Raw genomic sequence first — 288,358 nt, 5'->3', positions numbered from 1 at the left:
AAAGCAGCATTGGCACCAAGAAAAGACAGTTTTAATAAGCTTTAGGATTTATGAATGAATGGGAATGAATGAGAGAAATGCATGGTTTTCTATATCTTATTTTCACTCAACCCTTTTAATGAAATGTGCCTTTGCTCAGATCACATTTCATTCCCCTGGGTGTGGAGGTGTCATGCAGGCCCCCACCTGCCAAGAATGAGGCATATTAATTTCACCAAGTGGACATTAAATTTCAAATTGTTGCTGGGAAGAAGAGAAGGCCTGTTACAAGGAATTGCCAGGCCCCTGGCTGGAAAGAAATTTTTGCAGATTAGCAAACAGTGTTGAAACAAGGAGCAATCCCCTGCTCCCATACAATACACAGAACAGACCTGGTCAAACCAGTCAGTCATGTGACCACCCTGCTGGCCAACTTGAGTTTTAAGTTGTAGAGACAGTGTTTGAACTGGGAGAAAGCTCTTGGTTCCGGGACTGAAAAAGACCTCTCCTCCTGTCTGCTCCCATCTTTTCCTCACGGAACTGAAACCCACTGAAGGCATTTGAACCCCAAGAGAAAAAAATCTCCTACAGCGAACAAGATTTAAGAAGAATACTGGGCCCAAACAAAAAGCAAGATCAACCTACAAAAGTGAGCCCGAAGAACCATAACAAACTCTTCAGATATTGGCTCAAAATTTTCCACTCTATTTTTCTTTTGCTCTTTTCTGTCTCTATTTGCATGTGCGCTTGGTGTATGTATGCTAGCGTGAGGCGCGGTGTGTATCCGTATGCGTCAACCCGATTAGAATTTAAGTTTAATAAAATTTAACCTTTCTTCTTTAAACCTAAGAAAGCCCGTTTGTGCTCATTTCTTTACCTTATAATTGGAAAGCAGTGAAGAAGGATTCACCAAGGGGGAGCTAAAAACACAGTGTGTTTAAAAATAAAACGCTGTTACAGTAAGACCAGGTGAAGGCTGAAAGGGAACCCTAGACCTTGTTCGCACCTGGTCATAAAAATGTGTAAACACACAAAGTGTGATGAATAAAGTTGGTGAGCTACAAGCACAAATAGCAATATGGGAATATAATGTCGTGGCAATAATAGAAAAGTGGCTTAAAATGACAAGGACTGGATGCTTAATATACAAGGATACGAAGTGTTTAGAAAAGATAGGGAAGGAAAAAAGGGAGGTGGGGTGACAGTCCTGATTAGGGAAGACATTGCAGTGGTGGAAAAGGAGGATGGCCTTGAAGGGGCAAGGACAGAATCCATTCGGTTAGAGCTGAGGAGCAAATAGGCTATGACCATGTTACTAGGGGTATTCTATAGGCCTCCAAATAGCGAAAGGGAGATAGAGGAGCAAATCTGCAGGGAAATCACAGAGATGTGCAAGAACTATAGAGTGGTGATATTGGGGGATTTTAATTACCCAAATATCGATTGGGATAATTTTAGAGTAAAAGGTAAGGAGGGGGAGGAACTTCTAAAATGGGTTCAGGAGAACCTCCTTGATCACTGTGTCCTCAGCCCAACTAGAAAAGAAGCATTGCTGGATCTGGTGCTGGGACGAGGAGTTCATAGAATGCTTTCAAGATAGTTTCTTAGAGCAGCACGTTCTGGAACCAACCAGAGAGCAGGTTATATTAAACTTGGTATTGTGTAATGTGACATGATTAATTAATGACCTCGGAGTTAAGGCATCTCCAGGTAGCAGCGACCACAATATGATTGAATTTTACATCCAGTTTGAAAGAGAGAAGAGTGAGTCTAAGACTAGTATTTTAAACATAAATAAGGGCAACTATGTGGACATGAAAGCAGAGATAGCTGATGTGAACTGGGTAACTAGACTAGGAGATAGATCAATAGAGAAGCAGTGGCAGACATTAAAGGGGATATTTCAGAATACTCAGGATAAGTATATTCCTATGATAAAGAAAAGTTCTAAGGGGAGGACTAAAGGTTGGGTGGGGATTGCTTTGACTGCCGTGCTAATGAAGCCATTCTATGTAATTTAATCACTTAGAGCAACCATTGTCCTCGCCAGGCTTGCTGTTAGACTTTTTGTCTCCAGGCCAATCTTCTGGTATTTCAGATGTAAATGGCAGTGGCCACCTTGGCTGCTAGTTCTTTTAAATGTTAATTGTAGGGTTTTTTCCCATCAAAAATCTAATGTAAGTTTACAACCGATGCAAATAATATGTCCCATTGGCATATAGAGTTTTCCTGACAGGGTGCATGTGCATGATCTTTGAAGGTGGCAGGACAATATTGAGAGATGGATCAGTAAAGCATATGGGATCTTGGACTTCATAAGTCGAGGTATTGAATACAAAAGCAGGGATGTTATGCTGAAACTCTATAAAGCTCTGGTTAGGCCCCAACTGGAGTATTGCATCAAGTTCTGGTTACCGCACGTCAGGAAGGATGTGAGGGTCCTCAAGAGGGTGCAGAGAAGATTTACCAGAATGGTTCCAGGGATAGAGGATTTCAGTTACAAGGTTAGGTTGGAAAAGCTGGATTTATTTTCCTTAGGACAAGGGAGATTGAGGGGAGATTTAATAGAAGTGTACAAGATTATGGCAGGTTTAGGTAAGTTAGACAAGGAAAAGCCATTCCCATTAACTGATGGTGCAAGAACTAGGGGACACAGATTGAAAGTTTTGGGAAAAAACTGCAGGGGGAATATGAGGAAGCACTTTTATACACAGCAGGTGGTAATGACCTGGAACTTACTGCCCACAATGATGGTGGAAGCAGAGACAATCAATGACTTCAAGAGGAAGTTGGATGGCCGCCTGAGAAAAATAGACTTGCAGGGCTACGGGGATAAAGCCAGGGAGTGTGTAAGATGAGTTTGCAGAATGCTATCATGACAGTTTCCTAGAACAGCATATTGTGGAACCAACTAGGGATAAAGCTATTTAAGATCTACAATTATGTAATGAGGCAGGGTTAATTTAAAATCTCATTGTAAAAAATCCTCTGGGAAAAAGAGACCATAATACAATTGAATTCCATGTTAAATTTGAGAGCGACATACTCCAGTCCCAAACAAGAATCTGAAACTTAAACAAGACCAATTCCACAGGTATGAGGGGAGAGCTGATTAAGGTTAATTGGATAAATAGATGAAAAGGTATGACAGTAAATAACCAGCAGAAAACATTTAAAGAAATGATTCAAAATTTTCACCAAAAATGCATTCCATTAAAAACAAAAACTCAGTGAAAAAGATCCATCCATGGCTTGTATGGGAAGTTAAGGTGAGTATTAGATTAAAAGAAGAGGCTTACAATGTGGCGAAGAATAATAGTAAGCCTGGGGATTGGGGGAGTTGGGAGAGCTTTAGAAACCAGCAAAGAGTGAGCAAAACATTGATAAAAAGGAAAAAATAAGAATGAAATTAAACTAGCCAGGAATATAAAAATGGATTGTTTTACAAGTATATAAAAAGGAGAGTAGCTAAAGTAAATGTTGGTCCCTTAGAGGCAGAGACAGGAGGAATTATCATGGGAATGAGGAAATGGCAGAGACGTTGAACTAATTATTTGTGTTTGTCTTCACAGAAGGAGACAAAATTACTGACCAGAAATAGACGGTAACCAAGGGGCTAATAAGAGTGAGGAAATTAAAGTAATGAATATTTGCAGAGAAAAAGTATTAGAGAAACTTAAGAGAATAAAAATCTGTCTATCCCAGCCTTAAATATATTCAACAATGCAGCATCCACTCCCCTCTGGGGTAGACAATTCCAAACATTCACATCCCTTTGAGTGAAGAAATTTCTTTTCATCTCAGTCCTAAATGATTGCCCTTTATCCTGAGACTGTGCCACTGTGTTTTAGATTCCCCAGGCAGTGGAAACAACCTCTCATACCCTCAGAGTCTTGTAAGATTCAATGAGATCACCTCTCATTCTTCTAAACTCCAGAGAGTATAGGCCCAATTTACTTAGCCTCTCATCATAGGACAACCCTCTCATCCCAGGGACCAATCTAGTGAACCTTCGCTGTACTGCTTCCAGTGCAAGTATATCTTTCCTTAAATATGCAGACCAAAACTGCACACAGTGGGCTAAATTTTATGGGCCTCCCCCCAGATGGGATTGGAGGTGGGGATCCATAGAATTGCGATGGGAGGTGGATGATAGGGGGCTCGTTGCCACACAATTTTGTCAGGGGTGGGATAGGCCATAGACGGTATTGCCATACCTTTTAGTCTACTTACCCAATGAACTTCAGCCAGTTATCTCCTCATAACTATGTAATTGGCTTTTTTTAAGTTTAAGGTTTTTGTTTGTGATTGGAGTATGTCGATTTCAAACTTAACATGGAATTCAATTGTATTATGATCACTATTTCCAAGCGGATCTTTTACTATGAGATTACTAATGAACCCTGCCTCATTATTAGGACCCTACCAAATTCATGGTCAAATTTAACAAATTCAGGGGTCACAGCATTTTAAGAATCGTGAATTTCATGATTCCACGCATTTAAATGGTAAATTTCACAGTGTTGCAACAAACTATCTATTTAAAACAAAAAAAAGACAAGGAACATTTATATGTGCATAACATGTAATAAGGGTAGTATTAGGCATTTCACCTTGGAGCACAGATTTGAAAGATTTTGTCAAGTAAGTTGCATTGTCACTAATGAAAGCAGACACTTGGTTGTAATCTGCACCATATTTTGAAACTGTTTTGAGTATCACTTGGGAATCTGTGGCATAATTAACAGCTTCTAAGTGGACGCAGTTTGAAAGCACTGTTGTTAGCTTTCCTGACTGTACCGCTTCAGCCTTACCAGACATAAAATCAAACAAAACATGGAGCACATAGTTGTCTTGGTCAATGGTGGACTCATCACAAATAATTGCAAAAAACTCACATGCGTTAATCTGAGAATTCATTTCCTCACAATGTGTATCAAAAACTTTTGGTTGGTAGTCCTGTCATAGTTTATTTGCATGTGGCAAGCAACCACCGTTTTGCACATTATGTTGAATGATTATCCGTAGCTTTGGGTGATCAAGTTTTTCCAATGGTATATTGGCGCTTGCAAAAGCATCCAGAAGTTCCATTGTAACCAACTGACAATTTTATGAACTCTCTGTCGACTTCTTAAAAAGAGGTGAAATCGTTTTTTGTTGCGTGTTCGTTTTCCAGCAATGTGGCTTTGGATGCTCTCTTTCTACTGTGATGACTTTCGGACTCTAAGTGGCGCTGAACCGTTGCCCGTCATGTGTGATCCAACAAAACATTGCAGCTTGTACAAAACAATATTCCACCATCAGCATGCAGAATTTGGCTTCCAAATTCTTTCACTTAATGTGCTGCAATAAAAATTGTGGCTGTTGTTGATTTGCTCATTTTGGCATCTCTGCTAATACTTGAGACTGCTACTCTCAAAACTGCACCGGAAGCCCTCCCTCATCTACCAATCAGTGAGTTGAACCTTGTGGCAATGAATAAAATGTGTGAAGTTCCAACATGCCCAGGAGTCAGCAAGGTGAGCCCGATGTCAATGAATAAAATGTGCAAAGTTTGCAAAATGGCCGATTTCATGGAGGACTCAAGATTTCACAGTCCATGACACATTTTTCAAGGCCGTGAATTTTGTAGGGTCTGACTCATGACACAATACTAAATCTAAATTAGTTTTATTCTTAGTTGGTTCCACAACATATTGCTCCATGAAACTGTCAGAAAAACATTCCATAAATTCATCTTCTAGACCACCCTTGCCAATTTGATTGGTCCAGTCTATATGAAGATTGAAGTTCCCCAGATCTATTACATTGCATTTGTTGCAGACTCCAATAATTTCTCATTTAATGCTCTGTCCAGTGGCATATCTTCTGTTAGGGGACCTATAAACTACTCCCACCAGCGTTTTCTGACTCTTGCTATTCCTAATCTCCACCCACACTGATTCTACTTCCTGATCATCTGAGCCAAGGTCCTTTATCACTAATGTTCTTATGTCATCCTTTACCATTAGGGCTACCCCTTCTCCTTTGCCATTCTGTGTGTCTTTTCAAAATATTGTGTACCCTGGAATATTTATTTCCAAATTTTGGTCACCTTGTAACCATGTCTCTGTAATGCCAATTAGATCTAAACCATTTATTTCAAATTGTGCCACTAGTTCATCTACCTTATTGTGGATGCTTATGCATTCAGATAAAGAACCTTTAATTTCATTTTTTTACTGCTATTCCCTGCATGGACCTTACTCACTGATGCACAATTATTGTTAAATTTTCTGTCCCTTCCAGTCTCACTCTGCTTGTCTTTGCCCATATCACTAGACTGTTCTATTGTCTCGACTTTTCTCTTTGGATTTCTAAATTTCTCTTCACCCGAACCCTCCCCCCACTCTGTTAGTTTAAAGCCCTATCCACAGCCCTAGTTATATGATTTGCCAGGACACTGGTCCCCGCCCAGTTTAAGTGGAGCCCATCTAAACAGAACAGCTCTCTCTTTCCTGAATACTACTGCCAGTGCACCATGAATCAAAACCCCTTCTTCCTACACCACTCTTCAAGCCACGTTTATAATTCTTTAACATACAAACAAGAAATGCTGGAAATACTCAGCAGGTCTGGCAGCATCTGTGGAGAGAGAAGCAGAGTTAACGTTTCAGGTCAGTGACACTTCATCTCTAACCTGCTTGACCCTATGCCGATTAGTACGTGGCTCATGTGACAATCCAGGGATGATTACCTTTGATGAGTCACACAAAAATTAATACCAAAGATAAGGGCTCATGAAGTTGGGGGTAATATAGCAGCATGGGATGGAGGATTGGTTAACAGACAGGAAGCAGAGAGTAGAGATAAACAAGGCATTTTCAAGTTGGCGGGCTGTAACTAGTGCAGTGTCGCATTGATCAGTGCTGGAGCCTCAGCTATTTACAATATATATTAATAAGTTAGATGAAGAGGCCAGAAGTAATGTATCCAAGTTTGTACAAAGTTAGGTGGGAATGTTAAGCTGCCGGGAAGGATACAAAGAGGCTGCAAAGAGATATAGACAGGTTAAGTGAGTGGCAGATGGGAGTATATTGTGAGGAAGCGTGAGGTTATTCACTTTGGTAGTAAGAATAGAAAAGCACAATAGTTTTTAAAAGGCATGAAACATGTAAATGTTGATGTTCAGAGAGACTTGGGTATACTCTATGACTTGTACAAGAAACACAGAAAGTTTGCCTGCAGGCACAACACGTAATTAGGAAGACAAATGGCATGTTGTCCTTTATTGCATGGGGACTGGAGTACAAAAACAAGAAAGTCTTGCTGCAATTGTGTTGGGTTTACTGAAGCCACACATAGTGAGTAATATGCGCAGTTTTGGTCTCCATATGTAAGGAAGGATATACTTGCATTGGCGGCAATACAGCGAAGGTTCACTCGATTGGTTCCGAGGATGAGAGGGTTGTTTTACGATGAGAGGTTGAGTAAATTGAGCCTATACTCTCTGCAGTTTAGAAGAATGAGTGGTGATCTCTTTGAAGCATTAATGATTCTGAAGGGAATTAAGAGGGTCGACACTGAAAGGTTGTTGCCCCTGGCTGGTGAATCTAGAACATGGGCACAGCCAGGACTGAAATGAGGAGAGATTTCTTCACTCAGAGGGTTGTAAATCTTTGGAATTCTTTACCTCAGAGGGTGCTCCATTGTTGTAGTATATTCAAGGCTGGAATAGATTTTTGATCTTTCAGGAAATCATGGGATATGGGGAGTTGGTGGGAAAGTGGAATTGAGGCAGATCAGCCATGATCGTATTGAGTGACAGAGTGGGCATGAGGGGCCGTATGGTCTATCCTGCTCCTATTTCTTATGTTCTCATGCTCTTACCAAGTGGCTAAACCCACTGGAGTACAGCATTATTAGTGATAGTGCTTTTCTTCACCTGTCATTATGCACACACAAAAAGAAAATTCCTCTAGAGACTTCCAACTCTATATCTATCTCTCACACTTATAACCTCCTGCAAAGAAATACATTTCAATTGGGTGAAGTATAAATTAAAATCTTGGATTAATAGTCATTCTGTAGCATTGCAATGTTTTGGGGATGCTCCACTCATGGTGGTCAATATTGTATGCCTTTTCTATGAGTAATTGACAGGTAATGTCAGTGTTGATTACACAGCAGTTTATGGTTGGTATTTTACTAATAATGATGTTGATTGTTTTTATATGTTTTTTCTCTAAACAGCTTATATACCTTTGTTCGGCAAAGCTATTAAAGTAATCAGCTGTAACATAGGGCAATAGCACCAACAACAATGGCTCAGCCTGCTTGATTAACAGTATTTTGACAATCAGCAAACCACATTCTAAGATGCAGCCAAAGTTCGCATGTAGTACATTATCAGTGCAATAATTATGCATTAGCAAAAAGCCATTGATTGCAACTTGGTAATTGTCTCAGTCTAATCCGTCACTGAAAGAATGCTTTACTTTTAAACTAAGCACAGTTTTACTTTCATGCAGCAGTTGCTAAAGCTAGTTTAATTCATAAAATTGTCTATTTTAAATTAGTATGAGAGAAATCTATATAATGAAAGAATAAATTCATTTTTGCAGAACAGATAGACATTTTAATTTGCTCAAATTTTTCTATCAAGTAGCTCTTTGAACAAATCATAAAGTGTTTTGTTGGCAGTGGTACTAAATTGAATGGTCCAGAGGTTAGTACTGGGACAAATGACAGAATTCAGAAACCCAATGCAAATTGATCATATCTGTGGACGACACCAAACTAGTCTGCACAGCGTAATCATAGCAGGAAGCTCGAACTACAAAATGAGTTGGATAAAACATGTACATGGAAACAATGGCAGATGAAATTTAATGCAGACCGGTGTGAATACTGCACACAGGAAGGAAAAGCAGGTGACACATGTACTCTGTGCATGGTATCAAAATAATGAGGAATGAAACTGAATTATGCTCAATGCCGTCCAACTAATACAGACCAGCAGCAGAACAATTAAAAGAATGTTGAACTATAATGTTAATACAAATCAGAGAAAGTGATGGTATAGTGGTATTGTGCTCTGGTTAGGCAACACCATAAATGCTGTGTTCAGTTCTAGTCACCAAAACAAAAAGAGATGCTAAAAAGCTGAAGTTTACACAGAGAGGAACCACAAGGCTAATCTCCAGTGTCAAAGAGTTGAACTATGAGAGAAGACTGGAGAAACTTGGGCTTTGATCCGAGAGATGATCATAAAGAGCTATATAGTAAACAGTATTGTAAAGGTAAATATACAAGGGAAAAATTTAAACTGCAAGTCAAAAGGTGAGAGAAAAAAAAACAACAGAACAGGGTGGGGACGGTTATCCAGTTAAGAGTTCTGTGTACAAATGCACATAGCATAAGAAATAAAACAAGTGAGTCAAAAAAACAAATCCAGCTTAAAGGTTATGATGTTGTAGCCATTACAGAGACCTGGCTACAACCCATGAATGATTGGGAGCTAACTATTACAGGCTGTAAGGTTTTTAGAAAGGGCAGGGAAATTCAGAAAGGAATGGGAATAGTAATCACAGAATCACAAAAAGTTTACAGCACAGAAAGTGGCCACTTGGCACATCGTGTCTGTGCCAGCCGAAAAACGATCCACCCTGTCTAATCCCAGTTTCCAGCATTTGGTCCGTAATCCTGCAGATTATAGCCAGACTCCTTTTGAATGAGTTGAGGATCTCTGCCTCAATTACCCTTTCAGGCAGTGAGTTCCAGAACATCACCACCCTCTGGGGGAAAAAGTTTTTCCTCATCTCCCCTCTAATTTTTCTATCAATCACTTTAAATCTATGCCCCCTAGTCACTGATCTCTCTGTTAAGGTGAATAGACCTTTCACCTCCACTGTATCCAGGCTCCTCAAAGTTTTGTACATTTCAATCAGATTTCCCCTCAGCCTTCTCTGTCCCAAGGAGAACAACCCCAGCCTATCCAATCTTTCCTCAAAGCTGCATTTTTTCAGCCCTGGCAACATCCTCGTAAATCTCCTCTGTATCCTCTCGAATGCAACACAGAACTGCACACAGTACTCAAGCTGTGGCAGAGGGTTTTCTCCCTGATTCCCAGTGACCTCAGTTTTGCTGGGGCTCCTTAATGCCGTACACTGTCAAATCCTGCCTTGATGTCAAGGGCAGTCACTCTCACCTCACCTCTTGAGTTCAGCTCTTTTGTCCATGTTTGAACCAAGGCTGTAATCAGGTCAGGAGCTGAGTGGCCCTGGCGGAACACAAACTGAGCGTCACTGAGCAGGTTATTGCTAATCAAGTGCTGCTTGATGGCACTGTTGATGACACCTTCCATCACTTTACTGATGATTGAGAGTAGACTGATGGGGCGGTAATTGGCCGGGTTGGACTTGTCCTGCTTTCTGTGTACAGGACATACCTGGGCAATTTTCCACATTGCAGGGTAGATGTCAGTGTTGTAGCTGTGCTGGAACAGCTTGGCTAGGGACGCGGCAAGTTCTGGAGCACAGGTCTTCAGTACTATTGCGGGAATATTGTCAGGGCCCATAGCCTTTGCGGTATCCAGTGCCTTCAGTCGTTTCTTGATATCACGCGGAGTGATTTCGAATTGGCTGAAGACTGGCATCTGTGATGCTGGGGACTTCAGGAGAAGGCCGAGATGGATCATCAACTCGGCACTTCTGGCAGAAGATTGTTGCAAATGCTTCAGCCATATCTTTCGCACTGATGTGCTGGGCTCCCCCATCATTGAGGATGAAGATATTTGTGGAGCCACCTCCTCCAATTAGTTGTTTAATTGTTCACCATCATTCACGGCTGGACATGGCAGGACTGTAGAGCGAAGATCTGATCCGTTGGTTATGGGATCGCTTAGCTCTGTCTATCGCATGCTGCTTATGCAGTTTGGCACGCAAGTAGTCCTGGGTTGTAGCTTCACCAGGTTGACACCTCATTTTGAGGTATGCCTGGTGCTGCTCCTGGCATGCCATCCTGCACTCTTGATTGAACCAGGGTTGGTCTCCTGGCTTGATGGTAATGGTAGAATGGGGGATATGCCAGGCCATGAGGTTACAGATTGTGGTGGCCCACAGCACCTCATGGATGCCCAGTTTTGCATTGCCAGATCTGTTCGAAATCTATCCCATTTAGCACAGTGATAGTGCCACACAACACGAAGGAGGGTATCCTCAATGTGAAGGCGAAACTTCATTTCCACAACGACTGTGCGGTGGTCACTCCTACCAATACTGTCATGGACAGATGCATCTGCGGCAGGCAGATTGGTGAGGACGAGGTCAAGTATGTTTTTGCCTCTTGTTGCTTCCCTCAGCCCCTGCCGTATACCCAGTCTAGCAGCTATGTCCTTCAGCACTCGGCCAGCTCGGTCAATAGTGGTGCTACCGAGCCACTCTTGGTGATGGACATTGAAGTCCCCCACCCAGAGTACATTCTGTGCCCTTGCCACCCTCAGTGCTTCCTCCAAGTGCTGTTCAACATGGAGGAGTACTGATTCATCAGCTGGAGGAGGGCAGTAGGTGGTAATCAGCAGGTTTCCTTGTCCATGTTTGACCTGATGCCATGAGACTTCATGGGGTCCAGAGTCGATGTTGAGGACTCCCAGGGCATCTCCCTCCCTACTGTAGACCACTGTGCCGCCACCTCTGCTGGGTCTGTCCTGCCGGTGGGACAGGAAATACCCAGGGATGGTGATGGCAGAGTCTGGGACATTGTCTGTTAGGGATGATTCCATGAGTATAAGTATGTCAGGCTGTTGCTCAACCAGTCTGTGGGACAGCTCTCCCAACTTTGGCACAAGCCCCCAGATGTTAGTAAGGAGGACTTTGCAGGGTCGACAGGGCTGGGTTTGCCATTGTTGTTTCCGGTGCCTAGGTCGATGCCAGGTGGTCCGTCTGATTTCATTCCTTTTTATTGACTTCATTGCGGTTAGATACAACTGAGTGGCTTGCGAGGCCATTTCAGAGGGCATGTAAGAGTCAACCACATTGCTGTGGGTCTGGAGTCACATGTAGGCCAGACCAGGTAAGGACAGCAGATTTCCTTCCCTAAGGGACATTATTGAACCAGATGGGGTTTTACAACAATTGACCATGGTTTCATGGCCATCATTAGACTAGCTTTTTAATTCCAGATTTATTAATTGAATTCAAATTCTACCTTCTGTTGTGGTGGGATTTGAATACATGTCCCCAGAGCAACACCCTGGGTCCCTGGGTTACTAGTCCAGTGACAATACCACTACGCCACCACCTCCACTATATCTAATTCCTTTTTGAAAACATACAATATTTTGGCCTCAACTGCCTTCTGTGGTAGCGAATTCCACAGGCTCACCACTCTCTGGGTGAAGAAATTTCTCCTCATCTTAGTCCTGAAAGGTTTACCCCGTATCCTTCGCTATGACCCCTGGTTCTGGACTACCCACCATTGGGAACATCCTTCCCACATCTATCCTGTCAAGTCCTGTTAGAATTTTATAGGTTTCTATGAGATCCCCCCTCACTCTTCTGAACTCCAACGAATATAATCCTAACTGACTCAATCTCTCCTCATACGTCAGTCCCGCCATCGCAGGAATCAGTCTGGTGAATCAATCTTCTCTGCACTACCTCTGTAGCAAGAACAGCCTTCCTCAGATAAGGAGACCAAAACTGCACACAATATTTCAGGTGTGGCCTCACCAAGGCCCTGTATAATTGCAGCAAGACATCCCTGCTTCTGTACTCAAATTCTCTCACTATGAAGGCCAACATACCATTTGCCTTTTTTATCGCCTGTTACACCTGCATGCTTACCTTCAGCGACTGGTGTACGAGAACACCCAGGTCTCGCTGCACATTCCCCTCTCTCAGTTTATAGCAGTTCAGATAATAATCTGCCTTCCTGTTTTTGCGACCAAAGCGGATAACCTCACATTTATCCACATTATACTGCATCTGCCATGCGTTATCCCAACTTGTCCAAATCACCCTGAAGCCTCTCTGCATCCTCCTCACAACTCACCCTCCCACCCAGTTTTGTGTCATCTGCAAATTTGGAGATATTACATTTAGTTCCCTCATCTAAATCATTAATGTATATTGTGAATAGCTGGGGTCCTAGCACCGATCCCTGCAGTACCCCACTAGTCACTGCCTGCCATTCGGAAAAAGACCCATTTATCCCTACTCTCTGTTTCCTGTCCGCCAACCATTGCAATACACTACCCCCAATCCCATGCGCTTTAATTTTACATGCTAATCTCTTATGTGGGACTTTGTCGAAAGCCTTCTGAACGTCCAAATAAACCACATCCACTGGCTCCCCCTCATCAACTCGACTAGTTAAATCCTCGAAGAATTTTAGTAGATTTGTCAAGCATGATTTCCCTTTCGTAAATCCATGCTGACTCTGCCCGATTCTACCATTGTTCTCTAAGTGCTCTGCTATAAAATCTTTGATAATGGACTCTGGATTTTTCCCCACTACTGATGTCAGGCTGACTGGTCTATAATTCCCTGCTTACTCTCTACCTCCCTTTTTAAATAGTGGGGTTATATTAGCTACCCTCCAATCTGTAGGAACTGTTCCAGAGTCTATAGAATCTTGAAAGATGACCACCAAGGCATCCACTATTTCTAGGGCCACTTCCTTGAGTACTCTGGGATGCAGACCATCAGGCCCTGGGGATTTATCGGCCTTCAATCCCATCAATTTCCCCAACACCATTGCTCTACTAATACTGATTTCTTTCAGTTCCTCTCTCTCACTAAGCACTGTTCCCCAACATTTCTGGTATGATATTTGTGTCCTCCTTTGTGAAGACAGAACCAAAGTATGCATTTAGTTGGTCAGCCATTTCTTTATTCCCCATAATAAATTCCCCTGTTTCTGACTGTAAGGGACCTACATTTGTCTTCATCAATCTTTTTCTCTTCACATACAGATAGAAACTTTTACAGTCAGTTTTTATGTTCCCCACAAGCTTGCTCTTGTACTCTAGTTTCCCCTTCTTAATCAATCCCTTGGTCCTCCTTTGCTGAATTCTAAACTGCTCCCAATCCTCAGGTCTGTTGTCTTTTCTGGCAAATTTATATGCCTCTTCCTTGGATCTAATGTTATCTCTAATTTCCCTTGTAAGCCATGTTTTGGCTACCTTTCTCGTTTTACTTTTGCACCAGACAGGAATAAACAATTGTTGCAGTTCATCCATGCACTCTTTAAATGTTTGACATTGCCTATCCACCGTCATCCCTTTAAGTAACGTTTCCAAATCCATCATAGCCAACTCGTACCTTCGTAGTTTCTTTTACTAAAATTCAGGACCCTTGTCTCAGAATCAACTATGTTACTCTCCATCTTGATGAAGAATTCTATCATATTATGGTCACTCGTCCCCAAGGGTCTCGCACCACTAGATTGTCAATTAGTCCTCTCTCATTACACAATACCCAGTCTAGGATGGCCTGTTCTCTAGTTGGTTCCTCAACGTATTGGTCAAAACCATCCCATATACACTCCAAGAATTCCTCCTCTACGGTATTGTGACGAATTTGATTTACCCAATCTATATGCAGATTAAATTCACCCATAATTACAGATGTTCCTTTATTGCATGCGTCTCTAATTTCCTGTTTAAAGCCATTCCCAACATCACCACTACAGTTTGGGGGTCTATATACAATCCCCACTAACGTTTTTTGCCCCTTCGTGTTTCTCAGCTCTACCCATACAGATTCCACATCGTCAGAGCTAATATCTTTCCTCATTATTGCGTTAATTTCCTCTTTAACCAGCAATGCAACTCCACCGCCTTTTGCTTTTTGTCTGTCCTTCCTAAATACTGAATATCCCTGGATGTTCATTTCCCATCCCTGGTCACCTTGCAGCCATGTCTCTGTCATCCCGACTATATCATACCCGTTTACATCTATTTGCGCGGTTAATTCATCCATTTTACTGCGAATGCTCCACGCGTTAAGGCACAAAGCCTTAAGGCTTGTCTTTTTAACATTACGTCCCCTTCCCACTATTTTTCACTGTGGCCTTGTTTGATTCTGGCCCTCGATTTCTGCGCCTATCACTTTTCTTATTCCCCTTATTGTCTTTTGTTCTTGTCTTTGATCCCCCCTCCTCTGACTCCTTGCAAAGGTTCCCACCCCCCTGCCATTTTAGTTTAAACCCTCCCCAACCACTCGAGCCCAGGTGTAACCTGTCCAGTTTGTACTGATTCCACCTCCCCCAGAACCGGTCCCAATGCCCCAGGAATCTAAAACCCTCCCCCTCACACCATCTCTTCAGCCACGTAGTCATCCGATATATTCTGCTATTTCTACTCTGAATAGCACGTGGCACTAGTAGTAATCCTGAGGTCTTTGAAGTGCTACTTTTCAACTTACTTCCTAGCTCCCTATATTCTGGTTTTAGGATCTCATCCTTTATTTTACCTATGTCGTTTGTACCAATGTGTACCACGACCACTGGCTGTTCACCCTCCCCCTTCAGAATGTCCTGTAACCGCTCTGAGACATCCTTGACCCGAGCACCAGGGAGGCAACATACCATCCTGGAGTCTCTTTTGCAGCCACAGAAACGCCTATCTATTCCCCTTACAATTGAATCCCCTATAACTATTGCATTCCCACACTTTTTGCTCCTCCCCTGTGCAGCAGAGCCAACGATGGTGCAACGAATTGGGCTGTTGCTGCTTTCCCCTGAGAGGCCATTCCCCCCAACAGTATCCAAAGCAGTATACCTGATTTGCAGGGGAATAGCCACAGGAGATTCCTGAACTGCCTGCCTAGTCCTCTTGCCTGCCTGGTGGTCACCCATTCCCCTCCTGCCTGTGGGGTCTGAGCCTGCAGTGTGACCACCTCTCTATACGTGCTATCCACGATACTCTCAGCCTCGTCGATGCTCCACATTGTCCCCAGCTGCCGCTCCAGCTCCGAAACCCGGGCTTCCAGGAGCTGCAGCTGGATACATTTCCTGCACACATGCTGGTCCCGGGCACTGGAAATGTTCCCGGCTTCCGACATGGAGCACGAGGAGCACACCACGGCTTTGAGCTCTCCTGCCATGACTTAACACTTTAAATTAAATTAAACCTTTTGGAAGATCTTAGTGTCCAATATTGTTTATTTTTTTATTTATTTTAGAGATACAGCACTGAAACAGGCCCTTCGGCCCACCGAGTCTGTGCCGACCAACAAACACCCATTTATACTAACCCTACAGTAATCCCATATTCCCTACCTACACTAGGGGCAATTTACAATGCCCAATTTACATATCACCTGCAAGTCTTTGGCTGTGGGAGGAAACCGGAGCACCCGGTGAAAACCCACGCAGTCACAGGGAGAACTTGCAAACTCCGCACAGGCAGTACCCAGAATCGAACCCAGGTCCCTGGAGCTGTGAGGCTGCAGTGCTAACCACTGCGCCACTGTGCCGCCCTGTTGCTCTCGGGCCCTTCTTCGCTGGTCCTCATTACTACAGAACTCCCTAAAAAAAAAGCACTACTTACTATATTAGAAATAAACTTTAAACTTTTCTGACCTGAGATACTTACCCAGCTATTTAGAGCTATTCCCTAACAGCAGTTACTCACCAACCAATCACCTTGCAGCTCTCCTGTGATGCCACTGTTGGCTTTTTTTTCCCAAAACTCCGGCGCGCTGGAAGAGCTTCGACTGCTCTCACACAGGTCTGACTGCTCTCCGCTCCTGAAGGTAAGTGAAGGCCCCAAGCCTCACACTGGATTTATCCGTTCCTGGTTCTAGTTATTTCCACACAGGTCCGACTGCTTTCCGCTCCTGAAGGTAAGCCTGACCAATGAGTTATACAGTTGCAGCATAACCTCCCTGCTCTTATACTCTATACCTCGACAACTAAAGGAAAGGGTTCCATATGCCTTCTTAACCACCTTATCAACCTGTCCTGCTACCTTCAGGGATCTGTGGACATTCACTCCAAGGTCCCTCACTTCCTCTACACTTCTCAGTATTTTTCCATTAATCGTGTATTCCTTTGCTTTGTTTGACCTCCCCAAATGCATTACCACACACTTTTCTGGGTTAAATACCATTTGCCACTTTTCTGTCCATCTGACCAGACCATCAATATCTTCCTGCAGCCTACAGCTATCCTCCTCGCTATCTACCACATGGCCAATCTTTGTGTCATCTGCAAACTTCTTGATCATGCCCCCTTCATTTACATCCAAATCGTTAATGTATACCACAAAAAGCAGGGGACTCCATACTGAGCCCTGCGGAACACCGCTGGAAATAGCCCTCCAGTCGCAAAAACACTTGTCAACAATTACCCTTTGTTTCCTGCCACTGAGCCAATTTTGTATCCACCTTGCTGCATTTCCCTGGATCCCATGGGCTTTTATGTTTTTTAACCAGTCTGCTATGTTCGACCTGGTCAAAAGCCTGACAAAAATCCATGTTGACCACATCAACTGCACTACCCTCATCTATCTTCCTTGTTACTTCTTCAAAAAATTCGATCAAGTTGTTCAGCCAAGATCTTCCCTTAACAAATCCATGCTGACTATCCTTGATTAATCTGTGCCTTTCTAAGTGACAGTTTATGCTATTTCTCAGAATCGATTCCAATAATTTGCCCACTACTGAAGTTAGACTGACTGGCCTATAATTATTCGGAAAATTGATAAAAGATACAGTTACAATAGTAGAAAGAAGGGATTTCAGTAAGGATGATCAGGCAGTGGAAATACTACGGGTAGAGTTCTTCTTTGGCCCCCTTATCTCGAGAGACAATGGGTAAGCGCCTGGAGGTGGTCAGTGGTGTGTGGAGCAGCTATAAAGGCCAATTCTAGAGTGACAGGCTCTTCCACAGGTGCTGCAGAAAAATTTGTTTGTCGGGGCTGTTACACAGTTGGCTCTCCCCTTGCGCTTCTGTCTTTTTTCCTGCCAACTGCTAAGCCTCTTCGACTCACCACACTTTAGCCCCACCTTTATGGCTGCCCGCCAGCTCTGGCGAACGCTGGCAACTGACTCCCACGACTTGTGATCAATGTCACAGGACTTCATGTCGCATTTGCAGACGTCTTTAAAGCGGAGACATGGACGGCCGGTGGGTCTGATACCAGTGGCGAGCTCGCTGTACATGTGTCTTTGGGGATCCTGCCATCTTCCATGCGGCTCACATGGCCAAGCCATCTCAAGCGCCGCTGACTCAGTAGTGTGTATAAGCTGGGGATGTTGGCCGCCTTGAGGACTTCTGTGTTGGAGATACGGTCCTGCCACCTGATGCCAAGTATTCTCTGGAGGCAGCGAAGATGGAATGAATTGAGACGTCGCTCTTGGCTGACATACGTTGTCCAGGCCTCGCTGCCATAGAGCAAGGTACTGAGGACACAGGCTTGATACACTCGGACTTTTGTGTTCCGTGTCAGTGCGCCATTTTCCCACACTCTCTTGGCCAGTCCGGACATGGCAGTGGAAGCCTTTCCCATGCGCTTGTTGATTTCTGCATCTGGAGACAGGTTACTGGTGATAGTTGAGCCTAGGTAGGTGAACTCTTGAACCACTTCCAGAGCGTGGTCGCCAATATTGATGGATGGAGCATTTCTGACGTCCTGCCCCATGATGTTCGTTTTCATGAGGCTGATGGTTAGGCCAAATTCATTGCAGGCAGCCGCAAACCTGTCGATGAGACTCTGCAGGCACTCTTCAGTGTGAGATGTTAAAGCGGCATTGTCAGCAAAAAGGAGTTCCCTGATGAGGACTTTCCGTACTTTGGACTTCGCTCTTAGACGGGCAAGGTTGAACAACCCGCCCCCTGATCTTGTGTGGAGGAAAATTCCTTCTTCAGAAGACTTGAACGCATGTGAAAGCAGCAGGGAGAAGAAAATCCCAAAAAGTGTGGGTGCGAGAACACAGCCCTGTTTCACGCCACTCAGGATAGGAAAGGGGTCTAATGAGGAGCCACCATGTTGAATTGTGCCTTTCATATTGTCATGGAGTGAGGTGATGATACTTAGTAGCTTTGGCGGACATCCAATCTTTTCCAGTAGTCTGAAGAGACCACGTCTGCTGACGAGGTAAAAGGCTTTGGTGAGATCAATGAAAGCAATGTAGAGGGGCATCTGTTGTTCGCGGCATTTCTCCTGTATCTGACGGAGGGAGAACAGCATGTCAACGGTCGATCTCTCTGCACGAAAGCCACACTGTGCCTCAGGGTAGACGCGCTCGGCCAGCTTCTGGAGCCTGTTCAGAGCGACTCGAGCAAAGACTTTCCCCACTATGCTGAGCAGGGGGATTCCACGGTAGTTGTTGCAGTCACCGTGGTCACCTTTGTTTTTATAGAGGGTGATGATATTGGCATCGCGCATGTCCTGTGGTACTGCTCCCTCGTCCCAGCACAGGCATAGCAGTTCATGTAGTGCTGAGAGTATAGCAGGCTTGGCACTCTTGATTATTTCAGGGGTAATGCTGTCCTTCCCAGGGGCTTTTCCGCTGGCTAGAGAATCAATGGTATCACTGAGTTTCGGTTTTGTTGGCTGTATGTCCAGCTCATCCATGACTGGTAGAGGCTGGGCTGCATTGAGGGCAGTCTCAGTGACAACATTCTCCCTGGAGTACAGTTCTAGGTAGTGCTCAACCCAGTGGTCCATTTGTTTGCGTTTGTCACTGATTTAGATTTGAAGGGGGGCGATCTTCTTGATGGTTAGCCCAAGAGCTCTCTTAATGCCATCATACATTCCTCTGATGTTTCCGGTGTCTGAGGCCAGCTGAATATGACTGCATAGGTGTTGCCAGTAGTCATTTGCGCAGCGCCTGGCTGTTCTTTGTGCAGTGCTTCTGGCTGCTTTAAGTGCTATGGATGTTAACTCGCTGAGGGCTTTCTTGTAGTTCAACAGAGTTAAGGTACAGTTAAAGGATTCAGTTATGTTATGTACAGACATCCTGACAATGGTGACCTGCTGGTTTTGGAGGGGGTGAGTGTATAAATTTGGAACACAGGGAAACGTGTAGCAAAAGCCACAAGGTTGTAATGGGAGATTTTAGTTTTCACAGACTTGGAAAAGTCAAACAGCTCAAATAGTAAAGGCAATAAATTTTTTGAATGCATTTGGGACAGTTTGCTGGAACAATATGTTTTAGAAATTGCATGTAATCGTGCCAATCTGGATTTAGTGATCAGTAACATATCAGAATTAGTTAACAATCTGATGGTAAGGAAGCATCTTGCAAATAGTGACCAATAATATCATTAAATCAGATATTAGGTTTGAGAGAGAGAAGAAGCAAGGTTTCAAATTTAAGTAAGACAAACTTCAGAATGATGAAAATAATTGACCACAGCAAATTGGCTGAATTGTTAACAACTTGGCATTTATGTAACAACTTTAATGTAGTAAAATGTCCCAAAGCATTTGGGTAAACTTATAAACAGTTGAAAATACTCAAAGAAGTATTCTTTAAAATTTTCATTCTTGGGATGTGGGTGTCATTGGCAAAGCCAGAATTTATTGCATCCTGTAAATGACACACACTGCAGGCACTGTACAGTGGTGAAGGGGAGGGTATTTGGTTTGATACAAATTAAAGAGACCCGATAGTTTTCCATTTTTCAGACATAGCTAGAACATTTAAAGCTCTGCATGAGAGAGATGTGAAGATACTTTTTATACAGGGAGTTATGAAGATCTGGAATACACTGCCTGAAAGTGAAGTGGAAGCAGATTGAACAATAACTTCCAAAAAGGGATTGGATAAATATTTGAAAAGGAACAATGTGCAGGGCTATGGTAAAGAGCTGGGGAGTAATTAGGTAGCTCTTTTAAAGAGCTCGCCCAGGCATGAAGGGCTGAATGGCCTCTATGATTCTATTCTATACATTCTACATTGAGACACAGTGGGGGAAATTTTATACGCTCCACCTCGGCAGGTTTGGTGGTGTGAGGGGTGATATAATTAGGCTGGAGGTGTTTATTCAGATTCCTGACAGCGAGAAATATTAGAGAAATTAAGGTGATGGAAGGTTTGCGGCATTCCAGGGTTCCCCCAATGTGGTGGCAGATTGCAGCTTTGTATTCATTTAAATAACATGATTACTCATTACCCTATGCATAGTTACAATTTAGTCCTACCTGTGAGATTAAGCGAATTGTGAGCGATAATCCCATGCCACCCAGTTCACGATTGTTTCACCATGGAGTGCAGCAGTCGGATTTGTGCAGTTGAGTGTCAGGTTTGTGCTGTTCTCTGTTTCACTCATCTGCTAAAGTAACGCCAGCATTGCAATGGATGTTTCCCTCCAGCCCCATCTTCTCAGGGGATGGTGGCGAAGGCATGGGCGGGTGCTACATGGAGGAGCAGGGGAGTGTACTCAGGGAGGGAAGGGTGGGGCGATCAAGTGCATGAAGGAGCAGGGTAGGGTAGTCGGGGAGGGCAGGGTGGGGCTGACCGGGTGCATCAAGAAGCAGGGGAGGGTGGAGTGGAGCATCAAGGGTGTTGAATGGTTCCTATTGATGGTGAAGCTGCATGTTGTCGGCTGCGGGGGGGTGGTGGGTGGATGAGATTAGTACTGTGTGAAGATATTTGGCAAGGGCCTAAAGGGAGTGGTGAGTGCTGTCAATGTCGGGGAGCTGTAGGGCAAATTGAGGGTACTGGCTAGCAGAGGGAACGTTCACAGTCAATGTGGGCAAATGAATTCTGTAGGGGGGCATTAAGACTAATGGATGGGAAATCAACTACTTCATACGGAGGGGAACGGGACTCAGCAAAAATGGTCAGCTCGATGTGAGGGGGTTCAAGGATTTGAGTCGACATGTTGATAGTAATAGGAGTAGGAAGAGGGGGGAGGGATGGCATGAATACATTGATGATTACACTGTGCATGGTAATGGGGGGAGGCTCATTGTTTAAGGAGGGAAGGGTAACGGTAACATTGGGTGGGTCAAGGATGATGGGCTTAGGCTGAAAGGTAGCAGGAGGAGGTTAGAAGTTGGGGAGACTTGCCCCGAATCATGATAATGGAACCATGTAGAGACTCAAGGAGAGCAGGGAGGGAGGGAGGAGGCAAACGACAGTGGGTGTGTCTTCTACCTGGCTACAATTTGAAGGCAGATATAAGGGAGCTGATCAATGCCTCAGTGTTTCAGCTCACTGCCAACAGAGGGCTGAATTGCCACGCTCTGCTTATTTAATGTTCAGAAAAACCGTAGTGACATGGATCTCATACACCAATTTGTCTCGTAGCATGGGAAGAAGAACAAAGGGAAAGACAAAGGAGGGCTCTTTTCCCTCAACTCATGATGCCTGAGTGCCAGCAACAGGCAGAACAGGAAGGTGAGGATGCTCCAAATGATAAAATTTGGGCAGCACAGTGGCGCAGTGGTTAGCACCGCAGCCTCACAGCTCCAGCGACCCGGGTTCAATTCTGGGTACTGCCTGTGCAGAGTTTGCAAGTTCTCCTTGTGACTGCGTGGGTTTTTGCCGGGTGCTCCGGTTTCCTCCTACAGCCAAAGACTTGCAGGTTGATAGGTAAATTGGCCATTATAAATTGACCCTAGTATAGGTAGGGGAATTGTGGGAATGTGGTAGGAATATGGGATTAATGTAGGATTAGTATAAATAGGTGGTTGATGGTCAGCACAGACACTGTGGGCCGAAGGGCCTGTTTCAGTGCTGTATCTCTAAATAAAAAAATAAAATAAAATCCAGGAACATCCTTATCGAAGATGGGCATTGTCACATCATCGCATCCTCAGGACAAGAATAAATTACCTACAAATGTCAGAGAGGCAATGCCAAAGATGCCTCAGGATGTCACGTGAAATGGTCACAGAAATTTGTAGGATCCTGCAACATGACCTGCAGCCGCTCAGCTTCGGTGGGAATCCTATGTCAGTTGCCCTCAAGGTGACTGCTGCACTCAGTTGTTCTGCTAGCGGTTCCTTCCACAGATCCACAGGCAACATATGTGGCATCTTGGAGTCTGCAACCCACAGGTGCATCAAAGGGGTGACTAATGCCCTATTTAGATGTGCCAATGATTTCACCTACTTATCTGTAGACGAGGACAGCCAGGCAGCAAGGTCTACGGCTTTCGGTGCCATCGCTGGGTTCCCTGGAGTGTAAGGGGTGATTGCCTGTACTCATTTGACCATTAGAGTTCCCTGGGACCAGCTTGCTGTATTTATCAATTGCAAAGTGCAACTGGTTGGCAACCACAGGAGAAGAATTGTGCATGTTTGCGCATGTTTCCCAGGGAGCTGACATGACTCATACATTTTGAGGAACTCACAGCTGCCAGCAGTTTTTGAGGAACCAGCCGAAGTGGACGGCTGGATCCTGGGTGACAACGATTACCCCTTTGTACATGGTTGGTGACACCAGTATGTCATCCCCAAAGCGCTGCTGAAGAGAGGTACAACGCTGCACACACATGCACCAGAGCCATCCTTAAGCACACCATTGACATGCTGAAAATGCAATTCCGTTTCCTTAACGGGTCAGGAGGAGCTCTTCAGTATGTGCCACAGAGGGCATCATGAATAATCGTTATTTGCTGTGCCTTGCGCAACCTTGCAATTAGACTGGCAACATTCTGCAGGTGGAGGAACACCAGCCCTCCTCAGATGAGGATGACAATTGTCATGCAGGCCCCCACCTGCCAAGCATGAGGCATATTAATTTCGCCACATGGACATTAAATTTCAAACTGTTGTTGAAGTGAAGAAAGGACTTGCTTTTAAAAAATTGCCAGATCTTGGCTGGAAAGACATTTGCATATTAACAGACAGTGCTTGGAAAGGACAGAGGACCATTCCCTGACACATTCAACCCACAATGGACTTTTGATCACCAGATTTTGAAAGTGCGGGAGCTCACATTCCAGGTTGCATACACAAACAGACATGGTCAAACCAGCTCGTCACATGACTAACCTGCTGGGAAACCTGAGTTTTTTGAGTTTGTACAAATAGTTTGGGCAGAAAGCATAATGCCCCTGGACTGAGAATATCTCTCCTGGCTGACTCGCCACAGCCTCTCCTGTCTGCCTGCTCCCATCTCTTTCTCACAAGCCTCTGAATCCACTGAAGACACATGAACCCCAAGAGAGATAAGTCTCCTACAGCGAACAAGGTTTAAGAAGAATACTGGGCCCCAACAAAAAGCAAGACCTACCTACAATCAAGGACTCTACAGTGAGCTCGAAGAACCATAGCAAAAACTCTTTAGATATTGCCTCAAACTTTTCCACTTTATTTGTCTTCCCTTCTTTTCTGTCTCTATTTGCATCTGTGTATCACGTATGCGTGCTAGTGTGGGTGCGTATTGTACCCATAGGCGTTAACCAAATTAGAGTTTAAGTTTAATAAATATCGACTGTTTGTGCTAGTTTCTTTGCCTTATAATTGGAAAGCGGTGAACAAGGATTCACCAAGGGGGAGCTAAAAACACGATGTGTTTAAAATTAAACCCTGCTACAGTAAGACCTGGTGAATGCTGAGAGGGCCCCCTAGACACCTTTCTCACCTGGTCGTAACACAATGAAGAGGAGGACAACAATGCCAACGATGCCATCATCAGCATGAGGGCCATGGAGAAACACACAAGAGACATCAGGGAGAACCTAATTTATGCACATTTTGGCCAACAATAAGCCACATCATTGAGGAATGTTGGGAGGAGAAACATAACAATTCCCCACAGAAATTCAAATTTGCATGCAGTTCACCACTGCAATCTTAACGAAGTGATGCTGCACTTTCATGTGATTGGCATTTGAAATCATCTATGGGTTACGGGTTATGGTGAATGTGACTAAGCTGTGTTAAGTTATGACCGTAGAAAACAAAAGAAAGACATGACTATATTGGAAAAAGTTAATCATCGTCCCTAGGAAACAGCCATCATTGAAGAGGGAAGGCTCAAATTCCAATGAGAAGCGGACACTCGGCATTTTCTGAGATGTTTTGCAAATATCATTGCGTTCCTGCCATAAGCCTGCAAAAAAAATCTCTGTATCCATCTGAAACCAAGCAAGTCATTAACGAGAGTGGATCAAATTTTAAATGAAATAAAAATGTATGAATAAATCTTTTCTATTCTCACCCATGCCACCTTTATGCTCAAAACTGTTTCAATTTTCTTTTTCTCCCACTACGTCTAGGTACTACCCTGACATTAACAGCTGAGGTGGAGGCAGTCTGCTCAGTGCGCTGCCCTGTTGCTGTAGATGACCGTATGGGCGTCCTCTGGAGAAATGGGGCCTTGACGGCTCCATTCTGCTGGGGGTCTGCAGCAATGGTGCTTGAGTATCCCCTGTGTGCTCGCCTGCTGGAGATAAGGAGGTCAATGTTGGGGGTGGGTGGTGGGGGGGGGGGGGGGGGGTGGGAGGACAAGACGCCGCTTACCCTAGGGTTATCCTGGGACGCAGGCCCCGGGGCAGTTGGCACACACTCCTCCTCCATCTGTGTGCACAATGACACCTGCCTGTCTCCCTGAGGGAAGGGGCACCCAGAGGGAGGTCCAGGTTCCATGTCCTCCTCTCGCTTAGACTCTGCTGCATGGAGCCAACAGCAACAGCAATGGAGTGCAGGTCAGATCACATATGGTTCGAGTGCTCAAACAGATTTGCCAGACACTTGACTAAGGAAGCCATATGCTCAAATGCCTGGGACATGGCAGACGTCATGGCTTGCATGGACTCCTCCATGGCATGTGCAAAGCCAGGCATGACTTAAGCATCTGACATTTTCCACATTGCTTTGCAGAAAATCCAGCAGACTTCACGTAGTTACAAACAGAGGATCATCATGAGCATGGGGCTAAGTAGGGACCTGGTCCCCAGTAGTCCTCCGATTGTCAGGGGACCCAGTTGGCACATGCTCCCTCACCTGCTGGGATGTGTCTGAGCCATGCACACCAGCAGGATTTTTCACTCCCCAGGCCCTTAATTGTTGTTGGGTGGGACTTCTGCCTCCTCGAGGCAGGAAGTTCCGCCTAATGGAGCTGCCAGCCAATCAGCGGGTGAGCAGCTCTTAGTCTCAGCAGTGTCAACAGGAGTAGGGAGCGGTGGCCACTGCTAGGACTATACCCAGCCTTCGCAAGCAAGATGAAGGATGGCCCCAGAAGACAGGTAAGCTTTTTGGGCCTTGCCGGGGACAATTGGCCAGGCCCCAGCAAGGCAAGCGGGGGTAGGTTAGGGGGGCGGGGGGGTGTTATGTGTTGGGGGCAGCTGGGGCTTCGGGGGAGCCCTCCGTGGGGCACTGGTTGCCTGATCAGGAGGGGCCCCTCCCAGCCCGCAAGAAGGCCACCTGGTTTTACCAAGTGGGGCTCTTAAGGCTTTTGTTGTCCGGCTGCTGAGGCGATGGGAGGAGGACCTTAAGTGCCAGCTAATTGTCCACTTAAGGGCCTCGATTGGCCTGAGGCGGACTGGCCATTTCTGGCCGCCGACATCCCACGTAAAATTGAAATGGGGCAGGAGAGCGTCGGGAATGGCCCCCCACACCCCTCACCTCCCACTCAATTTTACGCCCCACCCCACCACCATGCTTGTTTGGAGGCCGTAAAATTGCGGCCAAAGTTTAAACTGGCAATACAATCTCCTTTTGTAATACTGCAATGTATTTTTCATATTGTTGTCCTTTAGATACATTTTATCAAGTAGCATACAAGCAAACTGCCATTCCCATTTGCATTGATAGATAACATGGTTTTGCCTAGATGAATCCTTCTATAGTTTTAACATAGTTTTAAACATTCAGTTTCACGTTTGCACTGGAAGGGCTGATGAAAGAGCTCATGGTGCTTGAAAGAAATACAATTATGCATAATCTTTTCACTAAATTAATTTAGAGAGGTTCAGTGAAAATGAAATGGGGGAGAAGTGATTGTTGCAAAACTTCTGAGATTCAGTTATTAATTGTTAACATTAAGTTGATGACCTTATGTTTGAAAGAAAAAGTACAAAATCTTTTAGTATTCAGCTAGGGACCTCCTTTCTGTTATTTTTTTCCACTGCAGACAGTATCAGGCCTACTCATCATGCAAGGAAAGAATGAAGCAGACAAAGGCTATAAAGGAGTGACGTCAACAATGGTAGTTCCTCTCTTTTGCCACCACTCTCTTCTTTAATTGTTCCTTTGTGTCTTTTTGCTGTAAATGCTTTTTGCTCTTAAAAAACGTTGATACAAAATGCCCTTCCCTCTTTAATATGATGACCCCTGCTATGATTCCTGTGACAATCATCAACAAACAAAAATAATCAAATTCACCAAGTACCCTTATTTAGGAAACAAATCCCAAATGAAAAATATTCCACTTTTATAAATTTAACTCTAACACTTAAACCAAAACTAATATAAATTAAACACAAACTAACAGTTAAATACCAGTCAAAATATGTATCGCAAAGGTTACACATTCATTAGCAGATGCATTAAAGATAGTCCTTATTGTCTGCTGAAAATGGAGTTGCACAATCTCACAATACAACAAAATCAGGATTTTCCTCCAGTCATTTTTCAAGTTTGTCCTCCAGGATGCATATAACGAGGTAATGAGGTCCTGTTGATAGTGAGTGATGCAATCGTCCCTTTAATGGTTTGGTTTTGTTGCCTCTTGAACAACCTTGGTCTTGCTCATACTGTCCTGATGGCACGGTATTACTGGTAACTCTTTTAGTCACCAAAGACAGCGGCTGTAAGTCATTCACCGATGGTCAGCCCTCAGTCCAGGCTCCTTTACCTGTAGCCAAACTGTTACCTTGTAGTCTGCTTCAGCTCCAAGCAGAAACTCACCACTCTGAAAACCTTCTTTTAAAAAACACACACTGCTTTTAGCTGGCTCCAAAACACTGTAGAGTTTAATTAAAGCAAAATACTGTGGATGCTAGAAATCTGAAATAAAAACAGAAAGTGCTGGAAATACTCAGCAGGTCTAGCAGCATCTGTGGAGAGAGAAACAGAGTTAACGTTTCAGGGCTGTGACCTTTCATCAAAACCCTTTCTGTAGAGACTATAGAGTTTTCTTGAAACTGAAACTAAAAACTTCTGGTCATAGGTCCTTGGTTAAAAAAAATAAGCTGTTTGTTTTCAATCACAGGATTGTTTGTTTGTCGAACCTGGGTTTGACTTCCAACCTGGAAACCCCCAGCCCCAAATCAGGGACTGTCTCAGAAACACAAGCTGTACAGCACCACACCCTCACTTTGGGTTTGTCAACTGCTATCTGTCTGCATTATGTACTTTGTAGCAGTTTATTAAAATAAAAATGCATTTAGATCATTGTCATAAAAGGAATGATTTTTAGTAGTAGGTCACTCTTATTCAAACTTCTATTTAACTATTATGCATAATTCAACATCATTTTACTGATCAAAACACTGCATATTCAGCTTTTAGCTTTACCACTTTACCGTGCCATCTATTCTCAATTGTGAATTGAAGGTAAGTGGTACGACTTGGGTATTGCATGAGAATTAAAAGTTCTCTATTATATTGTCCAATAATTTTTAACAGGAAAATTACATAGTGGCAATAAATTGATCTAAATAAGTGAGCATAAAACATTCCAACAGGAAAACAAAAAAATGCTGTGAAACATTCAAAGTCACAAAACAGAAAATCATTACCCCTAACATAGTTCAACCACCTAAGATTTGCTTTTCATCTTGTATAACTTTGAATTAGCCAACTTATTTAATTCGCAGCAATCATGTTAGTACATTCAATTCCACACTAAAAGTACTGAAGAAAAGCTTCAAATTATACTTAGAATGATTAAGAAAGAAAGATTTGCATTGTTTTTTATTCATTTATGGTATGTGGGCATCACTGGTGAGGCCAGCCTTTATTGTCCATCCGTAGTTGCCCTTGAGAAGGTGATGGTGAGGCATCTTCTTGAACTTCTGCGGTCTGTTTGGTGTACGTACTTCCACAGTGCTGATAGAGAGGGAGTTCCAAGATTTTGTGCCAGCAGGCTGCTTGGTTCTGGGTGGAACAGCACCCATCCCAGGCAAGTGGAGAGTATCCACCACATTCTTGACTTGTCCCTTGTAGATGGTGGAAAGGCTTTGGGGAGTCAGGTGGTGAGTTACTTGCCACAGAATATCCAGCCTCTGACCTGTTCTCGCAGCCACAGTATTTATGCGGCCGGTCCAGTTAGGTTTCTGGGCAATGGTGACCCCCAGGATGTTGATGGGGGTCAAGGTGGGGTTGATTTTTGAAAAGGAATGATTTTTAGTAGTAGGTCACTCATTATGCAAACTTCTTTCTATTTAATTGTGTAGAATTCAAAATCATTTTACTGATCAAAACACTGCATATTCAGCTTTTAGCTTTACCACTTCACCATGACATCTATTCTCAATTATGAATTGAGTATTGCACGAGAATTAAAAGTTCTCTATTATATTGTCCAATAATTTTTAACAGGAAAATTACATAGTGGCAATAAATTGATCAAAATAAGTGAGCATAAAACATTCCAACAAGAAAAAAAAATGCTGTGAAACATTCAAAGTCAAGAAACAGAAAACCATTACCACTAACATAGTTCAACCACCTAAGATGGGGGAGGGTGGTGGGGTGGGGGGGGGGGGGGGGGTGGTGAAATTCAGCAATGGTAATCCCATTGACTGTCAAAGGAAGGTAGTTAGATATAGCACATAGCACCTTTCACAGGCTCAGGATGTTCCCAAGCGCTTTAAAGCTAATGAAATACTTCAGAAGTGTAGCCATTGTTTTTTTTTAGAGATACAGCACTGAAACAGGCTCTTCGGCCCACCGAGTCTGTGCCGACCATCAACCACCCATTTATACTAATCCTATACTAATTCCATATTCCTACCACATCCCCACCAGTCCCTATATTTCCCTACCCTAGGGATTATTCTAGGGGTAATTTATAATGACCAATTTACCTATCAACCTGCAAGTCTTTGGCATGTGGGAGGAAACCGGAGCACCCGCAGGAAACCCACGCAGACACAGGGAGAACTTGCAAACTCCACACAGGCAGTACCCGGAATTGAACCCGGGTCGCTGGAGCTGTGAGGCTGCGGTGCTAACCACTGCGCCACTGTAGGAAACATGGTGGCCAATTTGTGGACAGCAGTCAGCAAAATGATAATGACCAAATAAATCTGTTTTGGTGATATTGGTTGAGGGATAAATATAGGCTAGGACACTTCTTCAAAATAATGCTCAGGGATCTTTTATGTCCCTATGAGGGCAAACGGGACCTTGGTTTAATGTCTCATTCACAAGATGGTGTCTCTGACAGTGCAGCACTGGAGTGTCAGCCTAGATTTTGTATCTCAAGCCCCTGAAATGGGACTTGAACTTATAATTTTCTGACTGAAAGGCGTGAGTGCTATAGGATATGTAATCCTACAGGCCATTGACCCAATCATGCCGGTGCTTATGCTCCTATCTTTTATCATCTAAATCTATCATTGTGACCCTCTATTCTCTTCCCCCTCATATGGTTGTGTTACAGCTAATGAGGAAGGGTCCCAGGTTCCCCTCTTGTCCTTCCTCTTATTTGACCGCAACAGGGTTTATTTCTTTTTAAAAACAGTGGTTGTGCTTACCACCTCAGTGAGTGTTTTATCTTTTATCTTTAACGTGATCGTGAAAGAATCAATTGGAAAGGTTTTCTTGAGTTTAAACAAGAAAGAGGTGAGTTTATTGTACTCAACAAGCTAAACCCAATCTAAAATAATAAAAATACACTCCACATTCATGCACACATTCACTCGAGGATCACACACAAACAAATAGATTACAAAGTGGAAAGTAGGTTTTTGGGTTGGATTAAAGTTCAAAATAAATAAAAGTTAAATACACAGTCAGAAGTTGGATGATTCACTAGTCTTCTGGCTGGAATTGTATTCTTGAAGTCTTTGCCTGGTCAAAATGCACTTTGTGGTTGGCCCCCTTGGCTCAGGCTTTTCTTGGAGGCAGTCTTGTAGGTGGCTCTCTTCCTCTGGCCTCTGTGGCAATCTGTAGGCTTGGAGGGTTCACAGTCACAGTTTTCAAACTTGATGTTTTCTGGAGAGAAAGGGAGGGACACCGCCTTCTCTGCTGCTGCAGTCTCAGTTACTGTCTGTCTCTTTTGTGTGTAACAAAACTCCCAGTTTTACACAGTCTGGGGAGACAGTCACATGGTTCTCTCAATTCCTTTTGATTTTAATGAGGTCTAAAGTCTCAAACCCAAAACCCCTCTCACGTGGTATTCACCCCTGGAGGAACGGCTCCACTCATGAGTGCCTCAAGATAGCTTTGAATGCCTCGCTAATGAGGGTGATCTGGATAATCTACTCCGTTAGCCAAAGCATTGTCCTGGCTGGGCTTCTTGTTAGGCTTGTGTCTCCAATTCGATCTCCTGGTATTTCAGATGCAAATTGCAGTGGCCATCTTGGTTGTCAGTTTTCTTTTAAAGTTAACTGTAGGATTTTTTCCATTAAAAGTTTAATGTAAGTTTTTCAACCGAATAATTAATATTTCTCCTAAGGCATATCGTGTTTTCTTGACACTTGTGTCTAGCTTCTCCTTCAATGCATCTATACCATTCACTTCAACCACTCCCTGTGACAGTGAGTTCCACATTCTCACCACTATTTGGATAAATAAGTTTCTTCTGAATTCCCTATTGGATATCTTGGTGACTATCTTACTTTAATGGCCTATAGTTATGCTCTCCCTCACAGGTGGAAACATTCTCCCTGTATCCACTCTAGCAAAACCTTTCATAATTTTAAAGAACTCTTTTAGGTCATCCCCTCAGCCTTTTTTGTTTCAAGAGAAAAGAGAGCCAGCCTGTTCATCCTTTCCTGATATGTATACCTATGCATTTCTGGTATCACCCTTGTAAATCTTCTCTCCAATGGCTCTATATCATTTCTATAATATGGTGATCAGAACTGCATGCGGTACTCTTAAGTGTGGTCTCACCAAGGTTCAATATCACACTTCGAAACCAAGGTTTAGCATAACTTCCCTATTTTTCAATTCTATCCCTTGAGAAATAAAGCCTAGTGCTTGGTTTGCGTTTTTTTTAATGGCCTTGCTGACCTGTGGATTGCTGTATTTGTACTCAGAGATCCCTTTGTTCCTCTACCCCACCTAGATTTACACCTTTCAAGTAATAAGTGATCTCCCCATTCTTCCTAACAAATCTGTGTTGGACTTCATTTGACAATTATTGGCCCATTCTGCATGCTTACTACTGTCCTCCTATAATTGGTTAAAGCCCTCCTCAGTATTAACTAGCCCCTTGTAATTTGGGGTCATCTGCAAATTTAGAAATTGGGATTTGAAATTCAAAATCCAAATCATTAATGTAAATTGTGAACAGCAGTGGCCTCAGCACTGATCCTTGTGGAACACCACTTCCCATCTACTGCCACTCTGAATAACTACCTTTTACTCCCATTCTCTCTTTTCTGTCTTCAAACCATCTAACAATTGATTGTGCCACTAGTCCCTCAACTCCGCATGCTCATTAGTCTGTTATGAGGAACCTTATCAAAGGCCTTTTGAAAATCCAGATAAATTACATCTACTGTATTATCATTGTCTACTCTTTTCCCAAAGAAATTCACTAAGGTTGGTCAAGCAACATTTTCCCTTTTGAAATGGATGCTGACTATTCATTATTATATTTTTCTTTTCTACATGCTCTTCTATTCTCTCCTTTAGTAGGGATTCCATTATTTTTCCTACCACTGATTTTAAACTGACCGGTCTGTAATTTCCTGACCATGTTCTATCCTTCTTCTTAAATATAGGAATTATATCAGCTATCTGCCAGTCCTCTGGCATTACACCTTTTCCTAACAAATTATTAAATTGGTGTAGTAATACCTCTGCTATCTCTTCCCTAGATTCTTTTAAATTGCATGTATGCAATTCATCTGGACCAGGGGCTTTATCCTCTTTGAGTTTGATTAGTTTATTCAATAATCCCCTTTTATAAATTTTAAATACATTTATGTCATTATTATCTCATTACTCATCTCATCAATTAATGCCATGTCTACCTGTTCTATCTCCTTGGTAAGTACTGAAGGAAAATAATTTAATATTTCTGCCATCTCTCTATCATTACCTGTAATATTATTCTGTCTACCAATTAATGGCCTTATTCTCATTCCGGCCTTCTTTTTTATTGATGTGCCTGTAAAAGATTTTACAATGTTGTTTTATGTTCCCCAATAATTTAATTTCATAGTTCCTCTTTGCCTTCCTTATTGTTTTTTTCTGACTTCTCTCCTAATCTTATTCTCTTATCGTGCACTCCTCTGCTGTCTATGTACTTAACGTATGCCTCTTTCCTAACCCTCAACTATCCCCTTATGTCTTTATTCATCCATGGAGTCTCACTAGTGTTTAGTTTGTTCTTTCCTTTTAATAGAATATATTTTTCCTGCACTCTGTTGACCACCATTTTTAATGTTTCTCATTGTTCTATATCATTATTTGCCCATTTTATTTTCCCAAATTCTACTCTAAGCCCCTCAAAATCAGCTTTTCTCCAATCTATTAATTTGGTTTGTGTCATACTTCTGTCTTTGTTATCATATTAAAGCATATTATATTGTGCTCACTATGCCTAGATGTTCCCCTACTTTTACTTCTCTTATCTGCTCTCGTTCATTCTCCATTACTGGATCCAATAGCAAATCTTCCCTGGTTGGGCTTTTTACATATTGGGTTATAAAGGAGTCCTGGAAACATTGTAGGAACTCAATTTCCTTATCCTTATCCCCTTTACCTAGCGTTTCTGTCCAATTAATATTAGGGTAGTTGAAAGCCCGCATGATGACTTTTTTTTAAACTCAATTTCCTAATTTGTCTGCATATATCTTCTTCCACCTCCCTTTTACTATTAGGTGGTCTATAGACTACACCTATTAGTGTGATTGATCCTTTATTATCATTTACCTTATCCATATGGATTCTATTTTTGTCTTGCTGATAGCTTTGTCCTTTTTTTCTGTTGTCATTATGTTATCCCTAATAAGTACAGCTACTCCACTTCCACTTTTCCCCTCTCTATTTTTTCTAAATATGTTACACCCTGCAATGTTTAATTCGCAGTCTTGATTCGTCTGTAGCCATGTCTCAGTAATAAAAACAGACTTGCATTTATATAGCGTCTTTCATGATCACTGGATGTCTCAAAGCGCTTTGCAGCCAATGAAGTATTTGTTGAAGTCACTGTTGTAATGCAGGAAATGCAGCAGCCAGTATGCGCACAGCAAAATCCCACAAATAGCAATATGATAATGATCAGATCATCTGTTTTTGTGCTGTTGATTGAGGGATAAATATTGGCCAGGACATCGAGGATAATTCACCAGCTTTTCCTTGAAATAGTGCCATGGGATCTTTTACATCCAGTGCAGCAAGCAGATGGAGCCTCAGTTTAACATCTCATCTGAAAGTCAACACCTCCAACAGTGCAGCGCTCCCTCAGTACTGCACTGGAGTGTCAGCCTTGATTTTTGTGCTCACCCCCTGGAGTGAGACTTGAACCTGGAACCATGTGACTCAGAGGTGAGTGTGCCACAGCTGACACTGTAATCCATCTGGTTCTTCCCAACACACGATTACCTCCACCTCCCCTGTTTTATTCCAGGCACTGTGTGAATTGCTGTACAGACATTTTAACTCATTTTTAATAGGATTTCCTCTCACTTTATGTTTAACCATCCTTTTAGACGCCTGTTCTATAACTCTATTTATTCCCTTGCCATCAATGTCCTCCCGTACTTTATTCTTTCCTATAATCCCCTTTTCTTTTATTTACATTTAGGCTGCTTACATTTCTTGTAGATCCCCCACCTCCCCCCACAATCTTACTAGTTTAAAGCCTTTGCCACCCCGCTATTTACCCTTTTCGCTAGGACACTGGTCCCATCCCAGTTCAGATGCAGCATGTCCCACTGGTACAGCTCCTTCCTGTTTCATAACTGGTGCCAGTGTCCCATGAAAAGGAACCCCTCTTTCCCACACCAACCATCGATGACAACTAAAATCACAAAAGCATTTCTCTGAGTCAGTAACCAAAGCATCTAAACTTAATTACAATGGCAGAGAATGGTTATCTGGTCTATTTGCTTTCCCACCTCATTATTCTCCATAGACAAATAAGACTACAATAAACTTTCCCCGAGTCCCAATATTCAAGTGGAATAATATAATTTAGATAGGAGGATGTAAATCGGACAACAGCAGAATATAAGCTATTCGACTTTTATAAATGGACATATTTTGCCTTATTTCTTAATATGGTTTCACCTGTGGTCAATTTGTTTACTCCTTCCAATTGAACTGAGCATGCCCTCCCAAGCTACAGCTCATTTCTTGAAAAGGGATCACGATCGAAGTATTATTCTTATACATTTCTTTTAAAATTGATCTGAATATTCTATATCCTTCTATTCAATTACAGGAAACTTGACATATATTAATAAAAATTGCACAGTGCAATCACTTAATGCCTGGTGGACATTTGGAAACTTCAATAAGAAATTAATTAAGGTTTTCACAAAAACACTTCTGCATAATATTATCTGGCTGGTGTTGTGTATGAGGACACAATTATTCATAGATTCATTCAAGAAGACTGGAAAATACATTTGTATTAGTTAATATTGAAGATTTTTATCACAGTACTTTTTTGAATTTCAAACATTTAAAAAGCTGCAAGTACATGGATAATTTTACTCACAATACTAGGATACCACAAAACCTAGTGGCCCAGATGTTGCTGTAACAATGAGGCTAAAAGTGATCATTATTTATGCGCAAATCTGGCAGAGCTGAAATGCAGAGTTTAACACGAAAATCCAGAAAGGTTGTCTGAGATGTGCCGTTCCTCCAAGCTTTGCAGAAATGGCATCTCGCCTTCTGGTTCCCCGTTCAAATATGAACATACGAATTAGGAGCAGGAGTAGGTGACTCAGCCCTTTGAGTCTGCTCCACCATTCAATAAGTTCATGACTAAACTGATTACTCCACATTTCCACCTACCCCCGAGAACCTTCCACCCCCTTGCTTATCAAGAATATATCTTCGTCTGCCTTAAAAATATTCAAAGACTCTGCTTCCACCGCCTTTTGAGGAAGAGAATTCCAAAGACTCACTACCCTCAGAGAAAAAATTTCTCCTCATCTCTGCCTTAAATGGGCGACCCCTTATTTTTAACCAATGACCCATAGTTCTAGATTTGGACCAGTAGGGCAACATTAGAAGATTATTTAGCATTCGGATACGTTAACAGTCTTCGAAGAAAGATGGAAGCACTGTAGTTGTGGGGAACCAGCGCATGATGGGATGTGTGGCAATGGTCATGGGAAGTATACAACCCAGAAGTCTAATTGCCTTTGCATCTGTGTAAACATGTTGTGCTTGAGATAAGAATACGACTGCAGGAGGCACAGGGTTCCATAAAATCTTGAAAGGATGGGGAGGAGACAACAGGGGGTATGATTAGTGAGACATGACAATCCAGTTTATTGATCAAGCTGCAGCTTTGGAAATTGTTGGGGGCTGGTGGTGGGGGGTGGGTGCTAGTGTGGACAAATGAGTAATAGTTGTTGTATTCTATAAATTTGTACTACAGACTCTGAATATTGAGAAGCCTCTGTATGTTTCCCCAGATATTTCTCCCTTGCGCTGGTGCTTGAATAAACCTTTATTTACTTTAATCCCATGGACTCAAAAAAGTGGTTATTTTCTCCACAACAATTTGGTGTAGTCGACAGGATCCTCAAGGCTCAGTCGCGTTGCCCGGTCAAATGCTGGCTTCAGAGAGCGTGTAAGTACATTTACTTTACCACCCATTTGATAGGGAGGTCAGCAATCGGGATGGGAAGCAGGCAGGCCGATTTGAGGATCTGAACCAAAGGATGGGCCCACGGGTGGAATAACTAAAGACAGCACAGTGCCAGGATTGCGGTTCCTTGGGTAAAGGAGGAGGTAATATCGTTTCCGGGGTTAACCAGGCGAAGTAAGAATGATCGGAGAAGAAACGAGAGGTCCATTTCCCACATAGGAACGATCGTAGGGTAGTGGGAGGTCCGTACCCACACAAATAGTAACAGTCAGACTACAAAACATCAGCCATGGCAAACAAGGATCCAGAGTTGGGACCTGAAGGGTCACTCACCGAAGTTTTGGCAGCCAAAAACAAGAGGAACTTTAGATAAAATGATCAGGAAGGTTGGGATCACTTGAGGACCCTGGATAAGGATAAAGAATGGTGGAAAGAACGGACAAAAGGGAATAACTATATTATGCAAGTACTATCTTACCATGTGTCAGTTTGGAAAGTCTGAATTAGCTAGGCTAACTCAGGAAAAGAGACAGGTTACAAGTGTTAGAAGGGCAAGAGCCAGGGTGGGAAAGTAAGAGGTATCGGGTTGAGGTAAGAGGGACAATTTAAACAAGATGCTTTAGTGAAATTTAAAAGGGAGCAAAAACAAGTGATTGTGTCTTTGTTTGAGTCTGCATGACTGTTGGAAGCTTCCACTTGTCTTTGTAGCTGTGTGCTGCTGAGCTGACTGTCGTTAACTCTTTGTTTTCTGGCTTTAATGTTGAAAGCATGAGTCTGTTACTTGATCTGTTGTTCTATTCTTGCACGTGTATATTTCTGTGGCAACCTTGAGCCATGTTTTGGGTGTGAACTAGTTGAATCCGTGTGTTCCTTGGGCTGGGGACCGGGAATTTAATGCAGATTTTTGGCATTTTGAATTCATAATCCATTACAGGAATCAACATTTCTAAGTTGTATGGAATTAAGGAAGTGTGAATGTGATTGCTGAGTGTGTTTATTTCAATTTAAGATTGCGAACCCAGAAATGGGATATAAAATTGAATATTTTAAATTAAAGTTTTTATTTTTATTTTAAAAGTTGGTTTTGAAACGAACAATTTTGTAAGAGATAAGCTTCAGCTTTGAACGTCTGAAGATGTCTGGCAGAAATCCAATTTGAAGTTTAAAACACTATTTTAATTGAACCAAAGTTTAAAATCTGATTGTTTTTTTTTTGCTGTTTAAAGTAAAGACATGCCTTACTGACTGTTTTTAAGTAGCAAATGTCAGGAATTGGATATTGGTTTAAGGGAAAGAAGAATAAACAAAGGAGATATGGGAAAGATTCTGTTAGTTTAAAGTTTAAGAAGCTGGTGTTAAATCTTTTGTTTTAAGAATGTTAAATTTTAAAAGAGCACATATTGTTCTGTTTTATGTGTAGTTAATAAGCATTGGTTTGAATTAAATTTAAATTATTAAGGTTAACTGACCTGTTAAGTTGAGAAGACTGAAATTTCATTAGTAACCTTCCAGATATAAGGCTCGCTCGTATATAACATTGGCAGTTTTGACTTTTAAATGTTTGGTGCTGTGAATTGGAGTTTGGAATCATCTTTGTTGTATTAAAAAATCCTTGAGTTAGGAACCTCTTACAAAGTGTTAAAAGTTTGGAAACAATTGCAGTTTAATCTAAGATGTTGTCTTCCCTGATAGAGATGTTTTGAAGTTTAAGGGGAAAATCAAACTTAGACAACCAAAACAAAAACAAGCATTCTAGGTGATTTCTATGAATATGGGGAAAAGTTTCTTTTGGGAAGAAATCAATGGAACATTAACAAAACCTGTAATCCAGTAACACTGTTATTTGAATTTGGGATAACTTCAAGATGCAAAAAGTCCAGTGTAATTCAGCAAGTTACTTTTAAGAAACAAAAATGACATCTTAGATAAAGAACAAACAAATAGATGAAGGATACAAAGGAAAAGGGAATTGTAGCTCTGTGTCATGAGCACATAAGGTCAAGAGAGTGGGTGCGTGGTGTGAAGCAGTTATGAAGATAAATGATCAAAGAAAGTTGGCAGTAAATAATTTGGGGTTGTTTTATCATTTTAGGGAACTGTCTTGAACATAGATAGGAGTCAGTGAAGGGTTAGGAGGAATTAAGTTGGAAGCACCACAGTAAATTAAAATGCTGTCGGAAAAGATAAAAAAGGAAGAAAACTTGTATGCGCATATGCTTCTGTTTGTGTATTATATTAGTGTAATGTGATTTCCTCATCTGTCTGTGTTAGCTCTGTCTGTGTCACCAAACTAATGGCTTATTAACCCTCTGGTTAGTGGCTGGTCCTGCATGATGTTCTTAAGTTTTGATAGCTGTATAAAATGGATGAGAAGCAGTTAAAGTACACACTTTGTTTTGGCAAAGGGAGAGAGAGAAGGATTCCTTTAAGGAGGAGCGATAGATAATGATACTCGGCACTGTCAATGCGATTGTTCCTGTGGGTGAAAAACTCGAACACCACCCTTTCCTTCCCCCATGCCTGAGAGGCCGCTGTTTGAAGTTTGGCAGACTTAAATTAAGCACTAAGACCACTGATGCACTTTATTTCCTTTGTTTTCTTTCTTTCATCTTAAGTTGTTAAGTTGAATGATTGTTGCAGAAATTGCGTGGATAAAGTATGTGTGTAAGTTTTAATATGCCTTTTTTCCCTAAAGGGCAGTTGCACAAAAGGGGTGTCAGCACATTTGAAAAAAATAATTTCACAATGAGGAATATGAGTTGGATCAAAAGGAAGGTGTAAACAAACAATGTTTAAGTTATAAGATTTGAATTGAGATTTCTGGCCAAGAATCACAACCTGACTGTATTTTGATAAATGTGGAAATTTTAATCCAGATATAAATTCACACAAGTGAGAACAGGATATTTTTTAATGTTGGACACTGCTAATTGGGAAATTTCTTATTTGTCTGAAAAGTATGTGCTTAGACTATTCCATAGTTCATGGTTCGTTCTGTCTTCGTAGGTAAAGGCGTGGTGACATCATCACTGGTCCATCTGAGAATGTTCACCCCACCCCCTTTCAGACTAGCTGAAAGTTAACCCTTTCTGCTAGCAGTTTAAGATAACCATACAACTTTCATAATTTATTGTAACAAGATTGCTGATAGCTTCAGGAATTTGATCAGATATCTACAATGAATTGAAGATGAAGAATTAAATTAAATTACAAGATTATGAGGGGCATGGACAGGGTGGACAGGGAGCAGCTGTTCCCCTTAGTTGAAGGGTCAGTTACGAGGGGACACAAGTTTAAGGTGAGGGGCAGGTGGTTTAAGGGGGATTTGAGGAAGAACTTTTTTACCCAGAGGGTGGTGACGGTCTGGAATGCACTGCCTGGGAGGGTGGTAGAGGCGGGTTGCCTCACATCCTTTAAAAAGTACCTGGATGAGCACTTGGTACATCATAACATTCAAGGCTATGGGCCAAGTGCTGGCAAATGGGATTAGGTAGATAGATCAGATGTCTTAAATGCATCGGTGCAGACTCGATGGTCCGAAGGGCCTCTTCTGCACTGTATTATTCAGTGAATTTGAGTTGGTATTCTAACCTGAAATTTAAGGAGATTCTAGGAAAATAATAAAACCACACATAGTGTCTCGGGGGTTTCTGCTTGGACAACAGTAAATATTGGACTAAATATGAAAACAACATCACTGTGTGTCAGCTCAGAGGTTTGGTACAGATATATCCTGAACACACAGATTGTAAAGGAAAACTCTTAAAGTGATGGGATTGGTATTTTATTTTCCAGGAATGCCGCATGGGATGACGCCACTCCCAATGGTCTCAAGTCAAACTACATGACCCACATTCTGTTTCAGCCAACAGGAGGACCAGCAGCAGATCTCCGAATTATTTTGTTTCAGGTAAACCACTAGAGCACCCTCCTGGTAACCATGGCAACATGGGAGGCGCCCACTGTAAATATCCACAGAAGGCCTTGCCTGCATCCAGGACAGTACACACAACTACCGAAAAGAGGGAGCACCTCGAAGGCGTCCAACACCAGACTGAACACCACGATGGGATGACCTAATCTGCCTCCATCTGTTCGAGAACTCAAAGGGAAGGGCCTGTGACATGTTGGTTCGAGATTTGGTAGATAATGTTGTTTCAGATATTGAAGATATAAGATTTGGTATGGCTCCTGGCACATACATCAAGCTGTAAAAGATTAGATCTTATCAATATGCATGAGGAAAGACGGGTGCTGGTAGTCACCTGGCCTATAACGGGGGGAGTGGGGAGTGGGAAATTCCTGATGATTATACCTCAAGAACATGCCAACGGAACTTATTCCGAGGAATACAAATTCATATCCCTGGGAGTGGTGAGGGATGAATTGGTGTATTGAGTAGGATCCTGGGGGTATATAGCTCCAGGTTTAAATGGCACCCTTTTGATGACAACTTGAGAATGTCGTACTGAGTTGCAACATTACATCAACTGCTCTTGAAATACTGAGACCCATCAGTAATGATTCTGCCATAGTGGTATCGGTCAGTCCTCTGGAAAAAGCCTTGAAGGCAGTGCAAACTCCCCCTACGCAGTGGTGCTTTTGGATGGACGGACAGGACAAAGTTCTTATACGGAGGATTGGAGTGTGATAATAACCACACCTTCTACCTATAGATCACTGACTCCTTTACAGTGGGGGATTTTCACCTTGCAGGTAGGACCCTGACGGGGTATGTATTCAGCCTCTTGTGGGATGGATCGTTAGACATTGATGACGTCCCAGGATGAATATCCCGGGAGGCGGTGCAAAGGGCCCTAGCCACCACAAGGAGGTTTATGGAGCAAAGCCATCAAGCAATTATGAGGGGGAGAGTACAGGTGAACCTAGCCAAAGGAGTGGCTAGGAGATTGGAAGACTCAGCCAACAATAGAGCCAAAGTGGCAAGAATGCAGTATAACTGGTGGGAAGTGGGAAACATTGCTGCAGCCGTTGCGGTCCTATTATTTGGCCTCTATTTGTTGTTACCAAAGGCTGATGATATCCCAAGCAGGGCAGATGGTAATGCTGGCCAACAAAGGGTACACTGTGGTATCCCCTGCAGTCAGAGCCCCTCTCCCAGGGAATATGAAACATGTAAATATTGATGAAGATTACACTATATAACGGGATAGAGATTCCAAGCCCAGCCAGGTCAATAGGACTTCGGTGAAGCCTTAAGAGAATGGTACACTAGGAGATCCGAAGCCCACTGAACTCCAGTAGGATCCCTGGAGCAATTGGTGAGTGGAGGATGTCGGCAATGTCCTGCCTGGGTCAGGTGGTGCACCTGACCATGGGTCCAAAAGGAGGGACTGAAGTGGGACCAGTAGGGCAACACGAGTAGATTATTTAGCATTCGGATACATTAACAGTCATAGAAGAAAGATCCTTTGAAGACAGTCTCTTCATGTTCTTACGACCGAGGCAGGAGGAGTGCACTGTTAATGCAATTCCACTTCTCCACAGGTCATAACATATCAATAAATTTTCCCACTTACCGAAACAGCCAATTAGATACTCTATTTGTCCCCAGAATAAACAACAAACCAATTTTATATTATAAACTTGACAGTCCAATGTCTTCCACCACCTATCCTGCTAACTTACCTCAGCAGGACTGTCTTGGCTGTTTCCACACTTACCATATGAAGCAATGATTTCTCTTCCAATCCCCAAACAGTCATTTCTGTATCATCTCAAGGTTCCATTCTTGGCCCATTCCTTTCTTCTTTTACATTATCTGTTGGCACAAGATAAGTTATCACATGTATGCTGATAATGCTCAAGTTTATCTTTGAAACAATTCCATATTGCAAGACAGCATGTCCAACATTCAGAGTATGAGCCTGTCCTCCTTCCAACTCCACTTACATCAAAAAAAACTGTACCCCATCACCTTCAAATCCCAAATCTTAACCATCATCAAAGCTGCCCACTTCCATCTCTGCATCATCATGTTAACTTTTAATTCGCGCACCACCCTTACCTCCAGACCCAATTTCTCCTCTACCTCATTGGCCTCAATTTTCACTCCAATGATTTTCAAACTCTCCCACTGGCATCCAGTCCTATTCAGCCATCACCTGTGACCTGGATAACCTCAATTTGCGATCTTTCTCAGAGAGGCAAAGAGAGAGTGTGAGAAGACACCGGCAGCTAGCCTAAAAGGGAATCCAATAGTGTTCTATAAGCATATAAATAGTAAAAGGGAAGTAGGAGGATAAGTGGGGCCAATTAGAGACCTAAAAAGGGATCTATGCATGAAGGCAGAGAGCATGGCCGAGGTACTAAATGAGTACTTTGCATCTGTATTTACCAGTGAAGTGCTGCACAAGTCAGTTTTGCAGGTGATCGTTGAGATACTGGACGGGCTAAAAATTGATAAAGAGAAGGTATTGGAAAGGCTGGGTGTACTTAAAGTTGATAGTCACCAAAACCAGATGAGATGCATCAGAGGATACTAAGGGAAGTAAGGGTGGAAATAGTGGAGGTACTGGCCATGATCGTCCAATCTCCCCACCAAGGGATAAGCAGGGGGGGGGGGAGTTGTCAGAGGACTGCAAGGATAAACCCAGCAACTACAGGCCAGTCAGTTTAACCTCAGTGGTGGGAAAACTTTGAGATGATAATTTGGGAAATTAACAGTCACTTGGACAAGTGCAATTAAATAAGGAAAACCAGACGGATTTGTTAAAGAAAAATCATGTTCAACTAACTGATAAGGGTAATGCATTGATGTGTATAAGGACTTCCAAAAGGCATTCGATAAAGTGACACATAATGGACTTGTCAGTAAAAATGAAGCCCGTGGAATGAAAGGGACAGTGGCAGCACAGCTACAAAGTTGGCTGGGTGACAGGAAACAAAGTAGTGGTGAAAGGTTGTTTTCGGACTGGGGGAAGGCTTGTAGCAGGATTCCCTGGGGGTCAGCACTAAAAGAAAGACTTGCATTTATATAGTGCCTTGCATGACCACAGGACTTCTCAAAGCGCTTTCCAGCCAATTAAGTACTTTTTAAAGGTGTAGCCACTATACAGATGCACAGCAAACTCTCACGAAGAACAATGTGATAATGACCAAATAATTTGTATTTTTTATGATGTTAATTCAGGGATAAGTATTGGCCAGGACACAGAGGATAACTCCCCCTGTTTTTCTTTGAAATTGTGCCATGGGAACTTTCACATCCACCTGAGCAGGCAAATGGTGTCTTGGCTTAACGTCTCATCCAAAAGACGACACCTCCAACAGTGCAGCATTCCCTCAACATTGCACTGGAATGTCAGTCTTAATTTCTGTGTTCAAGCCCTGAAGCAGAACTTGAACCCAGAGCCTTGTGACTAAAAGGCAAGAGCGCCACCAACTGACCCACTACTTTTCTATATATTAATGATCTAGTCTTGGGTGTGCAGGACACAACTTCAAAATTTTGGATGACACAAAACTTGGAAGTATTGTGAACTGTGAGCAGGATAGTGATAGTCTTCAAGAGGACGTATAAGGCTGGTGGACTGAGTGGACACATGGCAATGAAATTTAATGCAGAGAAGCGATACATTTTGGTTGGAAGAACGAGAGGCAATATAAAACAAAGGGCACAATTCTAAAGGGGGCAGGGCAGGCTGAGAAATACAGAATACTGGGCTTTTTAAATAGAGGCATAAAGTACAAAGCAAGGAGGCTAATGATAAACCTTTATAAAACAAAACTCTGGTTCGGCCTCAACTGGAGGATTGTGTCCAATTCTAGGCACCGTACTTTAGGAAGAATGCGAAGGCTTTAGAAAGGGTGCAGAAGGATGTATGAGAATGGTTCCAGGGATGTGGGACTGCAGTTAGGAGGACAAATTGGAGAAGACGGGCTTGTTCCCTTTAGCGAAGTTTAAGAGGAGATTTAATAGTTGTGTTCAAAATCATGAGGGATCTGGACAGGATAGATAGAGAGAAACTGTTCCCAAAGGTGGAAGGGTCAAGGACAAGAGGACATCAATTTAAAGTGTTTGGCAAAAGAAGCAAGGGCAACATCAGGAAGAACTTTTTTTTAACCCAAGTAGTTAGGATATGGAAAGCACTACCCGAGTGGAGGAAGCTGATACAAATCGGGGCTTTGAGCAGGGAGTTGGATAAGCACCTGAATAGAAAAAAAATTGCAGGACTATGGGAACAGGGTAGGGGAGTGAACTAGCCGAGTTGCTCTCCAGAGAGCCAGCAAAGGCTGATTGGCCTCCTTCTGTGCTGTAGCCATTCTATGATTCTACACACCAAATTCAAAATTATCAGTTATAAATCCCTCCATGGCTTTGTCCCCTCTTACACATTATCCCTAAATCCCAGTATACATTCACTGGCCCTGCAGCTGTGTCCTTCTTTACAACCTACATTTTGTTTGCTCCATTAGGTGCCAGAATCTTGGTCCAACTCTCTGTAATCACTTCCTAAATCCCTCTACCTTGCTTCTTCTCCGATCTCCTTTAAAAGCCTCCTAAAAATCTATCTTTGGCCTATGCTTTCAGTCATCTCGAACTTTTCTATTACTCATGGCTTTCTTCAGTGAAGTGCTTTGGGATTTTTATTACATTTAGGGTACTATAAAAGTATTTGTTGAAAGCATTTTAGTTTTTACTGTTGTCTCCACCCTCAGCAAATGTTTCCTTTTTCCAGCTATTTACATGATATATTTTAAGTCATCCGCCTCATTTGCAAGGCAAATTTATAGTTTTTGGCATAGCAGTGCATCAGGAAGGATCATCCCCACTGTTGAATCTTAATAAGCAATTCACCATTTTCCAAGTCTGATTATGGCCACAATATTCACACAAAGCACGTTCCAAATCCCCCTTTTAGCGCAGCTTTGTTACTTAATGGCAAAAACCGTATTACACACTGAAGAGGATTTTTAAAAATCTCCTCCCAGTACTCGCATCTCATTTATTTATAAATCTTCTGCCTGGATATCTTATCACATGGATTGTTGTGGTTCACGTTGGCTTTTGTAGTTCCATGTTCGTGCCTCTTTCTTACACATAAAATGTAAACAGGAAATCGACTCGAGATCTGAGGGGGTGTGGAGACTTCTAGGCATTTCTCCAATAAAAAAGCAAATTTTAAGTTTATGCATAGATTTCAGTTTTTTAGTACATTGTTACACGTGTTATTCTGAGCTGTATTAACTGACCTGAGTAAGGAGAGGAAAATAGAGTCCAAAAGAAGTTTGAAAAAAATTGTTTTAACAATTCTGTTCCAGATTGCTGCATTTGAAAACAAAAGTGGATGGCTCTGTGGTGCTTCATCATTGTTGACAACAAAAATTATGGAAGTGCTTTGCATTTAGTCATTGGGGGATTTCAGCAAATCAGTATAACTAATTTAATAGACAATGATTATTTCGGCCAATCGTGATTTAGTTTTTCTATATGGCACTTTTGAGGTGAGAACCCCCTGGGCGTTGTGACTACAGATTCACAACACAGTAGATGGCCATCCACTAAACTTTATCATATAGGTTCTTCTGTCGTTGCCACTGCACTATGCCAATTGGAAAGAAATGCTGTTTGAGGTAAGATGAAGCAAAGGCTGTGACATCAGACAAATAAATGACAGCTCGTGAAATACAAGATAGTTTTTTGAAGCTGTGCTGCATACATTTCTAGTCCAAACTGCAACTCCTCTCCCCAGTTTGGCTGCATTGTTGAACAAATTAATTGCTCACAATTACATTATTAGAAAATTAAGAATAAATTCTGTACGACTGGCTTAATTGAATTTATTGTTTGTCATTAGCCTCCTCCTGTCTATGCATATCCAGCCCTAAATGAGCTACAATGTATATTAGATGCTATTCTATTCCCCCTAGTCTCAGACCTGGCAGGTATATTGGGAAAAGTTGGTAACAGCACCCGTTTCTTCATTTTATTAAAAGTCTAATAGCGCATTATAGAAATAGATTGGCATTTGATCCCTGAATGAAACTGTGCATCAGATTCTGCTTTGCAGCGAAGAGAAAGTGCAAGTCTAAGTGCACGCTTACACTAGTCTACTGCCATTTATCTGTTGTCAACCTTCTACACCATGACATTTTGTTACTTAACATTAAAACCCAATATTTTTTTCACACACCCTAACAGATGGTCATTTTCGACACAACTATTTCTATTCATCTCTATTTGTTATTCAATGATTTAATAGAAATCTGCAACAAGTGCAATCATAACATCCAACCATACGACTCAAACTATACAGCTCTCCCTGCTAAATAATACACTGAAAATAAAATAAATAAATAACCTCGGAAACAGTTTATTGTCTTTTGAGATGATACATCAGGTGCTCGTTATTTAGAGCTACAAAGGTTTAAATGAAATCTCTTCATTACAAATTGACAAAAAGATAAAACGGATTCACAACAGCATGTACCACATGATCAGAAATGGAACTGGGTTTAATACAAATGCCAAAATTCTAATAATCTACAGCTATCATAGATTTCATACAGATAATGGATTAGGCTAAAATGCACCATAATATTTGGTTGACTTGAGGAACATTTTCCTTATTACATCACAAAATACATTTTGATATCCCAAAGAAGCAGACTTGCAAGTAGGCATTTAAACATAACTAATCTACTGCTACAAAGATCTACTTCAATAGCTTTTACCTTTTACAGAGGCTTGTCCCAATCTTCAAAAGATAAAAGCAGAGATTAGAATCAGTATAACATATACACAGAAGTCCGTATTGTAAAGGCTATAAAGAATTGTTGCACATTGTAAATAATGCCTCCTGCTCCTTTTCACAACACAGGAAGTGATGCCATTTATGTAGCATATCTCTTGGTCCACTGTCTGGCTATCCTGTCATGTTCTGCTCTGTTGGTCAAATATTGGGTTGCTATGCTCCCAACTAGAGGATCCGCTGTGAAACAGAAAAAAAATGAATAAGCCAAAACTGAAACATTTAAGGATGCTTTAATTACCCACTTCCCCACCAGTTCTCTCGCCCCTTTTTGTTACATTCCTTCATTTACCACATCTTTTACTCACCAAATGCACCTGTGAAATGAATTCAGTTCCATCAGTTTAGCCGTACTGTTACAATGGAAATTAAAAATGAGGTTTTTCAATTTTCAAAAGGAATAATGGCAAAAAAGCATTTTGTCAAAACTTAAATCATGGCATTATTTGCAAATGACCATGGAAAATATTTTTTGCTTTGTCTTTAATGTTTTATGGTCTAACCCTCAAAACTATAATTTTTAAATAGGTCAGATTTTGCGGGCAGTGGCAAAGGGATGGTGCTCGCCCCTGACCTTGAAAAAGCTGCCCACCATGATTTTGTGGCTGTAGAGCATAGATTTCCTCTATTCCAATGTCACTTTTAATTTGGTACATTAATAGGGGATCTGTGGCAGCCAGGAACAGGCAGGCTGATCAACCAAGAAGATTGAAGAATTCTCAGACAGCAAAGCAGGAAGTAAAAAGCATGAAATATAATGCACATTTTCATCATTGCACAGCAAGCAAAATAAAGATTGGGCATACACAGGGGATCAATGGAGAAGCTGAAATAACTGTCTTTGAATAAAATGAAAATTAATTTTTAGTTTTATCATGCAATTTTTAAGTGTTCTTCTGAGGGAATGAGTAACATTTGTAAAATTAGTTTTTCAGGGCCAGAAAGATTCTTCAGCAGTAATTATGACTCAGTATGCTACTAAAAACTCAGTTATTCTTGATTGAATAACTGGCCTACTTTGGCTCCTAATTTGTATGTTCGAATAAGACTTACATTTTCATTGATTTTTACAGTTAAAATAGTGCGTAAAGAGTTGAAGTTCATGTCAAATCAGTGGATCGTGTGCAGATTGCATGTGTGACAATTGTAATAATATAGCCTATGGAGTAGGGTGTCACTGCTAGCAACTTCTGGATTTCCTACTGAACTGCGCATGTGTGTATACCAGAAGTTGCTGTCAGTTTTACGGAGAAATGACGGCAAATGCCAAGTTTCGCTGTCATTACAACCCCAAATTCTGGGCCAATAATTTTTTCTTCTATATGTAGGATTACAAACAAAGCACATTTTTGGTGTACTTGACTTTTCAAGAATTCATTAGATAACTGATCATAAAACTTAACTACCTGTGCCATGGTTTCTTTTTGCTCCATTATGCTTTTGTGCTGCTGACTAAGAAAGACGACTAAGGCTACTTATTACATCAATTCAGTTCCTAAAATTTGTACTTGCCTTTTTTCCTTCGTTAATGTTTAACTTACAACAGAGCAGTGGACTCTATTTCAACGACTGCAGAAAAGCTCCAGAAAAAGTGTAATTACAAGATTCCAGCAATCAATGGCCTACCTGCCTGCTGGACAACTCATTCTTATAATATGCCATTAAAGAATGTCACAACAATCCTCATGGCGTCTTGTGTATAAACAAATTGAGAGCTGCAGTCTGTTCCTCCAGAGTCCTGCCAAGGTCTGACCTCAGATTCTAGCAAAGGGGAAGAGAGACAGGTCGTGTTTGTTCTCCTCTCACCTGACCCCTAGCAACTCTATCTGATTAGTTATGTATATTTATAAAAGGAAGTTCAATTAATGACAACAGCATAGTGGTTAGCACCGCAGCCTCACAGCTCCAGCGACCTGGGTTCGATTCTGGGTACTGCCTGTGCAGAGTTTGCAAGTTCTCCCTGTGTCTGCGTGGGTTTCCGCCGGGTGCTCCGGTTTCCTCCCACCTCCAAAAGACTTGCAGGTTGATATTGGCCATTGTAAATTGCCCCTAGTATAGGTAGGTGGTAGGAGAATGGTGGGGATGTGGTAGAGAATTTGGGGTTAGTGATGGGTGGTTGTTGGTCGGCACAGACTCGGTGGGCCGAAGGGCCTGTTTCAGTGCTGTATCTCTAAATAAAATAAATAAATACCGGTTTGAGAACCACTGCTCTAGTTTGGGGGAATTCATGATGAGGGATTGTCAGTGTAAAATCCCCACTGAGTGAGGAGAGTGATTAAGGAACAGTTTAGGGCGGCACAGTGGCGCAGTGGTTAGCACCGCAGCCTCACAGCTCCAGCGACCCGGGTTCAATTCTGCGTACTGCCTGTGTGGAGTTTGCAAGTTCTCCCTGTGTCTGCGTGGGTTTCCTCCGGGTGCTCCGGTTTCCTCCCACAGCCAAAAGACTTGCAGGTTGATAGGTAAATTGGCCATTATAAATTGCCCCTAGTATAGGTAGGTGGTAGGGGAATATAGGGACAGGTGAGGATGTGGTAGGAATATGGGATTAGTGTAGGATCAGTATAAATGGGTGGTTTATGGTCGACACAGACTCGGTGGGCCTAGGGCCTATTTCAGTGCTGTATCTCTAAATCAAAAAATCAAATCATAGTGCAAATCCCAGTTAAATGCATGGAAATCAGACATCGTACTGCGTAAACGCAAGCTGTCACGTCATGACTTTGAACACAAGTGCAGACCATTAATATACCTTACTAGCAGGCTATTTCTACCTCCCAAGCATATGCTTTGATTCGACTGCTAGTTTCTGCAAATCTAGGAGTGTTTGAGTGTGCGCAGGATAGAAATTGTGCACTTTTATGCCCTGTTCCAAGTGTACAATAAAGTATAGATTTGATGGCATGAACACACAGGGCAAGAATGTCAAAAACAAATGGAAAACCTAACAAATATTACTCGTGAGCATCATGGTGGTGCAAATGCTGTCCTTCAAGTTAAAAGGTCATTTTGTAAAAGTTGCAGTCACAAATGGCTAACACTGAATTTATAGCCACATGGAATCAAATAATCTTTTAAATTGAGCAAAAGTGTAAAGAATTATAAACCATGACTAATTAGCTAACTGGATCAAGATATAGCTCTATAAACACACAAGCTGTGACACTGGGCAGTCACAAGTGGCGATCTATAGGAAGCTGTTTGGCTTCCTTACTCACAATGTAGTTGAATGGATATGGATACTTTTAAATGCAAGAATTACTGATTTACTAAGATAGGGAACTAGTTGTAATATGCCAAAATGATGGCATTCAAAAGGATTTGGGTCAAAAAAGGGCACAACCTTGTTGGACATCTATATTTTTGATTCATATCTTGACTACATATTCATAATTTAAGTCTGTTGGCATGTCAAGTGGACTTGTTTGCAGTCCAGGGGCCTTAAAATCAGGTACTCTGAAAATGGATCCCTCAAAACAAGGGAATCCAACTTGCCCACTGAAATAATGTTCACAGTTTATTGATAAATCTGAGAACTGAGATCAACCAACCTTCAGAAAGCACCGAGTAGTCAGCACTAAGATAAACATCCAGAGAGCGCTGCCTGGTGACCCCTGTGTGATGCAAGGTCTCCCCAGGATTGTCAAAACAATTTTCCTGTGTTTGTCAGGACCACAGAAGCATCTACTACCATAGTTCAAAAAATAACTTGCCTGCATTCATCTCATGAACAGTCAAACATTGAACATAAGAACTAGGAGAAGGAGTAAACTATTCAGCCCCTCAAGCTAGCTCCACCATTCAATACAATTGCGGCTAATCTTCTGTCTCACCTCCACTTTCCCGCCTATTCCCTTGATTCCGAGGGATCAAAAATCTCTTGATCTCAGTCTTGAATAAGCTCAATGATGGAGCACCCACAACCCTCTGGGGTAGACAATTCCAAAGATTCACAACCTCGTGAGTGAAGAAATTTCTCCCGATCTCAGTCCTACATGAGCAACCCCTTATCCTGAGTCTGTACCCCCAGGCCAAGGGAAATAACCTCTCAGTGTCAACCCCATCAAGATCCTTCAGAATCTTGCATGTTTCAATGAGATCACCTCTCATTCTTCTAAAATGCAGAGAGTATAGGCCCAATTTCCTCAGTCTCTTTTCATAGGACAATCCTCTCAACCCAGGAACCAGTGAACCCTTGCTGCACCGCCTCCAAGACGAGTATATCCTTCCTTAGATATGGAGTCCAAAACTATACAATGTAGCAAGCCTTCCTTATTCTTATACTCCAAACCCCTTGCAATAAGGACCAACATGCCATTTGCCTTCTTAATTGCTTGCAGTATTTGCTTGCTAACTTTGTGTTTCTTGTACGAGTATGTCCAAGTCTATCAGCATTTAAAAATTTCATGCCTTTTAAAAAATATTCTGCTTTTGTATTCTTATGAACAAAGTGAATAACCTCACACTTCCCCACATTATACTCCATCTGCCACATTGTTGCCCACTCACTTAACCTGAATATATCTCTTTGAAGTCTCTATGTCCTCCTCACAGCTGAACATTCCCACCTAACTTTGTATCATCAGCAAGTTTAGATACATTACTCTTAGTTTCCTCATCTAAGTCATTAATTAAATTGTAAATAGTTGAGGCTCCAGCACTGATCCTTGCAGAACTTCACTAGTTCACAGCCTACCAACTCGAAAATGCCCCATTTATCCCTATTCTTTGCTTCCTGTCCATTAACTAATACTCATCCATGCGACTATTAGCCCCAACTCCATGAGCCCTTATCTTGGGTATTAATTTTTCATGCGGCATGTTATTGAATGCCTTTTGCAAATCCAAGTATGCGATATCTACTGGCTCCCCTTTATCTACCCTACCAGTTACATCCTCAAAGTGGCTCAAAAAACGAATAAATTTGTCAAAGATGATTTTCCTCTTGTGAAAGCATGTTGACTTTGTCTGATCATACTATGATTTTTTAAGTGCATTGCTAAGACTTCCTTAATAATAGGGGCATTTTCCCAATAACTGTTCTCAGGCTAACTTTCTCTCCCTCCTTTCCAGAAAAGCAGAGCTTCATTTGCTAACTTCCAATCTGCTGAGACTGTCCAAAATCTAGGGAATTTTGGAAAATCATGACCAGTGCATCCACTATGTCTGCAGCTACCTCTTTTAGAACCCGAGGATGTAGATCATCAGGTCCTGGGATTTGTTGCGATTTAATCCTTTAAATTTCTTGAATACTCTTTCTCTGTTGATATTAATTACTTTTTTAAAAATTCATTCATGGGATGTGGGCGTCGCTGGCCAGGCCATCATTTATTGCCCATCCCTAATTGTCCTAACTGAGTGGCTTGCTAGGCCATTTCAGAGGGCATGTAAGAGTCAACCACATTGCTGTGGATCTGGAGTCACATGTAGGCCAGACCAGGTAAGGACAGCAGATTTCCTTCCCTAAAGGACATTAGTGAACCAGATGGGTTTTTACAACAATCGACAATGGTTTCATGGCCGTCATTAGACTAGCTTTTTAATTCCAGATTTATTAATTGAATTCAAATTCCACCTTCTGCTGTGGTGGGATTTGAATACATGTTTTCAGAGCAATACCCTGGGTCTCTGGGTTACTAGTCCAGTGACAATACCACTATGCCACCGCCTCCCCTATTAATTACTTTAAGTTCCTCACTCTTTGTAACCCTCTATCTCTGATAAGTAATTTGTGTCTTCTACTGTGAAGGTAAACACAAAATATTTGTTCAATGTCTCTGCCATCTTCTCATTCCCCATGATAAGTTTTCCTGTCTCTGCCTCTAAGGGATCAACGTTTACTTCAGCTACTCTCCTTTTTATATACTTGTAAAAGCTCTTATAATCTGTTTTTATATTCCTGGTTAGTTTAATCTCATTTTATTTTTTCCCTTAAGAACTTTTTGGTGGCCCTTTGCAGGTATTTAAAACACTCTCAACCCTCAGGCTTACTACTATTTTTTTGTAACATTATAAGCCTCTTTTAATCTAATACGATCCTTAACTTCCCTAGTAAGCCATGGATGGATCTTTCTTGATGAGTATTTATTTTTTAAAATGGCATGTATTTTTGTTGAACATTCTGAATTTTTTTAAAAAATGTTTCCCGCTGTTTATTTACTGCCATAGTCTACTTACCCAAACAACCTTAGCCAGTTCTCCCCTCATTTCTAGATAATTGGCCTTGTTTAAGATTATTTTTCAGGACGGCAGTAGGTCACTCTCATACTTAATACGGAATTCAATTGTATTAGGATCACTTTTTCCCCCAGAGAATCTTTTAGTATGATATTCTTTTAGTATGATATTACGAATTGAACCTGCCTCATTACACAATACTAAATGCAAGATAGCTTTAGCCAAAGTTGGTTCCGCCACATATTGCTTCAGGAAAATGTCTCAAAAGCATTCTATAAACTCATCTTCCAGACTACCATTGCCAGTTGAAGTCCCCCACAATTATTACATTGCCTTTATTACAAGCTCCAATTATTACTTGCTGTGTCCAACCATATATTGTCTGTCAGGGGGCTTACAAACTACTCCCACCAGTGTTGTCTGACCCTTGTTATGCATAATCTCCACCCATGCTGATTCTACATCCTGATCTTCTCAGCCAAGATCCTTTTCTCACTAAAGTCCTTATATCATCCTTTACAATCAGGGCTACTCCTCTTCCTTTTCCATTTTGTCTGTCTCTGAAATGTTATGTAGCCTGGAATATTTATTTCCCAACTGTGGTCACCTTGTAACCATGTCTCTGTAACTCTGATTATATTGAAACCATTTTATCGCTACCTGTATCGCCCGTTCATCTATATTATTGCAAATGCTTCGTGCATTTACAGAAAGAGCCTGTAATTTGATTCTATTTTTTAAACTAATATTCTTTGTATGGACCTTATTCGCCTATGTACTATTACCATTAAACTCTCTGTCCCTTCCTGTCCCACTCAGCTCATCTTTTCCCAAATCACTGCACTCCTCAATTGCCTTGACATTTCTCTTTAGATTACTAAATCTCTCTTCACCTGACCGCACCGCCCCCCATTTTAGTTTAAAGCCCTATCCACAGCCCTTGTTATACGATTCGCCAGGCCACCGATCCTAGTCCAGTTTAAGTGGAGCCCATCCCAATGGAACAGCTCCCTCTTTCCCCAGTACTGGTCCAATGTCCCATGAATTGAAACCTCTTCTGCCCATACCACTCCTTGAGCCATGCGTTTATTTCTCTAATCTGCATGACTTTATGCCAATTGGCACGTGGCTTGGGTAACAATCCTGAGATTACTACCTTTGATGTCGAAGAGAACAAAGGTGACAAACTCCATGTTTTTGGTCTGATAATGACAGTATTCTACTGAAATTATTCACCACTTTTGAAAAGAACACACCAGTCTGAAAGACTGCAAATTAATTAGATTAGATTAGAGATACAGCACTGAAACAGGCCCTTCGGCCCACCGAGTCTGTGCCGACCATCAACCACCCATTTATACTAATCCTACACTAATCCCATATTCCTACCAAACATCCCCACCTGTCCCTATATTTCCCTACCACCTACCTATACTAGTGACAATTTATAATGGCCAATTTACCTACCAACCTGCAAGTCTTTGGCTTGTGGGAGGAAACCGGAGCACCCGGAGAAAACCCACGCAGACACAGGGAGAACTTGCAAACTCCACACAGGCAGTACCCAGACTCGAACCCGGGTCCCTGCAGCTGTGAGGCTGCAGTGCTAACCACTGCGCCGCCCTTAATCTGAGGCAGCATGACTTTTCTTCAAGAGTGGTCCAAAGCAAGGCACCTACAAACATTACAATAAAGGTGAAATACAATGGATGCTGAAATCTGAAATAAAAACAGAAAATGCTGCAAGTGCTCAGCAGGTCAGGCAGCATCAGTGGAGAAAGAAACAGAGTTAATGCTTCAGGTCGATAACCTTTCCAGTGTTGTCTGTTTCTATTGCAAACATTGCATCCTGCTTTAGTTCAAGATAAAACTTCTATCAGTTGACGATGAAGCCAAGCTCCTGGAATAGGGTATCTGCTCGATAGTTCCTTGAACAATCTCTTGACAGATACAAGTGCAGCAATAATATGCTTTAACAGGCATTTTCTGAAGGCTAAAGAGGCAAAGATAAAAAGCCAGTGGAGATTGAGGCCAGAAAAGTGTAAATTTTGACTTTATTGGGAGTTCAGTTTGCGATGCCATTGGACATGCATATTTCTATAATTAATACTAGTGTGGGCTGAGAAGAATCCTATTCCTGAGAGTTTGGTGTTAGTGGCGGTTCAGGCTAACACTAAATATATTCTTTGTTAGTTTATGGCAGAGTAAGGAACTGGTGATGTATATAGTGCACAAGATGTGAGCCATCATGGATGACACCGTACAACATATTTGCATTAAGTGCCTGTACAGTTGAGTTTTTTTTTGAGTGGAAAATCTTGGTAATCCAGCAGTGATTGACAACTACCTGCAAAAGAGAGGACAAGAGAGTTTTGGATCATAATTGTCAGAAACCGATCACCCAAGAAGCAATGATGTAGAAGTTCGACCATGGTTTTAATGAATGGTGGAGGAGGGTCGAGGGGCCATATGGCCTATTCCAGCTCCTATTTCCAATGTTATGTTAATATTAGACAGTTCAAGATACAGGGATAATGTAGAAAGGGGAAGTAGATGACCATCCACAGACACAGCAATGGGAAATAGAATTCACAGGCAGAGAGAACCTCCGAGTTACTGAAAATGTACAATAGATATTTAGTATTGGATAAGTATGAGATGGACACGTGACAGGGTCTCAGAAGAGGGTGCTACGAAGCAGCACACAGCATTATGGAGCAAGGGACTACCCAGCGAGGGAAGAGGTAGTTAGATAACAAGAACTGGACAGTGGAAATAGTGGGGGAATTCTATAATGTGGGGTATAGATCACCCCATTTAAAAAAAAAAGTTGTAGCTGGGAGTTCCAAATAGTATACTGCCTCCCTGTTGTCACGGTGGGGGAACGACACGGAAAGGGTGAAAAGTTTCTGGAAACAGAGAGAGAGTGCAGTGAAAAGTTGTGGTCCATTTTGGAACCAACAACAGAAATACATCTGAGGCCTTGCAGTAGAGGTTTAAGGTGTTAAACACTTGTTTGAAATTCAAGATTTCAAGGGTAGTAACCAACAGATTCCTTCCTGCACAGTGTGCTGACCAAATTTAAGAGAAGCAGGCTGTCAATACATGACCGCAGGGCTAGTGCAGGGGACAAAAGTTGCATATTCTTGGGGTAGTGGATCAAAATTTGGTACAAAGGATGGCCTTCACATAATGCCAATGTCCTTGCTAACAGGGTAAATGGAGCAGTGCAGGAGCATTAAAATTAATATGGTGGGGGAGGGAGTGGTGCAGTAAGTCAGGTTTGAAATTGGATAAGGAAAGCAGTATTCATAAAGTAATAGAAGAATAGAAGAAGCATTGCTGCTGAAATAAATTATGAGAAAGTACCAGAGGATAAAGGGAACAAAACAAATATAACATAGGCAGAATGGCTTTATGTGCTGTGAACTCCTATGGTAACGACCCTGAAAATTTACAAATAGATTCCACAGTAACAGAAGTAGTAAACAGTAGAGTCTCAATGATACCAGATGGCACTTATTTGAAAATCTTCCTTTGTTTTTATCATCCTTCTGGGGGAGGGTGGACAGCCAGAGGTCGCGGTCCACATTGGTACCAGCGAGATAGATAAGAGGGATGAGGTCCTGAAAGCAGAGTTTAGGGTGTTAGGAAAGAAATTAAAAAGCAGGACCTCAAAAGCAGTAATCGCAGGATTACTCCCAGTGCCACGTGCTAGTGAGCTTAGGAATAGGAGGATTAAGCGATTGAACACATGGCTGGAGAATTGGTACAGGAGGGAGGGCATCAGATTTCTGAGGCATTGGGATCTGTTCTGGGGCAGGTGGGACCTGTACAAAATGGAAAGGTTGCACCTTAGCATGAACTGGGACCAACATCCTCGCAGGGAGATTTGCTAGTGCTGTTGGGGAGGGTTTAAACTAAATTGGCAGGGGGTTGGGAACCTAAGAGGGAGCTCAGATTGGAGGGAAGCAAAACTGCTAACAGGAAGTAGAAAGGTAAAGTAGTAAGCGAAATTGGAAGGCAGACGAGATGTAGGCAAATATCAAATAGGATTGGAATGAGGAATAATGTGAAGAAAGTTAAGGGCACATTCTATATGAATGCATGCAGCAGCATTCGCAACAAGGTAGATGATTCAAAGGCACAAATAGAAGTAAATGGGTATGATTTAATTGCCATTACGGAGATGTGGTTACAGGGCAACCAGGACTGGGAACTGAATATTCAGAGCTACTCATCGTTCAGATTGGATGGGCACTTAAGGGAAATAAACTTGCAGGGCTACAGGGATGGAGCAGGAGAATGGGACTGATTGGTTTGCTCTAAAGAGGGCCAGCTTGGACTCAATGGGCCGAATGGCCACCTTCTGTGCCATTATGACTATTTAGGAAGGCTAAGAGGAGAGGAAAAGGAGGTGGGGTACTGCTGTTAATAAGGGACGAGATCAGGACATCAGTGAAAGAGAATCTTAGATTGAAGGAGCAAGATGTAAAATCAGTTTGGGTGGAGCTAAGAAACAGCAAACATTGGTGGGAGTTGTTTATAGGCCACCAAACTGTAGTGGTGATATTGTGCATAGTATAAAATCAGGAAATTAGAGCTGTATGTAGCATGGGTAATACAGTAAAAATGGGCAAATTCAATTTACATATAGATTGGGTAAACCTAATTAGCACTAATGATACGGAGGATGAATTCCTGGAGAGCATATGAGATGGGTTTCTGGAGCAGTATGTTGAAGTACCAATGAGGGATCGGCCCATTTTAGATATAGTATTATGTAATGAGAAAGGACTAATTAATAACCTTTCCCTAAAAGAAGCCATTTGGAAATAGCGACCACAATATGACAGAATTTTACATTAAGCTTGAAAGAAATATAGTTCATTCTGAAACCAGGGTCTTAAATCTGAACAAAGGAAATTATGAAAGTCTGAGAGGCAAGTTGGCAATGGTGGATTGGGAAAATACATTAAAAAATTTGACGGTAGACAGGCAATGGTTAGTATTTAAAGAAGTATTACATGGTTTACAACAAATATACATTCCTCTAAGACATAAAAGCCCAACAGGAAAGTTGAATTAACTGTGGCTAACAAAAGAAGTCAAAGATAGCATTAGGTCAAAATAAGTGGCCTATAAAGGTCGCCAGAAAAAGTGGTAAGCCCAAGGTTTGGGAGCAATTTAGAATCCAGCAAAGCAGGACCAAGAAACTGATAAAGAAAGGGAAAAGAGATTATGAATGCAAGCTAGCTAAAAACATAAAGGCAGACTATAAAAGCTTCTTTAAGTATATGAAAAGGAAAAGATTAGTAAGGATGAGCGTGGGTACATTGCAGACGGAGACAGGAGAGTTTGTGGTGGAGAATGAGGAAATGGCGGAGAGACTAAACAATTACTTTGTGTCTGTCTTCACGGAGGAACATGGCAGATGGAACATAATGGTGATTAACTGTGAAGTGATCCACTTTGGTAGAAAAAACAGAAAGACAGAGTATTTCCTAAATGGAGAGTGATTGGGAAGTGTTGATGTCCAAAGGGACCTGGGTGTCCTCGTTCATGAGTCACTAAAAGCTAGTATGCAGGTGCAGCAAGCAATTAGGAAGGCAAATGGTATGTTGGTCTTTATTGCAAGGGAATTTGTAACAGGAGTAAAGAAGTCTTACTACAATTGTATAAAGCCTTGGCGAGACCACACCTGGAGTATTATGTACAGTTTTGGTCTCCTAATCTAAGGAAGGATATACTTGCCAAAGAGGGAGTGCAATGTTCAAGACAGAAATCAATAGATTTCTGGATGCTGATGACATCAAGGGATAGTGGGGAAAAGTGGCGTAGAGGTAGATGATCAGCCATGATCTGTTTGAATGGTGGAGTAGGCTTCACAGGCCGAATGGCCTACTCCTGCTCCTATTTCCTATGATCCTGTACAACCCTCAGTTTATCATAAACCACCAAGCATTCTGGTAAATGGCCAACCTTTCTACAAACCACACCATCGGAGTATTCAGTGGGTTGGAAATGGAAGAAAAACAACCAACAACCAGCAATAAATTGAGTCAACAGACAGAATATGAGCGTGAGAGCGTGCATGCAGACGAGCGAGAACGAAGACCAAGAGCAAGCGTGCGCGAACGAGAGCGCGAGAGCAAGCGTGTGCGAACGAGGGGGAGGGAGAGAGCAAAAATCGAGAGAGGAGTAAAAACAATAACTGCCTTTTAATGTCCTCAGGATTTCCCCAAGCACTTTACAACCAATTAATTACTTTTGAAGTTGTGTAGAAAAATGCAGCATCCAATTTCATCTCCAATTAAGGATTTAATTGTCTAGTAGCAGGACTGCGAAAAGTTAATATGCAAGAGAAGACCCTCAAAAGACAGTGCAGTGAGTTATCCTTCTATACCAGGGTTGTCCAACATATGGCCCGCGGGCCAGCAACTGGCCTGCCAAAGGGTTCCAACCGGCCCGCAGATCTATACTGTACCCAGGCTGTTCCTCATCCTCGCTGGGTTCTGTGACTGGAGATGGTCAGACTGGTTTTTACAAAAGATCGCAAGTCAGTTTCACAGCTGACAGATCCTGACATCGGGAACAGCAGTTTCTGACCTTAGGACACATTTGGGGATTTTTTTTTTAAAAGCCAGCCGGAAAATGCAGAATCTGTCTGAAAGTTCCGAAACTGTTGTTCCCGATGTCTGGATCCGTTAGCTGTGAAACTGGCTTGCCATTTTCAAAAAAAAAGCTCATCTGCTGGGTGGGGTGGGGGGGCGGGGCAGAGACACAGAGAGAGAGAGAGAGACAGGGTAAGACAGAGACAGAGAGGGGGACAGAGAGAGAGAAAAAGAGAGGGGCAGCAAGAGAGGGGGTGGCAGTGGGACAGAGAGGGAGGGGGGCAGAGAGGGGGGGAGGGGGTGCAGAGAGGGGGGGAGGGGGTGCAGAGAGGGGGGGAGGGGGGGAAGGTGCGGGGCCGAGGGAGACAAGAGACAGATAAACGCTGGAACCTTGTTCAGCGGCGAAGGAAGCAGCACCCTGCCTGCATGTCGGTGAGCCACCGCAATCTTCAGTGCAGCGGCTGATTTGAATGGACGGGGCAGCCTGCCGCTCCCCCCTCCATGTGGAGGGTGTGGCCCATCCATCACTGGCAAAGGCGTCAGCTGCCTGTGCGCAGACGCTGACGCCATTTTTAAAAGGCTTTGTGCCATTCCGGCATTTTTATGTTAAGACATCACTACACATTTTTGAAAACAATTGAAACCTGTCTGCTTGGAGCTCTCTCCCCCCGCCCCCCAATACCCACAATATTAAATACTTTCCCTCTCCACCCCAAAACACTTCTGTTTTCCATTTGACCTTTCCCCCTTCAAAGACCACAAACTATCAACTTTATCCCTTCCCACCATCCCCCAACACCTGCTCCCTCCTCCCAACCAGTGTGGTGCCTCGATTCCCCGGACGCAGATCGGAAGGTGTGGGAGTGCCGGCCAGCGGCATGAAGATCGCAATGGTCTTGCAATTAAAGCAGGTATTTACATTTCTTCTAATTTATAAATGCTGGGCCAGTCGCCAAGTGGCGGGGTGGCTGCCACGAGGCCTCACCACCTCCTTGAAGATCGGGCTGGACTCTCACAGCATCGGGCCTCCTCCACTGTGATCTTCAGGCCTCTCCAGCCACGGATCCCGACGCCCTTGGTTGGGGGGGTGGGGGGGGTGCGTGGGGGAACTAAATTCACCCCGCAGAGTGCGGGAAGAGAAATCAAGGTCACTCCTGACAGATGGACATCTATCCAGAATACTCTGAATTGCTACATCAAGTGTGCGGGCAGGGATTGACTACTTATACAAGCAGAAACAATGCAGGCATGTCACTAAATCAGTTTTCAATATAGCGACGAGAAAGTAAGTCAATAAATTAGTCTTCGCATTTAAAGCTTCTTCACAAAAATGCACATTTGTTGTTATTTTTATTAGCAGGATAAATTTTTAATGCCTTTATCTTTCGAAATTTGCTCACCGGCCCCTTGGGCTGAGCAAAAATCGTCATGTGGCCCTCTGCCCAAAAAGGTTCGACAACCCTGTTCTATACCTTCTTTTATAAGATCCACAAGCAGCTCGTTTATGTACAAGATTTTCCAACACAGCAACAATGGAAGTCACGTACCAGAAAATGCTCACAGTGGAGTCAACATTAAATTTTAACTTGCATTAATGGAGCAAAAGTGAGAACAAAAATGTCAAACTGGAGGAGATACCATTTTATACAAGGAAAAACAAAATTACCTTAAGATAGTTATGTTACCATATTAGGTCACCAATTTCTAACTTTTAACAGCATCAGTAATGTTACTAACTAGTAATCCAGAGGCCTTGACTAATGTTCGAGATGAGCTTAAATGCCACTATGGCAGCTGGGGAGTTTAAATTCAATTAATTAATAAATTTGGAACAAAATGTTTATCTCATTAATAATAATGAAATTACTGGATTGTCGTAAGAAACCTATCTGGTTCCTTTGGGGAGGGAATCTGTCGATCTTACCCAGTCTGGCCTACAGACCCACAGTAATGTGGTTGACTCTTAACAGCCTTCTGAACTGGCTTGGCAAGACACTCAGTTCAAGGGCAATTCGGGATGGGCAATAAATGCTGGCCTTGCCAGCGATGCTCACATCCCAAGAATGAATTAAAAAGTAATCACTATTGCTGTTTAGAAACCCTGTGAGCTGTTATTGTGATGTGGTTTTCTCACATGAAAAGACAGTTTTAACAAAATATTTACTTTCTATGTATATTACATATACACACATCACATTGTTAGTTTCAAAATATTGATGCCTACTTTGGTCGAGGCCAGTGCTTTGGAGAACAATCCAAAAACTATAGCCTCACTTTTGCCCTTCAGCCTCTTCTCTACCTCTGCTTCAAAGGTTTACCTGATTTAACCATAAAAGTGTAATAGCCTTTGCCTTAACTGCTCCCTATGGCCAAGTATCCCATGCTCCAACACTAACAACTGACACTTGCATAGCACATGTAACATAGTAAAACATCCCAAGGCGCTTAACAGGAGCATTAACAAAATTTGGCACAGGAAATATTCAGTCAGATGATCAAAAGTTTGGTCAAAGAGGTAGGTTTTAAGGAGCGCCTTGAAGGAGGAAAGAGAGGTGGAGATAAAGAGATGTTCAGGGAGGGATTTCCAGAGCTTAGGGCCTCAGCAGCCAACGGTACAGTCAACAACGCTGGAGTGATTAAAATCGGGGCTGTTCAAGAGGCCAGAATTAGAGCAGCCCAGAGAACCGAGGGCTGTAGAGCTGGAGAAGGTTACAGAGATAGGGAGGGGTGAGGCCATGGAGGGATTTGAGAATAAGATGAGAATTTTAAAATCAAAGCACTGCTTAACTGGGAGCCAATGTAGGCCAGTTAGCGCAGGGTAATGAAGGAACAAGTAAGGAGACAGGCAGTAGAGATTTGAATGAACAAACTTATGGAGGGTGGAAGATGGGAGGCTAGTCAGAAATGCATTGGAATCGTTACGTCTAGAAGTAACATAGGAACACACGAACAGGAGTAGGCCATTCAGCCCATCAAGCCTGCTCCACCATTCAATATGATGATGGTTCATCATCCACTTCAATGCCTTTTTCCCCACACTATCCCCATATCCCTTTATGTCACTGATATTTATTTTATTTTATTTATTTAGAGATACAGCACTGAAACAGGCCCTTCGGCCCACCTAGTCTGTGCCAACCAACAGCCACCCATTTATAGTAATCCTACATTAATCCCATATTCCCTACCACGTCCCCACCATTCTCCTACCACCTACCTACACTAGGGGCAATTTACAATGGCCAATTTACCTATCAACCTGCAAGTCTTTGGCTGTGGGAAGAAACTGGAACACCCGGCGGTAACCCACGCGGTCACAGGGAGAACGTGCAAACTCCGCACAGGCAGTACCCAGAACTGAACCCGGGTCGCTGGAGCTGTGAGGCTGCGGTGCTAACCACTGCGCCCCTGTGCCTCAATCTCTAATTTAAACACACTCAATGACTGAGCTTCCACAGCCCTCTGGGGTAAAGAATTACAAGGATTCATAACCCTCTGAATAAAGAAATTTCTACTCATCTCTGTCCTAAGTGGCTTCCCCCTTATTTTGAAATTATGCCCCCTGGTTCTACACTCCCCAACCAGGGGAAACATCTTACCTGCATCTATCCTGTCTATCCCTTTAAGTATTTTGTAGGTTTCAATGAGATCACCTCTCATTCTTCGAAACTCTAGAGAACACAAGCCCAGTATCCCCAATCTCTCTTCACAGGACAGTCCTGCCATCCCGGGAACAAGTCTGGTGAACCTTCGTTGCACTCCCTCTATGGCAATAATATCCTTCCTGAAGTAAGGGGACCAAAACTTCACACAGTTCTCCAGGTGCAGTCTAACCAATGTTTCATACAATTGAAGCAAGACTTCACTCCTCCTGTACTCAAATCCTCTTGCGATAAAGGCCAACATCCCATTGGCCTTCCTAACTGCTTGCTGCACCTGCATGTTAGCTTTCAGTGACTTATTGACGAGGACACCTAGGTCCCTTTGTACATCTATACTTTCTAATCTCTTACCATTTAAGAAATACTCTGCACATCTGTTCCTCCTACCAAAATGGATAACCTCCCATTTTTCCACATTATATTCCATCAGCCACTTCCTTGCCCACTCACTAAGTCTGTTCAAACCCCCATGAAGCCACTTTGCATCTTCCTCACAACACACATTCCCACCTAGTTCTGTGTCATCCACGAACTTCGAAGTACTACATTAGGTTTCCACATCCAAATCATTGAAATATATTGTGAACAACTGGGGCCTAAGTACTGATCCTCGCAGTACCTCACTAGTCAGCCTGCCCATGCAAGAATGACCTGTTTATTCCTACTCTGTTTTCTGCCCGTTAAGCAATCCTTAACCCATGCCAGTATATTACCTCCTGTCCCATGTGCTTTAATTTTGCTTACCAACCTCCTGTGGGAGACTTCATTAAAAGCCTTTTGAAAATCCAATGATACTACGTCCACCAACTCCCCTTTATCAATTCTGTCAGTAACATCCTCAAAAAACTCCAACAGGTTCGTCAAACATGATTTCCCATTCATAAATCCATGTTGACTATGCCCAATCAAATCATTTTTATCCCAATATCCATTTATCACATCCTTTAGAATAGATAGATCAACCCCTTCTCCTTTGTTATCTCTTGCCCCACCCCCCACTTTACTTGCTTAAAATCTTTTACATTTCTAATATTTGTCAGTTCTGAAAAAGAGTCACTCCTGAAATGTTAACACTGCTTCTCTCTCCACAGATGCTGCCAGATCTGCTGAGTATTTCCAGCATTTCTTGTGTTTATTCCTAACAATGTTTGCTGCCCCTTGCTGTTTCTTAGCTCCACCCAAACAGATTCCACATTTTGTTCTTCTGATGAGATCCTCCCTTACTAATGTACTGATCCCATCCCTTATTATCAGTGCAACACCAGCTTCTGTTCATTTTTGCCTGACCTTCCTAAGTGACAAATATCCTTGAATATTCATTCAGTTCTGGTCTTGGTCACCCTGTAGCCACTTTTCCCTAATGGCAATTAGATCATACTCATTTACCTTTATTTGCGCCTTTAAACCGTCTACCTAGTCACGAATGCTGCATGCATTCAGATACAGTGCCCTTAACCATGTCTTCTTAACATTATTGTCCATTCTAAACTTAGTTGACGCTTGCCTTTGTTTCGCCTGCCTTCTAATGTCACTTGCTACTTTTCTACCTCCTGTTACCAGCTTTATTTCCTTCCAATCTAAGCTACCCCTCACGTTCCCTCCCCCTAACATGCAAATTTAAACTCTCCCCAACAGCACTAGCAGATCTCATTATTTCCCATCCCGTTAAGGTGTAGCCCGTCCATCTTGTACAGGTTCCACCTGCCCCAGAACCGGTCCCGATGCCTCAGAAATCTGATGCCCTCCCTCCTACACCAATTCTCCAGCCACGTGTTCAAGTGATCAATCCTCCTATTTCTATACTCACGAACACGTGGCACTGGGAGTAATCCTGAGAGTACTGCTCGATGTCTTGCTTTTTAATCTCCTTCCTAACTCCCTAAAATCTGCTTTCAGGACCTCATCCTTCTTCCTACCAATGTCACTGGTACCAATGTGGACCATGACCTCTAGCTGCTCACCCTCCCCCAGAAGGATGTCCTGCAGCTGCTCTGTGACATCCTTGGCCCTGGCACCAGGGAGGCAACATAACATCCTGGAGTCACATTTTTTTTTAAGATTAGAGATACAGCACTGAAACAGGCCCTTCGGCCCACCGAGTCTGTGCCGACCATCAACCACCCATTTATACTAATCCTATACTAATCCCATATTCCTACCAAACATCCCCACCTGTCCCGACATTTCCCTACCACCTACCTATACTAGTGACAATTTATAATGGCCAATTTACCTACCAACCTGCAAGTCTTTTGGCTTGTGGGAGGAAACCGGAGCACCCGGAGAAAACCCACGCAGACACAGGGAGAACTTGCAAACTCCACACAGGCAGTACCCAGAATCGAACCCGGTTCCCTGCAGCTGTGAGGCTGCAGTGCTAACCACTGCACCACTGTGCCGCCCTTTTTTACTGCCGCAGAAATTCCTGTCGGTTCCCCTGATTATGGAATCCCCTATCAATACTGTTTTTTCACTCTTCTTCCTCCGCTCCTGTGCAGCTGAGTCACCAATGGTGTCAAGAACTTTGCTCTGGCTGCAGTCCTCTGAGGAAGCATCACCCTCACCAGTATCCAAAATGGAAAATCGACTAGCAAGTAAGATAGACTCAGGGGACTCCTGCACCGCCTGTCTGGTTCTCCTAGGCTGCCTGGCGGTCACCCATTCCCACTCTGCCTGCATGCTCCTAACCTGCAGTGTGACCACCTCTATCCACTTATTCCTCTGCCTTGCGATGCACAGTGATTCCAGCCGCCGCTCGAGTTCCAAAACCCAGAGCTCAAGCTTCTGCAGCCGGTGACACTTCCTGCAGATGTGTTCGTCCATGACTTCCCACATACCGCAGGATGTACATTCCCCTTGGCCGAGCTGACCTGCTATACCATAACTCTAAAAACTATTTATTACTATTCGAAGTAGAATAATTTACCAGTTACTCACCAATCAGCTTCTTCCCCTATACCGGAGAGGCAGCTAATGGAGGCTAAAAAAAGGTAGAAGAAAAAAAAAGCCCCTCCCTCACTGAATTCCCTCATGCACCGACTCATACTTTACACTCTGTGCACTCAAAGTAGCTCTCAGTGCAGACAAATTTATTTTCTCTCAATTTATATTTCCCCTCCTTACCGAACTCCCTCACTTACCAAACTCCCTCCTTCACACTCTGCGCCTCCAGCAACGCTCAATGCAGAAGCATGGACGATGGTTTCAGCAGATGACATCAGGCAAGGGCAGAGTTGAGTGATGTTATGGAGGGGAAAATAAGCGGTCTTACTGATGGCGCAGATATGTGGTCGGAAGTTAATCTTGGGGTTAAATACAATACCAAGGTTACCACCAATCTGGTTCAACCTCAGACGGTTATCAGGCAAGAAGGATGGATGGCTAGGGAACGGATTCTGCGGGGGGGACCAACAACAGTGGCTTTGGTCTTCTTAATATTTAGTGAAGAGAAATCTTTGCTTATCCAGTGCTGGATATACGACAAGCAGTCATGACAATTTAGAGACAGTGGAGGGCTTGATAGAGATGGTGAGGTAGAGCTGGGTGTCAATATACTGTGGAACGCTATGTATTTTTGAATGACGTTGCCGAAGGCAGCAGGTAGATGAGAAATAAGAGGGGGCCAAGGATAGATCGTTGGGGAACACAGGAAATAATGGTGAGGGAGCAGGAAGAGAAACCAGTGCAGGTGATTCTCTGGTTACAACTGGATAGATAAGAATGGATAAGTGCAGTCCCTCACAGCTGGATAATAGAAGAGGATGGCATGGTCAACCATGCAAAAGTTGCTAACAGCTCGAGAAAGACCAGGAGAGATGGCTTACCATGGTCACCGTCACATAGGATGACGTATGGCAAGAGGCATTTCAGTCCTGTGGCAGGGACGGATTCAAATGTGGAGTTCTGGGAAAGATGGGCAGAGATTTGCAAGGCAATATGTTCAAGGATAACAAGAAATGCTGGAATCACTCAGCAGGTCTGGCAGCATCTGTGGAAAGAGAAGCAGAGTTAACGTTTCGGGTCAGTGACCCTTCTTCGGAACTGGCAAACATTAGAAAAGTCACAGATTATAAGCAAGTGAGGTGGGGGTGGTCGCAAGATATAACAAAGGAGAAGGTGCAGATTGGACCAGGCCACATAGCTGACCAAAAGGTCATGGAGCAAAGGCAAACAATATGTTAATGGTGTGTTGAAAGACAAAGCATTAGTACAGATTAGGTGTAAATACACTGAATATTGAACAGCAAGTGCAAACCTGAAAAAAAACCTGAAAAAAACAGTGGGTAAGCAAACTGAACAAACTATGAAATAAAATAAATGCAAAAAAAGATTGTAAAAAATGTAAAAAAGAATGTAAAAACAAGGAAGAAAAAATAACTAAAAATGAAAGTAAAATGGGGGGCTGTCATGCTCTGAAAGTATTGAACTCAATGTTCAGTTCGGCAGGCTGCAGTGTGCCTAATCGGTAGATGAGATGCTGTTCCTCGAGCTTGCGTTGATGTTCACTGGAACACTGCAGCAATCCCAGGCCAGAGATGTGAGCATGAGAGCAGGGGGGAGTGTTGAAATGGCAAGCAACCGGAAGCTCAGGGTCCTGCTTGCGGACTGAGCGGAGATGTTCCGCAAAGCGGTCACCCAGTCTGCGCTTGGTCTCCCCAATGTAGAGGAGACCACACTGTGAGCAGCGAATACAGTATACTACATTGAAAGAAGTACAAGTAAATCGCTGCTTCACCTTTCTTTTTTTGCATTTATTTCATTTCATCTTAGTTTGTTCAGTTTGCTTACCCACTGTTTTTTTCAGGTTTTTTTTCAGGTTTGCACTTGCTGCTGTTCAATATTCAGTGTATTTACACCTAATCTGTACTAATGCTTTGTCTTTCAACACACCATTAACATATTGTTTGCCTTTGCTCCATGACCTTTTGGTCAGCTATGTGGCCTGGTCCAATCTGCACCTTCTCCTTTGTTATCTCTTGCCCCACCCCCACCTCACTTGCTTATAATCTGTGACTTTTCTAATATTTGTCAGTTCCGAAGAAGGGTCACTGACCCGAAACGTTAACTCTGCCTCTCTTTCCACAGATGCTGCCAGACCTGCTGAGTGATTCCAGCATTTCTTGTTTTTATTTCAGATTTCCAGCATCCGCAGTATTTTGCTTTTATAATATGTTCAAGGACTTTGGTGAAAAAAGGGAGGTTGGAGATAGAACATTTTTTAAGAACATTACAGCGCAGTACAGGCCCTTCGGCCCTTGATGTTGCGCCGACCATCTGACCTACACTATTCCATTTTCATCCATATGTCTATCCAATGACCACTTAAATGCCCTTAAAGTTGGAGAGTCTACTACTGTTGCAGGCAGGGCGTTCCACGCCCCTACTACTCTCTGCGTAAAGAAACTACCTCTGACATCTGTCCTATATCTTTCACCCCTCAACTTAAAGCTATGTCCCCTCGTGTTTGCCATCATCATCCGAGGAAAAAGACTCTCACTATCCACCCTATCTAACCCTCTGATTATCTTGTATGTCTCTATTAAGTCACCTCTCCTCCTCCTTCTCTCTAACGAAAACAACCCCAAGTCCCTCAGCCTTTCCTCGTAAGACCTTCCTTCCATACCAGGCAACATCCTAGTAAATCTCCTCTGCACCCTTTCCAAAGCTTCCACATCCTTCCTATAATGCGGTGACCAGAACTGCACGCAATACTCAAGGTGCGGCCTCACCAGAGTTTTGTACAGCTGCATCATGACCTCGTGGCTCCGAAACTCGATCCCCCTACTAATAAAAGCTAACACACCATATGCCTTCTTAACAGCCCTATTAACCTGGGTAGCAACTTTCAGGGATTTATGTACCTGGACACCAAGATCTCTCTGCTCATCTACACTACCAAGAATCTTCCCATTAGCCCAGTACTCTGCATTGCTGTTACTCCTTCCAAAGTGAATCACCTCACACTTCTCCGCATTAAACTCCATTTGCCATCTCTCAGCCCAGCTCTGCAGCCTATCTATGTCCCTCTGTACCCTACAACACCCTTCGACACTATCCACAACTCCACCGACCTTCGTGTCATCCGCAAATTTACTAACCCACCCTTCTACACCCTCATCCAGGTCATTTATAAAAATGACAAACAGCAGTGGCCCCAAAACAGAACCTTGCGGTACACCACTAGTAACTAAACTCCAGGATGAACATTTGCCATCAACCACCACCCTAGGACAGTAGTTTGCCAAGATGGAGGGATCAAGGGTTGTTTTTTTTCGAGAAGGTTGATGGCAGCAGATTTGAAGAGGAGAGAATAGTACCTGAGGAGAGAGAACTGTTAACACTATTAACATGGGTCCAGCAAGGAATGTTGGGTGGTTAGCAGTTTAGGGGAATAAGGTTGAGAGAACAGGAAATAAACTAAAGATGAGAGTTCAGGGCTAATGCAGGAGGGAAAACAGAGGAAGTTTGGCCCAGTGGGCTGGTGGAATGGCAGGATGCACAAAGTTCAAGGGGGTAGCCATGAATATTAGTAGAGGAGTTTATATAGAGGGAGAAATTATGGGAGGATAGGAGGGCAGTGAACTAAGAGGAGCTGATGAGTTGAGATGGAGGTTGAAAGCACTGAGAAGTTGCTCAGGGCAGAGGCGAAAGGAGGAAAAGAGTGAAAATATCTTGGTGAGAAAACTGACATGATACTTGAGATGGGTGGTACAGAACAAGGATTTTAAATGAGGCACAAGAGGGTGGAACACGTTGAGATACTCAAAAGAGGAGAAGGTGCCAAAAGAGTATGGGCATAGAGCAAGATATGATTTAATGATAAGAGTCACACTGCCACCATGGCAGTTTGGGCAGGGCAAGTACTGGAATGCATAGCCAAGTGGGAAGGCTTCATTAGGGAGAAGGCGTCAGTACCCCTCAGCAGGTTTCGGTTAAGGCCATGATAAAGATGTAATCATTCACAATAAGCTCATGGATGGCAAGGGTCACAAATGAACAGACATTCGAGAGGGAGAAAGGGAGTGGGGAGCAATGATATCTGATCCAGTGGTAGAGTCCAGCATTGGGAGGTGCTAGCAGGACAGGAAGTACATAGGAAAGGTTAGTCCCCAGTGGGCACCCTGCACAGCAAGGTCTGCAGGGTAGATAGGATTGCAGCTTTTAAGGAAGCAGCAGCGAGTCTCGATGGGCTCTTCAGAAGATATCAAGAGAAGCTCAAAGGGAAGGAGCATGAATAGCTGCAGTTGAGTAGGAAGGTTGAACAGTGCTGAAGCTTAAGGATTTGGGAGGGCAAAGCACTCTGTCAAATTTCTCCTCACCTCTCTCTACTCTTATATACAATTTTAAAATCGTCACTTACGAAACTCTGAAATCTTAAAAATCTGCATTAAACTTAAGTTTAGCCTTCTGCGTTCCAGTAGAAATAGTCCCAGTATCGCAACTCCTCTCATGAGATTGTCAAGCCCAGCAACATCTTGGGGAACCAATTGCTTGCTATGGCTTGAATATCCTTTCTATTTTGGGGTACTCAAAGTTACATACAGTCTTTGAAATAAAATTTTATATAAATTCATAATTATTTCCTTGCTCCTGCACTCTGTGCCCCATTATAAAACCCAAAATTCTAATAATTAAAGGCGTAAAAAAACTACCCGCATTCACATTATTGTGGAAATACATATTTAAATCTGTAAGTTGCACTGTTCATTCACACCCTTCACAGCTTTTCCTTCAAACCTACACTCCCATTTCTATCTCCCGCCCACAAAATATATTACCTGACACATTCATATTAAATTGTATTTGCCACATGTCTGCCCATTTGATGACCTCTGTTCCTGAAATCATATACTGCCCTCGATGTCGTGTTGCTAGCAAATGATTGAGACTTGGTTATAGGGTACACAATCTTTTATAAACAGAGAACATGGACCGAATTTTACCAAGCCTTCGATGTCATGATCCGTGGCGGGGTGGGGATGGGGACCTGAAGATGGGTCCGGATGAGGCCCGCCACAGACTTCACGCCAGGAGGACCAGGCCCAATCCTCCCGGTGGCAGCAAGACTCCATGGTGGCTCCCTCCCATCCCGCCGCTGAGTGACGGGACCTCAATTTAAATATTCAAATGAATAAAATTAGTTAATTTACATCGACTTACCTCCAATTTCGAGTGTCTGCTGCGAAAATCGGCGCGGCGGCCGACACTGCCCCACCTTCAATTCCCCATCTGGGGAAAGGTGATGTGATACTGGTGGGGAGGGAGGGAGGAGATAAGATTTTTAGTGTGGGAGGTGGGAAAGGGGTCAAACAAACGTAATGGGTGTAGGGGATAGCTGAAAGGGTTGAACTTCAAACTTTGTGCAGTTTGGATATGTTGGGGGGTGGTGGGGGAGGTCAGATGTAAAAAGGTGTTTTGTGGGGCGGGGGAAGGGCAAATAGTTAATGTAATCATTACTAGGGGGTGGTATGTGTTTAAAAGTTTAAATTAGGTGGCAAAGCTGGCTGCCCTTTAGAAATGGTGCCAGTGCCTGCACACAGGCAGCTGACACCATTGCCAGGGACGAACAGCCCGCCCCCTCCACGTGATTGGGGGCAGCAGGCCACCCCGGCTATTTAAATGCGCAGCCGCGCAGGAGATTACAACGGCTCTTTGGCGTGCAGCCCTTGCGGGTGGGCCGACACTTTTTTGAGCTAGCCGCCAAGATCGGCAGTGGACTCTTAAAATTCAACCCCATACGTAGGCCCAGCAACCAATTCTGGGGTATACGATGTAGGGCCCTTCACCAGTCTAAACAGCACCAATTTACCCAAGCTCCGTTTCCTACAAGTCAATCATCCATCTATCATGTTATTACATTTTCACTTATGCCATATTCCTACGAGCCCCGTGATACCGGATCAAATGCTTACTAAAAAGCCATGTGGATTATATCTACTGCATTCCCTTTATTGATCAAATTGTTCACTTCAAAAAAAATCTTAAATTTGTCAAACACAACATTTTTCACAGTCTGTGACTAACTCAATTCACTTCTAAGTGCATTGCTCACAACTGACATTAAACTAGCAGTTTATCTTTCTGTCCCTTCTCGAGTAAGGGTGTTACATTGGCTACTTTCCAGTGTACCAGCACTATTTGCATGTTTGAGGACTGAAAAAATTGACTTCAACAATTTTTGCACATGGCATCAGGGTACCTCCTTTAGTTCTACTTACTGTTTTAATAGCACCAATTCCATTTTTACACTTATTTCTATCAATTGCTCCATACCCTCTTGTGGTAGACTTAGGTTTGCACTTCCATTATTTGTAAAAATTGACATCAAACAGATAAAAATATTTCAGCATTACCTTAACCTCCCCACAGCTTAACATGTTCCACACAAGAGTGGTCCTATAGTCTCTAACCTTCTAGATGCTTATTAAACCCCTTAAAATTTCCTTTTAATTATTTGCTAGTCTGTTTTCATATTCCATTTCAGCCCCTCAAATCTCACCACCTCTTGATACTTTTTATGTCTTTAGTACCTTATTGCGCATGATAATGTTAGGACTAAAGGTAAAGGAACACAGTAGGCCATTCAGATCCTCGAACCGGTTCCAACACTCAATGAGATCATGGCTGTTTTGTATTCCAACTCCATCTAACTGCCTTGGCTACACACTCCTCAATACATTTTGCTTGCAAAAATTCTAACAATTGATCTCAGTTTAAAAAAAAATGAGCTTGCAACTTTTTTGAGGGAGAGAATTCCACATTCCCACCACCCTTTGCATGAAGAAGTATTTCCTAACTTCTCTCCTGAATGACCTGGTTCTGATTTTAAGCTTGTGCCCCCTTGTTTCTCTCTATCTAACCTATTCCTTTCAAAATCATTAAAGCATCAAATCACCCCTTAACCATCTATACTCCAGGGAATACAAGCAAAGTTTATGTAATCTCACTACATAATTTAACCTTCAGGATCCTTGATAACATTCTGGTGAATCTGTACTGCACTTCTGACAAGGCCAATATATCTGAAGGTGCAATGCCCAGAACTGTACACAGTGCTCCAGATGTGGTCCAAGTGGAGCTTTAAATACCTGTAACCAAAACTTGCACCCATTTATATTTTAGCCCTCATGTTATAGAGGCTAACATTCAATTAGAAATATATACTTTAATTTTTTTACTCTTTGCCCATCCGCTGACCCATTTGTTAACGTATTTTCCTGGCCAGTAAATCTGATCCCCTTTTCTGTCACTGAAATTTTCCTTCTTCAAGTTCAAGAGCCTTATATTTGATTCTTCACTGTCCTTTTCTAATTTTTCCTACATGGTTTTTCATACAAGAAATCAGGATTCTGGTATACGCGTGTTAGATCACATTTGATTAGGCAGCCGTCTCGCAAAAGCACCAACCATAATGAAGGTGTGTTTCATTTACTGGTATGGAACACCGTAGCAGGCAGTAATGTCAGCATGGGTAATTTTGGAATAGAAAGGGGCAGAGTTGGGAGTAAAGTAAAATTGTCCACTAGATACTTGTAATTAGCTAAAAAATTCAATGGACAATGCTGCAGATGCCATAATAGACAAAATATATGTGAATACTTCTATAATGAGAATTGACGCAACAGTTAGTTTACATAGAATAAAATGCACACCTACACACCAAGTTTAATAAATTACAAATTAATCTCCTGTGGTGTTACACACATGGAGTCAAGACCAAATACATCTTCAGATGAAGGGTTAGATTTACACTTTGTAAATAAATGCAATTTGATTAGTTCACCATAAATCAGGGAGAGCTGATCAGTTGATATTATGTTAAGTTATATTGGACATTACAACATATCCTTTGACTCACCATGAACAATGCCACAACAGCCACAAATACTATAAGACTGCTAAGTTCACACAAGATATCAATTAACTGTGCAGACATGCTGACTCTGGTATTCTATACTCCCACAAGTTCCTTTATCACGTGTATATTATATATACACGTGTGTGTGTAAAGACGACATTCCAGGATGCAGGTAGGGAATTGCAAGTAGTGCATGTAGAGAAATGGGAAACACCATGTGGTCACATAAACTCAAGAGGATGGTGTTGAGGATCAAGAAACACTTAAGGGGAGAGTGGGGCTTGACAGGAGCAGAGAAATGTTGGGGCTCTACAACTACTGGGACGGGAATTAGTGTGTGTGTGGGAATATTGGGAGGTGGTCGGGTGGAAAGAAAGATCCAAGGTTTAGGAACGGTCTATTAGGGTGCAGCAATGTTAAATAGGTATTTGGGATGTCCTAAGAGATTACAGTGCTGGGGTGTAATTTGGAACCACAACATTATACTCCAGATGTATGCTGACAACATCTAGCTCTGTCCTACCATCACCTTCCCCAACTCCTCCACTGCCTATGTTGTCACACTGCTTATCAGACATACAGTCCTGGAGTAGCCAACATTTCCTTCAATTGGGAAAGCCAAAGCCATTGTCTTCAGCTTCCGCCACAAACTCCTTCCCCTAGTAAATGATTTTATCCTCTCCCCGGCCACTGTCTGTAGTTGAACCAGACTGTTTACGACCTCAACGTCCTATCTGACACTAAGCTGAGCCTGTGACCACATATCCTTTCCAAGAATGGATCACTTACTTTCACCTCTAACATCACCAGTCTCTTCCCCAGCCTCCTCCCATCTCCTGCTGAAACCCTCATCCATGCTTTTGCTATTCCCAGACTCAACTATTCAAATGCTCTTCTGGCCAGCCTGCCACATTTCACCCTCCATAAACATGAGCTAATCCAAAATTCTTCGGGTCATACCTTACCTCGCACTGTCCCATTCACCTATTACCCCTGTGCTTTCTGACCTATACTGTATCCCAGTTCCCAAAAGCCTCAACTTTTAAAATTATCATGTTTACATCTCTCTATGGCCTCGACCCTCCCCATCAAGTAACCTTCTCCAGCCGTACAACCCTGTGAGAACTCTGTGTTCTTCCAACTTTGGCCTCTTGCCCATCCCCCACTTTCTTCATTCTACCACTGATGGCCCCAGGCTCTGGATATCCTAGTCATTTACTTCATAGAAGGAGGCCAGGTGGCCCATCGAGTCCATGTAGTCTCTCCGCGGAGCAATCCAGTCAGTCCCACTCCACCGCTCGATCCCTGTAGCCTTGCAAGTTTATTTCCTTCAAGTGCTCATCCAATTTCCTGGTTAAATCATTGATTGTGTCTCTGCTTCCACCATCTTCGTGGGCAGCAAGTTCCAGGCCATTACCACTCGCTGCATAAAAAGGTTCTTCCTCACATTCCCCCTGCATCTCTTACCAAAAGCCTTAAATCGGTGTCCCTTAGTCCTTGTACTATCAGTTAATGGGAACAGTTTTTCCTTGTCTAACTTATCTAAGCCTGTCAAAATCTTGTACACCTCTATAAAATCTCCCCTCAATCTCCTTTGCTCCATGGAGAACACCACCAGCTTTTCCAATCTAACATTGTAACTAAAATTCCCCCATCCCTGGAACCTTTCTGGTAAATTTCCACTGAACCCTCTCAGGGACCACACATCCCTCCTCCAGCGCGGTGACCAGAACTGGATGCAACACTCCAACTGTGGCCCAACCAGAGCCCTATAAAGGTTCAGCACAAATTCCCTGCTTTTCTACTCAATGCCTCTATTTACAATAGGATTAATTATGACCTCACAATTAAAGCACCCCTAGGTAGCAGCGATCATAATATGACTGAATTTTAATCAGTTTAAGGGAGTGAAGGGTGGATCCAAGACTAGTATTTTACACTTAAACAAGGGCAATTATGAGCGCATGAAAGCAGAGCTAGCTAAAGTGAACTGGCAAATCAAGTTAAGGGATAGTCAATAGAGATGCAGGGCAGACATTTAAGGGGATATTTCAGAATACACAGAATAGATACATTTCAACGAGAAAGAAAAATTCCAAGGGCGAGACCTGCCATCGGTGGTTAACTAAAACGGTGAAAGATAGTATCAAACTTAAAGAAAAAGCCTATAATTGCGCAAAGATGGGAGGCAGGTCAGAAGATTGGACAGAATATAAAAAACAGCAAAGAATGACTAAAAGATTGATAAGGAAGGTAAAATTAGAGTACGAGAGAAAGCTAGCTAGAAATATAAAGACAGATAGTAATGAGTTTCGATAGATATTTAAAAAAAGCTAAAGTGAGCGCTGGTCCTATAGAAAGTGAGTCTGGGGAATTAATAATGGATAATAAGGAGATGGCAGATGAATTGAACAGGTATTTTACATCAGTCTTCACTATTGAAGATACAAGTAACATCCCAGTATTAGCTATAAGTCAGGAAATGAAAAGGAAGGAGGAACTCAAGAAAATTATCACCACGGAAGTGGTACTGACACATTGTTGGAGCTGTGGGCTGACAAGTCCCCTTCATCCTAGGGTGTTAAAAGAAGGGGCGAGTGAGATAGTTGATGCGTTAGTTCTAATTTTCCAAAATTCCCTAGATTCGGGCAAGGTTCTGTTAGATTGGAAAATAGTGAATGTAAGTCCTTTATTCAAAAAGGGAGAGAGACAGAAAGCAGGAAATGACAGGCCAGTTAGCTTAACATCTGTCTTAGGGAAAATGTTAGAAGCTATTAAAGACACTATAGCAGGGCATTAGAAAAATTCAAGATAATCAGGCAGAGTCAACATGGATTTGTGAAAAGGAAATTTTGTAAACCAATTTATTGGAGTTCTTTGAGGGAGTTACATGTGCTGTGGATAAAGGGGAACCGGTGGATGTATTGTACTTAGATTTCCAGAAGGCATTTGAGAAGGTACCACATCAAAGGTTATTGCAGAAAATTAAAGCTCATGGTGTAGGGGGTAACATATTGGCATGGATAGAAGATTGGCTAGCTAACAGGAAACAGAGTAGGCATAAATGGGTCATTTTCTGGTTGGCAAGATGTAACAAGTGGTGTGCCATAGGGATCTGTGCTGGGGCCTCAACTTTTTACAATTTATATAAATGACTTAGATGAAGGGACCGAAGGCATGATTGCTAAATTTGCTGATGACACAAAGATAGGCAGGAAAGTAACTTCTGAAGAAGATATAAGGGGGCTACAAAGGGATATAGATAGGTTAAGTGAGCGGCAAAGACCTAGCAAATGGAGTACAATGTGGGAAAGTGGGAAATTGTCCACTTTGGCAGGAAGAATAAAAAAGCATATTATCTAAATGGTGAGAGATTGCAGAGCTTGGAGATACAGAGGGAGCTGGGTGTCCTAGTGCATGAATTGCAAAAGGTTAGTATGCAGGTACAGCACGTAATTAGGAAAGCTCATTGAATGTTATCATTTATTGTGAGGGGAATTGAATACAGAAGTAGGGAGGCTATGCTTCAGCTCTACAGGGCATTGGTGAGACCATATCCGGAGCACCACATACAGCACCGGTCTCCCCACCCAAGGAAGGATGTAAATTCGTTGGAGGTAGTACAGAGAAGGTTTACCAGACTAATACCGAGAATGGACAGGCTGTATTATGAGGAAAGATTGGACAGGCTAGGCTTGTATTAGCTGAAACTTAGAAGACTAAGAGACGACTTGATTGAAACATATAAGATCCTGAGGGGTATTGGCAGGGTGGATATGGAAAGGATGTTTCCCCTTGCGGGAGAATTTAGAACCATGGGCCACTGTTTAAAAATAAGGGGTCACCCATTTAAGACAGAGATGAGGAGACATTTTTTCTCAGAGGGTCGTGAGTCTTTGGAATTATCTTCCTCAAAAGGCAGTGGAGGCAGAGTCTTTGAATATTTTTAAGGCAGAGGTAGATAGATTCTTGATAAGCAAGGAGTTGGAAGGTTATCGGGGGTGGATGGAAATGTGGTGTAATCAGTTCAGCCATGAACTTATTGAATGGCGGTGCAGGCTCGAAGGGCCAAGTGGCCTACTCCTGCTCCTTATTCATATGAAGCCCAAAATTACACATGCTTGGCTAACCACTCTCTCGATATGTCCTGCCACCTTCAAAGTCCTATGCACCTGCACCTCCCGGTCTCACTTTTCATGCACACTCTTTAGAACTGCGCTATTAAGTCTATATTGCCTTGCCCTATCCCTTCTGCCAAAATGCATCACCTTACACTTGTCTGTCTTGAATTCCATCTGCCACTTGTCCATTCTGCTAGCCCATCTATGTCCTTTGCAGGCAGTTTACATCATCCTCACTATTTGCCACTCCTCCAAGTTCCGCACCATCAATAAATTAAAATATATATCAAAAAAGCAGTGGGCCTAGCACTGACCCTTGGGAATACCACTGTCTAACGTTTACCATAACTCGCTTCTTTAAAAAAATTCATTCGGGGGATATGGGCATCGCTGGCCAGGCCAGTGCCCACTGCCCATCCCCAATTGCCCCCGAGAAGGTGGCGGTGAGCTGCCCCCCACAAACTGCTGCAGTCCCTGGGGTGTAGGCACAGCAACAGTGCTGTTAGAGGGAGTTCCAGGATTCCGGCCCTGCGACAGTGAAGGACCGTCGACACAGCTGCAAGCCAGGGATGGTGTGTGACCCGCAGGTGGCGGTGCCCCCATGCATCTGCTGCTCCTGTCCCCCCAGGCAGCAGAGGTTGGAGGCCTGGAAGGTGCTGTTGAAGGACACCCGGTGAGCCAGTGCAGTGCATCCCGTACAGGGTACACACCGCTGCCATTGCATGCTGGTGGTGGAGGAAGCGAACGTTGAAAGTGATGGATGGGGTGACAACCAAGTTGGCCGCCCTGTCCTGGATGGTGCTGAACCACCCCCCCCACCCCACCATAAGTGCCGTTGGAGCCGCACCCAACTCAGGCAAGCGGAGAGCACTCCACCACACCCCCGATCCGTGCCCCGCAAATGGTGACCAGGCACCGGGAAGACAGGAGGTGAGCCACCCGCCACAGAATTCCCAGCCCCCGACCCATTCCTGTAGCCACAGCATCCATGTGGCTGGTCCAGTTCAGTTTCTGGTCAAACGCTGAATTCTCCAGGATGTTGATAGTGGGGGGATTCAGCGATGGTAATGCCATTGAACATCGAGGAGATGATTAGATTCTCTCTTATTTGAGATGGTCATTGCTTGGCACTTGTATGGCACAAATGTCATTTGTCACTTATCTGCCCAAGCCTGGATGTTGTCCATAATAATAAAAGCAAAATACTGCAGATGCTGGAAATCTGAAATAAAAACAAGAAATGCTGGAAATATTCAGCAGGTCTGGCAGCATCTGTGGAGACAGAAGCAGAGTTAAATTTTCAGGTCAGTGACCCTTGTTGTCCATATGAACTTGGGCTGCTTCAGTATCTGAGGAGTCACGAATGGTGCTGAACACTGCAGTTATCAGCGAACTTCCCCACTTCTGACCTTATGATGGAGGGAAGGTCATTGATGAAGCAGCTGAAGATGGTTGGGCCTATGACACCACCCTGAGGAACTCCTGCAGTGATGTCCTGGGACCGAGATGATTGACCAATAACCACAACCATCCTCCCCCGTGCTAGGCATGACTCTAACCAACAGAGAGCTTTCCCCCCGATTCCCATTTACTTCAGTTTTGTCAGGGCACCTTGATGTCAACGGCAGCCACTATTACCTCACCTCCAGAACCCAGCTCCCTCATCCACACCTGGACCAAGGCTGCAATGAGGCCAGGAACCGAGCGGCCCCGGTGGAACCTAAACCGAGCGCAAGTGAGCAGGCCGCTGTTGAGCAAGTGCTGCCCAACAGCACTGCCAACGACCCCTTCCATCACTTTGCCAATGATCAGCAGCAGACTGATAGGGCGGCAACCGGCCAGGTTGGACGTGTCCTGCCCGTTGTGCACAGGCCACACCTGGGCAATTTTCCACATTGCTGGGCAGACGCCAGTGACGGAGCCGCACCGTAACAGCCCGGCTAGCTCTGGAGGACAGGTCCCCAGCACCACCACCGGGATGCTGTCAGGGCCCACAGCCCCCGCAGCATCCAGTGCTCTCAGCCATCCCACGACATTACGCGGAGCAAACCGGACTGGCTGAAGACTACCATCTGTGACGCCGGGGACCCCAAGAGGAGGCCAAGTGGGACCATCAACTTGGCACCCCCGGCCAAAGATGGATGCAAATGCCTCAGCCTTGTCCCTTGCACTGATGTGCTGGGCTCCCCCATTGTTGAGGATGGGGATATTTGTGGATCCCCCTCCTCCTGTCAGTCATCCAACTGTCCACCAGCATTCACGACTGGATGTGGCAGGACCGCAGAGCCCAGATCGATCCGCCAGCCGTGGGATTGCACAGCCGCATCCATTGAATGCTGCCTCCACTGTCCCGCACGCATGCAGTCCCATGCTGTAGCCCCACCAGGATCACACCCCACCCCTAGGCATGCCTGGTGCCGCTCCAGGCATGCCCCCACCGAACCAGGGTTGGTCCCCTGGCTTGATGGCAATGGTAGAGTGCAGGACATGCCGGGCCATGAGACTACAGACTATGGCCGAATATAACCCTGCTGCTGCTGATGGCCCACAGTGCCTCATGGATACCCAGACCAGAGCTGCTAGATCCGTTCAAAATCCATCCCACCCAGGACTGCGGTAGTGCCACACAACATGACGGTGAGTACCCTCAGTGTGAAGACGGAACTCTGACTCCACAAGGATTGTGCGGTGGTCACTCCCACCACAAACAGATGCATCTGCGACAGGCAGACTGGTGAGGACGAGACCAAGCAGGTCACTCCCTCCTGTTGGCTTCCTCACCATCCACCACAGAGCCAGTCCAGCAGCTATGCCCCCCAGAACTCAGCCAGCAGTGGTGCCACCAAGCCACTCCTGGTGATGGACACCGAAGTCCCCCACCCAGAGCATACCCCGTGCCCCCGCCACCCCCAGTGTCCCCTCCAATCGGTGCTCAACACAGAGAAGCACTGGCCCATCAGCCGAGAGAGGACGGCAGGTGGTAATCAGCAGGTTTTCTTGCTCATGCTTGACCCGATGCAATGAGACCCCATGGATTCCAGAGTCAATGCAGAGGACTCCCAGGGCAACTCCCTCCTGTCTGCACAGCACTGTGCTGCCACTTCTAGTGGGTCTGTCCTGCCGGCAGGACAGGACACACCCAAGGATGGTGACGACAGCATCTGGGACACTGTCTACAAGGCAAGATTCCGCGAGAATGTCAGGCTGTTGCTTGTCCAGTCTGTGGGACAGCTCCCACAAAGCGGCACAAACCCCCAGCTAGCAAGGAGGACTCTACAGGGTCGATAGGACTGGATCTGCCATTGTCACTTCCGGTGCCCAGGTCATTCTGCTTTCAGTCCTCTTCTTAAGAATTTGTAGCAGTTTGATACAACTGAGTGGCCTGCCAGGCCACAGCTGGCACTCAAGAGTCAACCACACCACCCCGGACTTGGAGTCACATACAGGCCAGACCAGGCAAGGACGGCAGACTTTCCTCCCCAAAGGGGCGCTATCGAACCGGATGGGCCCTTACAACAATCACCAATGGTCACCACTACACTAGCCTTTTAATACCAGATTAATAGAATTCAAATTCCACCATCTGCCATGTCTGCATTAGTCTGGGGCGTTGGGGTTACTAGTCTAGTGACATTACCACCACGCCACCTCCTCCCCTCTGTCCTTAAGCCAATTTTTTATCCAATTGGACACTGATCATCCTATTCCATGAACCTCAATTTTGTTAAACAGACTCCGTAGTGGTGGGGAAGGGAGGAAATTAAGATTTTTATTGCAGGGGAAGGGGGGGGGGGGGGGGCGGGGAGGAAACGGGGTGAAATTTACATTATTAGTGTAGGGGATGGTGGGAAAGGGTGACCTGTGCACTTTGGGGGTGAAAAAGGTCAAGTGTGGAAGTTAAGTGCTTTGTGGGGGAGGGGGAAATTAATGAATTTTGTTATTGGGGAGTGCAAAAGGGGCAGCAGATTTTTAATCAGTGCAGTAGGGGAGGGGGTATAACTTGAAAAATTTAAATTAGCAGGCAGGGCTTTAAAAATGGCACCAGCACCTGTGCCCAGGCAGCGAACAGCAATGCCAGCGTCAGAGAGCCTGTTCCCTCGAGGCAATTTTGGGGGGTGGGGCGGGCACGGCCTGACCAGCATATTATTGTGGGCAATCATGAGGAAGATTGCAGCAGTATTTGGGCCGTCACTTTTTTCGACCACCGCCGCTCCCGGTGGCAGGTGCATAAAACCCATATCGAAGCACCTGACAGATAATCTTGCGTATGGAAGATGGTTAAAATAATGGAAAAGGAACATTCAAACAATTACTCCAAATTGCAAGGGTAGAACAAAGGGCCACAGATTTAAACTGATAAATTTTGGATTGATTCCAGGAAGTCACACAAAGACCAACACTTAGACTGGACTCCATGACAACAAAGTGAGATTTGAGCCCTGGAATTGTTCAAGAATAAACTGGACACTTTGATGGGAGAACATCAGAGTCATTCTGAATGAATAAACTAAACTGAACTGAGCTGAGCTGTATGGCCTTCCCCATCCTTAATTTTTTCACCCAGAGGGTAGTTGGAATCTGGAACGCACTGCCTGAAGAGGTGGTAGAGGCAGGAACCCTCAACATTTAAGAAGTATTTAGATGAGCACTTGAAACGCCATAGCATACAAGGCTACGGGCCAAGTGCTTGAAAATGGAATTAGAATAGTTAGGAGCTTGATGGCCAGCACAGACATGGTGGGCCGAAGGGCCTGTTTCTGTGTTGTATAACTCTATGACTCTAAAATCTTCTTGTAGTCTTGAGTTGAAGATAAGTACATGTTAATTATAGTTCAGATGCAACAGGTAGACAGGAACAAATAGTTAGGGATGATTAAAACAAGCTGTACACATATGGTGAACAAACTTGCATTCAAAAAGCAACTTTCAGACTTCATAATTTACCAAACAGCATTACTACTATTAAAGTACTTTGAAATGTAGTTACTGTTACAATGCAATGAAACATGTCAGCCAATTTGAACCCCATATCCACAAAAAACAATGAGAAAAATGAGCAGATAACCTCTAAACCTCTTGTTTTTTTGGTGGTGCTTGTCAAGGGATAAATGTTAGCCAGGGCAGTCGGAGCATTCCCCAGCTCTTTCTCAAAAGGTGCCAAGGGATCTTTTAAATCCATCCATGAGGGAAAACAAAACCATGGTTTAACATCTTGTTTTAGTATCTCATCCAAAAGGCAGCACTTGTCAGTGCAGCATTCATTCCCGTTACTTCAGCATTATGTGTTCCAGACTCTGGAGTGAGATCTTCTAACCAAGAGGTGAAAGCACTACAACTGAATGAAAGTTTACACAGATACCCAAAACTTAATATCTTATAAGCCAGTAGAAAGTATTCTGCAGCACTGCTCAGCGAATCAGCAGATGCATTGTTTTGTTGTCTCCATGATCACATAAATTGCTCCTGTGCCAGATTTCATCTCACCACCACCATGAAGACAAGTTTAAAAAAAAGCCTGTTTAAAGATTACTGAAGTTAAACAGAGTCTTAGCTTGCTAGTACAAAGAACAAAGAAAATTACAGCACAGGAACAGGCCCTTCGGCCCTCCATGCCTACGCCGATCCAAATCCTCTATCTAAACATGTCGCCTATTTTCTAAGGGTCTGTATCTCTTTACTTCCTGCCCATTCATGTATCTGTCTAGATACATCTTAAAAGACGCTATCGTGCCCGCATCTACCACCTCCGCTGGTAATGCGTTCCATGCACCCACCACCCTCTGCGTAAAGAACTTTCCACGCATATCCCCCCTAAACTTTTCCCCTTTCACTTTGAACTCGTGTCCCCTTGTAATTGAATCCCCCACTCTGGGAAAAAGCCTCTTGCTATCCACCCTGTCTATACTTCTCATGATTTTGTACACCTCAATCAGGTCCCCCCCTCAACCTCCGTCTTTCTAATGAAAATAATCCTAATCTACTCAACCTCTCTTCATAGCTAGCGCCCTCCATACCAGGCAACATCCTGGTGAACCTCCTCTGCACCCTCTCCAAAGCATCCACATCCTTTTGGTAATGTGGCGACCAGAACTGCACGCAGTATTCCAAATGTGGCCGAACCAAAGTCCTAAACAACTGTAACATGACCTGCCAACCCTTGTACTCAATACCCTGTCCGATGAAGAAAAGCATGCCGTATGCCTTCTTGACCACTCTATTGACCTGCGTTGCCACCTTCAGGGAACAATGGACCTGAACACCCAAATCTCTCTGTACATCAATTTTCCCCAGGACTTTTCCATTTACTGTATAGTTCACTCTTGAATTGGATCTTCCAAAATGCATCACCTCGCATTTGCCCTGATTGAACTCCATCTGCCATTTCTCTGCCCAACTCTCCAGTCTATCTATATTCTGCTGTATTCTCTGACAGTCCCCTTCAGTATCTGCTACTCCACCAATCTTAGTGTCGTCTGCAAACTTGCTAATCAGACCAACTATACTTTCTTCCAAATCATTTATGTATATCATTTATGTATATTTAGTGTATATTTTGGGGAGATAGTGGCATAGTGGTAATATCACTGAACTAATCCAGAGGCCCAGGCAAATGCCCTTAGGACACTAGTTCAAATCTCACCATGGGAATTTAATTTCAATTAATTAATAAAAATCTGGAATTGAACGTGAGGGGGGAATTTTATGCTCCCCCCCCCTCCGGCAGGTTTTGAGGCAGTGACGGCATTTAAATTGAGTGGGATGGTGGCAGGGGCAATGACGGGGGATTCCTGCCACCTTCCTGCCTCTGCCAAAATTTAGTCTGGGACGGGAAAGCCGTTCACAGGCTGACAACTGAGGCCCTTAACTGGGCAATTAACCCGATTAATGGCTTCTTCCCACTGCAGCCGCAATTAGCCACAAGGGAAGCACGGCATGAAAATCTGCGTGGGCTGTTTCTAAGCTCCAGAGGTGGGATGTTCCTTCGTTAAAAGGCACAGTGCCTGAACATGGGAGCTGGCACCAGGAAGGGAGGGGGCCCGCTGGGAGCCACCCCTTGCTGCCAAACCACATTTCCCCCCCCACACCGACCTGCCCGAGGCCTGGGTCCAGCGATGCTCCTCAGCCTCTGGTCGGTGCTTCTCCAGCAGCAGCCACCACCTCAGCAGTGGTGCTGCAGCTGCCAGCCTTCGACCAGCCAGCAGTTCTCCAAGGGTGGGACTTCCTTGATCCTGTGGAAGGCCCACCGCTGTCCACTCAAGTGCCTAAATGGCACTGGATTCGGCAGGCCTTCGGGAGAAGAGGCGACACGGGGAAACTCGGCATTGCCTTTTCTGGACATGGAGACCCCCACCATCAGAATAAAAATCCCCCCTAGTCTCAGAAATGATGCCATGAAACTATCGATTGTCGTAAAAACCCATGTGGTTCACCAATGCCCTTTAGGGAACAAAATCTGCTGTCTTTACCTGGTCTGGTGGACATGTAACTCCAGATTCACAGCAATGTGGCTGGCTCTTAAATGCCCTCTGAAATAGCCAAGCAAGCCACTCAGTTGTCAAGGACAAATTAGTGATGGGCAACAAATGCTGGCCTTCCCAGCAACGCCCACATCCCATGAAGGAATAGAAAAAAATTTGGACAGCATAATTATCATTTACGAAACATACAGTGCTCCATTTAGCCAGCATCAGGATCTGGTGCTCAGAGAAGAACTCCAAAGGGGGAAGGAGTGTATAGGTGAACATGAGTTGTAATCTGTGTTGGAAGCACAGCCTGAGGTTCAAGGCCCAACCAATGTGAATGAAAATATAAATATGATGGGTGGGGGAGGGAGCAAAAGAGAGAGTGGGGAAGGAAGAAAGCTGGCCCCAAGTGCCAATCCAGCAGCCAGAATCAGGTCAGGCAAATACACCTGTTCACAGCTTGAGGTTGGCTATTACTAATGAGGAAAGCAGACGGGGCATGGGTTTCCCACTTTCGATCTGCCGAGTCCTAAATCTGAATTGAGGTAGAACCATAGAACAATTACAGCAAAGAAGGAGGCCATTCAGCCCATCGTATCTGTGATGAGAAAGATAGCCCCCCAATCTAATCCCAGCACCTGTTACATAGCCTTGCAGGTTACAGCACTTTGGGTGCATGCCCAGGTACCTTTTAAAAGAACTGAGGGTTTCTGCCTCCTCCGCCGTTCCTGGCAGTGAATTCCAGACACCCACTACCCTCTGGGTAAAAAGGTTTTTCCTCATGTCCCTCTAATACTTCTACCAATCACCTTAAATCTGTCCCCCTGGTAACTGACTTCTCCGCTAGGGGAAACTCTATCTCTATCTAGACCCCTCATAATTTTGGACACCTCAATTAAGTCACCCCTCAGCTTCCTCTGTTCCAAGGAAAACAACCCTAGCCCATCCAATCCTTCCTCATAGTTGCCATTTTCAAGCCCTGGCAACATTCTTGTAAATCTCCTCTGTACTCTCTCCAGAGCAATTATGTCCTTCCTATAATGTGGTGACCTTTACAGAATTGGCCTTTATAGCCACTCCAGGAGCTGCTTCACAATCCACTGACCACCTCCAGGCGCATACCCATTGTCTCTCGAGACAAGGAGGCCAAGAAGAATGTGGTGACCAGAACTGTACGCGATACTCCAGCTATGGCCCAGCCAGCATTTTATACAGTTCCAGCATTACGCCACTGCTTTTGTATTCTATACCTCAGCCAATAAAGGAAAGCATTCCATATGCCTTTTCACCACTCCATCTACCTGTCCTGCCACTTTCAGGGATCTTCAGAGACTCCAAGGTCTCTCACTTCATCTACCCCTCTCAATATCCTCCTGTTTATTGTGTATTCCCTCGCTTTGTTTGCCCTCCCCAAATGCATTACCTCACACTTCTCGGGATTGAATTCTATTTGCCACTTTTCTGCCCACTCAACCAAACCATTGATATCATTCTGGAGTCTACAGCTATCCTCTTCACAATCAACTAGACGGCCAATTTTTGTGTCATCAGAAAATTTTCCAATCATGCCTCCCACATTTAAGTCCAAATCATTAATATATACCACAAATGGTAAGGGTCCCACTGAGCCCTGTAGACCACCAGTGGAAACCGCTTCCCATTCGCGAAAACATCCGTCGACTACTACCCTTTGTTTCCTGTCACTGAGCCAATTTTGGATCCAACTTGCCACAGTCCCCTGTATCCCATGGGCTTTCATTTTTCTGACCAGTCTGCCATGCAGGACCTTGTCAAATGCCTTACTAAAATCCATGTAGACCACATCCACTGCACTACCCTCATCAATCCTCCTTGTTACATCCTCAAAAAATTCAATCAAGTTAGTAAGACATGGCCTTCCCTTAACAAAGCCATGCTGACTACCCCTGATTAATCTGTGCCTTTCTAAGCGGCAGTTTATCCTGTCCCTCAGAATTGATTCCAATAATTTATCCACCACTGAGGTCAGACTGACTGACCTATAATTATTCGGCCTATTCCTCACACCCTTTTAAACAATGGTACAATGTGTGCAGACTTCCAATCGTCTGGTTCCTCCCCTGTATCTCGTGAGGATTTGAAGATGATCCTCAGCGCATCTGCTATTTCCTCCCTGGCTTCCTTTAACAACTTAGGATGCAATCCATCCACTTTCAAGGATGTCAGATCTTCTAGTACTTCCTCTCTCATTATGCTTTTCGTATCCAATATTTCACACTCCTCCTCTTCAACTACAATGTCTGCATCAACCCTCCCCTTTGTGAAGACAGAGACAAAGTACACATTAAGAACCCTGCCCACATCTTCTGCTTCCACACCTAAATTCCCTTGTACATCTGATGGGCTCTACCCTTTGCTTAGTTATCCTCTTGCTCTTAATGTACTGATAAAACATCTTTGGGTTTTCCTTGATTTTACCTGCCAATAATTTTTCATGTCCTCTCTTTGCTTTTCTAACTTCCTTTTTTACTTCACCCCTGCACTTTCTATACTTCTCTAGGCTTTCAAAAGTATTAAGTTTTTTGTGATCAAGCTTTCTTTTTCTGCTTTAATTTACCCTGTAAGCTTCTAGATAACCAGGGGGCTCTAGATTTGGCAGTACTACCCTTTATATTTGTGGGGACGTACCTACACTGTGCCTGTAGTATCTCGCTTTTGAATGCCTCCCACTGGTTTGCCACTTGTTTTCCTTCAAGTAGCTTTATCCAGTCCACTTTCGCCAGGTCACCTCACAGTTTCGTAAAATTTGCCTTCCCCCAGTTTAGAACTTTTACTTCTGTTTTATCTTTGTCCTTTTCCATGATTATGCTAAATCTAACTGTATTATGGTCACTATCTCCAAAATGGTCACCCACTGTTACTTCACCCACTTGCCCAGCTTCATTACCGAAGACTAAATCTGGAATTTCACCCCCTCTCATTGGGCTTGTTACTTGCTGGCTAAAAAAGTTGTCTTGAATGCAGTTCAACAATTTTGTGCCCTTCACACTGTATCAAATGGATCAGGGTTACTCATATGTTGAAAAGAGGGAGTTAATAAAGTCACTTGAAAATGGATAAAACATCAAAAAGTCTGGAGTTGGGGGAGGGGGGCAGACACGAATGGGCAGAACAACAAAATGGCAAGCAAACCTAAGTGGCAATACAATCTAGTGGAAGGCAGCCTACAATTGCAGAGTAACAAGTAAATGCTAACAGCACTTTCCCATTATGAAATATTGACATGGTTTTCCCATTATAAATGTTAACTAAAAAAAAATCATGACTCAAAAATCATGACAGAAGTACTAACGTGGATGCGGGTGCGCATGATATACAAGGTCTTAAACATACATGGTGCAAAACTTCGAGGATATTATACATTGGCACTGGGAGGCAGACTACACACACATTGGAGAACACTGCAAGGCTGTAACTGTCCCAGGTGAATCATTCTATGTGATATAAAGATCAACATCATTTGTTAATATTTATTATAAACAAAAAACAGAATCAGAGAATTTAGGCTCAAGAATGCTGGGAAAAAAGAATCTTGGAATCTCAAGTAATAAAACAGAATGACCATCAGGCAACATACATCAATGGTCCCAACTGCAAGATTTGTTAGATTTACCTAATGGTAGAGATCCCAGAAATCCTATTTTTTGTTACCATAAAATATTGCCCATGTGCCAATAAACCATATGAAACAAACAGTGATTTTGATGAGATATAATTATAGCTCAGAATAAAAAGGGGTCATGACATGAAAAAAAAGTTCATCAAATATTTTATTGCAACACAATTTCAAGATATCTTTCTTGCATCAGCTGACAACACTATAAAATACTGATTTGCTGTAACATTACCTTTCATTGCAAGAGCTCCAAAATACCTCAAATAACCACTATTTTGATAAGCTTTTCATATTTAAATTGTCCCTCATGATAAATTGACAAATTTGCTTCCTGGAGACTTTTTATGTCAGAATTTTGCTGCAATGACAACCTTAAAGACTACAAAACTGACCAACTGCTAGATAGTGGCTCATCTAGTTTCAGGTGATCCAAGATTTATTGCACATCATCTAGCTTGCAATAGGATTTTTAAAAAATCATAAATGCTGGACCTCTGGCTAAAACTTCAGGAAAATCTAAAGTCCTCCATTAATACACTGACCCAAACTTGTAGATCAAAGACTAAGACCTTACAAGCCTCGGGCACAGTCCTTGTTGGAATCCTGCTCCACTCACCATCTCTCCTAAGGCGGCTCTGTCCACCTCAAATTGTGCCAATAACCCTAGCTTTGCAGTATACTTTGCTGTTTCTTACTGCCTAGCATGAGAATGTTTCAGAAACAGGGCTTTCCACGCTTCTGTTTAAAACTCATTAAAAATATAGAGCTTGCAATTCTAACTGGAAACTTTCACGACCGCTATTGACCTGAGCTAAACGTCACATCCTCAGTGTGCTTTCTTTCTCTTATTTTTAAGTGGAGGAAAGCAAAAGAAAACTGACAGTGGAACTTGTACCTGCAGATAAATGGACTGTGAAGATCGAAAACTAGATAAAAAACAGGGAACAGAAAAATTAGATGATGATGATACAGGAAATATGAGTAAAAGCCAAGACCATGAGAGGTGGACAGAGGAAAGAAAAAGAGAGAAAACCAAGATACCTAAAAGTTGCAGTGCAGTGAAATGTGTACTATTTTGCATTACTGCAAGAGTAAGTCATGTTTTGACTATCTGCTCACGATTGTGAAGTTGCAGGAATACACTGATACCTGCAACCAAATGTAAGCTTAGAAATAGCTGATGAGACTTTTCCCATGCTTAAATATGAACAGTGATACAACAGGTGGCTGTTACTTTCATGCCAGAGCTAATGCCCACCTTTCCCAATATGAGACTACCTTGACCAAGTAATAGGCTGAAAGCACATGTAATAATTACCAGATGTAACTCATGGTAACTGAAGAAGGTCGGTGATTCAAAGGACTTGAGATTTAACTTAAATATGCAAATTTTTGAAAATGACTGCCAATCCATCAATAAGCAGTGTTGCATAACATTTGGTATTGCTTCATCAAAATATTGGCAACAATCAGCAGGCCTGTAGTAAGTCACTACTTGGGATTACAGCCTTTGTCCAAAACATACTGATTATCCTGGTCTGGATTGTTATGAGATAGTCAACATATCTTTGCTATTAAGCCCAAGAAAGAACTTTTTTCTATTTTACCCAGGTCTCAGTTCCTTAGTAAAAATTGACCCTGCAGTGCAATACCAAGCCACACAGACCAGGCAGGTATGAATTTCAGCCCCAGTGTTGAAATAAATATGTTCATACAGGGCAGCAGCAAGTTCTGCTGCAGCATCCCTGGGCTAAACAAGGAGTGGGGAGAGGGAAGAGAAAATAAAACAGCCTCATACATTAGCTGAGAAGAAGACAGGGTTCATCTCACCCAATGACAAGTTCTTTGATTAAATAGCTTCCCAACAAAGTCTAGGCTTAGACTGCACTGCGCTGCCTGAAAGTATCATGGAGGCAGATTCAATCATAGCTTTCAACAGGGAATTCGATAAGCACCTGAGGGCAAAATGTGCAGGGCTACGGGGAAAGGGCAGAGAAGTTGGGTGGCGCAGTGGTTAGCACCGCAGCCTCACAGCTCCAGCGACCCGGGTTCGATTCTGGGTACAGCCTGTGCGGAGTTTGCAAGTTCTCCCTGTGACCGCGTGGGTTTTCACCAGGTGCTCCAGTTTCCTCCCACAGCCAAAGACTTGCAGGTTGATAGGTAAATTGGCCATAATAAATTGCCCCTAGTATAGGTATAGTATAGGAGTTGAGGGAAGTTGGGGATGTGGTAGGAATATGGGATTAATGCAGGATTAGTACAAATGGGTGGTTGATGGTCGGCAGAGACTTGGTGGGCCGCAGGGCCTGTTTCAGTGCTGTATCTCTAAATAATAAATAAAAAATAAATAAGTGGGACTAGCTCAACTGCTTAGACAGTTGGCACAGACTCAAGGTGCCAAATGATCTCCTTCTGTGCTCTAACCATTCTACAATATGAATAATAGCAAAAGGATATTATTGGTATTTATTTGATAGAGGCAAGAAATAATGATTACTTTGCATATTGAAAGATCAACTTTTCTTTGGAAGAGATTTTGGAGGTGACCAAATTAAAACATGAGTGGTTTGGTTACTCAGGCAATCAAGTTAAAAATTAGGAATTTAGGAGCAAGAATGTTGGACTGAACTTCTCATCCAAACAGTAAGAAGTGTGAAAAAAATTCATACTGAAGGCCATTGAAGCACAGTAAAAGGGAGCTAAACGGCAATTGAATTAGTTTCTGGAAACACAAACAATAGAGGGATTAAGAACCAATTAAACAGTTTTAAAGGAAATAGATGAGGTTGTTTGAGTCTAACTGCCTGTTTTTAAAAACTGCTCAACAATGTACATAAGTTTTAAATTTAATAAGAGAGCTACAACATGCCTGATCTACAAATACATACCTTGAAATCTTCTCAAATAAACTAGGTATAAAGTGTCATTCCTCAGGTCATAATTTGCTTACCTGGGTTACAGTCTGTCAGGAGTGAGCAAATAGAAAGTAGAACCTTTGAAATGGTCAGAGCTGGGCTCCAGTTGTCTTTCAGAATGTCCAGACAGATTACTCCCTGACTGTTGATATTGCAGTGATAGATCCTGGTCCGGAAAGTTACCTGAAGATAACATGCAAATACAAAGAGTTGTTCTTCACAGTGAACAGAACGTGTAATAATGCTGTCAATAATGACACAAGTTATGTGTAAATTGTGTCACTAACTACTGCTCATCTCTAGGGCTGAAAAGGAACCAAGAGGATAAACAACCGTCAGGGGAAGGAAGGTGGGTTGAATTGAAAGGACGAAAGGGATGAGAAATTTACTCAATAAAGGGGGGTGGTGGTAGCACTTCAAGAATATTTAATCTCACAAACCATCTGAAGTCAAGTAGTTGCAGAATGAATTGCACATTTGCCATGTTTGGAATGCAACACCAACATACATAACTTTGTTGCATAACCACCACCCTTGAGGAATAAAAACAAAAACTAATGGAAATACAGAGCATACCTATCAGCATCGGTGAAGAGAATAGATAGGCTATGATGTTTTGAGTATGTATCCTTCATCAGATTGACAGGATGGATGTGCCAACATTTCCATGGAATAGATTGTTCCTTGGGATGGACATGGGATATGCCACCTCAACAATAGTCAGAGTGCTGCCCTGTCTACTGAAGCCTTTTTAAAAGCTGTTCATCTGTAATATCTCAGTTCTGAGGAAGGGTCTATACCTGAAATATCAAATCATCTGTGTTCGAGGAACTGATCTGTTTTTCTACCTTTGCATCTTAACTGGTGGAAATGGATAACGACTGGACAAGGGTGGAAAAGGATAGAATCTAGCTAAGAGGGTGCCTAGATAAGACAGAATTATCTTTTACAAGTACATTAACTTCAACTACATAGCCTTTTATCTCAAAACTTCTTTCCTTACATATTCAGTGCAACATTCAATAAGTGCAACCTTCTCTACTTTTACAAAATTCGGTATCTGCCTGCAACAAAAATATTTGAGGGCAAGGTCAATGAATTAAAGAATTGCTGCTCAGGAGATTTAAAAACTAAGCAGCTAGGAATAAATGTTTGCTGGCTATTAAAAATAGTAATTTGAAAAGAGTATCATGCTCAATTAGTACACAGAGATGGACTGTGAATATTATTTTACTGTTGAGGAACGTATCTGTTCTTCAACAGTAATATCAGTTCAAGCATATTTAGCATGACTCTTGGTCTTAATTCCTTTCATCACCCATTTATCCTTTGGACACCTAAGTTTTTTTTAAACTGACTGTTTAATATGTAGAACTGTTTTAACTTGTATTTAGTCACAGTTTCAGTGACTAAATGGATCACATTATACAGTCTTCAGAAACAAAACAAAATCTAGATAGGCACTGATTTTAACAGGAATTTCCTAGCATTACAATTTAATTCTTTTTTGAATTTGTATCCGAACTGTAGAGACTGGATAAACGATGTAAAATGTCATATAACTTTGGAAAGTGTGATTCCATTCAGGAAATGTCAAGTAAAAGTTATTCCGAATTTATTTTACAGAATGGGACTAATTGAATATCTCTTTCAGAGAATCAGCAGTCACGGTGAACCAAATGGCCTCCTTCATTGCTCTAAGACTCTATGATTCTATTTTAGAATGCTCATTGTAACCTTCCTAAGCAAGTGAACCAAAATACCACAAATTATAAAATATCAATAAAGCCAAACATGCAAAGCTGCAAAAAGGTAAATGTTGCAGGAAATTATTCAATAAATTTTGTAATAGCAAAGAACTGTGATATTGTAAGATGGGAGATGAAACCACAATACAAGGAATATATACATTTATACAGAACTTAGTTTATTAAATTAAAGCTTGGAGGAAAAGTTTAAAAAAAAAAGTCCCTTACCTAATAAAAATGATTGCAAGCGCAAAGTCGTGTTGCGTATGATACAGAAGCTGTCGGCAACAGGTCACCCACTCACCTTTACAATATCATTAAAAAATTTAGACTAACCATTCACAATATTGTGCAGCAAACTATACAACTATATGAAAATGTACTTAGATAAATATAAAGGATCAAGCATTACCTTTGGTGGTTTGAATGGATAGTCAGATGAGAAAGTGATGTCCAGAAAAAAAACACCTCCCTCATAAACTGAACCAGGAGGACCTAGTATGGTAGATCTCCATTCATATATATTGTCGCCTTTTGGACCAGCACTGAAATAAATCCATTAAAAGTACGTTAAACATATTACTTGCAACATTTTAGAAGAGTTTAACCCCATGAACGTAGTCTTCTTGTTCCTAGCGAGCTTATCAAAATCAATACGAGAAGTATCAAGGTATTAATGGGGTTTTCTTACATATGCTATCTTACACATCTAGATATGACTGCAGTATCTTGCACCATAAGCAGAAATTGTAATCAGCTTCAAAGGAGTTTAAACAATAGGTGGACAATAAGACATATAAACAACAAACCGCACAAGCTCAGATAAGTAATCTATCCCTATGATGCATAGGCATGTTGCATGACTTGAGTTTAAACACCATAACCTCCCTATCAAAGACCATTACTTATATCTGCACAACATTGCTTATTCTCCTCCATTACCTCAATTCCTTCTCCAGTAAAATCCTATACATTCTTAGTCATCTACACTAATGTTCTCCCCCCTGGCCTTCCACAAGCTCCAAATTGTCCAAAACCTTTTTGCATAGATCCCTCCTGCAGCAAACCTCATTGCCTTCATTCCTGTCGTCATTGATCTAATTTGTTCCGCATTCCCCAATGCAGCGAATCTATGGCCTTGCTCCACTGTAATGCTGCAATCCTCTCCAACCCGATATCCCCACCCCAAGATATTCCATTCCGGTTTTCAGCATTTATGCATCTCCTTTCCTCCCTTCTTCAAGAAACCTCCTCAAAACCCATCTCTTTGACCAAGCTTTAGGTCAGATCTCCTAATTCTCCCTCTTTCACTCGTTCTGAAATATGTTAAAATTACACAGTAATGGCACAGAATTTTGTCGCAATACGTATGTTGGATAATGCAATTGATCCTTATTATGTTTCAATACCGAAAAAACAAATACACCTTCAAGTTTATTCACTGCACATTATTATTAGAGCAACACTGAAAATAATAAATTTAAAAACTACACTTAGCGATACCCAAAGTGAAAATACTCTATATAAGTATGTGTGTGTTATGTGTGCTTGCAATCTATAGCCAAAGAATAATAAGCCACATAAATACAATTAGGTGTGTGGATTCGTGTCCATTTCCATCCATTCACAGGCACAAAAACCTGAACTGTGACATTTCCTATAGATTATTCCACCAACCAGTAAAAGTTGGCAGTTCTTTTTCAAACGTTAAATTTTCCCAAAGAATGGCATAAGAGGGAGTCTGTCAAAAACTATTTATTTTTTCCCTCAATGTCCTTTACGGGCATTACGGGGAAGCCTTCGAGCTGATGCGTTTGCAATTGAGTACGGCAGACTGGAGGGATGCCAGGTTGTTCAGTATGTCGAACAGATGCTCTCGGCCCTCTTACTAGCACCTGAAGTGAAATTCACTTAGAGAGACTTCTCTGCGATTTTTGAATGACTGTTACATAGGATAGTTCTGTAAAGCACAAAACATTACATGGTGCACTATGAAAGGCAGCAGGTCAGGTGTTCAAGAATCAGTGTTGCATGACTGAAACCACCGATCATTTTTGCAGAGCCTGGTAATGACTGTAGGGTTTTTCTTCATGTGATTTGGGTTAATAGAGAGCCAGCAGAGCTGTACCACGTGCCATAATGACACCGGTAGCAAATATGCAATAGAGGGCTGACACACACCAGGACAGAAACTGTTAGCTGTGGGCTGATACTTGACAGCACCTCATTCCAATGCTGACCTATGGGATTGGTGCCATGGAGTGCCACAAAAGGTAACCCTCAAAGCAAAAACTTAATGCAACATAAGCTCAAGAAGCCAAACAGATGGTTGGTGATTAGCCTGTTTCACCATTTGGGTGCATTGGGGGTTCATCACCTTCCCCTAAATAACACAGTAATGATTGGGATTTCAATCTACAATTAAATCAAGGGGGCATAACTGTCTCAGCAGGCAGCACCATGACCAGTTTCCTTCACATATAATTAGCAAACTTTAAAACAAAACTGAGAAGTCTGGTGGAGAATTAATAACACTCCTGAAATGAAGCAGCATCCGCTTTTTATTACTTTGATAAATCAACACTGTATGTGTAAACAGGCTAAGGAAAGGCCATTAGACATCTCTAAATCCAAACCATCCAGTAAGCCATGCAGCAGTTAACATTGTTCAACCACACCCAAGCAATACTATCTTCTGGGAGAAATAAAGGAAAAGGATAAACCAGTGACCAATTATGAAGATACAAAACCCTGGGCAGGAAATGACCCACTGGCCCAACAAGCCTGCCCCATACCATGATGGCCAAAGCATGATGACTGAAACACTTTATCCCCCCTCCCAAACTAGAACCTCAAACAACCAAAGTATCACTTTTTTTTTTACTCTCTAATCTGAGTGAGACGACCTACAGACCTACTTGCTTTCCAGACTGTCACCTCACAGTGCTTGGCGGCTTTTAAACGATATAGCAACAGGACCCTGAGAAGACCACAACCACAAAGTCCTCGTCACAGGCACATCTCTACAGTTGCCCGCAATTCCAAGAGCACAAAAAAGATCCACTGCATTCTTTTCTTTCCATTTTACTGTCTCAAAGTCATCCATTAAGCAATAAAGGGGGGTAGTTAAATCAAGAATGGGACCAATTAGATTGCTCTACAGAACTGGCATGGACTCTATGGGCAAATGGCTTCTCTCTGTGCCGTAATGACTCTGACTCTAAGTGACAAAATGTCTAATTCCTAAGTCCCAGTACTATATTTTTTGCTATTCCACAAAAGTAGAAAATCACTTCAGAACAGTGGCAATCTAGTGTGCTGTATTTCATTACATTAGCTTCCAACTATTATTGCTGTGCTGCACTTGGGTTGAGGGAACCGAATCTATTCTTGTTGCAACTTTCACTGTCAGTCAATAGGTGGTGCTTTTATTCCTTGTCCGGGGCTGAAAATGGGGTTTATACAGCACTGCACTTGATTTTATATAACTGGACAGCCCAACAAGGTGCAACTAGAGTAGATACTCCAAAATCACCACCCTGGTAATTTTTTTAAAAGAAATTGTTCTATGTACCAGCAAAACTGCTGGTTGCCCATAATCTAATACAAACCCAACAACTTGGACTGAACAAGTGGTAGTTAGCTGCTTATTTCAACAATGGGACACAGAAAACAGATTCACTGTTCTGTGCAGACTATCTAGATCAGGGTTGTCCAACATACGGCCCGTAGGCCAGAATCCGGCCCGTTCCTTACCCTCGCTGTGACTGGAGATTAGAAATTTCCCATTGTCGTCTTCTTATAGAGCAGCCTTTTTAAAAACATCGCACTGTCAGTTTCAAGCCCACAGCTGCTGACATCGGGAACAGCCGTTTTCCAACAGACAAAGTATTTCGGCGGGCTCTTTTAAAAACAAAACGGAGAACCCGCCGGAAATCAGAGTCTGTCGGAAAACTGTTGTTCCCGATGTCAGCTCAGCTGTCGGCTTAAAACGGACAGCGCGATATTTTAAAAAATAACTGACCAACCACCTGCTGAGCGTCCGCCCTCTGCAACTGTTTGAGAGAGGGGGTGGGTGGAGGAGGGGGAGACAGAGCGAGGGGGTGGGTGGAGGAGGGGACAGAGAGGGAGGAGAAGGAGACATAGACAGGGGGGGGGGGGGGGGGGGGAAAGAGAGAGAGACAGAGGGGGAAAAGTCAGAGTATCATTTACATCCGGCACAGGAGGCCATTCTGTCCATCGAGCCCTTGCCGGCTCTCCACTGAACTATGCAGTCAGTCCCAACCCCTGGCTCAATCCCCGTTGCCCTGTAAGTCTATTTCTCTCAGGTGGTCATCCAACTTCCTCTTGATGTCACTGATCGTCTCAGCTTCCACCACCCTTGTGGACAGAGAATTTCAGGTCATTACCACCCGCTGCGTAAAATAAGTGCTTCCTCATAGCCCCCCTGCATCTTTTGCACAAAACTTTCAATCTGTGTCCCCTAGTCCTAAAGGGGAGGGGCCAGGGAACGAGACACACACACACACACAGCGCGCGGGGAGAGGGGGAAAAAGAGATCGAGGTCTCTCCTGAAAGATGGAGATCCATCCAGAATACTCTGCGTCATTACATCAAGTGTGCAGGTAGAGATTATGTCACTGAATCAGTTTTCAATATTGTGACTAAAAAGTAAGGTGATAAATAGTTGTTCTCATTTAAAGCTTTTTCACAAAAATGCACATTTGTTGTTGTTTTTATTAAGATAAGTTTTTAATGTCTTTATCTTCTGAAATTTGCTCACCGGCCCCTTGGGCCGAGCAAAAATCGTAATGCGGCCTTCCACCCGAAAAGGTTGGACAACCCTGATCTAGACTGATGCAGCCTAGTTCAATGTTGCTGAAATAGCTGATAATATAAAAATGGAGACTTGTGAAGCCCCTCTATTCAAATGTTATAGAAAACTAAGAACTATATCCTTAGCAAATCTAGTTGTGTTCATTGCTTTGGATTGTAGTGAATCCTGGAGACAGAGATAAGGTTTCTTCCACAACCCATCAAACCCAGGCATCACATAGTCAAACGGAATTCACAGGTGATTCAAGTGGCCAGCAGGAACAGAAAACTGCACCTTCTTGAAGATTTCCACTTTCTACCACTTTTCGTATCCTCCACCTCCCAATGTAGATAAAATATGATCTCAAGGAGCGGAATTTATAACCTGAAGGACAGAAAGCATTTAAGATTGCATGCTTATGATATTCAAAAAGGAGAGTAAAGAAAATTCAAGAGCGCTTGTGCAAGTAAAAAAAGTGTTGGCAAGACAATAGAAAGAAATAGAAAACAAAAGTAAAAGAAAACATGCTCATGCCAAAATAAAAAGCCAGTATTTTAGGGACATACTGCTTACAAAATAAAATTCCCAAGTAATTCACTGGCTGTTATGCACTTGGGTAAATTGCTGAGAACATAACAGACACTATACAAATGCAAATCTGTTTGTTCTTTCTCACTGTCACCTAGTATACAGTTCTGCACACTGCAGTGGAAACATCAAGAAACGCACAACCTTTAACATTCATTCAGACCCTTTGAAGGAAATTCCATCATTATACTGCAAGTACCGCCAATTTGCTTCATTTTTTACAACCTTATGTTGATAGAGATACCAGAACACTCAGACAAATACAATATCAAGAGTATTGAGGAAGGTAGAAAAATGTGGCTTTAAAGTAATTCATAGAATTGTTTTCACAATTTAAAGCAGCTGAATTTGATGCACTTTGGTGAGCATAAAATTCTCCAATGATCTGGTGAAACATTTACCCAGTACACACTTCTGATAATCCTTTCCTAAGCATGTAGGAAGCAACAAGAGTGGTTGGGGAATGGGGTGGTGGTGGGGGTGGTGGTGGCGAATAAAGGCTTATTACTACAATGTGGTACAAAGTTGCTTGATATGGATTCCTACCCACAGGGAAAGAACTCAGCAAGGGAAAATGGTGACTGAAGCTTAGGTGATCTTTTTCTAAAAACTAATGGACTTCCACAATAGAACTCAAATAGTCAGCCCTCTGCATACCAACATGGATACATCCCAATTCTAAGATTGTACAAATGCGTACATCACCACTACCAAAAAAAAAAAATCACAAAATTAAAACTTAACCAAACAATTAATTGTTGCAGCTCTGGATGAAAAAAAGTCAATTGATCCTGACTTTGTCACATTGAAACAGCAAGATTATGTCAACACTGGGTTCTGAACATTAACATCAATACTAAGCCTTTAACGAATGCAACATGGGAACATTTTTCAACAAATTGATAAAGGTTTTACAGTTAAACTTATGGGGAATGGATTGGATAAATTTCTTTGAAAGGTATTTGGTAGCAGTGGCTTCCCAGTTCTGAGAAACAGTACAATAGGTATTTCAATGCCTCATTCAACTATTGGTATCCTATTAAGAATACTGATTTTCTGCACACACTTCAAAACAGAGCATACAATTAGAAATAGGATGAAGAAATAACTCCTTCTGCTCTTTTAACCTCAACAATAACTTGCAATTATCTAGTGTCTTTAGCATGTCCCAAGGTGTTGCACATGAGTGTTATCAAACACTGAGCCACGTAAGGCAATTAGGACAGATGACCAAAAGCTTGGTCAACAAGGTAGGTTTAAAGGAGCAGCTAAAGGAGGAAAGAAAAGTAGAGAGGCAGAGGGGTTTGGGGAGGGAATTCCAGAGCTTAGCTGCTAGCCACCAACAATGAAGTAATTAAAATTGGAGATGCCAGAAGTGGAGGAGTGCACATATCCTGAAGGATTGTACGGCTGGAGGAGGTTACAGAGATAGAGAGTGGCAAGGCCATCGAGGGATATGAAAACAAGGATGTGAAATTTAAAAGTGAGGTATAGCTGGACCAGGAGCCAATGTACATTAGCAAGCACAGGGGTGATGGGTGAGCGGGACTTGGCTTAAGTTAGAATACAGGCAGCAGCGTTTGAGATGAGCTTAAGTTTAAATTGTAGGGTGGAAGATAGGACGCAGGCTAAGAGAATATTGAAATTGTCAAGTCTAGAGGCAACAAAGGCACAGGTGAGGGTTTCACCAGAAAATCTCAATTATCTGCTGTAATGGAGGGGCCACATACCCGCCAATCCTTTCCAACAGTACTCAACTCCATTGGTCTTGCTGGCAAGATCATATGGTGCTGCAAAGCTGATCCACCAGAGAAAAACTCCTTAATGCGCCTGCCAAACCTACAAGAGCCAAACAGCAAGTCAAAAAACAATCCCGACCCAAAATGCACCCTTCCCAAATAACAGAACTGAGTGCAAAAGTCTTTATGTGCTCACCTCAGTGATTCCATTGACATTTTCTGATGATCTCAGTGGAGGTGAAAACTTCAAAAATTGATACAGTGCTGATAAGGAATGTAGCTGAACAGTCTTTTTTAAGTTTGGCAGCTCCACTGAGACTAGCATGGAATTTGGCTGGCAATAGGATTGCTGAAAATGACTTCTAATTCATTTAGTGTTCACTTATGTAGATGGGTTGCTGGGGTTGGTATGAAGCGAACACTTCTTGCAAGATGTCTATGGCAAGGAAGGTGGCTGGAATTGCAGGTGTGTGCCTGGAGGAATCGGTGAAGATTGGTTTATGGCTGGGTAACACAAAGTAATTTTGAAAGCGGGAAAAATATTGATTCAAGTCTGCTGACTGAACAGATAGCTTGAGCCAATTTGTAACTGAAGTGTGGCTTAACTGGTGCACTTTATGGGAATGATCTTAGCAATGTTCTCTACCACACCTGTATGCCAAACTAGATCCCGAGTTGGTTTTTCACTGGGAAGCAACCATCTTTGATATGCTCACACCCAAGACTGCCTTGCAATAAATTGGCCAATTACATTGAGTCCTCATGCTAAGCCTGGACTGGGCTGCGCAGTTATAAAAGTAAGACAATAATGGAAGGCAACAGATGCATCCACGAGTCGGATTACTAGCTGGGGAGGGTTTGTGGCAGTCTCTACTAAATCCAAGAGATTGTGGCACGTCAATGGAGGGGGCTCCACACATGATGTCACTGCAGAGAACATGACAAGAATTTTACAGACTAAAATTACATAAATCCTGTAAAGGTTTAATAAAACTTCCGAACAAGTTCCTCTTAAAGCAATTGCAGAAAATCATTTTACTTTTCTGTTTGCTGAACAGTTAAACAGTATTAAAAATTTCTGTTCTGAGAAACATTATAGATTTGTTACCAACAATATCAGAAAAAGCAGCAGGGAGTTCTTACCAGATAAACCTTTTAAAATGCAGAGCGGTGGAAGATCAAGTTTGACTGCTCAGGATATGAATTTATTGCAAGGGATTGGATTCCAGGTAATGTTTTTGGTTCAATTACGGCAATATATGCTACTAAATGGTGATGGTTTTAAATTTCTAACTTTCATTGTTTGTGTGCGTCACAATATAATTCAAAATAGATGAATTTAATAAATTGGTCTTCATATTTTACATGGGCCAAACCAATCACAAAGTACACCTTTAACAAAACATAACAATGTCTGCAATTAATGAACAGTAAACTTGATTTCTTCAATCAAATCAAGCTACATGACTTTCATAGTTTCCTAATCATGGTAAGCATATTTCCTGAAAAATACAAAGCACATGTCAGACAACCAGATGCCTTCTGAATCTCAGAATTGTTATAAAGATTCTAAACATTAAAAACAGAAACTGAGAAAACAAAGGGTCCACCTTAAATCCCAAACTGCACTTTAAAAGAATTTGAATGCATACTTCTGTATTTTTCAACAGTGGAGTGAATATATGCATAGATTATTTTTTTCCAATAATTTAAAGGGTTGAAATCTTGATGTCCTGACATTTTTTTCACTATCCCTTCAGCCACAGTTATAAAAGACTTGAAATACATTTTCAATTATATTTTCAACATGCACTCGTGAGAAACACACACACGAAGAAAAAGGAAAACAGAGGTGAAGAATTAAAGAGAGCACATGACGCTCGCACACAGAATCATACATTGTTATGTATGCACAGAAGGAGGCCATGCCGACTCTCTGCAAGAGGAATTTAGCTCGGGCCACTTTCTTGCCCTGTCCCCATAGCCCTGTAAACTTTTTCCCTTCAGGTGCTTATCCAATTCCCTTTTGAAAGCCTTGACTGAATCTTCCTCCACCACCCTTTCAGGCAGTACATTTCAGATCCTAACCAACTGCTGCGTAAAAGAAGTTTTTCCTCATGTCACCTTTGGTTTTTTTGCCAATCATTTAGAATCGGTGTCCTCTAGTTCTCGACTCTTCCAACAACGGAAACAGTCAATACCTCTCATGATTTTGAGCACCTCTATCAAATCTCCTCTCAACTTTCTCTTCTCCAAGGGGAACAGCCACCTAGCTTGCCCAACCTATCCTCGTAACTGAAGTCCCTCATTCCTGAAATAATTCTCAAATCTTTTCAGCATCCGCTCTGAAGAGTTCAGATCCTTATGAAAATGCGGTGCCCAGAATGGGACAGAATTACTCCAGTTGAGGCCAAATCAGTATTTTATAAAAGATCATGATAACTTCCTTTGTATGCTTTGCCACTATATATCAAGCCCAGGACCCCAGATGCCTTTTCAACCACTTTCTTAACCTGGCCTGCCACCTTCAATGATTTGTGTACATATACTACAGGTCTCTCTGTTCCTACATCACCTTTAGAATTGTACCCTTTGTATTGTATTGCATCTCTTCATTCTTCCGACCAAAATGTATCACTTCACACTTCTCTGCATTAAATTTCATCTGCCACATGCCCTCCCGTTCCATGAGCTTATCGATGTCCTCTTGAAGTCTATCGCTATCTTCCTCATAATTCACAATACTTCCAGGGTAAGAGAAAGAGACAAAGACCAAGCATGAGCACAGTGTGCATTAACATTTTCTTGGTTCAACACCCACTGCCCCCACCCAGCCCCTTCCCAAGCCAAGCATAGACTTAATCCTTAAAGCATCGGCCACAATATTTCCTACACTGATTACATGGGGCTCTGGTCACTTCAGGTTGAGGGTTAACTATGGATAAAAGGATAAAAGTACTACTGGATATTAAAAAAATCAAATAGCAAGCAAAATGTAGCAAGACACAATAAGGATAACTCATACTCATCAAAATATATTCAATGGCAGCAGTGACATGATACATTAATGTGCCTAATCTCTATCATTCTAACTCTACCATTCATTTCAGGACGCAAATTAGACAGTCTATGTATCCCTTCCACAGATTACATTACAATCAACAGTATAAAAGGAGTTCATCAATCACTCAATCCTGCAGTAAACCAAGAAATCTTCAACTCCTCTCTGCATTTCCCTCCATAATGTTTGTTCACTCATGAACAACCCTTGCTGTCATTATTTGTGGATGATTGCATTGACATCCTAGCTTTAAGGATTTTTGTTCACAGGTGGCAATACCTTGCCCCTTGCCAAAGCCTCCCCATTTAGCTATGCTTTTCAACATCTGCTTTGCCCAAAACAGTAGTGTGGGCATTATCACACCTTGATCGCTTCCTCTATTCCTAAGGTACCCTTATCCTTTTGCGTCTCTCTCCTTGTTCCACCCCTCTCCTTTAAAAATGCTCATTATCTACTTAAACGCCAAACCCCATCCAGTCTTTCCCCAAGGTATCCTCATTCCTCTCCTCGTTTAGCACTCTGCACTGAGTCCTTATCCTCAACGATTTCAATCTCCATCTCTGCTCCCCTTGCCTTTTCTCTGAATTTACAGCCACCCAAACCTCAATAAACATCTTCCTCCATAAAAACTTTTAAACCAACATTGACCACCACATCCCATGGCTTTGACTCCCATGGTCTTGATCACTGACCAGATTCTCTACGACCATCTCTTTGTATCCCTCACCTTTGGGTACAGCCCTGGGGGAAAAAAACTCTCCCAACCCACTCATAGCTGCATTTTCAAACTCCAAACTGCTTAGCCTTTGGTTTGCAATTCACTATGATACTTCTGGAGCGGTCAGTGTGCTCAATGACTTGTTCATTTCCATGATGGATGCTCTTTTCCTGAAGAAAAACTTCACCGTCACCCAGGTCAGACTGGTACGTCTCCACAAGTCCAAGGAGCACAGCACAAAACATGTATGATGTGCAGCTGGTTTCGCCATCCATCAGCAGGTCTGACTGGACTGCATCAAAAGTCATCTGGCCTCAATGTCATCTGCCAAATGACCCTCTATTTCAAGATAATGCCAGAAAGCAAAACTAACCCTGTGCTTCTAATCTCCACTATTAACCATCTCCTTATATTCCATCTCAAAGAGGTGTTTGGAGTTTAAGAACTTCTGTCAGGAATATACCATCCGTTTAGCTACTTCAGCTGCTTCCCCAAACCAAACCTCCCATATGTTCATCCTTGAACCCATGTCTTTCATATTTCTCTTGTTACCTCCCTTCTTGAACTCTGACTTAATCTTGAGACTCACCTGCTACTTCTTTAATCCCATTTCCTGTAAACAGTTGGCCATGCAACTTCCCTTCCATGGTCCATGCCAAAAGATCTTATAAATGATTCACTCTCTCCTCCGGTTGTGTCTCATTTCCCTTTCAAAACCGCTGTTATCATCTCACTATCACCTCCTTCAACACTCCCTTTACCAACTTTTTGTGTTGTCAGACTGCTTATCCAACATCTGGTCTTGATATAGCCACAACTTCCTATAGTTAAACATGGCAAAGTGTCAAGTTCAGGGGGTTAAATTCGATAGCCCCCAAAAATAATGGGGATTGCGAGATGCAATCAACCCACGCCCTTGCACTGTGAGCAGGTAGTATATTCATGTTGTTTGCTGTCTTAAATTATTGCTGCATGCAGCCAGCACTACACGTGCGATCAACTGTCTGCACAGATCAACAGCGGGCTTAATATCGTGAGCAACTAATGCTACTTAAAAGGTGGCCTGCACCTCTTAAAAGGGAGGAGCATTGTATTGTGGTTGCAAGAAATGATGGAGTTTATCAATCTGAAATGAGATGTCAAGGTGAATAAGTTCAATTTTCAAATGGCATATCTACAACTGCATTACTGGCTTCATTTACTGTTTAATTCTCTACATCCGCTTTACCCATCCGCCAATAAACTCTCTCAACACAAGTACACAATCCTTCACAATTCATATGCTTTACCTCACTCAGACACTTGGCAATGGTGCAAGCCTAGCACCTATAATTCACAGCTCAAACACACTGCCAGCTATTCAAATACGACAGACACATCACCGCAGCATATTGCAGAACACTCACTGACACACTTCTCTATTTCTTGCAGAAGGTAGCACATAAAAGGGAGGCAGCAGGAAAGAACTGAAGGACAACAAGCATGCTGCATGTTTTAACTACCGTGGAGGAGATATTGCTGGCCACCTTGGGAAAGAGCACCGCTGAGACATTGGCCATTGGAGGGGCTGGAGGGTCCAATGATGACAGTAATTGCATACCTAATCATCCTGCTCTCTTCCAACTTCTCCCTTATCGCACAAGCTCTTCTGACTCTCAAACTGCAGATGTTGTAAGCACACACTTCTTACTTTCTCCTCTCCCCTCGCCTTTCATATATCTAAGAATTGGAAATCTCTGAGTCAGATGAAGACGACAGTGAAGAAGAGGAGACACTGTCACTCGGACCTACAACTACAGCCACCAACTTAGAGACCGACAGTGTGTGTTTGTTAGAGGCTCAAAGGACAGATTTGCACCAGGTGAGACACCAGGCATAAGTGTACAGGAGCCAGGGCAGGGGAAAGGACAGTGCAGGTGCCAACTTGCCAAGGGCATGTTAGTTTTGTTGCAATGCAGTCAGATGAGGACTTTGATGGGCCAGTTTACAGAAAGAGATTGATGGAAGCACACAACCAAATGCTTGGTACGCTAGAAAGCCTGCACACAACATCACAGAGCATGGAGGAGTCCAACATCAACTTGGCACAGTAGGTTTGCAGAGAGCTTGAAATCCATCCTAATCAACATGGAATGGGTAGTTACCTCCCTCAGCACACCTGTGAAACCCAACATTATGCAGAGTCTGATGGTTGATGTCGCAGCTGCACAAATGCTCAGACTGCTGCCATTGTGGCTCCGGAAAGCACTGTTCAAAGCAGCATCACAGCAGTCCATCAATCTGCTCTCCAACAGATCAGCAGGATTTGAGATATGCCACCCTGGGACATGAACCTGCAGCCCTCTCTCATGGTGACAGCATTCCTGCTCCCAACCTTCCACCAGATTTCTTGCTGCTGCCGGTCATCCAGACAACCCAGGCTGAGATGATGCAGTCTTATGCAGGGATCTCTCGACCCACAGCTGTTTGAGGTCATCCTCCAAGGCATTGCCATCTCCTCAACTGCCGGACAGCAGCTTTCGACCACACATGTTGCAGCCACTGGGTAATATGTAATGAGTGCAATTGTGGAATGGGAATAGGTTTTTTTCCATTTTTGTATTGTTGGAAAGAGGTGTAGTCAGTGATAGAGGAAAGGTAAGGAGTGTGGGCCGTTGACAACTGGGGAGGTGTGGATGATGTTCGTGGCATCGCTCATGACTTATTTGATCAGAGAGTTTGGAGCCCACATCTACATTGCTTCCTCCGCTTCTTGTAGTACTTCTTTTTCCTACTCCATTTTCTCCCTCTCATACTAGGCGGAAGCAATGGCTGTTCCCTTATTATAGCCAGATTGTGCATTCTACGACCACGATTTAGGCACCTATTTAGCTAATTGCTAAAGGGCTCCCCCAGAGCAGTCCAGGCAGTGGAGACAGTGTCAGTGGACGCTGATGGTGTGTTCTGTAATGTTCCTCGTGGCAGAAGGGCTTTCACTGGAGGCCTGCTGTGCACGTGTGCATGGGTTCCAGACTAGAGCCATAAGCTGCAAGCCACGTCATAAAGCGATAATCCTTGGCGGCCAGTAGCCAGCCTGAATTGTCATGGTGCATCAAATATTAGGTGAAACAGAGGACTCTAGTAGAATGAAGGAATTATGACTGCTGCAGGTTAACGGCTGTGCACTTGCAGGACGCACAGCTTGCGATCACACACCAGCTGCAGATTGAGGGAGTGAGATCTCTTTCAGTTCACGAAAATAGCCAAGTTCACACAAGATAATGTAGAACAAAGAGAAGAACAGTACAGCACAGGAACAGGCCATTCGGCCCTCCAAGCCTGCGCCAATCTTGATAAATAAAAGCAAAATACTGCGGATGCTGGAAATCTGAAACAAAAACAAGAAATGCTGGAATCACTCAGCAGGTCTGGCAGCATCTGTGGAAAGAGAAGCAGAGTTAACGTTTCGGGTCAGTGACCCTTCTTCGGAACTGGATGCCAATCTTGATGCCTGTCTAAACTAAAACCTTCTGCACTTCCGGGGACCGTATCCCTCTATTCCCATCCTATTCGTGTATTTGTACTTCCAGTCAATGGCACCCTGCACTATGGGGAAGCTTGCAATCCATGTACTTCCCTGTGCTCCCTCCATCTGCTGGTCTCTGGCAAGAGGGAATAAAACAAAAGCGTTTGTGTGTGCATGCAGAGACTCAATGGCCTCCCTTATGCATCAGTGTATTGCAAACTGCAAGATATTGCATACATCTCCACTAGCAGCCTAGAAGGAGCTAGATGCATAAACCTAAGAGCCAGGTCACCTTGACAGCTGCAGGCAATGCTGTCCTTGCCCTGCTTTGAGGCTGAAAATGTGACAGCAACAGTTGGCAGATTTCAGTCACAACCTCTTGTGAAATGAAGACGTCTCGTGCTGGTTCTCACTGAAGTGGGGGAAAGAAAATTCGTCCTTGAAGACCCTCGGTATCGCTCCCCTATTCTTCGTCTTCCCTCTTCTGACAGCTTGTCCTGCTCTGTGTGACCTCTCTTCATTCTTCCAGTCAAGTTCAACTTCCTGAGGAAGCCCAGCAAGAAACAACCTGTTTCAGCACACGCCTTTAAATGACCAAATATTACGTCAATTCAACCAGATCCCTCCCTGCAGAGTATTCAAACTTTAGCCCAGTATAGGAGAGCTCTAAAAACACAGAACTGCACCAGCAAGACATAATCCAGCAACTATCCGTAAGTAGTTTATGATTCATTTAACTAGAGCTGGTCCTAATTCCAATCAATGTCATGTTCAACTGTGCTGGGTTAAAATAGGGCATTAGCTGAAACATGGGAGTTGGAAAATGGCGACACTGGCATCAAATCAGTTTTACACACTGATTTACAACATAATTTTGCTACTCTACATGTTGCCAGCAGTCATTAGACGCACACAAACTCCTTTACCTAGATGGAGGCCTGTGCACTTCCCATCTGAAATGTGCTCGCACATCTCAGACCTCATTTCTGATCCTTCTGTGACTGCGTAGCACCTACAAAAATGCCGATTGAAACCTCTCTCCAGCCACTGTCTCAGGTTGAATTAATCTGTTCACAACCTCAACCTTGAGTCAAGCTTCCAAACCCACACCCTCTTCATCAGAGTGCCTACATCCACTCATGTAACATCACCTGTCTCTGCTCCTCCCTCAATCCATCCGTTTCTGGAACACATATCCATGCCTTTCTCACCTCCAAATTCAACTATTCCAAGGTTCTCCTGGCTGGCCTCTCCTCTTCCACCCTTCATAAATTTCAACTCATCAAAAAGTAGGAAGACACGTTTCCTATCCTACATCAAATCACACTCAACTACCATTCCTGTCCTTGTTGACTTACATTTTTCTCAACTCCAAAAGCTTCAAATTTAAAACTTCTATCTTCATTTAAATCCTTTCATAGCCTCATTCCTCTCACCCTACAATCATCCTCCCAACCCACCCAAGCTCTCAATTTCTCTCACCCACGATGCCTCTGCATCCCTCCCCTCTTTGCTCCACTGTTGGCAGCCATACCTTCTGTAGCCTTGACACCACACCCTGGAATTGCATCCCTAAACCCTGCCGACCCTCCAGCTCCTTTTTCTCCTTTAAGAGCCTTATTAAAACACAACTTGTTGGACAAGCTTAGCACTCCAAATATTTCCTCATTTGGCTTGGTGCCCATTTGTTTTATTACACCTTTGTGAAAAACCTTGAAATTATAGCCTTACATTATGCTGTGCGATATACTGAAATTCCTCTCCTCCCTATTGTTAGCAGACTTATTGCTTCTGCTAAGCAGAAGAATTTCAGACAAAGACATTAACCATTAAACATTCCTTTGTGACATTGGAACAATAGAAGCCCATTTAGCCCCTCAAGCCTGCTCCACCATTCAATGCGACCATGGCTGATCTGTAACCTAACCTTTGCTCCATATCCCTTGATACCTTTGGTTAACCAAAATCGATCAATCTCAGATTTAAAATTGAAAACTGATCAGGCATCAAGTACCATTTATGGAAGAGATTTCCAAACTTCTACCACCCTTTGTGTGAAGGGTTTCCTAATTTCACTCCTGAAAGGTCTGGCTCTAATTTTTGGACAATGACCCCTAATCCTAGAATCCTCAACCAGAGGAAATAGTTTCTCTCTTCCATCATATCATCCCTTAACCTTCTTAATTCCAGGGAATACAGCCCTAATTTGTGTAATTACCCCTTGTAATTTAACTCTGAGTTCAGGCATCATACTCCCTCTAAAACCAATATATGCTTTATTAAGATGTGGTTACCCTGAATTTCTGAGTACTGGTCTAACCAAGGTTTTGTATAGCTGTAACATAACCTCTACCCCCTTGTTTTCTTGTCTGCTACATATAAAAGGCCAGCATTCCATTAGCCTTTTCATTATTTTCTGTACCTGTTCATGACATTTTAATGGTCTATACATCTAAACCCCCAAGTCGCTTTGGACTTCAATTGCTTCTGACTTTTCACCATTTAGAAAGTATGCTGTTTGATCCTTTTTACATCCCAAGTGGATGACTTCACATTTGCCTACACTGAAATCCATTTGTCACAATTTTGCCTATTCACTTAATCTATCACTATCTCTAATTTTATGCATTCATCTAAACTGCTTACAATGCCATTTAGCTTTGTGTCAACAGCAAATTTGGCTTTCTATCCAATCCAAAGTTGTTAATGAAGTGAATAGTTGAGACCCCAACACAGATTTCTGTAGTACGCCACAAGTCACATCTTGTCAATTAGAGTCCTGCCCATTATCCTTACACTCAGTCTCCTGCCACTCAGCCAATTTCCTAACCTGATCCATAATTTACCTTCAATTCCACACACTTCAACTTTAGCTAACTATCTCTTATGAGGGAAATATATCAAATTCCTTCTGGAAGTCTCTATAAATTACACTACTTTAGTCACCTCTCCAAAAAATTCCAGCAGGTTCATCAGCCATAACCTACCCTTTACAAATCCGTGCTGGCTCTCTCTGATCAGCTGGAAATTTTCAAGGCATTCAGTCACCCTACCCTTAATTATAGACTCTAGAAATTTCCTGACAACAGATGTTAGGCTAACTGGTCTATAATTCCCGAGTTTTGCCCTCTCACCTTTCTTGAATAGCGAAGTGGCATGCACAATCTAAAGGAATGATTCATAAACTTCCAAAGTTCTCTTGATTTTAGTTGGGGTATCTGCAATGTTCTCACCAACTTCCTTTAAAACCCTAGGATGGAAATCATCTGGTCTTGGGGATTTGCTTCTCCTTAGTGTCATTATTTTCTTCAGTGTTATTTTGCTTATGTCAATTTTGGTGAGTCTGCCCTTGATTCAATATTAGCTTCCTTGGTATGGCTGGTATGCTCTCCCTCTCCTGTAAATACTGACTCAAAGTAATTATTCAACATGACCGCCATTTCCCTCTTTTTCCTATAATTGTAAAAATTCTGCTGATTTTGAAATCCCTTGCAAGTTTATTTTCATATTCCTTGTTGTAGTTCTTACTATTTATTTTGTTACCCTTTGCCGTTCTTTGTATCTCTCCCATTCACCAGCTTGAGTTTTTTGCATTTTGTATGCTTTTTTTTCAAGTTTTTACATTGTCTCTTATCTCTTCAGTTCTCCATGGATGTTTTTTTGGCAAGTAGAGCTCTTGTTCCTCAGGGGTATAAACTGGTACGGTATCAAGTTAATCTTCTATTGTTTTGCTCACAAACACATTTTCTCACTTCACTATGGTCAGTCTCTGTATCATCCCATTAAAGGTAGCCTTAACTAAATCTAGAATCATAGTAGCTGTTTCTACCTTTCAAATGCTAGTTTGAATTTGATCATATGATCACATTTGATAAAAGCTCATGCACTGTTAGGCTTTTAACTAGGACTGAGATGAGGAGAAATTACTTCACTCAAAGGGTTGTGAACCTTTGGAATTCTCTACCCAGAGGGTTGTGGATGCTTCATCGCTGAATATATTTAAGACTGGGATAGACAGATTTTTGCTATCTCAGGGAATCAAGGGACATGGAAAGCAGGTGGGAAACTGGAAATGAAGCCTACGATCTGCCATGACCGTATGAAATGGCAGAGCAGGCTCGACGGGCCATATGGTCCATCACTGCTCCTATTTCTTGTGAGTTCCTGTGTTCTAAACCTGGTTCGTTACTCATTATTAGGACATATTGCTGCAAAAAATTATCCTGGACACATTCAAGAAATTCACTTTGACGTGCTAGTCTGCTTATCCCACTCTATATCAAAGTTAAAATCCCCCATTTAAAACATACTACCTTTACTACATGCTTGTCTAATATTCACATTTATACAACCTGCCACTTCACAGCTGCCACCAGGAGGTCCACATACAACTCCCACTAGACGTAAATCCTTATCTATTTCTTAACGCTACCTATAAAGGTTCCACTGCCTGACTTCCTCATTATTATTATCCTATTATTGAAGTAATTTCATCCTTAATCACTAAGGCTACTTCTCCCCCTCTACCATTTCCCACATCTATGCTGTTGACCTTATAACCTGGTATATTAAGTTCCCAGTTTGACTGTCTTGCAATCATGCCTCAGGAAAGGCTACAACACCATACCCTCTAAATTGAATCTTACCTGTAATTTATTCAATTTGTTTCTTAAACACTGTGCGTGTATAAAAAATGTTTATTTGGGCTTCACACCCTCACCTGTCCTGCTCTGTAGTGCATTAAAAAAACAATTTCTGACCTTAACTCTACTCTCTTCCCTTTCATTTGCTTTGGAACCATTTACAGTAGTGTTTCTACCAGAGAACACTCCACCCCCTCCCCTGACACCCATTTACTAGTTAGTCCTTGTGAGTGCCCTATTTAAAACTGTTTGGACCCTGTAGTCAGCTGGTTCAGGTGGGGCCCTCTCAATGATACAGTTCCTTCCTGTCCCTGTACTGTTTGGCTGTTAACTAGGACTGAAATGGGACATCTCTTTCCCACACCACTCCTTTAACCATATGTTCATGTTCACCTCCCTAATTAGCTTATCCCTACATCAATTTGTATGTGGCTTGGGTAATACTCCATAGAATATAAGCCTCGAGGTCCTGTTCTATAATTTATCTTCTTGTTCCTGTTACTCTGCAAACAGGTCCTTTTGCTTATTCTTCCCTATGTTATTGGTCCCAGCAACGGACTATAACAACTGGATCCTACTCCTCCCTCTCCAATATTCTTTAAAGCCAGTTCAAGATCTCATTCACCTGGCACCAGGTAAACACCATACCATGTAGAACTCCTGATCCTGCTTACAAAGGGTGCTATGTCTCCCTAATCATTGAATCCCCTACAACTACCACATTATGCTTCCTCCCCAACTTCTGCCCCACCCTCACAACTCACCCTCCACGGTGCACCAGGGTCAATATTCCATCAATCCTTCCGACAGTCTTTGTACCTGTTGGATAGGATCAGTTTTAGATCCTCGTTCTCTATCTGCCCTGGGGTTCCCCTTACTCTCTATACTAATCGGTCACACCAACTCCATTCCGATCCTGCACCTCTCAATGAGATGTGCCCAAGATCTGGAGCAAACTGTGCAGATACCTCACTGCCTCCCTTATGCATCAGTGACTTTTCAACTCGCAGTCCAGCTCAATGAATCTGGACCAAAAAGATTAGAGATGGAGATGTCCGTTGTAGAGGTGTTCACTGACAGTTTCGCCACCCACAAATTCCTATATACTGCAGACCAGACACGATACCTGCTCTGCCATATTTTAGTCTACATTATTTATACTTATAACTACTTTTTAAAGTTTGTTGCAATTTTCTTTCTCTTTTCCCACACACCAGCATTTAACACAAACTCTGGACAAAAATAGACACTTGCTGCCTGAAACTTACATGAAACACTACGAGATTAAAAAAAAATTAAAGCCTTTTACAGTTTATAAAGTTCTAAGTTAAATTCAAAATGGTAAATGAGAACTGTTCACCCACTACTTACCAGAGAATTCCCACTCTCATCAAATCCCCAACTTTTACACTCTGTTTACGATGCAGTTTACAACCACTCTTGCAATTTCAGGGTGACCATAGTTACTGAGAAAGACTATAAAGTATGCTTGTTTATGATTCTGTTTAATATCGAGCCTCAGATTTACTCCTGATGCACTGCCAACAGCTTTTAAATGAAGAACCCTTCTAAATAAAAATCATGACTGAAAAATCTCAAATTAAAATAGAATAGTAAAGGGTAGACTTCATTCATACTATTAAAAAGTACAACAAGAATAGTATTTCTACAACACCTGTGAAGTTAGGATTCTAAAAATATCTATTAGCTACATTTCCCTTTGCAATGTAAGATATAACCAAAATGCTAAATATAAGAATCTCCAAAAAAAGGCATATGAAATATTATAGAACAATTTTGATGAACGTTTGATTATTTATCTTCAGAACATTCAGTAATGACAATCAGAATTGTGACATTTAAAACATCAAGTTATCAGAATAGACATATTACATTAAGGTAAAGAAATCCATCTCAATTCTAGTAATATCAATTCACTCAAGAGATGTTTGTGCATTCATTGCCTTGTAAATTAGTGATTTCATTTTTGAAGCCCTGCATTGGTTATTATAAACCTTTTTCAAATACTCATTAGAAAAAGCCCTTTTTAGGCTGCAGTAAAACAGAACTATTCTTTTTGGTTTTTGAAGGATATTTTCATGAAACAGAAACTTTTATTTCCACATAATGCCCAAACCCTGCTCCTTTGAGGCACATCGCTGTTTTTGCAGTGAAGGTAAATGAATGTCAATTGGGAACAAAACAAAATAGAAGAACTCTACTTATGACATGATACTATTTTGACCAGAAGTAATCAAATTGCTATTAGGATACTACCATTATTCAAGTGTTTTACTTTATGATTGTTAATGAATAGGTATTTGCTAGTACTTTCATTGCATCAGCTCAATAGTTTGACAATTTTTATTAGCAATTGTGTTGATTAGATCAATTACAACTGTACAAATATCCTTCTCATAACTAGCATGGAAAATAGTGATCAGATCACAGAACTAGCATGGAAAATAATCAGATCTCAGAACATGGTTGACAGTTTCTAATACCGCACTGTCACTGCTGGCTATCATCCAGATTTCCAAGAGAAAAAAAACTCAAAATATTTTTAGTAAAGCGAAAAGCAAACATCCCTTCAGTCAGCTGGTGGCAAGTGTCCACATAGCAATGTCAAACACATTTTGACAGTAATGTTGAGATGCGCACACACACACAAATCAAAATTAACTTGTCATCTTGAGAATATTAAGCTAGTTAATGGTTAGTTGACAGTATGGCTCAGGCCCTTAACTGGCTTGAGTCGAGGCTTCTACTTCTGAGGCAGCAAGTCCCACCTCCAAGAGCTGCCCCAGCAGCGCCACCATGAGCGGTGGCCACTGCTGGGACTACACCCAGCAAGAGGGGGACCATGGACATGAGCCTCCAAAAAGGCAAGTGGGGGTCGTGCTGGGTCAATTGGCTCAGCCCAAGTGGTGTGCGTGGGCGGTGGAGTATAGGTGAGGGAAAGGGAGGTTGTTTCAGCTGGGGCGGTCTGTGCTGCTGGGGGGCCTCCATGGGGCATTCAGCGCCTCCCCCAATACCCTCCCCATTACTAGGTGCCTCCTCAGGTGCTGAAGTGCCTTCAAGCGGCGGGTGGGGTGGTGGTGGTGGAGAAAAGAGTCCCTCAAGAGGCAATTAATTGGCCACTTAAGGGCCTCAATTGGCCTAACGGCAAGCCGGCCACCAGCCACCTCCTACCTCCTCCGCTGCTGGTGAAAGAGCAGCAGGGCGTTCAGGCATAGCAAACCCATCTCCCATTTGATGTTAATCCCTACCTCCTAGCCCACTCCCCGGGAAGGGGGGGCACGGGGAAAAAAGAGAGGCGGGCACGTTAAATTTCAGTCAATGCTACATGACTGAATTTAAACACTGAAATTTTCTTACTACCAATTAGAACAATCAGCTATTTATCCTGTTCACATGTGTTTTAAAACAAAAAATCTAATGCTGCCATTAAGTATTTCTTGGCTGGGAAATATGCAAACACGAGTATTAGAAATCGATGGAGCAAGGGAGTAAATTGGTTCTCGAGTAAAGGCATGTCATATTTGACCAACAGCTACACATCTAAGTTGAGAATGTAGATTTTTATTTTGAATACAACAAATTTCATTTTTAGAACATTAGTTTTTCAAACTATCTCCAAGCAACAGGCACAGAAATTTACTTTAAGCGTGCAATTTTTATAGGCCAGCACTAACTGTATTTTGTCTAGAGTGTTCTTTTTAAAAAAAATGGCGGGGGAAAGTAAGTGCTTTACTTTCAAGATTTAGGGTCAGATTTTAGGGTCTGTGGTGCAACTCTGGCAAGAGCTGTTGATTACACTTTGTATAGTGTTTTGCACTGTAGGTTCCTGTCAGACAACTACCAAAAAGTTCAGCGCCATCTACAAGGCACCCGAGACCTGTGTAAAAAGGGCAAGCAACATGTCTCTCCTTAACCAATCACACTGAAGAACTGTAAAGAGCAGAACCAAGTCTGAACCAGGAAGTGTCAGAATATTTAACTCTGTCAAATCAGGTACAAAGAAAAAAGTAAACAGAGGCAAAGAAAGATGGGATTGAGAGAGCATACGTGAGAGTCTTCTTCTTTGGCCTCCATGTCTCGAGAGACAATGGGTAAGCGCCTGGAGGTGGTCAGTGGTTTGTGGAGCAGCGCCTGGAGTGGCTATAAAGGCCAATTCTAGAGTGACAGACTCTTCCACAGGCGCTGCAGAAAAATCTGTTTGTCGGGGCTGTTACACAGTGGGCTCTCCCCTTGCGCTTCTGTCTTTTTTCCTGTCAACTGCTAAGCCTCTTCCACTCGCCACACTTTAGCCCCACCTTTATGGCTGCCCGCCAGCTCTGGCAATCGCTGGCAACTGATTCCCACGACTTGTGATCAATGTCACAGGACTTCATGTCGCGTTTGCAGACGTCTTTAAAGCAGAGACATGGACGGCCAGTGGGTCTGATGTCAGTGGCGAGCTCACTGTACAATGTGTCCTTGGGGATCCTGCCATCTTCCATGCGGCTCACATGGCCAAGCCATCTCAAGCGCCGCTGACTCAGTAGGGTGTACAAGCTGGGGATGTTGGCCACCTCGAGGGCTTCTGTATTGGAGATACGGTCCTGCCACCTGATGCCAAGTATTCTCCGGAGGCAGTGAAGATGCAATGAATTGAGACGTCGCTCTTGGCTGACATACGTTGTCCAGGCCTCGCTGCCATAGAGCAAGGTACTGAGGACACAGGCTTGATACACTCGGACTTTTGTGTTCCATGTCAGTGCGCCATTTTCCCACACTCCCTTGACCAGTCTGGATATAGCAGTGGAAGCCTTTCCCATGCGCTTGTTGATTTCTGCATCTAGAGATAGGTTACTGGTGATAGTTGAGCCTAGGTAAGTGAACTCTTGAACCACTTCCAGAGCGTGGTCGCCAATATTGATGGATGGAGCAGTTCTGACGTCCTGTCCCATGATGTTCGTTTTCTTGAGGCTGATGGTTAGGCCAAATTCGTTGCAGGCAGCCGCAAACCTGTCGATGAGACTTTGTAGACACTCTTCAGTGTGAGATGTTAAAGCAGCATAGTCAGCAAAGAGGAGTTCCCTGATGAGGACTTTCCGTACTTTGGTCTTCGCTCTTAGATGGGCAAGGTTGAACAACCCGCCCCCGGATCTTGTGTGGAGGAAAATTCCTTCTTCTGAAGACTTGAACGCATGTGAGAGCAGCAGGGAGAAGAAAATCCCAAACAGTGTGGGTGCGAGAACACAGCCCTGTTTCACGCCACTCAGGATAGGAAAGGGGTCTGATGTGGTGCCACTATGCTGAATTGTGCCTTTCATATTGTCATGGAATGAGGTGATGATACTTAGTAGCTTTGGTGGACATCCGATCTTTTCTAGTAGTCTGAAGAGACCACGTCTGCTGACCAGGTCAAAGGCTTTGGTGAGATCAATGAAAGCAATGTAGAGGGGCATCTGTTGTTCGCGGCATTTCTCCTGTATCTGACGAAGGGAGAGCAGCATGTCAACGGTCGATCGCTCTGCACGAAAGCCACACTGTGCCTCAGGGTAGATGCGCTCGGCCAGCTTCTGGAGCCTGTTCAAAGCGACTCGAGCAAAGACTTTCCCCACTATGCTGAGCAGGGAGATTCCACGGTAGTTGTTGCAGTCACCTTTGTTTTTATAGAGGGTGATGATATTGGCATCGCGCATGTCCTGAGGTACTGCTCCCTCGTCCCAGCACAGGCAAAGCAGTTCATGTAGTGCTGAGAGTATAGCAGGCTTGGCACTCTTGATTATTTCAGGGGTAATGCCGCCCTTCCCAGGGGCTTTTCCACTGGCTAGAGAATCAATGGCATCACTGAGTTCTGATTTTGTTGGCTGTACGTCCAGCTCATACATGACTGGTAGAGGCTGGGCTGCATTGAGGGCGGTCTCAGTGACAACGTTCTCCCTGGAGTACAGTTCTAGGTAGTGCTGAACCCAGCAGTCCATTTGCTTGCGTTGGTCAGTGATTGTGTCCCCTGATTTAGATTTGAGGGGGGGCGATCTTCTTGATGGTTGGCCCAAAAGTTCTCTTAATGCCATCATACATTCCTCTGATGTTTCCGGTGTCTGAGGCCAGCTGAATATGACTGCATAGGGTCATTTGCGCAGCGCCTGGCTGTTCTTTGTGCAGTGCTTCTGGCTGCTTTAATTGCTACGGATGTTAACTCGCTGGGGGCTTTCTTGTAGATTGAGAAAGCATACGAGAGAGTGAGAGATAAAAAAGGAATTTTTTTGAAATCTTGCATAATCATTAAAATCCAAAGGAATTAAACTCCAACTTGTTAAGTATAATTTTCATTGCAGTAATTAGGCTCAACTATCAGTAACCTGTTTCGCGATGCAGAAATCAAGAAGCGCATGGGAAAGGTGTCCGCTGCTATGTCCAGATTGGCCAAGAGGGTGTGGGAAAATGGCTCACTGACACGGAACACAAAAGTCCGATCGTATCAAGCCTCTGTCCTCAGTACCTAGCTCTACGGTAGCGAGGCCTGGACAACGTACGTCAGCCAAGAGCGACGTCTCAACTCATTCCATCTTCACTGCCTACGGAGAATCCTTAGCATCAGGTGGCAGGACCGTATCTCCAACGCAGAAGTCCTTGAGGCAGCCAACATCCCCAGCATATACACCCTACTGAGCCAGCGGCGCTTGAGATGGCTTGGCCATGTGAGCCACATAGAAGATGGCAGGATCCCCGAGGACGCATTGTACAGTGAGCTCGTCACTGACATCAGACCCACCGGCCGTCCATGTCTCCGCTTTAAAGACATCTGCAAACGCGACATAAAGTCCTGTGACATTGACCACAAGTCGTGGGAGTCAGTTGCCAGTGATCGCCAGAGCTGGCGGACAGCCATAAAGGCGGGGCTAAAGAGTGGCGAGCGGAAGAGACTTAGCAGTTGGCAGGAACAAAGACAGAAGTGCAAGGAGAGAGCCAACTGTGTAGCAGCCCCGACAACCAATTTTATCTGCAGCAGCTGTGGAAGAGCCGGTCACTCTAGAATTGGCCTTTATAGCCACTCCAGGCGCTGCTTCACAAACCACTGACCACCTCTAGGTGCTTACCAATTGTCTCTCGAGACAAGGAGGCCAATGAAGAAAGAAGTAGCAATAATTAAGACTGAACACACCTTTAAAAGATTACTTACTCTGGAATGGACAAACACTAACTTTTCTGTGACTTTAGTGCATTTATGAGGCAAGTACAACATTCACGCCGTTCTACATATTTCAACAGTGAGTCTCTTGGTGAGATACTGCTATCTTGTAGCTCCTGCAGGAACAGGGCATCTTGGACAGCCACTGCCTGATTTCCCAGTTTAATTAACTTAATCAGCAATAACATGCTCACTGACTCTCAATTTGGGTTCTGCCAGGGCAACTCAACTCCTAACCTCATTACAGCCTTGGTCCAAATATGGAAAAAAAAGAGCTGAACTCAAGAGGTGAGGTGAGAGTGACATCAAGGCAGCATTTGACAGACTATTGCATCAAGGAGCCCTAGCAAAACTGGAGTCAATGGGAATCAGGGGAAAAACTCTCCACTGGTTGGAGTCATACCTAGTACAAAGGAAAATGGCTGTGATCGTTGGAGATCAATCATCTCAGTCCCAGGACATAACTGCAGGAGTTACTCAGCGTAGTGTCCTAGGCCCAACCATCTTCAGCTGCTTCATCAATGACCTTCCCTCCATCATAAGGTCAGAAGTGGTGATGTTCGCTGATGATTGCACAATGTTCAGCAACATTCGCAACTCCTCAGATAATGAAGCAGCCCATGTCCAGTTGCAGCAAGATAAGGATAACATCCAGGCTTGGGCTGATGTGTGGCATGAATGTAACTTAACACTTAAGTGCCAGGCAATGACCATCTCCAACAAGAGAGAATCTAACCAACTCCCCTTTATGTTCAATGACAATACCATAGTTGAATCCCCCATAATCAACATCCTGGGGATTACCATTGACCAATAACTGAACTGGACCAGCCACATAAATGCTATGGCTACAAGGAGGTCAGAGGCTGGGAATTCTGCAGCGAGTAATTCACCTCCTGTCTCCCCAATGCCTATCCACTATCTACAAATACACAAGTCAGCAGTGTGATGGAATACCCTCCACTTGTCTGGATGGGTGCAGCTCCAACACTCAAGAAGCTCGACATCATCCAGGAACAAAGCAGCCGACTTGATTGGCGCCCCATCCACCACCTTCAACGTTCACTCCCTTCAGCACCGATACACAGTGGCAGCAGTGTGCACCATCTACAAGATGCACTTCAGCAACTCATCAAGGTTCCTTATACAGCACCTTCCAAACCTGCGACCTCTTCCACCTAGAAGGAGAAGGGCAGTTGATGCACAGGAACACCACCACCTGCAAGTTCCCCTCTAAGCTACACACCATCCTGACTTAGAACTGTTATCACCGTTCCTTCACTGTCACTGGGTCAAAATCCTGGAACTCCCTTCCTTACAGCATCGTGGGTGTACCTCTACCCCAATGACTGCATCTCACCACCACCTTCTCAAGGGCAATTAGAGATGGGCAATAAATGCTGGCTTAGCCAGCAAATCACATATCCCATGAATTAATAAAAAAAAGTTCCCAATTTGGAGTCACTGGAAGTTGCTGTCCAATTTACATGTTATTCATGGTGAGCACTGTTAACCGTACGACTATTTTTAACGACAAAATCTGGCCCAATCTCTCTTCCACAATAGCAAATTTATTTGTAAACAAAATGCCACATGTTACAAGTACTTCCATTTTTTAAAATTAAATTTTGATGATTTGGGTTTTAAAACTGAAAAGGACTCCATGGATCTTTTTTTGAATAAGTGTCAGGTGATTTGGATTGCAAAACAGTTACTAGAAGGCACCTGTCTTCAAATAATTACCCAGCAGGGGTTGTTTTTGACTTGGGGAAAGATGTTTACAAAGAAGTGAAAGGTCAAGATTTATAGGGGTGAGGAGGTTCGACTCTGGTGACATTGTTTTTGGTTTTAATTTGGACAGTGGTTTGGGATATGGACAATGGTTTGAAAAGACAGTTGGAGAAACTTGCCAAGGGAGCAAAACCCCAACTCAGTCTGTTTCAGTTCTTGGAAAAAGCCTGCCAGTTTTCCATCACGAGAAGCAAGTGTAAGAAACTGCATGAAACCCATTACTGCATTTTCCCTGGAAAGCCTGCCCAAACTGATTTTCAACGTCGCCCGACAATAACTGTTCTCGGAATATCCCAGTGACAGCCATCTGCACATAGTTGGGACGCCAAACCAGAAAAGGACTTGACATCTTTTCATATCTTGTCTTTTTTTCTTCCAGAGTTAGCAAGTATTTTGGTCAACTTTTTTTGTTTTATTTTGTACCACAGCTCTAACAAGTAAATCTCTTCATTTTTCAGGTAACTGGGGGGGGGGGGGGGGGGGGTGAGTGTCTAAGGTAAAAAGGGAACTTTTATATTTCACTGTGTGTTTATGCTTTGCTCCATTACTGGTTAAGACTTGTTTTATAATAAACTGATAATTTTACTGTTTATTAAAGAAACCTGGTTGGTGTGTTCTATGCTGGGATAAAAATAGAGGCTTTGACTGACCATATCGGTAAGTGGGAAAAAAATTAAATATATGTTGTCACCTGTGCAGAAGTGGAACTAGAACCAACAGTGCACTCTTCCCTCCTCAGTCGTAACACAACAGCTTTACACTATCCTGCATACATATTCAAACTTAAATCCAGGTTCATTCTTGTTTAGGTGTTTGAAGAAATCTACTGTTACGGCCAGGTGTAGAGGGAGTCTCAGGATCCCCTTTCGCCCCTCCTCTGGTTTGACCAAATCAGGATTTATCCTTTTTTAACACCGTGGTTAAACTTACCACCTCAGTGAGCGCTTGCTCCTGTTCCTCTAATGTAATTGCAAAAGAATCAAATCAGACAGGTTTACTTCAGTTTAAGCAAGAAAGATGTAAGCTTTTTACTCTTAAAACTCTAACCCGGTTAAAATGCTATCAAGCCCCTTTGTTGTTTTAATGAAATTTTTTTTCTAGAGTCTTGAGATTCAAGGTGCTACATCTCAAGCTGTCCAGTCACACTTGGAGGGGGTTGGCTCTTTCAAAGTCAATGGGTGTAGATGGCTTTGACAACCATGTTGATAAGGCCACTCGAGGGAATTTAATCAACGAGAGCACCCCATTGACCTGGCTCGGCTGGATGAGACTTGTCGTCTCCAGCTGATCTTTTGGAGTTTCAAATGTAAGTTGCAGTGGCCATCTTTGCTGCCAGTTTCTTTAAAAAGTCACTTGTAGGATTTCCCCATTAAAAGTCTAATGTAAGGTTTCAACCGATGAAATTAACATTTCCCCTTTGGCATATAGGGTTTTCATGACACTACTATACCAATAATTACTAGTTTCTATTATAGTGAGAAATTATGTGTTACGGCCACATGGTGTGATGTGGATGGTTCCCACTGTGCAACTCCCCACCTGACTGCATCACGTGTATTTGTATTGGAGTTTAGCCCCCTGGTGTTTTAGTTCTCAAACAAACAGCGATAGGTTTTCTCGTAGGTTTAAAAGTAATAGGAAGTCAATTGTTTATTAATCGATATGCCTTATCCTGAAATTATTTTAACCGCATCCACTCGTGCATTTGCTCACGCTCTTTTACACACACACACACACACACACACACACACACACAAAAAGGAACAGATAGCAAAGGAAAGGGGAAAGTGTTTTTTTTAGTGGGGGGAGAGAGGGAGAAGAGGTTATGATAAAGCTGTTGAATTCTCTTGAGAATCAAGTTCTGGATGGTTGCAGGCCTGAGTTGATTGTAGATTTCTCTTGATTGGAGGTTTTGTTGAAGATGGTGGGTTACCTCTAGCTCTCACTGCTGTATACTGTACATGTCAGATTTTTTCAGCAGGGCACTGTGCTTTCTGGCTTGCTGGCACACCAGCTGTTACAAGTAGCTTCACCTTCTGGGTCAGTCTCCCTCTCTCTCTTTGCCTGTCTTTTTTTTAAAAAGATAGAACTGTCTCATCTCTCACCTCCTGGTAGCAGATGTTCTTTTCTCTTCCCCATGGGACTGCACAATGGCCCAGGACATGGCTACTTCATACCTACTTTGTTTCAGAAGACATTCAATTCTGGAATGTTTTTAGGATAGGGATAAGATGGGTTTCATTAACACCTTTTGGCTTTCAAGATTTGTCCTTTGTCTTTGTCAGACTCCTTGAATACACAAAAGGCCAATCGCACTTACAGTGTGCATGACATCAGTTATTTCCATCTATACTCAGTTGTGTCTTTTTAAACATATTCCAACTCTTAAATTTCTCAGCCATATAGTTTATTTATTTATTTAGAGATACAGCACTGAAACAGGCCCTTCGGCCCACCGAGTCTGTGCCGACCAACAAACACCCATTTATACTAACCCTACAGTAATCCCATATTCCCTACCATCTACCTACACTAGGGGCAATTTACCTATCACCTGCAAGTCTTTGGCTGTGGGAGGAAACCGGAGTACCCGGCGAAAACCCACGCAGTCACAGGGAGAACTTGCAAACTCGCACAGGCAGTACCCAGAATCAAACCCGGGTCCCTGGAGCTGTGAGGCTGCGATGCTAACCACTGCGCCACTGTGCCGCTTACTGTACCTTAGCTCCCAGCTTAGCAACCATAAAGCATTTACTACAGCATATAATAAATGCTTGGGCTCCCAAGAACTGCAATTGTAAGGGTAGAATGTGTTTGTATTTTACATAGTACTTAAAAGGAGAGGTCAAAAGAGAGATTATGCAATAGCATTATTCAAACAAAGAGAAATGGTGCAAGCTGAAACAAACTACAGCAGTACTTGTGCCCTGGCACCGGTTTACCTTGGAACAGTGGGGAGCAGCGTTAGTTCACAAGCCAGGATTAGGGAATTGGTTTTAGCACTGTAAATGCATGGAGGTTGCACACAGACAGACACCAACCGGCTGAGGTCCAAATACAATAAGCAATAGCGTATGTTTAAGTCGAGCACAAAAGCCAAAAATACTCTTATTAATAGTTAACTGCTACCAGCTTCAGTGACATTGCCTCATTTCCACTAGTATGGATAAGCGTGTGTTCTAGAAATAATGGCTTGGATATTACAGTAATAGTAAGAGTGTGTGTCAACAGTCACCGTTATTAAAGAATAAATCGGACGGCAAATTACAGAGTCCACAAGTGTGCAGTTAAATGCGCAATCAGGAAGCTGCTGACCGAGTTGGCATGTACTTCCACAAGCTTTGCTGCACAGATACCTTGCCTAGAGACTCGACATTAAAATATATGAAGGGAATGAAGATGCGGTACTTACCCACTAGATATCCACCAAACATGCCAGAAAAGGTTGGGGCTTGTCTATTCAAAAGTGAGTTTTTAAACGGTGTGATAAATTTTAATGTATACCAAACAACCTTTCTGGCACTGAAAATTTACTTTTACTAGTGTGGAGTATCAATCCTTCTGATTTTAATTATTGGAGATTTTAAAAAAAGACTTTAAAAAAAAAACATATTTTTCCTGTCTCATAAATCAATCCCATCTTACTTATTTTGCTTTCTGTCCGTGATTTTACATTGAATTAAATATTCTAACTTACACTTCCTGGTTTAGACTCTGCACATCTCAGTAAGGATCCTTCAATCTAATTGAAGAGACACTGTTGCTTACCTTGTTCACACAGGTCCTAAGATCACTGCAGATCGCGCATGCTGAAATGGCTCACCAACTACTTAAGTTGCCATGCAAAAGTCCACTAAACGTTTGTGGGCAGCTGCAAGCATAATTAACAGTGGCTGTGCTCATTCACCACTGACTGCGGTCAGGCTAGCCCCCCACCTGCCAAGACTGAGGCACACATTATTTCGCCACATGAACATTAAAACTTAAAATTGCAAGCCCCTGACTGGAAAGACATTTGCACAGTAACAGACAATGTTGGAACAAGGGGACTCAGTCGTTGCTTCCCCAATACATAGAAATGGTCAGACCAGTTTTAGTCATATGACTGACGCACTGATTATTGGAAGTTTTTTTGAATTTGAACTTCCAATAGGGAAAGAAAAATCAGAAGGCACTTTTCTCCTGGACTGAGAACATCTCTCTCCTGTCTACTCTCATCTCACTCTCACCAGCTTTGGAAACCACTGAAGACATATAAACACCGAGAGAGAAAAGTTTCCTACAGTGAACAAGGTTTAAGAAGAATACTGGGCCCCAATGAAAATTAAGAGCTGTCTACAATCAAGGACTCTACAGCGTGCTGGAAACACAGCACAGTAAACAATAAACTCTTCTGATATTGCCTCAAACAACTCCATTTAATTTTTTCTTCTGCTCTTTTCTGCACCTATTTGCATGTGTGTACCACGTGTGCATGCTAGCATGGGCGTATCGTACATCCGTAGGCGTTAACCGTATTCGAGTTTAAGTTTAAGGTTTCATAAATGTCACTTTCCTTCTTTAAACTGAAGAACGCCTGTTTATGCTCATTTCTTTGCCTTATAATTGGAAAGCAGTGGACAAGGATTCACAAAGGGGGTACTCAAAACAGAGTGTGTGAAAAATAAACCCTGTTAAAAAAAAGACCAGATGAAGGCAGTAATAGACCCCTCGACACCTCTTTCACCTGGTCGTAAAACTGCAAAATCCAGGCCATAAGTTTTACATACACTTAACTGTTCTGATTATCCAGTTACCAATTCACTACACTATTTGACTTAACACAAGTGATTCCATGAAGATATATATTCCCCTCCTCTCAGCTGCTCTAAAAAAAAAAGGACATGCAGAATACATAGACACAAAATATTCAGTCATAGTGTATTCCTATGCAATTGATTTCTCTTTTGCCACCAGACGTTTGTGCTAAGTGAGTGGGTGAGTGAGAAAAGTGAGCATAAATATCAAGATGATCAATTATTAGTTTTTTGCTCAATGTCAGCTTGGCCCAATGGTGGTATTCCTATCTTTGAATCAGAAGGCTACTGGTTCAAGCCTCACTCCACCACAACACCTAGACTGACACTTCAGGAGTGTTGTGTTATCGAAGGGGTCATCTTTCCGATAAAATTTTGAACCAAGACCTTGTCTGCCTGCTCAAGTGGATGCAAGAAATCCAAAGACATTTCTTAGAAAAATAGCCAGAAGTTGTCTTAGTGTCATCCCTCAACAAAACCTGATCTAATAGTCATTGCTGTTTGTAGGACCTTGCTATGCACAAATCGCCTACCGCAATTGCCTACGAAATAGTGACTTAGTCATTAGTCAGATGTGAAGAATTTGACATCCCATGTCTGTGAAGGTGCTAAATAAATGCAATTTCCTTCTTTATTTATAGACGTTTCTGGTAACACTCCAGAGCTATTTCAGAATCTGACAACTCAGCAGATTTACTGGCAAAGATAAAGTAAATTTTGGGCCAAATCTAGTGTTACGGCCAGGTGATAAGGGGTGTGGCTGGTTCCCACTGTTCACCTCCCAACTGACCACAGCAAGTGGTTCTGTTACTAGGGTTTTAACCCCTTGTATTTTATTTATCAAATAAACAGACAGCGACAGGTTTTCTTGTAGGTTTAAAACAGATCATCAAGTATTTATCGAACAACATTCCTGAAATGGTTGCAACCGCACCCATGCACGCATTTACTCGCACACACATGCATAAGAATAGATAGATAGAGAGGAAGGGTAAGCAGTTTGAAGTGAGGTAGGTGTTCAGGGTTCACGGTAAACATGCTGAATCTTCTCAGAGGACAGTTTCTCTTTTTAAGTTGCAGGCCTGGGTTGTTTCTAGACTTTCTAGTGGTTAAGACTTCAGTCTGGAGGCAGTGGTCACTTTCAGTTCTCTGCTGCACCAAGTTCAAGTGCAGAATTCGCAGTAGATCTCCTTCTTTGGTTTTTGCTGGATCCTTCACAGCTCTTGGCTGGACAGGCTTTTTGTGATCTCTCTCCGCCCCCCCCGCCCCTCTCTGTCTACAGAGATACTTTTTAAAAAAGGTAAAAATCTCTCACATTTGCCTGTTAGGAGACACATGGCCTCCTCCCGGTGGTGACCAACAATGAACCAGGATGTGACGGCTTCACAGCTTCTTTGTTTCAGAAGAACCCATTAAATTCAGAACGTCTCTTGATGGTTTCAGGATGGGTATAATTGACACCTCTTACTTAGAATGTATCCTTTTGTCCTTAACAGACAGTGAGTCCGTTTGAATATAGAGGCCAAGTCAGCCTGACATTCAACAGCCATTTTGCAGGATACAGTCGACTTTTTAAAGGAAGAATCAATTTATGAATTTTTGTTCCGATATTTTCATCGCTGCACTTCTTGAATGCGACACTAGCTTATTTTTGCAACTAAAGGATTTATACTTACAATCCCAGAAGTGATGTGGGCAGAAGTCAAATACTTGGATACATTCTAGAAACAGCTGTTTTAAATAATGCAATAATCAGACAAAATGCATTTAATCCTAAAAAATTGGTGTTTTCACACATCAAAGCTATCTATAATTACAATTTGATGGAAGCAACAGAAAACCAAGGATAGAAGTGCTTTGCACTTTCAGCAAATTTTACCAACTGTTATGAAAATGCTTCAGTTTTTAAATTTTTTTTGAGGACTCGTGTTTAAAAATTGTGGAAATTTATTCATTTGTAAGACTGAAGAGATTCCATAGATGAACATTTTTTTAAAAAATCACTGGAAGGACTTGGGACTTGGTTTAAAAATACACTTACTGGAAGTCGCATGTCTTCAGCTAAGTAAACAGCAGGAGCCTTCTGACTCACGGAGTTGTTTGCAGAGAACTAACACATTATGTTGGTCAAGAGTCGGTTTCGTTTTGGATATTGTTTTGAGCGGAAAGAGAAGAGTTAATTCCAGATTTCTATGTTTATGTGAAAGTGTTTCCTGATTTCCATAAATGGCCAAGCTCTAATTTTATTATGCTGTCTCGTTCTCGATTTTCCCCACCAAAGGAAATCTCTTCTACGTAATCCCTATTGATTAATTTGTTCAAAATATGAAAACAATTCATGTCACCCTTTAATCTTATATACTTAAGGCAATACAAGCCTAGTTCACACAACCTGTCCATAAAATTTGACCCTGCAACATTCTGGTGAATCTGCAGTGCACCCACTAGGTCCAGTACCCACAACTTAATGCAGTACTCCAAATGGAGTCTGACCAAGGGTCTATACAACTGAAGCGTGACTTCCTCTTGTGTAATCCAGCCTCCGAGATAAAGACCAACATTCCATTGGGCTTTTTGATTGCTTTGGTACCTGTCTACTAGCTTTTAAAAATGATTTGTGTACTTGGACTTTCAAATCTCTCTTTGCTCCTCTACAGTTCCTTAGATCTCTCCCTTTAGAAAATACTCTGCTTGATTTTTCTTTAGGTCCTTAGTAAATGACCTTGCACTTGCCCAATGTAAATTCCATCTGCCATAGCTGTGCCCGTTCACTTAATCTCCATATTCCCTTGCAACCTCCTGCTCCCATGTGCATTACATGCTGTCCCTCCTAAATTAGTACCTTATTCAGCTGAAGAAGTCAAGTGCAGAAGGGTGGTGTTCTGGCCCACTGCACATTGTGAGCATGGGCAGGTCAGCCACTTGCAAGTTTCCACAGGGAGAACCTGGCTTGCCATCCTTCCTAGTGGCAAAATTAATTTTTTTTAAAAGATATTCTGAGGATTCTGATCAGTATTGTCCTCTGGTGCTAGCTGCAGATGGGTCTTGAATAAAGCATGCCTAGTAAAATTGCCTGAAATTACCTTTGAGATTCAAAAGCGAAATACCTTGCAAGTTTCTAGAGGATGATCATACCACATGAAACTCAGAAGTTAAGAAACTGTCCAGTCACTGGATACAGCAAAGCCGCTGGATCCCAACAACATCCCGCTGTAGTGAAGACTTGCCATATTTCTACCCAAGTTGTTCCAGTACAGCTACAATGCTGACATCTACCTGACGAAGTGAATAATTACCCAGGTATGTCCTGTTCACAAAACACAGAAAATATCTAATCCAGCCAATTACTGCCCCACCTGCCCACTTTTAATCATCAGCGAAGTAATGGAAGGAGTAGTCGCTAGTGCTATCAAGTGGCATTTGGGTACCAACAACCTGCTCACCGATGTTCAGTTTGGGTTCCACCCGAGCCAGTCAGCTCCAGATCATGGTTCAAACATGGACAAAAGAGTGAGGCATCAAGGCAGGATTTTACTGAGTGTGGCATCAAGCAGAGCTAGTAAAACTGAAGTTATTGGGAATCAAGGGGAAAACTTTCCACTAGCTGCAGTCATAGCCAGTATAAAAGGAATTTGTTTGCAGTTATTGGAGATCAATCATCTCAGCCCCAGGACATCCCTGGAGGAGTTCCTCAAGGCAGTGTCCTAGCCCCATCTTCAACTGCTTCATCAATGATCGCCTACCCAACACAAGGTCAGAAGTGGGGATGCTTGCTGAGGATTGCAATTTCAGTCTCATTTGCAATTCCTCAGATAATGAAGCAGTCTGTATCTACATGCAGTAAGACTTGGACAGCATCCACGCTTGGGCTCCTAAGTAGCAAGTAACATTTGTGCAACACAAGTTCCAGGCAATGGCCATCTGCAAGAAAGTTGAAATCACCTCCCTTTGACAATGAATGGCATTCGGATTGTCAAATCCATCAACATGATGGGGGGCAGCAAGGATCAGAAACTTAACTGGATCAGCCACTAAACACTGTGGAGAGTAGACCAAGTCTGGTGCTGGGTATTCTGTGGCGAGTAACTCACCAAAGCCTTTCCACGACCGACAAGTCTGCAGTGTGTTGGAATATTCTCTGCCAGTATGGGTAAGTGCAACTCCAGCAACACAAGCTTGACACCATCCAGGTTGCTTGGCTGGCACCGCACCTGTTCATCAACTGGCTTTCTGGAGTGTAAGGTTAGAACTGTAGCCAGTCTTTACACACTTTTAGAGAAGCATTTATTGACAGAGATACACATTACAAACATGCACCTCCTTACCAAACAACCACAGTTTCAGAGATCCTTTATATAAGGGCACAACTGAATCCTCAGTTAATGCTCACCACCTGCATACAATTAAGTGTAATTAATACATAATTAACATCCATCAAATTAAATATTGACTCCCTTCACCCCCAATGCACTGTGACTGCACTGTGTACCACCTGCAAGATGCACTGCAGCACCTTGCCTTAGCTTCCATGACAGCAGGCGCATGGGAACATCACCATCTTGTAAGCTGCACACATTTCTGATTTGGAAATGCACCACCATTTTAATCATTATTGGGTCAAAATCCTGGCACTTACTATAAATAGCACTGTGGGAGTACCTTCACCACACAGTTTGCAGTGGTTCAAAAAGGTGGCATCACGCGCAAATAGATATGGGCAATTATGCTGGCCTTGCCTACCAATACCCACATCCCCAGAATGAATACACTTTATAAAACGGAGTACCAAGGAAAATCAAATATGTTTTTTTAAACAACGAAATTGTACAGTCATTGTCCCTGGTTTAGGCCGAGGGAGGAAGCAGTTAAATGAGCGTAAACAGGTCATAACACCTGATATGTTTGTGGGTCCCTTTGTTAAAACTAAAGCTGTAAGGTAAGCAAGTTAATGAAGTCAATTTATCAGGAGATCAGTGCTTTAGTACCAACTGGGGATGACACAAACAAAAATGGGCGAGTCATTCCAACACATGGGTCACTCAGAAGCAAAATTAAGTCTCCTCTTGTCTCTATTCTTCTCGCGTAATGGTTTTTATCTGGTAGGTGCAGGAGGTATACATACTAGTGCAAGGTACCTTTAAGAAGCAAGAAGCTAACTCATAGCTTCACCAGTCTGTTACAGGCAGAATTAAGTGCCATTCAATTGCAAGTAATCTCAAATCAAGAAAGTTGAGAGGAAAGCCAGCTCACAGTCATTTGTGTGTACGGTAGGTTCATCCAGAACCAAAGATCTAAGTGAAACAGACAGCCCCACTGCAAAGCGTTATTATCGACGCAATAGTCCAGAAGCCAACGCCTTTGTCCTAAGGAAGGAAGGAGAATGGCCCAACCACACTGTGTCTGAGGGGATAAATTGAGATGGAAAAAAGATTCTCTCCCCAAAAAAGGGAATGTGAAGATGGAGCACAGTGACTACAGCAATGACAGAAAGCTATGGAGGAAGTCAGAATAGTTTCACATCGATCTTACTTTTGCTATAACTGGTCGTCTGGGACAACACATGTAAACAGTAGTGGTGTTTGAAAGCAAAAGGCGTTCTGTTATAAAGACCCAGACAGCATTCAATTTTCTCAGGTAGATATCTACTTCGATTTTAAATCCAACTGAATGCAGTAAATTAATCTGTGACTAGAAATTCACATTAAGACACGCTTGCTGTAGAAAAGGACACAGGTCTGTAATATATTCATAAATGCACTCAGATGCTGAACCCGGGATACTGAATACGCTTCCTTAGTTTTGAAAAAAATGACAAATGTTTTTAAAGCTAAATAAGTTGGAAATCTTGTATTCAATAATCATGGGCAGAGATGTGAAGCAAAATGCTATTTTAACCTTCATTTCAGAGTAGTAAAATGTAGCTTTAAAAAAAAAAAGAGTTGGGACTGCATTTAAAAAAATATAAATTCTTAGGATAAATGCATCGCTGTCAAGGTCAGCATTTATTGCCCATCACTAGCTGTCAGAGAAAGTAATGGTGAGCCTTCTTCTTGAACCACTGCAGTCCATGTTGTGAAGGTACACCTGCAGTGCTGTTACTTTGAGTGTTCCAAGGTTCTAATTCAATAACAAAGAAGTATATATTTCCAATTCAGTGTGGTGTGTGGCTTGGAGGGGAACTTAGAGGTGAGTGTTTTCCCATGCATTTGCTACTGTCCTCCCAGGTCATGGGTTTGGAAGATGCTGTCAAAAGGAGCCTTGGCAAGTTGCTGCAGTACATCCAGCAGACTGTTGACACAGTATGTATCTGGTCCAGTTGAGTTTTAATGCAACACACAGGACGTTGATAGTGGTGGATTTGGCAATTACAATGCCATTGAATGTCATGGGGAGGTGGCGAGAATCTCTCTTGTTGGAGATTGTCATTGCTTGGCATCTCTGGGTGTAAATGTTACTTGGGATCCTGGATGTTGTCCTGATGTTGCTGCACATGGGCACAGACTGTTTCATCAACTGAGGAATTATGAACACAGGTGAACACTGTACAACCATCAGCAAACAATCCCATTTCTAAGTATCTGACCTTATGACGGAGAAAAGGCCATTGATGAAGCAGCTTTCTGTAAAATAGGGACACCCAAGAGACTTGCATCAAGTGCTTTTTTTTTTGGAGTTGTCCTTATACATACTGTAAAAATTGTCAATCTTTACGAACCCGCTGAGATTATGATCAGCATCTTCTTTCTTTTGGGCCTCCTTATCTCGAGAGACAATGGATTATGATCAGCATCTAAATGGCTATAAACAATGCTAAGAAATGTTTGGGAACAGATGCAACAACAAAAAACTGATGTTGCAAGTACAATCCTGTATAATGGAACCTGTCCCCAACAACAATCTCAGATGACAGGCAGCCATACCATGTGGAGTTATTTCTTTGGCATATGTAATGAACAAGGTTCCATTTAGAAACAGGGATGATACAAACCTCGACACTGGCATGGGAAAAGGAATCTACTAATAATCCATTGGTCATCACCATCTTCAGACTCAGATACAGTATGTACTTTGAATATTCTGAACTGTGGCATGCTGTTTCCCATGTTTTAAGTTGTTAGAGGTGGTGCATTGAAGACTGTCCATAGTTTGTAATTTGATAATGTCCATGGTTCCAGAGTGTCACTTGTATACTTTACAATGCAAGTTATTTGCGTCTCTCAATAAGTGCCCATTTATACAGGTTTCACTCTATCTTCTGTTGTGCAAAATATGACTGCAGTCATGGGAGAGTTCTCCCCCCCAGCCCCATTGCATTCAGTTTTACAAGGGTTCCATGATGCCACACAGAGTCAAAAGCTGCCTTCATATCAAGGGTAGTCACACTCACTCATGGAATTCAGCACATCTGTCCAGCTTTGGACCAAGGCTGTAATGGGGGACAGAGCCAAGTGGCCCTGGTGGAAACCAAAGTGAGTATCCATGAGCAGTTGTTTGCTGAGTAAGTGCCACTTGATAGAACAAGAACAAAGAATAGTACAGCACAGGAACAGGCCATTCGGCCCTCCAAGCCTGTGCCGATCTTGATGCCTGCCTTAACTAAAACCTTCTGCACTTCCGGGGTCCGTATCCCTCTATTCCCATCCTATTCATGCATTTGTCAAGATGCCTCTTAAACGTCTCTATGGTACCTGCTTCCACCACCTCCCCTGGCAACAAGTTCCAGGCACTCACCACCCTCTGTGTAAAGAACCTGCCTCGCACATCCCCTCTAAACTTTGCTCCTCTCACCTTAAACCTATGTCCCCTAGTAACTGACTCTTCCACCCTGGGAAAAAGCTTCTGACTATCCACTCTGTCCATGCTGCTCATAACTTTGTAAACCTCTATCATGTCGCCCCTCCACCTCCGTCATTCCAGTGAAAACAATCAGAGTTTATCCAACCTCTCCTCATAGCTAATGCCCTCCAGACCAGGCAACATCCTGGCAAATCTCTTCTGAACCCTCTCCAAAGCCTCCACGTCCTTCTGGTAGTGTGGCGACCAGAATTGCACGCAATATTCTAAGTGTGGCCTAACTAAAGTTCTGTACAACTGCAGCATGACTTGCCTATTTTTATACTCTATGCCCCGACCGATGAAGGCAAGCATGCCATATGCCTTCTTGACTATCTTATCCATCTGCGTTGCCACTTTGTGACCTGTACGCCCAGATCTCTCTGCCTGTCAATACTCCTAAGGGTTCTGCCATTTACTGTATACCTCCCACCTGCATTAGACCTTCCAAAATGCATTACCTCATATTTGTCCGGATTAAACTCCATCTGCCATTTCTCCGCCCAACCGATCTATATCCTGCTGTATCCTCTGACAATCCTAATCACTGTCCTCAACTCCACCAACCTTTGTGTCGTCCGCAAACTTACTGATCAGACCAGCTACATTTTCCTCCAAATCATTTATATATACTACAAACAGCAAAAGTCCCAGCACTGATCCCTGCAGGACAACACTCGTCACATCCCTCCATTCAGAAAAGCACCCTTCCACTGCTACCCTCTGTCTTCTATGACTGAGCCAGTTCTGTATCCATCTTGCCAGCGCCCCTCTGATCCCATGTGACTTCACCTTTTGTATCAGTCTGCCATGAGGGACCTAGTCAAAGGCTTTACTGAAGTCCATATAGATAACATCCACTGTCCTTCCTTCATCAATCATCTTTGTCACTTCCTCAAAAAACTCAATCAAGTTAGTGAGACACGACCTCCCCTTCACAAAACCATGCTGTCTCTCGCTAATAAGTTCGTTTGTTACAAATGGGAGTAAATTCTGTCCCGAAGAATCCTCTCTAATAATTTCCCTACCACTGACGTAAGACTCACAGGCCTATAATTTCCTGGATTATCCTTGCTACCCTTCTTAAACAAAGGAACAACATTGGCTATTCTCCAGTCCTCTGGGACCTCACCTGTAGCCAATGAGGATGCAAAGATTTCTGTCAAGGCCCCAGCAATTTCTTCCCTTGCCTCCCTCAGTATTCTAGGGTAGATCCCATCAGGCCCTGGGGACTTATCTACCTTAATGCTTTGCAAGTGATGGAAGGTGTCGCGACAGTGTTAACAATCGAGAATAGAATGACGGGGCAGTAATTGGCCAGATTGGATTTTTCCTGCTTTTTGTGGGCAGGACATACCTGGGCAATTCTTCCTTGAAGAGACTAAACTAGTCTCCATCCATCACCACCCTCCTCTGCCTGGCTGAACTTGTTCTCACATTGAATAACTTCTTCAACTCCACTCACTACCTTCAAATAAGAGGGTGTTGCAATGTGTACCTACATGGATCCGAGCTATGCCTGCCTTTTTGTGGGATATGTGGAACATTTCTTGTTCAGATCCCACTCAGGGCTCCCTTCCTCACCTCTTTTCCTGGCACAGTGATGACTATCGGTGCAGTTTCCTGCTCTCGCCCCAGACTAGAAAATTCAAAAGTCAACTTTGCTTCCAATTTTCACCCTTCTGTCACCCTTACATGTTCCATTTCCAACTCTTCCCTTCCCCTCCCGGACTTCTCCGTCTCCATTCCTGGGGACAGGCTCCCAACAAATATTCACTATAAACCCACTGACTTCCTCAATTAGCTTGACTACACTTCCTTTGCACCCTGCTTCCTGTAAGGACTCTGTTCCATTCTCCCAGTTTCTCCATTGCATCTGTTCTGATGATGCTACCCTTCCATGCCAGCACTTCGGATATGTCTTCCTTTCTCATCAACAGAGGATTACCCTCTCCTCTGCCCCGACCATGGTTGATAGGGCCCTCGACCATGTCAGTCGCATTTCCCACATTTCTGTTCTCACCCCTTCCCCTCCCTCCCAGAACCAAGATAGGATTCCCCTTTTCCTCACCTTCCACCCCACTGGCGTCCATCTGCAACAGATCATCTTCCGCCATTTTTACAAACTTCAGCGTGACCCCATCAACAAATGCATCTTCTCGTGCCCTCCCCTTTCAGCTGTTCCCTCCAAGACACTCTGGTCCACACCTTTCTCTTCCCATGGCAACATTCCATGCAAATGCTGGTTTTGCTCTCTAGTTTTTCGCTTTCTTTTGAGGCAGCAGCTTTTCATCATTTTGCCATTCACACCTCTCCTAGCCACATAGTTTGTTTGTTGACTTGTCCCATCACCACTTGGGCTTTGACCACAAACCCTTTTGATAACTAATTTCTCCTGCCTTCCACCCTATCACAAACCTTCCCTTTTATTCTTCTGATCACCCTCCTCGCTTTCACTTGCTTAAAACCTCATACATTTCGAACTTTTCCCAGTTCTAATGAAAAGTCACCAATCTGAAATGTTAACCGTTTCTCTCTCACAGATGCTGCTTGATCTGCTGAGTATTGCCAGCATTTTCTATTTTTATTATCGAGGATGGGGAAGTTCATGTAACCTCTTCCTCCAATTCATTGCTTAAATGATTCACCACCATTTGCAATTGGATGTGGCAGGACTGCAGAGCTCTCACCTGATCTGTTGGCTGTGGATCACTTAGCTCTGTTGATAACATATTGTTCTGCTATTTAGCATGCTTGTAGTCCTGTGTTGCACTAGGTTGGCACCTCAGTTTAAGGTATGCCTGGTGCTGCTCTTGTATACTCTTCACTAAACCAGGAGTACCCACCTGCCTTTACAGTAATGGAGCAGTGATAGATATGCCAGGCCATGAGGTTAATTATGGCAAAATCCAATTCTGCTGCTGCTGATGGACCAGAGCCACTCAAGAGCCGAGTTTTGATCTGGTCTTAATCTATCCCACCCAACAGTCATAGTGCCATAGAATATCAAAGAGGACATCCCACAGTACGTTCTTTGTCCTACCACCCTCAGTGCTTCCTTTAAGTGGTGTTCAACATGGAAGAGGACTGATTCATTGGCTGAAGGAGGGTGGTAAGTGCTAATTGACAGGAGGATTCTTTGCCCATGCTTAACCTAAAGCCACAAGACTTCATGGGGTTTAGAGTCAACGCTGAGGATCCCAGGACCACTACCAACTGACTGTACTCCATTGTACCCCAGCCTCTAGTGGGTTTGTCCTGCTGATGGGTCAGGATGTGCCAAGGGATGATGGTGGAGGAGTCTGAGATAGGCATGATTCTGTGAGTATGATAATGCATCAGGCTGTTGCTTGCCTAGTCTGTGGGACAGTTCTTCAACTTTGGCATTAGTCCCCAAATGTTAGTGAGGATAACTTTGCAGAATAGATTGGGCTGAGTGTGCCTTCACGATGACAGAATTTGACACCCAAGTCACAGATGAGTGATCCATCTGGTTTGTTTCTTTTTTGTAGTGATACAATTGAGTGACTTGCTGTGTCATTTCAGAGGGCAGTTAAGAAGCAACCACATTGGTGTGGGGCTGGATTCATGGATAGGACAGACTGGGTAAGAAAACCAGATTTCCTCCCCCAGAAAGATTATTGAACAAGTTGGGTTTTCTATGCGAATCCAACAGCTTCATGGTCACTTTTACAGATACTATATTATTATAGACCTTTTTAAGTGAAAGAAATTAATAGAGCGTGGCACTTTGTATAGATATCTATAATTCACTCAGGCCTGATCAGCCTGTACACCAGGTTAAGGACAATCATGCATTTGAATCCTCAATGAAACCATCAGGTATTATTTTAAGTTCAAAGTGTATGCTTCATGCTCTTGCATGTATATATGCTTAATAAATCTGACACTTGACCTTGATGTTTAAGAACCTTATTGAAAGCCTTATGCTAACACAGACCAAGACTCATTGAGAAATGTTTCCAGTTAATCAGGTGAATTTTATCTGCCTGTTGTCACACACACGAGAAATGCAGCGATGAAAATACAGAACCCAAACTGACGAGTTATAAAAATTGACTTTTCCTTTCAAAAAAATGTAGACAGTGTGCTTCAAAATGGCCACTGAAAACCAGTCCACCTGGCCCTGTACATTCAAAATGTCTTACTGTCAGTTAAGGACAAAAGGATACATTCCAAGCTAAGAGGGGTCAATTACACACATCCGAAAACCATCAAGAGAATAAAGAAATAAAAACAAGAAATGCTGGTAACACTCAGCAGGTCTGGCAGCATCTGTGGAGAGAAGCAGAGTTAACGTTTCAGGTCAGTGACCCTTCTTCAGAACTGGCAAATGTTAGAAATGTAAAAGGTTATAAGCAAGTAAAGTGGGGGTGGGGCAAGAGATAACAAAGGAGAAGGTGCAGATAGGACAGGGTAACAGAATAGCTGACCAGAAGGTCATGGAACAAAGATATGTTAATCGTGTGTTGAAAGACAAAGCATTAGTACAGAAAGGGTGTTAATGGACTGAAAATTGAACAACCGCAAATACAAACATGAAAAAAATAGTGGGTTAGCAAACTGAACAAAGATGAAATAAAATAAAATAAACGAAAAAAGGAGAAAGAAAAAAATAACTAAAAATAAAAGTAAAATGGGGGCCCGTCATGCTCTGAAATTATTGAACTCAATGTTCAGTCCGGCAGGCTGTAGTGTGCCTAATCGGTAAATGAGATGCTATTCCTAGAGCTTGCGTTGATGTTCACTGGAACACTGCAGCAATCCCAGGACAGAGATGTGAGCATGAGAGCAGGGGGAAGTGTTGAAATGGCAAGCAAACGGAAGCTCGGGGTCCTGCTTGCGGACTGAGCGGAGGTGTTCCGCAAAGCAGTCACCCAGTCTGCGTTTGGTCTCCCCAATGTAGAGGAGACCACATTGTGAGCAGCAAATACTGTATACTACATTGAAAGAATTACAAGTAAATCGCTGCTTCACCTGAAAGGTGTGTTTGGGACTTGGGATAGTGAGGAGAGAGGAGGTAAGTGGGCAGGTATTACACCTCCTGCGATTGCAGGGGAAGGTGCTGTGGGAAGGGGATGAGATGGTGGGGGTAATGGAGGAGTGGACCAGGGTGTCACGGAGGGAACGATCCCTTCGGAATGCTGACGGGGAAGGGAGGGGAAGATGCGTTTGGTAGTGGCATCACGCTGGAGGTGGCGAAATGGCAGAGAATGATCCTTTGGATATGGAGGCTGAAGGGGTGGAAAGTGAGGACAAGGGGAATCCTGTCATGGTTCTGGGAGGGAGGGGAAGTGGTGAGGGTAGAGGTGCGGGAAATGGGCTGGACACGGTTGAGGGCTCTGTCAACCAGTGGGGGGGGGGGGGAATCCTCGGTTGAGGAAAACAGGAAGACATATCAGAAGCGCTGTCATGAAAGGTAGCATCAGAGCAGATGTGTCAGAGACGGAGAAACTGGGAGAATGGAATGGAGTCCTTACAGGAGGCAGGGTGTGAAGAAGTGTAGTCGAGGTAGCTGTGGGAGTCGGTGGGTTTATAATGGATATTAGTAGACAGCCTATCCCCAGAGATGGAAACAGAGAAGTCGAGGAAGGGAAGTGTCGGAGATCGACCATGTAAAGGTGAGAGAAGGGTGGAAATCAGAACTAAAGTTGATGAAGTTTTCTAGTTCGAGGCGGGAGCAGGAAACGGCACCAATAGAGTCATCAATGTACTGGAAAAAGAGTTGAGGGAGGGGGCCCGAGTAGGACTGGAACAAGGAATGTTCGACATAGCCCACAAAAAGAAAGGCATAACTGGGACCCATGCGGGTACCCATAGCAACACCTTTTACTCGAAGGAAGTCAGTGGAGTTGAAGGAGAAGTTGTTCAATGTGAGAACAAGTTCAGACAGGCGGAGGAGGGTGGTGGTGGATGGGGACTGGTTGGGCCTCTGTTCAAAGAAGAAGTGGAGAGTCCTCAAACCGTCCTGGTGGGGGATGGAGGTGTAGAGAGATTGGACTTCCATAGTGAAGAGGAGGCGGTTGGGGCCAGGAAACTGGAAATTGTCAAAATGACGTAGGGCGTCAGAAGAGTCACGGATGTAGATGGGAAGAGACTGGACCAGCGGAGAAAAGATAGAGTCAAGATAGGAAGAAATAAGTTCAGTGGGGCAGGAACAGGCTGACACAATGGGTCTGCCGGGACAGTCCTGTTTGTGGATTTTGGGAAGGAGGTAGAAGTGGGCTGTCCGGAGTTGCGGGACGAGTTTGGAAGCTGTCGAGGGAAGATCTCCAGAGGAGATGAAGTCAGTGACAGTCCTGTGGACAGTAGCTTAATGTTTGGTGGTGGGGTCATGGTCCAGGGGAAAGTAGGAAGAAGTGTCTGAGAGTTGGCGCTGAGCCTCTGCAAGGTAGAGGTCGGTACACCATACAACAACAGCACCAGCCTTGTCTGCAGGTTTGATGACAATGTCGGGGTTAGACCTGAGAGAACTGAGTGACTCAAGTTCAGAAGGGGACAGGTTAGAGTGAGTGAGGGGGGCAGAGAAATTGAGATGAACAATGTCTCGCTGACAGTTTTCAATGAAAAGATCAAGAGCGGGTAAGATGCCAGGGGGAGGGGTCCAGGTAGAGGGAGAATGCTGGAGGCGGATAAATGGGTCTACTGATCGGGGGGAGGACTCCTGGTCAAAGAAGTGAGCCCGGAGGCGGGGGCGACGGAAGAAGAGCTCAACGTCACGCCGAGCACAAAATTCATTGAGGTGGGGGCGTAAGGGGATAAAACGGAGACCTTTCCTGAGTACAGAACGTTCAGCGTCAGAGAGGGGGAGGTCAGAGGGTATAGTGAATACACGGCAAGGGATCGTTCCCTCCGTGACACCCTGGTCCACTCTTACATTACCCCCACCACCTCATCCCCTTCCCATGGCACCTTCCCCTGCAATCGCAGGAGGTGTAATACCTGCCCATTTACCTCTTCTCGCCTCACTATCCCAGGCCCCAAACACTCCTTTCAAGTGAAGCAGCGATTTACTTGTACTTCTTTCAGTGCAGTATACTGTATTCGCTGCTCACAATGTGGTCTCCTCTACATTGGGGAGACCAAACGCAGACTGGGTGACTGCTTTGCGGAACACCTCCGCTCAGTCCGCAAGCAGGACCCCGAGCTTCCGTTTGCTTGCCATTTCAACACTTCCCCCTGCTCTCATGCTCACATCTCTGTCCTGGGATTGCTGTAGTGTTCCAGTAAACATCAACGCAAGCTCGAGGAACAGCATCCCATTTACTGATTAGGCACACTACAGCCTGCCGGACTGAACATGGATTTCAATAATTTCAGAGCATGATGGGCACTCATTTTACTTTTATTTTTAGTTATTTTTTTTGTTTATTTTATTTCATCTTAGTTTGTTCAGTTTGCTTTTTTCATGTTTGTACTTGTGGCTGTTCAATTTTCAGTCCATTAACACCCTTTCTGTACTAATGCTTTGTCTTTCAACACACCATTAACATATCTTTGCTCCAGGACCTTCTGGTCAGCTATTCTGTGACCTTGTCCTATCTGCACCTTCTCCTTTGTTATCTCTTGCCCCACCCCTACTTTACTTGCTTATAACCTTTTACATTGCTAATAATTGCCAGTTCTGAAGAAGGGCCGTTGACCTTAAACGTTAACTCTGTTTCTCTCTCCACAGATGCTGCCAGACCTGCTGAGTGTTTCCAGCATTTCTTGTTTTCATTTCAGATTTCCAGCATCCGCAGTATTTTGCTTTTCAGAGAATAAAGAAGTCTTGCTACTATTGTACGGGGTTTCGGCGAGACCACATTTGGAGTACTATGTGCAGTTTTGGTCTCCACATTTAAGAATGGATCTCTTGCATTGGAGGCGGGACTGCAAAGGTTCACTAAATTGGTCCCTGGGATGAGGGGGCTGTCCTATGATGACAGGCTGAGTAAATTGGGCCTATAATCTCTGAAGTTTACATGAATGAAAGGAGATTTCATTTAAACTTACAAGATTCTGAAGGGGCTGGATAGGGTAGACAAAGAGATTGTTTCCGCTGGTTGAGGAATCTAAAACATGGGGGCACAGTCTCAGTATAAGAGCCTGATCATTTAGGACTGAGATGAGGAAAAATTACTTCACTCAAAGGGTTATGAATCTTTGAAATTCTCGACCCCAGAGGGTTGTGGATGCTCCATCGTTGAATACATTTAAGGCTGGGATAGACAGATTTTTGGTCTCTTGGAATCAAGGGATATGGCGAGCATGCAGGAAAGTGTAGTTGAAGCCTAAGATCAGCCATGGTTTACTCCTGCTCCTATTTCTTGTGCTGTTGTGTTATTCCTGAATTGAATGGGTTCTTCTGAAACGAGGAAGGTGTGAAGTAGCCACATGCTGGCCCAGGGTCACCACAGGGAGGAGACCCCATGTCTCCTAAGAGGCAAGATGAGAGAGATTTTTACCTTAAAAAACAGCACTCTGGTGAGAGGAGGAGAGATCACAAAAGCCTGTCCAACTGAGAGCCAAGAGAGATCCAGCAAAAACCAAAAAAAGGACCCCTGCTGTGAATTCAACCCTTCAACATGGTGCAGCAGAGAACTGAAATTGACTACCACATCCAGACTGAAGTCTCAACTACCAGGAAACTACAAACATTCAGGCCTGCAACTTAAAGAGAAATCCCAAACGCCACTTGAAATCACATCCTTTTTCCTATTTATTCTTGTGGGCGCGCAGGTGCAGGAGTGAAAATTGTTTAATAAATAATCTTCTGTTTAAACCAACAAGAAAACCTGTCACTGTCTGTTTATTTGACAAACAAAACACAAGGGGTTAAAACCCAAACAAAACACTTGCTGTGATCAGTTAGGAGGTGAACAGTGGGAACCACACGCACCCTTTACCACCTGGCCATAACACTGTGCAATGGCACAATGAATTGATTTGTGTACATTGATAAAATGGAGTTCACAAGAGTTCACAATTAAGTTCAATACTGTTCAGAATGTTATGACATTTAAGCTTACAATGTATTCAAATAATGTTTCCCCACCTCTCCTCACTAATCAAATACTCAAGACGTAAAACATAACCTGTACACACACACACACACACATACTGTACCAACATAACCGTTTCAAAATATTGTCATAATGCAATACCTTTCACACCACAGAGTAGACTAACGCAAAATGCAAATGTATGACTACCTGCAATGTCACCAACTTATCTTTGTAATTAAATTAACTTTCTTCTTCCAAAGTGCCGTGTAAAACCTCTTATAGTAATTTGTCTTTAACAGGAACCTCAACCTCTCCGGTGCTCCACAGCTACTAAGGTTTTAGGAAAGAGTATGCAATTAGTGGGTGTGACTGCCAGGTCCTAAATGGAAATTCAGACTGGGAAACAAATGCATTCTGCACTTTAGAAAAAAATTGCAACTACAACAGGCATTTTTGGAACAGGGGAAATGGATACCAGTTTTTATTTTTAGACGTTTAGCCCAATCAATTGCCAAACAAACACTCTGCAATGGATATAGTTAGGTCCTTTCAATTGATAAAGGAAATGTAATGGCTTGAGACTATCAGGAGGTAAATGGTGCTGGTCTCATTATTTGCTTCAAACACAATCTTAAAATGATTTAATGCGCCAGAGAACACTTAACTGAACCTATTTGCCACCGCACCAACTCTCCCTTCACCCCACCCCCTGCCACTACCAATCTTGCAAAACAAAAATCTAAAAAACAGGTCTAAGAGCAGCTACTGGGTCAGAACATTTTCTGCATTGTTTCATCCCACATTTTTGATGGAAAACACACATTTGGTCGCCTGGCATACTGTACAGTTGAAGTGTACTTTGGCATACATATTTAGACACATCTGGTGCTCAGGTTTAACCGTGAAATATATGGATGTTTCAGGTTCAAAGATGCAAAGATATTAAATGGGTATAACGTAGCTGAAATAACTAAACAAAAGCATTAACTTGAAGAATACAACTTTTAAAATGAATGCAACCATTTGATTTTGTCACAGCTGCTCAAATTGTCAATCACTGTAAACATTTGTTACAATGACAAAACAAAAAAAAGTGATACCAATACTGGTGGACATTCATCTTAGCCTGATTAAATAAATTGTTCAGACAGTTAAATTAGTCCACAAAGAATGGTCCAAACTTTTCAATCAATTTCTGTTGATCAGTGTACAAATTCAAAATTTAATGAAAATTGTCACCCAATCGTGAACAGAAGTCACTGTTGGTCCATATACCTTTAACCAGAATCATGGCCCAATTTATCTGGATAGCAAAATAAAAACTTTAGCTGATAGAGCAGTGATTTTAAAACATACGTAATGCACAAATATTAACTGTGCACACCAAACCTCCATACATGCATTTCCAGCAGATGTCACTGAACAGTAATAAAGAACATAAATTCCGGCTGCTTTTCCTTTTTCCTAACAGAGATGCAGAGTCAAATGTAGTACCCTTATTGTTAGCAGAGCCAAATTCAGTTAATTCAGCAGATAGTGATCGGCCATAGAACATTCCTGGTCTGTGCATGTCAGGCATGATTGAACTTTTCTGTAAAATGCACTGTAATCTAGAAGTTATATTCTTTCGCATCCCAGAGTCTAAACAATACAGATTTCTGCTACATCTTTTCAGAAAGCAAAAATATATGCTTAAGGAAACATAGTAAGCTCTGCCTTCCTCAAGCTTACTGCAATCATTTACTGGTATGGTCAATGCTCAGATTGGGGGTAAAATATATTTTTAAAAAAACAAGACGAGGTTAATTTTGCAGGCTGAATTCTTATTTGCAGAATGAGACATTTAACAACTCCAGTATAGAGCACACCAAAAATTTACTCTCATAGTATAATTGGAATACATTTTACCCAATGTGATCACATGCTAGTTTCCCTCGCCACAAACCATTTCAATGGGAATGTTTATTTTAAGATTGTGTAGTTTTTTTTGCCCCACCACAGGCAGCCATCCCTTCACCTGTTTAGGTCTCATGCTCTGGAGTTGCTTCTATAATCCCTTCCCCCTCGCCTCTCCACTTCCCTTTCCTCATTTTAGTTCATTCTCCCTTAAAACCCAATTGTAATGCCAAGCTATGTCTCCTTTTTGGCTCAAAGCCCATTTTGGTTTTATTGCAACTCTCAACTGCCTCAAGCTGTTTTTCTATGCTGAAGCTGTTATGCAAATGCAAGTTGTTGTTTATCAGTGGATAAGTTAATTCCAGTTCCTCAGTTGGCTTCAACATTAAAAAAAGCTACAGATTTTCAGCAATTTAATAACTTCAATTTTTGATTTCATTTTAGTGAATATTTCTTGGTATGCTATTCCAAGATTCCATCATTTGAAAAAAAGAGCTAAAATGAAATTTTCAAAGCACCTATGTGGAGTTGAGCAGACGTTGGGAGGCTTTATCATCTCCCGACATTACAGACAAAATACTTTAGAAGTACAGTCACTGTTGTAAAGTGCTTTGAAGCATCCTGAGCTTGTGAAAAGCACTAAATAAATGCAAGTGCTTTCCATTAAATGGTGCGCTTTTTTGTCTTTTAAGATGGGTGAACTGATGCAAGTCTGAAATTCATTTGGAGTCTGCCCTAACGGCTCTCCTAGTAAAGGAAAATTATGTGGGCGGGCACTGGTTGAAACATTGGGTACTCTGGTCACTTCACTGGTACACATTTTTGAGGCTTACCTGAAACATGTCCAAGAATGGATGTAGGCAGAAAAAACAAATCAGATGGTGCATTCATCAAATTTAGTGCCAATGATTCAATTGCAGCAGAGGCAAAAAGACTAAACTAAAGTTGCAATCTTGGATACAAGACCCATTACAATTTGGATTTCTCCCTATGCATTCATGATCACAAAAGACATCATCCTCCCATGATATAAAATCTAACCATAAACATGAATTGACTATCAATGGATTTAGTCAGGATGAAGAATCCACCTTGGAGCACATGGGTTGAACACAGGAAAGTGTACTAGTTGCTATAGTACATTTCTGATCTCTGGTAGGCTAGAAAACACCATGCTTATGACCATATAGTTCAGTCCTTCACACAAGATATGCGTCAGATACTCATAACAAATTTACACAGAGCTTTAACAAATGCAGACAATGTCACTAAATGCTTTTACAGCTGATGAAAAACTTCTGAATACAGTGACTGTCATGTAGGCAAATGTGACCATCAATTTGTGCGCACCAAGATCCCACAAATAGAAAATAAATGAAGAGCCAGATAACCTATTGTTCTTTAAAGGAGAAATGTGTGCCGGGACATCTGAAAGAACAGCTCGTTCTTAGAAGAGCGCCATAGGATAATTTATATGCACGTCAGTCAGCGGATGGGACCTCGTTTTAATACCTCATCCAACAATGCACTACTCCCTCAGTACTGTCAGCCTTGATTACGTACTCAAGTCTGTGCCTGGGCTTGAACCCACAAGCTTCCAACTCAGACAGAAGAGTACTACCAAATGATCCAAGGTGACACATAAAGCAGAAACATTTTTTTTTCAAGTTTGTCACATCAGATAAATATAATTGGGAATGGTCAGTCCCATAAATAAGCAGGTCCCGAAATCATTACCAATAACAGCATTCCTTCAACAAATCACCCTGGCATACAAGAACCAAAGAAAACACCATCTAACAATCTTCATTACTGACCTAGATTGGAATGCAGATCAAATCCATGCTATGGGAACACTGCTGCAACTTGAAAATGGCACAACAGTCACTTTAAAAAAAGATGACATGCCCACTTATAAAAACTTCTTAAGCAAATTATAGAACAAAAGACAGCAAACAATTGAAGTTCATGAGAGTGATATTTGTCGACAGAATAAACGAACCAAGAAAGAAATGCAGAACAAGTCTTCCAAGTACAGTGAATGACTGAAAATCTCGCATTTCCTGCATACAGTGTATTTGATGTCATGAAAAGATATTACCCTGTGATATAATGTATGCTAGGACAGCTTTTAGGTGGGTGGTAAATTGTTATAATAGTTATATTAAAATCTCTATGGCAAGATAACAAAACAGAAGACAAACACATCAAAGAACAGCACAGACACAATATGCTTGTCACCAATAAAAAGTTAGGACATAAACTTAAAAATTGTCCAAAGAATAAATATTTTAAAACCAGTACTTCATCCTAACTCTCAAGACTGAGAAAATTATACTGCAACTGCTCTTTCGTTTGTTACAAAACTAAATAATGCCAAGTGAAATTCCTGCAGGCCAAGGACAGTGGTTTGCAGGAGAGCTTCTCAATCTTTTTGCTCGAAATACCTCCCCCCATGTTATAAAAATTCCACAAACTCCCATAACACAAGTCACCTTTCTGTACAAACATTACAGAATTATAAAAAATGAACACTGCTTATCCATTTTTAGTTCATGCTTGGCTATTAAACGTCTCAAATTTGGAGGGTTTCAAAGATTCACTGGACGTACTTGCACACAAATTACACATTGCTGTTGAGTTATATCTCCACTTCCAGTATTAATGAAACCGTAATTCAAGTAGGTGTCTTCGCATTTCCTTAATTGTACGCTTAATGGCCTCCTTACATTCTTTACACACACCTATACCTCCTCAGTCTTCAGCCCTTGCGGTTGAACTTGAATGAACTTCTGTATCATTTCTCTATGCGTGTAGTTTAAGCTAACGGTAGAAATAAAAATTTTACTAAGTCTGATATTTTTAGTGTGTGCTTACAATGAATTTTCCTGTTATTCATAATTTATCTTGCTCCAACTGAAATAATTATACCATACATACAGAGGCAACGTACCAGCGAACACGTTCTGCAGTTTCAGCATGGAATAAAGGTGTGCCAACTAGGGCTGGGCATATATGCCAGCCGTACCTACATCTGAGGGCTGGAGTGTAATTCATACAGTTAACCTCAACATCACACCCAACGACACCCCCACCAGAGGGGAATTGGGATTTGCCTAGAAGTTGCAGCATTACTGTCTCCAGATGAGTTGTTGGGACTATCCCCACATGCCACTATCTTGTCTCCAGGTGCATCTTTAATCTTCCACTGTTTAATAATGACTCACCTTGTTCTAAACATTGCAATTCTGCAGATAGCTTCCAATCATCATCCACTTTCCAGTGACAGCAACATGTGCGCTGCGGGGCTCTGCCAATTCGGGAATGGGTGCAGTCATATTTTTATGGGCAAAAAAAAAGCATTGCTTTTGCCAACACATTGACCGATCCCTTGAAACCTTCTCACTGATCCTGGTTGAGAACTGCTTGCTTGCACTACACTCCGACCTGAGAACACCCTCTGCCAGGTTGCCATCAACAATATAATCAAAGATTTATCATCAATAACATAAAAAGTCTCCTATTGATTGTGAACCGTATATGTTGCACAGTGAATATCAAAAAATTTCAGATTGAATTTAACAGAAAGTTTTACTGTAGAGAAGTGAAAGAAAGGCATTTTTCAGGTGCCTTATGGCAAGCTGGTCTTTCATATTACACAGAAAAAGCCTCTCGATTTTAACTTCATTGAGGAACATACACAGTAAAGCAGTGGATTACAAAATCTGAATGAATCTACAAGCCCCTGTTAATTTTGTTCTGCTCACTCCTTTAATGGTCACATACATAGTGTGAAACTATGCAGCTTCATGCCAATGTTTGCTACTTTGCATTGCTCGCAATAAGAAATAAGAGACAGCAAGCTCCATACCACACTTTGTGAACATCAACATAGCATTCAATTAAGGGACTGATGAAATACTTAAAACCGCACTAATGAAGCCCAAGCAGTTTTTCAGTAATCTCAAGATAATTATGCATGAAGGTGCCTAGTGGGCTCATCTTAATTTGTCCAGCGTTAAGATTCTTCCATTGTATTATTCAATTATCTAAATGATTCCAGGGTTATTGTCTCTTTTCAATTGGAAAATAATTCCACAATACCGATAATGAATAACTTCCCAGTATCATTCCAAAATGACCTAAGAGCTTGATCAAACATCCCCTTGCCCTCCCAGAGTTTATTTTAATGTCACCCTCAGGCCTTACGCTTGTCTCCACTTATGTGCAGGACTTGACACTTGTCTTTACTAAGTTTTATCCACCATTGCTCTGACTACTTCTATACTTCACCCAGCACATTCTGTTAAATCTGTGCTGGCTCCTACACCTCTCCTGGTTGGATATCATCTGCAAATTTGTCAATTTTGCACAGAGTTTCTGTATCCAGTTCATTTATGTTTTATTCCAGAAAGCTAGCTAGAAGGTTAGAACTGTAGACAATCTTTACACACTTTTCTGTTTATTTACAGTTACACATGACAAGTATACATTTCCTAACCCAACAACCACAGTATTAGACTGTGTCTATTTATAGAGGCACAAATGAAGCCCCAGTTAATACCCTCCACCTGCATACAATGGAACATAATAGACAACCAACAGATTTCAATCTCACCCTTTAAACAAAAATGAGTTAAGGTGCACAACCAAAATTTGAAAACATAATAAATGAAAAACATCCACATTCTGTAGAAACCATTACATTGTGAAACAACCCTCCTGTAGGGCACCTAACAATTTTCCCATCCACGCATTTCTTTGACTTGCATCGACCCATTTAACGAGAGATTTTCTTTCTCTCCAGCATTGGTTTAAGCGAGCAAGGTCAATCCATATCCTTTTCTCACTCACAATCTTGGTAGAGTGTACATTATCCCACAATGAATGATTATATAGATAACATTCAATGGGTATACGACCTTAAGTATGCCCTCACACAGAATTTCACTTAAAATATTTGACATATAGAATCCCCTAACCAGTGTTTCAGCAGCTCAAGTACTTAGAACAATCCTTTTTATTTTCTCAGCTTCCCAAGCTATTGGACAACACTTCTCATTTTTACCCATAAGAAATATTAAGAAGCCAGCTGCACTCGAATACCCATCAGCAAGATTAGCATGTGAAGCATCACTAAACATGACTAGCTGCATGATCTTTGGGTCACTTAAGGATGGGAACTTAAGCATGCATGTCTGCAGATTGAATATTTATTTGCCTAAAAACATGCTCTACTTCAGAGTGTTTCATCGTAGTACTTAACGTCAATACATCAAAACTAGCACCTGGTCTAGCCCGAGTGCCCAATCAGTTCAACTGACCAATCAAGCTTTGCAACTGCTCGGTCCCTTTAGATAATCATCTTTCTGTGATGGCTTAGCACAATCAAGCAGGATGGGAGTAACACTCTAAATATGAATTGCTGATTTAAAGTTATTCCAGACCTGCATAATATCTGAACCAATATATTTAAAAGTTCCACAAGCCTGAATTCCAATTTAAAATTCTACTCTAATCTTAACACATTTCCCAAATTCTGCAGTATTACCCCATAAGAAATAAAAAACATACATCAGAGATGCCCGAAACTTTTCCATATGATGCCAACAGAACATTGTAGTCTCTGCTTTTTGTTGAACAACCTATTTTCAGCAAAACAGACTCACCGAGAAAAGTACCACACCCTGGAAGAATCATTCAGGCCATAGTCACATTTGTTTAGTTTCCATAGTTTTCCTTCTGCAACTGCTGTCTCTTCAGGCAGTTTCAGAAACACTTCTCTATGAAAAGTATTGCTTTGCAGAAATAAGTGTTACAATCAGGTGAGAGGGAGTTGAAGAGCTCCCCTCTTTTCCCTCTCCTTGTTTGACCACAACCGGTTTATTTCTTTTTGAAGTGGATATACTTGCCAATTAATTGAGTGTTTAACTGTTAACAGGCTATTAAAATAACCAAATTAGACAGGTTTTGAGTTCAACAAACAAACAGGTTAGCTTTATTGTACTTAATCCAATCTAAGTAAAATAAAATACGCTCCATCTTTCACACTAACAACATTTGAGTTACAGAGTGGGGAAGGTTAGACTGGGTGGATTAAAATACAGAGAAATAAAAGGGGTATACAGTCTGTGGAGGTTGGTGACTCAACTGGCTTCAGGCTGCATTCGGTGGTCGTGCAACTTTCCTATGGGTGGTCCTGAGGCTTCCGTTTAGAAGATGTGCACAGCTGATTTGGTGGTTCTTTTGGAGATAGCAATGTGTCTGATGTCCTTCAAGGAGTTTCTGTCTGCAGTAAGGATATGCCCAGGTGGTCACAGTCAGCAGGAAGGGTTCAAAGCTTGTAAGGTGGATATGAGAAAGGGGAGGGGGGGGTGGGGGGGAAGGGAGGGAGGATGGACCCCACTTGGCTCTTCTCTTGTCACTATCTGGTGCTTGTCTGGTTGCTGCAGAGAAAACACCAGTTTAAGCACACAGATGGTGGGACTGTCACATGACCATCACTGAGTGATTCAAGCATGATGGTTACCAGTGTGTATTCCCTCTTGCAACTTAATCATTCCATGTCTAGGAATTCCCTTCTCACAACCAGGGTCCCATTGTTTAAGTGATTAGGTTTGACTGGTTCATCTCCACCAGTCTAATTTTCAGGTGATGGCCTTGACACCTCGCTAATGGAAAACAGGACAGGTAGTTCACTCAGATTCCCCAGGTCATTGTTATTGATGGGTCGGTGTAGACAATTTGTCTCCACCTCAATGCATTGGAATGTGGAATACAGTGATGCAAATTGGGGTGACCATCTTTAGCTGCTAGCATAGTGTCACCTTTTATCTGTTCCTTTAAAAAAAATGTAATGCAGTTTTCCAGCCGATGGATTAAAAGTCATCATTCGACATTGCGTGTTTTCGTGACATCAGGCTTTTATGTCAATTGATATAAACTCCAAGAAATGTGATCATAAGAGCTAAAAAAAAGTTTCAAAATGTCTTTTCCAATTACTCTAACACCTGCATCAGCCAGTCACTCTTAAAACTCCGAGCAACTAGCCTCACTTTAGCCTTATAAGTTCCATCCTCAAGGACTTTCCCAATACAAATCAACTTAGGTGACAAAGCTTCTAGCCCTTTATTTGGTGAATCAAAATGAACTCCAAACTGCCTTTTCCTATCTAACTCCCTTAGTTTTGCCTATTAGTTTATCTTCAAGTTTATTGGCAGCCACCAAAAGTTCATGATCATTAGGATTTTAGTTCTTCAGTTCTCTTCTGAGACCGTCGGTGTCTAATCTATTGAAGCTACGGCCTTTACTTGCACTTTTACATCTACTACTACGATATCTCCCTCTTGCACTGTCGGAGGGTCTTTCCCTGACATGTGGTTGTTCTCTGACACAAGAGTCCGTTCCAGACGCACCATCAGTACTTGCACAATGCTTTGTTACTCTCCACTCTTTCTCTCCTTTCTGCCAGTCCCTGGACCTCACTTGGCCAACATCCTGAACACTGAACCAATATTTAAACTTTTCTTATGTAGCTTTTCCTGCACATCCCACAATTGTTGCCTCCCTCCATTCACTAGACTCCTCTGTAATATATGTCACCCGAGTACCCACACTGGGTAATTGGCCTTTGAATGTGATAGCTCTGTCCTGTGTATCATGATCACTTACGTTACCACTATCCATCCTTGATCTATCATATTCTGTTCCTCAGAACCCTCATCACAAAACACTCAAGCACTTGAGGTACAATACACCTTGATTCTGTCTATCAGCTGCTCAGAGTTCAAAATCATGCCATTAATTCCGACAAAATGTGAGGAATGAACCTTAACATTTGAATTACCATAGTTGATGAGTACTGTCTTACTATCATGACCTATTACCTTAACAGGGCCTTGGCATTTCCTATGACCCTCTCTTGCATAACACACCAAATCTCATGAATTAAATTGCGTCTCAGAAGGTCTTGCACAATGCTTCAGAGCTGTCCAAATTTCCTCCGAGACCTAAGCCTTGATGAAAGCCTGTCTAACTGCATGTAAAGCATTCAAATATGCAGGAAAAAAATGGGAATTATTAATATCTTCTAGATCAAGAGGACTATCGCACAACACCGAAGGCAATTTGCGATTTTGCCCATAGACTAAGTGATAGCTATTATACCTTCCAACCATCTGTGTGAATTCTTTGCATGAACTGCCCATGCCATGACGGTTTGCAACTTGCAGTCCAGTTGTCAGCTAAAATTTGATGCAGCACTTTATTGATCTCTGCAAGATTCCTTTCACAGAATCCATTGCTGAAAGGACTTTCAGCTGCAGTATCCCCGCAGGGGCAGGTGTAAAAAAAAAAGGGAGGCAGGGGATGCCGTTCATGCTGCCTTCCCGCCCCTGCTGCAATGTTACAAGTGGCGGCAGTGGTGACAAATGGCCCACCCCAGGCCAATGAAGGCCCTTAAGCGGCCAATTAAATCTACACTTAAGGGCCTCCACCACTGCTGTGGCCAGACAGCTTAAGATTTCAAGAGGCTGCCCGGTAAACCAGACGGCCTCTTGTGGGGTGGGGGGCTCCTGATGGGGCTCCCCATGGCAGCACATTTTCCCACACCACCACCGCCACCCCCAACAAACATCTAAACCCCCTTGCCTTGCCAGGGCCTGGCTGATTGGGCCCGGCGAGGACCCACACACTTAGCTTCATTCCGGGGTCTTCTCCATTGCTGCTCCTCTTGCTGGGTGCAGTCCCAGCAGTAGCCACCGATCTTGGTGGCACCACTGGGACTGAGAGCTGCCGGCCTGCTGATTGGCCGGCCACTATTAGAGACAGGACTCACTACTTTGATTTGGGAGATAAATTAGAGGAACTATGAACCTGAAACTGCAGCAACTGACAACAATCAGATTAAGAGATAGAAAGCATTGCACAAAGAATCAGTCAACTCAGCAGCACTCAACAAACCGGGGAATGGAAAAATACAAAAGCCTCGTCAGTGGAGTTCTTTCCTGCTATATCAGTCGCTTTGGCAAGGGTACAAACGTAAGCAAGTTATGTTGAACCTTTGTAGCTACTCTACACTCAGTCCAGTCTCCACCCCTTTCTCACTATTTCAAGTCCAGAAGGTCTTGACTGGAAATGAATTCTGCCTAACTTCCACCCTCTGTAAACATGGGCTCATCCAAAACTCTGCTGTTCATATCCTAATTTAGACCAAGACTCATACATCCAAAAGCCCTGTGCTTGCTGACCTACATTGGCTCCCGATCCATCAACAACCTGAACTTAAAAAGATCATCTTCCTGTTCAAATCCTTCCATAGCCTTCCCTGCCACCTACCAACAACAACCCCCCACCCCACCCAATCTCTAACTTCGTCTAGTTGTATGGTAACTCTATATCCTCCAATTCTTGCCTCACGTGCATTCCCGATTTCATTCACCCCACTATGTCTTAAGCTGTCATAAGCCCCAAGCTCTGGAATTCGCTAACTAAACTTCTCCATCGATCTATCTACCTCTCCTCCTTTCTGGAACACAGCTCAAGTGGCTTACTGTGCTAGCACACACCGAACCTCTTGACATCTGCAGGGAAAACATTCTCCTCAAAGAATGCTGCCGGCTGACAGCTAACAAAGCATTCCCACTGATACAGGACCTCAAAAACACCCCATGCACTTGCCTAAAATCTCGTAGCCCCTGCTGGAACACACTCCACACCCGACAGATAGACAACAGCCCCACCTCTCGATAGCGGGCCTTCTGGTTGACTGCGAACATCACCAACCGCAATCTAGTAACTGACTAGAGCGGTGAAATCCCAGGTTTCAGCCTCCCGTGGAAAATCTGGACAACACTCAATTGCTTGAGGATGGGCCAGGGAGGATGTGGCCACTTGCTCCACAAGTGGAACATAAGGACCAGTTCAAATTGTGGCTGTGGCCATCCAAGTCATATCAATGCCGACATATTTAACTCTTGCCCTGAGTGATCCATTCCTAGTGGCATCACAACCATTCACACTGCATCAGCTGAAGCCACTGAATGGACTGTTAATCTCAGTATTGAAATATAACCACTTCACCAGCAATATGAATATATCCAAAACTCTGCTGCCTGTGTTGTAACCTGCACCAAATCTCTTAACACCTATGACCCCTGTGCTCGTATAACTGCATTGGCTCCCAGTCAAGCAACATCTTGAATTTAGAATTCTCATCCTTGTTTTCAAATCCCTCCATTGCCTCGCCATTCCCCATCTCTGTAATCTCCTCCAGCTCCACAACCCTCAAAGATATCTGTTTTTTAAATTCTGGCCACTTGAGCATCCCGGATTTTAATTGCTCCATCATTAGTGGCCATGCCTTCAGCTACCTAGGCCCGAAGCTCTGGAATACCCTCGCTCCACCTCACTTAAGACATTCCTCAAAACCTACCTCTTTGACCAAGCTTTTGGTCATCTGACCTAATATCTCCTTAATGTGGCTTGGTGTCATTTTGTTTTATGATGCTCCTGTGAAGCACCTGGGGACGTTTTATTAAAGGCCCTATAAAAATACATTGTTTTATTAATTATTATGTAATTTCTCTGCTGTAAAACTCACTTGGAAGGACAGTAATCCACGGGTTTTTATTGAATATCACGTACCAGAATAATTTAAATTGTGGCACAATCGGAGAGAATCACTCCAAACTTCACTTTGGATTTCAAAAGGCGAGTAGTACTAGCACCCTGAAAACAATAAACTGAATACTTTGGAATTTTTGGGTGGCAATGTTCTGATGTCATAATACATGAACAAACAGTTTTGTTAATTCTGTAGACATTAGTATTTTAAAGATTGGGTTTCCCCCTGGAGATGACAATTGGGTAATAATTTTAGACAGGATAGCCCTGTTCAACTTTGCCATTTGGGAGTCAACCCTTGAAGACTATAATTACACTTAGTTTGAGTCTGATTTGCTGATCAATCAGGTGTAGGGGGAAGGTGGTCCAAATTTTTAGCTTGGAGATTGATTTTCACATGGTCATGCATCAGATTTGTTCTGACCATTTTTCTACTGACATTTTTTTGATGCTGAGACGACACTCAAGTACCTAGACAAGAGCTGGTTAATGTGCTAAACGGAAATAATTTTTTCCCAAAACACAACAATAAGCAATTCATGAGCTTGTCTGAGGAAGCGACAAACACCTCAAACCAATGTATTGGAAAGCTCTTTGATTCTGCCTGCTCGTGAAGAGGGAAATAAAAAAAGACGCCATAATGCAAAACACTCACCATTTTTAAGATAGCGAGAATTGTTTCTGGCTTTGTTGTAATAGTGAAGATAAATGCATTCTTTTCAAAAGGTTGTCCCTTCTTTATTCTCTACAACTGTGCAACTACCCCTCCCTTATTCGCTACAACTGTGCCCAGATATTTAGTGTTGTGTAAATTGTTTGTTTGATGCAGGCAAGTTTATACAATTCCTCTGAGTTAGGTCAAAAAGATTAAAGTAAATCTACATTTCTGAATCTCTCTCAGTTCTCTAAAGGCTCTACTTAAGTGATAATTTCAACACCCAAGGGGTTAGATACCACAACACAAAACAATTCTGGTATTTGATTAGACCTCAGGCTTTGCTCCTCTCCTTGCTTTCATGTGATGTAACACCACAATATATGATTTGCTAATGCAGATCATCTTGCAAGAGAAAAATCAACAGAATTAATGTAGTCAAAAAAGTACTTCGTTTTGAAATCAGAGATTATATTATATTCCTTCAGAAGTTCTCATCAAGAGTAAACAACCTTTGATGGATTATCTCCTTGTATGTAGTAGTTCAGGTGCAGACGTTTAGGGCTCAATTGTGAAGAAAGATGCAAATTGCTTTGCCTGTAAGCCAACGGTCTATGTGGTAACAGCCATATTTTAGAGAGTCTGGCAGTTTACTACATGGCTACGTTGCCAAGCAAGCAGATTACTGCAAGTAGAATAACTGTCACTCCCTGGGGTATACATCTCTACAATATACTCTAGGACACAAACTAGCAAAGACATGCAAAACATTTGCAGTCAAATTAGTATACTTAACAAAGTCCATCACCTCATCCCCTCCCTCCAATGCCATTCCATCCCTCCCATGACACACCTCTGTTGGCATCCCCTCTCTCACACTCCCTGCTATCCCCTTCCCACACCATGCAATCCCTCCCTCCTCTGCCAACCCCTCCCTCCCATCACAAACTTACGCCATTCCATCCTTCCCATACCATCCCCATCCCACATATCCATACTGACCCCGTGGTCGAGTTCATCATCTCATCCACTCCTTCCATGTCATTCCAGCCTTTCAATACCATTGCTCCCATGCCTATTCCCATCCCATGCATTCCATCCTTTGCATACCACCCTCCGATGGCATCCACTCCCTCTATTGCCATGCCTCTCCCGTAATCCCTCCCATTCCAGCGCCTCCCTCCACTCCTCCCATGCCATCCCCATCCCATGTAATACCATCCTTCCCTTGCCACCCCTCAGATGCCATCCCCTCTCTCCCACTCCTCCAATGCCATCACCATCCCATTTCATCCTTTCCACCATGCCTCTCATGACATCCCCATCCTACCATATTTCCATATTGACCGTGATCTACCCCCACCACCCGCAAGCAGCTGTTCCTCGGCTGACATTTCCAAAATCATCTAATTATAATTCAATAGGATCAGTTATGTCCGAAATAAACACAAGGCAGCGCTGACTCAAAAACAGGAACAAGATCTCAGCTTCACTCCTTAACTTAGGGCGGGCAGCGAGATAGGAGTACCTCCCCTTTCAGTCCTAATGCAATCCTGACTGCTGAACATGCTGGCAGTTGTTGCTGAAGTAATTCTAGATAAAGCTTGCACATGCTTATCTCCCAGCTACCAAAATTAAAACAGCACAAGAAGGAAGGCAAGAGGAAAGGATGAATCCTGGCATTTCTTGTTAATTTTCACCCTCGTTCTAAAAAAAAAACTGACCTTCGTAACGTCACATACTCACAAAATCCATCTTTACATGGGAAGAGCGACAGACCAACCATTGGCACTCGCACTCAGCACTCATGTCTTTTGAATGCCCTGAACTAGGTATACTCAGCATCCGAAAGTTACAATTAAGTTTTAAAATATCTAATTTAGCAGCTATCAGCCTGCAAGTGCAGGCAGGTACCACCCACCAAATCAACCCAAGGACCAGTAAGCAAATTGAGGACATACAAAATCAGCATATTATTATAGACATTTATCACCTTCTGGACCATATCAAAGAAAATCCACCTAAGCTAACTGTCTAAAACCAAAAGTTTTAAAAAAATTCCAACATAGTACAAGATGAAAAATGTCCTCTTAAATTCATTGAATTCTTTCATGAGTATTTGGATTTGAAAAAATCCCAACTTCCTCGAAAAATTAATCACGTTCATTACCTCAGGCCCACAATATCATCACTTCAGCAAATAAGCAGGAAAGTATGCCTCATATATCACAAGTGATCAATTCAAATTTAGAAGCTTCCAGATATTGTGTATTTCTTTACACACAATTAGAATGAAAAATTCATAAAAAACATTTGTCAATTTCAGCTCATCAAAACTCTGCTGTTTCTGACCTGTCCCGCACCAAGATCTTGCTGCCATCTTGACTAGACATACTTCCTTCTATTTTGCAAAGACAAGGTAGCCCATAATAGAGAGCAGCAGCAGCAGACCAGCAGAACGCAGACACAGCAGCATGTGCCAACCCCCACGGAGGAGGCGATTTTTTTGAATATAATTGTTCTTAGAATGTGGGTGTTGCGAGCAAGGCCAGCATTTAGTGCCCATCCCTAATTGCCCTTGAGATGGCGCTGGTGAGCCACCTTCTTGAATCGTGTCCGTGTGGTGTAGGTACACCAGCAGTGCTGTTGGGGAGGGAGTTCCAGAATTTTGACCCAGCGTAAGTCAAGGAACAAATATAGTTCCAAGTCAGGATGCTGAGTGTCTTGGAGAAGAACTTGCACATGGTGGTGTTACAAAGTGTTTGCTGCCTTTTTCTTGTAGGTGGTAGAGGTCAAGGGTTTGAAAAGTGCTGCTGAAGCAACCTTGGCAAGTTGCTGCAGTACAGCTTCTAGATGGTACACACTGCTGCCACTGTACATTGGCACCCCATCCACCACCAATCAAATAGGCTGCTTTGTCCTGTCTGGTGTTGAGCTTCTGGAGTGTTGCTGGAACTACACTTATCCAAGCAAGTGGAGAGTACTCAGAGCGGATTCAAAGCCTCTGACCTGCTCTTGTAGCTACAGTATTTATGTGGCTCATCCAGTTCCTAGTTTATGGTAATCAACCCCCAACATGTTGATTGGGGGAGATTCAGCAATGGCAATGCTGTTGAACATCAAGGGGAGATGGTTAGATGCTCTCTTGTTGGACATGGTGATGTCACAATCAACAGAGAGAGCAGGGAAACAGAGAGCCGCCAGGGTGACTGTACATTTAAACATTTAATTTAAATCAAACAAAGCATCAAACATCATAGGCACAGTGGCCGCAGTGGTTAGCACCGCAGCCTCACAGCTCCAGCGACCCGGGTTCAATTCTGGGTACTGCCTGTGTGGAGTTTGCAAGTTCTCCCTGTGTCTGCGTGGGTATTCTCCAGGTGCTCCGGTTTCCTCCCACATGCCAAAGACTTGCAGGTTGATAGGTTAATTGGCCATTATAAATTGCCCCTAGTATAGGTAGGTGGTAGGGAAATATAGGGACAGGTGGAGATGTGGTAGGAATATGGGATTAGTGTAGGATTAGTATAAATGGGTGGTTGATGGTCGGCACAGACTCGGTGGGCCAAAGGGCCTGTTTCAGTGCTGTATCTCTAAACTAAACTAAACAATCAAGTAGCTGACTGGTTTGGGTTTAGAAGCTATCTGTTTGGTGAGTATCTGGTAAGTCATTAAGGTCCATTCTAATCCTAATGTTTAAAATAGTAAAGGAACAAGTGATAAGCTTAATAAAATATATAAAAAAGGAAAATAAAATAAATAATTGAATAATTAAGTAGTTAATTAAAATACATTAAGCATGGCAGGACAGGTGATGTGTCACAGCTGCAGCATGTGGGAGCTCTTGGATGCCAGTGTGATCCAGGGCAAATGTGTCTGCAGTAAGTGTTTGTGGCTCGAAGAGCTTCACTGAACTGGAGTCCAAGCTGCAGACACTGACACATCAGGGTGGGGGAAAGTTACCTGGACATTTTGTACGAGGAGGTGGTCACAACCCTTAGGATAGGGTCTACTGATTTGCTCAGTGGTCAGGGACAGGAGTGTGGCTCCACCTGAGGCAGGTAAGGGGACCCAGAGTGCAGGAGCCTCAGCCTTTGCGAATGTCCAACAGGTCGGACGTTCTTTCAACTTGTTTAGATGAGAGTGGGGGCTGCAGGGTGGATGAGCAACCTGACCATGGCACCATGCTACAGCAAGCCATTCAAGTGGAGGGAGAAAAAAGGAATGTAGTGGTAGTAGAGGCCAGTATAGTTAGAGGGATTGACACCGTTCTCTGCAGCAAAGAGCGAGAGTCCAGACGGCTGTGTTGCCTGCCCAGTACCATGGTTCGGGATATCTGCTTATGGCTGGAGAGGAATTTAGAGTGGGAGGGGCAGGATCCAGTTGTCGTGATCCATATAGGTACCAAAGACATAGGCAGGACAAGGAAAGAGGTTCTGCATAGTCAGTATGAGGACTAGGCACCAAATTATAAAGCAGAACCTCAAAGGTAATAATTAGAATTAGAACATTACAGCACAGTACAGGCCCTTCGGCCCTCGATGTTGCGCCGACCTGTGAAACCATCTGACCTACACTATTCCATTTTCATCCATATGTCTATCCAATGACCACTTAAATGCCCTTAAAGTTGGAGAGTCTACTACTGTTGCAGGCAGGGCGTTCCACGCCCCTACTACTCTCTGAGTAAAGAAACTACCTCTGACATCTGTCCTATATCTATCACCCCTTAACTTAAAGCTATGTCCCCTCGTGTTTGCCATCACCATCCGAGGAAAAAGACTCTCACTATCCACCCTATCTAACCCTCTGATTATCTTATATGTCTCTATTAAGTCACCTCTCCTCCTCCTTCTCTCCAACGAAAACAACCTCAAGTCCCTCAGCCTTTCCTCGTAAGACCTTCCCTCCATACCAGGCAACATCCTAGTAAATCTCCTCTGCACCCTTTCCAAAGCTTCCACATCCTTCCTCTAATGCGGTGACCAGAACTGCATGCAATACTCCAGGTGCGGTCGACCTCACCAGAGTTTTGTACAGCTGCAGCATGACCTCGTGGCTCCGAAACTCGATCCCCCTACTAATAAAAGCTAACACACCATATGCCTTCTTAACAGCCCCATTAACCTGGATAGCAACTTTCAGGGATTTATGTACCTGGACATCAAGATCTCTCTGTTCATCTACACTACCAAGAATCTTCCCATTAGCACAGTACTCTGCATTCCTGTTACTCCTTCCAAAGTGAATCACCTCACACTTTTCCGCATTAAACTCCATTTGCCATCTCTCAGCCCAGCTCTGCAGCCTATCTATGTCCCTCTGTACCCTACAACATCCTCGGCACTATCCACAACTCCACCGACCTTCGTGTCATCCGCAAATTTACTAACCCACCCTTCTACACCCTCTTCCAGGTCATTTATAAAAATGACAAACAGCAGTGGCCCCAAAACAGATCCTTGCGGTACACCACTAGTAACTAAACTCCAGGATGAACATTTGCCATCAACCACCACCCTCTGTCTTCTTTCAGCTAGCCAATTTCTGATCCAAAGCTCTAAATCACCTTCAACCCCATACTTCCGTATTTTCTGCAATAGCCTACCGTGGGGAACCTTATCAAACGCCTTACTGATATCCATATACACCACATCCACTGCTTTACCCTCATCCACCTGTTTGGTCACCTTCTCGAAAAACTCAATAAGGTTTGTGAGGCACGACCTACCCGTCACAAAACCGTGCTGACTATCGCTAATGAACTTATTCTTTTCAAGATGATTTTAAATCCTGTCTCTTATAACCTTTTCCAACATTTTACCCACAACCGAAGTAAGGCTCACAGGTCTATAATTACCAGGGCTGTCTCTACTCCGCTTCTTGAACAAGGGGACAACATTTACTATCCTCCAGTCTTCCGGCACTATTCCTGTCGACAATGACGACATAAAGATCAAGGACAAAGGCTCTGCAATCTCCTCCCTGGCTTCCCAGAGAATCCTAGGATAAATCCCATCTGGCCCAGGGGACTTATCTATTTTCACACTTTCCAAAATTGCTAACACCTCCTCCTTGTGAACCTCAATCCCATCTAGCCTAGTAGCCTGAATCTCAGTATTCTCCTCGACAACATTTTCTTTCTCTACTGTAAATACTGACAAAAAATATTCATTTAACGCTTCCCCTATCTCCTCTGATTCCACACACAACTTCCCACTACGATCCTTGATTGGCCCTAATCTAACTCTAGTCATTCTTTTATTCCTGATATACCTATAGAAAGCCTTAGGGTTTTCCTTGATCCTATCCGCCAATGTCTTCTCGTGTCCTCTCCTTGCTCTTCTTAGCTCTCCCTTTAGATCCTTCCTGGCTAGCTTGTAACTCTCAAGCGCCCTAACTGAGCCTTCACGTCTCATCCTAACATAAGCCTTCTTCTTCCTTTTGACAAGCGCTTCAACTTCTTTAGTAAACCACAGCTCCCTCGCTCGACAACTTCCTCCCTGCCTGACAGGTACATACTTATCAAGGACACGCAGTAGCTGCTCCTTGAATAAGCTCCACATTTCGATTGTGCCCATCCCCTGCAGTTTCCTTCCCCATCCTACGCATCCTAAATCTTGCCTAATTGCATCATAATTTCCTTTCCCCCAGCTATAATTCTTGTCCTGCGGCATATACCTGTCCCTGTCCATCGCTAAGGTAAACCTAACCGAATTGTGATCACTATCACCAAAGTGCTCACCTACATCTAAATCTAACACCTGGCCGGGTTCATTACCCAGTACCAAATCCAATGTGGCATCGCCCCTGGTTGGCCTGTCTACATACTGTGTCAGAAAACCCTCCTGCACACACTGGACAAAAACTGACCCATCTAAAGTACTCTCTGGATTATTACCTGAGCTACGTGCAAATTGGTATAAGGGCAAATAAGATTAGAGAAATGAATGCGTGGCTCAGAGACTGGTGTGGTAAAAGTGGGTTCCAGTTTGTGGGGCACTGGCACCAGCACTGGGGAAAGTGGTGGCTGTACTGTTGGGATGGTCTACACCTGAACTGTGCTGGGGCCGGTGTTATAGCGAGCAACATAACTAGGGAAGTAGTAAGGGTTTTAACCTGAATAGTGGGAGCAAGGGATCAAATTTGGGAAGATATGGTATATCAAGGAATAGAGACAAGGCAAGAGAGAAAGGTATTAATATGGGAAATGATAAACAGACTGTGACAGGAAGGGATCGAGCGTTCAAAGTGATAAGGCTAGAGGTTACAAAAATAAAAGGTCAAAACTAAAGGCTCTGTATCTGAATGCACGTAGTATTCAAAGTAAGACCGATGAACAGTGCGCAAATAGAAATAAATAAGTACGATGTGATAGCCATTACAGAGACATGGCTGCAGGACGACATCGATTGGGACCTGAATATTGAAGGGTACATGGCATTTAGGAAGGACAGGAAGCTAGAAAAAGGTGGAGGGGTAGCTCTGTTAATTAATGATGGTATTAGCGCAATAGAGAGGAATGACCTAAGTTCAGGAGACCAGGATGTCGAGAAGAGAAATCATAAAGGCAAGAAGTCACTTGTGGGAGTGGTGTACAGGCCACCTAACATTAAGCACACTGTAGGAGAGGGTATAAAGGAAGAAATAATGGCAGCTTGTCAGAAAGGTACAGCGATAGTTATGGGGTATTTTAACCTACATATAGACTGAAAAAAATCTAGGAGTACACAGAATGTTTTCGGGATAATTTCTTGGAACAATATGTTATGGAGCCAGAGAGCTGTTATTGTGCAACAAAATAGGATTAATTAATGACCTCATAGTTAAGGCGCCCCTCAGTAGCAGCAATCATAATATGATTGAATTTTACATTTAGTTTGAGGGAGAGAAGAGTGGGTCAAGACTAGTATTTTAAACTTAAATAAGGGCAATTATGAGGGCATGAACGCAGAGCTGGCTAAAGTGAACTGCCAAATCAGCTTAAGGGACAGGTCAATAGAGATGCAGTGGCAGCCATTTAAAGGGATATTTCAGAATACACAGAGTATATACATTTTAACAAGAAAGAAAAATTCCAAGGGTGGGACCCGCCATCCATGGTTAGCTAAAACAGTTCAAGACAGCTTCAAACTTAATGAAAAAGCATATAACTGCGCAAAGATGAGAAGCAGGTCAGAAGATTGGACAGAATATAAAAAACAGCAAAAGAATGACTAAAAGATTGATAAAGAAGGTAAAATCAGAGCAAGAGAGATAGCCATCGAGAAATATAAAGACAGATAGTAAGAGTTTCTATAGATATTTAAAAAAGAAAAAAATTAACAAAATGAGCGTTAGAAAGTGAGTCTGGGGAATTAATAATGGATAAGGAGATGGTAGATTAATTGAACAGATATGTTGCATCGGTCTTCACTATTGAGGATACAGGTAACATGCCAGTATGAACTGTAATTCAGGAAATGGAAGGAAAGGAGGAACTCAAGAAAATTACAATCACCAGGGACGTGGTACTGAACAAATTGTTGCAGCTGCGGGCTGACAAGTCCCCGGGTCCTGATGGATTTCATCCTAGGGTGTGAAAAGAAGTTTATTTATTTATTTATTTTAGAGATACAGCACTGAAACAGGCCCTTCGGCCCACCGAGTCTGTGCCGACCATCAACCACCCATTTATACTAATCCTACACGAATCCCATTTTCCTACCACATCCCCACCTTCCCCTACCACCTACCTATACTAGGGGCAATTTATAATGGCCAATTTACCTATCAACCTGCAAGTCTTTGGCTCTGGGAGGAAACCGGAGCACCCGGCAAAAACCCACACAGTCACAGGGAGAACTTGCAAACTCCGCACAGGCAGTATCCAGAATTGAACCTGGGTCGCTGGAGCTGTGAGGCTGCGGTGCTAACCACTGCGCCGCCCGTTAGTGAGATAGTTGTTGCGTTAGTTTTAATTTTCCAAAATTCCCTAGATTCGGGCAAGGTTCTGTTTGATTGGAAAATAGCGAGGGTATCGTGGATAGCACGTAGAGAGAGGTGGTCATACCGCAGGCTCAGACTCCACAGGCAGGAAGGGAATCGCTGACCACCAGGCAGAGGAAGCGGACTAAGCAGGCAATGCAGGGATCTCCTGTGGCTATTCCCCTGCAAAACCGATATACTGCCTTGGATACTGTTGGAGGGAATGGCCTCACAGGGGAAAGCAGCAACAGCCTAATTCGTTGCACCATCATTGGCTCTGCTACACAGGCGAGGAGTAAAAAGTGTGGTAATCCAATATTAATAGGGGATTCAATTGCAAGGGGAAAAGACAGGCGTTTCTGTGGCCGGAAATGAGACTCCAGGATGGTATGTTGCCTCCCTGGTGCTGGGGTCAAGGATGTCTCACAGCGGTTACAGGATATTCTGAAGGGGGAGGGTGAACAGCCAGTGGTCGTGGTACACATTGGTACAAACAACATAGGTAAAATAAAGGATGAGGTCCTAAAAGCAGTTAGGGAGTTCGGAAGTAAGTTGAAAAGTGGGACCTCAAAGGTAGTGATCTCAGGATTACTACCAGCGCCATGTGCTAGTCAGAGTAGAAATAGCAGGATATATCGGATGAATATGTGGCTGAAGAGATGGTGTGAGGGGGAGGGTTTTAGATTCCTGGGACATTGGGACCGGTTCTGGGGGAGGGGGGACCAGTACAAACTGGACGGGTTACACCTGGGCAGGACCAGGACTGATGTCCGAGGGAGAGTATTTGCTAGAGTGGTTGGGGAGGGTTTAAACTAAAATGGCAGGGGGATGGGAACCTTTGCAAGGAGTCAGAGGAGGAGGGATCCAAGACAAGAACAAAAGACGGTAAGGGGAATAAAAAAAGAGACAGGCAGAGAAATCAAGGGCCAGAATCAAACAGGGCCACAGTGAAAAATAGTGGGAAGGGGACAAGTAATGTGAAGAAGACAAGCCTTAAGGCTTTGTGCCTTAATGCGAGGAGCATGCGGAATAAAATGGATGAATTAATCACGCAAATAGATGTAAATGGGTATGAAATAGTTGGGATTACCAAGATATGGCTGCAGGGTGACCAGGGATGGGAAAGGAACATCCAGGGATATTCAGTATTTAGGAAGGACAGACAAAAAGTAAAAGGCGGTGGAGTTGCACTGCTGGTTAAAGAGGAAATTAACGCAATAGTGAGGAAGGATATTAGCTCTGACGATGTGGAATCTGTATGGGTAGAGCTGAGAAACACTAAGGGGCAAAAAACGTTAGTGGGGGTTGTATATAGACCCCCAAACTGTAGTGGTGATGTTGGGAACGGCATTAAACAGGAAATTACAGACACATGCGATAAAGGAACATCTGTAATTATGGGTGACTTTAATCTGCATATATATTGGGCAAATCAAATTAGTCACAATACCGTACAGGAGGAATTCTTGGAGTGTATATGGGATGGTTTTGACCAATACGTTGAGGAACCAACTAGAGAACAGGCCATCCGAGACTGGGTATTGTGTAATGAGAGAGGAATAATTGACAATCTAGTGGTGCGAGACCCCTTGGGGATGAGTGACCATAATATGATAGAATTCTTCATCAAGATGGAGAGTGACGTAGTTGATTCCGAGACTAGGCTCCTGAATCTTAATAAAGGAAACTACGAAGGTATGAGGCGCGAGTTGGCAATGATGGATTGGGAAACATTACTTAAAGGGATGACGGTGGATAGGCAATGGCAAACATTCAAAAAAGTGCATGGATGAACTGCAACAATTGTTCATTCCTGTCTGGTGCAAAAGTCAAATGGAAAAGGTAGCCAAATCATGGCTTACAAGGGAAATTAGAGATAGCATTAGATCCAAGGAACAGGCATACAAATTTGCTAGGAAAAACAACAGACCTGAGGATTGGGAGCAGTTTAGAATTCAGCAAAGGAGGACCAAGGGATTGATTAAGGGGAAACTAGAGTATTAGCAGAGAAATGGTGTTGGGGAAATTGATGGGATTGAAGGCCGATAAATCCCCAGGGCCTGATAATCTAGATCCCAAAGTACTTAAGGAAGTGGCCCTAGAAATAGTGGATGCATTCATGGTATCTTCCAAGATTCTATAGACTCTGAAACAGTTCCTCCAGATTGGAGGGTAGCTAATGTAACCCCACTATTTAAAAAGGGAGGTAGAGAAAAAACAGGGAATTATAGACCAGTCAGCCTGACGTCGGTAGTGGGGAAAATTCTAGAGTCCATTATCAAAGATTTTATAGCAGAGCAGTTGGAGAACAGTGGTACAATCGGACAGAGTCAGCATGGATTTACGAAAGGGAAATCATGCTTGACAAATCTACTGGAATTCTTCGAGGATGTAACTAGGAGAGTTGATGCGGGGGAGCCAGTGGATATGGTTTATTTGGACTTTTAGAAGGCTTTAGACAAAGTCCCATATAAGAGATTAGCCTGTAAAATTAAACAGCATGGGACTGGGGGTAGTGTATTGCGATGGATAGAAAATTGGTTGGCAGATAGGAAACAAAGAGTAGGAATAAACTGGTCTTTTTCCGAATGGCAGGCAGTGACTCGTGGGGTACCGCAGGGATCGGTGCTAGGACCCCAGCTATTCACAATATATATTAATGATTTAGATGAGGGAACTAAATGTAATATCTCCAAATTTGCAGATGACACAAAACTGGGTGGGAGGGTGAGTTGTGAGGAGGATGCAGAGAGGCTTCAGGGCGATTTAGACAAGTTGAGTGAGTGGGCAAATGCATGGCAGATGCAGTATAATGTGGATAAACCACTTTGGTAGCAAAAACAGGAAGGCAGATTATCTGAATGGCTGTAAACAGAGAGGGGAAGATGCAACGAGACCTGGGTGTTGTCATACACTAGCCGCTGAAGGTAAGCATGCAGGTGCAACAGGCGGTAAAAAAGGCAAAATGTATGTTGGCCTTCATAGCGAGAAGATACGAGTACAGGAGCAGGGATGACTTGCTGCAATTATACAGCGCCTTGGTGAGGCCGCACCTGGAATAGTGTGTGCAGTTTTGGTCTCCTTATCTGAGGAAGGATGTTCTTGCTAGAGAGAGAAAGTGCAGCGAAGGTTTACCAGACTGATTCCTGGGATGGCGGAACTGACGTATGAGGAGAGATTAAGTCGGTTAGGATTATATTCGCTAGAATTTAGAAGAGTGAAGGGGGAATCTCATGGAAACCTATAAATTTGGGCAGCACAGTGGCGCAGTAGTTAGCACCGCAGCATCACAGCTCCAGCGACCCGGGTTCAATTCTGGGTCCTGCCTGTGCGGAGTTTGCAAGTTCTCCCTGTGACTGCGTGGGTTTTCGCCGGGTGCTCCGGTTTCCTCCCAGAGCCAAAGACTTGCAGTTTGATAGGTAAATTGGCCATTATAAATTGCCCCTAGTATAGGTAGGTGGTAGGGGAATTGTGGGGATCTGGTAGGAATATGGGATTAATGATGACACCAAGATAGGTGAAGAGGACATAAGGGGGCTACAAAGGGATATAGATAGGTTAAGCAAGTGGGCAAAGACCTGGCAAATGGAGTATAATGTGAGAAAGTGTGAAATTGTCTACTTTGGCAGGCAGAATAAAAAAAAGAAGAAGCATATTATCTAAATGGTGAGAGATTGCAGAGCTCAGAATGCAGAGGGATCTGGGTGCCCTGGTACATGAATCGCAAAAGGTTAGTATGCAGGTACAGCACATAATTAGGAAAGCTAATAGAATGTTATCGTTTATCGTGAGGGGAACGGAATACAAAAGTAGGGAGGTTATGCTTCAGCTATACAGGGCATTGGCGAGACCATATCTGGAGTACTGTATACAGTACTGGTCTCCTTATTTAAGGAAGGAAGTAAATGCGCTGGAGGCAGTACAAAGAAGGTATACTAGACTAATACCTGGAATGGGCTCGCTGTCTTACAAGGAAAGATTGGACAAGCTAGGCTTGTATCCGCTGAAATTTAGAAGGGCAACAGGCGACTTGATTGAAACATAGAAGATCCTGAGGGGTCTTGACACAGTGGATGTGGAAAGGATGTTGCCCCTTGTGGAAGGATCTAAAACTCAGGGTCGCCGTTTGAAAATAAGGGGTCGCCCATTTAAGACAGAGATGAGGAGAACTTTTTCTCTGAGGGTAGGAGTCTTTGGCATTCTCTTCCTCAAAAGGCGGTGGAAGCAGAGTCTTTGAATATTTTTAAGGCAGAGGTAGATAGATTCTTGATAAGCAAGGAGATGATAGGTTATCGGGGGTCGGTGGAAATGTGGAGTAATCAGTTCAGCCATGAACTATTGAATGGCTGAGCAGGCTCGAAGGGCCGAGTGGCCTACTCCTGCGCCTAATTCTTATGTTCGTCTGGTTATTGCCTGGCACACAGGATTACTTGCCACTTATCAGCACAAGCCTGAATGTTGTCCAGGTCTTGCTGCATGTGGGCACAGATTGCTTCAGTATCTGAGGAGTTGTGAATACTGCCTTATGATGGAGGAAAGGTCATGGATGAAGCAGCTGCAGATGGTTGGGCCTAGGACACTACCATGAAGAACTCCTGTAGTGATGTCCTGGGGCTGAGATGATTGGCCTCCAACAAGCACCACCATCTTCCTTTGTGCAAGATATGACTCCAACCTGGAGAGTTTGCGCCAATTCCCACTGCCTTCATTGTTGGTAAGGCTCCTTGATGTCACACTCGGTCAAATGCAGCCTTGATGTCAAGGGCAGTCACTCTCACCTCACCTCTGGAATTCGTTCTTTTGTCCAGGTTTGAACTAAGGCTTTAACAACATCTGGAGCCAGGCGGCCTGGCAGAACCCAAACTGTGCAGCAGTGAGCAGGTTATTGCTGACTAAGTGCTGCTTGAAAGCACTGTCAATGACACCTTCCATCACTTTGCTAATAATTGAGAGTAGACAGAAGAGGTGGTAACTGGCCGTGCATGCATGCAGCATGACCTGTAAAACATTCAGGCTGGGGTTGATAAGTGGCAAATAAACTGTGTGCCACACAGCTGCCAGGCAATGACCATCTCCACCAAGAGAACCTAACCATCTCCCCATGAAATTCAACAGCATTACCATCACACGTGGCTCCTTAACATTTCATTTGCACCTTCCCACCTTTATTGGCCAGTTTTCATTTCATGAAAAAAATCTAGAAGTAATAAGTTGAGAGAATGTCATCTCAAAGAACGAGAAGGTAACAATTTACAGCTGTTATTTTATCAATATAAGTTTAGATTTTGTGCTGTTGGACTTAAAAATAGCATCTTTGGGTTTGTTTTTGGAAACTATATGGTGATGGTCTTCAAAAAGATTCAGTTTGGAACGGCCTTAATACAGGCTTCTAGTCGGTGACAGTTTAGTCCATAATTCAATCCGTAGTTTGAAAAATTTAGCATTCAGAGTTAGCCAATGCTAGAATTCACTAAATTCTATAAACGATATTATGGGAAATCTCAAGAGATGATTGCTCTTATTAGTTCAACAAGTGAGAACAATGCTTTTATTGTGGAAATCAATGGTTAATAATTATGATAAATTCCAGTTTCAAATGATTTTCTTAACAATTACTTTGTGCTTGAAACAAACCTGTTCGGGTCGTATAACTACACAATGTCGAACTCAAGGACTTATCTATAACCAGTTTTATGGTTACAACATTAGTGTCCCAAAACAATAAATTATTCTTAATGTCATATTATAGACATGTTTTGTATCACTAGAACCAATGGGCTGGAAAATTATCTTTGCTCTGAACATTTTAACCAAAAGTCCGGTTTTAAAGATAACTTTACTGACAAATTTAAAATAGTATAATTTCATTTATTCTGAAGTCCATTGTAAAAACCACAAAGAGACAAAACATCCTCAGTTTTTAATAAGTAAATCTGTTATTGATGTTTAATTGGAGTAGAAAACTGATGTGCTATTTTTAATTTTTTTTTTGTCTTGCAGCTCCCAACAATTTGTGTTTTATGTGAATTTCTTTTAAAAAAGGCTGCCGCTGTCTGACCGAGAATGACAAGGGCAGCAGACCAGAGGAACATCATCACCAGCAAGTGCCCCTCCAAGCCATACACCATCCCGACTGGGAACTATAATCACCGCTCCTTCACTGTTGCTGGGTCAAAATCCTGGAATTCTCACCCCAATAGCACTTTGGGTGTGCCTAAACCACATGGATGGCTGTAGTTCAAGTAGGGCGGCACAGTGGCGCAGTGGTTAGCACCGCAGCCTCACAGCTCCAGCGACCCGGGTTCAATTCTGGGTACTGCCTGTGTGGAGTTTGCAAGTTCTCCCTGTGTCTGCGTGGGTTTCCTCCGGGTGCTCCGGTTTCCTCCCACAGCCAAAAGACTTGCAGGGTGATAGGTAAATTGGCCATTATAAATTGTCCCTAGTATAGGTAGGTGGTAGGGGAATATAGGGACAGGTGAGGATGTGGTAGGAATATGGGATTAGTGTAGGATTAGTATAAATGGGTGGTTAATGGTCGGCACAGACTCGGTGGGCCGAAGGGCCTGTTTCAGTGCTGTATCTCTAAATCTAAAAGGTGGCTTACCACCACCTTCTCAAGGGAAATGAAGGATCGACAACAAATGCTTGCCTTGCTAGCGACACTCACATCTCATGGAAGAATATTAAACAAAAAATGACCCACAGTGTCTCATGTATGCCCAGTTGAGTTGTGAGCTCGCTTCTGAATCTAGCCCATTTCACGTGCTGGTGGTGCCACATAACACAATGGAGCGTATCCTCAATGTCAAGATGGAACTGCGTCTCCACAAAGACTGTGTGGTGATCACTTCCACCAATCTTCTTGGGCGATCCATCGGGAACGAGGATGACTTTCTTCCACTCCAGGGTTGTGGGTCCTTAGATGACCAAATAGTCCAATCCTGATATTCCAGGTCCCAAAGTTCATTTTGAGGGTGTGGAAAATGCTTGTGTGTGGGTTCTTCTAAAGTGGGGTGGCCGTTGCACACCGACTACCAAACGGTCCGAGCGAAGCAAGGTCATTGTCCAATGGCAGGGATGGCTGAGACGATTGGAGACCAGGCTCCGCTACACGGACGAAGACTAATACACACACGTCCAGCTGGTGAGCCCGGATGCAGACCGTGTGGATCTGCAGCAGGATGTTCTTGACAGGGTATTTGAAAGCCGGCTCCAAGGGCTCCTGTGACAAGGGCTCCCGGGACCGCTCATGCAGCTGGCAGGAATAGGCTGAAGCAGAAAAACCAGTGGCCAGTTACAGGCTCAGCAGGAGACACACAGAGTACACTCCCCAGCACTGATCAATATCACACTCATTACACCAATACTGTCAATGGAGAGATGCATCTGCGATAGGTAGATTGGTGAGGACGAGGTCAAGTAGGTTTTCCCCTCTTGTTCGTTCTCTGACCACTTACCACAGGCCCAGTCTGATAGCTATGTCCTTCAGGAATTGGCCAACTCTACCAGTAGCAATGTTCCTGAGCCACTCTTGGTGGTCAGTGACGTCTCCTACCTAAAGTACATTCCGTCCCTTTGCTACCATCAGTGCGTCTTTCAAGTGGTGTTCAACATGGAGGAGAACTGATTCAGCAGCTAAGGGAGGGCAGTCAGTGGTAAATCAGCAGGAGGATTCCTTGTCCATGTTTGATCTGATGCTATAAGACTTCATGGTATGTTGCAGACTCCCTGGGCCCTCGCCCTCCTGAATGTACACCACTGTGCCACCACCTCTCGTGGGTCTGTTCTAACGATGGGACAGGACATACTGATAGAGGAGTCTGGGACATTGGCTAAAAGATATTATTTGTTTAGTATGGCTATATCAGGTTGTTACTTGATAAGTCTGCAGGACAGATCTCCCAATTTTGGCACAAGACCCCAAATGTTAGTGAGGAGGACTTGCAACATCGACTGGGCAAGGTGTACCTTTGTTGTTTCCGGTACCTAGGCAGATGCCAGGTGATCCGTCCAGTTTCATTCTTATTCAACTTTTTTGGAGCAGTTGGATACATCTGAATGGCTTGTGATGTCATTTCAGAGGCCACATAAGAATCAGCAACATTGCTGTGGGTCAGAACTCACCTATAAGCCAGACCTCGTCAGGACAGCAGATTTCCTCCCCCGAAGGGCATTTGTAAATCAGATGGGTTCTTTTCAGATTGGAGGCCGGTGACCAGTGGTGTGCCGCAGGGATCGGTGCTGGGCCCTCCGTTGTTTGTCATCTATATTAATGACTTGGATGAGAATGTAAGGGGCATGATTAGTAAGTTAGCAGATGACACCAAAATTGGTGGTATAGTGGACAGTGAAGAAGGTTGTCTAAGGTTACAACAGGATATAGATCAACTGGGAAAGTGGGCAAGGGATTGGCAAATGGAATTTAACACAGACAAATGCAAAGTGATGCATTTTGGGAAGTTAAACCAGGGCAGGACATATACAGTTAATGTCAGGGCCCTGGGGAGTGTTGTCGAGCAGAGACACCTTGGGGTGCGTACATAGTTCCCTGAAAGTGGCAACGCAAGTAGACAGGTATATGAAGGCGGCATATGGCATACTTGCCTTCATTGGCCGAGGCACTGAGTACAAGAGTTGGGACTTCATGTTACAGTAGTACATAATGTTGGTTAGGCCGCATTTGGAGTACTGTATGCAGTTCTGGTCGCTGCACTACAGGAAAGAAGTGATTAAGCTAGAGAGGGTGCAGAAAAGATTCACAAGGATGTTGCCTGGTTTGGAGGGCTTGAGTTTTAAAGAGAGATTGGATAGGCTGGGTCTGTTTTTCCTGGAGTGAAGGAGGCTGAGAGGGGACATGATAGAGGTATATAAAATTATGAGAGGCATAGAGGGGGGAGATTGCCAGAGTCGGTTTCCCATGGTAGGGGAGAGAGGGCAGAGATTTAAGGTGAGAGGGAGGAGGTTTAAAGGGGATCAAAGGGGTAAATATTTCACACAAAGAATAGTGGGTATCTGGAATGAGCAGCCAGAGGAGGTGGTGGTGGAGGCAGGAACAGTAACACCATTTAAGAGGCATCTGGACAGGTACTTGAATGAGCAAGGCATAGAGGGATATGGAATTAATGCAGGCAGCTGGGATTAGTATAGATTGGCATTTTGGTCGGCATGGACGCGGTGGGCCGAAGGGCCTGTTTCTCTGCTGTACGACTATGACTCTAACCATCTGGTAGTTTCATGATCATTACTAAGATTAGCATTTTATTCCAGATTTATTGAATAATTGAACTTAAATTCTCTCAGCTGCTGTGATGTGATTTGAACTCATGGCCCTGAGACATTAGTCCAAGCCTCTGGATCAATCGTCCAGTAAGATTGCCACAATGCTACCATTCCCAGGGTTGGTCAAGGGCTGGATTGTGGTCATGAGTGATCATTACACACATGACAGAGCTATCACAGCCAAAGGCCAATTGCCCAGAGTGGATATTCGCGTGACATGAATAGAGGGATGCAACAATTGTGGGATGTGCAGAAAAAGCTACTAGCACGTTTAAATATTAATTCAACGTTCAAGATGTTGCCCAAGAAATAAGGTCCAGGGACTAGAAGAATGGAGTGAAAGAGTGGAGAGTAAGAAAGCACAGTGCAAGTACTGATCGCAGGTCCTTTACGACCGAGGCAGGAGGAGTGCAGTCTTTTCTAGTTCCATTTCTCCACAGGTCACAACATATATTTAAATGTTTACCCGATTACTGATACAGCCAATCATATACTCTATGTCTGATCCCAGAATAAAATACACCAACCAGGTTTCTTTAATAAACAAAATTATTAGATTATAAAACGAGACTTAACCAGTAACGAAACAAAGCATTAACACACAGATTTAACAATGAAAGCTCCCTTTTTAAATTCCCCAATTACACACACAGAAAAAAAATTACAAAAATACTCTCTACCGAGGTCTGTAACAAAACAAAAAAGACTGCTTTGGCCAAATACTTGCTAATTCTTGACAAAAAAATAGATATGGAAAGAAGTCAGTTGCCCCCTTTTGGTGTGGCATCCGGATATACGGAGACAGGTCACGGAGATTGTTTCAGAAGCAGTCTGTTCTGGAGATGTTGAGATTTATTCCAGTAGGCTTTCCAGGAGCAATGTAGCATCAGGGTTTTCCACCAGCACACACTTGAATTGCAGGATTTTTCTCAACTTCTCAGGAGCTATGCAGCACCAGGGATTTTAGCTCTCCCACACTGGATCTTTGCAGGATTTCTTCAAAGAGGTAGAGAAGAAGGTGAGCTAGGTGGTTTTTTTACCCCACATGGCAGGAAAACACCCACTGTCTCCAAGCAGTACACACGCCAACTATAACTGAAAACAATGTCCAAACACCAAACAGAGAGTCGACCTCCTAACCTCCATAAACCTGGACATGTGGCTTCTCTGTAACCATTTTTCCCCAGGTCACCAAGGGTTCTGTTGTTTACTGAGCCGAAAGCATATGACTTCCAGCACAGGTGTTTTGTCAAACAACATCTCAAGTGTCCTATTGATGAACTTGGTAAAAAAAAAACACATCCACGGAATCTTTTCAGTTTTAACACAAGTGCTCAAAAAATTTGAAAAATGAAGCACTTTCATAACAGTCCAAAAGTGACTCTTGCGTCAGAAAACAATCATATGCCAGAGAAAGACCTGCTAACAGTGCAAGAGGGAGATGTTGCACTAACAGTCCCAACCAAAAGATGTAGATGTCCAAGTAGATGCCATAGCTTCCACAGATTAGACACAAACTGTCTCAGAAGAGAACTAAAAGCAGAAGCTCTCATGATCATGAACTTTTTGTGGCTGCCAACAAGCTTGAAGATAAATTAAGGGAGGCAAAACAAAAGGAATTAGAGACAGACAGTTTGGAGTTTATTCTGACGTACCAAATAAGGGGCAACCAGCCTTGCGATCTCAGTGGATGTGAACTGAGAAAGTCCATGCAGATGGGACTTAATCACTAAAGCGAGGCTAGTTCCTAAGGATTTTGAGGATTGTCTGGATGGTACAAATGTTGGAGTGCACTCCCATAAATGAAAAAGTGATCGTGACAATCCTCCCAGTTTTTTGGGCCACGTATTCATGGGAGTTCAGATCAATTGACATAAAAGCTGCATTTCTGCAGGGCGACACTTTTCAGAGAGAGGTGTTTCTGAAGCCACCCAAAGCGGCAGCAGATGCAAAAGGAAAACTATGGAAACTACACAATGCATCTATGGCCTGAATAATGCTCCCAGAGTGTGAGATTTTTCTCGGCAACATCTGCTTCACTGAAAATAGGTTGATTTCAACTAAAAGCAGATCCCTAAATGTTCTATTTGTATCATAAAGGAAACTTTCAGGCATCTTTATGATGTATGTTGATGATTTCTTATGGGGTGATACTGTAGAATTTGGGAAATGTGTTACTAATAAGATTAGAATAGAATTTAAAATTTAGAGAATGTTACTCTTTTCCTGGTTAATCATGCTACAGTCATCACAAAAGGATGTTGTTATATCTAAACAGACAGAACAATTGCAAAGCTTGATTGGGCACTCAAAACTAGATCACATGCCAGTTTTGACGTGTTGGGAATCAAGTACTACAATGATAAAACCATTTCTGTACTTGAGGATGTAAGGAAAAATTAAAAACATTTAAAAAAAAATCTGTAGAAATGCGTACTTAAGTTCCCATCCTTAGATCACACAAAGAACATGAAGCTCATTATTTTTAGGTGACGTTTCACCTGCTAATCTTCTTGATGGGTATTCCAGTGCAGCTGGTTTCATATTTCTTATAGGCAAAATGGGCAATGTTGTCCTCTAGCTTGGGAAGTTGAAAAATAAAAAAGGATTGTTAAAAGTACTTTAGCTGTTGAAATATTGGCTCCTGTGGAGGCATTGGGTATGGAATTCTGTGTGTCAAATTTTGTGCGATTCTGCATAATGAGCATACTCAAGATGGTATACCCATTGACTTATGTAAATTACTGATTATGGGATAATGAACACTCTACGAGAAAAGGTTATGGACTGATTGTGCTGGTTTAAATCAATGTTGGAGAGAAAGGAAATCTCAAATTAAATGGGTCCATACAACTCATCAACTATCTGATGGTACATGCAATTCATAATGCAAAACAAATAAAGTGCTAAGTGTCCAAGAGGAGGGGTGTCACACAGTGTAATTCATATGGAAAAATGGATGTTTTTGATTTAATTTTGTTTTGAAATTTTGGTTGTGCACATTAACTCAATTTTTATTTAAAGAGAAAAGGAAATCTGTTCATTGTATATTAATTGTATTTAACTGTATGCAGGAGGTGGCATTAACTGGAGATTCTCTTGAGCTCCTGTAAATAGACACAGGTTGAAACTGTGGTTGTTGGGTTAGGAGGTGTACACTTGTAACATGTAACTCTGTAAGTAAATGCTTATATAGAGTATAAAGATTAGCTGCAGTTCTATCCTTCACCAACTGGTTTTCTGGAATACAACATGGCAAGGTTGTGGAGGGGAGTGATCAGTTTGAGGGTCAACAGCATGAACAGTGGATAGGCCTGGCCACCGAGCAGTCACCCACTCGCTCGACATGGTGGCTTTAAGTTTACTGGAAATGTGGACTGGCCTAGGACTAACAAATTGTGACTACTGGTAGGATTGCGGGGTCCTACAACAACTTCCCATTAAATGAGTGGTACCCTTTGTGGTCACATACATCTTATCGAGATGTGGCACCTGCAAAGCCACATGCGTGTAGTTGATGGCTCCCTGCATGACTGGGAAGCCCACTCATCTGACAAAACCATGCATGTGTTCCTCCTGCTTCTCTATCCTTAGACAGAGAACAATTAAATCCCTCTCCTGACATACAGAGGCTCTGTGACCACCCAGATGCAGCGACGGATGGCGAACAGCGAGATGTTTGCAATGCCACCTGTACCAGCCTGGAAGGACACTCTGATGTAAAAATTCAGGGCAGGCACATCAAAGATCAGGGACAGTGTTTTCCTCGCCCTGCTCTAACACTGCAGGTCCAGTACCAAGAAGTGGCACAGCTCTCTGACCACTTCCTTGAAGTGCAGCCACTAAACATGCAACTCCTGGAGAGCACGTGGGTAAGATAAATGCTCCCTCAAGATCCTAGATGGTTAAGGTCTCCTGTTGAGAGCCCTCCTCCTCATCCTGCTACAAGCAGCTTGTCTTCTCTGTTGCCTCTGCTCAATCTCCCTCTGCTGCTACAGCGCAAAAGAAAACTGTAACTTGGACTCCATGACTGGGAGCATGGGGTGTACTCAGAGGACTTTTGGAGGCACACAATGCATTTCCAATGTCCAGCCTTCCACCCTGCTGACTTAACTAACTTTTCCAACAACCCAATACTTCCACTAACTATACAACAGCAAGCAGATAGTCAGAAGCAACTAACTTCTGTTGTGCTGCTGAACACGTGTTCAGCTAAACATGTTTAAAGGAGGGAATTAACAAGAGGCAAGGTTGAAAATGGCAGGACATGCAGCAAATCAGCCTTAGACGCTAACTGACGTCACTCTTTGTATACCTCCAACACATGCACTTAATACCCGCCCAAAAGCCCTCAACATGGCATTTGGTTTGGGCCACAGCGCCAATGCCATCTTTCGCATCAACCGGCATCCATGCACTGAAGCTACTGTTGCTCTGGAGCCAAATTCCATAACAATAGTTTTTTGAAATTATTTTACTTAACTTTCATTCTTAACATTAGAAATTTCAGTTACTGTGAAAAGAGATTGAACATGAAAGTAAGTATTTTATTCAATTTGTAGGGAACTACTCAAAAGAAGAAGTCAGACAAAATAAAATTCTGTGGACAGGAAGTATGTGTCGATCTAAGAATTTTAAGAGATAGATTTTGAAGAATTACTAAAGGAGAAGCTACAGTCACGCAAATGAATAAAGTATAATCATTACGCTTAAGTTGTGTGGTGAATACTTTACCTCAGTATTGAAGAGAGAAAAGTGAAATGCTAGAAAATAAACAAAGGAGTTGTTCAGTGATTAATAGTATATATTGTTAAGATCAAGGCAGGAGCAACACACTGTAAATTCAGTCCCATCACTCCACAGGTCGCAGCGTATTATTCAAGTTTCCCCACCCAACCAGCTAACAGCCAAATTAAACACTCTAGTAACCTCCCCAGAATAAAACATACCAAACTAGGTATCTTTAGACATCACGATAACTCGTTATTAAAAACCTTAATCTTAAACACGATTAAGATAAAACTATGTCTAAATACCTTATAACTTCTTATTTTAATCTAACTCACCCATTCACACACGTATGCTCAAAAACTAACAGTTAACCGGTTTTAAAAGTGGTGTTTTAAAAAAATAGCTGTTTAAGAATAAATAAATACGTCTTTGTGGGTTATATTCCTGATGGGTGAGGTATTCTAATGTAGAAATAAACAAATGCTTCTAGAAGTCTTCACACAACTTTAATGAGTCTGCTTTTGATAGGCATTCAAATTCGTCGGCTGCAGCAGGCATCAGGACCACCAGCGAATTCCAGAAAATAGTCAGTCAAGAGAGATTCAATCTTGAAGCAAATACTTCCTGGCTTGGAGGTAAAGGAGTTTCGCTACCTTCAGCAATACAAAATAATCTCTTCAAAAAAAAAAGGCTTTTTCTTTCCTTAGGCAATTAACTTGGCCTGCAGCTCCTTGTAGAATTTCTGCTGAGAATAGACAGCTCGTTTCTCCAAAAGCATGCTCATGTTTGCTGGTTCAGACCGGTTTTTGCTAGGTTTACACATAGTCAAATCCTATACCATTTGACCTCTCTCTCTCCGTCTCCCCTGCTGTTGTCCAGGGTAACAAAATGCAGCTGTGGCACACTGCGCCCCAGAAATCCAAAACTTCCCTCCCTGTATTCAAGGCACACGGTTTTAATCAGAGGAGAAAAATAATTACAGTTCTGTGACAATATTTCAATGCAAGGAGTCCAGTGAATAACTGAAGGTACTTGGAAGTATGATATCATAACCATTACTGAAACGTGGCTTAAAAGGAGGAATGGCAGCTCAGAATTTCAGAAGAGATAGAGAGAAAATACAAGAGTTGTTGTAATATTGGTTAAAGAAACAATCACAGTTGTGAGGAGGGCGATATGCAGTGCAGAAACAATAGGCGAGTAATGCTAGCAGAATTCAACTCCCATAACATTAACTTGGACAAAACTCAGTGTAAAAGGTGTAGAAGGCACCAAATTTTTCAAATGCCTTCGGGAGAGCTTTATTTAGCCAATACACTGCAAGCAGGTCAAACAAGAGAAGGGGTAGTTGCGGACTTAGTTTTAGGGAATGACGCTGGGCAGGTGGAACGGCATTTTGGTGGTAGTGATCATAATTCAGTTAGAGTTAACATAGTTATGGAAAAAGACAAAAAAAAAGTAAAAGTTTTTAATTGGGAAAGGCCAATTTTACCAAGCTGTGATTTGGCAAAATGGACTGGAAACAGCTACTTAAGGTAAATCAGTGGGAGATATTCAAGGAGACGATAGAGAGGCTTCAGAACAAATATGTTCCCACAAAGAAAAAGGGTGGAGCTCCTAAATCTAGACCCTCCCCAGATGTTGCCTGGTATGGAGGGCGCTAGCTATGAAGAGAGGTTGAGCAGATTAGGATTATTTTCATTAGAAAGACGGAGGTTGAGGGGGGACCTGATTGAGGTGTACAAAATCATGAGAGGTAAAGACAGGGTGGATAGCAAGAAGCTTTTTCCCCCAGAGTGAGGGATTCAATTACTAGGGGTCACGAGTTCAAAGTGAGAGGGGAAAGGTTTAGGGGGGGATATGCATGGAAAGTTCTTTACGCAGAGGGTGGTGGGTGCCTGGAACGCGTTGCCAGCGGAGGTGGTAGACGCGGGCACGATAGCGTCTTTTAAGATGTATCTAGACAGATACATGAATGGGCAGGAAGCAAAGAGATACAGACCCTTAGAAAATAGGCGACATGTTTAGATAGAGGATCTGGATCGGCACAGGCTTGGAGGGCCGAAGGGCCTGTTCCTGTGCTGCAATTTTCTTCGTTCTTTGTTCTTTGTCAAAGAGCAGTCAGTGTAGATAAGGCAAAAAAGGGAAACTTATGTCAGATACTGAGAGCTTCAATACTGAAGACAGCCCAGAGGAATAGAGGAGTACAGGAGTGAAATTAAAAAGGAAATTAGGAAAACAAAAAATGGTCATGAAATAATATTGGCAAGTAAAACGCAAAGATGTTTTATAAATAAAGAGCAAGATGATTACTATGGGAACAGTAAGGCCTACTGGAGACCAAAAAGGTAACCGGTGTGTGGAGGTGGAAGACGCAGGCATGCTTCTGAATGAAAACTTGGCATTTGTCTTCACAAAAGAGGGGGACGATGCAGACATTATAGTAAAGGAGGATGTGTGTGAACTGTTAGATGCAACAAAAGTGAAAGAGTAAACATTAAGGGATTTAGCATCTTTTGAACAGAATCACCGGGCTTCGATGAAATGCATCCCAGGCTGCGAAGGGAGGGAAGGGAAGAAAGAGCAGAGGCTCTGACCATCATTTTCCAATTCTGTCTAGCTACAGGTTTAATAAACGAGGAAGGGACAGACCAAGTAATTACAGGTTATGACTGTCAGTCTAACCTCAGTAGTGTGCAAATTATGAGAAACATTTAGAAATGCACAGATTAATCAACGGCAGTCAGCATGGATTTGTCAAAGGAAGGTCATGTTTGAGGAACCGGAATGAATTTTTGACAAAGTAACAAGGAGGGTCACTGAGGGTCGCACATTTCATGTAGTCTACATGAATTTTTGCAAGACCTTTGACAAGGTCCTATTGGCAGATTGGTTGGAGAACACAAAGCCCACAAGATCCAAGGGGAAGTGGCAAGTTAGATATAAAATTGGCTCAGTGACAGGAAGCAAAGGGTAATGGTCGATGTGTGTTTTTGTGACTGGAAGGCTGTTTCCAGTGGGGTTCCGCAGGGCTCTGTACTACTACTTGCTTTTTGTGGTATATATCTTAAATGTAGGGGACATTAATAAGAAGTTTGCTGAAGATACAAAAAATGGCTATGTGATTGTAAGGAAGGCAGCTGTAGACTGCAGGAAGGTATCAACAACCTGATCAGATGGGCAAAAAAGTTGTAAATAGAATTTAATCCGAAAAAATGTACGACAATGTATTTAGGGAGAGCAAACAAGGCTAGGGAATAAATAAATAGGAGAATACTTAAGAAGTGTAGAGGAACAGAGGGACCTTGGAATACATGTCCACTGATCCTTGAAGATAGTAGGGCAGGTAGATAAGGTGGCTAAAAAGGCACAGGGGATACTTTCCTTTATTAACCGAGGCATGGAATATAAGAGCAGGGAGGTTATGCGAGAACTGTATAAAGCATTAGTCAAGCCACAGCTCAAGTACTGCGTTCAGTTCTCGGAAGAATGAGGTCACACCAGGGAGGATACAAAGATGATTTACAAGTTGCCTGGAATATAGAATTTTAGCTATGAGGAAAGTTTGGATAGGCTAGGGTTGTTTTCCTCGGTACAGAGGAGGCTGATGGAAGATTTAAATGAGGTAGATAAAACTATAAAAGGGGCCTGGATAGAGTGAATAAGAAATACCCATTCCCATTAGTGGAGAGGTCAATAACCAGGGGTGCAGATTTGAACTAATTGGCAGAAGAATTAGAGGGGAGTGGAGGAGAAAGTTTTTCACCCAGAAGGGTGCTGGGTTCTGGAACTACCTGAAAAAGAATGGCAGAAGCAGAAATGCTCATTCCATTTAAAAAGTATTTGGCAATGCACTTAAAGTGCCATACTCTACAGGACTATGGACCAAGAGCTGGAAGGTGGAATTAGACTGAATAGTTTTTTTTCTGGTTGACACAAACATGAGGGGCCAAATGGCCTCCTTTTGTGCTGTTATGTTTCTTGAGGGCACTACAAATTGATATACCTACAAGACCAGAGGGTATACATCCCAGAGCAGGAATTTAGTGGACATACCGGAGATATGATCCATGATCTTCAAAACTTCTTTCAGTAGCTGCACCAAAGTATTGAAGGGAAGCAAATGTTACAGTTCATTGTCTTTCCATCTCTTGGAAAAGATCAACTAGCCTGACGACATTTGTAGCAAGAGAATTTTAAGCGAACAAAATTAAATATAATGGGGTAAAAATTCAAATTCACTTCAGTACATATCATGACACTCTGCACAACCCCAACCTACATTTTTCTATCCAATTCAATTGAAAGAAAACCATGAGGTTGGAGTATGAAATTTGATGGCCAATGTTGCCAGAAACCAAACTTTATCCAAAAATATTAAATACTTGAAAGGATGTGGATTAACAGAGAGTCAAAATAATGTAGCTTTTGGGGCTGAATGCGATTCAAATAAATAAGGCCTCAACATAGAAAACTGGACTGTGGCAGAGCCTGACAGCAACCAAGTACTGAAGTGAATATAGCTTTCAGACATTAATTTGAACAGCTTCAAACCGTCATATTCAGATTCTGGGACAACAGACAGCCAGGATTTAATTAAATAAATGTCGCTTGAATATGAGGATTCAGAGGTGAAGAATCTAATCAGTGCTCCACTTGGTGTGTTCTTCCAACAAAATCCTCAATTCTTTCCTGTGCCACCTATTCATTACTCCAACCTACTCTTCACTCTGCATTACAGTTGACTTCCCGAATTCCTTAAACTATTCAAACACGACTCAAATCATAACTATCACCCTTTCCCTAACAACATACCCTCTCATTCATCACCAAAACCACATCAAAACTACTTCCGTATAAATGATTAATGTCTCTGACTTTCTATCATCAGCACAACAGGAGATCCACAAGTAACATGTTAAATTCTTTAGCATTGAGAGTTTGGCACAACGGATACTTGGAAATCAACTGGTCATGTTATGTTACTTCTAAAACACATTCTTTATCCTTGGTTGTGCCAGAGAACACAATGTAACAACAAACACAGCTAATTATGAGCAACACTATGGCTGAAAATATACACAAGACAAAATGAAGAGCATTTTTACACTGTTACCACAAGGGCTCTCAGAAAGGATCTCCAGATTTGATTGAAAAACGATTAGTTGTCTTTGCCAAAAAACAAGCATTCCTAATGTTTTCTACTCATATTTTCCCCATATATGGTCTTCACACCTCTCTAAGTCTCTTCACAGCCACTAATGATTACAGAATCACTCCCAAGTGCCACAAGAACAGACGCGTGGTCAAAGATATGTATTTCTGGATCCCTGTCGAGTTCTTTGCCAGCCTATGAAGCAATACCTGCTGCCAGTTTCCAAACCAAGATTGGAGGATATCAAAACATCCCGGACGTCTGTATTATCACAAACACATTTTAACCCCTTTCAGAAACCTCATTTCTTTCCTGCTTCTCCAAATTGCACTGAAATAGAATTCACGCAGCTTGACAGTCACTTTCAAGTCCCTTGGGCCCCATCATCTATCCCATCCCCTGTTTTCCCATCTTCAATAACTCATAAATTTTTGCTACAGAATCAGGTCATGATTGTAGTCTGATCAGACAGGGTAGTAGAACTGCTCCACGTACAACGTTCAGGTTCTGATAACTTTTAAACCTATACCTTAACTCTGTTGTTATGCTTTGCACCATATGAACTTTTAACCAGTGAACTGTATTGATTATTAGTAGGATTTATCAGTACTAGTAAGGTTTTATTGATATTTCTAAAGGTGTTGTAGTATTGGTAAGTTTTTTTTTAGCAGTAGCAAAGGGTCAACTAATAAATTAAGGAACGGCAGGGGTGCTTCAACCTCGAGAATGCATCTCCTGTGCTATGCGCGAGCTCCAGGAGGCTTCCCGTATCCTGGAGAACCATTTGTGCAGGAAGTATTGTCAATTGCAGCAGCTTGAGTGGCAGCTGGCCACACTGTGGTGCATTTGTGACGATGAGAGCTACGTTGATAGCATGTTTATAGATGTGGTCACTCCACAGCTTAAGAGTATGCAGGGAGAGAGGCAATGAGTGACCACCAGGCAGTCAAAAAGGATCAGGGAGGTAGTGCAGGAGACCCCCGAAGTGCATCTCACTCTCCAACAGGTATTCAGTTCTGAATACGGAGGAAAGTGATGCTTCACCTGGGGAGTGCAGCCAAAGCCAAGTCCATGGCACCACAGGTGGCTCAGCTGCACAGAGGGGGTACAGGGAAGTCTGGAAGAGCCATAGTGATAGGTGATTCAATAGTCAGGGGAACAGACAGGCATTTCTGTGGCTGCAGATGTGAAACCAGGATGTTGTGTTGTCTGCCTGGTTGCCAGGGTCAAAGACGTCACTGAGAGGCTGCAGAGCATCCTGAATAGGGAGGGTGAACAGCCAGCAGTCGTGGTCCACATCGGAACCAACAACATAGGTAAAAAGAGGGATGTGGTCCTGCAGTCTGAATTTAGGGAGCTAGGGAAGAAATTGGCAAGCAGGAGCTCAAAAGTAATCATCTCCGGATTCTCCCAGTGCCATGCTTAAGTGCGCATAGAAATAGAAGATTAAGACAGATGAATGCATGGCTGGAAAGATGGTACAGGCAGGAGGGCTTTAGATTCCTGGGACATTGAGACTGGCTCAGGAGGAGATGGGATCTGTAAAGGCTAGACGTGTTGCACCTGAAGAGAGCCAGGACCGAGTTCCTTGCGTGAGGTTTTGCTCGTGTTGTTGGGGAGGGTTTAAACTAGTTTAGCAGGGGCTGGGGACCTGAGCATAGACTCAGTTGGGACAAAACCAGAAATGAAAATGGAAGGCAGAAAATTAATGGCCGAGTCTGGAAGACAGAGGAAACAAAGATTAGAAAAAAAAAGTCTGGCAGTGCTCTCAAGGGTAGCTCATAAGAACTAAGAGCAGGAGTAGGCCGTCCGGCCCCTCGAGCCTGCTCCGCCATTCCGCCATTCAATAAGATCATGGCTGATCTTTTCGTGGACTCAGATCCACTTACCCGCGCTCCCACCGTATCCCTTAATTCCTTTATTGTTCAAAAAGATATCTACCTTAGCTTTAAAGACGTTTACTGAAGAAGCGTCAACTACTTCACTGGGCAAGGAATTCCATAGATTAACAACCCTCTGGGTGAAGAAGTTCCTTCTTAATTCAGTCCTAAATCTGCTCCCTCTAATCTTGAGGCTATGCCCTCTTGTCCTAGCTTCACCTGCCAGTGGAAACATCCTCTCTACTTGTATATCTATTCCCTTCATGATTTTATATGTTTCTATAAGATCCCCCCTCATTCTTCTGAACTCCAATTAATATAATCCCAATCTACTCAGTCTCTCCTCATAAACCAACCCTCTCAACACCGGAATCAACCTAGTGAACCTCCTCTGCACCCTCGACAGTGCCAGTATATCCTTTCTCAAGTAAGGAGACCAAAACTGCACACAGTACTCCAGGTGCGGCCTCACCAGTACCTTATACAGCTGCAACATAACCTCTCTGCTTTTAAACTCAACCCCTTTAGCAATGAAGGACAAAATTCCATTTGCCTTCCTAATTACTTGCTGTACCTGCAGACCAACCTTCTGCGATTCATGCACAAGAACACCTAGGTCCCTCTGCATAGCAGCATGCTGCAACTTTTTACCATTTAAGTAATAATCCTTTTTACTGTTACTCCTACCGAAATGAATGACTTCACATTTATTAACATTGTATTCCATTTGCCAGACCTTAGCCCACTCACTCAATGTATCTATGTTCCTCTGCAAAGTTTCACAGTCATCTCAACACTTTGCTCTGCCACCCATCTTAGTGTCATCTGCAAACTTTGACACCCTACACGTGGTCCCCAACTCCAAATCATCTATATAAATTGTAAATAATTGCGGTCCCAACACCGATCCCTGAGGCACACCACTAGTGACTGATTGCCACCCAGAATAGCACTCATTTATCCCCACTCTCTGCTTCCTGTTAGTCAACCAACCCTCTATCCATGCTAATACTTTACCCCTAACGCCATGCCTCCTTATCTTATGCAGCAGCCTCTTGTGCGGCACCTTGTCGAAGGCTATTTCAATGCAAGGAGTATAGCAAATAAAGCAGATGAGCTGAGGGCACAGATAGACACGTGGCAGTATATCATAGCTATTACAGAAACATGGCTTTAGGAGGGACAGGAATGGCAGCTCAAAGTTCCTGGTTACAGGGTTTTCAGACGCGATAGGGAGGGGGATAAGAAAGGAGGGGTAGTGGCAATTTTGGCCATGGAAACTATTACAGCTGTGAGGAGGGATGATATGTCGGAAGATTCATCAAAAGAGGCCATTTGGATTGAGCTAAGGAACAAAAAAAGGGCAATCACACTGCTGGGAGTGCACTTTTGACCCCCAAACACTGAGGGAGATAGAATAGCAGATATGCAAGCAAATCTCTGAGAAGTTTAAAACCAATTAGGCAGTAATAGTAGGGGATTTTAACACCCCAATATTAACTGGGATGGTTTTGGTGTGAAAGGAATTGAAGCAGACTTCTTGAGGTGCATTCAAGAGAACTTTTTTGCCCAATATGTAGCAAGTCCAACAGGAGAAGGTGCAGATTTAGATTCAGGAAATTAAGATGGGCAGGTGGAAGGAATGGCAGTGGGACAGTATTTTGGTAGTAATGATCATAATTCAGTCAGTCTTAATATAATTATGGAAAAGGAGAGATAGAACAGGAGTTCAAGTTCTCAATTGGGGCAAGGCCAATTTTACTAAACAGAGGAGTGATTTAGCGAATGTGGACTGGAAACAGCTACTTGAAGGTAAATCAATGTCAGAGCAGTGGGAGGCATTCAAAGGGGAGATGCAAGGAGTTCAGAATAAACATGTTCCCACAAAGAAAAAAGGGGGAGACAGCCAAATCTAGAGCCCGTGGATGTCAAGGAGCTTACAGGGCAAGATAAGGCAGAAAAGGAAAGCTTTTGTTCGACACAGAGAACCAAATTAGGAAAGAGAGAGCAAGAATATTGGCAAGCAAAATCGACGTGAACCCAAAGACGTTTAACAATACATTAAGAGTAAGAGGATAACTAAGGAGAGAGTAGGGCCCATAAAAGCCCAAAAAGGTAACCTATGCGTAGGGGCAGAAGATGTTGGCATGGTTTTTAATGAATACTTTCGTCTGTCTTCACAAAAGAGGGGTACGATGCAGATATTATAGTTGAGGAGAAGTGTGAAGTATTGGATGTGATAAACATAGTGAGAGAGAAAGTATGAATAGGATTAGCATCTTTGAAAGTTGATAAATCACCAGCACCGGATGAAATGTACCCTAGGCTGTTAAGAGCAGGAGGTCTGACCACCATTTCGAGTCCTCACTGGATACAGGTGTGGTGCAGGAGGACTGGGGAACTGCTAACGTGGCACCTCTGTTTAAAAAGGGAGCGAGGAATAGACCTAATAATTACAGGCCAGTCAGTCTAACCTCAGTGGTGGGCAAACTATTGGGATCTATTCTGAGAGAGACAGCATAAACTGTCAGTTAGAAAGGCATAGGTTAGTCAAGGATAATCAGAATGGATTTGTTAAGGGAAGATCTTGTGTGACCAACTTGATTGAATTTTTTGAAGCAGCAACAAGGATGATAGATGAGGCTAGTGCAGTTGATGTGGTCTACATGGATTTTAGTCAGGCTTTTGACAAGGTCCCACATGGCAGACTAGTTAAAAAAATAAAATCCCATGGGATCCAGGGAAATGCAGCAAGGTGGATACAAAATCAGCTCAGTGGCAGGAAACAAAGGGTAATTGTTGGCAGGTGTTTTTGCAACTGGAGGGCTATTTCCAGCGGCGTTCAACAGGGCTCAGTACTAGGTCCCCTACGTTTTGTGGTGTATATTAACGATTTGGATGTAAATGTAGGGGGCATGATTAAGTCTGCAGACCGACACAAAGGTTGGCCGTGCTGTACATAGCGCGGAGGATAGCTGTAGGCTGCAGGAAGATATTGATGGTCTGGTCAGATGGGCATAAAAGCGGCAAATGGAATTCAACCTGGAGAAGTGTCAGCTGCTGCATTTGGGGAGGTCAAACAAGGCAAAGAAATACACGATTAATGGGAAAATACTGAGAGGTTGAGAGGAAGTAAGGGACCTTAGAGTGAATGTCCACAGATCCCTGAAGGTAGCAGGGCAGGTAGATCAGGTGGTTAAGAAGGCATACGGAATCCTTTCCTTTATTAGCCAAGGTATACAATGCAAGAGCAGGGAGGTTATGCTGGAACTGTATAACTCATTGGTTAGGCCACAACTTCAGTACTGTGTGCAGTTCTGGTCACCTCATTACAGAAAGAATGTCATTGCACTAGAGAGGGTACAGAGGAGATTTAAAAGGATGTTGCCAGGACTGGAAAAATGCAGCTATGAGGAAAGATTGGATAGGCTGGGGTTGTTCTCCCTGGAACAGAGAAGGCTGAGGGGAAATTTGATTGAAATATACAAAATTTTGCAGGGCCTGGATAAAGTGGAGGTGAAAAGGCCTATTCAATTGAGCAGAGTGGACAGTGACTAGAGGGCCTATATTTAAAGTGATTAGTAGAAAAATTAGAGGGGAAATGAGGAAAACACTTTTCACCCAGAGGGTGGTGAGGGTCTGCAACTCACTGCCTGAAAGGGTAGTTGAGGCAGAAACCCTCAACATTCAAAAGGAATCTGGATATGCAGCTCAAGTGCCGTAATCTGCAGGGCTACAGACCAAATGCTGGAAGGTGGGATTAGAATAGAATAGGTGGATTGTTTTTCGGCCAGCACAGACAAGATGGGCCAAGTCGCCTTTTTCTGTGCCTTAAACTTTCTATGATTTCTATGAACAATTTATATGCAGAACATTACTACAGTGTGTTGAGCATCAGTAGATTCAGACATGGAATCACAAGAGACAGTCAAAATTCTAAAATGCACTCACACTTAGTTTAGTTTAGAGATACAGCACCGAAACAGGCCCTTTGGCCCACCGAGTCTGTGCCAACCATCAACCACCCATTTATACTAATCCTACACTAATTCCATATTCCTACCACATCCCCACCTGTCCCTACCACCTACCTATACTACGGGCAATTTATAATGGCCAATTAACCTATCAACCAGCAAGTCTTTGGCATGTGGGAGGAAACCGGAGCACCCGGAGGAAACCCACGCAGACACGGAGAACTTGCAAATTCCACACAGGCTTAAAATAATTATACTGCAATTGTTAGTCACAAGTGGCATTCATGGTACAATCCTTTATAAATTTTATCCTCTGCTTTACCAGTGTCATCTGTAATTTCAAATTCAAACACTATGCTCCCACAACTGAATCATGGGGCAAGATTTTACCAGCCCACAGGTGGCAGTCGGGAGGGGGGGGGGGGGGGGGGGGGGGGATGGCGGGGGGCACGATAAATGGTAAAATGACAGGGAGCCTTACTGGAAGAGCCCCCGACGCAGTCCAGCCACCAAACCATTTTACTAGTGGCGGGAACAGTAGCAGCTCGGCCACTTGACAACCGGCAGCCAATTTATGCAATTAAAAAATTGATCAATTAAGGGCCATTTTCCTGGGCCACTGACGTTGCCAGCGGCAGAGTGACCCCTCACTGTTTGGGCAGGGAGGGTGGAGGCAGCACATTCAGAAGCTCCAAAGCCGAAGAAAGGGGCCCCTGATGGCAAATGCCACCCTTGCAGGGCTGACGCCACTGCTGGAGGGGTTATCCTGCCGATCACTGGAGCCTGCCTGCTCGGCCCCAGCAGAGAAAAAAAAAATTCTACTTTACTTGCTAGGGCGCCTATCTCCTTGCAGTCTCAGCAGTGGCCACCTCTGAGTCAACAGCGTGCAAAGCCAGCTCACCGTCCTTAATTGGATGGTGGGCCCGGTGGCAGCCTCTTAATTGGCTGCAGCCAGGAACATTGCTGCCACAGTCCTGCTTCCAACCTGCGCAGGTTCAGGACCGACATAGGGACGTAACCCCTGTAGTAATAGCCCGGCCATGATTTCAGCTCCATGGATGTGAGATATATCCATCTCTAGACCAAAAATGCACAGGAGCTCATTAGAAAATTTCATATCAAGCATATCTGTCTTAGACTCTACACTTTGGTCAACTGTAAATTCTTATATTATTTCAACATGATCAATCTGACCAAAACTGCAATAATTTCCAACAACTGAAAGAAAATAATTTGTACTTATTGACCATGATTATTCTCCTTCTCCACCCTGCACACAATTTCAAATTTGACTTTAGGGATTTAAAGACAGATATCCCTTAGGTTCCTACCCACACCACAAATGCTTTTTCAAGCAGCCTACTGGGATTAACACAAGTACCAGAAATCAACTTGCCTTCCGACTATCCTTCTCCTGGTCAGAAAACACACTTGGAGACAGCCAAGCTAAATTAGGAACACACCACACAAAGGACAAACAAATGCATGGGTAACAAGATGCCCTTGGAGAACTTTTACAACTTGGCATTAATAAAGCACTGGTAAACCTGTGATGATGAGAGAAGTACATAATGCCTTCACATGGTCAAATATTCTCAGTCATCACAAGCAAAAACTCTCCAAGCTGTTAGAATTGCTATCCATACTAACTTGAATAGTCACAAACTAACATTCTGCTTCCAACAATATTGAAATCCCTATCTACAGCAAGTTACTTAAAGCATTAAAATCCAACAGAATTTACATAATTTCCCATTAATTTGCCAAATGATTAAAAGGTAGCTGATAACATGGATAGATTTAACATCGGTTTGCTTTTTCAAATGTTTGTGAAGAATTTTGGAAATATTTTCATTAACAAGAAGCATTTTGATTGATTAGAATACAGCATAATCAGATAATCAGATTTAACTACCATGTACTAATAGAACCTTATTGACCGGGGGCTGCCTGGTTTGAAGCGGGCAGTAGCTGTCCAGTGAGGTGCGATGACCTCTCCCACCGACAAAGGCAACCCGTGGCGCCCAATCTCTACGCCAATTGAGCTGGACTTATAACCCGTAACTGCTGCCTTCTATGTTGTTTCGGTCACTGTGATGAGACTATGGAGTGACCTTTCCATGGCGCATGCCTGGGCGAATGTATGGGGGTTGTGAGTTGCCCAAGTGTCAAAACCCCCCTCTCGGCCTTTCTGGTGGGGCCCAAAGGAGTGCAGAGCATGACGTTTGGCACCGGTGTGGCTGCAGGAACTGCCAGAAACATGCCAAAGGTGACACATGACCGCCTACGGGGTTCCGCTCCAGATTTTCTGTTAGGGTTTACTCCCTTAGCCTTGGACTCTCCCGAGACGCCCACAAGGCAGTGGGGTTGTTAGGGCCCCTGCTCAGGCATAGGTGGATGCCGGTGGGAGGAGGGGTGGAGGGAAGGGGGTGCGAGGGGGAGCAAGGGGGGGGGGGGGGGGGGGGGGGGGAAAGATGGTGCGAGGGAGGAGCTGGGAAGGGGTTGCGAGGGGGGAGAGGGGGTGGGGGAAGAGGGTGCGAGAGGGGAGCTGGGAAGGGTATGCAGGTAATGAAACATTTCATCAGTTCCTTCCATCCCAGAAGACCTCGCTGTGCCTGGTGTGTTGGTTGCTGCGGTGTTTAACAGGATTCCTCATAAGGATTATTGATTATCTGCAGCACCTGTCGAAGAGTCTGTCACTAGTATTGGCCTTTATAGCCACTCCAGGCACTGCTCCACAAACCACTGACCACCTCCAGGCGCTTACCCATTGTAACCCGAGACAAGGAGGCCAAAGAAGAAGAAGATTAATAGAATAAAAATTCCTTACAGCAAATAGTTGCCTTCAACATATTGCTCAGCATAAACCTTCACACAATTTCCACCACTATCAAACAATGATCAGCTAACATGACCCCATGTCGTAGACAAGCTTTTCGTTTCTTATCCCTAGAGCCTTCACAAATAAAACACAAGGTCTTAAAACAGGCATTACGTGTCATATTTTTTTTAAACAAGTAATTTTAGCTCACATATGATGTCAATCCTTATTTCGTAAAAAAAAACAGGTCCTGAAGTTCCTAAAATACAACAGAAGGTGTTGTTCATTACTTTCAATCTAAATAGGAATGTAATTTTTAAGAACTTTATTTCATAAAAAATAGAACTCTTATCCATGAGGATAGCACTTTTCAGTACAAGATTGTGTTAAGTAAAAAGTACCACTTTACACTTTTTGTCAGAAGAGCACAGAAATGAGGGTCCACTTCTGTACAACATTCCAAAGACTCCGCAACAAGTTTTCAGGTTTTTCTATTCGTGCCCCACACCGGTTTTACTTTTAATTCAAGAAAAACTAATTCCTTTATTCCTTCAAGGAATAAGTCAAAGCCCACTGAAATTAAAAACAGCAACACATCAGAAGATCAACCAACCTTTAGGCAAGTGCAGCAGAGATTTTTCTTTAAACACACTGTTCATTATATACATGTTAATATATACAACAATAGAATGGCCACATCTTTAATATGTTAACCCACACAGAGGCTGTCCATTTATTCAGAGAAAAATCAGTTTAGGTCAAGATGCAAGGTGCGACAAACAGCAAAAAAAGATGACTAGATGTTCTAATTGTGATTTTGGAATAAATACAGATAAGGACACTAAGATTTTTTACAGACAGGTGGGACCTTGGTTTAACTTCTATGATGCTGTGGAATTAGATAAGCAGATGAAAGGAAAGAATTTGCATGTGTATGGGGAAAAGGGCAGGGGAGTGGCAGGAAACAAAGAGTAATTGTTGACAGGTGTTTTTACGACTGGAGGGCTGTTTCCAGCAGCGTTCCGTAGGACTCAGTACTGGGTCCCCTGCTTTCTGTGGTATATATTAATGATTTGGACGCAAATGTAAGGGGCATGATCAAGAAGTTTGCAGATGACACAAAGATTGCCCATGTGGTAGATAGCGGGGAGGATAGCTGTAGGCTTCAGGAAGACCTTGATGATCTGGTCAGATGGGCATAAATGTGGCAAATGGAATTCATCTCAGAGAAGTGCAAGGTGTTGCGTTTGGGGAGGTCAAACAAGGCAAAGGAATACACAATTAATGGGAAAATACTGAGAAATGTAAAGGTCCTTGGAGTGAATGTCCACAGATCCCTGAAGGAGGACAGGTAGATAAGGTGGTTAAGGCGGCATATGGAATCCTTTCCTTTATTAGCCAAGCTATGAATTAAAGAGCAGGGAGGTTGTGCTGGAACTGTACGACTCATTGGCTAGGCCGCAACTTGAGTACTGTGTGCCGTTCGGGTTATCTCTGTGGAGAAAGGATGTCATTGCACTAGAGAGGGTATAGAGGAGATTTATGAGGATGTTGCCAGAACTGGAAAAATGCTGCGATGAGGAAAGATAGGATAGGCTGGGATTGTTCTCCTTGGAACAGAGAAGGCTGAGGGGAAATCTGATTCAAATGTACAACATTTTGAGGGGCCTGGTTTAGTAGCATCCCCCATACCAAACACCTGTTCGTGCTGGGGGACATTAATGCCAGGGTTGGGGCCAACCATGACTCATGGCCCTCCAGCCTTGGGCGCTATGGCATTGGAAGGACGAATGAGAATGGACAGAGACTGCTTGAGTTGTGTACCTATCATAACCTCTGCATCACCAAATCGTTCTTTCACACTAAACCCTGTCACCCGGTTTCTTGGAGGCACCCAAGATCACGTCGTTGGCACCAGCTGGACCTCATCGCCACAAGGTGAGCCTCTTTAAACAGCGTTCAAATCACATGCAGCTTCCACAGTGCGGACTGCAACACCAACCACTCCCTGGTGTGCAGCAAGGTGAAACTCAAACCAAAGAAGCTGCATCACTCCAAGCAGAAGGGCCGCCCGCACATCAACACGAGCAGAATTTCTCATCCACAGCTGTTACAGAAGGTTCTAAATTCACTTGAAAAAGCCCTTCAAAACACTCCTGCAGGGGATGCAGAGACCAAGTGAGCCCCACATCAGAGACGCCAATGACTCAGCAATGATCACCTATGGCAAACGTGTGAAGCGGAATGCAGACTAGTTTCAATCTCACTTTGAAGAGCTGGAACTTGTCATAGCCGCTAAGCGCATTGCATTGCTGAACTACAAGAAAGCCCCCAGCGAGTTAACATCCGTAGCACTTAAAGCAGCCAGAAGCATTGCACTAAGAACAGCCAGGTGCTGCGCAAATGACTACTGGCAACACCTATGCAGTCATATTCAGTTGGCCTCAGACACCGGAAACATCAGAAGAATGTATGATGGCATTAAGAGAGCTTTTGGGCCAACCATCAAGAAGATCGCCCCCCTCAAATCTAAATCAGGGGACATGATCACTGACCAACGCAAGCAAATGGACCGCTGGGTGGAGCACTATCTAGAACTGTACTCCAGGGAAAATGGAGTCACTGAGACCGCCCTCAATGCTGCCCAGTCTTTGCCAGTCATGGATGAGCTGGACGAACAGCCAACAAAATCGGAACTCAGTGATGCCATTGATTCTCTAGCCAGCGGAAAAGCCCCGGGAAGGAGGCATTACCCCTGAAATAATCAAGAGTGCCAAGCCTGCTATAGTTTCAGCACTCTACAAACTGCTTTGCCTGTGCTGGGATAAGGGAGCAGTACCACAGGACATGCGAGATGCCAATATCAACATCCTCTATAACAACAAGGGTGACCGCGGTGACTGCAACAACTACCGTGGAATCTCCCTGCTCAGCGTAGTGGGGAAAGTATTGGCTCGAGTCGCTTTCAACAGGCTCCAGAAGCTGGCCGAGCGTGTCTACCCTGAGGCACAATGTGGCTTTCGAGCAGACAGATCCACCATTGATATGCTGTTCTCCCTTCGCCAGCTACAGGAGAAATGCCGCAGACAACAGATGCCCCTCTATGCTGCTTTCATTGATCTCACCAAAGCCTTTGACCTCGACAGCAGACGTGGTCTCTTCAGACTACTAGAAAAGATCGGATGTCCACCAAAGCTACTAAGTATCATCACCTCATTCCATGACAATATGAAAGGCACAATTCAGCACAATGGAGGCTCATCAGACCCCTTCCCTATCCTGAGTGGCGTGAAACAGGGCTGTGTTCTCGCACCTACACGGTTTGGGATCTTCTTCTCCCTGCTGCTCTCACATGCGTTCAAGTCTTCAGAAGAGGGAATTTTCCTCCACACAAGATGAGATGGCAGGTTGTTCAACCTTGCCCATCTAAGAGCGAAGACCAAAGTACGGAAAATCCTCATCAGGGAACTCCTCTTTGCTGACGATGCTGCATTAACATCCCACACAGAAGAGAGTGTCAGCAGAGACTCATCGACAGGATTGCGGCTGCCTGCAACAAATTTGGCCGAACCATCAGCCTCAAGAAAACGATCATGGGACAGGACGTCAGAAATGCTCCATCCATCAATATCGGCGACCACGCTCTGGAAGTGGTTCAAGAGTTCACTTACCTAGGCTCAACTATCACCAGTAACCTGTCTCTCGATGCAGAAATCAACAAGCGCATGGGAAAGGCGTCCACTGCTATGTCCAGACTGGCCAAGAGAGTGTGGGAAAATGGTGTACTGACAAGGAACACAAAAGTCCGAGAGTATCAAGCCTGTGTCCTCAGTACCTTGCTCTATGGCAGCGAGGCCTGGACAACGTACGTCAGCCAAGAGCGACGTCTCAATTCATTCCATCTTCGCTGCCTCCGGAGAATCCTTGGCATCAGGTGGCAGGACAGTATCTCCAACACAGAAGTCCTCGAGGCAGCCAACATCAGCATATACACCCTACTGAGCCAGCGCCGCTTGAGATGGCTTGGCCATGTGAGCCGCATGGAAGATGGCAGGATCCCCAAGGACACATTGTACAGCAAGCTCGTCACCGGTATCAGACCCACTGGCTGTCCATGTCTCCATTTTAAAGACGTCTGCAAATGCGACGTGAAGTCCTGTGACATTGATCACGTCATGTGAGTCAGTTGCCAGCAATCGCCAGAGCTGGCGGGCAGCCATAAAAGCAGGGCTAAAGTATGGCAAGTCGAAGAGACTTAGCAGTTGGCAGGAAAAAAGACAGAAGCGCATGGGGAGAGCCAACTGTGTAACAGCCCGGACAACCAATTTTATCTGTAGCACACGTGGAAAAGTCTGTCACTCTAGAATTGGCCTTTATTGCCACTGCAGGTGCTGCTTCACAAACCACTGACCACCTCCAGGCGCTTACCCATTCTCTCTCTAGACAAGGAGGCCAAAGAAAAAGGAGGATAAAGCAGAGGTTAAAGGCCTATTCACCTGAGCAGAGAGGTCAGTAACTAGGTGGCATAGATTTCAAGTGATTGATAGAAAAATTATAGGGGAGATGAGGAAAAACTTTTTCAGCCAGAGGGTGGTGGGGGTCTGGAACTCAATGCCTGAAAGGGTAGTTGAGGCAGAAATCATCAACTCATGCAGAAGGAGTCTGGATATGCACGTCAAGTGCCGTAATCTGCAAAGCTATGGACCAAATGCTGGAAGGTGGGATTCAACAGGGTGGATCATTTTTCAGCCGGCACAGCCACGATGGGCCAAGTGGCCTCTTTCTATGCCTTAAAATGTCTATGTTTATGAGTGGGACTAGCTGGAACGACATGCGGAATGGTCATCTTCTCGTCAAAAAACCCACTTTAAATCTTTGTTCTTTCAAATGAGCATACAATCTCCAACCTGACTCTCCCTAGAACTTGTTCAGATCAATACCTAACTCTTACCTGCTCGAATCCCTGTAATCACATTCTATTCCTCCTACAACAATGAAATTGCGCTAGCTGCCTACTAGACTAAACATTAAGTTAAATAATTTCAGAGCCCCTTTTCTTTAAGTTTTACTTTGTATTTTTTTAAATTTGTATTTCATTTTTTTTCATTTTTAGCTTTTGGCTAGGACTTTCATTATTCTGTCATTTAACACCCTCTCTGCACCAACGCTTTGTCTTTAACCACACCATTAACACACTCTTTGTCTTTGCCCATGACCTCCTTGTCAGTTATTCTCTGTGACCCTCTGTCCCATCAACACCTATTTGTTCTCTTTTGCCTCGTCCCCACTTTATTTGCTTAAAACTCATTACATTTCTCACTTTTGCCAGTCCTGATGAAAGGTCACTGACCTGAAACGTTAACTTTGCCTCTTTCTCCACAGATGCTGCCAGACCTGCTGAATATTTCCAGCACTTTGTTGGCTTCATTTCAGATTTCCAGCATCTGCAGTATTTTCCTATTATTTTAGCTAAGTCTTTTTTATTCATTCATGGGATGTGGGCATGGCTGGCCAGGCCAGCATTTATTGCCCATCTCTAATTGCCCTTGAGAAGGTGGTGGTGAGCTGCCTTCTTGAACCGCTGCAGTCCATTTGGGGTAGGTATACCCAAAGTGCTGTTAGGAAGGGAGTTTCAGGATTTTGACCCAGCGACAGTGAAGGAACAGCAATATAGTTCCAAGTCAGGATGGTCTGTGACTTGGAGGGGAACTTGCAGGTGCTGGTGTTCCCATGCATTTGCTGCCCTTGTCCTTCTAGTTGGTAGAGGTCACGGGTTTGGAAGGTGCTGTCTAAGGAGCCTTGGTGCATTGCTGCAGTCTTGTAGATGGCATACACTGCTGCAACTGTGTGTCGGTGGTTGAGGGAGTGAATGTTGGTAGATTGGGTGCCAATCAAGCAGGCTGCTTTGTCCTGGATGGTGTCGAGCTTCTTCAGTGTTGTTGGAGCTGCACCCATCCAGGCAAGTGGAGAGTATTCCATCACACTCCTGACTTGTGCCTTGTAGATGGTGGACAAGCTTTGGGGAGTCAGGAGGTGAGTTACTCGCCTCAGGATTCCTAGCCTCTGATCTGCTCTTGCAGCCACAGTATTTATGTGGCGACTCCAGTTCAGTTTCTGGTCAATGGCAGCCCCTAGGATGTTGATAGTGGGGGAATTTAGCGATGGTAATGCCAATGAATGTCAAGGGGAGGTGGTTAGATTCTCTCTTGTTGGAGATAGTCATTGCCTGGCAATTGTGTGGTGCAAATGTTACTTGCCACTTATCAGCCCAAGCCTGGATATTGTCCAGGTCTTGCTGCATTTCTACACGGACTGCTTCAGTATCTGAGGAGTCACGAATGTTGCTGAACATTGTGCAATCAGTGAACATCCCCACTTCGGACCTTATGATTGAAGGAAGGCCATTGATGAAGCAACTGAAGATGTTTGGGCCGAGGGCACTACCCTGAGGAACTTCGGCAGTGATGTCCTGGAGCTCAGATGATTGACCTCCAACAACCACAAACATTTTCCTTTGCGCTAGGTATGACTCCAGCCAGCGGAGGGTTTTCCTCCTGATTCCCATTGACCTCAGTTTTGCTAGGGCTCCTTGATGCCATACTTGGTCAAATCCTGCCTTGATGTCAAGGGCAGTCACTCTCACCTCACCTCTTGAGTTCAGCTCTTTTGTCCATGTTTGAACCAAGGCTGTAATGAGGTCAGGAGCTGAGTAGCCCTGGCAGAACCCAAACTGAGCATCACTGAGCAGGTTATTGCTAAGCAAGTGCCTCTTGATGGCACTGTTGATGACACCTTTCATCACTTTACTGATGATTGAGAGTAGGCTGATGGGCGGTAATTGGCCAGGTTGGACTTGTCCTGCTTTCTGTGTACAGGACATACCTGGGCAATTTTCCACATTGCAGGGTAGATGCCAGTGTTGTAGCTGTACTGGAACAGCTTGGCTAGGGGCGCGGCAAGTTCTGGAGCACAGGTCTTCAGTCCTATTGCTGGAATATTGTCAGGGCCCATAGCTTTTGCAGTATCCAGTGCCTTCAGTCGTTTCTTGCTATCACGCGGAGTGAATCGAACTGGCTGAAGTTTGGCATCTGTGATGCTAGGGACTTCAGGAGGAGGCCGAGATGGATCATCAACCCGGCACTTCTGGCTGAAGATTGTTGCAAATGCTTCAGCCTTATCTTTCATTGAGGATGGGGATATTTATGGAGCCACCTCCTCCAGTTAGTTGTTTAATTGTCCACCACCACTGACGGCTGGATGTAGCAGGACTGCAGAGCTTAGATCTGATCTGTTGGTTATGGGATCGCTTAGCTCTGTCTATCGCATGCTACTTATGCAGTTTGGCACGCAGATAGTCCTGTGTTGTAGCTTCACCAGGTTAACACCTCATTTTGAGGTATGCCTGGTGCTGCTCCTGGCATGCCCTCCTGCACTCTTCATTGAACTTCATTAAAGTTGACAGTGCTGTCAGCCATGCTGGTAAGGGAAAGACGTTGAAAAAAAGAGGAAATTACTCATGTAAAACTCATTTCTTTTTGTGAAATATTCTTTCTATACAAGTTAAACACCTTGCTCTTCAGCACTCTCTCTGAGTTTCCCATCATACTTCAGATTCTGGCTTGGCCCCACTGTCTATCCCAGACTTCGGACATTTCAAGTTAATGCCCCGCTTCCCACCTTCTGCGACAAAATTTCTTCCAACCCCACTGGCTAACCTGCCCAGTCACACTTCTTACAACACATCCCCATCCTTCCCACTTCTGCCTGCTGACATGTAGCGCTTCTGACAACAGGGATTCCTCAATGCAACAGAGCAACCTGCATTCATATCGTAGTCTTAACATAAAAAAAATGTCCTACAGTGCTTCACAGAGGCATAATCTGACAAAAATTGACACTGAATGATAAGCAAAGGTTTATTCAAAGAATTAGGTTTTATGAAGGGTCTTGGAGAGCAAGGGGGGGGGAAGAAGGGAAGAGCGAGCAAAGGAAGCCTTGTGACGTAATTTTTCAATAATAACTGGGAATTTTACTTCTCTTTTTAAAAAGTTCACGGTCCCTAACAGAATCTTAGCAGCTTAAACATAATGCTGCTTTAACACAATCTTTAAATGGGATGAACAAGATAGATTGTTTAAAAAGTCACCCAGGCCATTGGTCTTCACAAATCTGTTAAGTTCATCTTCATATCTGCATGAGCTGCTCAAACTCACGACATGGGAACAATATTGTGGCTCAACATTATTTAAACAGCTGGACAGAGACAAGCACAGGTAGTTGCTGGAAAAAAAATTTTTGTTCATGAACAGCACCATAGAACTCACTCAATGAATTCCAAAGACTTGGCTGCATCCTGTAAAATATGCTGGAATCTTGTAAATCTTCTCCCACTCTCCAAAAATCAACAGCATTTCTAGCAGCCAAGCCAGGGGAGCAACAGTACACAACCAACTCAGAAAGGAATAGGATTTACTTTCTCCACTACAATACTAATACTATAAATAGTGCTGCATAAAACATAATCGTTATTGTTCCATGATTTGCACCCAACTAAATCAATGATTTTCTCAGAAGAATTACAGGTCCAACTAATGTTGGGGTGAAAGTCCCTCAGCAAATTAATTAAAATTGCACAAGCCAGTTATAATTGCAATATTTTTATTTGAACAACTAGCATTTGAAAGATAGGAATGTGCCAATGTCGTACCAAGAAATGTTAGCGCTTAAAAGGCACAATATGACAAATTATCTTGACACAAATTTGGATGCATCCCTGTAAATATTCTGCAAATTACAAACCACATTTCTCCAACTGACCACAATATTGCACTCTTTTCTGCTTTCCTACCACCACTTCTTGACCACTCTCATGTCAACGGTCTGCTGTGATGGAAGTAATAAAAATAAAGACTATATATTCATATGTAATGTCGACAGAAGTAAGTATAGATTTTCTTGTCACATAGTTTAGGTACCTGGTACATGGAGTGATCAACTAGTATAACTGAGCAGGCCATTACACACAAGCACTGATCCAATTGCAGCATCAGGTTGCCATAGAAACAAAGCACTTTGATTAAAAAATCTCCAATTTTTTCCCCTTCTACTTCAGGAGTTTTCAAGCTTTTGTACAAGGGGGCTAGGCATAATTTTGTTTCCATAAAAAGGGGGCAATCTCCCACAATTTGATTGCACAATAATGCAACACCACCACGCCCCCACTCCATACAAAACTTGAGACACAGCCTCCACCTTCTTGCCAAAATACAAAACATCCACCAGCAAAAATGGTAGATTCGCTCTACCTCACTTAGTTTAATGTATAAACTTCACTTCCTAGCCTGGTCTATTCTAGTTTGTTCCACTGCTACCTACAGTCCTCCATTACTGCTTTCTTCTCTCTACTCATATTGCATTTGCTGTCTTTCCCTTCACCACCTGTTGCACATTAATAGCCCAAGATTGAGAATTTGAGCCACCGCCTTAGGTCTTCAAATGCCCAAGCCTGGAAAATTAGTGAAGTTTGACGAACAATCTTTTTTGCACTAATCAGAAGCCAGTTCCACAGGTCCAAGAAATTTCAGAGGCTGAACTGAAATGAAAGTCAGTACTTGTTCCAAATGTACAAGAGGAATTAGCAGGGGGCTTCTTTGGCTGCATAGAAGGAATTTGCGAGCCAAAACTGGTCTGCAAGCCATATCTTGAACACCCTGTTCTGAAGTTAAATGGCATATCCAGAAGAATGGATTTTCAGATGGATAAACTGCATTTCCTCGCTCTTCAAATTGTTCAACGAATGCAAATATTTTGTTAAGTATACGTTTAATACAACAGCAACTCTACATTCGAAGAATGACAACTCTAAGCAATTTAAATTCATGTCTTTTATATGAAGTTATTTGGTTAACCTTATTAATGCAGCAGGACACGGGTTAATAGGACAACTGCAAACAATTTCTCATACAGCAAAAAGGAACTGAACAGTCAGCCATCTCATTTACCAAAGTGTTTAAAAAAAAATTGCTTGGAAACTCACCAAGTCACATTTCCTTGAGCCTAATGCACCAGACACCGCTTCAGACTTGAATTTTCTGTCAATTAACAGAGCAGAAGCAAATGCAAGGACACCAGTGATCCGTTATTGCTGCCACCAGTGTAACTTCCAAGACAAGCTGCTCCTTTGTTCTGGCAGTGCAGCAGTTTTACTAATACTTAGCAGTATTGGATTCCCTGCTAGTTCTTTAAGTCAGGAGATGGTGGAGTGAAAAAGGTGATACATGCACAGATTTATCCATCTTTTTTGCCCTCCTGCTGGGAAACCTTCAGACTGCAAAATACTAAAACAGCAGAACAAAATGCTGGAAATACTGAGCAGGCCGGCAGCATCTGTGGAGAGAGAAGCACAGTTAAACTTTCAGGTAAATGACCTTCATCAGAAATGACAAAAGGTCACTGACCTGAAACAGTAACTGTTTCAGTTTCTCCAGATGCTGCCTGACCTGCTCAGTACTTCCTGCATTTTGTTTTATTTCAGATTTCCAGCAGCCGCAGTATTTTGCTTCTGAAATTATAAAAGCAACTTAAGTGAAAACTAGAAGTTGGGTGTAACTCAAACCAGTATCTGAATACGCCAAAGGGGAAAATCAATTTCAAAAAGCAGTAAATTTGAAAATGGCACAATGAAATTGAAGCTATATTAACTCTAAGTATAGCATCTAAACTGTTGTATTCCCTGGCCAGTTCCCTCACATCTCCACAGAAACACACCAGTAACTTTGGAGCAAACAGATTACATCACTCAAAAGATCATGAAATTTTGGCCATAAATGAGTTGCATGCATAACTGCAATACACCAAAGCTTCCCAGATATCCGTCCAACAAAACCTCCTTCTGAATGAATCACCACCCACAAAACTGACCATGACCCCAGTGCCCAAAATGCAAACATCCTCCAATTGAACTTGTTCAGGCTGCTTCTCAACAACGCGTGTAGATTTTCAAGCACAGCAGGAAATGTCATTTTTCTGGTCTACTAATTACATTCTGATCTTCCTACCCCTCCCTGCCAGCATTTATCCTAACTGAGATCTACTCTGCATTTTGTTTCCTTTAATATATTTCCTTGGTACAAGTTACATGAAAATTTGAAGCTTTTCTATTTTCTATTCTTAAATATGCTATGCCAGTTCTGAATAAATGATGGTTAATTAAGTTGAAACTAAAATCAAGATTCCCAAGAATATACTTTTTCTGCATATGCTGATGTGGATTTGTTCCTTATTTTACTTGATATATTGTACGACTTCAGTGCCCATCAAGTGCTCTATGATCCCAAATGTGTTTTTTTTTTAAATCTGTCCAATCGTGAGAGCAAGGGATCAGATAACCAACAAATGTCACTATACACCAGTTTATAAGAATGCATGTTGTTGTGCAAGGCGATTCTTCTAATCTTTAGCTGGCAGTTTTAATAACTGCTCTATTGGTATGAGACTCAAGCTGGAAGTCAATAATTTAAATTAAACTGGTAAACAAACTGCCCTCTTAGGAAAATAGTACATGTTAAATACAAGAAATAGAAGCAGGACTAAAGCATACAGCTCCTCAAACTTACAGTAAATTACTAACTTACCAAGAAAGGTATTTCTCCCAATCTAGCTCCAAACATAAATTGAACCTTGGAACTGGATATTCATTTGTATGGTCAAATACAGAAAATCTAGTTCAACTGGCACAGCTCCTCCATGGGTTGTAAATTACAAACATCTGATCTAACCACACAGATAATCTAATACAAACTTGCATTTGGAAAACCTCTGTCCAGAGGTAGGGAGAGGTGGTGGCAGAGTGACCTTAAAAAAAAATATGGCAATTTTACATTTGAAGCACTGGTGGATCGTGAGGTTAGTGTGGACTGGGGAGATAGGTCAAGTAGGGCAGTGTGGGACAGGATGTGGGCTGCAGAATTTGAGGAGCTGAACTTTATGAAGGAGAGAGTGAGCCAAGGCAGGGATTAGTGTTTCAGCAGATGATGGGCAAAGGCAGGGGCAGAGACAGGCCATATCAGAGGTGCAAGTAGGTGGTCTTGGGGACGCAGAGAATATGGGGTCAGGATCAAACCGCACACCAAGGACATGAACAGTTTCGTTCAGCTTTCAAAGATGTTCAATGAAGAGGGATGGAGTCAGTGACGAAGATACAGTGTTTGTGGCCAGGACCAGAGTAGATGGCTTCATTTTTCCCCAATGTGGTGCTGGAAGAAACGACAGCTCATCCAAGACTGAATGCTAGACAAGCAGTTTGGCAGCACAGGCAGTGAAAGAACTCAGAGAAGTGGCAGAGTGTCATCAGCATACAAGGGAAATTGGCCCCATATTTGCAGATCATATTCTTGTTGAAAAGTACCACGTAAATTAAGGCGTCAAGGAAAGATTCTTCAGAAATGCCTGATATGATTGTGTAGGAGTACGAAGATATGGGAAAATTGGTTTGGCTAGGCAAGGTTGGAGCGAAGCAAAAACAGTCTCACTGAGCTGTACATCAGAGGTGATGCTTTGGAGGAGGATGGTATGGTTCAGCAGATGAAAGACCACTGAGAGGTCAAGGAGCAAAAATGCACCACAGACAGAGAGAATGTTAACAGATGCTTTTGGTGCTGTGGGGGAAGATGGAGTCGAGAAAGAAATAAGGACTAAACAGAACAGGTTAGACAGTGGGCTGTAGTTTCTAAGGAGAGAGGGGTTGAGAGTAGATTCTTGCAAGGATGAGCGATGATGTTTTTTCAAAAGAATGTAATAGCATTTTATGGTCTAACGGAAGGTACCAAACTTGATCCTACAATAAGTGCCACTTACTTTTCAGCAGTAGAGAAAATACAGGAACGCTGGAACAGGAGTAGGCCATTTAGTTCCGCAAGCCTCGTTCAATGAGATCATAGAAGGGTCACTGACCCGAAACGTTAACTCTGCTTCTCTTTCCACAGATGCTGCCAGACCTGCTGAGTGATTCCAGCATTTCTTGTTTTTATTTCAGATTTCCAGCATCCGCAGTATTTTGCTTTTATATATATTATCTGTGACCTAACTCCATATACCCACCTTTGTCCAATATCCCTCAAAACCTTTGGTTATCAAGAAAAATCAATTTCAAGATTTAAAACTAACAATTGATCTAGCAGCAATTGCTGTTTTCAGGGAGTTCCAAATTTTTAGCATTCTTGCGCCTAGAACTGTTACTTAATTTCATTCCCAAAGGTCTGACTTTAATTTTTGGACTATGCCCCCTAGCCCAAGACTGCCCAATCAGAAGTAGTTTCTACCTACTTTATCTGTTCCCCTTGATGTCTTAAAACGATCATATCACCCATAACCACCTAAATTCCAGGGAATACAAACCTGGTTTATGTAATCTCTCCTCGTAACGTAATGTAACCCTTGGAGTCCAGGTATTATTCTGGTAATGCTGCATTCCCTCCAAGGCAAAAAAATCCTTCCAAGGAGTGGTACCCAGAACTGCTCAGAGTGCTCTATATTGCAGAAGCATGACAATTACCCCTTTGTATTGTAGTCTTCTAGATATAAAGACCAGCATTCTATTAGCCTCTTAAGATCATTAAAATGTTATGAACAAGGAATGATCTCTGTACATGGATCCCCAAGTCTATTTACCTCCACTGTTTGTAGCTATTCATCATTTAGAAAGTACACTGTTCGATCCTTTTTGGATACAGTTAAATCCATTTGCCACAGTTTTGCCGATTCACTGAAGCTATCGATATCTCTTGGTCATTTTATGGTTTCATCCACAATGCTGCTTATTTTGGTGTCATCAGCAAACTTGGATATGTGGCTTTCTATTCTACCATCTAAGTTGTTAATAAATACAGTGAATAATTGAAGCACCACAGATCCTTGCGGGACACCACTCGTCACATTCTGCCAATTAGTGTACCTGCCCATTATCCCTGCTCTGTCTCCTGCTGCTCAGCTAATTTCTTAATCAGGTCAATAATTTGCCTTCAATTCCATAAGCTTCAATTTTAGCCAACAAACTCTTCCGACAGACTTTTTCAAATGCCTGTTGTAAGTCCATATAAATAACATTGTTACAACCATCTGCTCCAGCCAAAGCCCCCAATCAAAATATACGATTCTGATTGTGGTGGGAGAAACGTGCTGTTAATTCAATCCCGCCCCTCCACAGATCGCCTAACATATCATCTTAAACTTTCCAAATTTAAGAAAGACCCAGCCAAATTGTACCATCTAGCTATGAAGAGACTGGATAGGCTCGGGTTGTTTTCCTTGGAGCAGGGAAGGCTGAAGGGGCACCTGATTGAGGTATACAAAATTATGAGGGGCACAGATAGGGTAGATAGGAAGAAACTTTTTCCCTTGGGGGAGGAGGAGGGGGTCAATAACCGGGGGGATGTGAGGAAAAGAATTTTCACCCAGAGGGTCGTTAGAATCTGGAACACACTGCCTGAGGGGGTGGTAAAGGCAGAAACCCTCACAACATTTATGAAGTATTTAGTTGAGCACTTGAAATGCCATAGCGTGGACCAAGTGCTGGAAAATGGGATTAGAATAGATAGGCTTGATTGCCGGCATGGACACAATGGGCCGAAGGGCCTGTTTCTGTGCTGTATAACTATGACTCTAACTATTAAAACCTGAATGAGGCTAACCAAACCAGGTGTCTTTAAATCAACAAATTAACTGTTATTTAGAAAAACTAAATTCTTAAAGACTATGAAGATATAAACAGTTAAATAGGAAAAAAATTAGAGTCCTTACAAATTTACACCCCACCGCAGGTGAAAAAATCCAAGTTTGCTTGAACTCCTCCCAGCCGTACGATGGGGGGGGGGGGGGGGGGGCGGGGGAGAAGATTATTCAACAGCCGAGCAGTCCGTAGTCTAATTCCAGCAGTAAGTAATGCTTTCCTTCTCAAGCAAATTTCTACAATTAACGACTTGCAAACACTTTTTAAATGAATCAATCTGGCTTTAGAGTTTTTGAGGGATAAAAGATTGTCACAATTTAAACTGAAGGAAGGGAAGTTAGACTATCAGAGATCTCGGTTTTGACTTGACATATTTAGAATTTTGAGAGATAATAGTTAAACACCCTAAATTCTCTTCCTTCAGTTTAAATGGCTGAGTGCTCTTCTTTCAGGTGCCAACGCCAGCTGTCTGTGTGTTCTGTTAGAACAGACTGTCTTCAACTAAAAAGCCAGTTCAAAATTGAATTTTAACAAATGTATCGCTTGATGCTCAGTCCAAGTGGCTGTATCCACGCTAACGAAAATGCACCCATTGATACGCAGTCTCCAAATGGTTGTATCCAATGGCAACCAAAAATACACTTTCTCCAACTCCTGAGGCTTGCTGGTTCTTGAAGCAGTACTGATCCTTTTCCAGCCTTAAAGACACACCACATATTCCCCAGAGAAAAAATAAAGTACAGGACCATGACAACATCCGTTGACGTTCCCATGTCTACTCTTTTAATCAGCTCTTCAAAAACTTCAATCAGATTAGTCAAGCATGAACTACCCTTTAAAAATCCATGCTGGTTCTCTGATCAGCTAAAAATTTTCAAGGTGTTCACTTACCTTACCCTTCAAGGTGTTCACTTACCTTACCCTTAATTATAGATTTTAGTAAATTCCCAGCAACAGTTGTCAGGCAAACAGGTGTCACGCCAACGTGCTTTGCTGAATAATAATGTTCTTGAATCCATAAAAGAGGACTTTGCTGGCAGCTTAAATGACCACCTAATTTGCAACACCGAATCCTACATTGCAAGGCCGGCAAGATAGAGACGAGATGTCTGCTCATCCTAAGAACCAAGACCCAGGAAGCTTAAGGGAATTGCTTGTTCTTTTTAGCAACAAGAAATACATTACTAACTACCATGCTTGAATTACTGGGTGACTGTCATGTGATAAACCATCCCATCTGTGGTTTTAAGCTAGTATATCTCTGCAGCAGCAAGGAGAAGCATCTGGACTGACATGTGCAGACCCAAGTGGGGGTCTGTCTCGCTCTCTCTCTTTCGCAATTCCAGCTTGTAAGTTTCAAATTCTGCCTGTTGACTGACCAGCTTTGCATACTCCGACTAAAATCAGAAACCCCTTTGGAGGAAATCATCCACATCACTGTCTCCAAGAGATCCATAGAAAAAGGAGTAAAAAAAAAGTGAGGGGTTTAGTGATTCGGCTGGCTTCTAGCTGAAATAGGTGGCCCTGAGGCTTTTAGTTTGAAGAGGTAGATGACTGATTCAGACCCTTAAGAAAGGGTAAAGAAGGTTCACTCGACTGATTCCTGGGATGAAGGGGATATCTTATGAGGAAAGGTTGAACAGATTGGGTCTGTATTCATTGGAGTTTAGAAAGATGAGAGGTGATCTTATTGAAATACACAAGATCCTGAGGGGTCTTGACAGGGTGGATGCTGGAAGGATGTTTCCACTTATGGGTGAGACTAGAACTAGGGGACACAGTTTAAAACAAAAAAGGAGCTCCCATTTAAGACTGAAATGAGAAGAAATATTTTCTCTCAGAGGTTCATCAGTCTGGAATTCGCTTCCTCAGAGTTGTAGAGGCTGGGTCATTGAATAAATTCAAGGCTGAGATGGACAGATGCTTGATGGACAAGGGAGTCAAGTGTTATGGCGGGAAAGACAAGAAAGTGAAATGAAACACATTCAAATCAGCCATGCTATCAAATTGCAGAGTAGGCCCGAGGCGATGAATGGCCTACTCCTGCTCCTAATTCCTAGGTTCACCTTCACTGACTGCTCGGCATGTTGCAAACATCGTGTGTTTTAGTGATTGACACTGGACTCAACTCATTGATTGGTAGATCAGGGAGGGCTTCCGGTGCAGTTTTGAGAGAAGCAGTCTCAAGTATTAGCAGACAAGTGAGAATGCCAGAATGAGCAAATCAAAAACAGCCACAACCATTCCTCCAGCACACCAAGTGAAAGAATTCGGAAGCCAAATTCTGCATGCCAATAGTGGAATACTGTTTTGTACAAGCAGCAATATTTTGTTGGTTCGTATACGGTGGGCAATGGTTCAGCACCAGTTATAGTCCAAAAGCCATTGCAGCAGTAAGAAAGAGAGCATCCAACACCACACTGCTGCAAAACAAAAAAGCTATGATTTCATCTCTTTTTAAGAAGTCGACAAAGAGCTCAGAAAATCGTCAGTTGGTTTCAATGGAACTTGGAGGCTTTTGCAATCGCCAACATACCATTGGAAAAACTTGATCACCCAAAGCTGCGGATATTCATTCAACATGTCTTGCAAAATGGTGGTTGCTTGTCAAGTGCAAATAAAATAGGACAGGACTACCTATCAAAGGTTTTTGATAGACATTGCGAGGAGATAAAGTCTCAGATTAATACGTGAGTTTTTTGTAATTATTTGTGATGAGTCCAATGAGCAAGACAACTACATGTTGCGTATTTTGTTTGACTTTATATCTGGTAAGGCCGAAGACGTACAGTCAGGATAGCTAACAATGCTCGCAGACTGAATCCACTTAGAAGCTGTTAATTACACCAGTTTCCCAAGCGATAATCAAAACTATTTCAAAATACAGTACAGATTTCAACAAAGTGTCTGCTTTCATTAGTGAAAGTGCAACTCACATGACAAAATCTTTCAACTCTGCTCCAAGGTGTAATGCCTAAGGCTGTCCCATATTGCATATAATGCACATATAATTTCTCTCATCAGTGAGCTGTGGAAAAACTAGTATGGTAACATAGCCAAATTGGTCAGCTACATTAAAAAGATCTTCAAACACTGCCCTAGCTACAAGCTTCAATACAGACGATACACTGCAAATGCAGCCAAAATTGGGGAACAAACTATCGCCCTTCCTCCAGAGCCAATAATTACATGTTGGAATTCTTGGTTTCGGGCAGTAGAGGATCATGCAACTCACCTGAAATACTACTCAGACTGTGTCTCAGAAGAATCCAAACTGACACCGACAAGACAGGTTTTAACAGACACTGTAACTCTTCTAAACAATGCTCAGCTTAATGGAGAGGTCCAGTTTATATGTTACATGATTGATGGATTTAATCATTTGGGTTGAATCTCGACATGTCACAATCCACAAAGCTTACAATAAAGTAATGGATGTACTGTCCTGGACTGTAGCACAGTCAAATGAACAACACCGAGGACACTGAATTAAATGCCTGTGCTCAACAGGTATTTTCTTGAATGGCAAAGAAGCTCAAACAATATTACTGCTACAGGGAAGAATGAAGTGCTGAAGAAAAAGTGGCTCAGATATTTCAACAACCTTCAGTGGCTTTCCTGAAAGCTTTGACCCTGCACAAATGCACCTGTAGATAGTGGATTTAAACTTATTTGATGCGCTTCCTGGCGTTGACAAGAACTGTAGGTTGGAGATTCCTGCTTATAAAAGCAGGTTGTACTGCAGTTTTGGAACTCTGGAATGCAGAATCTCCCACCTTGCAAGGCTAGCACAGCACTGTCTGACAATTCCAAGAAAATCTGGACATGGAGAGAGCGGTGTTTAAACATGGACATGGTGCTCACAGCGCAGACAGAGAATGAAGACAGACAGTTGCAGGTTGCTCCATGCTCACATTCAACCATTGACTTCAGTGAGTAAAGAACGTGACTTGTTTACAATCCGCTTTTTAGAATAGTTTTTGAGTATACAATAAATGCCATTGAAAACCAGGAACCTCCCTTGCCTTTTTTTGTTTAAATAGATCATTTACATGGTTTGTTGCGACACCATGAAATTCAAAATGTGTGAAATCATGAAATTCTTAAAATGCCGTGACCGTGAAATTTGTAAAACTTAACCATTAATTTGGTAGGGCCCAAGCAATTCCAGCACAGAAACAGGCCATTTGGCCTATATCCACTAGAAACTGCATCCAGTTTGCCAAAACTCATTCCACAAAAATCCTTATAACCAGCAGACAAAAGATTTTTGTTCCATTGGTATGGGATGGACTTGAACCAACATGGAAATGCCAGTGTCTAACCTTCTGTGCCATCCTGTTCCAGAGATGTCCTTGTTACTGCAAAGACATGTATTAGCTATTTCCTTTTCTAGGTATTGACTAAAAGACATGTCTTAAGAATGATCAAAAATGGTACCTTTTTCAGCGATTATATTTATGTTTCCTTTTACTCTCCTTTCAGTGGTATAACTTTAAATGTTGCCAATTACTCCCAACGATCTCAGGTTGGTGAATTTCTGCTAGTGGATATAGGCGTATAGGGGGTTAAACCACCCTGATTTAGCATAAACTGACAGCATCAGTCAGACATGCCAGAGGACGGCTGGCATGGAAATGAAAAAAATTGCTGCACTCATGCAGTTTACACTGTCTCACTGCAATATCAAAACCCAATTTCAGAATTGTATGCTTGCACTAGGTGGCTAAAAAAAAAGTTTCCCCGAGCATCAACATCCTTCACCTATCTATAAAAATCTATATTAAGTGCTTTGGGTGGATATACGTACAAACATACAAATTAGGAGCAGGAGTAGGCCACTTGGCCCCTCGAGCCTGCTCTGCCATTCAACATCATGGTTGATCTGATTGTAACTTCAATTCCACATTCCCACCTATCCCCGATAACCTTTCATCCTCTTGCTAATCAAGAATCTATCTACCCCTGCCTTAAAAATATTCTAAGACTCTGCTTCCATCGCCTTTTGAGGAAGAGAGAGATCCAAAAACTCACGACGCGCAGAGAAACAATTCTCATCTGTCTTAAATGGGCGACCCCTTATTATTAAACAGGTGACCCCTAGTTCTAGATTTTCCCACAACAGTCATAGAGTTATACAGCACAGAAACAGGCCCTTCAGCCCACCGTGTCTATGCCGGCCATCAAGCACCTCTCCATTCTAATCCCATTTTCCAGCACTTGGCCCGTAGCCTTGTATGCTATGGCATTTCAAGTGCTCATCTAAATACTTCTTTAATATTGTGAGGGTTCCTGCCTCTACCACCCCTTCAGGCAGTGTGTTCCAGATTCCAACCACCCTCTGGGTGAAAATTCTTTTCCTCAAATCCCCTTGAAACCTCCTGCCCCTTACCTTAAATCTATGCCCCCTGGTTATTGACCCCTCCACGAAGGGAAAAAGTTTCTTCCTATCTATCCTATCAATGCCCCTCATAATTTTGTATACGAGGAAACATCCTTTCCAAATCCACCCTGTCAAGACCCTTCAGAATCTTATATGTTTCAACCAAGACACCTCCCACTCTTCTAAACTCCAGCGGATACAAGCCTAATCTGTACAACCTTTCCTTATTAGTCTAGTAAACCTTCTGTAAACTGCTTCCAACACATTTACATCCTTCCTTAGGTAAGCAGACTAATACTGTACACAGTACTCCAGATGTGGTCTCACCAATGCCCTGTATAACTGCAGCATAACCTCCCTATTTTTGTATTCAATTCCCCTCGCAATAAAGGACAACATTCTATTAGCTTTCCTAATTACTTGCTGTATCTGCATACTAACCTTTTGTGATTCATGCACTAGAACACCCAGATTCCTCTGCATCTCCATAGCTCTGCAATCTCTCACCATTTAGATAATATGCTTTATTCTTCCTGCCAAAGTGGACAATTTCACATTTTCCCACATAATACTCCATTTGCCAGATCTTGGCCCACTCACTTAAATTATCTATATCACTTCATAGCCTCATGTCCTCTTCACAAGTTAATTTCCTATGTATCTTTGTCTCATCAGCAAATTTAGCAACAATATCTTTGGTCCCTTCATCCAAGTCATTCATATAAATTGTAAAAAGTTGAGACCCCAGCACTGATCCCTGTGGCTTACCACTCGTTATCTCTTGTCAATCAGAAAATAACCCATTTATGCCTACTCTTTGCTTCCCGTTACCTCGCCAATCTTCAATCCATGCCAATGTTACCCACTACACCATGAGCTTTTATTTTCCGCAATAACTTTAGATGTGGCACCTTACCAAATGCCTTCTGGAAATCCAAGTCCAGTTCATCCACCTTTATCCACAGCACGTGTTACTTCTTCAAAGAACTCCAATAAATTGGTTCGACATGATTTCCCTTTCATAAAACCATGTTGACTCTGCCTGATTACTGTGAATTTTTCTAAGTGCCCTGCTAGAACGTTTAATAATAGCTAACATTTTCCCTATGACAGATGTTAAGCTAACTGGCCTATAGTTCCTTGATTTCTGTCTCCTCCCTTTTTAAATAAAGGAGTTACATTTGCTATTTTCCAACCTAGTAGAACCTTCCCTGAATCTTGTGAACCTTGGAAAATTAAATCCAACACAACAAATAACTCACTAGTCACTTCTTTTAGGACCCTAGGATGAAATCCATCAGGACCCGGGAACTTGTCAGCCCGCAGCTCCAACAATTTGCTCAGTACCACTTCCCTGGTGATGGTAATTGAGAGTTCCTCCCTCCCTTCCATGTCCTGATTTACAACTATTTCTGGGATGTTACTTGTATCCTCTATAGTGAAGACCAATGCAAAATACCAGTTCAATTCATCCGCCATCTCATTTTCAATTATTAATTCCCCAGACTCAAGTTCTCTAGGACCAATGCTCACTTTGTTAACTCGTCTTTTTTAAAACATCTATAGAAACTCTTCGTATCTGTTTTTATATTTCTAACTAGCTTTCTCTCATATACTAATTTTTCCCTCCTTATTCACCTTTCTTTGCTGTTTTTTATATTCTGTCCAATCTTCTGACCTGCCACCAATCTTTGCACAATTATACGCTTTACCTTAAAGTTAAACTTCTTTAGTTAACCATGGCAAGTGGGTCTTCGGCACACGGACTGCAGCAGTTCAAGACAGCAGCTCACCACTATGTTCTCAGGGGCAATTAAGAGTGGGCAATAAATGCTGGTCTTTCCAGTGACACGCACAACCCATAAGCAAATGAAACAAAATTAATAGCTTATCCAAAACTCTGGCAGCCATTATCGATCCTGCCCAGATTCCATTCACCCATCAACTCTATTGTTGCTGACGTACACTGGTTCTCATTCCTCAAATGTCACCATTTAAAATTCACATCCTTGCATTTAAATCCCTTTATGGGGTCACCCCTTCCTTCTCTGTACCTCAAGTCTAACAAACCTCCATAAACACTTTATTGCTCTCACTCTTGACATTTCGTGCATCCTACTCCCTTTGCCCTAGCAGTAGCAGTCATACTTTTAGGCACCTTGGTTCCATGCACTGCAATTCTTTCCCTATCACTGCTCCTTTGGTCAGCACTACAAATATTGTTTTGGGCTCAGCCTCCAACTTTGTCCAATTACAATTGTAAAGTGCTTTCTAAATGCACTTTGCTGCTGTTAGTGATACTACTAAAGTCTTTACTTGAAGGGTTCAAGCTCTCCCTAAAGTCTGGGCTTGGTCTTTGTATTAATGCCTAGATCTGAAACTCTGGAGATCTATTTGGATTGTGCAGTCCACTAAATTACCTAGAATGTAAAATGTAATTAACTGTACAAATTGAGTATTATTTTTAAACTTGTAGCACAGTCAGCATTCTTCAAATAGTTTTCTAAAAAAAAAACGAACAAGTTTGAAAAGTTTCTGAGTAACCTATTTTACAAAAACAGAAACTTTTTGTAAGCAAGTTTATTACATCTGTTGCAGCTTTTGTTTGGTTCCAGAAAGTGTATTCAGATGGGAGGGAAAGTGATGAAAAAGAGAATGAAAATAAATTTGAGAGAGAGAGAGAGATTAGAGAAAAAAGACAAAATGGTTCATTTTTGAAAAGTAAACAAAGGAATGGTGGAGCAAAAGGAAAACTGATCATGGTGTTGCAACACCTGGTCTCTTGCCACCCATCGCGATGAGAGAACAATAAGAAATAGCTGGAGTAGGCCATGTGGCCCTTCAAGCCTGCTCCACCTTTCAACACGATCACAATTGATCTTCTATCTCAACTCCATCTTGCCACACTATCCCTATATCCCTTACTTCCCTTAATACCCAAAAATCTATCAACCTCTGTCTTGAATACACAACAGCTGAGGATCTCTCTGGGGTACAAAATTCCAAAGCTTCATAGCTCGGAGAGACAAAATTTCTCCTCATCTTAGTCCCAAATAGCCCGCCCCCTTATTCTGAAACTGTGACCCCATGTTCTAGATTCCCAAGCCATGCAAAATATTTTCTCAGCACCAAATAAGCCCCTTAAGAATTTTATGTTTCAATGAGATCATCTCTCATTCTTCTACACTCCAGGGTACAGAGGCCTACTCTACTCAATCTCTCCTCATAGGACAAACCCCTCATCCCAGGAACCAGTCTAGTGAACCTTCACTGCTCTCCCTCTAGGGCAAGTATGTCCATCCTTAGGTAAGATCAACACTTCTAAAAAGCAGTGTCGGCTATCCAAAAAAGATGACAAAATAAATCAAATTATAATAAAATCTGAATTATAAAAGACTAACCAACTTATCTCTCCAACTTATAAGTACTAAGGGAAGATCAACTTTTTTAAAAAGTCAAAACACTTCCCTCATGTCACGTTCATCCCCCAGTTGCAATGCAGACTGCTTTTCCCCACCACTGAGTACAACATGGTGGGTACTAACATTCCATTTGCATCAATGAGGTGCTCCACGGATAGCAGAGGCATTTAAGCTAATAACAGATGCTGCTGTGATTAAATAGGTAGTATGAAATGCTGAAAAAATGAACTATACTCTAGCAAGATGTGGATAGGTCAACTTTGGTTATGTGACTTCTTCAAAAAGGGATGAATTGCACTTCAAAAGGAACAGGTATCTTAGCATTCTCAAGTCTACTTTTCATCTTCTGCATTATTACCTCACATAAGGTGCGTGGAGTTTGCAAAGGTAAATTGAAAGAACTGTGACAGCCATTCCATTTGTATACATGGGTAGTGCAATTCCCAAATGCACTGTACAGTGTGTTGTATGTAGTGTCCTGACTTAAGTCTGTGCTTCTGGAAATGATTTTATTAACAAATAGTCCACAACAGTTTATTCTATGACTGTCTAAGAACATAATATTTTCAGTTGTCCAAACTGACCTGAGACACAATTGTCATCCCAAATATATTCTCCAGGAAGCAACTGACTATGATTGGGGTTAACTGTTACACAGATACTACACAAACTCATATGGCAAAAATAAACAGGTTTCAGTTGTGAGGACACTTTGTGTGCTTAGCCCAACTGTCATTAATCCACTTACATACGCAAATGTGTTGGAGAAATACTAACGAGCGTGACATATGAATGAGGTTACCCCACAGAAGTTTACGCACCTTTACTTTAAATTAAGCCTATATTAAATTGAACAGATTACAGAGTAACAGTCTGTAAATGATTCATATCACTAAAAAGGAACGCTATGTTGAAAAGTTAACAGAATTCATTGCTTTTATCTATTACTGCTATTTTTAAACCATTTTTCTTAATTCAGCAAGGTCAGGCTGGGCACTGATGAAATTCATTAAGGTTTAACACAAGATTCTCGGGTTATGATCCTATTTATGACTGGTCACAACTGGTCCAGACAAGAGGAACCTGTCAACTTACATTATCTCTCTGGGCAGCTTACATTATGCAACTCTCAATCAACGCTACTGAAACTTCAATTTCAGCCAAATTACTTTTTTTATAAATACTGATATTTTGCTACAGGAAGTGAAATACATTATTTAAGCCACAAATACTATTAAATCATAAAAAAGCACAAAATAGAGAAGGAAAAAAGTGACAGCTACAAAAGGACTGTATTTTGCTTGCAATATTGAGTTAACCTACTTACATCCTGTCAAGCTGATTCTTGTTCAAATAGTTGATTTTTCAACGTAATTGAAGTTTTTTTAAAACCTGAAGCCCACATTCCTTTTAAGTCAGTGAGCATAAGGTTCAAACATACTGTTAATTATACAAACTAATTGATGTAAAGAGCATTAGATTGTCAGTCACACTTCGTAAAATTATTTTAGTTTAGTTTAGAGATACAGCACTGAAACAGGCCCTTCGGCCCACCGAGTCTGCGCCGACCATCAACCACCCATCTATACTAATCCTACACTAATCCCACATCCCTACCTGTCCCTATATTTCCCTACCACCTACCTATACTAGGGGCAATTTATAATGGCCAATTAACCTATCAACCTGCAAGTCTTTGGCATGTGGGAGGAAACCGGAGCACCCGGAGGAAACCCACGCAGACACAGGGAGAACTTGCAAACTCCACAACAATTTATTTTGCAGCACAATGGGCATACATTTTACCATTTTAATGCTTTTGATGCAGTAATCAACATGATTCGAAGGAGTCAGAAAGTTCAAGGTCTACTCCAGTGATTGAAGCATATGTACTAGCAGTACTGAGGGAGGTGCTGTTTCCCAGACACCCTGTCAAATGGGCATAAAAGATCCCATGGGAAAATCTGACGAGCAGGGGAGTTCTCGTATCTCATCAATGTTCATCACTTAATCATGCCTAGCACAAAAGGAAGATGGCTGGGGTTGTTGGAGGCTAATGATCTCGGCCCCAAGGCATTGCTGCAGGAGTTCCTCAGGGCAGATGCCTCAAACCAACCATCTTCAACTGCTTCATCGATGGCCTTCCCTTCATTATAAGGTCACAAGTGGGAATGTTTGCTGATGATTGCACAGGTCTTCAGTACCATTCACAACTCCTCAGATAATGTAGAAAGAATTGGACATCTATGCTTGGGCTGATAAGTATTAAGTAACATTCGCACCACAGAAGTGCAAGGCAACAACCATCTCCAACAAGAGTCTAACGACCTTCCCTGGACATTTAATGACATCATCAGAACTCCCATCATTAACACCCTCGGGGTCACCTTCAACTCGTAACTTAATAGGACCAACCATGGAAATATATGGCTACAACACTTCCTGACTCCGCAAAGCCTTTTCACAGCCTAGAACGACAGGGGCATACTTTCCACTTGACCTGAATGAACGCAACTCTAATACTGCATCTACTGCCTTAAAAATTCAAACCCTCCATGATCAGTAAACCCAACATCCTCTACAAGATGCACTACAGCAACTCACCAAGGCTTCTTTGACAGCATCTCTCAAACCTGTGAGTTCTACTACCTAGCAGGGCAAGGGCAGCAGGCACATGGGAACAGCATCACCTACAAGTTCTCCAAGTCACACACCATCCTGACTTGGAAATACAGTGCCATTCCTTCATCATCTCTGGGACACAGTGGCGCAGTGGTTAGCACCGCAGCCTCACAGCTCCAGCGACCCGGGTTCAATTCTGGGTACTGCCTGTGTGCAGTTTGCAAGTTCTCCCTGTGTCTGCGTGGGTTTCCTCCGGGTGGTCCGGTTTCCTCCCACATGCCAAAGACTTGCAGGTTGATAGGTAAATTGGCCATTATAAATTGCCCCTAGTATAGGTGGGTGGTAGGGAAATGTGGGGACAGGTGGGGATGTGGTAGGAATATGGAATTAGTGTAGGATTAGTATAAATGGGTGGTTGATGGTCGGCACAGACTTGGTGGGCCGAAGGGCCTGTTTCAGTGCTGTATCTCTAAAAAAAAACTTGGAACCCCCTCCCTAACAGCACTGTGGGAGTACCTTCACCACACAGGCTGCAGCATTAAGAAAGCGGCTCACCACCACCTTCCCCAAGGCAACTAGGATAGGCAAGAAATGCTGGCCCTGCCGGTGATGCCCATATACCATGAACGAGTAAACTGAAAAGATTAGAACCGATCATCTGCTTATTTAGATCACTGTTGTTTTACAACCTTGCTGTGTGTAAATTGTCAGGCAAATTACCTACAATTACAACAATGACAGCATGTCATTGCCCGTGAAGCAATTTGGGATGTCCTCAGGTTGTGAAAGGCGCGATATAAACGCAACCTTTCTTTCAATTGTGATCAGCATTTGTGTTTGGATTGCATATCAATTCTAACCCACCACTAATTTGCAGCAGCAAATATATTTCATTGGTTAAGAGCGTGCTACACTCTAGACATTACACTTCATGTAAAACAATGACCAATCATACTGAACAAGTATACAGAAAAAAGCAGCAGGAAATTAATTCTCTGACAGTCAAATAACGATCTGCCAATCCAGAAAAACTTCTACTAACTATCCAGCAGGTCAGTGAGAGCATTGTTTATATCACTTGCCTGAAGAATAAACATCAGCAGTAGCCTTAATGGTACAAGCCTGGTTAGCAGGTTAACGTGACAACTGTGCTACAAGCTGCCTAGAAGCAAAACACCATGAGAGCATAGATTATAGAACTGCTGTTTTCCTATGATATCACTCACCAGTTGTCTCAGGTCTGGAGCATGACTGTTAAGCTGGTCTGTGCTTTTAGGGCCCTAAAAGTAACCAGAATTACTTATATTTGGACTCTGTGCCCCACCCGAGAGCCCCTCTGGCAGCTAACATTACCACCCCTGCCCTGCTCTCCGATCCACTCCCCTCACCGGGGCCCAGTCAATTGCCCCTGCGAGCCCGACCCCGCTTATGTGTTCCAAGGCTGTCGTCCATCGTGGCTTCTTTCGCTGAAAGCAGTCGCAGAAGTGGCCACCGCTCCTGGTGGCACTCCTGGGTCAGATGAGCTGCTGACCCTCTGATTGGTCAGCAGCTCTAGAAGGCAGGACTTCCTCCCCCAGTGGGGCAGAAGTGCCAACCGAGGCCAATTAAGGGTCTGGGCCACGCAAAATAGCAGCGTGGCTTCCAAGTCCAACAAAGGAGGGCTCTCACCCAACTGGTGGGTGGGACCACCACCTCAAATTCCAGCCAAATATTCTTGTTCTTGCCTTATGTTACCAGAATAAATTTGCATGCCCACAGTGGGATTTATTATGGGGCATAAACTTGCAAAACTGCAACTCAACCCTCTTGGAGATGGTCGCAATGGCATCACTATTGGCAGGAGAATGTAAATTAGATTCCAACAAGTAGGAGCAGATGCAACAGTTTTCATCAGCAACTATTATATCTCCTATGGCAGGAGTCCGCAATATTGTACACATTCTACTATTTAGTCGAATCGTGCAGATGTACAGAATATTGTAAGCATTCTACTATTCAGTCGAATTGTGTAGATGGTACTGATGGATTGGGTGAATTGATGCAGATGATTTTTCATCTTGGAGCATAAAACCGTTCAGTCTGAAGAAGTTGTTGCGGTTATTCCAATTTGATGACTTATTTACCTGAACAGCCTTTTCTAAAAAATTTGCCTTAAATAAAAAAACTATTGGGAGGCACAAGACGAAAATTTGACATTTGTAAGCCAAATACTTGACAAATTGCAAGTGTCTCTGATAGAATGCATAGTTTGCATAAATAAATACATGTATTGAATTTATCCATCATAGAGAATCATATACAGCATAGAAGGCATCTAGCCCATGCCGGCTCTCCCCAGAGCAATCCAGTCAGTCCCATTCCCTTGCTTGATTCCCATAGTCCTTCAAATTTATTTGCTTCAAGCGCCCCATTTCCTTTTGAAATCAATGAAATAATAGAAAAGTAAAACAGACCTAACTGAATTATCGGACTTTTTGACTTTTTTTGCGATAATTTTGGCAGTCGATTCATTTTCAAAACAAACTTTAACTTAAGAATTAAGAATTTTTTGGCTATTGATTCTCGTGATTAAAAATAGTACATTCAGAATAATTTTTCATCTCAGCTAGATCAGAAACAATATGGTCGCAACAATAAAACTTGTTCCTCGAACCAAAGGTATCTATAACCATGATGTAGCTATACCACTCGTACAGGTCTATTTAGAGCTCGATGATGTTTTTTGTTAAAGTAATCATTTTAAACCATACAGTGCAGCATAACGATTAGCTTTTTGGCCCAAAATAAAAACACTACTCTTCGTTTACTGGACTCAAGTTTTTGAGACATTTTCACATTGTGATGCAACTGGAAAAGATTGGGAGCCGCAAATGAGATGTTGAAGAACCGCAAGCGTCTCTAGAGCCGCAGGTTGTAGACCCCTGTCCTATGGCATTGTTCATGGGTCAGTCAGGGGATTTGTTGTTTTCTTACAAGATGGGTACCATACTCCATAGGGATAACAGCGCTGCCACTGATTCACAGTAAAATAGTAATTAGAAGGTTTATATAAAACAAAATTCAACTCAACTTGAAAAAGCACATAAAATGTGTAGACCGTGTCTCTGTCCATGACCAATAGTTGTTGGCAGTTAGAATGTCTATATTTTTAAAATTAATATAGTCAATACTCAGGTAAGGTAGTTAGAAGCTGTTTACTTCAAAATTCAAGTTCTTACTTTGAAAATTTAACTCAGTTGCAATGAGGAAAGACACAGAGCTTATTGGAGTTTTTAAATTTATAGGACACAAAATATGCTACAGCTGAGTTATCAGTTGTCTTTTCTCTACCCTGCCATCATATCTCGGGATATTAGTAAACTGCGCATGTTCAGATTACACAATCCAAAGCAAGATCAGAGTCACAAGTTCAAGTAAAAAGCCCAGACTTGTGGGAGATGCCAAAGCATTAAATACAAAATATTATGAAGGCATCAAAAGATCAAGAAAATTCAATGGATATATCTGTACTGTTTTAAAAATAATTTTGCTTAAACCCTCGTTTGAACATTGAAATTTTTAGTTACTTGGGGGGAAAAAAGGACATGGGAGGTTATTTTTGGAAAGGAATTTGCACAATTTGTGGGAAGCCAGTGGCCAGATTGCACACTGACAAGTTTACACAGTTGAAACTCAAATTTGGGCTATAGGGGCTTATAATGGGAAAACATTCAGTGTTACAAAAATATGGCAACAGGAAACCAAACTACGCTAACGGGAAATGCATGCAGGCCAAGATTTATAGCAAACACTATAGATATTTTCCTGCACCTATGGATTTATTTTTCCATTCTTTAAGAGCTCCTAAGTAGAGAATGCATAGCATGGACTAGTCAAGAGTTAGATAGCAGGTATTGAAATCATACTGGATAGATAGAGAACAGGGGATTTATTTGCACTGACAGCAGTTTTGAAATTTGGTAGAACGGAATGGGGTTTCAGAGCTTGACAGCATTGTGATGGGGCTGCTGGGAGGAGATCCTTCAGTCTCCTATCATGGGAGAGGGAAGCAGAGATTTGGCATAATTGAGGGGTGGGGTTAAAAAAAGAGGGAGAAATATCATTTGTGGCTGCAGATATATTTCAGAGTAGAAATATTTGGCAACAAAAAAAAACTAGGATCCATAGTGTTTCCAATGATCAAGTGTTACATGGCTTTGAATGAATGGTGGTTTTGTATATTCAATTTTATCTTTTTGTTGGATTCAGCAATTTTATAGGTCATCCATGAGTCAGAAAAAGACTCTCTTCCGTAAAATCAACAGAAAGGAGAAAAAAAACTTGCATTTCTAAAGCTCAAGTCAGAACTGCATGAATGGTATGTACTTGTTACTGTTTGTCAAAGATTGAAGCGGATTAGACAAAGGAGGAACTTTGAGCCTTTACGTTCTCAACCAGGATGAAACAAAGAACTACAAAAGCTTACTAAGCATTTACAGACATTGAAGTAACAAAATCTGAAATATATCGAGAGTAAAAATAATTAATTGGGGAAGGACCAATTTCAGTGGCGTGAGAATGGATCTGGCCCAGGTAAATTGGAAAGAAAGACTGGCAGGCAAAACTGGACAGAACAACGGACCGCCTTTAAAGAGAGATGGTTTGGGTACAGTCAAGGTACATTCCACGGAGAGCAAGATAAAATAGAAAAAGGGTGCATATAATCGATGTCAGGCGGATCATACAAGTGAGAATTAGGCTGAATATGGAAAGTTCAGAGGGGAAGTGAGAAAAGAAATGAGAAGCAAAGAACATGTATGAGGAGAGATGGCAGTCAATATAAAAGGGAATCCAAAAGTCTTCTACAGGCATACGAATTGTAAAAGGGTAGTTAAAAAGAGAAGTGGGGCCGATTAGGGACCAAAAAGAGGATTTATACATGGAGGCAGAGGGCATGGCTGAGGTACTAAATGTGCACTTTGCATCTGTCTTTACTAAGGAAGATGCTGCCAAAGTCATAATGGAAGAGGGGGTAGTTGATTCATTGGAGGTGCTATAAACTGATAAAGAGGAGGTATTCAAAAGGCTGGCTGTATTTAAAGCTGGTAAGGCACCATGACTGGATGAGATGCATCCGAGGATACTGAGAGAACTAAGTGTGAAAACTGCAGAGTAGTGCCATAATGTTCCAATCCTCCTTAGATACAGGGGTGGTGCCAGAGGATTGGAGAATTTCAAATGATACACCTTCGTTCAAAAAATGGTATATGGATAAGTCCAGCAACTACAGGCTAGTCAGTTTTACCTCGGTGGTGGGAGAGCTTTTAGAAATGATTATTCGTGACAAAATTGTAACTTGGACAAATGTGAATTAATTAAGGAAAGCCAGCATGGATTTGTTAAGAGCAAACAGTGTTAAAATTAGCTTGCTTGAATTTTTTGATGGGCTAATAGAGGAAGTGTTTATGTGAAGGTAATGCGGTTGATGTAGTGAATATTGACTTCCAAAAGGTGTTTGATAAAGTGCCACATAACAGGCTTGTCAGAAAAGTTAAAGCCTATGGTATAAAAGGGACAGTAGCAGCATGGATTATGAAGTTGACCGAGTGACAGGAAACAGAGAGTAGTGAATGATTATTTTTCAGACTGAAGAAAAGTATTTAGGGAGGTAGCCAAGGGGTTGTTATTAGGACTACTGCTTTTCCTGAACAATATTAATTACCTGGATTTGGGTGTACAGGACACAGTTTCAAAATTTGCAGATGATAAAAAAAGGAGGAAATATTGTGAATTGTGATCAGTATAGTGATAGCTTCAAGGGGACATAGGATGGTGCAATGTCCAAAGCCACATGGCAGATGAAATTTAACGCAGAGAAGTATGAAGTGATTCACTTTGGTAGGAAGAACGAGGAGGCGCAATATAAATTGAAGGGTACAATTCTGAAGGGGGCGCAGGAGCACCGGGACTTGGGGTATATGTGCTTGAATTGTTGAAGGAGGCAGGGCAGGTTGAGAAAATGTTTAATAAAGGCATATAGGATCCTGGACTTTCTAAATAGAGGCATGGCACACAAAAACAAGAAGTAATGTTGAACACAAAACAGCAGCATTCTGGGGTTTGGGAATTTTGCAGTGAGTAACTCACTTCCTGACTCCCCAAAAGCCTGTCCACCATCTACAAGGCACAAGTCAGGAGTGTGATGGAATACTCGCCATTTGCCTGGATGGGTGCAGCTCCAACAACACTCAAAAAGCTCGACACCATCCAGAACAAAGCAGCCAGCTTGATTGTTTGTGGATGGGGTGCCATTCACTCCCTCCACCACCAACGCACAGTGGCAGCAGTGTGTACGATCTACATGATGCACTGCAACAACTCGCCAAACCTCCTTCAACAGCACCTTCCAAACCGGTGACCTCTACCACCTGGAAGGACGAGGGTAGTAGATACATGGTACACCAACAGCTGCAAGTTCCCCTCCAAGTCAGACATCATCCTGACTTCGAACTATAATCGCCATTCCTTCACTGTAGCTGGGTCAAAAACCTGGATCTCCCCTCTTAATAGCACTGTGAGTGTAGCGACACCAGATGGACTGCAGTGGTTCAAAAATGCAGCTCACCCCACCACCTTCTCAAGGGCAATTAGGGATGGGCAACAAATGCTGACCTTGCCAGCAACACTCACATCCCATGAAAGATTTCAAAAATAAAATGCTGGTTCCACTTCAACCAGAGTAGTGTTCAGTTCTGGGCACTACACCTTAAATGAGGATGTGAAGGCTTGAGAGGGTGCAGAAAAGAATTACAAGAATGCTTCCAGTGATGAAGGACTTCAGTTGCAAGGATAGACAAGAGAAGCTGGGGGTTGTTCCCTTGGAGGAGAGAAGGTTAAGAGGAGATTTGATACAGATGAGGGGTCTGGAGACGGCAGATAGGGAGAAACTGTTCCCATTGGCAGAAGGGTTGAGAACCAGAGGACATCGATTTAAGGTAAATGGCAAAAAAGCAATTAAAAAGTGACATGAGGAAAAACTTTTCTACGCAGTGAGCGATTAGGACCTGGAATGCATTGCCCGAGAGTGTGGTGGAGGCAGATTCAATCCTGGCTTTCAAAAAGGAATTGCATAATTATCAGAATAGCAAAAATTTGCAGGGCCACGGGGAAAAACGTGGGTAAGCGGAACTAACTGATTTGCTCTTGCAAAGAACCGGCACAGATGTGACAGCCCGAATGGCGTCGTTCTGTGACTCTATGATAAATGGACAGCATTGTATACAAGGGTTCTAGGCACATGGAGAATCCAGGAAGTGCACGAGTCTGCCCAAGAAGCACAAGATGGACTGGCCTTGCTTCGTTATCTGGCAATTTGGAAAACAAAAGAAATGCTGTGTGGAATATTTTCACAGAACATTTCAAGGAAATTATCCAAATTCCAGTTACATACATCATTGGATCAGGATACATTAGTTTAGCTTAGTTTAGAGATACAGCACTGAAACAGGCCCTTCGGCCCGCCGAGTCTGTGCCGACCATCAACCACCCATTTATACTAATCCTACACTAATCCCATATTCCTACCACATCCCCACCTGTCCCTATATTCCCCTACCACCTACCTATACTAGGGGCAATTTATAATGGCCAATTTACCTACCAACCTGCAAGTCTTTTGGCTGTGGGAGGACACCGGAGCACCCGGAGAAAACCCACGCAGACACAGGGAGAACTTGCAAACTCCACACAGGCAGTACCCAGAATTGAACCCAGGTCGCTGGAGCTGTGCGGCTGCGGTGCTAACCACTGCGCCGCCCCATTACTGTTCAAAGAGGTAAAAATATGTAACTGGTCTTGTTTCTACAAAAGAAACTTGGAAAATTCGAGTATATTTCTGATTGACTTATTGTACTTTGAACAACAGCACAGTGACAGCCAATGACTACTTGTAGAATAAAAGCACAACAGCCTATTCTAAAAGTCACTAAGATTTTACATGTACTAAAGATAACTTTTTTAAACATTGCACTTGAGCAGAATTAGTGTTACGAAGAGCAAGCAGCACTTAAACTTGCTTTTGCAACACTGGAACTTAAAAAGCATTTTTGATAGAGAAAATATCTACCTTCTTAGAAATATAATAAAAAGCTTAAAATACAAGCTTTCACTAAATAGAACAGTTCATCAACACTGATCGAACGCATTAAATGATCATACGTGAAGTCTATCAACATGACACGGTTTTGTAGCAATAGCAATTCTAGTAGCATGTTTGCATAGCATTTTTCGTTGAAAATCAGTTCATTTAAGAGCAGTCTTTATTTGAGAAGGGAAAAAGGTACATTACATAGATATCTTACCTCAAAATGGCCTATTTCACACGAGATTCTTTCTGCAATTACACAATGCAACCTGAATATCTGCATATAACGCAATGAACATCTTATAAGTGTAAATAATGTCTTGATAAATGCAAACCAGTAGTAAAAGAAAATTATGTTTAATTATGCCTCAAAATAAATTTCAAAGAAATCCTGTCCAAAAAATTCACATTTAATAGTCTCAAGCCTAGGACATATACAGTTAGTTCCAACTGGTTCTATGGCAGAGTATGCAATATGCAAACCAGCTCAAAAGCCACTAACAAACCACAGGACCTCAGGGGACTACAGCACAACACAAGAATGAAGTTTCCCAACCTTAGGTTGAGGAGAAATAGATCAACCTGATCCTTTGAAATCACAAATCCTGCAATTTGTTTTAGAGCTGCTCTTCATAAATCAACATCACTAGAACAGCCGAAACGGGAAAGAAGACCTTATTTGAGTGTCTCCAAGATAACAAGATGATTTAGAGTCATAATCATAGAGTTATAGAGTTATACAGCACAGAAACAGGCCCTTCGGCCCATCTTTCAGTCATTAAGTAGTTTACAGTGATAATTTTTATTGTTCTAAAGCAGAAAGTTCTTCAACTGGACAGTCCAATACACCAAGCAAAACAACCAAAGAAAAAAGACTCACTGTTCATTTTATTCACCAATATGTGGCACTGGACTGCGTGCAAATTAGCTGTCCTGTTTGCCTACAAGAACTACACGTCACAGATAACCGTTTGTGAATCACAAAGGGAAGTTCCAAGGATGTGAAAGGCAATATATAAATCTAAGTCTTTCCTTCTCCCTATAACAGGCATACTTGGAACAAAAAGATTTTCCCACAGCCCTTCCTTCCTCTTCAGATGACAATAAAGACAAGGTATTTATCTTATTCAGGTTTGAAGAATATTTTGAGGACCCAGGCATACTGCATGGACTAAATTAAAAACACTTTTTTTTTTTTAAAAAGAGCTGCTACATGAGTGATCTCTCAGGAAACCAAATCCTCAGTTGGTATCTGTGCTCTGATCAAATCTCTTCTTCTCGAAACCTGCCTAACCTCTGACTTTGCAAACTAACACCCCATCTCCAACTGCCCTCTAAGAATTTGAATGGGCTGTCACATCCCAATCCATGGTGATCTTACCCACAACTCAATGTCTGAAATTCTCCCATCCCGGTCACAGTAATGGACCTGCCCTTATCAAAGCAACAAGCTACATTCTATGGGACTGTGACGATGGTGCACTATCCCTCCTCATCCTTTCTGCAGCCTTTAACGAGGTTGACCACACTCTTCTCCTCCAACTCTCTTCCTGTCATCCAGCTGAGCGGAATGCCCTCGTTTTTTCTAATCTATTCTTATTCACCCACTCATAGCCAGAGAAATCCTGTAATGGTTTTCCCTCGCACAGCCAGTTACCTTGAATCCCCTAAAAATCTAGTCTTGGCCCTATCCTACTTCTCATTTACTGTCCCTCAGCATCCAAAAACGCGTCAGGTTACATACATGTGCTGATGACACACACGTCTATCTCATCATCACATTGCTCAATTTCTCTACTGCCTGTGTTATGATGTTGCTTGTCCAACATCCAGTACTGGATAAGCATAAATTTCTTACAATTAAATATTACGAAGACCGAATCCATTGTCATCAGACCTGCCACAAACTCCGTTCCTAGCCACTGATCCCACCCTGCTCCCAGCCAATGTCTCAAGCTCAAACTGTTGACAACCTCACCATCCTATTTGACAGAGCTGAGCTTCTGACCCCACATCCTCTCCAGAATTGCACAATATCACCTGTCTCCATCCCTGTGTTAACTCACCTACTGCTGAAACCTTCATCCCTGCCTTGGTTACCTTTAGACTCGTCTATTCCAATGCTCTCCTGTGCCGCCTCCCATTTTCCACCTTCCATAAAACTTTAGCTCATCCAAAATTCTGCTGCCCGCATCCTAACTTGCGCTGAGTTCTATTCGCCCAAAACCACAGTGCACTGATTTACATTGGCACCTGGTCCACCAATGCCTAATTTAAAATGCTCATCCTTGTACTCAAAATTCCTGATTGGTCCTAATCTCCTTGAACTAGCATTTCTCCAATTCTGGCCTCTTGTGTGACCCCCTTCTTCCTTTGCCCCAACACTGACAGATGTGCCTTTCGGAATTCCATCCCACGACCACTACGCCTCTCTCTCCTCCTTTAAGATATTCTTAATACTGACCTCAAGCAAAGCTTTTGGTTATATGTTCTAATGTTTCCTTCTTTGGCCTGTCTGATTAGGCTCCTATGAAGTGCCTTGGGACATTTAACTATATTAAAGGTACTCTATAAATGCAAGTTGTTATAAAAGTACCTGCATACCAGCTTGGAGGACACTGGGAGGAACTGGCCATGTTTTCCCTTCAAAACCCCAGTCAACATTAAACTGAACTTTTCCTCTAAATAGATGAAATTTCCAAATATCAAAAAAGACTAAGTGCAGATGAGGAGATCCATCAGTCTCTCACAGCTTGTCTAACTCATCCTTTCTTAGGAAATTTTAAAATTTCAAAAGGATGAATACAGAATTTAGCCTGTATCTAACATATCAAATGCAGTACACACAAAAATGGAATTTTGGCTCATTTTAAATTAAGGTCTCAGGTTTAAGTGCATCACTATTTTGTTCAGAAGTGGATCATAAACCAAACACTTAAGAATATCACAATGGGCATTCATATTGAACAAACTGAAAAGTACATATTTGTCGAAATACAAGAAACAAGAGTTGAACTGGTCATTGCTTTTAAACTTATGGTCCCCTTGTTTTGGATTACGCCAATGTGAAAACCACACTGCATCAAGATAGAAAGTGTGGCTTAAATCCAGTTTCAACTGCAAATTTGAGGCTGTTTTAAAGTTTGATGAACAAAGACCACAGATTTGTAACTACAACTGATTTAATTTTTGCAAGTTTCAATTTGACTTCCAAGACTCCAAGTGGTCTGATTAAATATTTTTAATGTTAATAAAAAGCCAAAAGGTAATCATTAACTCACCGACATCCCCAGCAAAACTCGCCACCTGACAGTATAGAGCTGCACAGAACCCATACTACAACACAAACCAGTGTAAATTGCTAACACTAAAGCAGACAGCAGTATCAAAATCAAGTCAAAGCATTTTGTGGGTGACAGATGAAGTACTGACATCTTAAGACCAATCAGTTAATATCAATTTGGAACATGGTTTTGTTACATTTTTCTCATGTACTGCAAAGGTCTAGCAATCATGTATGGTTGGGACAATTGTTTTTATTTTCTAAAAGCAAAAAAAAAAATCATAAAAATGTGGGTTTCAAATTTTCTTTGCTAAAAATGATTAACAAATTTTAATTCCCAAATTTATGTTAAAGGCATTCAATTTAGTGTAGATTCTGTGTTAACCTTATTTCCACACTCCTTACTGATTCAATGTTTAAAAGGCAAAGATCTCTTTATACAGGTACCATGTTGAAAAGCTATCAGAAAATAAAATTCTTCAAACAAGGAAAAAAAAACTCCAAATTATACAGAAGCATTATATATAACAAAACAATTCATGACATTTATGGAAACAAACAAAAATGAATCACTCGCATCCAAGCAACACTAGAAAAGCTGCTGTTTGTGAAACTTATTAGGTGTCTGTAGCATGTTAACAGTTCATCATTCCATTTTATAGAATGAGGACAGAGTGCCTCATTTCACTCCTCTGCCACACTAAGCACTTCTTTGAATTCTCAGGTATACCTAATGTACATTACAGCAAATAAGTGTCAAAAGTTGATTAATTTGAAGTAAAATTTTAAGTTTTGACAGTTCAATTTAAAAGTTGCAATTCAACATTAAAATTTAACTTTCCTCAGGAAAATAAAAAGTCCTACTCCAACAAGATAAAAAGTTACACTCCAGATACAACAGTTAAATGGGTTATTTTCCCCCTTTCACACCCCAACAAAAGATAAACTTATTCTTGCAATTTTTCCAGGCACAAAAAACCAGCATATATACTGTAACAACAATCAACTTACAACAAATGCAACACTAATGCAAACATTAAAAACCTTTATGCATCTTAAGATATCAGTCTGCTTTCAAGCATTCACAGATGCCCATCATTTACAGTTACACAAGTCTTATTATTTACAAAGAACAGTTTATCACTCCCCATAATTTATGCCTTATCTCATTTTTTTTCCTCATGCCCCACTTAAGATATTAACTGTCTATCAAATGCCTCCGTGTGGCCAGGAAACTACAATAGACATGCATTCACTGGCATGACACATTTAGGTAAACTGCATTACTTAATCACATTTTGTAACCTGCTAATTGATCAACTTCACTGACCTGCAATTCGGGGGCGGATCCAATGTGATTTCGGCTAGTTCCTTTTGAATTCTGAAAACGGGAAAAAAAGATATTCAGTACAACACACTGTGCTGCATTTAGATGTAAAAGAACGATTACACTGCCCTCTACCACCATCCTTTTCTCAGCAACTCACCCAACCAGAGTGGAAAACATGGCTGCTTCCTCTTTGTTCTCAACAGCGTTATACCCCAATCCCATGCAGGACAACTTTTCATAAATTTCCACTACCTGTCGCTTTTCATTTTTATATAATTCAGTCTAAAACCGGTAGAAGGGTACACCAAAGATGCAAACAAGGGTAATTTGTCCCACTGAAGAGCTGTTTTCCCCGAATTATTCTCTTTTCAAGCTTATATGCAAATGAAGAGAGGAGTGTTTATATTGACATATTTGATAAGGACTTTAAAGGAGTGTAACCGGGATTAGCAAGATTCCGGTGCACGAGTGCAGAAACAGAGACAAAAAGGAAGCAGGATTTTGTAATTACCTTTTAGCACTGGTGGAGAGTTTGGCTGTGGTTTTGCTGGATACCTTGGGGTCTTTCTTTTTCGGTTGTTGCTGAGAGGATGGCTCTTTCCTCTCCTCTTGCGGGTTGTCACGCTGGTCGGCATCCGAGCTCCCACTGCTTGTGCTCGGACTCTCGTCATCAGACCTTTGCCTGTCGCTGGACATCTTCCCTTTAGCGTCAAAAGGAGCAACACAAATTACCACACTCACCAGAGAGGGGAAAAGCCGAAATACTATTTAAAACTAACGTCTCGCATGGACACCAAGAAGCAATGCTCGTAACCACAGAACGGACAACCAGACAGTAGTTCTTTCTCTTTCCCTCCCCCCTCCAAAGATTTAAAAACACTTTGTATTGGATTTACATACCGTCGACGGAGATTAAAAACATAATTTAAGGATTGCAAAGTCGTGTTTTAAAAAAACAATCAAGTTGTCTTTGTGCCGGGGGGGGGGGGGGGGGGGAGGTCATGGGATGTCTCTGCTGTAAAACGAGGTTTTTGTTGTGTAAGGTGGCACTGCTCGGGATTTTAACATTGCACGATCTTGACGGTCATTTAAATGGACTGGGAGAACTAGACCGAAGGAGGAGACCGTCAAGTCTGAAGGAGATCAGGGTCGGAAATCTGTGGCAGGTTTAGGTGACTGTTGTTTTTAAGATATATCTTAAATCGTCCTTTTAAAAAGCGGGGCGCTCCAATCAGCGTGGCGCAGCAACTGATGCGTAAACTCGGCTCTCTCGACAACAGCTAAACAATGAGGAGGAATTTGTCAAGTTTCCCGACCGAATTATCTACCTTAAAAACTGACGGCCAACTTCCTCCTTACCTTTGGGTGATCCGAGCACAAGGCCTGTGGCCGAAATGGACGGGTGAGCAGCCGATGTTTAAGAGGAAAAATATTTTGTTTAAAAAAAAATAGCAAATTTATATTTAGGGGGAAAATGCAAGGGGAGGGGTGGGGAGGAAGGAAATCAAAAAGTGACAGGAGCCACGGTGCAAATCATTGATTCCGAAAGCAAGCTCTATTTCTCCTCAGACAGACACACGCTCGTTCACTCACTCACTCGGCTGTTTGATTCGCCTCCCGCCGCCGGCGCACGAATCGCGCCGAGTCAGCAACAGCAGCCCTGAGTGCAGTAGCGCGCAGGCGCGGCCTGAAGGGAGAAGGGGCGGGACCGGCTCGCGCCGAGCGGTTACTGCTTCGCGGCGTTTACCCTCACTTGAAACAGGCGCGGCAGCGGGAACTGCCTCACTCTCAGTTCCATCCAACTGACTAGCTGATGAAGTACATGCTGTTCAAAAAATAAACTTATCCCTCCGGCTTCCAAAGGCGACGTCCGCTTACTAAGAGCATCTCGTTTTCGGACTCCAGAACCTCCGTTTTGAAAAGAGGGGAGGGCTGCCAGAAATCAACACGTTTTCGAAATTGTTTATGTTTTTTTCACTTCGCGGGGTCGATCGATTAACAAGCGCCTGTCAAGCAAAGACTCAGAGCGAATCCTGCCGAAGCTAACTTTTTCTGTGGACATTCCTTGCAATTTTACACATCAAAGAGGTGAGCGCATTTCTTGCCTTTAATCGCGTGCACTGACATAACGTGTTATGAATAATTTGCTTACATGTGGTCATTGACCTACATTTTTGAAAACGGATGTGTAAAAGTCGTGGGGCTTGGCTTCAAGTGGGGGTGTCACCACTGCGAAACCTATCATTCTTGATCAAACTTGCTGTGTGAAGCGACCCAGAGCAGTCCCTCTAAAGGGGAGGGGGGGTGGGGAGCTTATGGTGCTTGTTTCACCTGGCATACTCTCGCTGAAGGAGCTTTTGTCTCTGATAGAGTTTAAATCCTTGAAGATTTCTCCCCCAAAAGGTTGAGTGGGATGCCGAAATAATAAATGATAAGCCACCTACCCCACAGGAGAACTTGAGTGTGAATGAGAGCATAAGAATTAAAGAATTAGGTTGTTTTTGTATACTGTTGTTTACAACCCCAGAACGTCCCAAAGTGCTTCAAATCAATTAAGTACTTTTGAAGTATTGTCATGGTTATAATGTAGGGAACAAAATGTCCCACAAACAGCAATGAGATAAATCAACAGGCAGTCTGTTTTTTTAAATAAATTTGGTTGAGGGATCAACATCGGCGAGGAGAGCGGGAGAATTATCTTGCTCTTTAAATAGCGTTCAAGTCTCTGGAGTGGGGCTTGAACCTATCAGTTTCTGATTCAGATGTGTGTGCCCTCAATGAGCTGAAGCTGATGCCTTCCACTCATCCTCATTTAAGGGGCAATCTCTGAATTTTGAACATCTTTAAAATGCATACTCATCTAATTACATCATCCACTGATATATTGCATGAAGCAGAATAAACAGTGAACGCTACAATGTAGAGTTTTATGAGCTGAAAAGAGGCCCCGAATCACCCAGTCAATCTATCTAAACATTGGCTGAACGTTCATCCTCATTAAACCCTCAGACACTTTGAAGGTATATGTAAGGCTGGGGGAAAATATAAATATTAAACTGGGCTGCTCTATCAATTATTACAGAAACAAACATCTCAATGTATACCTTTGCATTCTTGTGTTTGTTCTCCCTTCAAATGTTCATTTGCTGTACTCAGGACACGACAGATGGGTCCAGGCCCATTGAAAGGAATATGGGGGCCTACATTATATGCAGAGTTTTGTTGTCCATGATTAAAATTTCAAAAACCTTCTCAGTGCCCTGGTAGAGTTGGACCCACTTTACCCCCTCTTGTCAGCATCTGTCACATCTGCACAACTTTAAAAAGAATCACAGGAACAGTTATACATTTGTGAATATATCTTATTTATTTGATTGTATCTGCATGCCAAGAGAAAATAAATCTCTTCAGTGCTATGACCGAGGCAGGAGGAATGCACTGTTTTCCTAGTTCTACTTCTCCACAGGTCACAACATATATTTAAATGGATACGCATACAAACATATGAATTGGGAACAGGAGTAGGCCACTCGGCCCTTCGAGTCTGCTCTGCCATTCAGTAAGTTCATGGCTGACCTGATTACTCCACATTTCCACCTACCCCGATAACCTTCCACCCCCTTGCTTATCAAGAATCTATTTACTTCTGAGTTAAAAATATTCAAATACTCTGCTTCCGCTGTCTTTTAAGGAAGAGAATTCCAAAGACTCACGACCCTCTGAGGAAAAATTTCTCTTTTCATCTGTCTTAAATGGGAGACCCCTTATCTTTAAATGGTGACCCCCTAGTTCTAGATTCCCCCACAAGGGGAAACATCCTTTCCACAACCACCTTGTCAAGACCCCTCAGGATCTTATATGTTTCAATCAAGTTGCCTCTTACTCTTCTAAATTCCAGAGGATACAAGCCTAGCCTGTCCAATTGTTCCTCATAAGACAGCCTGCCCATTCTAGGTATTAGTCAAGTAAAGTTTCTCTGTACTGCCTCCAACGTATTTACATCCTTCCTTAAATAAGGAGACCAGTACTGTGCACAGTACTCCAGATGTGGTCTCACTAATGCCCTGTATAGCTGAAGCATAACCTCCCTACATTTGTATTCAATTCCCCTCGTGATAAACTATAACATTCTATTGGCTTTCCTAATTATGTGCTGTACCTGCATACTAACCTTTTGCGATTCATGCACTAGGACACCCAGATCCCTCTGCATCTTAGAGCTCTGCAATCTCTCATCATTTAGATAATATACTTCTTTTTTATTCTTCCTGCCAAAGTGGACAATTTCACACTTTCCCAAATTATACTCCATTTGCCAGGTCTTTGCCCACATGCTTAACCTATCTATATCCCTTTGTAGCCCCCTTATGTCGTCTTCACAAGTTACTTTCCTACCTATCTTTGTGTCATCAGCAAATTTAGCAACCATACCTTCGGTCCCTTCATCTAAGTCATTTATATAAATTGTAAAAAGTTGAGGCCCCAACACAGATCCCTGTGGCCCACCATTCGTTACATCTTGCCAACCAGAAAATGACCCACTGTTTCCTGTTTGCTAGCCAATCTTCTATCCATACCAATATGTTACCGCCTACACCATGAGCTTTTATTTTCTGCAATAACCTTTGATGTGGCACCCTTATCAAATGAATTCTGGAAATCTAAGTACAATACATCCACCAGTTCCCCTTTATCCACAGCACATGTAACTCCCTCAAAGAACTCCAATAAATCGGTTAAACATGATTTCCCTTTCACAAAACCATGTTGACTCTGCCTGATTACCCTGAATTTTGCGAAGTGTCCTGCAGTAATGTCTTTAATAATAGCTTCTAACATTTTCCCTAAGACTGATGTTAAGCTAACTGGCCTGTCTATTCCTGCATTCTGTCTCCCTCCCTTTTTGAATAAAGGAGTTGCATTTGTTATTTTCCAATCTAACGGAACCTTCCCGAATCTACCCAGTTACCAATACAGTCAATCATCGACTCTATTTTTATCCCAGAATAAAATACACCAACTGGATTTCTTTAATACACAACAAAGCTATCAGTTTATCATAAAACAAGACTTAACCAGTAACAAAGCAAAGCGTTACACACAGATTGAAATACGAAAGTTCCGTTTTCCCTTACCCCTTCACACACACCGGTTAACCAAAAAAGAAATTTTCTCTTTAGAGCTCTGTTACAAAAAAAAAGACAAAAAAGAATACTTTGGCCAAACGCTTGCTGATTCTTGAAGAAAAGAGAGAAGATATGGAAAGATGTTAGTTGACTCTTTTTGGCTTGGTGTCCCAAAAGCACATAGATGGCTGCCACTGGGATTTTTCTGGAACAGTTCTTTTTAGGCGACGTTGAAGATCATATTGGCAGACTTTCCAGCTGAAATGCGGCATTAGGGGTTTCTGGCAGGCTTTTCAGGAGAAATGCACCATCAGTTTCTCTATTTCTTACATTTGAGTCTCAGGAAGTTGTCAAAGAGATGGAAGAGGGAGATGGTGACTGCTCTGTTGGCTGGTTTTCTCCAACTGCCTTCAAAACAGTTCACACACCAACACACTGTCCAAAGCAAAACCAAAAACAATATCTCAAGAGTCAAGTCTCCTGACCCCGATAAATCCTGACTTGTTACTTCTCTCCGCCAAGTCACAAAGCCCCTGCTGGGTATTTCTCTGAATACAGGGGACTTTGAGTAAATGTTGTTTTCAAACAATTCCTTTCAGCGTCCTTTCGATGACCCCAGTGGAATCCTTTTCAGTTTTCCCAAAGGAAACAATGTCCATAACTCTAAAAGACATGAGTCATCAAAAAAACGTAACAAAAAATATAGAAACGCTGTCATAACAATGTACCTGCACCAGATGAACTGTGGCAGTTCAAGAAGGCGGCTCCCAACACCTTCTCGAGGGCAATTAGGGATGGGCAGCAGATGCTCACCTTGCCAACGATGCCCACATTCACAGCCTGTGAAAAGAATTTTAAAAATACAAAGCCAAATGGGAATGCAAGCTCTGAGGAGGACACAAAGAGGCTGCAAGGAGATATAGACAGGTTAAGTGAGTGGGCAACAAGGTGGCAGGTGGAGTATAATGTGGTCAAGTAGAAAGTTATCACTTTGGCTGTAAGAATAAAAAGGTTCAATATTTTTTAAAAAGCATGAAACCTATAAATCTTGATGTTCATAGAAACTTGGGTATACCTGTACAAAGAACATAGAAAGTTAGCATGCAGGTACAGCAAGCAATTAGGAAAGCAAATGACATGTTGGCCTTTATTGCAAGGGGATTGGAGGACAAGAATAAAGAAGTTTTGTTACAGATGTATGGGGCTTTAGTGAGATCACACCTGAACAAAGAATAGTACAGCACAGGAACAGGCCATTCAGCCCTCCAAGCCTGCGCCGATCTTGATGCCTGCCTAAACTAACACCTTCTGCACTTCCGGGGCCCATATCCCTCTGTTCCCTTCCTATTCATGTATTTGTCAAGCTGTCTCTTAAACGTCACTATCGTATCTGCTTCCACCACCTCCCCTGGCAACAAGTTCCAGGCACTCACCACCCTCTGTGTAAAAAACTTGCCTCACACATCCCCTCTAAACTTTGCACCTCGGACCTTAAACCTATGTCCCCTTGCAACTGACTCTTCCACCCTGGGAAAAAGCTTCTGACTATCCACTCTGTCCATGCCGCTCATAACTTTGTAAACCTCTATCATGTCGCCCCTCCACTTCCGTCGTTCCAGTGAAAACAATCCGAGTTTTTCCAACCTCTCCTCATAGCTAATGCCCTCCAGAGCAGGCAACATCCTGGTAAACCTCCTCTGTACCCTCTCCAAAGCCTCCACGTCCTTCTGGTAGTGTGGCGACCAGAATTGCACGCAATATTCTAAGTGTGGCCTAACTAAGGTTCTGGACAGCTGCAACATGACTTGCCAATTTTTATACTCTATGCCCCGACTGATGGAGGCAAGCATGACGTATGCCTTCTTGACTACCTTATCCACCTGCGTTGCCACTTTCAGTGACCTGTGGACCTGTACGCCCAGATCTCTCTGCCTGTCAATACTCCTAAGGGTTCTGCCATTTACTGTATACTTCCCACCTGCATGAGACCTTCCAAAATGCATTACCTCACATTTGTCCGGATTAAATTCCATCTACCATTTCTCCGCCCATGTCTCCAACCGATCTATATCCTGCTGTATCCTCTGACAATCCTCATCATTATCCGCAACTCCACCAACCTTTGTGTCGTCCGCAAACTTACTAATCAGACCAGCTACATTTTCCTCCAAATCATTTATATATACTACAAACAGCAAAGGTCCCAGCACTGATCCCTGAGGAACACCACTAGTCACATCCCTCCATTCAGAAAAACACCCATCCACTGATACCCTCTGTCTTCTATGACCGAGCCAGTTCTGTATCCATCTTGCCAGCTCACCTCTGATCCCGTGTGACTTCTCCTTTTGTACCAGTCTGCCATGCGGGACCTTGTCAAAGGCTTTACTGAAGTCCATATAGATAACATCCACTGCCCTTCCTTCATCCATCATCTTCGTCACTTCCTCAAAAAACTCAATCAAATTAGAAAGACACGACCTCCCCTTCACAAAACCATGCTGTCTCTCGCTAATAAGTTTGTTTGTTTCCAAATGGGAGTAAATCCTGTCCCGAATAATCCTCTCTAATAGTTTCCCTACCACTGACGTAAGGCTCACCGGTCTATAATTTCCTGGATTATCCTTGCCACCCTTCTTAAACAAAGGAACAACATTGGCTATTCTCCAGTCCTCTGGGACCTGTCGCCAATGAGGATGCAAAGATTTCTGTCAAGGCCCCAGCAATTTCTTCCCTTGCCTCCCTCAGTATTCTAGGGTAGATCCCATCAGACCCTGGGGACTTATCTACCTTAATGCTTTGTAAGACACCCAACACCTCCTCCTTTTTGATAATGAGATGACTGAGACTATCTACACTCCCTTCCCTAGGCTCATCATCCACTAAGTCCTTCTCTTTGGTGAATACTGATGCAAAGTACTCATTTAGCACCTCGCCCATTTCCTCTGGCTCCACACATAGATTCCCATCTCTGTCCTTGAGTGGGCCAACCCTTTCCCTGGTTACCCTCTTGCTCTTTATATATGTATAAAAAGCCTTGGGATTTTCCTTAATCCCGTTTGCCAATGACTTTTCATGACCCCTTTTAGCCCTCCTAACTCCTTGCTTAAGTTCCTTCCTACTGTCTTTATATTCCTCAAGTGCTTCCCTGTTCCTAGCCTTCCAGCCCTTACAAATGCTTCCTTTTTCTTTTTGACTAGGCTCACAATATCCCGTGTTATCCAAGCTTCCTGAAACTTGCCAAACTTTTCTTCCTCACAGGAACATGCTGGTCCTGGATTCTAATCAGCTAACGTTTCAAAGACTCCCACATGTCAGATGTTGATTTACCCTCAAACAGCCGCCCCCAATCTAAATTCTTCAGTTCCTGCCTAATATTGTTATAATTAGCCTTCCCCCAATTTAGCACCTTCACCCGATGACTACTCTTATCCTTATCCACAAGTACCTTAAAACTTATGGAATTATGGTCACTGCTCCCGAAATGCTCCCCCACTGAAACTTCGACCACCTGGCCAGGCTCATTCCCCAATACCAGGTCCAGTACGGCCCCATCCCTAGTTGGACTATCTACATACTGTTTCAAGAAGCCCTCCTGGATGCTTCTCACAAATTCTGCCCCATCCAAGCCCCTAGCACTAAGTGAGTCCCAGTCAATATAGGGGAAGTTAAAATCACCCACCACCACAACCCTGTTACGTTTACATCTTTCCAAAATCTGTCTACATATCTGATCCTCTACCTCCCGCTGGCTGTTGGGAGGCCTGTAGTAAACCCCCAACATCATGACTGCACCCTTCCTATTCCTGAGCTCCACCCATATTGCCTCGCTGCATGACCCCTCTGAGGTGTCCTCCCGCAGTACAGCTGTGATATTCTCCTTAACCAGTAATGCAACTCCCCCACCCCTTTTACATCCCCCTCTATCCCGCCTGAAGCTTCTAAAGCCTGGAACGTTTAGCTGCCAATCCTGCCCTTCCCTCAACCAAGTCTCTGTAATAGCAACAACATCATATTTCCAAGTACTAATCCAAGCTCCAAGTTCACCTGCCTTACCTGTTATACTTCTCGCATTGAAACAAATGCACTTCAGACCACCAGTCCCGCTGTGCTCAGCAACATCTCCCTGCCTGTTCTTCCTCTTAGTCTTACTGGCCTTATTTACTCGTTCCCCCTCATTTATTTCACTTGCTGTCCTACTGCTCTGGTTCCCACCCCCCTGCCACACTAGTTTAAACCCTCCCGAGTGACGCTAGCAAACCTTGCAGCCAGGATATTAGTGCCCTTCCAGTTTAGATGCAACCCGTCCTTCTTGTACAAGTCCCATCTGTCCCTGAAGAGAGCCCAATGGTCCAGATATCTGAAACGCTCCCTTCTACACCAGCTGCTCAGCCATGTGTTTAGCTGCACTATCTTCCTATTTCTAGCCTCACTGGCACGTGGCACAGGGAGTAATCCCAAGATTACAACCCTAGAGGTCCTGTTTTTTAACTTACTACCTAACTCCCTAAACTCCCCCTGCAGGACCTCATCACTCTTCCTGCCTATGTCATTGGTACCGATGTGTACCACAACCTCTGGCTGTTCACCCTCCCCCTTCAGAATGCCCCCTGTCCATTCAGAGATATCCTTGACCCTGGCACCAGGGAGGCAACACACCATCCTGGAGTCTCTTTCACGTCCACAGAAGCGCCTATCTGTGCCCCTGACTATAGAGTCCCCTATAACTATTGCTGTTCTGCACTTTGTTCCTCCCTGCTGAACAACAGTGCCAGCCGTGGTGCCACTGCTCTGGCTGCTGCTGTTTTCCCCTGATAGGCCATCCCCCCAACAGTATCCAAAACTTGTTAGAGAGGGGGATAGCCACAGGGGATTCCTGCACTGACTGCCTGCCCCTTCTAGCGGTCACCCATCTATCTGGCTGCACCTTGGGTGTAACCACTTCTCTAAAACTCCTGTCTATGACGCTTTCTGCCACCTGCATGCTCCTAAGTGCATCCAGTTGCCGCTCCAACCGATCCATGCGGTCTGTGAGGAGCTGCAACTGGGTACACTTCCTGCAGATGTAGTCGCCCGGAACGCTGGAAGCGTCATGGACCTCCCACATCTCACAGGAGAAGCACTTCACCCCTCTAACTGTCATTTCTAGCACTAATTAGTTAATTAATATTAAATAAATAAATACTTATTAAATCCTTACTAAATTATGATACACTTAACTATATGGTCCCTCGTGCTAGAATTCTACAATAAATATTAAATGCTAAGTAAATACAGTAATCTCCTCCCTCTGGTTTAGTTACTCTACTTATTAATTAGTTAATTAGTGCTTTAATCAATTTTTATCAGTTTTATTTTCAAATTCAGTACAGATTCCCTACCAGCCAATCAGGTCACAGCTTTCCTGTGACATCACTTTTTCAGTTTTATTTTCTCCACCCGAGGTAACTTACCGCTCTGGAACTCCGCCCTCTGAGTCTGCGCTGAGACAATCGCCTTATATACTATATCTAGTTTCATCTGAGCCTTCTTCATAAACGGTTTACTTAACAGCAAAGGCATTTCACTAGATACTGCATCCGTACTAATAGAATGGTTTACCCCTGCTATTTTACAAGGAATGACCACTCTTTTTAGGCATGTCAGCGTGGAGCCAGCCCCAAACCTGAAACAGGTAGAACGGTCATATTCTTTGACCTGACTTCAGTCTTCATTACTTAAAGAATCCATGGAACACCTCAACCAGTCCACTCCACTTACCATTGAACGAATCTGCGACTACAACACTGCGACTGAGGCTTCTCGTGACGAGTACAATTCCTTCTGATCGATCAGTAGCATCATCCTCACCTTCCAAAACTTCCACATCATGTGTCATCTCAAAAACCCTGTTCCTTTTTTTTTTGGACAATGCAATGCCTAATGACACTGAGTCACATCGGAAACAGTTGTTGACCACCCCTTGGCTATTCCTGGGGTTCATCCTTCTGCCATAATTGCCCAATTTCTGCTGTCTTGTAGCTGGCAAAAGCGTTTCTATTCTCATTCGTTTTGTTTGTGATTCACCTTTCTTATTGACATTTGGGTCCTATATTCGAACGGCCTCACAATGCTGCGAGAATTGTATCCTCTATCTTTGGTGTCACCACTGAAGAGCCCATTTGCGCCATGAAAGCGGCCAGAAAGGAACGTTTTCCCAAAAATGTTGTCAGACATCTGATCAAAAAGTGTATCTCTTTCTTTTTTCGTCTTTGGCCTCCTTGTCTTGAGAGACAATGGGTAAGCGCCCAGAGGTGGTCAGTGGTTTCTGGAGCAGCGCCTGGAGTGGCTATAAAAGCCAATTCTAGAGTGGCAGACTTCCACAGGCGCTGCAGATAAAATTGGTTGTCGGGGCTGTTACATAGTAGGCTCTGCTTGCGCTTCTGTCTTTTTTTCCTGCCAACTGCTAAGTCTCTTCGACTCGCCACTCTTTAGCCCTGCCTTTATGGCTGTCCGCCAGCTCTGGCGATCACTGGCAGCTGACTCCCATGACTTGTGGTCAGTGTCATGGGACTTCATGTCGCGTTTGCAGACATCTTTAAAGCGGAGACATGGGCGGCCGGTGGGTCTGATACCAGTGACGAGCTCGCTGTACTATGCATCCTTGGGGATCTTGTCATCTTCCATGCGGCTCACATGGCCAAGCCATCTCAAGTGCCGCTGGCTCAGTAGGGTTGGACTTCTGTGTTGGAGATACAGTCCTGCCACCTGATGCCAAGGATTCTCCGGAGGCAGCGAAGATGGAATGAGTTGAGATATCGCTCTTGGCTGACAGACGTTGTCCAAGCCTTGCTGTGGTAGAGCAAGGTACTGAGGACACAGGCTTGAAACGCTCAGACTTTTGTGTTCCATGTCAGTACGCCATTTTCCCACACCCTCTTGTCCAGTCTGAACATGGCAGCGGACGCCTTTCCCATACGCTTGTTGATTTCTGCATTGAGAGTCAGGTTGCTGGTGATAGTTGAGCCTCGGTCGGTGAACTCTTGAACCACTTCCAGAGCGTGGTCGCCGATATTGATGGATAGAGCATTTCTGACGTCCTGTCCCATGATGTTCGTTTTCTTGAGGCTGAAGCTTAGGCCAAATTCAGTGCAGGCAGCCGCAAACCTGTCGATGAGTCTCTGCAGACACTCTTCTGTGTGGGATGTTAATGCAGCATCGTCAGCAAAGAGGAGTTTCCTGATGAGGACTTTCCATACTTTGGTCTTCGCTCTTAGGCAGGCAAGGTTGAACAGCCTGACATCTGATCTTGTATGGAGGAAAATTCCTTCTTAAGACTTGAACGCATGTGAGAGCAGCAGTGAGAAGAAGATCCCAAACAGTGTAGGTGCGAGAACACAGCCCTGTTTCACGCCACTCAGGATAGGAAAGGGGTCTGATGAGGAGCTGCTATGCTGAATTGTGCCTTTCATATTGACATGGAATGCGGTGATGATACTTAGTAGCTTTGGTGGACATCCGATCTTTTCTGGTAGTCTGAAGAGACCACGTCTGCTGGCGAGGTCAAAGGTTTTGGTGAGATCTATGAAAGCAGTGTAGAGGGGCATCTGTTGTTTGCGGCATTTCTCCTGTAGCTGGCGAAGGGAGAACAGCATGTCAATGGTGGATCTCTCTGCTCGAAAGCCGCACCGTGCCTCAGGGTAGACACGCTGAGCCAGCTTCTGGAGTCTGTTTGGAACAACTCGAGCGAAGACTTTCCCCACTATGCTGAGCAGGGAGATTCCACGGTAGTTGTTGCAGTCACCGCGGTCACCCTTGTTCTTATAGAGGGTGATGATGTTGGCATCGCGCATGTCCTGTGGTACTGCTCCCTTATCCCAGCACAGGCAAAGCAGTTCATGGAGTGCTGAGAGTATAGCGGGTTTGGCACTCTTGATTATTTCAGGGGTAATGCAGTCCTTTCCGGGGGCTTTTCCACTGGTTAGAGAATCAATGGCATCACTGAGTTCCGATTTTGTTGGCTGTTCGTCCAGCTCATCCATGACTGGCAGAGACTGGGCTGCATTGAGGGCGGTATTGGTGCAAAAATGTGCCCTGGAGTACAGTTCTCGATAGTGCTCCACCCAGCAGTCCATTTGCTTGCGTTGGTCAGTGATCGTTTCCCCTGATTTAGATTTGAGGGGGGTGATCTTCTTGATGGTTGGCCCAAAAGCTGTCTTCATGCCATCATACATTCCTCTGATGTTTCCGGTGTCGGAGGCCAGCTGAATACGACTGCATAGGTGTTGCCAGTAGTCATTTGCACAGCGCCTGGCTGTTCTTTGTGCAGTGCTTTTGGCTACTTTAAGTGCTACGGATGTTAGCTTCTTGTACTTCAACCGTGCAGTGCGCTTAGCGGCTATGACATGTTCCAGCTCTTCAAAGTCAGATTGAAACCAGTCTGCATTCCGCTTCTCGCATTTGCCAAAGGTGGTCATTGCTGAGTTATAGATGGCGTCTCTGAAGTGGGCCCACTTCGTCTCTGCATCCCCTGTAGGAGTGTTTTGAAGGGCTTTTTCATGTGAATTTAGAAACTTATGTAACAGCTGTGGATAAGAAATTCTGCTAGTGTTGATGTGCGGGCGGCCCTTCTGCTTGGAGTGATGTAGCTTCTTTGGTTTGAGTCTAACTTTGCTGCCCACCAGGGAGTGGTTGGTGTCGCAGTCCGCACTGTGGAAGCTGCGTGTGATTTGGACGCTGTTTATAGAGGCTCGCCTTGTGACGATGAAGTCCAGCTGGTGCCAATGACGTGATCTTGGGTGTCCCCATGAAACCTGGTGACAGGATTTATTATGAAAGAACGAGTTGGTGATGCAGAGGTTGTGATAAGTACACAACTCCAGCAGTCTCTGTCCATTCTTATTCATCCTTCCAATGTCGTAGCGCCCAAGGCAGGAGGGCCATGAGTCTAACTCCTGTTAATACCAAGAGCCTATTCATGTTTGATATCCTAGCACAATCCAACAATTTGAATGCAAGGATCATCCTCCGCCATTTCTGCCACCTCCAGCGTGATGTTACTACCAAACGCATCTTCCCCTCCCCGTCAGCATTCCAAAGGGATCGTTCCCTCCGGGACACCCTGGTCTTCTCCTCCATTACCCCCCACCACCTCGTTGCCTTCCCACGCCACCTTCCCCTGCAATCGCAGGAGGTGTAATACCTGCCCTTTTACCTCCTCTCTCCTCACTATCTGAGGCCCCAAAACACTCCTTTCAGGTGAAGCACCAATTTACTTGTACTTCTCTCAATTTGGTATACTGCATTCACTGCTCACAATGTGGTCTCTTCTACATTGGGGGGACCAAACACAGACTGTTTTGCGCAGCACCTCTGCTCACTCCAAAAGCACGACCCCGAGCTTCCAGTTGCTGGCCATTTCAGCATTCTCCCCTGCTTTGGATACTGTCGGGGGAGATAGCTTCTCAGGGGAATGCAGCAAGATCCAAGTCTGTGGCACCATGGGTGTCTCAGCTGCACAGGAGGGGAGAAAAAGGAGTGGAAGAGCTATAGTGATAGGGGATTCTATCGTAAGGGGTACAGATAGGCGTTTCTGTGCCGCAAACGTGACTGCAGGATGGTATGTTGCCTCCCTGGTGCTAGGGTCAAGGATGTCACAGAGCGGCTGTATGACATTCTGAAGGGGTAGGGTGAACAGTCAGAGGTCCTGGTACACAGTGGTACAACGACATAGGTAAAAAGAGGGATGAGGTCCTGCAACAAGAATTTAGGGAGTGAGGTAGCAGATTAAAAAGCAGGACCTCAAAGGTTGTAATCTCTGGATTACTTCCGGTGCAATGTGCTAGTGAGTATAGAGGATAGAGAAGGTGAATCCGTAGCTGAGGAGATGACGCAGGAGGGAGGGCTTTTGTTTCCGGGATCACTGGGTCTATTTTTGCCGAAGGTGGGACCTGTACAAGTTGGACAGGTTGCACCTGAACCGGAACGGCACCAACATCCTTGCTGGGCGGTTTGCTAGTGCTGTTGGGGGCGGTTTAAACTAATTTGGCAGGGGGCTGGGATAGAGAGTGGTGGTACAGTAGGGGGTGATACACGGTGAAATATAGAAAAGAAGCTGAAGCAGAGCAAATATAGATCTGTTCAGGCATAAAGGAAAAATGCAAGGCTATTTTTAATGTAAGAAGTCTTACTAGTAAGGCAGATGAATTGAGGTTGTTGATTAGCACATGGGATTATAATATTATTGCTATCACAGAGACCTGGCTGAAAGAAGAGCAGGACTGGCAGCTCAATATTCCAAGGTACAGAATCTTCAGGCGTGACAGGGGAGGAAGTAAAAGAGGAGGTGGCATTGCACTGTTGATCAATGAGTCAATTACTGCAGTAAGGAGGGATGATATCTTAGAAGGTTCCTTAAATGAGACCATATGGGTAGAACTTAAAAACAAAAAGGGGGCTACACTTGGCTGGAAGTGTACTACAGGCCTCCAAACAGTCAGGGAGCGATAGAGGAGCAGACATGTAGACAAATCTCAGAGAGGTGTAAATATAATAGGCTAATAATAATAGGGGATTTCAACTTCCCCAATATTAACTGAGATAGTCTTAGTGCAAAAGGCTTAAAGGGGACGGAATCTTTAAAATGCATTTTTGAGCCAGTATGTAGAAAGTCTAACAAGAGAAGGGGCGGTACTGGACCTAATCCTAGGGAATGAAGCCGGATAAGTGGTAGAAATGTCAGTGGGGTAGCATTTCAGGGATAGTGACCATAACTGTAAGATTTAAGGTCGTAGTGCAAAAGGACAAAGATGGACTGGAAATAAAGGTGCTGAATTTGGGGAAGGCCAATTTCAATATGATAAAACAGGATCTGGCCAAAGTGGACTGGGAGCAGCTACTTGTAGGACAATCTACATCAGACCAGTGGGAGTCATTCCAAGAGGAAATAGTGAGAGTTCAGAGCATGTTCCCGTTAAGGTGAAGTGTTGGACCAGAAAGTCCAGGGAACCCTGGATGTCTAGGGATATAGAGGATTGGATCAGGGAAAAAAAGGAGGCTTATGGTAAATTCAGAGCGCTGAAAACAGTGGAGGCCCTGGAGGAGTATAAAAAGTGTAGAAGGGTACTTAAAAAAAAAAAAGAAATTAGGAGAGCGAAGAGGGGACATGAAAAAACACTGGCGGGCAAGAGGATAACCAGGGAAAGAGTAGGGCCTATTAGGGACCAAAGTGGCAATCTGTGTGTGGAGCCTGAGGACCTAAGTGAGGTTTTAAATGATTACTTTTCATCTGTGTTCACTATGGAGAAGGACGATGTAGGTGTCGAGATCAGGGAGGGGGATTGTGATATACTTGAACATATTAGCATTGAAAGGGAGGAAGTATTAGCTGTTTTAGTGCGCTTAAAAGTGGATAAATCCCCAGGCCTAGATGAGATGTATCCCAGGCTGTTATGTGAGGCAAGGGAGGAGATTGCAGGGGCTCTGACACAAATTTTCAAATCCTCTCTGGCCACAGGAGAGGTACCAGAGGATTGGAGGATCGCGAATGTGGTACCATTATTCAAGAAGGGTAGCAGGGATAAAACAGGTTATTACAGGCCAGTGAGTCTAACATCAGTGGTTAGGAAACTATTGGAAAAAATTCTGAGGGACAGGATTAAGCTCCACTTTGAGAGGCAGAGATTAATCAGGAATAGTCAGCATGGCTTTGTCGGGGGAGATCATGTCTAACTAACTTGATTGAATTTTTTGAAGTGGTGACTAGATGTGTAGATGAGGGTAAAGCAGTTGATGTAGTCTACATGGACTTCAATAAGGCTTTTGATAAGGTCCCGCATGGGAGAATGGTTAAAAAGGTAAGAGCCCATGGGATCCAGGGCAATTTGGCAAATTGGGTCCAAAATTGGCTGAGTGGCAGGAGGCCGAGGGTGGTGGTCGAGGGTTGTTTTTGCGAGTGGAAGCCTGTGACCAGTGGTGTACCACAGGGATCAGTGCTGGGACCCTTGCTGTTTGTAGTGTACATTAATGATTTCGACATGAATATAGGAGGTATGATCAGTAAGTTTGCAGATGACATGAAAATTGGTGGTGTTGTAAACAGTGAGGAGGAAAGCCTTAGATTACAGGACGATATAGATGGGCGGAGCAGTGGCAAATGGAATTTAATCCTGAGACGTGTGAGGTGATGCATTTTGGGCGGACTAATGAGGCAAGGGAATATACAATGGATGGTAGGACCCTAGGAAGTACAGAGGGACCTTGGTGTCCTTGTCCATAGATCACTGAAGGCAGCAGCACAGGTAGATAAGGTGATTAGGAAGGCACATGGGAAACTTGCCTTTATTAGCCGAGGCATTGAAAATAAGAGCAGGGAGGTTATGATGAAGCTGTATAAAACGCTAATAGGCCACGGCTGGAGTACTGTGTACAGTTCTGGGCACCACACTATAGGAAGGATGTGATTGCACTGGAGAGGGTGCAGAGGAGATTCACCAGGATGTTGCCTGGGCTGGAGCATTTCAGCTATGAAGAGAGACTGGATTGGCTAGGGTTGTATTCCTTAGAGCAGAGAAGGCTGAGGGGGGACATGATTGAGGTGTACAAAACTATGAGGGGCATTGATAGATAGGAAGAAACTTTTTCCCTTAACGGAGGTGTCAACAACCAGGGGGCATAGATTTAAGGTAAGGGGCAGGAGGTTTCGAGGGGATTTGAGGAAATAACATTCCACCCAGAGGGTGGTTGGAATCTGGAACGCACTGCCTGAAGAGGTGGTAGAGGCAGGAACCCTCAACATTTTAACAAGTATTTAGATGAGCACTTGAAACGCCACAGCATACAAGGCTTCAGGCCAAGTACTGGAAAATGGGATTGGAATAGTTAGGTGCTTGATTGCCGGCACAGACATGATGGGCTGAAGGGCCTGTTTCTGTGCTGTATAGCTCTGACTCTCATGCCCACATCTCTGTCCTGGGATTGCTGCAGTGTTCCAGTGAACATCAATGCAAGCTCGAGGAACAGCACCTTATTTACCGATTCGGCACGCTACAGCCTGCCGGCCCGAACATTGAGTTCATTTCAGAGCATGACAGGACCCCCTTTTTTATTAGTTTTTCTTTTTTATGTGTTTATTTTATTTTAGTTTGTTTAGTTTGTTTCTACTGTGCCTACCCACTTTTTTTTTTCATGTTTGTGCTTGGGTCCAGACTGTTGAGTTTTCAGGCCTTTAACACCCTCTCTGTACTAACGCTTTGTCTTTCAGCACACCATTAACATAGCGTTTGTCTTTTCTCCATGACCTTCTGGTCAGTTATTTTCTGTGAACTTGTCCTATCAACACCTCTTTTGTTTTCTGTTTCCCCACCCCGCTTTACTTGCTTAAAACCTTTTACATTTCTCACCTTTGCCAGTTCTGATGAAGGATCACTGACCTGAAATGTTAACTCTGCTTCTCTCTCCACAGATGCTCCCAGACCTGCTGAGTATTTCCAGCATTTCTTGTTTTTATTTCAGATTTCCAGAATTTGCAGTATTTTGCTTTTATATTATTAATTTGAATGCAAGTACTGATTTAGGAATTTCCAAGTAGTATCACTGCAACCTTGCATATGGTCAGTTAAACTCCATAATTTATTCTTCAATGGAAGAACCATCCATTTTCCTAAATTTATCGAAGTCCAACCACATCTCTTTGCACTCAACAAGTCATCTTTCATATAAATTTCATCCATAAATTTTGAAATTGTCCAAATAATGAGCCTCTAGCTCTGAGAACACTTTGTCCCTAAACATGCTTCTGGCGAGAAGTGAAAGTGCAAGGGCTGTTCCTTGCTTCCTTTTCGGTAAAGCCATAACCCATGACCAAAGATCAACCTCATTCTTCCATCGATCGTAAGGTTCGACTTCATAAAACAGAGGTGGAAAATGTTATCTTGACGCCTTATACCTGGTTTCTGTCTTCTTTCCTCAAAAGAAACCTCAAATTACAGTCTGCTCAAAAAAAAATTAACTCCTCTTCTAATCTTCTGTCTGAAAACAAATTTTAGTCTCCCACCTTCACTTTCAGGCAACCATCCTCTGCTACCAATGTTAGAGAAACTTCCAAGCCTGTTTCTGAAGAAGACACTGAGAGTAGAATACTTTGGTGGAGACTGTTTATTGCTTGCCATGGAGCTTACTTCTCTACTCCGATCAACACCCAGCTAGTGTTGATGGCTGTTGTACTCAGATGTACATATAATCAACACCCAGCACTTGTTCACCCTGTTACGTTCAATTACTGGATATTTAACATCCATCAACAAAACTTATTAGACACTAACAATCATGACATGATAGACTTTCACAGTCAGTTGAGGGTGAGAAGTTTGGGTTTGAAACTAGTGTCTTCAACTTAAATGAAGGCAATTACATGGATATGAAGACAGAGTTGGCAAAAGTGGACAAGGAAAATAAGTTAAAAGCTAAGACAGTAGAGAAGCAGAGGCAGACATTTCAGGAGATATTTCATAACACTCAGCAAAGATAGATTTCATTGAGAAGGATGCACCATCCATGGCTAACTAAGGAAGTTAAGGATGGTATCAAATTGAAAGAAAAGATGTACAATGCTGCAAACATTAGTGGTAGGGTAGAAAATTGGAAACATTTTCATAACAAGCCGAGGATGACTTAAAAGAAAAGGGAGAAATTAAAGTATGAGAGTAAAGTAGCAAGAAATATAAAAACAGACAGTAAAAGCTTCTACAAATATATAAAAAGGAAGAGAGTAGCTAAAGTAAGTGTTGGTTCCTTATAGGATGAGACTTGAATTAATAATGGGAAACAAGGAAATGGCAGAGACTTTGAACAAGTATTTTCTATCTGTCTTCACAGCAGAAGACACAAAAAGTATCCCAAGAGTAGCAAAAAAGCAAGAGGCAAAAGGGAGGGAGGAACTTAAAACAATCGCTATCACTACAGAAAAAGTATCTGGAAAACTAAAGGGACTAAAGGCTGATTAGACCAGTGGACCTGATGGCCTGCATCCTAGGGTCTTAAAATAAATGGCTGCAAAGCATTGATTGTATTCTTCCAAAATTCCACAATTCTGGAAAGAACCCTGCGATTGGAAAACCCCAAATGTAACACCTCTGTTCAAGAAAGTGGGGGTGACAGAAATCAGGAAACTATAAGCCAGTTAACCTAACATCTGTCATTGGGAAAATGCTGGAATCCATTATTAAGGAAGTCGTAACAAGACGTTTAGAAAATCATAATGCAATCAGGCAGTGTCAACATGGTTTTATGAAAGGAAAATCGTGTTTGACAAATTTGTTAGTTCTTTGAGGATGTAACAAGCAGGGTGGATAAAGGGGAACCAGTAGATGTGTGTATTTGGATTTACATAAGGCATTCGATAAGGTGCCGCGTAAAAGTTATTGCACATAAGAGCTCATGGTGTTGGCGGTAATACGCTAGCATGGATAGAGGATTGGCTAGCTAACAGGAAACAGAGAGTCGAGATAAATGGGGAATTTTCAGGTTGGCAAACTGTAACTATTGGAGTGCCACAGGGATCGGTGCTGGTACCTCAACTATTTACGATCGATATAAATGGCTTGGATGAAAGGACCGAGTGTATTGAGCCAAATTTGTGGAAGATACAATGATAGGTCAGAAAGCAAGTCGAGAGGAGGACACAAAAGGGGCTGCAAAGAGATATAGATAGGTTAAGTGAGTGGGCAAAATTTTGGCAGCTGGTGTATAACGAGGGAAAATGTGAGCTTTTCCACTTTGTCATGAAGAATAGAAAAGCAGAATATTATTTACCAGGAGAGGAACTGCAGAATGCTGTGGTAGAGAGGGGTCTGGGTGTCCTTGGACATATCACAAAACGTTAGCATGCAGGTACAGCAAGAAATTAGTAAGGCAAATAGAATGTTGGCCTTTATTGCAAGGGGAATGGAGTATAAAGTATGGAAGTCTTGCTACAACTGTACAGGGCATTGGTGACAACGTACAGTTTTGGTCTCCTTACTTAAGGAGGGACATGCTTGCATTGGAAGCAGTTCAGAGAAGGTTAACTATGCTGATTCCTGGGATGAAGGGGTTGTTTTTGAAGAAAGGTTGGGCATATACCCAATGGAGTTTCGAAGAATGAGAGGTGATCTTATTGAAATATTAAAATTCTGAGGGGACTTGACAGGGTAGATGCTGACATGTTTCCCCTTGTGGGAGAATCTAGAACTTGGAGGCACTGTTTGAAAATAAGGAGTCATAGAACCATAGAAAAAATAACGGCACAGAAGGAAGCCATTCAGCCCATCGTGTCTGTGCCGGCCAAAATAACTAGCCCCCCCCCCCAATCTGATTCCAGCTTCCAGCACTTGGTCCATAGCCTTACAGGTTACAGTACTTCAGGTGCATGTCCAGGTAGCTTTTAAAAGAATTGAGGGTTTCTGCCTCCACCACCATTCCTGGCAGTGAATTCCAGACACCCAGCACCCTCTGGGTGAAAAAGTTTTTCCTCGTGTCCCCTCTAACCCTTCTACCAATCACCTTAAGTCTGTGTCCCCTGGTAAATGACCTCGCCACCAGAGGAAACAGGTCCTTCCTGTCTACTCTATCTAGGCCCCTCATAACATTGTATACCTCAATTAAGTCACCTCTCAGTCTCCTCTGTTCTAAGGAAAACAACCCTAGCCTATCCAATCTTTCCTCATAGCTGCAAAAAGGTCTCCCTTTTCAGACTGACATGAGGAGGAATTTTCTTCCCTCAGAGGGTCGTTCGTCTTTGAAATTCTCTTCCCCTGAGAGCAGTGGAGGCTGGGTTATTGAGTATATTCAAGGCTGAGATAGACAGATTTTTGATCTGCAAGGAAGTCAAGGGTTATGGGAGGCAGGCAGGAAAGTGGAATTAAGGCCACAATCAGATCAGCCATGATCTGATTTAATGGCAGAGCAGGCTCGAGGGTCTGAATGGCATACTCCTGCCCCTATTTCTATTTTCTTATGTTCTTCTGTAATTTGTTCTCATAGTGGTGTATTCTACAAAAAGTAATAATTACCTCGTTACAATCTAAAGCAATTAATGTAATTACTTACAATTATTTAGTGATAGGAAGCACACAATTTTGACAAAAGTACAATGACTCTGAGTTTCCATGGGCCATTCAGGAATGCTCCGAGCATAGGTCCAATGTGAGTGCCACTGAAGGCTCAGGAATTAGGCTGGGATCTGAATATGTGGGCTGAGTTTCTGTTTCTGAGAGATTTGTTTAATGTAGAACATCTAAAAATTCCAAATAAGGCCATTTATGCCGGAAGTTTGGCCAGGGTGAGAGAATTCCCAGAACTGAAATTCTCTCCATCTGACTCGGTTACATGGAATGGTTGATATAGCAGAAGGAACAAGGCATACAGGCCTCAGTTGGGTATGTGTGGAGACCACCTGAAGAAAGCAATCAACTACTACATGAAAAGGGCCATCAATAAATTTTCTGCTGGGGCAGTTGGCACAGACATGAATCCATTGCCATGTAACCGACCCACTTTGTTCTGCCAAGCACCTGAGATGTATATTGTCCGTGTACTGGTGAGTAATTCATAAATTGGGAAACCCCTTTCCTCGAACTCTGGATCCTGAAGCAGGGTCAATAGCGGAGGTTCTTGCCAAGCACATCCTTAGGCCTTATCTCAGGAACAAGAGCCTAGAGATTCTTTGGCTCAAAATAAGTGTGAGGAGCACATGGATTGCTTTCTCACTAAGAGCAAGACCATCTGATCAGCTGCCTCTGCCATGTCCATCTCTTCCACTCCCCCACCTGGCTAACTTCCTATATTGCTTCCCCTTGCCCTGGCCCTGAAACTCACATCTTTCACTAGTTTCTCTCCTGTCTCCCCAGATGCCCTCTCTGAGCTCCTCATGTTGATGAGAATCACCTGCTGTTCCCTCGATCCTATTCCCACTAAGCTGCTTATCGCCCAATTTCCCCAACTGGTCCCTGTGTTAACTGATATTGTAAATGATTCTCTCTCTTCAGGTGTTGTCCTTCCCTCCTTTAAATTTGTTGTTATCATTCCTCTCAAAAAACCAACCCTTGGCCCCACTGCCCTTACAAACTACCTTCCAATCTCCAACTTCCCTTTCTTCTCCAAAGTCCTTGAATATGTTGTTGTCTCCCAAATCTGTTCCCATCTTTCCTGGAACTCCATATTTGAATTCTTCCAATCAGGTTTCTGCCACTTACACAGTGCCAGTACAGCTGTTATCAAGGTCACAAATGACATTCAATGTGACCGTGACGAAGGTAAACTTTCCCTCCTCATCCTTCTCGAACTGTCTGCAGCTTTTGACACGGTTGACCACACCATCCCCCTCCAATGCTTCTCCACTGTCATCCAGCTGGGTGGGACTGCTCTTATCTGGTTCTATTCTTATCTGTTTAATCATAGCCAGAGAATCATTACTTGGCTTTGTTTCCTGTTCCTGTACCATTATTTATGGTGTCTCCCAAGGATCTATCCTTGGCCCTCTCCTATTTCTCATCTAGATGTTGCCTCTCAGCGACATCTGAAAGCACCGCGTTAGTTTTTACATCTATGCTGACGACACTCAGCTCTGCCTCACTCCCAATTCTCTCAACTCCTCCACTGTTGCTAAATTATCAGACTGCTTATCTGATATCCAATACGAAATGAGCAGAAATTTCCTCGAATTAAATATTGGGAAGACTGAAGTCTTTGTTTTCGGTCCCGGCTCCCAAATCTGTTCCCTAGCTACTGACTCCATCCCTCTCCCTGCCAACAGTCTGAGATTAAGCCAGTCTTTTTGCAAACTCGATGTGATGGAATACCATCTACTTGCTTGGATGATTGTGGCTCCAACAGCACTCAGGAAGTTCGACACCATCGAAAACAAAGTAGCCCGCTTGATTGGGACCCTATCCACCACATTAAACATTCACTTTCTCCATCACCGATGCACAGCGGCAGCAGTGTATACCTTATACAAGATGCTTAGTAGCAACTCATCACGCCTCCTTTGACAGCACATTCCAAACCCGCAACCTCTTCCAACTAGGACAAAGGCAGCAAATGCTTGGAAACACCACCATCTGCAAGTTTCCCTCCAAGCCACACACCATCCTGACTTGGAAATATATCACCGTTATTTCACTGTAGAGAAAGTCCTGGAGCTCCCTCCATAATAGCACTGGGTGTACCAGTTCAACAGTTCAAGAAGGCAGCTCACCACCACCTTCTCAAGGGCAATTAGGGATGGGCAACAAATGCTGGCCTTGCCAGCAATGCTCACATCCCATGAAACAAATAAAAAAAAAGATTGAGTTCAAGATGAGCTTCCGACCACTTATTTCCATCTCCATAACATTGCCCAACTTCGCCCCTGTCTCGACATCTGCTGCTGAAACTCTCATTTATGCCTTTGTGATCTCGAGACTTGACGATTCCAGGCTGGTCTCCCACATTTTACTCCCCATAAACTTGAGGTCATCCAAAACTCTGCTGTCTGTGTCTTAACTCGCACTAAGTCCCATTCCCCTATCACCCCTGTGCTCGCTAATCTATGGTGGATCCCAACATTTAGATTTTAAAATTCTCTGTTTTCAAATCCCTCCATGGCCTCACCCCTCCTATCTCTGTAATCTGCTCCAGTCCCACAGCCCACCAAGATATCTATGCTTCTCTACTTCTGGTATTTTGTGCATCCCTGATTTTAGTTGCTCCACCATTAGTGGTCGTGCCTTCAGTTGCCTAGGCGCCAAGCTCTGGAATGCCCTCCTTGCACCTCTCCACTTCTCCACCTTGCTTTCCTCCTTTAAGACACTCCTTAAAACCTACATCTTTGGCCAAGCTTTATGTCATCTGAGCTATTATCGCCTTTTATGGCTAGATGTCATGCTATGCTTTATAATGCTCTTGCGAAGCGCCTTAGGAAGTTTAATTACATCAAATGTGCAGTATAAATATAAGTTGTTGAAATATTTAAATCTACATATTAAAAAAAGTGTCTAAGATACCTTCAGAAGAAAAATAAAAATGTTTGATGAAACTGAAATAAAGTTCTGTCTCAGAACAAAAATATCATTGATTCTTGTCTTCACTCAGTACTTATTATAACAATATAACAGTCTGTCAAGGAGCAAATCATCTATGAACATACGAATTAGGAGCAGGAGTAGGCCACTCGGCCCCTCGAGCCTGCTCCGCCATTCAGTAGGTTCATGGCTGAGCTGATTTCACCACATTATCACCTACCCCTAATAACCTTTCACCCCCTTGCTTATCGAGAATCTATCTAACTCTGCCTTTAACATATTCAAAGACTCTGCTTCTACCGCCTTTAGAGGAAGAGAGTTCCAAAGTCTCATGGCCCGCTGAGAGAAAAAATGTCTCCTCTCTCTTAAATGGGCAACCCCTTATTTTTAAACAGTGACCTCTAGTTCTAGATTCGCCCACAAGGGGAAACGTCCTTTCCAAATCCACCCTGTCAAGACCCCTCTGGATCTTACATGTTTCAATCAAGTCGCCTCTTACTCTTCTAAATTCCAGCAGATACAAGCCTAGCCTGTGCAATCTTTCCTCATAAGATAGCCCACCCATTCCAGGTATCAGTCTAGTAAACCTTCTTTGAACTGCTTCCAACAAATTTACATCCTTCCTTAAATAAGGAGACCAATACTGTAAACCATACTCCAGATGTGGCCTCACGAATGCCTTGTATAGCTGAAGCATAACCTCCCTACTTTTGTATTCCTGATCATGAAATAGTGTTTAGGAAGAATTGATACGAACCCAAACTTTTAACCTATTAAACATCAAAACAATCCATTCTGAGAAATCTGAGCCAGTGCCTTTCCCATGCCAAATCAAATAATAAGTCATGGTTCCAATGAGTATAATGATTACTTGTAGATCATTTCCCAAGCATAGACAATACTTCCAACTTAAATTCAATTAACCTCAACAAATACTTGAGCCTAGCTTTCCTAATCAAGTTTCGTCCACCCAGAAGTTGGTAGAGGAGTGAATCATGCTTGTCTGGCCTTGCATGTACTTAAGCTTACCCTCACCTTGCATGTTTCCAGAGTAAGCCCTGTTTAAATATAATGGACAGGCTTCAGATATGAAAAACCCCTGCGACTGGATGATAGCCTATTGCTAGATTTTCTGGCCTGCAACAACTTTAAAAGGCAAACACTAGATTTTAAAAACTTAGGAGATAGCAAGGTCTTGTGTCAAAAATATGTCTGCAAGTAGTGAAGTTGGCACAGTTCCACATTAGAACCATAGAGGTTCTTCTTGAGGAAGTGACACAGAAGAGGGGAAGCTCTCTCTGGCACTATGTCACAAGCCCCGTCTGTCCATGGAGAGCATTCATGGGATAGGAGGATTAGCAAGTGGCACTGTGTCCTCCACAAAATTATGCACATAAAATCTGGTCATTAAAAAGTTCAGTGACATTACTAGATGAAGGAGAGCCCACTGTAACTTTCTAGTAATATATGGGAGCAAATACTTACAATTTTCCTACTCTTTACATTATTTATATTTTCAAACCTGGTATGTGTCCATTTTACTGCTGAATGACCCCAACCTGCATCTGGAAGTATTCCGTAGCTCATATCTTTACACGTATTCAAATCAAAAAATCTTTTTATCTCGTGACATGTATATGTCATCACATCCATTGTTCGCTGCATGTTGAAACTTGGGAATTATTGCATGACATATTATTAAGGGATTCTTTTCGGATGGCAGCTGATATTTTTCTTAACAATTTGAAATTTTACTTTCCTGAACTCCTTACAGGAGAAGGCAGACCACAGCAAAAGGAGGGCCAACGAGGGTAAGCTTAAGGGAAATATTTAAGTTAACCAACATATAACTTAATCTAGATCAAGAAATTAGTTTAAAAAACTGAAAAAAAAGCTAAATTGAATCCAAGAGTCTGGAGGTAAAGGAGTGCAAGCATTAGGGAGAGAGGTTAATAAAAACACCTCAAATGTTATCAGCATAAGGGAAGGAGCTGATTGGTGAGCAGCTGGTGAGTTTTCTTTGCCTAGATCACGTCCAAGTCTTTTTTATTTCTGTTAAGGTTAGATAGTAGTCCAATAAATAGAGGCATGGGAGGACACCTCAGTCCCGTCAAAAGCACATCCTGTGCCATTTGGAAACTCCAAAATGCTTATTGTGTCCTGGACAACCACGTGTGCAGGAAGTGTCATCAGCTGGAAGAGCTCGAGCTGGTGTCACTACAGTGCATTCGGAGGCAGAGAGCTCCATGAATCGCACATTTCTGGAGGTGGTTACCACCCAGCATAAGAGTAAGACTGCCAAACAGATAAGGAGGACCAGGAAAATAGTGCAGGAGTTCCCTGAGTACATCTTGTTCTCAAATTGATATTCACTTTTGAATACTGGTGAGGACGATGGTTCCTCTGGAGAGTACAGCCACAGCCAAGTCCACTGCACCATGGCTGGTTCAATTGTACAAGGGAGGGAAGAGTCATAAAGTTTTTATGGCAAGAAAGAGGCCATTCAGCCCATCGAGTGCATGTCAGCTCTCCACAGAGTTATGCAATCATTCGCATTCCCTGGCTCAATCCTTGTAGCCTTGCAAGTATATTTCTCTCAAGTGGCCATCCAACTTCCTCTTGAAGTCAGTCAGTGATTGTCTCCACTTCCACCACCCTTGTGAGCAGCGAGTTCCAGGTCAATTTACAATTAATTAATCAATTTACTTAACAATTTATATGAATGACTTAGATGAAGGGACCGAACGTATGGTTGCTAAAATTGCTGATGACACAAAGATAGGTAGGAAAGTAAGTTGTGAAGAGGACATAGGAGGCTACGAAGGTATATAGATAGGTTAAGTGAGTGGGCAAAGATCTGACAAATGGAGTATAATATGGGAAAATGTAAAATTGTCCATTTTGGCAGGAAACATAAAAAAGAAGTATATTATCTAAATTTGAGAGATTGCAGAGCTCTGAGATGCAGAGGGATCTGGGGTATCCTCGTGTATGAATTGCATAAGGTTAGTATGCAGGTACAGCACGTAATTAGGAAAGCTAATAGGATGTTATTGTTTATCGCGAGGGGAATTGAATACAAAAGTAGAGAGGTTATGCTTCAGCTATATAGGGCATTGGTGAGACCACATCTGGAGTACTGTGTACAGTACAGGTCTCCTTATTTAAGGAAGGATGTAAATGCATTGGAAGCAGTTCAGAGAAGGTTTACTAGATTAATACCTGGATTGGGCGGACTGTCTTACAAGGAACGATTGGACAGGCTAGGCTTGTATCTGGTGGAATTTAGAAGAGTAAGAGGCGACTTGATTGAAACATATAAGATCCTGAGGGGTCTTGACAGGGTGGATGTCCAGTAAGAAAAGCAATCATTTACTACAATTCACTGTTTTCTGTCCATAAGCCAATTTTTTTTCCAGTTGGACACTGACCCTCCTATTCCATGAGCCTCAGTTTTGTTAACCAGCCTTTTATGTGGTACCTTATCAAATGCTTTCTTAAAATCCTTATGAGCAACATCCACTGCATTCCCTTCATCAACCTTCTCTGTTACTTCATCAAAAAATTCAATTTGAGTAGTCAAACTTGATCTGCCTTTTACAAATCCATGCTGGCTATCCTTAATTAATTCAAACCTCTGTCATGAGATCTCCAAAAAAGGACAAAGGCTTTAGTCTACAACGTTGTTGTCACTACCCTTCAATATGGCAGTAGGACCTGAGTCACCTACCAAAGGCACCTCAGGGCACTGGAGAATTTTCACCAGTGGTGTTTCTGCAGGATACTCAAAGTCAAATGGGAAGACAAATGAACCAAGTTCAGAATCCTCAGTGAAGCCAATTCAACCAGCATCGCAATCATGATTACACGAATCAGCTCTGCGGATCGGAACACTGCATCTGTATGCCAAATAATCGGCTTTGGCACCTGATCTCAAGGAGGGCACAGAAAACATTGTAAGGATACTCTGAAGGCCTCATTGAAAAGGGGACAAATTGACATCAGTGCATGGAAAGAACTTGCCACAAACTGTACCATGTGGTAGTATCTCATCCAAGAAGCCACAACATAATCGGAAACTGACTGCATGAACTCTGCTGCAAAGAAGCAATGATAGCAGGAGGAGAGAGAGCAGAACTCTGACTTGAGAAACCCCATTCCCCAGGGCAACACTTGTCCTGTCTGCCCAAAGATCTGTGGCTCCAGGATTGGCCTGCTGAATCACCTGAGGACACACAAATCATGAAGCCTGGCAGATGTCATCCTCGTTTCGAGGGACTGACCGTAACAACAACAATACGTTGATGAATAAAATTCAGGAACGCTACTATGTCAGATTCGTGTTTCACATTTTTGTGGCAATGCTTTCTTCTGCCCAGGTTGAAACTTCCTGTTTCAACATTCTGTGTGGTGAATGACATTTCTTGTGTGAAGCAGTGCATCATAAATCATTAATGTACTTTCAACATGACTGAGAGCTTCAACCTTCTTTCCAAACTTCATTGATTTTTACGATGATACAATGCTCCAACCATATTGATGACTCTCAATGTTAAGCATTTTATTTTTTGAACTGGGAAGATATTTGTGAATTACTTTTCAATTACAGTAAAGTTAATATGAGAATTTAAGGGCTGAATTTTCAAGGCTGTCGCTCCCAGTGGAAATGGGTCAATCGGATCTGAAAGTTGCTGATGAAGGCTTGCTGCTGCATTTCAGGTGATATTGCTGTCAGAGCCATTTTCCTGGGATCCTTAGGTGAGTTGGCATGGGTGGTACCGAGGGGCAGGCTCAACTAGCAATCTCTGGTAGTGAAGGCTAGCATGGCATTGAGGAGCAGTATTTAAAGGGGCAAGCAGCAGCACAGAAAATTGATTAGTACTTTTGCAGATAACGGCATAGAAATTCAAGGGTACTCAAAATCAGGCACCCAGGAATGGATGGGCCTGAGACATGTATAATATTGATTTTGGGCCTCATTACCGTCAAACCAGCGAGCTGCTTGAGAATAGCCATTAGGTGCCTCGAGGAATCGAAGATCGGCTGCTAATGGACACTACCCCAACAAATTGTTATGCCAAAGTCTCAGTTCTCCCATCAGGAAGTTGCAAACCTGTACAGCCTCCTAGAGGAGAAGCTGCAGCCTTCTGTGCCATCTGGCCATCTCTGCAGTGGCAATCCAAGTGACGGTCACCTTCATTCCAGGCTGTAGCATGGTATATGGCATATATTAGAAAGATAACTGCACACGCCTGCATAAAGCAAGTGACAGTTGCTCTGTTTGAGAAGGCAAGCCAGTCCATTAAGTTTCCTGTGGATGATTAGATTAGATTAGAGATACAGCACTGAAACAGGCCCTTCGGCCCACCGAGTCTGTGCCGACCATCAACCACCCATTTATACTAATCCTACACTAATCCCATATTCCTACCAAACATCCCCACCTGTCCCTATATTTCCCTACCACCTACCTATACTAGTGACAATTTATAATGGCCAATTTACCTATCAACCTGCAAGTCTTTTGGCTTGTGGGAGGAAACCGGAGCACCCGGAGAAAACCCACGCAGACACAAGGAGACCTTGCAAACTCCACACAGGCAGTACCCAGAATCGAACCCGGGTCCCTGGAGCTGTGAGGCTGCAGTGCTAACCACTGTGCCGCTGTGCTGCCAGTCAGCATGACAGAGCAATGGGATTTGCTGCAATTGCCACATTCCCACGTCTCCAGGTTGCTATTGACTGCACTTGTATGATAATTAAAGTACCTTCACATGAGCCATCACCTTTAATCAATAGGAAGGGGTTCCACTCTCTGTGCATTTGGAATGTGGCCATCATTTAAGAATCATGCTGGTGTGTACAAAGTACTCTAAGAGCAGCTTTGATGCATTTATCCTGTTCCACTAACTTTCTCGACCTATTTTTGAAGAACAGCAGCAGGTCCACTAATGGATGCTAGGGAACAAGGGCTATGTGAATGGCACATATTTAACACTCATGAACCCGAGTTGAAGGGCCTTATAACAGTAGTTGTGGGAGGACCAAGGCAGAAATTGAATACGTCATTGGCATGTTGAAGTAGCATTTCAGATGCCTGGATAAATCTGAGCATTTTCTTCTGGACCAGCCCCATCATGTCTCCCTGACCATTTCAGCTGCTTCATTTTGCAGAATCTCATCTTGCAATGGGGACTAAAGAATGAACTTTCGAAGAAGATCAGGAAGAAGAGAAGCTGCACCAAGACCTACATGTAAGCAGCCAGGGATGTTAGGCAGAAGCTCATAGATTATGGGGTGGATTTTAAGAGCTCGGCGGCGAGTACGCTGAAGAGCCGAAGCAATCTTAAGCGCGGCGGCTCATTTAAATAGGTGGGGTGGCCTGCCCCCATCCCAGTCACGTGGATGGGCGGGTTGTCTGACCTAGCAATAATGTCAGCTGCCTATGCACAGGTGCTGACACCATTTTTAAAGGGCAGTCGGCCCTGCCGGATTATTTAAATATTTAAAGACATATACAATAAAATTAAATACATTTCCTTTGCCCCTGTCCCACCCCCCCGCCATAACAATTACATTAACTATTTGCCCTACCCCCCCCACCCAGAAAAACACTTAGCTTTAACACCTGACCTTCCCTGCCCGCAAACTGCACAAAATTTGAAGTACAACCCTTCTCACCATCCCCTACACTTGTGACGTTTATTTGACCCCGCCTCCCACACTGAGAAACTTGCCTCCTCCCCCCTCCCCACCAGTGTTGCACCTCGTTTCCCCGGACAGGGATCTGAAGGCGCGGGCGTGTTGGTCAAAGTGCCGACGATCGCAGTGGGCCCTCAAGATATGAGCTAAGTTTATGTAAATGCATTAATATAATTAATTTGAATATTGTGATTGTGGTCCCATCGTCGAGCGGTGGGGTTGGGGTGGGGGGTGGGGGGCGCCACGGTGCCTTGCCGCCGCTGGGAGGATCAGGCTGGGCCCCGCCAGCGTCGAGGTCCGCAGCAGGCCTCATCCGGAGCCATCTTCAGGCCCTCCCGCCATGGATCTCGACGTTGAGGGCTGTTTAAAATCCAGCCCTATGTTTCCAATAACAGAAAATGTAGAACCATTCACATCATCCCTACATTAATAATCCTTCAACACTAATCTATTTAACCCTTCACAATGCAAGAACTAAAACCCATACTCGGACCTTCATTTCCACATTGCTACCTGCCACAGTATGAATTCCACAGTATAACCTTCTCCAGCCTTGCAATCTTCCATACCATCTGATTTTCTCCAACTCTGATTACTTGTACATTCCTTTTATGGAGAGATACAACACTGAAACAGGCCCTTCGGCCCACCGAGTCTGTGCTGACCATCAACCACCCATTTATACTAATCCTACATTAATCCCATAATCCCTACCACATCCCCTCCTACATTAATCCCATATTCCCTATCAGTCTCCTACCACCCACCTACACTAAGGGCAATTTACAATGGCCAATTTACCTATCAACCTGCAAGTCTTTAGCGGTGGGAGGGAACTGGAGCACCTGGCGGAAACCCACGCGGTCACAGGGAGAACTTGCAAACTCCACACAGGAAGTAACCAGAACCGAACCCGGGTCGCTGGAGCTGTAAGGCTGCAGTGCTAACCACTGCGCCACTGTGCTGCCCTATCACCCCAGGATTGACTGCAGCACCTTCAGCCATTCAGACCCTACGCTTGGGAATTTCCTCCTCAATTCTCTCAACCTCCATCTCCTTCTTTAAGACCCAGGCTTTTGGCCACCTCTCCTAATATCTCCTTCTTTGGCATAACAATAACTTTTTTGTCTGATTACAGTAAAGTGCCTTCTTATTCTTGATGTTTGGCCTAAAATAATGCTTTGCCAGCATATCTCGGAACAATTTTTTTAAAAAGATGAAAAACGTACAAACCATAATGAACCCTTTCATAATGATGTATGTAAAATTACCCAGCTAATCTGATGAAGGTGATAACTTATATAACATGAGTACTGTCCCAAAAAGTGCATAGTTAACAGAAGTGAGGTATATTTGAGTACCATGAAGGATGAAAAATGATATCAGAGAAGATGAGTTAAATCAGGAAATACAGCCTAATCTTGTTAACTCTAAGTTTTCTGAACCAAAAAAAAATCCAGTGATTTAAATTAAATAATTGACATATACAGTATAAGAGACATTGTAATACTAAGAAATGTAATTTCCAGTAATTCAAGTGACTATGAATTAACAAGATTAAGTTTTAAGTTGCATTTGAAAAACCAGTAGATTGTAGGAAGATGGGTAGATTGAGAGAGATAAAGAGATCCATAGTTTTGAAATTTTGGGAATCAGTATGATTTCATTCATTTCAATACAATGAGGATGCATGGAAGTGCAACAACATGTAGGGCAGGAGACAATGCACATAGAAGCTCGGGCTATTAATAATGTATGTTTAATCTAGAGATGAATACTATGGGATATAATAACTATAATTAACTTATTTCTGTTTTCACAGCTTCCCATCAGTAATACAATTCAAAATTATAGTTTTACATTCGATAGTATCCGCTAAGCCACCATTACTACTTAATTTCAGGATCTCCATTACAGCAGTATTGTAACATCATATTAATAGCCTCATGTAAGTTTTTTAACACAGCGAACCTGAGCAAAAGACATTTTGTATTCACTTTTCCCTTTGATTTATTTCTCGTTTTGTGGCAGATTCAGGATGGATGGTGCAGGAAAATGGGATGATGTTGCCTGGTGCCATTTCCCCCAGTAAAAACCCTGTTATAGAAGTGTCACATCAACAGGTAGAAATTTTGTTCTAGTGGTACATCCGCATGGAGGAAACAAGCCCATTATCTCCACCCTTCCTTGTTTCTCCTGAAATCGGTGACTCATGCTTAGTAGGGTTTAACAGATATTGGGAGCCTCACCAAAAAAACCCTGAGCAAGTCATCATTATTCAGTCTGACAAAGGACAATGAGTATCAGCAGAATATTTAACTCTGGTATTGTTTCACTTGTTTATACATAACCTTTGAACCCAGATTATTAATTAAAAATGTTGGGGGCCACAACACTGGGTTACCCCACTCATGAGCTCTCGAATGAATGCTTATAGGATGGAATGAATGATTAAATTAACTATTTTATGCTTATCCTTAATTTCAGCCCTGTTGACATAGTTCAGAGTTTTTTCCTCTTTTCTAAAAATACTTATATTACTTGGAAGAATTTCCAGATCCCTCTTTGCCTCCTCAACCATGTTTCTGCAGTTTCTTTTCATCTTCAGATCCCCTCATCATTTTCCTGCAGTTATGTGGAGGTAATTTTTCTTTCTTATTTTACTTTGAATGTTTTGTTGATCCATGTAGATTTGCAGTGCCTGGAAAAGCAGCTGTGATGCATTACAAATCAATTAATCCGGCATTTGTTGTACCCATACATATTCTACCAACAGGCTGGAATTACTTTTGGCTCCATACAGTCACTTTATTTATATCCTTCTCAAATCTTATTGGAACTTGGCATTTACATCAAAGTTAGGACATTTTGTTGAGACAAATACATCCTGTGCAGTGCAGAATTACCACAAAAGCAGAATTTAAAGCTTTATCTGCTAATCTATGATGTTTGATGTACTTGAAGTGTTAACTTACTTTATCCTTTGTTCTTTCAGGAGTAATAGATAACAATGAGTGCAGGTCACGGTGTGCATATGATCTGAGAGGTTTAATCCTACAAGTCTGAAATGCTCTGCTTAAGCATGATTTCATATTGTACTTCTTTGTAATGTCTCACTGCCTTTGTAGATATTGAACCAAAAAGAACTAAAATAAGGCCTAGTAACTTAACACAATTTTACCAAGCAGCGAGTAGTGAAGGCTACCTGTCTTGCTGAGTATTTCCAGCATTTGCTGTTTGTATTGCAGATTTGCAACAAACACAGTATGTTGCCTTTGCTATGAGTGAAGGTTTGTGTCAAGAGAAATCATTGTTTAGAATCCTTTTTTAATGAATTAAGCTGTAAAAGAAATCACACCCCCATGTGAATTTCCAATGTCATAACTTTAGAGCCAGTTTCCATTTCACAATGCAAAAATGTGATTTTGTGAGTGAACTTTGAGGGCATCTGTGTATGTTGTGATAGTGTATTTGTTAGTATGTTAAATATAATCATTTAACTATATGTTTATGCTAATATGTATGTCATCACAGGAAATGATGTAATATCACGTGATTCAGTTCTCTTACACAGTCAGCAACAATAAGGATCTATTAAAGCTCTGTGTTCAACCTCAATGCCTGCCCTTCAGCTTCGTTGTTATTAATCTAGAAAGAGATAATTCAATATGGAGCAGCGGTAGTGAGTCGACAGCATTGATCAGCAGCTGAAAACAACAATTCAAGTCTGAAGCCTACCAGAAGCACTGCAACCAGATCACAGCTCTCACTTCGGGAGAGCAATGGTGTAAGTAGAAATTGAGGCGATTTGGGCGCACTCCCGGTTTTGCCCTGAGCTGGCAAGACAAAAAATCAATTGTAGTTTCAGCTGCAGAGTTCAGTGCAGCATCGTGTTTTGATGCAGAATACTTCCCGCTGTCCTTTCCACTCCTATTGAGGCGTTCCAAAAAGAGCTTCTTGAAAAGCCAAAGGGACATGGCGTAAAGAGCATGCTGCAGGACGGATGCAGATTCAAGGCAATTATTGCAGGGAGACAGTGTTTGCGAGCCTAAGCGTCCAAAACGCCTGTCGATACGATATTCAAGGCACCCAGGCAGAACAAGGTGTGCAGTAACTGCAGGCTCTCCCACTAACCGCATAGATGCCCAGCATACACAGGCATGTGCAAGGCATGCGAGTTTTGAGGGAACTGGGCCAAACTTTGCAGAAGATCCAGCAGCAGGAACGTGGGTAGAAGCCAGAGCGGGCAGAGCTCGAACCACAGAGGTACGTCACCCAGAGGCGAAAGGAGGTGAGACACTTCCAGGCATTGCCAAAGGCATAAACCCATCCATGAAATGGGAGAACGTCTGACCAAAATAAATGAGGTGGATGGAGATGAAGACACTACAGGTGAACAGCTATTTCATACGATCGCCTTAGCTGAAGGGTCCATTCCGTTAACAAAACAGAAGCTTTTGCAGCACTCCAGATCGTCTGCTTCAATAAGGACGGCATTGACTGAGAGTGAAGATTGATACAGGTGCAAGTACCAACACTGTACCTTTCCGCATTCTCAATGAGATGTACCACGAGGCATGGACGTCTATGGTCCAACCCACAAGTGTGAAATTTACGACATGCGATGGCGCGACAATGAATTGCCAAGGTGCTCTAGACCTGGATTACAGGTACTTGAGTCAACATGGTCTACTTAGATATTCTACATAGTGGATGTGTCAGGACCAACAGTAGCAAAGCTGCCAGCGTCACCATCCATGACCCAGTCAGAAGACCACAGCAGCCAAAACAGGTGCACACATATCAGTTTGGTACAAGACCTCCAGAGGTTGTACACATACCGGTTTGGCATGGTTGGCAATTTTCAGAGGGATGCAGTCCTACACATTAAAAAGCATGTAACACCGTCAATCGACCCACCGCAAAAATGCACATTTGAGAAAAGTTGAAAATGGAACTTGATGGAATGGAAAAACAAGGCATTATTTGACGTGTGCAACATCACACTGTCTGGTGCAGTTCCATCACTACCGCAATCAAGAAGGACGGTTTAATTTGACTATGTTTAGACCCGAGGAGACTAAACAAATTCTTTAAAAGATGATCTCAAAAGATACCAATGCTAGAAGAGTTAAACCCAACGTTTGTTCGAGTGAGAGTCGCAAGAGCTAACAACGTCAGAACTCCTTTTGGCACGTATTGTTTTTTCCGTTTACAATTTGGGCTGTTGGTCAGCCAGGATATATTTCAACAGCATATGGACTGGATAATGAACGGGCTGTGTGTATATTATGGACGATATCACCAGAGACGCACGGAAGAAGTGCATGACAGAAACCTGCACTTGTTAATGGAGACCGCCAGATGCGAAGGTTTGGTTATCAACAGCAAAAAGTGCTTCATTAAGGCAGATCACATAAATTTTTTCAGTGCCATTTACTCAAGCTCAGGGTATCTGTCTGGATCCTTGGAAGATCGAAGACATGCAGTCAATGCTGATACCACAATACAAGGATGACCTCCAAAGGTGTCTAGGTCTATTCAACTTCCTTGCTGCATACATACCGAGCTTCTTGGAGAAGGCATCTCCACTAATGGAATTGCTGAAGAAAGACACGCCATTCCTCTGGCGGGAAGATCATTGTCATGGTGCTGCAGTTTTTTTTCGGAATATGTGGTTTGCCTTTAAGGCTTGCAAGGGATCAGTATTGCTTTAAGAACCAGCAAGCCTCAGGAGTTATAGGAAGGTGAAGTTTCGTTGCCTTAGAAACAGCCATTTGGATACTGTGATTGATTCAAAGGGTGCATTCTCATTACCATAGAAACAGCCACTGAGAGTGAGTCTCATGCGATAAATTTGTTACAATTCAGTTTTGAACTGGCTTTGAGTTGAAGACAGTTTCTTCCAACAGAACACGCAGACAGAGACAAACAGACACAGCTGGTGTGGGCACCTGAAAAAAGAGATCTCAACTATTTAAACTGAAGGAATAGGATTTTAGTCTGTTTATTATTATCTCTCAAAATTCTAAAAAAAAAAAAGGTCAAGCCAAAACAGAGATCTCTGGTAATTTAAATTGAAGAAAGGGAAGTTAGACTGTGACAATCTTATATCCCTCAAAAACTCTAAAGTCAGCTTGATTCCATTGAAATTATTTGCAAGTCGTTATTGTTGACATTCGCTGGAGAAGGAAAGCAACATTCTGTGAGGACTTCAAGCAACATTGGGCTGTAAATTTGCAAGGACTCAAATGTTTTCTATTTTAAATGTTGTTTATATCTTCATAGTGTTTAAGAATTTAGTTCTTCTAATTAAAGAATTTATTTGTTAATTTAAAAACATCTGGTTTGGTTAGCCTCATTCAGGGTTAATAAATGGTACAATTTGGCTTGGTCTTTAATTTGGAAAGTTTTAAATGATGTTAACCGATCTGTCGAGCGACGGGATTGAATTAACAGTGCGTTGGTCCCACCACAATCAGAATCGTATATTTTGATTGGGGGCTTTGGCAGGAGTGGTCAGTCGTAACATCATCAACATGCACTCAATGCAAGTGCATCAGCCAAGTCTCATCTTCAATACTATGACTCTCGGAAGGCAACAACTTTAGAAGTGGATGCATCACAGAGAGGTCTTGATGCATGTCTTCTTCAAGACAACAAGCTGTTGTACTTGGTTCAAAATGTCTGTCGCCAGCAAATTACTCCAATAACAAACGAGAAACTCTTGCTCTTGTTTTCGGGATCACCAGATTTCACGCATAGTTATTTGGGAAAGGGTCCATGGTCGAGACAGATCATGAGTAGCTGGAGATGATCTGGAGAAAACCGCTCACGAGTGCACTGCCTTCACTCCAGAGATTATTCATAAAGATTCAGGACTACAGCTGTGATGTCACAAACAAACCCAGTGGTCAGATGGTTGTATCAGAAACTCTAAGTCGACTGCCCAACCCTGGGAAGGTGTGAGACATACCACTCAACTTCCAGGTGAACAAAGTTTGTGCAAGCTTGGAGGATGTCTACAACGTAGATCTCGTGCTTCAGTCAAAAGAAGAGAGAGGAACCCATTGGGAGACTTTGCAAGACCCCAGACTCCGGGCTCTGTGGCAAATTGTTGTAGAGGGTTGATCTGTGATCATACAGGAGATCCCTACAGATCTGAAAACATATTGGTCATATGGAAACAAAATCGGTATATCAAATGGTATACTATTCAGAGGATGCCAAGTACTCATTCCAATGACACTTCAGTCTGACATACTTGGACAGCTCCCCCAAGGACCTATGGGAATAGACAGGATGAGACGACTTGCTCACAAGTCACTGTTCTGGCCCAGCATCAGCAAGGACGTTGACCACATGGTGAGATGTTGTGGTGCATGTCAGGAACACCAAGCCAGTCAACAGAAAGAGCCTATCTAACCACATGACATACTGTCATCATCGTGGAACAAGATAGCAACAGATTTGTTCTCTGTGGACAGAGAAGACTATTTGCTCGTGACTATCACTCCAAATTTCATATTGTGCAAAAGCCTCGAGGTGCAATGGCCAACACTGTTAGTGCTATCTTTAGTCTCTTTGGTCCCCTGGTAGAAGTGGTATCCAACAACAGTCCACCATATACTGGAAAACCATTCCAGGATATTTGTGAACAATGGTCCATCAACAACGTTACATCATCACCCCATATCCTCATTCAAGTGGGATGGCTGAATGTATGGTTAGGACAGTCAAATCGCTGATCAAAAGGTGTTCGGAAACTGAGCAAGATATCCAAGTTGCGTTATTGCATCTTGGCGCAATGCCATTAGACTCTGGACGGCATCACCTGCCAACCAGTGAGAACCACACTACTAAGTTATCATCTCACCAAGTCATCCTTGATCACAGATCAATTACAGCAGAAACAAGATAAGATGAAAGACGCACATGACCTGCATGTGGGTGCAGAATTAGCACCACTAAACGTTGGCCAGAAGGTGAGGGTCCTTCCCAGCAGAGGTATCCAAGCTGTGCAAAGAACCACATTCATATGAGGTGACAATGCCAAATGGTGTGGTACTGTGAAGGAATCAGTCTCATCTCAGGGCACTCTCTGCTAGCCATGCACATGGCAACCAACCAACGTGGCCTATGTGTACACGGGTACATTTTGCAGATGAAGAGACAACAAGCAGCACACCGAAAACTGAGGACAATCCTCCCAAACACAGTCTTCAGGAGGAGAGGGCAAACAGTTTGAGAACACATCTGTATGTTGTTGTCATAAGGTCCGGACGAGTCAGCCGATGACCAGTACAGTTCCAAACCTAGTGAAGAGGAGTGTTCCAAATATTCTTGTTACAGTTGAATGTTTTATGTAAATAGTATTATAGTTGTCAAATTTCTTATATCTCATAAGGGTTGCTTATTTATATACATATTAATGTTATTCTGTATGGGATTGTGATTTAAGGGAAAGGGAATGTTGTGATAGTGTATTTGTTAGTATGTTAAATGTAATTATTTAAATATATCTTTATACTAATATATATGTCATCACAGGAAGTGATGCAATATCACATGATTCAGTTCTCTTGCACAGTCAGTTAGCACGTGTAAGCTGAAGCAACAAGTCTCCATTAAAGCTCTATGCCTGCCCTTCAACTTCGTTGGTATTCATCTAGAAAGAGTTAGTACAACAGTTTGGATCTGCTATTTAACCCCCTTCCCCATGAATAGTATGCTACAGAAATGTTAAACAGATTTAAGTGTGGTCTGCACTAGAGCCAGTACAACCTCTGTTTTGTTCGCAACACAGGAAGAATGGTGCACGTAACTAAATCAATGGCTTTTCCTGAAATTATCAAAATATGATTAAACATAGAAATTTGATTTCTCTTGCCCCTAGAGAGTACTGGGCTGTGAAAATATGCTGTAAGGTATTAGAGTGCAAAAGCTTAACACATTGATCTGAATTTCCTCTTTGCTGTTTCAGCAGAGGCATTAACCCATTAAAAATCTATAAGTTAATATCATCAGTACAATCACAAATAAAGGAATTTCAAAATAAATGACTTAAAACATTTGTACATTGATATCCACAACATAGTATCAGGGCCTGAGCATTTGTTACAATGGTTTATCAATTTTGTTATTTTTCAATTTGGTCCAAAAGAAGCATGGTACAAAGGCTAGTCTTTTAAATTGCAACATGTTGGTGGTTTAATGCATCTTAATCTCCCCTGCTGCATTTGCGATGCTAACTCTGCATTGTTTGTAAGCAGGAAGGAAAATGTCTTTTCGGGATTCTTTTTGGTCTCACATGCATCATAATATTTGGATGACTTCAATAAAAGCTCCAGAAAAAAAATCGCTTTTTGGCAAGACAAATCAATTCTAATTGAGTGACAGAAAACAGAGCAGTGGTGAGTGGTTGTTTTTCAGACTGGAGGAAGCTATATAATGGGGTTCCACAAGGGTCAGTATTAGGATCACTGCTTTTCTTGATCTGTATTAATGACCTAGACTTGGGTGTCCAGGGCATAATTTCAAAATTTGCGATTAACACAAAACTTGGAAGTATTGTGAACTGTGAGGAGGATAGTGATAGACTTCAAGAGGACATAGACAGGCTGGAGATTTGATAGAGGTGTTCAAAATCATGAGGCGTCTGGACAGAGTAGATAGAGAGAAAGTGTTCCTATTGGCGGAATGGTTGAGAGCCAGAGAACACTGATTTAAGGTGATTGGCAAAAGAACAGAGGCAACATGAGGAAAAATTTCTTTACGCAACAAGTGGTTAGGATCTGGAATTCACTGTCTGAAAGTGTGGTGGAAGCAGATTCAATCGTGGCTTTCAAAAGGGAATTGGATAATTATCTAAAGAGAAAAATAATTGCAAGGCTACGGTGAAAAGGCGAGTGAGTGGGGCTAGCTGAGTAGCTCTTACAGAGGTCTGGCATGGACACAATGGGCCAAATAGCCTCCTTCTATGCTGTAACCGTTCTATAATTCTAATTCCACTTAATTGGTGATCAACTTTTAAGACCGTGGCCCCAGTATTTACAAAAGGTCGTGAAGATAGCAGGGGAAGAGGATTTCCGGATGGTAAATCCACGTATCTTGGACATTCTGCTGAAATTAAAAGTAGGACGGCTTTTACATTTTTCAGCAGATTTTCCGCCAAGCAGCCAGCCTGATTGACAGCAAATACATTTACCTGATAGATCTGGCCCTTCCTTCCTCCTTTTACCTGCCTGGTTTCCATTGGAACCTGCAGGAAATGGGATAAAAATTAAAATCTTGTCAAAATACAGCACAGAAACTGGCCCTTCGGCCCATCGTGTCTGTTCCAGCCATCCAACACCGAACTATTCTAATCCAGCTGTAACCCTCTACAGCACTGAATCACATCTGAGCAGCTCCTTGTCTTTTCCAGGCTGTTGACATACTCTTGAGGTTTTCTCTTTAAAAGTAACAATTGGCTGTTAATGCGAGATTATTCAGGTAGAGCACAGGACGAAAGGATGCAATGGGAGGGTCATCTTGACCGCCACCAAATAATCAAAGTACTCTTCAGAGTGTGCCATTCTCTGCTCATCAAATTCAGGAAATGTCAGAGCGGGCACAGTTTTCTACATTAAACATCTCTTCCCCTCTCCCCAAGGCCAGCATATAACATTCCCAGGGCAGGTTAGAAAGATAAGCTCCCTCTACACTGTCCTGTCAAACATTCCCAGCACAGGTTATATACAGAGTAAAGCTCCCCTTCCACTATCTTGAGATTTTATACATTTTTGCTTCCCACCCGCCCTCAACCTACCCATTCTTGGGGGTTAAAATTTCCCCTATATTTCCACATACTTGACGCTTTTGCTAGAATATGGAACTGATGATGGAAAGATATACATTAAAATAATCATAATGCTTGTTTAAAACATCAAAATAAAAGATCATTTTTCAACAAATGAACAAAATTCATGATGTAATAACAGCAACTTGAATTTATATTTTTCATGTAACAGAGAAATGTGCTTTACAGAGGCATAATCAGATATAAATGGACGCCAAGCCAAATAAGGGGATATTAAGAGAGGTGATCAAAGAGGTGGGTGTTAAGGAAGGTCTTAAAGAAAGAGAGGGCGTTCAGGAGACAGTGGTTCGAACAGAGAATTCCATAATGTGGGCCCTCGGTGCCTGAAGTCAGTGCTGGGGCCAAGGGAGAGGGAATTGGTGGAATGTAGAGTTTGGGGAGGGTTGTAGCACTGAAAGAGTTACAGAGACAGGGAAAGATACGACCATGAAGGAATTTACAACAGGAAGATCAGAATTTTAAATTTAAGGTGTTGGGAGATTGGAAGCTGATGTAGATCAGAAATGGCAAGCAGGAGCCTGACACAATTCACGTAGCAGAGTTTTGGATGAGCTGAAGGATGTAAGGCTAGCCTGGCCAGCATCGGAATAATTAAGTCTGGAGCTGATAAAGACATGGATAAGGGTTTCAGCATCAAATGGGCTGAACTAGGTGCAAGGTAGGAAATGTTATGGAGATAAAACTAGGCAGTCTGTGTAATGGAGAGAATATAGGGTTGGAGGTTCAGCTCGGGTTTGAATAGAATGCTGAGGTTCAGCCAGAGATGATGGCGAGGGTGGGGAATGGAATCGTGACAAGGCTATGGAGTTTGTGTCGGCAGGGGTGGGGGGAGGTCGTGTCTAATGGTTTCAATCTTCCCAATGTTCAACTGAGTAAATAGTGGCTCCTGCGGACACAAGAACCTCATGAGTAAACCATTCAATAAGATCATGACTGATCTTTTATCTCAACTCCACCTTTTTGCCCTATCCCTATATCCTCTTGATTCCCTTCGTGTCCAAAAATCGTTCCTCATCCAGAATGTACTTAACAAGTGAGCATACACAGCCCTCTGAAGCAGAGAATTCCAAAGATTCACAACCCACTGAGAGAAGAAATTTCTACTCGTCTCAGTCCTCAATGGCTGATCCCTTATCCTGAGTCTGTGACCCGTAGTTCTAGATTCTCCAGCCAGAGAACATTGCCACTCACGATCTTACCCTGTCGAGCCCCCTCAGGATTTTATACATTTTAATGAGGCCACCTCCCATTCTTCTAAACTCCAGAGAGTATAGCCCCATTTTACTCAACCTCTGTTCCTAGGAAAAATTGCGCCCTAGGAATCAATTCAGTGAACCATTGTTGGGAACATTGGAACAGGAATAGGCCATTTAGCCCCTCAAGCCTTTTCTGTCATTCAGTGAGATCATGGCTGATCTGCAAACAAACTCCAAATGCTCGTCTTTGTCACATACCCCTTAATACTTTTGGATAACAAAAATCTATCAATCCCAGATTTAAAATTGACAATTGATCTAGCATTATTGCTGTTTACGGAAGAGAGCTCCAAATTTCTACCACCCTTTGTGTGTAGAAGTATTTCTTAATTTCACTCCTTAAGGTCTAGCTCTAATTTTTAAATTATGCACCCTAATCCTCGACTCGCCAATCAGCGGAAATAGTTTCTATCTACCCTATTTGTTCCTCTTTATGTCTTGAAAACTTCAATCAAATCACCCCTTAACCTTCTAAATTCCAGAGAATACAACCTGAGTTTGTACAGTTACTCTTCATAATTTAACCTTTGCAGTTCAGGAATCATTCGTATCATTCTGGTAAACCTTCACTGCACTCCCTCCAATGCCAAATATATCCTTCCATTGGTGTGGTGCCCAGAACTGCTCAGAGTACTCCAAGTGTGGTCTAACCAGGGCTTTGTGTGGCTGAAGAATGCCTTCTACCCCCTTGTATTCTAGACCTCTAGATATAAAGGCCAACATACCATTATCCTTTTTGTTATGAATGCTGGACTTTATAACGTGATTGTGTTTTTAAAAGTTTAAGGTGGAGTCCAGAAAGTCAGGTGACCTCACATCCACTCTGCGAAAGGACGAGACGGATATCTTGGTTACCAGGACAACAGAGCACAGAGATCAAAGACTTTTTTTTTTGAAAAAACAGAGACTGCAGGGGTAACACCTGAAGAATAATGGGTTCCACTCTCCCAGACTTTCAGGTCATAAACAAGGAGCTGGATTTTGTGCTCAGCCTGAAGGCGGGTTTCATGGCTGGAGGGCACCGGAGAATCGGAGCAGAATTGTCCACCACGGAACCCGATGCCATAATGCCAGGTTCCGATCTTCCCAGAGGCGGCGAAGTTCCATGGAGGCACCTTTGCTCTGTGATGGGACCATAATTTAAATATGTTAAATAGAATTTTGCATCAATTAGAATGCAATTTGCCTCATTCCTACCATCCGTTCGCAATCTGCTTGACGTGCGGCACTCACGTGCCTTCACTTTCCAGTCCTTGAAAAGCTGGTGCCATCGAGGCAAGAGTCCTCAGTGCCTGCAAAGGTTAGGTAAGTTATGTCTTTCTATGCTGTTGAATTTTTTTTTTTAAATCACACATTACCACGAAGGTGAATCTGGGAGGTTGGAACTCTGCAAGTTGATATTGTTGGGGAAAGAAAGGGGGGAACTCTGAAAGTGGATATCATTGAGGGGGGTGAAAGGGGAGAGCTCTGCAAGTGGATAGCTTTGAGGGGTTGGTAAGTGGGGGCACTTTGCAAGTGGATACACTGGGGGAGTGCATTACAGGGAAACTGTATAGTCTTCTTTTGTCTGGGATCCAATGTAGGCAAGTCAAATGGTATTCCAATGGTCATGATGGCTCACGTTTATTTACAGGTGAGGGTAACATCAGGCCACGCCATAAAGCTCATGCTGGAATACTGCTGAAGCAGGAATGAACACAAATCTCTGCTCAGATAGGTGGACTTGACCTTTTGAAGGAATCTGAAGTTACCAGAAGCATAGAGATGGGTATGATCCACCCTGTTTTCCTGGATTCCCCTGCTGTGATGAGGTATCTCCGCCAGATGCGGGCCCAAGAGGCATGTGTGACTCAACAGTAAGCTCTCAGACATGAGCAACAGCAGCCACCAAGGCGCAGAGGAGCCCAGAGACACCAGCGAATCTATAGGACTCGAATGACATACCCGCAGACGTCTGAGCACCAGTGCCAGGGACAAGTGCGGATGATCAGAGAGGCTATCACACACCTCTGCGCACTGCTGAATGATGATTTGCAACCAATGGACTTTGGTGGTCACCCTATGCCTGTGGCCTTCAAAATTACTATGGCCCTAAACCTTTACACCTCAGGGTCATTTCAGGGATCCACTGGCGATGAGCAGAGTCTTGCGATCCACAGTGCACGGCTGCATCAATGAGGTGACTGATGCTCTGTTCAGGAGGGCCAGTGACTTTGTCCGCTAAATGAATGATCAAATGAGGCCATATTGGTTGAGCTCAGAAATAAAAAAAGGGGAATCCATACTACTAGGAGTGTACTATAGACCGCCCCCCCCACCTGCCAAATAGTGAGAGGGAGATAGAAGAACAAATATGCAGGCAAATTTCTGAGTGCAAAAACAATAGGGCAAATATAGTTAGGGATTTCAACTTCCCATTATCAACTGGGATACAAACAGTGTGAAGAGCACAGAGGGCACAAAATTTTTAAACTGCATTTAGCCAGCACGTAATAAGCCCAATGAGAGGGGGCACAATTCTCGATTTAGTCTTAGGAAATGAAGCTGGGCAAGTGGATGAAGTAGCAGCAGGTGACCATTTTGGAGATAGTCACCATAATACAGTTAGAGTTAGCATTATTATGGAAAAGGACAAAGATGGAACAGGAGTAAAAGTTCTAAATTGGGAGAAGGCAAATTTTACGAGCCTGAGAGTGATCTGGCAAAAGTGGACTGGATACAGCTACTTGGAGAAAAATCAGTGGCAAACCAGTGGGAGGCATTCAAAAGTGAGATTCTATGGGCACAGTGTAGATATGTCCCCACAAAGAAAAAGGGTGGTACTGCCAAATCTAGAGCCCCCTGGTTGTCTAGGAGCATACAGGGTAAGATAAAACAGAAAAAGAAAGCTTATGACAGTGTTACGACCAGGTGAGAAAGGTGTCTAGGGGTCTTTTACTGTCTTCACCTGGTCTCACTGTAACGGTTTTAATTTTTAAACACACAGTGTTGTGAGCTCCCCCCTGGTGAATCCTTGTTCACAACTTTCCAATTATAAAGCAAAGAAATTAGCATAAACAGGCTTTCTTAGGTTTAAAGAAGAAAAGTGAAATTTATTAAACCTTAAACTCTAATACGGTTAACACCGACGGATACACGCCATGCCCCATGCCAGCATGCATACATGATACACACATGCAAATAGGGACAGAAAAGAGCAGAAGAAAAATAAAGTTAAAAAGCTTGAGGCAATCTCTGAAGAGCAGAAGAAAAATCAAGTTAAAAAGCTTGAGGCAATCTCTGAAGAGGGGTTTTTACTGTGCTTCGAGCTCGCTGTCGTCCTTGATTGTTGGTAGTCTTGCTTTTCCTTGGGGCCCAGTATTCTTCTTAAACCTTCAAACTGTAGGAGACTTTTCTCTCTTGGGGTTCATGTGTCTTCAATGGGTCTTCAGTTCCTTGAGAAAGAGATGGGAGCAGACAGCAGAGAGGTGTTCTCAATCCAGGAGAAAAGAGCTTTCTGAGTTCAAAATCTCTGTGGCAAGTTCAAATTCAAAAAAGCTCCAACAGTCAGTCATGTGACTAAACTGGTCTGACCACGTCTGTTTGTGTATTCGGCCATCTTAGCAGTTAACCTGGAATGCTAGCTTCTCCACCTTCAACATCTGGTAATCAAAAGTCCATTGTGGATTAAATTGGAGTAGGGAGTGGCCCCTTTGTCCATTCCAAGTACTGTCTCTTACTATGCAAAAATGGTCTTTCTGGCAAGGGGCCTGACAATTGCTTGGGATAGGCCCTCTTTCCTTCCCAGCAGCAATTTTAAGTTTTACTGTTAGAACATAGAACAGTACAGCACAGTACAGGCCCTTCGGCCCACGATGTTGTGCCGAACCTTTAATCTACTCTAAGATCAAACTAACTACCTACCCTTCATTCTACTATCATCCATGTACCTATCTAAGAGTCGCTTAAATGCCCCTAATGTATCTGCTTCTACTACCACCGCTGGCAGCGCATTCCACGCACCCACCACTCTCTGTGCAAAGAACCTACCTCTGACATCTCCCCGAAACCTTCCTCCAATCACCTTAAAATTATGCCCCCTGGTGATAGCCCTTTCCACCCTGGGAAAAAGTCTCTGGCTATCCACGCTATCTATGCCTCATCATCTTGTACCCCTCTATCAAGTCACCTCTCATCCTTCTTCGCTCCAATGAGAAAAGCCCTAGCTCCCTCAATCTTTCTTTGTAGGACATGCCCTCCAGTCCAGGCAGCATCCTGGTAAATCTCCTCTGCACCCTCTCTAAAGCTTCCACATCCTTCCTATAATGAGGCGACCAGAACTGAACACAATATTCCAAGTGTGGTCGAACCAGGGCCTTATAGAGCTGCAGCATAACCTCGTGGCTCTTAAACTCAATCCCCCTGTTAATGAAAGCCAACACACCATACGCCTTCTTAACAACCTTATCAACCTGGGTGGCAACTTTGAGCGATCTATGGACATGGACCCCAAGATCCCTCTGTTCCTCCACACTACCAAGAATCCTGTCTTTAAGCCTGTATTCTGCATTCAAATTCGACCTTCCAAAATGAATCACTTCACACTTTTCCAGGTTGAACTCCATCTGCCACTTCTCAGCCCAGCTCTACATCCTGTCAATGTCCCGTTGCAACCTACAACAGCCTTCCACACTATCCACAACTCCAGCAACCTTCGTGTCATCGGCAAACTTGCTAACCCAGCCTTCCACTTCCTCATCCAAGTCATTTCCCCGAACAGATCCTTGTGGAACACCACTGGTCACCGAGCTCCATGCTGAATACTTTCCATCTACTACCACCCTCTGACTTCTATGGGCCAGCCAATTTTGTATCCAGACAGCCAACTTTCCCTGAATCCCATGCCTCCTTACTTTCTGAATGAGCCTACCATAGGGAACCTTATCAAACGCCTTGCTAAAATCCATATACACCACATCCACTGCTCTTCCTTCATCAATGTGTTTTGTCACATCTTCAAAGAATTCAATAAGGCTTGTGAGGCATGACCTGCCCCTGACAAAGCCATGCTGACTGTCTCTAATCAAACCATGCTTTTCCAAATAATCATAAATCCTGTCTCTCAGAATCCTCTCCAATAATTTGCCCACTACCGACGTAAGACTGACTGGTCTATAATTCCCATGGTTATCCCTATTCCCTTTCTTGAACAAGGGAACAACATTTGCCACCCTCCAATCATCCGGTACTACTCCAGTGGACAGTGAAGACGCAAAGATCATCGCCAAAGACGCAGCAATCTCTTCCCTCGCTTCCCGTAATATCCTTGGGTATATCCCGTCTGGCCCCGGGGACTTATCTGTCCTCATATCATTCAAAATTTCCAGCACATCCTCCCTCTTAACCTCAACCTGTTCGAGCATATCAGCCTGTTCCACGCTGTCCTCACAAACGACCAGGTCCCTCTAGTGAATACTGAAGCAAAGTATTCATTTAGGACCTCCTCCGACTCCAGGCACAAGTTCCCTCCACTATCCCTGTTCGGCCCTACCCTCACTCTGGCCATCCTCTTGTTCCTCACATAAGTGTAGAACGCCTTGGGATTTTCCTTAATCCTACCCACCAAGACTTTTTCATGTCCCCTTCTAGCTCTCCTAAGTCCATTCTTCAGTTCCTTCCTGGCTACCTTGTAACCCTCTAGAGCCCTGTCTGATCCTTGCTTCCTCAACCTTAAGTAAGCTTCCTTCTTCCTCTTGACTAGCTGTTCCACATCTCTTATCATCCAAGGTTCCTTCACCCTACCATCCCTTCCCTGCCTCATCGGGACAAACCTATCCAGCAGTTGCAGCAAGTACTCCCTTAACAACCTCCACATTTCTGTCGTGCATTTCCCTGAGAACATCTGTTCCCAATTTATGCTCCCCAGTTCCTGCCTAATAGCATTGTAATTCCCCCTCCCCCAATTAAATATTTTCCCATTCCGTCTGCTCCTGTCCCTCTCCATGACTATAGTAAAGGTCAGGGTGTTGTGATCACTATCACCGAAATGCTCTCCCACCGATAGATCTGCCACCTGGCCTGGTTTGTTGCCAAGCACCAAGTCCAACATAGTCTCCCCTCTAGTCGGCCTATCTACATATTGAGTCAGGAAACCTTCCTGGACACACCTGACAAAAACTGCTCCATCCAAACTATTTGCACTAAGGAGGTTCCAATCAATATTAGGGAAGTTGAAGTCACCCATGACAACAACCCTGTTACTTCTGCACCTTTCCAAAATCTGCCTCCCAATCTGTTCCTCCGTGTCTCTGTTGCTATTGGGGGGTCTATAGAAAACTCCCAACAAAGTGACTGCTCCTTTCCTGTTTCTGACTTCCACCCATAATGACTCAGTAGACAAACCCTCCTCGACGACCTCCTTTTGTGCAGCTGTGATACTATCCCTGATTAGCAATGCCACTCCCCCACCTCTTTTACCTCCCTCCCTATTCCTTTTGAAACATCTAAACCCCGGAACATCCAACATCCATTCCTGCCCCTGTGATATCCACGTCTCCGTAATGGCCACAACATCGTAGCTCCAAGTACTGATCCATGCTAAGTTCATGTGGTGAAATAAAGTGTGCCTCATTCTTGGCAGGTGGGAGCCTGCATGACAACAGTCACAAAAAACTTAATATGCCAGAAAGGCTAGAGGAGTATAGAAAGTGCAGGGGTGAAGTAAAAAAGGAAATTAGAAAAGCAAAGAGAGGACTGAAAAAGATATTGGCAGGTAAAATCAAGGAAAGCCCAAAGATGTTTTATCAGTACATTAAGAGCAAGAGGATAACTAAAGAAAGGGTAGAGCCCATCAGAGATGTACTAGGTAACTTATGCATGGATCCAGAAGATGTGGGCAGGGTTCTTACTGAGTACTTTGTCTCTGTCTTCGCAAAGGAGAGACATTGTAGATAAAGAGGAGAAATGTGAAAAATTAGATATGATATGCATAATGAGAGAGAAATTACGAGAGGGTCTGACATCCTTGAAAGTGGTTAAATCATCAGGGTCAGATGGATTGTATCCCAGGCTGTTAAAGGAAGCCAGGAAGGAAATAGTCAATGCTCTTAGGATCATCTTCAAATCCTCACTGGATACAGGTGAGATACCAGAGGACTAGAAGTCTGCGAACATTGTACCGTTGTTTAAAAAGGGTGTGAGGGATAGACTAAATAATTATTGGCGGGTCAATCTGACCTTGGTGGTGGGCAAATTATTAGAATCAATTCTGAGAGTTTGGATAAACCGTTTCTCAGAAAGGCACGGATTAATCAGGGATAGTCAGCATGGATTTGTTAAGGGAAGGTTGTATCTTACCAACTTAATTGAATTTTTTGAGGAAGTAACAAGGAGGATTGGTGAGGGTAATGCAGTGGATGGTGTCTACATGGATTTTAGTAAGGCATTTGATAAGGTCCCACATGGCAGACTGGTCAGAAAAGTAAAAGCCCATGGAATACAGAGGATTGTGGCGAGATCCAAAATTGGCTCAGTGACAGGAAACAAAGGGTAATGGTCGACGGATGTTTTTGCGAATGGAAAGTAGTTTCCAGTCGCATTCCACGGGGCTCAGTGTTGTGTCTCTTGCTATTTGTGGTATATATTAATGATTTGAATGTAAATGAGGGAGGCATGATTGGGAAATTTGCAAATGACACAAAAATAGTTGATGGTGAAGAGGATAGCCGTAGACACCAGAATGATATCAGTGGTTTGGTTGAGTGGGTGAAAAAGTGGCAAATGGAATTCAATCCGGAGAAGTGTGAGATAATGCATTTGGGGAGGGCAAACAAAGCAAAGGAATACACAATAAACGGGAAGATATTGAGAAGGGTAGAGGAAGTGAGAGACCTTGGAGCGCATGTCCACAGGTCCCTGAAGGTGGCCGGACAGATAGATAAAGTGGTGAAGAAAGCATGTGGAATGCTTTCCTTTATTGGCCAAGGTATAGAATACAAAAGCAGGGGCGTAATGCTGGAACTGCATAAAACGCTGTTTAAGCCACAGCTGGAGTATTGCGTACAGTTCTGGTCACTACATTACAGGAAGGACGTAATTGTTCTGGAGAGAGTACAGAGGATATTTACAAGGGCTTGAAAATTGAAACTATGAGGAAATATTGAATAGGCTAGGGTTGTTTTCCTCGGAACAGAGGAGGCTGAGGGGTGACTTAATTGAGGTGTCCAAAATTATGAGGGGCCTAGATAGAGTAGATAGGAAGGACCTAGCAGAGAGGTCAATTACCCATGGGCACAGATTTAATGTGATTGGTAGAAGGATTAGAGGGGACATGAGGAAAAACTTTTTCACCAAGAGGGTGGTGGGTGTCTGGAGTTTGCTGCACGGATCGATGGTGGAGACAGAAGCCCTCAACTTATGGACCAGGTGCTGGAACGTGGGATTAGAATGGGCGGCTAGTTTTTTCAGCCAGCGCAGACACAATGGGCTGAATGACCTCTTTCTGTACCGTAACTTTTCTATGGTTTTATTGTTCTATATTGTACCTGTTGGATCGGATCAATTTCTGTGGTTCCACGTTCTCTGTCTTGCCTGAGTTTTCCCTTACTCTGTACACTAATCGGTCACATCAGCCCCATTCTGATCCTGCACCTCTCTGAGGGGTGCCGGAGCTCTGAAGCAAACTGTCCATATACTGCTCCCCATTGCTTATGTGTCAGAGTGTCACTAACTCGCACTCCAGCTCAATGACTCTGAGCCAGAGAGATTCGAGATGGAGACAGCTACTGTAGATCTGTTTGCTCTGGACAGTCTCACCGTCCACATGCTGCCATATACTGCAGCCCAGACACACAACCTGCTCTGCCATATTTTAGTCTAGATTATTTATTATGTCAAATTTTTAATTGTAAGTTCTTTTTCTACAAACTTACTTGCAGTAAGCACTAAACACAGGACAAAAAATTTAAATACTTATTCTCTCAAGCTTATACAAGCCAATACAAGCATTGGAGGCAAAAAAGCAGCACTTCCTTCCCCCTCTGCACTGAATTCCCTTCTCAACAAGTTCCCGACTGTTGCACTCTCCGCTACACTCTTCACACCACACTGTCCAACCGCTTTGTGCATTAGCAGATAGTGCTTATCATATGCAACGTTTTGAACCACACCCTAGTTACAAGTACTGGCTTGGCTTCCTGCACATAGTAATTCTCATCTATTTATGCAATCACTTACTGCTGATTGACAATTAACTGCCACTGACAGGCAGTTTCTGTGAACCGGCTTGCAGTTTTTAAAGTTCTAAGTAAAATTCAAAATGTTAAACTAAATTGCAGTTTGAGAAATATTCACTTATACACTTATATTTAGCAGAGTATTCTCACCCTTTCCAAATTCCTGACTTTTGCACACTATTTACGCTTTTCACAACCACTTGGTACAACCAGGGGATTTTTTGGCTTTTCGTCTTATTAATTTCTGCAGTACTTTTTCTTTACTCATACTAATCACTTTAAGTCCCTCACTCTCATGAGCCCATTGGTTCCCTCCTGAATCCAGAATGTTTTTGTGTCTTCTACTGTGAAGATAGACAGAATGGGCTGGATTTTACCAGCACGCCGCAACTCGCGGCAGTGCGCTTTGAAGTTGGCGGTCCCTCACATGCAGCAGCCGCCGCTGAGCCCCGCGATATTTCGCATGGGGCTCATGAGCATCATGGCGACGTGCCCCCCCACCCACCCAAATTATGTGAAGGAAGGCAGGACATCCGGCGCCATGATGGACATTGGCTCAGCCGTGTAGCAGGTGCTGGGGCCCTATTTAAACCCCCCAGCAACTGCTTCCTGACAGCTGCCAAATAAATACTTACCTCACTATTGAAGAGTGGGGATGCTGCAATCTGGCAGCAAAGTAGAAAGTGCTGGAAAAACTCAGCAGATCTGGCAGCATCTGTGGAGAGAGTAGCAGAATTGCTTCTCTCTCCACAGATACTGCCAGACCTGCTGAGTTTCTCCAGCACTTTCTGCTTTGCTGCCACATACTTACTCTGCTTTGTCCCAGTGTCCTGTGCAGTTGCGATCCTCTTCATCCAATCAAGTGTAACATTCCTTCTGGTAGACATGCTGCACCTGGGTGAATAATCTTAATTTTGCACATACCAGAATGTGAGACTGAATTGTATCACAAAAGGCAAATGCACTATCAGAAATAAAGGCATAACTTAAGAATATCTACATACTATAGGCTTTTAATTACCTAAATGTGAAAAGCCGCAGACAAATATGCATTTAGAATCTGTATTCATTTCACTGCTAACTGTTATGAGAAAAGATGTGTAACTGGAATTAAAAGTGCTTCTTAAAGAACTAGGAAAACATGTTTATATTCCAGCTGCATTGCAAACCAGATATATTACAACAATAATTATGATCAACTGCTGCAGAAGCAAAGTGTACATAAACATGTGTCGATCTGTCATAAATGAAAAACCAGGACAACAGCACAGATTTTCTCACTAGTCCTGCATAAGTGTTCAAACATGTGCAAAAAAAACCTTGCAGCCAGAGGTTCGAGCAGTTACACTGTGGAATCACCTTTGCATTTAAAGGACCAGAGCAAAAACCGTTTACTTTGAATTTTGATGGATATTCTAAGATATTTTGCTGTAGCATTGTCCAGGTTGAACTTTTGAATTCTATTTTAGAAGTAAGATTATGTTTTACATCTCTTAGTAATCTTTGATATTGTAGTATACTTATCAACTTAAAAGTGTATTGCACGTTAAAGTATTTAATAAATATGTAAAAGTTAGTAAATCGTCTCGTAGCATTCTGTATAGAACTACAAGAACCCCCTCTCTGTGTCTATTGAAGTAGAGAGATACATATTGAAGAGAGTTTCCCAGACCCTTATAATATCTGGGATAATAATGACAGCCATAATTATTTTTAAAATAGGCTATCCAAAATATGGTAATATTCTCTGTTAGCTTTCTTTCTTTGAGGGAAAACTAGTTTAATTCTTTGGACCCAAATAAGTGTCTATAAGAGATTG

At 42.9% G+C, this 288,358-nt stretch overlaps 1 protein-coding gene and 1 long non-coding RNA gene across 8 annotated transcripts; one reads left to right on the top strand and one right to left on the bottom strand.

The window, feature by feature from the left end:
• Positions 1-47,140: 47,140 nt before the first annotated feature.
• Positions 47,141-235,049, bottom strand: ube2e3 (ubiquitin-conjugating enzyme E2E 3 (UBC4/5 homolog, yeast)). Of its 5 annotated transcripts, XM_068035541.1 has the most exons (7): positions 234,265-234,355; positions 233,876-234,065; positions 233,365-233,415; positions 95,225-95,357; positions 93,100-93,247; positions 47,911-47,955; positions 47,709-47,782 (listed from the first exon to the last, which is right to left on the bottom strand). In XM_068035541.1, exons 1-6 carry the CDS (start codon positions 234,284-234,286, stop codon positions 47,942-47,944), a joined length of 558 nt encoding a protein of 185 aa, XP_067891642.1. In that variant the 5' UTR covers positions 234,287-234,355; the 3' UTR covers positions 47,709-47,782; positions 47,911-47,941. The 5 variants fall into 5 exon arrangements, with proteins under 5 accessions (XP_067891641.1, XP_067891640.1, XP_067891639.1 ...); XM_068035540.1 differs by lacking the exons at positions 47,911-47,955; positions 234,265-234,355 and adding an exon at positions 234,962-235,049 and having other exon boundaries at positions 47,141-47,782; XM_068035539.1 differs by lacking the exons at positions 47,911-47,955; positions 234,265-234,355 and adding an exon at positions 234,958-235,046 and having other exon boundaries at positions 47,141-47,782.
• On the top strand, positions 234,381-287,223 carry LOC137372113 (uncharacterized). Of its 3 annotated transcripts, none has more exons than XR_010975385.1 (6): positions 234,381-235,452; positions 264,683-264,762; positions 267,242-267,534; positions 268,745-274,623; positions 278,109-278,632; positions 278,961-287,223. It is a non-coding gene; the product is annotated as an uncharacterized lncRNA (long non-coding RNA). The 3 variants fall into 3 exon arrangements; XR_010975384.1 differs by having other exon boundaries at positions 267,242-268,997; positions 269,115-274,623; XR_010975383.1 differs by having other exon boundaries at positions 267,242-274,623.
• Positions 287,224-288,358: the final 1,135 nt, after the last annotated feature.

Source organism: Heterodontus francisci, chromosome 7 (genome assembly GCF_036365525.1).
Source record: "Heterodontus francisci isolate sHetFra1 chromosome 7, sHetFra1.hap1, whole genome shotgun sequence".
Lineage (NCBI taxonomy): Eukaryota > Metazoa > Chordata > Chondrichthyes > Heterodontiformes > Heterodontidae > Heterodontus > Heterodontus francisci.
Note: the sequence above shows the minus strand (reverse complement) of the source record. Positions and strands in the feature narration are given on the sequence as shown.

Bases quoted from the DNA above. Each gene is read 5' to 3' on its own strand.
- ube2e3 (XM_068035537.1), bottom strand. From the start codon at position 234,286: ATGTTTTTAATCTCCGTCGACG. The intron at 233,416-233,875 runs GTAATTACAAAA...TCCCGTTTTCAG, and splicing joins CTCTCCACCAGTGCTAAAAG to AATTCAAAAGGAACTAGCCG. The intron at 95,358-233,364 runs GTCAGTGAAGTT...GATTTATTTCAG, and splicing joins GATCCGCCCCCGAATTGCAG to TGCTGGTCCAAAAGGCGACA.